Here is a 288,358-nt window from a genome sequence, read left to right on the forward strand (position 1 = left end):
ACAACGCCGTTAACGTTACGGGAGGTTAAATGCGGTGCGTTACTATGCATTGATTGAATAAACTGTGTAATCCGAACGCACCCCTGGCTCACCGCTAGTGAGGAGGTGGGTTAATAACGAGGTAAGCGATTATGATTGGCTAAGGCAGAGTCATGTTTCATGGTAGCCAATCAGAGCCAGTGGTTTTACACACATGCCAGCACACGCGCCACACACACACACACACAACAGCTAAACAGAGATTCGATGAAGCAGCAGAGACGGCGAGTCAGGAGCAATCCGATGAAAAGTTGGCATTTAAGGTGGAGATATAAGCACTACTTCAATAAATAAAAAAATTCATTGTGGTCAAAGGGAGGAACGTGCATGTAATGTGTACATTATGTCCAGGAGTGAAGACTTTCTCGACATCCGTTGTAAGCAACTCTAATTTAATGAAGCATCTCACAACGACACACGTATCTACATTACTTTTACCTGAGTTCATTATTTTCATTACTTTTACCTGAGTTCATTACTTTCAGTACTTTGACCTGAGTTCATTACCTTTACCTGAGTTCATTACTTTTACCGGAAGGAGTTCCGTTCCTCAGATGTCAATCCTCTCTGTGAACACAGTTTGTCAATAAAGATTCGATTCAAAGCCATACAACACTACAACGAGAAATCCTCGGCCACGCCCACTGACGACACCTGACGTTGAGGGTACGTCCCACCGCCCCCTCCACACCTCCCACCAGAGGAGGAGGAGGAGGAGTAGTTCCTGTTGTTAAAAAAAGCCTGAGTTTCGTTGAGGACTCACTTGGATCTGGACAAGAACGACAACATCATGGACAGACTACAGGTGAGTGAGAACTACAGGTAACTGCAAGCTGCAATATGTTAGCATGTTTGCGACTCTACTACCTGGCCACTTCATTAGGTACACTACTCTAATGTTCAGCATTAGTTCTTTTCATTTTGTAGAACTATTGAAATTACATGTGTTCCCAATATTATGACACCGTAGTCAGTTAGACTAAAAACTACTGATCATCCAGGTGAGCTAGCACCTTCCTGACACCTGGGTCTTCATCATTCAACCTGTACCTAATGAAGTGGCCAACTTTACACTGCTTACGTGACGACCAGTCGAAAACCAGTTCATGAGGGATCAGAGTCCTGCAGGTGTTTTACCTGAAAGGGTCTAAACTAGTCCTGGACCTGCTTCTGTTTCTGGTCCTTCCTGGACTTCGTCCTGGTCTTAGTCCTGGTCCTGGACCAGATTTTAATGCTGTCTTGTCTGACGGTTTACGGCATGTGAAAGGTGCCTGAAGGCAGCATGTGTACTGAGCCGTTTGTTTTGATAGAGGTGTTACCGAGGGGGGCGGGGCTTCCGCGTTTCACTGTGGTGTAACCATGGAGATCTGTTGCCAGGAGACACAAGCAAACAGAGTGGTGACGAAACACCTCAGAGTTTATTTACTGTTTTAAAGTTCAGGTCAGACTGACAACAGCAGAGGAAAAGACCAGGACCTGGCCCTGGTCCTGGACCTGGCCCTGGATCTGGACCTGGACCTGGACCTGTACCTGGTCCTGGACCTGGTCCTGGACCTGGTCGGTTTAAAGGGATATTTCAAGATTTATTTCAGGTCTAGTTGCAGTTCTAGTGTGTTTCTGTTTCTGTTTGAGGTCTGAATGTAGCCGAGTCTGAGCCGAGAGACACGTGAGGACAGGTGAGAGGACAGGTGAGGGACAGGGGAGAGACAGGTGAAGACAGGTGAGAGGACTGGTTAGAGACAGGTGAGAGACAGGTTACAGCTGTCTCTTGCTGGAAGGTTGTTTTACATGGACATGTCTCTGGTCCAGGTGAGCATGGCGTACCTGCTGCTGAGGATGGCGGTCGAACCGAGTGTTGCGATGGCGGGCTGTCCCACATGTCCTGAAGGTAACAAGTTGTCTACCTGTCAGGTTACTGTGTCTGTCTTACTGATACTGACACTCAGTGACTCACCTGTCTCTACCTGTCAGGTTACTTCATGTTGGAGAACTGCACCAGTGCAGGGGGAGGAATCCGTTGTCAGCCGTGCACCAACTGCTCAGGTAAATAAATAATACTTCCTGTTTCTCTGCAGGTGTGACTGAACCTCAGAATCCATTGGTTGATTGATTGGTTGATTGATCTCTGTGTCCTCCAGCTATCAGTCAGCTGAGTCTGAGTCTATGCACCGCCGTCTCTGACTCCGTTTGTGGAAACCAAACCTCGACCACCTCAGCGGCAGTGACAGCTGTTGGACGGCCAGGTGAGCTCACCTGAAGCAGTTGGTTCCTCCTTCTCAGATGTCACAGGAAGTTTCGTCTCATCTCATCGTTTTTTCTTCTTCTCTTTCAGTCTCTCCTCCTGAAATGTGGATCGTTATGATGTAAGAACTGATCGCCTTCATTGATCTGTGCTGATTTAAAGCTGTTGTCAGGTTTTAGCCTCAGTGTTGTAACGAAGGGGGCGGAGCCTAACTCAGTGTCTTTGTCTCTGCAGATCTGTGTCTGTGTTCACGGTCCTGCTGCTCAGCCTGTTTCTCATGGCATTGATGTGCAGAAAGCACCAAAGCGACAAGTCCAAAAGCAAAGAGCTCCAACCACTCGCGTCAGAGAAGGCCTGTCTACCCTGTGGCTCACCTGTACACACCTTCTCTGCAGGCCTGTACCTGCCCTGACTGAACTGCATCTGAACTGCAAGTTCCTTTTAGTTTCGACTCAGTCACAACAAAGTAAATCCAGGACCAAGTAAATCCAGGACCAAGTAAATCCAGGACCAAGTAAATCCAGGACGGCTGACGGAAGATGCTGGTGCTGTAGCAGCACACCTGTAGTCCAGGTGCTGCTCTGGTAGGTTCAGGTGTAGCTGAGGTTTAGTTTAGTGCAGGACTAAGTCAGTGTAGTGTAGAAGTTGTCTCTCTGCTCTGTTAACCAGTCAGAAGACAGAACAACGCGTCATGACATCACTTCCTGTGTCAGGCGTTTTTATTGGTCAGGTGTGTTTGAAACACCTGAAAGTGATCAGAGGTCAAAGATGTAAAGAGGGTGCGATGTCTCACTCTGCTAGTGGACTGCAGACGTCCGCTCCGAGCGTCACCGTGGAGACAGAGTGGGTCGGATCCTGGTCCACTCCAGCTCCTACAAAATAAAAGTCATTTTTTCAGAAAATGTGAAATGAGAGTGACAGGCGATCAAGAGACGTGTCTCAGATTAGGGACATGATGTATTTATCTAAAAACAAACTGCAAGTAAAGTATTAGAATCAAAGCAGGTCCAGTGCTGGTCCTACATCTCCCATCATGCACCAGGATGGGAGCCTTCAGCTATGAACATGTCTGTTTGTTGTCATGTGAATCTTGTCATAGAACTCAGCTTAAAGAAAACTAATGATTCATCTTTTATTTAATATTTTTTTATGTCTTAATTTGTTGATGAAAGTGTAAATTAATGAACACTTGGTGCAGATAGAAGCTAATTTCCGTCCTTAGTCCTCATCCATTAATAGTAAGGACCTCCGTCCTCGTTAGTCTTAGTTTCTGTCTTTGTTTGTGTCTGATGATAAAACTGCTGTTACTGAACTGTGTTGACTCAATACACGTCTCAATCAACATCCTGGTCTTTCTTTCTTTCTGTTTCTTTGGTTTTCTTTGTTGTGTTACAGCTAAATAGTCGAGACTCCGCCGCACAATTCACACTTTGATTTCTTGATGCTGTTACTGCTCATAACAACACAGATATGTGATTGGTTTTATAAAGAGTCCTGAGACAGGCTGTTATTGACGCTATAAATAAAATTTAAATTGAATAGATGTATAAACAGAATATACAGACATGAACAAAGTTGTGAAAATAAAAACCCACAGTGGTCAATAAAATAATGTCTGCTCCTAGCCCCTAGCTCCTACCTCCTAGCCTCTAGCTCCTAGTCCCTAGCTCATACCTCCTGGTCCCTAGCTCCTACCTCCTAGCCCCTAGCTCTTATCTCCTAGCTCTTAGCTCCTACCTCCTAGCCCCTAGCCCCTAGCTCCTACCTCCTAGCCTCTAGCTCCTAGTCCCTAGCTCCTACCTCCTAGCCCCTAGCGCTTATCTCCTACCTCTTAGCTCCTACCTCCTAGCCCCTACCTCCTAGCCTCTAGCTCCTAGTCCCTTGCTCCTACCTCCTACCCCCTAGCTCCTACCTCCTAGCCCCTAGATCCTAGCCCGTAGCCCCTAGCCCCCACCTCCTAGCTCCTACCTCCTAGTGTCTAGCTCCCACCACCTACCTCCGAATTCCCACCTCCTACCTCCTACCACCTAGTTACTAGCTCCTAGCCCTTGGCTCCTACCTCCTACCTCCTAGCCCCTAGCTAGAAGCTCCTACAATCTCAGTCCTAGTTGCTTGTAGACATGGGCGTAGCGGACGCGGGGTACACGGGGGGCATGTCCCCCGCACTTCCTGTATCTGTGCCCTCCGTCCCCTGCACTTTTTACAGCCATTACAACCACTTCATTCATTTTTAACATGTTGAAAGGCGTTTTTCCGAGCCGCCTCTAAACGCATCATGAGTATCGCGGAGCTAAGGTGGCAAACAAACTTCGCTGACATGTGTCAGCAGAGAGGGTCGTTGTGCTTCAAACATGTTCAGCAAACCAGCCAAACTGTGTAATTTGAGTAATGCTGTTACATACAGATAATGTTTAACTAAAACAGAGACATTCTATATTGTATATTATTGCCTAGGTCTTAAAGATGACAAATAGATGTCAATTTAGTTAGCTAAGCTAGCTAGTTATAAACCCCCTCCTCCTTAATTTCTGCACAGAACATGTGCTCACTATTTTTTTGCACATATTTTTCAAATCTTTATACAGTATTTCTATTGTAGCAGGGTGAGGGAGGAGAAAGTGGGCCAGAGGCCAGCAGCAGGGATGGTCACGGAGGGTCTTCACAGCAGGTGAGGAGAAAATAACTTAAGTCCTATAATGTCTCTGGCTGAGAGAAAATATTGATAGCATTAAAGGGATTTTTTGGTTAAATTCTAATACTACTGTATTCCTAATTCTGTTTCAAAATGTTGCTTTCCACTTTTTTTAAATCTTTATTGCCACAATAGAAAGAGCAGGGTGAGAGAGGAGACAGTGAACCAGAGGCTAACAGGGATGATTATGCAGGGTCACAGGGTCACAGGTGAGAACAAAATATAACTTGCTGAGAAAAAATATCAATAGCATAAAACTGACTTTGTGATTAATTTCCACAGCTATGTCACCATTACTATTCTTAATTCTATTTATAACTTTTGCTTTGCACATTTATTATCTATATTATTGTAGGAGAAATTGTAACTGGCTAAGGAAATGTATATAGGATAAGAGTGACTCTAAGATTAGCATTTCCACTGCTATTTCAGAACTAGTTTTATCTATTCTAAATGTTTTTGTCTGTGTTGCAATAGGCAGTACAGGGAGAAGGTCATGTGTCAGGGGAGAGACCAGGCTGCAGCACTGACAGGCAGGGAGAAGCTTCAGACAGAGATACAGCAGAGGATGGAGGTTCTGTAGTCACTTTAAAACCACATCAGCCAGATCCTAAGACCATTGTGTCTCAGAGACTGGCAGACAAAACTTTAAGATTTCAGAGACAGTGGTATCAGGACTTCCCTTGGCTTCATTTCATCCCAGGTGTTGAAGGAGCATTGTGCTTTTACTGTCGCAAAGCATTTGAAAAGAAAACATCACAGCTCGCAAAAAACACAGAGAATACATTCATTCATAAAGTCTGTTTCCTGGTGCTGTGCTGTTTGTGTTTGTGTGGTTCTGTAGCTGCTAAGGAGGGGTGCAATTGAATGCGAGAGGATGATAAATCACTCAATAGACCTCTGAACAATTTGTCCCCCTCACTTCTAAAATGATGGCTGCGCCCCTGCGTTGGGCTAGAGTCTCTTTAAAGCCTCAAGCGACCATTTCTTTTTTGAAATGGTTTTGAAACTTTTTAAAAGTTAATCTTGAAAGAGCCAAAAAGTGCATCACCACAAGATGCAACATGACCAAAAAACAAAAAAACAATGACAGTTCTGCTTAATGATTGGTGTCTTAATCCGACACGTTTGTGTGTCCATGCCCAAAACATGAGACAATAGTTGTGCTTCAGTTCACCTCATAACTGTCAAAGTCCAGGATTCAGTCTCCTTTAGACTGTCTGCTACATATTTGACTTTGTACCAGGTTTTGCAGTTGGTACAGGGCTGGCACTCTTCTGGATTTTCTACCACTTAAGGCATTTTCACAAATGTTTTGAGAGGCGTCAGTGAAAACAGCTCTTGTGGTGCCACGTTGTAAAATACCCAGTGGTGGGCTGTCAGGGCCAGCAAAGCCTTCTCTGCTGGCGTAAACTTTATCAAAGTCACTGACTTGCATTTTAATATTTTCCCATTAATCTTATTAAATATTTCCCAATAGCCTATTCTTTTCATTTTATGGCTTGTCTGTCTCTCAGCTGCGGTGCTTTCTGGCAGTGTAACTTTGCATTAGAGCTTTTATCCTATCATATTTCAGCCGTCACGTGTTGTCAGAGTCAAAGAAATCTGCCTGGGCCTTCACAATTAAAACTGGAGGTGGCTGAAGCTTGAAATACATTGTAATGACGCTGTTCCTTTAACCAATCACATTTCAAGTTCGTATTCTCAGGCCTTCTTTTCCGTGGCCTACGGTAGCATCAGTGTTTTGGCGTCCTCTGACTGGGGGGTCAGAGAGCCACCAATCTAGCGGTTCATGTTCAACTGTTGCGAGCAAGCAAATCGTCCCCATTAACGTTTTGATAGCTATGTTTTGAACTGACGGCGGAAGGAGGGGAGGCTATCGACTTGGTTGCAGATCTTCTTAGATCTTCTTAGAAAGACATTGTCACGGCGGACTTTCCAGGTAAAGCTGGATATTGTGAGGGAAGGCCGCCTAATCCTGGAGCTAGCTAGCCTGACCCAGCCATCCGGTTTTATTGTGTATCCGTATGTTGTTGATGCTTTCTATAGCAGTGGCGTCAATGACCGTATTAAGAGGTGTTTAGGTTGGAGGGCATTGAAGGCCACCACTGAAAATACCTCTCCCAGAGCATAGGAACTAGTCCTCACAAACATTAGTAAGTCAGTAAAGCAAGTCTCTTTTAATTTCAGTAAATTAGAATTATTTATAGATATCCAAACCAACATACAAATCTCTTCCAGCAGGAGACAAAGCAGCTGTCAGGCTGCACTATGTGGGAGGATAAACACCAGCCAGAGAGTTTTTTCACAACTTAATATCTACCTCACATAAAGAGATAGGAGGCAAAAGGGAGAGACTGGAGGACAATAACCACGTTTTGGGTGGAAAAAAAACACACTGTATTGCTTTGATATCTGAGTGTATCATACACACACAGGGACCAGAAGAAGAACAGTGCTCCAATAACATTGGAGTACAGAGGGAGAACTAAAGGCAGCAGCTTAAATTGAGATGACAGTTTGAGAACATTTTAGAGCCTGAGCTTTAGGAGGCCTTGAGTGCTTTCAGAAAGCTCTTCTGGACAGAAAGATAATCAAAATGGAAAGAAGAAGTGAGTGGTATGAATAAAGTTAGTGACAGGGAGCGGATGGAAATGTAACCACGGAGTAAAAGCCGGGAAGATAGGAGAGGTGTGGTAGACAAGGAAGGAGAGAGAAGATGAAAAGTTACCATACGTGTCCTTGAGCAGAGTTGATGTCATTAGCAGCATTAGTAGTTTGGCAGTAAACGCTGAAGCTAAAAGGCAGAAGGCATCACTCACCCTGACAAACACACTTTAAACACACAAAGACAGGCTTAGGTTAAGTATACACACACATATTCAAACACTGGTTTAACTCAAACACACACACTCCCACACACACACACACACACACACCGACAGGCCTGTGACTCAATAGCTTTTGCCTTATCTCCAGACCTTTCCCTATCTGTCCAATTCAATTTATTCATCGCCACCCTTTCTCTAACCTTCTATTCATTCATCTCTCTTCATCCTCCCAAGGCTTTTATCATTTCAGCTCCTTCCACTTTCACATGCTATCCTCTACTCAGCCTGAAGAAATGGAGCGATTTTCTCCGCATGTTCATCCTCGACTGACTCCGCAAGCACCTTGCTCCCCCTCAACTGTGTCGTCCAACCTTTGTTTTCACCTGTATCTTATAAGCACAGACGACAGTTAGAAAGATGAGCCTGATTTGGTTCAAATGTACACTCTTTTACCGAGAACAGCTGGTGAACAAAAAAAATCATCTCCCCTTCTGCCCCTGCAAACAGCGCTGTCACTGCGTACCCACAGCCGAGGGAATTGACATGACAGCCGCTCCCCTGAATGGTAAAACCCACATTGCACTTCAGAGGTCACAGATCAAATGACAAAACAAAGGAAAGAAGGAATAAACGAGTGACAAGCAAGGATAAAGCACAAAAGCACGGAGGGAGATCAGAAACGAGAGAGAGAATGCAGAGGAGCGCTCAGTGCTCTTTGTGGTGCCTCCGTCCTGTGTTTCCTCCCATCACCAGAGAGAGGTGAGGGGGCTGGTTGTCATGACGGTTGTTGTCATGGTAGCTGGACTCAGTAATAAACAGGAGGAAGAGACGTCTGTCCATCCAGCGCAGTGATGCAGCCTTGGCAACTGCTGAGAAGTTTGACTGGGTTTTTAATTGTGCGATTTTCATTTTAAAAAATGTACATTTCAGGGACGGCACTGTGGAGTGGTGGTTAGCATTGTACTCCAGCTTCCTCCCACTGTCCAAAGACATGCTCGTTAGGTTCACTGGTGATTCTAAAGTGGCCATAGGTGTGCATGGGAGTGTGAATGGTTGTCTGTCTCTATGTGTTAGCCCTGTAATAGACTGGAGACCTGTCCAGGGTGTACCGCGCCTCTCGCCCGATGACACCTGGGATAGGCTCCAGTCCCCCATAACCCTTCACAGGACATCAGTTACAGAAGATGAATGAATGAAGTTTAAATTTCTATTTAGTGTGATGTAATTGTAAAGACCTGTGGTTATACAGCTGGCAACATGGCTATGTGAGGTTTTAGAGTATAGAAGGCTTTTTAGCCATGTGCCTCTTTAGCCAAAATTTAAGTATCTCAACTGCTGGACTGACAGAAAATTGTCAGATTCATGGTCCATAGAAGATGAATCCTGATGACTTTGGTTATCCCATCACTTTATGTCTTGGACAACACACCAACTTGAAAAACAAAATCTCTCAAACTGAACTAAATGAACTAACGCAACATTTTGATTCAGACATTAATGGACAATGTATCCTATTGACCAAGCTTTCCTTCAACATCCAGACACACCAAACAACCAAGAACTACCTGCAACACAAACCGACTGACTTTTCTTCACATTGTTTGAGTTTGGACCTAAAATTTGCACTTGAACAGAGCAAGACTAAAAGACTAAAAGCTAGCAGGAATATAAGTTCTGCACCTGGGTAAATGGAAATTTTCCTTCAATTCAAAATGAACAAATATGGTCTATTTATAGTGTATACTAGTTTATGAACATTCCTTTTCCATTATTGCCTATCGTCTAGACTAGGGTCCCTTGAAGCTATCCTATCCTATCCTATCTTTGGGTGAGGTGGGATGCACCCTAGACAGGTCGCCCGTCTATCATGGGGCTTCCCAATTATCTTTCAGCTGGCAACAAGTTATTTAACCCCAACGGATGTAATGAGTAGCTTCTCATTTCTTAAACAACCATGTCTAAAGACAAGAGATCCTGTGGTCGTGGAAAAGATGTTAGTCTGTTTGAGAAGGGTCAAATCATTGGCATGCATCAAGCAGAGAAAACATCTGAGATTGAAGAAACTGCTAAAATTGGGTTAAGAACTGTCCAACACATTATTAAAAACTGAAATGATAGTGGAGAACCATCATCTTCAAGGAAGAAATGTGGTTGGAAAAAAATCCTGATCAATCATGATCGGTGATCATTTAAACAACTGGATTTTGAGTGGAGGTGAGGCAGGACACACTGAGGCAAACAGGCAGCTAGCAACCTGTGAGAGCACCCACTCTCACACAAGGCCGTGACGCATTTAATTAAGCATAATATTATGCCTAGATATAATTCAAAAAGGTGAGTTATATAGAAAAATCAACCTGAACAGCTGCCATGAATGGTGAAATTAGCTATAGATAGTAAACACACATGCTTGGTGCAAACTAGTAAAAATTAGCAAGCCAACAGGTACTTGAATGTGGTTAACATTTTAGGTGCTGAACATTACTAAAGTATCATATTCCTCATGTAAATGTTGCCTCTGTTTTTATTGTGAATGATAAATTATTAAGACACCACTGCTGCTGTAGGGTTCACAATAGCCTCAGATTCTGTTCAGTTGTAATCAAGCTTTCTCCAGCATGACTTTTACAATTCAATAGTCCAAAATGGTGAAATTATTTGACTGCTGACACGGTGAACCTTTCACGCTTTTAATCAACATCATACTTCTGCTAAATTACAGGTGTAGGAAATCAGATGGCAATTAATATAAACCTCTCAAAACATGAGCGACTGAAAGAAAACTGATTCCACTGACTTGCAGAGGGACACGCTTGTTAAAACTGCTACTATATAAAATAAGACAAGCCATAAAACTAAAAAGCTGACTCTTGGAGGGGATCCAAAAAATGAGCACTCCCAAAGGAGCCCATCTCTGGTAGGGAATTCTTCTGTGCTGGCAGTGTGGTAAACAAAGAACCCCGTAGAGGCACATTACTCTACTCTACCACATAACGTGGTTTTGGACCTGGTTGACAGCTCTTAGAGCTCTAATATGTCATCAGTCTTTCTCTTCACTGTCTCCACTACATTCTCAGCTACTAGTCTCTTTGTCACCACTGTCAGCCTTTGGTTGGGATGATCCGTTTTTTTTGCCATTCTCCAAGTCCAGCACTCCCTCATTTTCCGCTGCTGCTCCTTCCTCCTCTGCGTCCTTTTCCACCTCGTCCTCCTCTTTTTTATCCTTTTCTCCATCTCTTCTTTTCTGCCCCTGGCCCTGTTTGTCTCTGAAGACCTCCACGCCTAACATTCTGAGGTAATGAAACCTCTCATTGCGGGGGACAAAGGCTCGGATGGACGTCTTCCCCCTCCAGCCACACAGCTGGATGGGACACTGAGGTTCCGCTGCGTTACTGGCGAACAGAGGGCAGTGATGAGTGACAGAAATAAAATCACTTCACAACACGATTATTTTAACATGCCAAACCAAAAATGTTTGTGTATCTTACTTTGGGTTTGGAATATACTTCAGCACAATGCTACCCATTCCTGTGGAGAGAACAACAACATTATACAATGCTAGTTGTATAACTAGAAAATGAAGTTAATTCACCTTGCATGGCAATAAGAGAACTACCCAGTGTATTGCGGGATTTATGCTTCTACGTCTGTAGGAGCTGGTACTGTAACTCTAGTGCCTGACATACAGTACACCTCTCCAAAAATAAAGCTACACGTCACAGTGACGCACACCGCAAGGAATGAATTTGGTCTGAAATGCATTTCCTCGTCTCTCAAACAAGCATTGAAAATCTCATCTTTGTCTGGCTCAGTTGGATCCCAAGCAGAGTGGCGTAGAGATCACCAAACAGACTAGCCTTTTACCGGCGTAATAAGAGCAGACACTGGGGTAAAATATAAAAGCTTAGCCCACTCACCTACATGGCTCTGCATAAATCTGTTGCAGAAGTATAAATCAAGCTTAACTGGCCTTATTAGGATGTATAGCTCCTTTTGTGAGCTTTTTGTGGCCGTTGGACAGCAGTAATTTAGGAAAGCCTCACATTTATTTTCCTCTTTCACTTATTGCCAGTCACTTATCCGCTACTCTAACCCTCCAATTCTGTTAGTCAAGTCTTTTCTGGATGTGGTCATTTAGTTTGAATACATGTCTTTTCCCACAAAACTATTCTGCAGTGAGTACCTATTTTCTTGGCCTGACTGTGAGCGTCGTCCTGCAGTTTGCTGAGGAAGGGGTTCTCCTGGGTCAGCAGCACTTTGATGTCCTCCACACTTACTCTGATTATCCTGGAGCGAATGTAAGGCTGAAGGGTGTAGATACCCTGGTAGGACAGAGAAGAAAGAAATTGTAATATTTCACAGCTACACTGTGTATATAAAACGAATTCAGTATCAGTTGATTTGAGTGTGAATTCTGCCATCTGGCTCCCTTGTTTTTAAGCTGGGTGCTGCCTTCAATAATGATCCTTTGAGTTCACATAATATCAAATGTATTACAAACTCAAAGTGTATGTGTTGAAGACCTACAACTATAAGCATTATATTCTCACATCATGAGGTTAATGCATATAAAAACTATATTTTGGATGTTATGAGACGATACAGGTTCAATTAATAAAACAAGTGCATTCACAGAGAAATTAGTTTTACTCCACTGAAGATTAAATCTGTGTGGATAAATTATTTAAATGATGCTTTGGTGTTACCTCCTGAGCCAGTCTGAAGGCACAGCCAAACTCGTCTCCATCGCTGTTGCGAGACCACACCTTCACCCCTGTGTTAATGACCTGAGGAGAAAACGAAAAATAAAAAGCAGGCTCTGTGTAGGTTGGTCATTTAAGTTAGAATTAGTGACTAAGTATGTTACTTAGAGTATTACTGATAATGTTTTTGTAATTACACCAAACTCCCTTGCTCATTGCAGCTACTGCACAAGATACTACAAACCTGTGCTGCTGGTCTCTGGTGTCCCAGCAGGAGCAAGAGCAAGAGAGTGATTTGCATAGTCAACTATACATTTGGGGAACATTTGCATGTTATATTGATATAACCTTGGGGAAATGACATAATGCTGTGCAATAATTTAACAGAAGACTATCAGTTAGAGCTTCAATGACACATCAACCTAATTGATGAATACACCTATCAGCCACAACATTAAAACCACTGACAGGTGAAGTAAATAACATTGACCATCTTGTGACAATCCAATGTTCTGCTGGGAAACCTTTGGACCTGTCATTCATGTGGATGTTACTTAGACATGTACCACCCACCTAGACCAGACCAGACACCCCCATAGCAATGACACTCCTTGATGGCAGCAGCCATTCCCAGCAGGATGCAGACTGACACAGGCACAAAAACGCTTTAGGAACAACTAAAAAAAACATGAAGAACAGCACAAGGTGTTGACCTGGCCTCCAAATTCACTCGATCCCAAACTGATCAAGTATCTGTTGGATGATCCACAGAGGCCCCTCCCCTCAACCCATAGGACCCAAAGGCCCCCACTAACAACATTCTGATGCCAGACACCGCAGGACACCCTCAGAAGGCCCATGTCCATTCTCTGATGGATCACAACTGTTCTGATGAATCACAACCACAACATCTATGTGGCAGCATCTCAACACATCGAAGCACCTCTGTGCTACTAGATGATCCACCAGCTTTCAGAAAACAATGAGATAGAGGTTTTTAATCCTAGTTTTTGGTTAGTGGTGAGCGCCTCCGAGTCGTTGTTGTGTCCTCATCTGTTGTGTCTCAGACAAGAGCTCAACAAAGACTCCCCAGAGCAGATGCTAATTATCCTGGTGCAGCCAAACTCAATTCAGAATACAACTCTGGTAACACTCCATTTAGATTTCATTATGGGATGTGTTTCAGCCGACAGAGAGAAAAAATACATCTGCACTCAGTTGGACAGTCCCGCAAACAAACAGAGCCATTTTGTTGTAAACAAATTAAACTCCACTGCACTCAGATGACGCATATGAGTACACTGCTGTTACTCTTCTGTCCACTGCCGCATAAAGCCAAGCCACATGTTTTGATCAGCCCAGCATATTCAGTTCCCAACAGAGTGACTCTAGACCAACTTTCTGCCACATATATTGTGGAAGGGGTAAGTCAGGCTGGCTTCCAGGCTAGATGCTAATGCTTGGATGGCAACACTGCTTTCCCATGAATCTGTTCATCTATGCACTCTCACTGGGTATAAATAAACTTGTGCAGATAAATAATACAGCTGCATTTCAATTAGCACAAACCACTGAAATTAAATCATACTCTATGTACGCTAATTGATAGCAAAATATAGCAAAGACGATTTTTCCCAGTTCGGTTTACACTTAATTAATCTTAACATTTGTGATGAATAGTGTCAATGAGTAAAATAAAATAGTTTCTTCATTCACAGATTCTAGTTCAAATATGTCATAACAAATGAATAAAAGGTTGACATATTAATGGTATGGTTATTCATTAGTGTTAACACCAGTTTGACAAATCTAGAAGATAATCGATAGATTAATCTGAAATATAATCCGTAGTAGCAGCCTTAATATCAACACAAATCTAATCAATATGCCATACCGGAGATGTTACAAAGCAACAAAGACTAAACAACAATCCTGCTTTCCAATGATTATGCCAAGAATCTGTAATCACATGCAAACAGGCAATTTGCTGTGAATCAGCTGAAGAGAGTCACTGAAAAGTGAGAAACATCAAACAGCGAGGAGAACAAAGAGACCGAGACACAGTGCCACCTGTGCAGGTGCTACAGGGTGGAAGGCCCAGAGGGATTCGGGATAGGAGAGGGTCCCATCTGTTTATGCCTCTCCCCTCACAGCACATAAACAAACTGCCGTATCAATGCAAAGCCGATACATCCGCACTTAGATAGACAACAATGCACTTTCAAGCAGATCAATACTAGCCACACAGTCTCTAGGAAAGAATTGATTATGGATTTGTTGCATTTATTTATAACACATGGGCATGCTTCGTCACCAGTCATCCAGCCTGGAGTTCAGCGTGTGCAATAAACTGCAATGCCATTCCCAAAGAAAGCAACGCACCTTCATGCGCTCACTGTTGTTGAGCAGCACATTGCGGAGCTCTTTGGAGACCATGTACAAGTGTCTCTTCTTGCCCTCGTGGGTCCGGGTCAGAACATTGAGCTTGGGAAAGTCAGGAGACAGGTCGTAGAAAGATCTAGTAAAAGCGGGACAAAATATTATTTTAGTTTTTTTAGTTTTTTTACCAGAATCCTGAAAACAATCTATTCCATAGTGAATGCCTCTTACTGTATGGTGGTGAAGACAGGGTCGTCTTCAGTTAAGAACACAAAAGGGTCTTCTTTATACCCAAACAGCTTCATCTTCTTAGGGGGTGGAGGCCTAAGAAGAAATACGTTTAGCTTTTAATTCTGTCCTTCATGTTGATCATTAAGGTAACAGGTAATCAATGAAGGAAATTGCATGTTTTTAAGGACAAGTGATGGATTTGTTATTCCAGAGAATAATGTATAATTCAAAGCATTGCATATTCAAGAGCTGGCACTTCTCCTTTGTTTATTAGCTCACCAGACCGATAATGACTCACCCACACACCCCATCTTGTTTAGCACCAGCGTCCTGAGCCAAAGGAGCTCCTTTGGGCGGCTGCTCGTTTGCCTCCCCGTCTTCTTTTCCCTCAGGGCCGCCCCCTTCCACCTCCTCTAGCGGACACTCGGGCTGGGGAGTGTTTGTCGGGGACAAGGCCGCTTGAGAGCTTCCTGTCTGGGCCGCCGAGCTGAAGGAGACGTCCTTCCTCAGCTGGAGGCGAAGGGGAGGCAGGGGAGAGCAGACAAGGAGAAAGAAAGAAAAAAAAAAAGATGAAGCCCCAGCTGTGGTTTGTAAAACCAAACAGGTGAGTGATACAGCGTGGTGGTAGTGCATTAAGTGTGTGTGTTTGCAAACAAGTACCTTGGGAAATCTTTTGTTCCAAGGCATCGGGCCTTTCTTCACCAACACAGCCACAAAGAAACCTCCAGTGTTCTGGTGATGTGGCAGAATCCTCATACTGACATTAAAATACAGACACAGAAGAATCAAAAATCATGGCCTTGAGTTTTCGGTGCCACCTGCTGTGAAGACAAACATGGATTTTTTCCCCCCAGCTTTTAATAAGAGGTGTTTTGGCAACGTATGACAATAGCGCCCTCTGCTGGCCAAGATCAAGTCAGAGTGTGAGCTAATAAGTAGAAATGACATCATCTGCCGTTATGAGAGGAAGAACGGGAGAGCTTGTATGTGAAGAAATGCAGACTGGGTGCGTAAAATTTTCTGCTAAAATTTATCGAAAAACACTGCTCTGCTAATGAATTTGGTAACAGTGAAAAGAGAAAAGGCAGCAGGTATGTGTGGGTTTTAGCTCCCATAACAAAATACTTTGAGGGGATAAAATGATGAGGAAGCTAAAATAAGATCAGGGTTTGAGGATAGAGTGTTTATCACTGTATTGTAGATTAAAGCTTGGAGACTGCAGCAGTGCTTTGTTTGTGTGTGTACATACCATCGCTCCAGATGCATGTCAGCCAGTTTCTCTGGGTCATTTGGCGGGAACATGGTAGGGCGGATCTGCGTGTGACGGCTGCTCGGGACCTTGGACCAGTCCGAGAACCACTGGCCCTCTTTTGTCATCAGCTAGAGAAGAAGATCCACCGTTAAGATGCAGACAAACAAAATTCTGTCGTATTAACTGCTAAAGACTAAACTTTGTCGCACCTTCCAGGAAGTGACCCCTGGCATCCACTTCAACCCCGGCAGGTCAGCTGAGCTGTCGGCCAGCTCCAACGCTCCTGGCAACGTAGACAGAGGAGACATTAGATATCATTCTCACATAATAAATGTGAAATATGTCACCGGAAGATGAAGGATTTTAGTGTAGGTGACAGATAACTTTGTCATCTTGTATTTACATATGATGTGATATGGAATGAATATATGTAAGAAAGAAAAAAAAACATGTCATGTTAGATGCCTGTGCTGTGATAGCTAGTCTGCAGAACAACAAATCAAAAATGAATGACTTATCATTTGTAATTGATGCAAACAGTTATAAACAGAAACTTAACAAGCTCCAATGTTAGATCTGACAAAATTAGGTAATCATTTTTCTGATCAACAGAAAATTAACAGTCAATAATTTGAGAATTAATTTTAAAAAAACAGTTTCACAATGTTTTTCGTTTCAGGATCTCCAATGTGAAGATGTATTGCCAGGTCGGGAATAGGTCCAAAGGTGAACCAGTGCCTCTGTCCAGACACGGATATTAAAAAATATATAAGTAATAATATAAATTTATATTTATAGTTGCACCTCACTGCTGTGTTGTAGCCTATGGCGTAACCTGACATGCCCTTCCCCGGATATGCAACTATGCGATGCAAACCAACCGCCTTGGTCCAAAAAGCATTTCCTTGTACACGTCTCTAAGCGAGACGCCAGACGCAGAATATTCTCCCTTGTTCTACCTCCTACAAACCATCTACTCAGATGTCTTCTCTTTGTGAAAGTAACGGTTCATCCACATTTATTAACTTCAGCTCTAACGTGAGCCGCTCAGTTCCATGCTCCATTGCCAACACAGCTGACTAGTCCGCACCTAGTGTTTTAGTGGCATAATTACAGAACATTAACAGATACACCAGCGCACAGCTATAGCTGCTTTCATCAGAGTAGCTCCCCATAGTGTAGGCTCCCTGTAGAGCAGTTACAGGAGTATAAACTAACAAAAATGATCATCTCACAGTGATGCTGAAATTTGACCTTTTCGATATAAAGTAGTACCAATTTATCCTGTTAGATATCTGTGTGAAATGTAGTTAGCAAGTAAGTGTTTTGTGAGGACCCTTGATCACCAAATTCTAATTAGTTCACGGGAAAATCTGGGCCGCATTTGAAGAAATCCTATCCAGATATCCCTGAAATATACCCTGAATGGGACAGATAGACAATCTGACAACAACAGTAGACAGTATTTGCAGTGGATGAGGTGTTGTCAAGCGTATCTCAAAGCTAACAGAGTTGACTTGTATCTCATTTGGGTATAATATACCTAATACCACATGCCTGACAAAAGAGGAAACAGATAATAAACAAAAGAATGTGCTGGTCCCAAAAGGTAAATATACTATTCTTGAAATACTTTAAGTAACACAGACTGAATAAAAATTGGAGCCCACAGAACTACGAAAATAGAAAAATAAATGCTGGACACATATTGTATGACCCTGTGAGTGTTAGTTACCTTCACTCTTCTCCAGCAGTGCTGCAATGACAGCCTCATCCTCTATAGGGTTGAGTGAACAGGTGGAGTAGACCATCCTCCCTCCTACAGCCAGCTGTTCAACGCCCCGCACGGCAATACGCAGCTGGAGCCTGATAAAAACACACACACACTGTGATGCTGCCAACTTTTGTTTTAATTAGTACCAAAGAACACACTCCCCTCCCTGGATGTTTAGTCAATTTGGCGTACCACATGAGTGCATGAATTCCTGTGTTGTCCCCCAAGTGTGAGCACATGCTCCCCCCCCCCCCCACTCACCCGTGGAGATGCAGGCTGTTGCTGGTCGTCCATTTCTTCCAGACGTCTATGTTCTTCCTCATGGTGCCGTCCCCGCTGCAGAACACAAAACAGACAGCAGCACCAGTCAGAAACACCCTCACTTTGGCCCCTGGGACGCAGAAACCACCGGAGATCCCAGACACTTCTCACAGGGCCAAAATGTCTGCAAAGCACTAGCTGTATAAACGCCGGGCTTTAGCTGACTGCTCACATCACTCCTGCCTGCCTGCTTCAGTCTTCATTAGTGCTTTTCCTGCCCTCCCTCTAGCTATGTTGTGTTTGGCAAGGACCTCCCGGATTCAGCAGTTAAACTGGCTAAACACAAGCAGCATTTGCAGACCTATGCAGTTCTGTTTTGGCCACAAAATGCTGCAGGACTTGGAGAGGAGGAGGATGTGGAAACATGTGTTTCCAGTGTACTGAAACTTCAAGGAATCAAAGACATTATTAACAGCCACTCATGAGGAGCTGTAGACACCCTGCATTTGACAGAGAGGATGAAGCCTCATCTCCATCTGTCACACAAAATCTCCTCTCCAGACAAACTCCCACACACCCAGCAGAGCTTAGCAAACAAATTTTCATCTTCAGCACCCCCTAATTCTCCTAAACTCAACATCACTGATGGGTAGTCATATACATTTGCTCACCTGCAGGGCACATCACACAGGATGCGGTCATAGAAAAGGATGTCCTTCTTCCCGTCTGAGTCGATCTTCAGCGTGGGGATGCAGGAGGCGTCGTGGTTGACCACCATGATGCAGGGGCTGTTGAGACGCTTGGCCTGGTGCACAAGCAAGTAGCAGCGCTTGTTGTCCACGTCGTTGGCAATTACAAAGCCCTCTGAAAGGTGGAGGTGCGGAAAAAAATTAGAAGAGGTAATGCAGGGCATATTTTTTTTCTTCAAATTTGAAACGCCTCTTACCAGGAAATGGCACATCCATGTCAGCGTGGAGCATCTCAATCAACTGAGCTGTCTTTGACCCTGGAGCTGCGCACATATCCAGGATCTACACAAAAAGACATGCGTGTCAACTCTTCAAGAAGGAGGCAAAATTCGTGATTTAACCTTAAAAACGGGGAATGCTTTTACCTTGTGATGAGACTCAATCTTCAAGAGCAGAGGAGGGATCATGCTGACAGCTTCCTGTCGGCTGATGTTACCCTGCAAGGACAAAAAGGATGCTCGTCTCTTCCTCTGATTGTACATAAAGATGAACAAACCTTATGTGACATCACCCATATACTACGCTTAAAAAAATAAATAAAAGAACACTATTTAATCCGAGTATGGCATCAAGTCAATTAAACTTTGGTGATATCGATCTGGTCAGTTAAGTAGCAGAGGGGGTTGTTAATCAGTTTCATCTGCTTTGGCGTTAATGAAATTAACAACAGGTAAACGACAGGGGCAACAGTGAGATGACCCCCACAACAGGAATGTTTTTACAGGTGGAGGCCACTGACATTTTTCCCCTCCTCATCTTCTCTGACCCTTTTCACTAGTTTTTCATTTGGCTAGGGTCAGTGTCACTACCGGTAGCATGAGGCGATACCTGCACAATACATAGGTTCACAGGCAGTCCAACTCCTCCGGGATGGCACATCAATATGTGCCATCACCAGAGATGAGTCTCCCAGGACCGTCTTAAGAGCATGAAGGAGATTCCAAGAACTCGAGGAGAGCAGGACAGTAGGAGGTCCTCAACCCATCAGCAGGATCGGTAGCTGCTCCTTTGTGCAAGGAGGAACAGGGTGAGCACTACCAGAGCCCTACAAAATGACCTCCAGCAGGCCACTGGTGTGAATGTCTCCAACCAAACAATCAGAAACAGACTTTGTGAGGTTGGCCTGTGTCCTCTAGTGGTCATTTACTACAGAACACCAGAATTGGCACGTTGGCCAAGACGCCCTGAACTGTTCACAGATGAAAGCACCATGTGACAGACGTGAAAGGGTCTGGAGAAGTTACAGATAACATTATGCTGCCTGTAAAATTGTTCAACATGACCGGGTCAATGGCGGTCTGGAGAGGCATATCCATGGAGGGACGTACAGATGTCTACAGGCTAAACAACAGCGCCATGACTGCCATTAGGTACTGGGATAAAATACTGGGGCCCATTGTTAGACACCTACACTAGTGTAGTGGGTCATGGATTCCTCCTGGTGCATGACAGTGCCCGGCCTCACGTGGCAAGAGTATGCAAGCAGTTCCTGGAGGATGGAGGAATTGATACCATTGACCAGCCCCCACACTGACCTAAATCCAACAGAACACCTCTGGGACATTATGGTTCAGTTCATCCAGCACCGCCAGGTTTCACCTCAGACAGTGATGCCTGAGTCCAGAGATGGGAGGAGATAACCAGGGACACCATCTCATAAGGAGCACGTTGGGGCCATACAAATTACTGAGTACCATTCTGAGTTGCAATGAAATTTCAGCAAAGTGGACTAGCCCGCCGCACCATTTTTTCCACTTTAATTTTTATTAACATAACACGAGCCGCCACCTAAAGCTTTATTGCCTCAATTTTCCGTTTGCTTTGTGTTTGACTCACCGACTCAGTCTCGCTGACCAGAAACTGGTGGAACTTCTCCAGCAGGGGTGACTTCCTGATGATCTTTCTGCTCATGTTGGTGTGCCAGGCCTGCTCATCGGGGTACCTGGACAGGACGGACACAATCTGCACTGAATTTTCAGTCTTAACCTGCGGGTCCTTTAAGCCCATGGCAAAACACCTCATGTATTACCAGCTGAGAGCCTGCGGCGCTTCAATCTTCTGGCCATCGATTTCCAGCTCCTGAATATCCTTGAAATATTTTTCCTTGAGACAGTGGAGAATCTCCTTCGCATGGCTGGGCCAGGGCAAAACAGAAAGAGAAGAAACTGGCATGAATAAGCTAGAAATATTTCCATCAAGCAGCAGTGAGCCAGCATTTTAAGACTAATGACCAGACCAGTTTAGGTCAACAGGCTGGCAAAGAACATTAATGCGCGGTCAGTCTGTCACCACCTGCCGCTGTCTGTCTCTCATTAAGGCATTGGAAAGATTGGCAGTTACAGCTAATGCCAAGCTAAAGCTACAGGGGTTGGTATTATACACTGCCTGGCAAAAAAATAAAAACGCCTTTAGCTTTGATTATAGCACGCATTCACTGTGGCATCGTTTCAATAAGATTCTGTCATAAGATTTATTTCCATCCAGTGTTGCATTAATTGTTCACCAAGATCTTGTATTGATGATGGGAGAGTCTGACCACTGCACAAAGCCTTCTCCAGCACATCCCAAAGATTCTCAATGGGGTTAAGATCTGGACTCTGTGGTGGCCAATCCATGTGTGAAAATTATGCATCATGCTCCCTGAACCACTCTTTCACTTTAGCCAGATGAATCCTGGCATTGTCATCTTGGAATATACCCGTACCATCAGGGAAGAAAAAATCCATTGATGGAATAACCTGGTCATTCAGTATATTCAGGTAGTCAGCTGACCTCATTCTTTGGACACATAATGTTGCTGAACCTAGACCTGAGCAACCCAATTTTAGTAGTTTCTTCAATCTCCTTAGATGTTTTCTCTGCTTGATGCATGCCAATGATTTGACCCTTCTCAAACAGACTAACATCTTTTCCACGACCACGGGATGTGTCTTTAGACATGGTTGTTTAAGAAATGAGAAGCTACTCATTACATCAGTTGGGGTTAAATAACTTGTTGCCAGTTAAAAGATAATCACCCATGCAGTAAACAGCCAATAGGAGGCTTGTGCCTATTTGCTTAGTCAAATCCAGGTGGCAACATTTTTTTTTTTTTTTGGCCAGGCAGTGTATGTAGTCCAAAAAAAATCCTATGAGCTGTGTACACTTGCACATAACAGGCAAATTCATTTCACAAGACCGAAATTACATGTCCAGCTCACCTCTTGTATCCAGTGATGCGGATGGTTGCTGGCAGCGGCTCCCTCATCGCCTCCATAAACTGTTCAAACTCTCCCTCAGGGACTAGGCCTTGTTCCTTGTAGTACTGCTCGAACAGCTTGTTCTCCTTAACAATGTCAGCATAGCCAGCTCCCCAGCCCTGGAACACATGGGTGTATTATTATTATTATTATTATTATTATTAGAGTAGGTCTTATCTCTGAACTGGGGAAATCACCTACTGTATGGAGAGGCTATCTTCTGTATGGGACAAAATTTACATCAAATGTGAATCAAAAATCTGACAATTTAACATTTTCTTGTTTAACGTCACAGTTAAAAGCTTGAAGAGCATACCATAATACCCGTTACATTTTAGTATAGTCTAATGGTCAATTAGGCTAGTAGTAATCCAGAGGTAGTGCTTACTAAAATAAAATGTTATTGTTCTTCCATACGTATCTGTGTTTTGATAAGGTGATACAAACCAATGTCACATGCCACATTTTGTTATCAAATTTCTAAATAAAAAGTGACGCCTCACAGTTTCAGAAAAATACGAAAAAAAAACCAAAAACGAGCCGTGCGTGTACGACAATGGTTAAAAGGAGACATGATGGGTCACACATAGCAGTAAAATAGCCGTTAGCTTCCTGATGTTGTAGCTATGCCTCAGCTGCATGTCTGCAAATACAACCAACAAACAATTCTGATGGCCTACTATGGATTACTGTGGTCAAGTCGGCTCCACTCGTATTTACTACATTTAAATGTAGTTATTCGTGGCCTGTCTGAGCACCTAACATTAGCCAGATTTGTAGTGAAGTATGAATCTTACAGCGTTGTCTCTGTCGTCCCTGCCAGAAGTCTGGTTTTTCTGCCTCTGCCTGCTTCGTTTTCCCATGTTGGAGTAGCAGACAACTTTGGAGAAAAGTCTGCGAAAATACGTGGTGCGTTGAAAACAGACCTGCAACTCCGGTAAACTGTACAAGCGTTTCAATTTGAGCTACTGTGTTTCCTCGGAACGTGTTGCCTCTGACGCACGTGAATCAAGACCTTTCGAGGTGGCCACAAAATCTGCCTGAAGAAAAAAGGAAACTTTTAAGGACAGTAATATAAATCTAAATATATATATTTTATATATACCAATTTCGGCAGTGTAATAAAAATATTAAGAAAATGAACAAAATTAAGTTAGTTAGTTATTATTTTTAATGTTATGTTATATTGTATAACTGCATTTATACCTGTTTGCATTTATTCCATTAGCGCATATGAGTGTATGTTTTCCTAATTTAATTCGTTCGTAATAGTATGCCACCCGGTAGCCAAATCACTGTTTACAGAAGGTAAAATAATAAATTAATATTCATAAGAAACTTTAACTAGCCCAGTCACCGAGCATTTTGATTGGTTGACAAGATCCTTTGCCGTATTCTCCCAAGGATTGTGATTGGTTCGAATCTGTCGCGAGCACATATGCCGTCCGTAGAATACAGGAGCTCGTGAATCAGCATATACTCGAATCGGAAGTTCTAAACATTTGTTAAATTGCATTGCTTTTTTACATTAAGCTTTGTGCTTTCAGCTCTGCCGTCGCTATGGACGCCCTAATTTCCAGAGTCTTCTCCTCGGAAGAAGAGGAAATGTTCATACTGGACTGCATGGCTTACTTCATGATTTTCATGGCAGCCTGCACTTACGTTACATTGCTTTTCGAAAATGTCCCATACGGGCGATATGCTAGCAGCAAATATGGATTTCCAGTTAATGCCAAGTTTGCCTGGTTCGTCCAGGAGCTGCCTGCCTTCTTCTTGCCTGTGTGCCTGGTATTTTGGACATCCTCTGCAAAAACGTCGCTGCTGCCAAATCAGCTGCTCATTACCATGTATTTCTGCCACTATGTCCACAGGTAAGATTGGGTCAAATAAACCATTAACATTCCAACTGGAGGTACAAGTATATGTACTATTCAGCTTTTATCACAAACAGGCATACTGTAAGTAGATCCCAATGTATGGACTTTAATTATGTAATGAAATAGTGGACGCGGGAAGAGATGGGAATGCCAAAGAGTGTTTATCAATACTAACTGATCCCTACTCGATTCTTGCCAATAACATTTTGTTCTCCTGCAGATCCCTTATTTTTCCATTTTTAATAAGAGGAGGGAAAGCGACACCATTTGCCTCATTCGCTCTGGCCGTTGTTTTCTGCGCCTATAATGGTTACATGCAGATCAGGTACCTGAGCCATTATGCTGAGTACCCGGCATCCTGGGTTACACGTCCGTACTTCATCATCGGTAAGCGTCTGCTTCCCAGCTTTCTGCAACAGAAATAAGATCCGTTTGATTTTGCACAAAACGTTGTAGTGGACTAGAATATTGTTTAGTCTGGATAAAACAACCTCCTTATGTCTTACCACCCCTAAAATATCCAGTCTCCCCGTCTTTCTGCACCCTACACTTATCTTTAAAAAATGACCAGACTGTGAGGTCAGTTTCCTTTAATTGGCTTTTACTACTCAAGCTTTCCAAACCCTCAGTGTCACCATTGCTTATTTCCTACTCTTTGCAAATCAAGCAAATGCAGTGATATGTAAACCATATCAAACAAAAAGACAGTATAAGATTCCCAAAAAACTCATTAACTTTCTGGATGAGTGGCTGAGAGTTAAACCACATACTATGCAATGTATGACAATTATGAATTAAATTTATACTCCAGTTTTCCCACAATACACCACTTTAAATGTGTCTAATTACCGCCTGATAATCAGATTGAACTGTTATTTAGTTTAGGAGCAATGAAAATGTGAGATGATGGCAACAATTTAGAGGTCTGGATCTATTCTGGTACACAGAAATTACACTGATTAGTTTAATTAAATCTGGCCCTCTGCATTCCAACCCAGAAGTCAAGAATCTCTTACAGGCTTCTGTGCGGTTAATCGGGACAAATAATGTCGGAACAACGAACATATATTTCTAACTATTGTCAAGTCCAAACTTCCAAGTCCCCAATTCCGAAGTTTGTTTACTTGGTATTGGTAATGTCCTCCAGTCGTTAGTCATGTGGTTCAAGCGGGCACCTCCCACAGATGTCACTAATAAAACCCAAACTCCCCACCAGTCACTTAGAACTGAAGAGGCTATTTTGGATGAGTGGTGAAACGTATTCAAGAAACCCAAGTCTAGTTTCCTTTGTTTTGGATATACCATGACTTGGATGACTGTGAACCTTCACAGACATATCTTCTCATGAGATAGATTTAAGAACATAGATAGAGTTAAGTGTTTACAAAATGAATACAACTCTCTGTATTCATTGGGTGTGGCATGTAAGATTCCAAGATCATTGTAGGTTACAGCAGCAACAATACTGTGATATAGTAATAGACCAGATACATGTGGTAAGTTTTATTGAAATGGATCAACATGTCAGCAAATGTGCAATGTAATGTTTGGAAACAGGAAGTACTGCTTGTGCGGAAAGGTGCAGGAAAAGCCTGTCAATTGAGGGCCTGTTTAGACCTTGCATTAAGATCCGATCTTGGCGATTGGATCACGTAAAAGACAGGGTTGAACATCCCCAGGACGCTGAGATTGCATTTGACGGACCCGAGAGATGAAAGACCGCCTATACTCAACAGGGGTCGAGTTTTGCCTCATTTATTAATCTAAAACCACACGGCTGCTATTAGCAATGATAGCCTGAAAAGGAAAAAGCACTGTAAGTAGTGACTGTGTTCATCAGTAATGAGAGCCTTTTATTACCAGAGATTACGATCTGTATAGATGCTTGCAGGGTTGGAGTTATAATCTGAGTTTTGTGTAGGTGTAACTAACATCAGGGTGGAGATCAATAAATAATCACACATAACACAGCGCTGATCTTGGTTCTGGAACAACAGTAGAGATCTATTAGAGACAAAAGCTGTTACAGTATATTACTGCGCCCCAGATGATGTCAGGTTTTTTTGTCATACAGAGCGCGAAACTGAGATGAAATCTGGAGAGACATGTTAATGTCAGGTCTGAAGACATGTACCTAAAGCTGGTCACTAGCCCACATCGGATCTTAATGCAGAGTCTGAACAGGCCCTTGATCACCATAGCAACCCCAGACCCGGCAGCTTCCAGAAATCCTTGTGGCAGACAGTGGGCAGTCTCCAGTGTTAGTCACAGTGAATGATCTTTAAGTTCAAGTAAACCTTGCCTGTTGTGTGGGTAGATGACAGCAAGTAGTGTTAAGTGGCTATTAAATAAGTTAACTTAGTTAATCTGGTCCTGTCTTTGTTTGGCTGACATTGGCTATGTGTAGAGAACGTAAGTACTTTCAGTTATATGGAGACGTCTGGCATTAGTTGATGTTGAATAAAACTGATTCAATTACTTCATCTCTTATGATGATTATCATTTGACATTTTTTAAGTAAATGATTATTGTTCTGTTTGTGATCACACAATGGCACCTAAAGATGGGGGGTAAAAATCTACACATAGTATCAATCTGTAATAATAGATACTGCAAATATAACCCAGTCGTTTTGTTGCCAGAATTCAAATTATTGCTTTTAAAGCGTGTGGAAGGAACTTGTTAAAACTAAGATGGAGGGATATGGAAAATAATGGTCTTATGATGGATGCCGGGCAGCACAGTGACGAGGTGGTTAGCACTGATGCCTCATAGCAAGAAGGTCCCGGGTTCAAATCCGTGGGCCGATCCATGCTTCTTTCTGTGTGGAGTTTGCATGTTCTCCCTGTGTCTGCATTGGTTCTCTCCGGGTACTGTCCAGAGTCCAAAGACATGCTCATTAGGTTCATTGGTGATTCTAAATTGGCCGTAGGTGTGAATGTGAGTGTGAATGGTTGTCTGTCTCTCTGTGTTAGCCCTGTGATAGACTGGAGACCTGTCCAGGGTGTACCCCACCTCTCGCCCGATGACAGCTGGGATAGGCTCCAGCCCCCCCGCGACCCTTCACAGGACAAAGCAGTTACAGAAGATGAATGAATGATGAATGAATGAATGATGGATGCCTTAACAAAGAAGGGACAAAGGAGATGAATGTGAGTCATGTGATTTGGATTGGTTTATGAAAATAGCAAACAGTAGAAATACTAAGAACATAAGGGCTCACCACACAAACCACTGTCCAGATTTTCACTGTATCACAAAATATTTAAAAACCCAGCGGTATTGTATTGTGACTTCCGTGCTGTAATGTAATGGGTTGGTCCCAGCCCTACCTACATCCCACACTCCTGCACAGTGGCTGGTTGAAGGAAAAGATAAAAGAACCGTATGTATCCAATGCTTCAGTGAAGTTTGATAAATTCCAGTCTCTCTGTCCCGACCCAACACCTCATAGTGGTGAATAACTCACCAGCTAAGTCATTTCGTTTCTGTGCAATTAATCTTCTTGTGTCACATCACAAGAAAAGCAGTTGTGTTTTTTTTTTTTTTTTTTTTTAAAGCTTTGCTGTCTGTTTTCTGTCTGTAAAATCTCTTACTTTAGCAGCTTTTGGGTTTGTCTCCAGGGTCTGCTCTGTGGTTTGTTGGCTGGCTTGTGAATATGCACTCCGACCACATCCTGAGGAACCTGAGAAAGCCCGGAGAGACCGGTTACAAGATTCCCACAGGTATGGACTTCAGTCAGTCCAATACATCTGAGATCATATACAGAGCCCAAATAGGAATGCTCAAATGTAATAGTGTGTGGAAAGTAAATTGATTCACTCTCAGAGTTGATCTGTTTGGTAGACATGGGCATATGTTGTATGGATAATTTGCGTGGTGAAGAATATAAACCTTTATGTCTGCCGACTTTAGGCACATTTACTGAAAAGGATTTTACTCAAAATATATGCTTTCTTCCTTAAAATACTTTTATTTAACACAATGATTCATTCTCTTTGTGAACTGATTGGAATCAGTCAACAGTCGCAGTTACTCAGCAAATAATAGTCTAATTATGACAATATTTCACACAAATAAATGGGATGAAATACATACATTAAATTCCTTCAGAGTCTTCACTACATACGTAGTATTTTATATTAGCATTGTCACACATGTTGATGTTAACAGAGCATTTTAAATTGTGGTGCAGCTTCTTCTTAGGTCCAGAGCCTGAATATGTTTTCTTCCACTGCTCTGGGGTGACAAGGAAGTAAAATAAATAACAACAGTAATCACAGCATGGCACTGAGCACTGCAGTCTCTGTAAGCTAGATGCTAATTTTCCAGTGTGGTTGCATGATTATACAGGATCGCTCTGTAAACAGAATCACAGGTTGTCTAGTTATCTTTTCCTCCCTGCCTTCCCCTCTCTGAGCCCTTCCATTAGTGTCGAAAAAAGTTCTTGCTGCGCTGAGTCTTAATACGGCCCAACTCACAATACTCGTAGTGGGTTTAGTTTTGCGTTCGCTGACTCAAACATAGAAATGTTTTAAACCACACAGTGTTGATAGTAATCATGTTAGACAGCAAGCAAAGTCTACAATTGAACATGTCTCTGTAGTATGTACTGGCCGGTCTGAGATGATATCCAAGCTAAAGCACTCAGCTATAAAAAGTGTTTGTGTTATCATGACTTTCCTGTGTGGTTCTAAATTATACCATATGTTGCTGAAAATTCTTTTGAGTTTAGATGTTGTAGTTTTAAGAAAATTCATATACACACTTGTCAGTTCATTCGGTACATAGTGAAAACAGTCCTGCCCTAAATTTTCATTTCATGATGGTTATGGTATTCAGTGTTTGTTTCAAATAACTGAGAGCTGTTCATTTAACTGTGTTTTCATTTTGGAGGTTGTGCTCTGTGGTGCTATTGAATTGTATTGTACCGACACATGTTTTCAGTGTTTTGACAGCCCCACTTTAGTCAGTGTGCTAGGCTAAATAACAGTGACACTTCTATGACTAATTAAGTCCAGTTTAACATCACCACAAACTACATCCTCCAGAATGATTGTCCAGTTGAATTAAGTATCAGAATAAGAAGTTTTATTGTCATTGTCTAGTGAAAAACAATGAAATACAGTTTAGCAACTATCTGGTTCAGAAGCAATAAAAATAAAAACTATAGCATCATAAAGATAAAAAACTATAACAGTAATACACAATAAAATCTACAATATATACAATAAAAGCACGCAGTAGCACACAAATGAATGTGGTAAGTATAGTGGTGAATGAAAGTGGTATGGTATAACAACAATTAATGATAGTGTGAATGTATCCATAGCAGTGCAAATTGTCTAGAATGTAGGTGGACTGGGGAATAGGTGTGGGGGTGATTGCACAACAATCTTATGAAAGAGAGGCTGAAGGTGTGAGGTAATCTGACAGCTTGAGGGTAGAAGCTGTTTTTTAGTCTATTTGTTCTAGATTTGACATTAGAAGAGTCATGAAGGGGGATTTAGTGCAGGATAGCAGAATGCATGCATTTTCACTAGTGTACCTAATGAACTGGCAAGCGAGTGTACATTCATGCAGGAATTCATACAACAGTAAACTGTAAAAACAACTGCTTGGGATTTACAGGGGCTTTATGTCAAGGTTTATGCAAAGCTAAGCCAATTAGCTGCTTTCTCCACTTTTATTACACACATTGTCAGCTGTTCCTTTGAATCGATGATTGACAGAGCATGTTACCTTGTGCAGGGACAGTGAAAAATGTTGCAAATTCTGAAAACAGTTCACTGCACTGAAGGTTTTATTTCCCCTTGTCGAGACGATTAATGAAGGTATGAATGTTTACGTTGTTACGTGCAGTAAACATACTAGGGTTTGCTCAAGAGCTACTTCGCAACCGTGTTCTCAACAATCCCACAGAGGGGCGAAACAGAAGCAGGTGTGGGTGGATTTTTTTTTAGTCCATGACCTTTACAGTGTAAAAATGGATGCGCTTTCTATGAGATATGACATGTTAGGAGGGGGTTTGGTAAACAACATTTTTGGCTCTGCTCCAAATTCCTCTTGACAAAGAGCCTAAAGGGAGTATGAGTGGATGAAGCCATATGTTTGGCTAATTCAAACATTAACTGGGTTTTTCCTTTCCTCAATGAGTCAGTAATCATAACAGGCTCACAAAGTGAGTGGCTCCCTCGACTAGGAACATAGTCGCAACAATAGCACCTTGAGCCTGAACTCACCGTGAACCTGTTGAAACAATCCGCCCCGGACCCTAAAGGAAAATAAAGTGGAGAAGGCGAGGCAGGAGGAAGCTGTGAGCTTTGTTGCTCCAAATCAACTTCCAAGCACGTCTGGAATCCCCTCAGCCAAGAATCTGCCATTTTCACATAGAGGGTAGCAGCATTGCTGAGCACACGGCCTGCAGTCGAATAATGTGTGCTCAGCCTTCTATGGTCAGAGTGGAGCTGGTATTGTGAATGGCCTCTTTTTTTTTTCTTTTTTTTTTTAACAACATTTTGCCTCCAAATTAAATCTGCAGATAGTGGAAATGTCACTACTTACTCAGCTTAGCATGGAGTTCTAGTATAGGAAAAGCCATCAGATTTGATTTTCTTCCAGAGTGAAACATTTAGCCGCTTTTTGCTTCAGTGAACATCTAAAGGATAAGCACACCTGCCCTAATTTCTGTGTCTTCCACCCACAGGCGGAATGTTTGAATATGTGTCTGGGGCCAACTTCTTGGGGGAGATAACAGAGTGGGCTGGCTTCGCTCTAGCTGGCCACTCTGTTCACAGCTTAGCTTTCGCCATCTTTACCACAGTGGTTCTTGCCAGCAGGGCTGTGGCCCACCACAAGTAAGAATAATAATAACATGCACTCTGTTAGAAGGTTTCCATGGAGTGTGTTGTACACTTTAAAGCAAAATGTCTCCTTCTTTCTTGCTCTACAGATGGTACCTTGCTAAGTTTGAAGACTACCCTAGAAGCAGAAAAGCGCTGATTCCCTTTCTGTACTAGAAAACACTGGGAACTTAAAAAGGTATTGTATTACTTGAAGCGGCAGAGGAGAACATTCCCATATTTTCATTCCCTGATTAAGCAAATCTCTAATGTCAGAACCAACCCTGAAGAGATGGAGTTTTTTTATTATTGAAAACAGACATGCATGCTTGTAAAGGATCTAAGCTGCAAGCAAACAACAGTTAAACCCCATCATCTTAAAATGATTTTTATTGTTGCCATTACTTTGGTAATAATATCCGTAAAGCACAGAGGAACATCGGCAGGCACGGACTGAATGTGTTGGTAGTGTTGTGTTTGGAGGAGAAACAACATTTAGCACTCCTCCTGAGGATGTAAGATGGTGAATGAAGTGTACCTTAACAGTAATACTTTGGATTTATACCACTCTGCAGCAGAAAATAACAGCTTTGAGACTCTCCTCTGATCTGCATAATCTCCCAGATGGGACATAAACTTGGAAATCCAAAGCAGACATTTAAAGTTTTCAACATCCATTCAAATTCTAGACTACCTAAGCAAGGGGCTTTACATGAAGTTTGTGCTGCATTTTGCTGTGGGTGTTACACGAGACACTGTTTTTTTTGTTTTTTTAAACTAACATCCTGTAAAGACCTGTAAAGATTGAAACTATAGCAGGCCAGTTCAAGGGCTACTGGGCTGCAGGGATATAAAATGGAGACCAGACATGCCTCTCAATAACTCACCCATGCCTGAAATGAGAAAACGAGAGAGTTGCCTCAACACATCACTCCTGTCAGGATTTCTAAGAAAGAGATTAAAGAAGAAGAACTGGGGAAGAAATTAAAAGAGAAAAGTATTGGGTAGCATATGAATGCAATAACTGATACTGGATGGATGAGGTTGAGTGTGACTGAATGGCCTGTTCTCTTTTACTCTATTATGGTTTCTTAATCACTGTTACCATGAAGCAGACTATCTTGTCATTGTGCGTATGGACTTTTCATGTATTGTGTCTTACTAAGAAAGAGGTCTGACTGTTGGTCCCTGTGTCCCAGTGTAATTATATCTCAGCACTGTGGCAAAAATATTTTACAACTGGCTCATTTACAGATGAAGCTAGACCTACACCTTCACATAATGTGCTGTACTATGTGTTGGGGTTTATATTGACTCAGTGTACCCGTTCTAAAAAGTGCCAGCTGCAGCTTCTCCCCTTAACTCTTCCGTTCTCTTTACCAACATCAGTCACAACCAAGGACATGCTATTATGAATTTTAAAAACGTGTAATTTTACAAAGAAATCTATTTTCTCATGGTTTTACATGGTGTCATCAATAAATACTAGAACTTCTCTGTCTGGGTGTGATGAAAAATCTATGTAACTGAAGGATATTGAGGGTGACATCCTTCATGTTCCAGGTCCCCACTGTCTCACTCTTTCTCTTCAAAACGTTTCCTCTATGTATCTTCTTAATCCGTGCTCCTTGTAATTGCATCTCTGTCTTACACAGCCAGTATTTGCTGACATTTGACTGTAGTAGCCTTCATCTTCAAGCCTATTTATATGCATAGCATCTCTACAAAGTGTCTCTAAATCTCAAACTCAACTACTCAGTCACATAGGCTGCCAGTACTCCATAAGGAGAGCTGGTTTGTTATATTCAGTATACACATGCCAGCCTGAGGAAGAACAAGCAGGGGGTTAGGCTTGGGAAGCTGTGCCCCATATGCAAAGATAGGAAAGTATTTTAGTCCATCTTCAGTTAAAGAATGTTACAACTGCAGTATTCCACCCGAAGCACCTGGAACCTTTAGTTCTAAGGAACTTCTTTTGTAGAGCTAAAAGGTTCGTTCAGATGATTTTCTGTCTGCAATTCCACCTCTGGGTCTAAATACCCAGGAAGATTAAATTAGGACGCTGACACTTGAAAAAGTGACTGCTGTTCTTGCATCTCTGTGCTCAACTCCACACAATCCTGCTCCACTCCAGTCCAGAAGGTGGAGGTAATGCAAAAGCCTGTAAACCAATTACTGCAGATTCCATCTGTGTTTTCTGTTTATTGTGATTTACAGCTTTACAAATGTGTCATACAAATGAAATGCTCGCCGTAAAATATTTTCCCTAGACCTTAATTTGGACCCAGGTCTGCGGTAGAAACCCACAACCACAAAGTACCAAGGTCCTGGGGAACAATTCTGCAGTGAAAATGTGGCTTATTTAGGCATTTTATACCTGCTGTGAAGTGGGTGCGAATGTTTGAGAGTTCACATTGTGACAATAGAAGAATGAATCTCATTTATTTTAGTTTTATCATTTCTATTGTCATTTTTTCACAGGTTCCAGTTAACAAATGTGTAAATTGGATGTAAGAAAAAAAAAAGGAATGCATGACAATGAATAGACTAAACTATGCAGAAATACATCCACCCACTGCAGGTGATATAAATGTTCCTGCAGTAGGCATGTGGCTTATTGAAGCTGTTTTATACCGGCTGTGAAGTGTGTATGGGAGTTCACATTGTGACAATAGAAGCACTGGTAAATTGTGTTGCAACGTTTTTCACAGGTTCGAGTTAACGTCTCTTCTGTTTAAAAATGTGATTTTTTTGCTTTAAAACATACTACAATAATAATAGATCAATAATACACCCATTGCCTGCAAGTGATGTAAATGTTAGAAGAATCAATGTTCCTCATTGCCTGTAGATGGCACACATCGATGTGTACACCGTCAGGTATAAACTGCAGTTCATTTTTTGCATTTAGGTGGTGCAGGTTGAACAGCAGGTCCGGATCATAAACTATATATAAAGTCAATGGCCCAGATATGCAGTTGTGAGTCTGCAGTAGCCTTTGCTCTGCAGCTATATTCGCTGGGTCCCTTTTAACTGTGTCCTTGTAATAGTGCATCTAACGTCAGAGTGGAGGCAACACACCGGAGGCAGTGTGTTCATGTGTAGAAATGTGAGGCAGCGTCTGACATTGTAAATGCAGCTTTTCACTAATGTGGGTTAAATATCTGGAACATGCTGCAGCCTCATTACTATTCAAGCCACATGCAGCCCAGACGACCCGCCTGCTTTCTTTAATGTTATCTGCTATTGCTAGGAGCACATTGTTGACTTCTCCAGCCATGTCTCTGTTTATGTGTGCGTTTGTCAGGGATCTGTCAGCCATGGTCCACTCGTCACTAATGTGGTAATCCCATAAAAGCTGACAATGAGGCAAACCAGCCTTGGAAGTCTAACACACACGCTCAGCGGCACACAGTCCGTGTCGGCATTTGGCTCGAGCGGTGACTGTGACATTAGAGATGAGAGGAATAACCTATTCATTCTGGTGTGTCACTCAAACGCGTGTGTTTCAAACACTGTAAGACAGAGGGAGATAGAAAGAAGAGCTTGGATTTCTACATGCGTATAGTGGGAGGGAGCAGCTGTGGGTACGCCCGAGTGTGTTGCACAGAGAGCTACATCCTAGCCGACACATAGTTTGCTCTGGGGGGTTTTCCTTGGCTCTGTCACATGCTGCACGTGAGTAGCAGAGGTTGGGGGTGGGCATTATGCAAGACACCCTCTCGCTCACTCTCTCTTTTACATGCATACGCATCCCAAAGGTGCTGGTTATGCCTTATCCAGCCTGCCTCTGCTCCATCATAAAGCTTAATGGGTTGGGGGAGAGCAGTTACTAGGGCTGGGCAGAAGAGTCTAGAATGATGAGCACCACCTGCCTGTATTACCCCTTTAAAATAAGTATTTAGATTTAGGAGCAGCAACTTGCAAAGAAACCCCCACCTGTGCACTGCAGTGTCAGTTTTCTGCCTTTTATACATATGCGAGCAGCATTCCAAAGGTCAGAGGTTGAAATTGTGACCCCGCAGCAGTATTTCAGATGGAAGCTGACAACGTGTTGTGGTCTCAGTCTTTGCTCTATTTTACCTCTTTCAGGGTTTTTAAATATTTCCAGTGGGTGTTTTTGCCTGTCAGAGCTTTCATGCCACATGAGGCGGTGGATTATTCAGTGAGAAAGACAGATTCCTGGGAGGGGGGACAGACTCTTAATGCTCACAACCGCCATGGCTTTGCCTAGCTACAGTATAATTACTGATTTCAGTTTGAATATGTGCCAATACTTCCAGGATATTACCAGTTACCTGCCATTCCTGCCATTCAGTCACTGTCCACTCTCTTATTGATGGGTGATTCCCTGTGAACCCACCCCCCCTGCCCCTCCTCCCACTGGTGAGTGTGCAAGGATCTCTGGGTTCCCAGGCCCTGCTTTAAGAGCCTCGGACTTGTAGTCCCTTGTCCATTATTGGCATTTTCTGTGTACTTCATTTGTTTCACAATTAAATATTTATCAAAACAAGATTTAAATATTTATTCGGCGCATTTCATCAGCACCCCGGCTGAGGAGCGAAGGCGGAGTGGGCGGATGGGGGGCGCAGTCATCATTTAAGAAACCCCTAATAGAGCGCATGCGCATGGATTTGAAGAGAATACGCCATATTGAATTCCCGTAGGAATCAACTAGCATTTTTTCCAGCTAGCGGTGTAAATGGGCCACTTTATCAATGGTCCTAGTTCGGTTTAATGTTTAAATACGTCTATTTTCGTAACCACGGAGAGCGTAGCGACCCTTAAAAGGTCCAGGGTGCGGCGCAGATTCACAACGGGCTCTCTGGTGTGTGTGTTAGATACTTATAGGGGGGTTACCAGAGAAAGAAGTTGAATGGATCCGAGGGTAGCTTGGATTCAGCCCGAACAGAAAGGACCTGCGAACGCCTTATGGATGCACGTCTGGGAGACCTCTCAGGGAGTACGGACACTCTCCGCTCAGCAGCAGCTCCACAATCAAAACCATTACGCGGCGTTGGATGTTTTAAAAAATGTGGCGGCGAGCAAGAGCATTTGCAGCAGCAACGGCAACGTTACTGCCAGCCTGGGCAACGGCAGCAGCCATCACAGCATCATGAACGGCACCACACACGGTAGTAGTATTAACGGCACTGCGATTTCCTCGCTGGGGATAGCGCTGTCCAACGGGAACGTACACAACTCTTTCACCGCGACAAACCTCGCCGAGGCAGGTGAGGGGAAAATCCTGCCCCAGAAGTCTGGATCTGTCTCCTCCTCGTCTTCACAGGAATCCGGGGCGGACAGTCCCCCTTCCAGCTGCTCACTTGAGAGGACTATGGGTGGAAATGATACGGGCAATATTAATAAAAACGTCGGGGGTGCCAACCTGCTCTTCAACTCGAGCGACAACATGGACAATAATGTGAACCTTTACCACCAACATCACCGTCACCTACAGGAGCACCCGGCTTACAATTTACAGCAGATATGCGCGAAGCGTCATCAGGTTCACCCATCTGTGTCTGTAAATCACACACACAATCACCACCCAGGCCGAAGGAAAAGTGACAACAAGGCGAGCACTTATGGGATGAATTATTTGCTATCAAACTGCACTAATGGCAATTATGCGAGCACTTGGACTCCCTGGAAGACGAGGAAGTACAACCCGGGGGTCCTAGGGTGAGTGTCTGAACGCTATGGGGTTAAAAGGCTGAAGTTGAGTAACGTCTGTCTTTTGCTGCTCTTTCAGCGGATTAATGTATTTTATGTGTGTGTGTGTGTGTGCGTGTTAAGCGGTATAATAGTAACGTGTTGTATCTGAACGCTGTCCAGATACCCTGACATCATTGCAGAGTAATTTGGAGTCAGGCTGGATGTTTTCTGTCGCCGTTGGATGGTTAGCTAAATACCCACCGTTAAATATCGTAGTTGCGTAAAGGCGGCGATAGACGGCCTGGATGAGACCGGAAGTGCCGTGATTTTGTCCTCTGAATTTTAAACTGGACCGTTAAATAATTCTCATTTCCAACACGCTACAGTAAAATACAGCTGTCAAATATTGCGTTCGATGAGTTATTAAATAATTCGTTAATCTCGTAAAAATGCTGCAGACACTGTCTTTTCATGGTGTCATTTATTTAGAAGGTTTTGACCGGATATGCTGCTTTTTAAATGTTGTCCGTTTGTTAGCACGACTGTGAAGCTAATAGCTAACTTGGCTAACGGTTTCCCCTGTAACTGTAACTTAAAGTTACGGAGCCAGCAGCTTAAAAACGGAATTACGGAACTTTTCCCACCAAGGAAAACTAAAATTACACTGAAATAGATATATTCTCCTAATAAAATATATATATATATTATTACCTTTTAACTAACGGGGTTAAGTAATGTTCGTAAGTAAATGAACCGTTCATTCTTCAGCTTTATTAATTAGTTGCACAATAATAGTTTCCCGTCAACTTAATGTGAGAGTGTGCAAGCACTTTGGATTTAAAGGTGAATATTGTATGTTTCAAGGCTTTATACAGCGTTTTATTTCATATTACACAGCATGTGTATACTAAAACAGCTGAGATATGTCTGTCTTGTTTACTCTATTGTATTAAATTCTGGAAGACTGGCCTTTATACCCAAGTTATTCTGGGTGCAACCACAGTTGACTTCCTTTTTCCAGGTTACTCTTCATTGAGCACTCCCTCATTATGACATAACATGCAGCAGGGGTGGTTACACTTAAGAAACACAGTTTGATCACAGATTATGTGGAGTATATATTATTAGATTAATCTCACCTTTCATACAATGTGATATTTAGGAATGGTTAGTGGGTGTTGTGTAAATGTATGACACCTGGTGTAATAAGAACCGTTTAACCGTGTATGTCGTGATTGTTTTTATATATTTATAAATGTGTAATCAGTTTTGAACTGACAGGGATCGTCTTACAAAACAAATGACTGCAGAAGTTCCCGATGTGTTGCACAAACTTGTGATATTTGAAATGGCTGCTTGCACCCATATGGGAAGTTTCTGTACAATGAATGTGTGTTTGTCATGAATGCAGTTTGTCATGCTAAGTTTTCTGACATCCAAGTTCACTGTTAAATGTGAGTTGTTATTGTTTTAACATGCGAAAGGGTAAATTAATGGCACATCTTATTTGTGGTTTCACAGGTTTTTGATGCAAGTTTTGGCTTGTACACTGACAAGTGTTGTATTGGGTTGCCTTCAGGGGTGTACTTTGAAGTCCCATGCAGGGAGGGAGGGTGCATTTCAAATTGAAAATACCATTCAAATAACTGTGTAGTTACACGGAATTGAAATATGGATTATCAGCGATTAGGTTTGGTTAATATAAAAGTGTGAATGTAAAATACATTATAGTAGAGGGTACCATTGGTCTCTTTAATACTGGTCCCTAAAGTGGTCAAATACTGATTGAAGTTGTTAGCCAAAATAATTTTTGACTTTAGTTTATTAGGGATGTCTGTTGTAGAAATTTTGATTTTGACTGTGGAGTGTCCAATAATAACTATGCTCTCGGACAGTGGTGGACTCTTGGCATTCATACGCCCTGGTCCGACTGGTTAGCTGGCAGTGTTTTCACCAAGGAGTGGGCACATGGGCTGGCTGTATCTCCTCCAGGGCTCTGGTAATTGATTGTGACAGTCCCCCTCTTCTGTATTTTACACTGACAACAGGGTGTGCATTCCTAGAAAAATGAATAGCCACAGGGATGAACAGACTTCCACTGTTCGAAGGCATTTGACTGGTCAGAAATCTTTATGTTATATATGCCTCTTTGCTGTTGAACACAAAAACATATCAACAGTAAGCCCGCTTCAGGCCTACTCTGGTCCTAACTAAAGCTTTGTTCCACATTCCGATCAAAACCTCAGGTGTATGTTGTTGTAGCTGCAGCTTTGCGTGTCCAAATGTTTTGACTGAAGATAAGAAAAATGTTGCAACTCTCATTATGATCACTTTTGTTCTGGCCCATATTTGGACTATGGCTACGTTAAGGGCTAGGATTACTGTTGCTCTTATGCATTAGGCCAAAGTTAGGTTACAGACAGAGACTTTGTTTAAAATGTCTTGATCTGTTGATCGAGAAGAATAGAAGAACTTTAATTTGCTTTGTTACAACATTAAATTTTGAATAGATTTAAACAGTTGTGATTCCAAAAGGGATTTATGGCTTTGAGACTTGGACTTACACTAGGGTTGAGGCCGTGGCACAAAACTCTCATGAACGTAAATTATTGATGTTACATTAGTAACAGTTTATCTGGGATATTGTGCTTCCTCTGTAACTCCACTTCTGCGCAGCTGTACACTGATGTTACAGACTGATACCATTTTAAATAAAGTTTGCCAGAGTACAGGCAGCACAGAGCACACCGACAGACTATAGCCAAGATTTATTTTGGCCTGTCATGAAGTTACTCATGGAATCAAGGTTAATTAGTGACATTTAAGACGCCCTGACACTGGTGAATTCAACATATTAAACTCTGAAAGTGACGATCTCTGACGAAGGTTTTTTAACACTGCTATGATATAAAAAAAAACCCCTAGATTGACTCTAGGGTCAGTAGTGACCCGTGTAACCAAATAATTTCTCATATGCAGAGAAATGTTTATAATATAGAAGCTGTGGAGCAGTGCTTTAGCACTAGCTGACTGAGAGTTCAGTTAAGAATAATTGAGTTCTGATTGGGATATGCCCTGATCCCCAATACTGAACATCTGGAATCCACTAACATTCAGTTGGTATTTAATCTGCATTAAACATGTGTGGTTGATACCAGACATGTTTGAATATAGTTTCAATGTCCAGTGTGTTGCTTCTTGTTTTGGGGTTAATCTGGACCTCGTGTAATGGGTGGTAGTCAGCTGAGTGAATGAAGTACATCTTGAGCTTACATGAGTTTGTTCTACCCCAAAACCTATGCTATATATTTAGTAGTTCTGTAGTAGAATTTTTTTTTTCAGTCCAGGTTTTATACTGATCTCTGTCTCAGAAGAGTCACTGTGATGAGAATAACTCTCGTTTGTCACTTTTTCCTTCAGACTCCACGAAGAGGTGATGGACTTCTACAACTTCATGTCTCCTCGACCAGAGGAGGCAGCAATGAGGAAGGAGGTGGTGAATCGGATAGAGATGATCATCAAAGAGCTTTGGCCAACTGCAGATGTAAGACACACGCATACATACATGCCTCTGTTTATTTGATCCCGCCCCAGTAACTTAATATCTTAGAGAGCAGTCTCTTAAATCACACAGTTGGCTCATGGAGGAGGAAGTATTGGCACTAGTTTGACATTTTGGAAATGCTCTCAACCTCTTTCCCAGAGAGGTGGATCAATATCACAGACATGTGAGTAGGGTGAAATTGAGGCTATGGAGCTTAGCTTAGCTTAGCTTAGCTTAGCTTAGCTTAGTTTAGCTTAGTATAGCCTGATCACTAAAGATATTCAGTCCAAAAAGTTTAGTTTTATGTGGTTTACGTGCTAAATGGTTTCTTGATGACTGAAGTTCCTGGCAACCTCATGATGATGATGATGATGATGATGTTTGACTAGTCATTGGCAGCCTTTCTGCTGAGCTAAGCTAACCAACCCCTAGCTGGAGCTTAATATTTAATTCTCGTGAAAATAAAATGTATCACACCGTGCCTCCCACAAAAAGTCCTTCAAAAGAGCCATTCTGTGAACTTTTTATCATGGACTTTTCAATAGTCACATTCAAGCACACATTTTTATTATAATTTTTTAAAGCTAACTAGAAGGATTGATTGTAGTTTCTGCAGAAGGAATGATCAGAAATTACACTTATTAATCAGTGTTGTATTTAGAAGTTTGTGCACTTTGTGTGTGTAGAAATAGTGATGGAGGATCTTGCTGCTGGTTAAGATCAGTGCAGTGAAGTTAGGTTGATGCAGTGCCCCTCTCATTACCTAATGATGTAAAACATGCACAGCGGTGATTTGTTGCCTGCCAGTCTTCCCCACTTCCACTGTGAGCCCTGTTGTCAGGTAAATGGATCAAGACTCTGATTTGTACCAGCCTCCCTTTTCATTTCAGCCTATTAATCCTGGCCTGTCCTTGCGCAGTTGCCTTGTCGTATTTACCAGACGGAAAAGGAAAGAACTGTACGTCGCTTCCTTTGGTGGGCTTTCGCTTGCAGCCGCCAAGCGCAGCATTTGTTTTCATACCCATTGTATAGCTAATTTGGCAGCATATTCTGTTTGGCAGGGTTAACTGTCCCTGAAGTGGAACCTGGAAAAAACATTTTTGAACTGGATATATACACCACAATGCAGGATCTATAGTTGTTCCAAAGCAGGTTGCCAAGCCCTTTGTGGTCTGAAATGTGATTTGAAAGGCGGTGTCACTGTGCATGCTGTGTCCTGTGCTATATTTCACTCATCATTTTCCTATTTCTTCAATAGGTCCAGATATTTGGTAGCTTCAGCACAGGGCTGTATCTTCCAACAAGGTAAGACATGGTATTGCTACATAAAGAAAAGTCGTTATAAACTATCAGTTGGTTTGCTGGGCAGTAATTTAATGTTCTTGCCTTTTTTTCCTGTTAGTGACATTGACCTGGTGGTGTTTGGGAAATGGGATCGTCCCCCGCTGCAAGAGCTAGAACAAGCTCTTCGCAAACACAATGTGGCTGAACCTTTCTCCATTAAAGTGCTGGACAAGGCTACAGTGAGTAGAAGCAACCAGACTCTGTTTCTTAACTCTTCTAGCTACGTGAATAAGCCAGGCGGTGTTCACAGCGTTCCTAAATAAGGACAAACTAGTTTGCAGCAACAGATTTGAATAAAATAGAGATTGCCGCCCCACATATTGTTGCAGTGATTAATGTGTGTGTTAAAATTGCTTGACAGTTAATTTTCAGTCTTCTCGGTTTTATTCCTCACAGTAAATAATAAAATATTATAACCCAAGTAAGTGAACCAAGAGTTGAACTAGAACAAACACACATTTTACATTCCTAGCAAAGTTCTACTGGACCTCAAATGGGCAGTTGGACACATAGAGCTTACACTCCACTTTATTCCCTCAGTGGAAAGAAATAAGAAGAGGTGCACTAACCTGTGAGTCTCAATTAGTGTCCTCCATCTGTTCGCCTCATAGGCCTCATTTTGCCAGTTTTGTTGGACCTGATGCCCATTTTTCCTGATAAACAGTGTATTATGATGCAAATGGCGACATGTGTACATAGTTTACCATAAATGTCTTCTGCTGAGGTCGGCGATTTGGCTCAGTTCAGTTCCACTTAAACTTCCCTTGTGACAAAGTGAAACCATCATTGTACAGTTCTGTTGAACTAATTTGGTGGAAGTGTTTATTGGTGTACTCCCACAGTGGTAGTTTTGGAAATGGCAGCTCGGTAGCCCACACATCCATCTTGTGGGGGTGTGCACGCTACGAGGCAAACCATTACAAGCATGTTGACTGACATGATGATAAGCTGTAGTTATCTACAGTTAGATAATGGCTAAAATGTGTGATGATGTATTCCTACCACTTTCTTTCAGGTGCCAATCATCAAACTGACAGACCAGGAAACTGAGGTGAAGGTGGACATTAGTTTTAATGTAGAGACTGGAGTCAAAGCGGCAAGCTTCATTAAAGACTACGTAAAGGTGAGAGAGTTCGTCTGTCTTGGAAGCGTTACTGTCAGGTTGCAGGCAGATGTGGCACTGACGTGTCATATTTATCATACTGATTTAATTGTTGAATCTGACCAAAAGACGCAAAGAAATGACACACAGAAATTCATCTGAAGTCGCACACTAAAGGAAATAATGCCATAGCACGCATTACTAAGAATACATACAGATGGAGGACTAGTGCAGGAAAGGGTCATGTAGACATATTTAAATAAAAAAAAAATAAAAAAAACACCAGAGAAGTCACATAATTACCATTTTACAGTAGGGTCTAAATACAGAACTTTGGAAATTCCCTCTGTGAATCAGGCAAGCCAGCAGTTTAAAGCATTACACTTCACTCCAGTGTTGTTCTGGCCCGTTTCATTTCCTAAGTGAAGTTGGAACAGACCCAGCAACCGCGCTCAGTATAATCTCCTCTTAACTCGACCTGAGTCTGCGTGGTGCTGAAGATCTCGTTGCTAGATCTACTCAGCGGGGTGAATTTCACCCCGTGGCTCTGACAGAATTCCTGCTGAAGGTGGATCTTTGCCTGTTTTTAGTCATGGCTTTAGTAGCTAATGAAGGAGAGGAATTCCAGGTGCTGACATTCCAGCAAGCAGCTAGCTTTTGGCTTTTGTCCGCTGTTGTAGTTGTGTGTTTGTATTCAGATTCTCTGGGAGCACATGTCACAGCTTGAAAGGCTGCTGTCAGCATCCATCCAGTTATAGTTGATGTTGTTAATCTTGTGGGCGTGACAGGCTCCAGTGCAGTCTTGTTATTGACAGGTCATCTCAAAGTTCATTTTTATATATTAGGTTCCCATAAAGCTAGCTGTAGCAGAATACGTCCCAGTCTTGTTCTCACTACTTTAAAGCATACAGTACTTGAAAAAGCTTACCAAGTCCTGCTGCTCCACTGGCACAGATAAGCACACACGCGTTGCCAGGAGTATGCTGCCTTTTCAATTGGAAAATTAACATATTTGTAATTCCCGTTCTCAGCCCCTCTGGAGCTTCACACCACTTCACATTGCTACTTTTTTTAGAAAGTCTGGCCCAGTTGGCAGCAAGATAGAGCATTGATGTTAATAGAGGTTCTAACAGTTTGTATGTTGCATTGTTGCAAGTTGAATATTTAAGCTACACACTCCTGACATGTTACAGTCATTTGGGTAACTTTCTCTCTCCATTTTCAATGCACGTTGGTCCTCTAACTCAGTGGTTCCCAAACTTTCTCTGCTGGGCCCCCCTTTGGTACATAAGTTGTCTAAAGGTGGGCACACTCACCGCATTGCAGCGTCATTTTTTTAATTGAATCTCCGGCTCCGTCCCGCCCGCTCCCGTTGATTATTTGCTCTATCCCGTCCCTATCACATTACCAACAGTGAAACTGACTCCCGTACCGCGCGAAAAATTGTCGCACTCTAATTCGATCCACGCCCTGCGCCCCCCCACTTTGGGAACCACTGCTCTAACTCTCTGTATAAAAGTAGAACCCACCAGTTCCATCCTCAATCCTCAGTTTGACTGAAGCAGCTGTTCTCATTCCACATCTGTCTCTGTTATCTACTTTCAGAAGTATCCAGTGCTGCCTTACCTGATCTTTGTACTGAAGCAGTTTCTGCTGCAGAGAGATCTGAACGAAGTCTTCACCGGGGGCATCAGCTCTTACAGCCTCATCCTCATGGTCATCAGTTTCCTACAGGTATAGTAACATAACCCCACAAATGTAAAACATGCCTCATTGTTTTAGTGATTCTTACAGTAAAACACTATATATGGCAGTGGTAAAAGTATTTTATTTGTACAGCTGGCACTGATCTATTGATACTAAGGCCCACGGGATTAGTATTCACATAATTAGTTGTGTAAAGCAGCATTCATAAAAAAACTTTTCATAATGCAATAACAATCCAATCTTCTTGCCTCTTCAGCTCCATCCTCGTATCGATGCCAGAAATCCCAGTGAGAACTTGGGGGTGTTGCTGATCGAGTTCTTTGAGTTGTATGGCCGCCATTTCAACTACTTGAAAACAGGGATTCGTATTAAAAATGGAGGCGCATATGTAGCCAAAGAAGAGATAATGAAGGCCATGACAAATGGATACAGGCCATCCATGCTTTGCATAGAGGACCCACTACTTCCAGGTGTGTCTTCACAGAAATACTATTTTTAGTCAGTGTAAATGGCTACCGTATTACAGCTGGTTCAGAGAACCAGTGCCTCTCTGAACAGAGTCAGCATCTTTGTGCACTTTCACTTGTAGTAAGAAGCAGTTAAGCTATGGCGTTTGACCTTTTCAATTTGAATAATTTGTGTTTGAAATAATTTTAGTTTGCCGCCATCTGGTGGTGGTGCGTAGAATGACATGGTGGCTGGCAGCTATTGAATCAAACACTACACTAGTTTTCACCTGCACTGATGCTCTACAAACAGAAACGCAACCAACGTTTATGAAGATGCTTTGATCAAATAAGAAAATGACACATAGTCTAATGACTTTGACTTTGACTTAGTTAGACACATGTTGAGTCCAACACTGTTTGCTCAAATTGTGTTTTTAAAGTAGTAGTAGTTGGTGATGCAATCAAACCATTTGCATGTAAGCAGCAAATTCTGTCACGGTTGATGTCAATTTTATATTTAAAAACTTGGGTTAAATTCATTTTAAATTTGTCTTTTTTTGTGTAGGTAACGATGTGGGGAGGGGTTCCTATGGTGCCATGCACGTCAAGCAGGTGTTTGACTACGCCTACACTGTCCTGAGTCATGCCGTGTCACCTCTTGCACGGTCGTATCCCAACAAAGACTGTGAAAGGTTAGAATTCAGTCCCTTACAAAAAGCTTTACAGATGAAAACACTAAAGAATAAAAGTGGTGCTCCTTTTAAAACACGTCTCTCTCGTCCCTACAGCACGTTGGGGAGGATAATCAGGTTGACCCAGGAAGTGATCGAGTACCGGGAGTGGATCATTAAGAAGTGGGGGGGCAGGGATTTGGCACGAACAGACAACAGAGGTATGATCAGCTCATATGCAGTCAGAACAGTTACCATTGATGGTTAACTGGTTAGTAGGGAATGTCTTTTGGTTCTTTATTAAAGTAAATTTACTGTCTATGAAGCCAGTAACTTGTGACTAAATATTACAAATACAATAAAGAATAGAGCTATGTTCACAGTATGAGCAACAATGCTACAAAACAGCTACGTACGTTGATGAGCTTCTGTTGAAATGTTGTTCCAAAGCATGTTGACGTTGTTATGTTGAAAAAAATGCTGGAACACACACAAATAATTACTTGACCTGTGACAGCATGATTGGAGTGCTGCCAAAACGTGTCATTTTGTAGTTTCATATTGCTAGCTGCTACTGAACAGGACTTGTAGCCTGGTGTTTTTTGGTCAGTGGTGCGAACAGTGTTTTATTTTCCTGCTGTGGGTCCAGTTCAACCTCATCACTTACTCTCTCCCCAGTTTCTCCTCCCAAGGAGTCGGAGCAGGAGTCCTGTGTGCTGGGCGGTGGTGTCGGGTCAGAAGAGCAGCAGAGGGACTCTGTGTCGCCTCATAGTGCAGACTCTCCCATGTCCATTTCCAGTCCTCAGCAGCACTCGTCAGCCTCATCAGTGTCCTCACTATCTGGATCTGACAATGTAAGAAAACACATACACATGTGCAGGAGAAGAGAAAAACAAGCACTGTAAATAATCAGCGACAAGCTCTTGGTTTGTTGCAGATTTACTGGGGCGTGTCTCTTGTAAACTGTATTTCAATGTGGCCATTCTCTTCTCTCACTCTTCCCACATTTCCTCTATTTCTGTTAAAGGCAACACGATAGCCACCTTAATCTAGTAGAAAACATCTGTGACAATGTTCGTTCAGTTTTTACCTCTGTAAAGATACTTTGCAGCTATCATTTCTTGTGTATGTGCAGTTGATGTCCAGCGTAATTGAGTAATACTGCCATTCACCTGGTATGACTCCATGCTGCATGACCTGATTTGTTCCTACCCATTTGATGGAGGCACGCACAATTTGCATCTAATTTTCCTGTTTAGATTAAAATATGCTCTGTGGTGGCTGCAAGTAACACAATATCCTCATCTTTAATCTCCCAGGACTCTGATTCAACGTGTCCGTTCCAGCCAACCCTGCCAACGTTTCCATCTTTCCCACCCCTTGGCCTACCTTTACCACAAGGCCTCAACCTGGGCACTGGCAAGCATGGCATAGGAGGACACCATCTGCTCATGCCTCCAGTTTCACAGGTAGACACAAAGCAGTAGCCACAGGCTATTTTTTTGCATTTGCTTTGGTCAAAAATGGAACAGTGGGAAATGTTCAGATAGTATTTAGAGAACCAGTGTATGAGATTTGCAGGAGTACTACACTGTAGTTAATTGTTATCTCTTCCATCTGCCAGGCTCGTGTGTCACTGCCCGGGGGTCTAGCAATGCACTCCATACCTGGCAGACAGGTGTGTATAGACACCAGGCTCCCCCCCTTCTTCCACATGCCCCCCCCAGCCCATGCTCATGCCCCTGCCCCTTCCAGCCCCCAGCCTCCGCCCAGCCCCCACTCCAGCCACACACACAAGGTAGGCGCTGGGTCTAACAAACACACTCAAATGCACTGTCAAGGCAACCTTGTCTCACATGCAGGTTTATACTCTTTCCATTTTCTCCATCTCTCATATATCATCTCAAATGTTCTCTCCCTCTTCTGCACTCTTCAGTCTCTGTCAAATATCGATTGTCTTTTTTTGTTTATTCACTCTTTCTTTTATCAGGCGGTCTTCAGAGTAATTGTATATCACATTACATACATTTACATTTTTTTGCCCGTTTTTCATTCCCAAATGACCAGTAGATAATAAAACTACAACTTTGAGGCCTTATGTTCCCACCTGTACCTGTTGCTAGGAGAAATTACATAAACTGCCAGAGAAACATGATCTTTAACACTTTGATCCCATTTTAGTTCTTACTGCCTACTGACCTGTCAAAAGAATAGTTCAGCATTTTGGGAAATGCACCTATTTGCTTTCTTGCAGAGATTAAAAGGGAGTTATGATAGGTTTCATCATTGTTGAATTTATATATATATAATGTTACAATAGTTAGATGTTCATAACGTGACCAAAGTTTCAAATAATGAAGTAATCTGTGTGAGCCAAAAGCTCAGGCTTAGGCTGCTCTCAACACTTGGTTTCCAACATTTGTTTTCTACTTTCATGCCAACCTGACGTCAGCTCGTCACAGATTTCTTTATACGATCATCTGCTCCAGGCACAGCACACCCACGAAGTCAAACCACGGTCTTCTTGGTAAATGTATGTACACATTCTTGCAAAGTCTACTTGAGTAGTGTTCTAGACATTTAATGTACTCCAGCATACGAGCAACAAACTCTGTGTCACACAACAAGCAGTCAGTGAACATAACATTATAGATGAACACATCCTGTTGAAAGTTTTTTTTTGCTACGGACCTTAGTGTTGTCCACTCTCAAGTTCAGCGTCAGATTCATCCTCGAACACTTACAGATGGGTTTGAGAAGTGGCTTTCAATCAAGAATTTTTAGGGATGCCCAAATTTATTGTTTGTATATTGGTACCAGAAACGCAACCGCCAAAAAAAGAAATTCCACAAATGGCCACTTGAGTCTGTCTCTAAGAGCAAGTCAGTCCTCATAGACCTCCATGTTAGAATGGCCAACATTACAGCAGAAATTAACATACATGTACGTGATAAAGGGTTTGTGCCTATAGGTAATTTCAATATTCATGACCTCACACATTGTTAGTGGTCTGCCTGGGCCTATCTTGAACAGTTTTTGAATTAGCTTGGAGAAGGACTGAGCCAGTCACTGTTCTAGAGGACCACCCACACTAAACATTTATTAATGGCTGTGGCCAGTGTTTCTCTGTTGTCACATCAGTTTTGCTGGCTAAATGTCGTGTTGGTTATTTGCAGTCTGACTCACACAACCCTATTTATGTTTGTATTTATACGTTATTTATGTTTTATTTAATAATTCCTTTTTACTTTTTGCTTTTACATTTAATTTACATTTCCCAAAAAGCTAGAGCAATGCAAGAACTAAAAAAGTTAGAAATAATGTTGCAAGATGAGCAAGTGGAGGCTTCCTCGAAGCCTGCCAGTTAGAAGGAAGTATGTTTTTAGGGAAGGGTCCTCAAAGAGTCTGGGACATTTGCATGCAGTGGCTGTATAGCAGACAGTATGAGTAAATTATGTAAAACTCCTCTTGTGAAGTTCCAGAATAAAAAAGAGCATGATAGATCTCCTGTAGAGACTTTGCTCTAAAACAGACTAAAGCGAGCAGTTTTCACCTTTCCACGGAGTCAGACTAGCTGATTCTAGCCTTTATGTTAGCAGAGATGAAGATGAAAATAGTATCTATCCTCTTAACTAAGGCTCGGCAAGAAAGCAAATATGCATTATTTTCCAACATGTTTGAATTGAGTCCCAGAACATGGTTTTATTCCCTTGCATTGTGTCTAAACATGCAGTAAAACACAGTACATACAGGTGTTTATGAGTCTAACTGTCAGTCTGCCCGGCCCGTAGTTTTTCATCACAGAAGAATGAAATGAGCATCACCTGTGAACGATAACTGATCAGCATTTTTCTCTGTGTTTTTTTCTCCATACTTTCTCAGAATGGAGCCAAGTTCAATGTGAAGGGCTTCCACAACCCGCCGCTGGTCAACAACGCTGTTCTGGCTAACCGCGGACACACTCACACGCACACACAGTATCACCGCAACACTTGGCGACGCAGAAAGAGGGACAGCCTGCCGGTTAGCCTCAGCAGATAGAAACCACTCCTCTCCCCTAACTCTTCCTCCCTCCCCTCTCTGGCCGCTTACCCTGGCTCTTCATCCGTGGTGAAAGAGGACGGGCGGGCAGACAGAGGACCAGAGACCAGCAGTTTTCACTCTGGGGCTGCTGTGACACCGAACGACAGCCCTCAGCTCTGCATCTTCATCCTACTATCTGTACCTTTCCATTTCTGCGTGACTTTTTTTCACTTTGGTTGACGTCAGTATTACGTTACTTTCAGTATTGTTTTCCTCGCCTGTGTTTCAGGTCTCTTTCCGTTTGTTTTCTTTATTTTTGTGGGACTCGGTGTTGATGGCATTGCCAAGTTCAGTTCTTGACCTCGTTTTGACCCTTGCGGCCAAGCTGCTTGTGGGCTTTTTTGTTTTGTTTTTTTACAGTTTATACACTTCAGAACAAACCGTTTTTCATTTTGTGCAATACAGTTTTTTTTTTCACGTTGAGACAAAAGTAAAGGCTTATTTAATTTTATCTGTGTATATGTAAAGGCATTTTATACTGTTATTTTATTTTTGTAGAGTTTTAAATTTTGTTTACGAAACCTTTCCCCAGGCAGCATCTCTGGAGTGTGCGTGTTCATCACTTGTGGTGTTTCTGTGTGTGCTGGTGTGTGCGTGCGTCTGTGTGTCGTGGTTGAGATGGACCTGCTGTTCAGAGGCCTCTCCCCTCCTTAAATATGTTCCGTTCGAGAAGCGGTCACAGAAAGTTATTTGGAGCTCTTATCTTGATATCCCCTACACTTTTTGGGCGAGGTAAACGACCAGTTCCCCTGGGATGGCGTGTTCCTCAGCCCCGTAAGTCTAAAGCATGGTGGAGGGAACGGATGAAAAATGCAGCCTGTGATCACCTGAGTGACGAGGGGAGATGATGTGCAGCAGGTAGACTTCAGCAGTGCCACCTGGAGATTGTGTGTATGTGTATATCTGTTTGCGTGTGTCCTTTACGGGAATGTGTTGTTGCCATATTTTGTCTGTCAGGGGAAGGTTGGCTGTGGCCTGCTACTTTTACCATGGCCATCTTTCACTCCACTGGAGGTCATTTTAAAGGAAGGGCTTCCAGACGGTGCAGGATTTTGACCGGAGAGAGCCTGTTCCGTTATATATGCTCGTGTGTTTCCATTTTTGTGCTGTTTTTTTTTTTTTTTTTTTTTTTTTTTTTTTAATACATATTGTAGGAGAGCTGGGGCCGAGAAGGCAACAGCTTAACTGACTTGAATTTATCAGGATTAGGGTAAGAGGGCAGAAAGCCACTGATTCCAGGTCAGAGATCTCCTCAAATGCTAACGCTGTCTAGATGAGAGGTGTGGGTTGTGGAAATCTGATCCCTGGACTGAGGTCGACTATCGCCCTCAGCTGTAAATCAGTACACACCAACTCTTAGAATTCTCAGCGATACGGTTTTCTCCTTTTGTGATCCTGGACAAAGGAGAAGGAGGGAGGGTGCTGATGGGAGGTGGGGGGGGGGTCTTCCTGAACCAAGCACCCTAGTGAAAGGGAATTATATTTTGATTCCATTCAGGAATCTTGTGTATATTTGATTGCCAGGTACTTCCGCTAATTGTTTGCAATGCCTTTCTTTGTGTTTACTTGGGAGTGTGTGTATGACGTTTTTTGCGAGTAGAAATACACACACTCACAGACAGGACTGTCGACGGCTGTGACTCGCCCTGAACACTACACACCCTGGTGTTATTACTATGCAAGTGGATTATTCTAATTATTGTCAACCCTTGTATTTTTTTTTCCATTCGGGGTTATTTTCCATTGACAAACTCTGCTTGTTGGACTAGAGCAATGTCACTGACTCTCAAGCCAACTCATGTGAACTCTAACTCCATCCCCTGACCCCCTTGTATTTGTAAGAAGACCCCGATACGTTTCAAAGTCTAGTTTTTTACACCTGTCGGTGAAATGTAAGAAATGGGGGATGTTAATATCAGTGGTTGGGTCTGTGTAGTGTGACATAGTGAAACGTATGTAAGAAAGTATTGAGACTTATGACTTGACACTACAGGTTTTTAATCTGAAGCCCCGGTGTTTATGAACAGGTGCACCCAGAGAGCGACTTGCACTCTGCAGGTGCACTTTAGAAGGGGCCAAAGTGTCCGCCAACAATTCTTGACTTTTAACTGAGACTCAGTCAGTACTGCTACGCTATTTATATGGTCTCTGTTTCTTTTTTTTTTCTCTCTGACCTGTCAGCCAACACTGCACCTGGCAACCCCTCCGTCAGTGACGTAGGGTTTTGCTTTGGTGTTCTGACAGGTCACAGGCAAAGCAGATTATGAGCTAATCATCACCTCCATCTTAGAGATTCCTTTCAATAATTTAACGATAAAAATCATTGACACCATGAAAAGGGGGAGACACTTTTCAGAGATGTGTCTAGCCATACTACTCTATCTGTTCACCCAGTTATTTTGTGGAGATGACTAAATAATTTATTGCTTTTTTTCTAATTATTTTCCATCCATAGACCTCCCTATGGTGATAAAAAAGGCATAAGTTTTTCTTTTACATGCATCCTAACCCAGTGTAATTTGGATAACAAGCCTTCCTAGCCAAGTCTTTTAGAGATTACAGCCAGCATTGATGAGAGATAGAAATGAAATTGGTGATGGAAGGTCATTGGCTGGGTTATAGTCACCTGCATTTTTACAGAAAAGACATGTCATGCAGTAACCAAATTCTGTCTGATTCAAATTTGCGTGCATCTCAGCGGTCTAATGCAGCCTGATCTCAGCGTTTACTTTCCCTCATTACTTACTCTCACCTGACGGTGGCGGGAACGATTCAAGTGAAGTTTCGGTTGTGTCCTCACTTCTTCAGATTGGTGTAAAAGTGAGCATGAAAGGGAAGCAAAGAGAGAGGCTTGGGCCGCTGGGATCTCGCAAACACATGTGCACGTAGATGCAATGTAATATTACCCCCACTGCAACACAATGAGGGATTTTAAACTGGTGGCTGCAGTTTAGAGAAAGATGGCAGCCCTTCCATGTCCTGGCTGATTCATGTGAGCAGTGGCCCTCAAAATAGACACCTAGCTACCAGTGGCCAGAGGGAACCACTGCCACAGATTTTGTTTTTGTTTTTTTTGTTTATTTACATTTTTATGTAAATATATTTTTTTCTATTTTATTTTTTAATAAAACTTTTAAAACCGCCAGTCTGCCTGTATGTGTTTATTTTTTTAAGTGATGTGAGCTCATGTGATTATTTAAAGTCACAATGGGTTTTGACTACAAGCTGTCAAGACAAAGTTGCTACAGTGTAAATGTACTGACCGGCTAGATCATTTATTCCACCTTGCTAGTAATGGTTGGACATCATTTGTCTTCAGATCTGCCATATATATGTGTTATTCAGCCTCGTCCCTCGTGAAGTCCTCTGTTGGATTGGGTATGTTGGGTATATTCTTGTGACATGGTACGTTATCCTGCAGGAAGCATCCTTCAGATGATGAGTCCACTGTGGGCTTAAAGGAAAGGACATGGCCAGCAACATGATCAGGTAGGTACTGCTACTCAGTTGGTAGTATCCCACCACTCACCTGAACCGTTGATACACGGCTGGGTGAACTCATGCTTTCATGTTATTAACTCCAATCTCTGAACCTACCATCCGAATGTCGCAGCAGAATTGGCAAGGCATCATTTTGTTCCGGTCTTCCAATTGTGGTGAGTACTTGTGAATTATAGTCTCAGTTGACTGTTCCCTGGAGAATAGGAGATGCTCCTCCTGATACACTGATCAGCCACAACATTAAAACCACTAACAGGAGAATAGAATATCATTTACCATCTTTTGACAAGCCTATGTTCTGCTGGGAAACTTTTGGACCTGGCATTTATGTGGATGTTACTTAGACATGTAGCACCCACCTAGACCAGACCAGGCACCCCCATCCCATAGCAATGACACTCCTTGATGGCAGCAGCCATCCCCAGCAGGATGCAGCCTGACACAGACACACACACAAAGACACTTTAGGAACAACTAAAAAACAGACGAGTCACAACTGTACAAGGGAGACCCTACACAATATTAGGAAGGTAGTCATAATGTTATGCCTGATTGGTGTATCTCTGTTGTAACAAGTGGTTATTGGAGTTACTGTTACTTGTCTGTCAGCTCGAACCTTTCTGGCCATTCTTTGACCTTTGGCATTTTCATCCAGAGAACTTCTGCTCACTGGACGTTTTCTCTTTTTCAGACCTTAATCTGTAAAATGAAAATCTCAGTAGGTCTGTCGTTTTAAATCAGCCCATCTAGCACCGACAACTATAAATCAGCTTTCTTCTCCATTCTGATGCTGGGTTTGAACTACAGCGGAATTTCTTGACCATGTCTCCCATGCCTAAATGTACAGAGTTGGTGCCGTGTGATAGGCTGATTAGATTCAGTTCCGTTTTTTTTTTTTTTTTTTTTCATATAGTGTCAATGACAATAGAAATTCTCTCAAGGCGCTTTACAGAACCCGGTCTGAAATCCTAAGTGCAAGCCTGAAGGCGACAGTGGCAAGGAAAAACTCCCTTTTAACAGGAAGAAACCTTGAGCAGAACCCAGCTCATATCTAGGGACCCATCTGATTAAGGCCAGCTGGGGAGAAACAGAAAAAGAGAGAAGAGAACAGCAGGAGGAACGAGATAAACATACATCTGTCATAGATAAACACATCTGACTAAAGCATACATGTAGAATCTAACTGTGGTACAAGTACAAGTTATGGCTGATGATGTTACATGAGAGTTTGATCATGAATGTAAGTAAAGCTGTTGGTGACAACAGTCACTTTTACAGGTTAGTTAGTTGCTACAATTATTGAATATAAGAGGAATTGTAGGAGTGGATAACTGCAGGCCATGAAGACTGGGCAGGTTGATGAGTAGTATGGAGCTCCACAGGTCAAAAATGTACAACTCCACTCCAGAGACACTCGCAAGAAGAAGGAGGAGGAGAGGGGAGGGGATATTTGGGCTAATGAGCAGTTGAACACATGAAATTAATGAGCTGGACAGTGACTGTATATTTGATTTTGGAGTCATGTTTATGCCAACTTGGCAAGAGCAGGCTGTCATGATCCTTCAATCTCTGTTTTGGTCTCGACCAACTGAAGAAGGGGAAATAAATGCTAGGTAGCAGCTAACCTCGAGCGCCCAGGGAGAATCGATTCCAGAGTTACCCTTTCACACGTGTCAGGAGCATTCTCACCTACTGGTTTTAGATAGGGTGTTCTGGATCTGTAAAGGGTTGAAGTTAAAAAACGATTCGCTCACGAGCTCAGTTGGACATTACAAAGACATTGGGAGAGTGAGCTGGCAGGATAGAGTGAGTTAATCACAGCTTTATTCCACACAACAGCCTGCTGTGTCTCAGTGTGGTGCTAATGAGAGTGGTGAGCCTGAATCAAAATAGTAAACGCGTGGGTTGAAATGAACAAAGCAATATGTTAAATAACTCTGAGGGAAACTGCACAGTTGGTGATAGTTGTGTCTGGGTTGGTTAATGTGACTAACATATAGTCATTTCGGCTTTTATTGATGTTAAAATATCGCCTGGTGCAGCTTTATGTGGCTCTAATGATCATCTGTCAAGATGTAATTCTTCTCATCAGCAGTGGGTGGTGCACATGCACTGCTGTTTCGTCAGTGCTGAATAAAGAGAACCTCTCAAACTCAAGGCTGCTCCACATTACCGAGCTCCCTGGTGCTTTCAGTACGCTTAAACCCCGTAACCAAATATAGAGGCGTGAAGTCCACGTTGCCAGACTTTGTCCACAAGCTTCACATTCAGTCACACCGGGCCTTCAGTGTGGATGCCTGGTGTTTGTATGTGATGTGATTTTGTTCTGGATTAGGTGTTCTGCCTGAGCAGGCGGCGATGCTTCTCAAGATAGAAGAGAATGAGTCCAGCCAAATCTGAAACACCTGCCCAGGAATCTTCACGATGTTCCTGATCCATTTTTCTTCACCTCGCTGGTATGACCTCTGGAAGAGAATAAAACCCAGCTATGGTGGAGGCAAGGCTTGACTTTAAACTGTGATTGAGGGAGGTGAACGGGGTCAAACTGGAAGAGCATTTGAATTTAAAGCAGCTACCTGGGAGAGAAGGTAATGCATATGGATTAGTGTTCAAAGACGAAGTGAGGCTTAACAGCATTGACAAGAATGATGAGAAAAAGATGAGATGAGAATCAAGTGTTTCTAGTGCTCTTAAAGTGACAAACTCTATTAAGAAGAGTTAATAACACACACTAGTAAAAATCTCATCATTGTAATTCTGTCAGCATACTGAACCCGGCTCTTTAGATTGAAAAATGGCGTATTGGCATGACAAACAAAAGGAAAACATTCCATAATAAATAAGCTGGAGAGGAATCTGTCCACCAAACAGATTGCCTGAGAGAAGTGGCAGTCGTACAGCCTGATAACCCAGGCTGGCGCTTCCTCCCGAGCCTAAGCTGAATTAAATGACTCCGAGTGGAAAAGCTCCTTGCACGACTAAATGAACAAGTCTTTCACAAGTCAGTGATTAGCTGCATCCACACTTGGTTAGATTCTTACACAGAGAAAGCAGAACAGGGAGGGGAGAGGCAGGTCTCTCTCTGAACATAAAAAACACAGAAGTTACTTTTGCTGGTTGTGAAAAACTAATTTAATTTGTCAGGAATACCACACTGTTGTACAGTATATTGTCACCACACTGCTCATTTGAAATTGTTCACAAATCTTTTGGATATACATACAAACACAGCAGAAAGTAATGCTTTACAACAAAGAAATCTATGTTCTTGACCTGAATACATATTGTAGAAGAAGCAACGGAGGCTTTTCTGCAAGGTAATTGAAGCTTGAACACAAAATACTGTCGGCCGTAGACCACGTCAACACCATAAACACCGTCAGTACGATACTTTTATGCGTCTCCTGCTCACAGACTCTCAGCCCTACCATGGCCGTTTCTTGCTGTAGGCGAACTAGGCGAATGCTCAGGGCCCCCAAGCCACCAGGTGCCCCCAAAGGTGCATGTTCAACCTCATCTGAGGAGAATTAAAATGTCCTGTCTTTATCCATAGCTATCTCGTGTGTTTGTTACATCCCTTATATGCTTAAAAATGAAGGTAGGATATAAATAAGATAAACTGCAATGATAAGCTGTGGCCATTGGACGTGGCTCATGTGTCTGTGGCATTATCACGTCATATTCGTTGGACCGCACTGTCACACAGTGGGTGATGTAGCAGGCCGTCGACAGGTATGATGGGAATGATTGACAGTAGGGTTGCCAACTCCCTGAAAAATAATTAAGGGACGCCTCATTGGCAGGGCCGGCCGACTTGATTGCGTTCACCCTTCCCAGCGTGGTGAATTTTTTTTTAGCCCTTATATGTGAGTATGAAACACTTTTTTAACTATTTGACTCGAACCTGAATTGAATTAGATGCATATGTTTGAGTGATATGAACACATGGAAAACCAATTATTATTCAACTATTTATTTTTAATACAAGATTCGCAAGCAACAGTACCTCGACCAATGAGATGAGCGGGATTTCAGCTCATTGGTCACAGAGCAGGAGACGGCATGGGAATAAGTTTTCTGTAAATTTTCATATAAAGCGCCCTGTTATTCATTAAATCCATTACCATTTTACACACTATTTTTACGGTAATACGGGACAAACTGCGTCCCGTCCCGTGACAGCTACCCATCATTCCTGTTAGCAAGAATGTTAAACAAAACAAACACAGTAATGGCATCAAAAAGAAGTTATCTCAGTGGGGTGGAAAAATGGAAGAAAAAGAAAACGGAGGAAGAAAAATGGTCAAAGCACAAAAGTAAAGCATTGTGGGCTGGATAGGTGGAGGTGAAACTTTTTTTAAGCAAGTTTGTTTATTTGTCCTGCTAGCCAGCTAGCTAGCCCTGGATAAAAACAGAATGTATGGCAACTTGGATTAAAGGGCCATTGCGTGTGACTTGGTGACTACTAGTGGCAAAGTTGTAGATTGCAACCAACAACAACAACAGGAAGTCTCTTTCTAAAGCCGGTGTACTGTACTGTACAATGTGGTGCACCATTGTGATATAAGGGGCTCATTCTAAAATGACAAAATCAAAATGATTAGTGGTTACGGATGATTATACACAAATGAAAACTGAATTATTAATACTATATTCTATTTCTCCTCATAGATTCATGTAAATTCTACATATTGGGCCTCCAGTTGTTGTTAAATTCCTGAATTCTTAACTGGGAAGCAATCATTTCAACATAATTAGCACAAATAATCATATTGTAAACCACATACATGAACACTTCTCCTGGAAATTATTTTTATATAATAACAGTACACACATTCTCTTTATGGTCGAGTTTCCTGTATCACTGCAGAGGGATCTCCGTCTGTGTTTAGCAATGTTGCGAAGCCTTGCCATTTATCCAGGGAGTCTTTACGCTCAACAATCATCCACTCCTCAACATTCTCGGCTGCAGGAGACGGAGCCAAACGGCATTTTAACAAGCCTTGCATTAATCCCCCAAACAATAGCAATCAAACGCAATTAAAAGCCTGATTAGTTTCACATTTTGTCAATTCCCAGATATTCTGTGTACCTCTCAAATAAGGCGTGCGGGTTGAGCGGTGTACTTTAAATCACTACATTTGATTGAGAAAAACATTGCATGTCGTACTTAATGAATCCCACAGTGTTCGTCTTAATGAGGAATCAGGGGTGTGGGTGGTATCTCTCTTTCTCTCTCTTTCTCTCTCTCTCTCTCTCCATCCCCATCACTCTTTCTCTCTCCCACCTTCCTACCTTGATTGCTACTTATCTAGGTCATCTCAGTGTGTTTTAATCACTGTTGGGTTGAGAGAGACCCAGTTAGGTGATGAAGCCCACTTTTCTCCCATCAAGGTGGGATATGTGGTTTATTTCTAGCTCCCCATCAGTCCTACTGTAATTACCATTCTTTGTGCTCTGTATCTGGGTTTGTATCCAATTTTATCAATAACTCAGTCCTCGATGCCATCGGATACTTTACAGGATATGGATCAAATTCAGTGACGACCTTTTCATGCTTGTGTGCTTCGGTGAATCCATAAGACAGGACTGATCTCCGTCACTGTTGATTTCCTTTATGTGTGGAGGTGGATTACTCTGGGACAAGCACAAATGAGGCTGTCTATACACTGATTCTTGACAGTCTTGATTCTTGACAAGCTGTGTGTTTCTGCTGTCTCCTTCAAACTGCAACACAATGAAGAAACTGTGCTACAGTCTACACGCAATTCTCCTTTCTCATGCTGAGCTCATGCTGCTCTCTGTTTTTTACAAGTGACAAGCTACAGATTTCTCTCAGCAGGCCTGCCAGCTTCGTGCGTTCTAATTATTCATTTGATTACCCAAGACGAGCTAAAAAGACAGATGAAGTGTCTCAGAGCCGTGCATTAAAACCGTACCGTAACATGTGTGATGTAGCCGCCACAGAGGCCCTTTATCGCCACCACAAAGCGTTTGAGTGGGTCAGATGTCACTGTCACATTGCGCCTCAGGCTCTAATGTTTTTCCTCCAATTTTGTAGCTGCAGTAAACAACTTATCAGGAATAGACCATGACTAATTGGACGTATCGGTCAAAAATAGATCCCCTGAATGACATTTAGTCATATTTTAGTGGTTGTTTTGATTTAGCAATCTGCTCAGAGGGGTGCATTTGGAAAAGTAGCAGCAGAATGGAATAAGTTGAAAACATCTGTTACAAACTGCATGTTCTTTATTTGATGTGTCCACACAGGTTTTGAGAAGAATCACATCTTGGCTGAGGAATGTACTGTACGTAGCCACATAGCAGATAGGACAGAGTCTTGGGGAAAATAACACAACAGGAGTCTGAATGCAGCAAGAAACAAACTGCTGCTTTTGACAAAGTTACTGCAACTGTTGCAAATGCAAATATTTTGATATACAACGATTTAAAACTTCAATGGTTTTATTCTGCCGTTAAAATAACTATGATATGATATTGATATGTTGCGTTAAGTTGACCCAGAGGCTACGGCAATAACGCAGACACCTATGCAGACCCTATGCAGAGCCTAGCGCTGTAGCTGACATGCACCTCTCCAGAAATGTAACTACGTGACGCGGCAAGCGAGTGGTCCGCTTGGTAGTAGCGTGTTTCCGCTTTAGTATTTCCAGCTGCTTCTCAGTCTCTGCAGATTTCAAATTGATTATTTTGGCTCAATAAAGAACTGTTTGTATAACCAGTGTACAGCAAAATTCCGGCGAATTTTGGCCAACATTTCGGTGAAAGTTTCATTTCATTGTTGAAAGTGAAGCAGGAAACAGAAACAAAAATGAACACAACTTACAAAAAAGACACAGCGTAGACTGAGGAGCACAAGTTAATGACTCGCACCGGCGTTGGCTACGTGCATGGGTCTTATATGTGTTTTGGTCCATATATAGTACCGTACATATAGTATATGCGCCTTAAGACGTGGTTGCTTTAGACATGTAGCCATGATGGTGATGGCCGTAGCCGCCATACTGGGCTTCAAAGGAATTGGGGTTTAAATAGGCACATCTGTGGGTGTTACCCATCACCCCCATTCACATTTGAGACTGGAGACTCTGAAGAATAATGCATCATTAGAGCAGCATTCATTGGAGAAAGAGGACAGAGCCTGTGCAGACCTTACTTTAAGATCCTATCTGGGTGATCTGATCACATAAAAAACAGGTGTGAACACCCGAAGGATGCAGTGAGTTCGCATTTGAGATATCTGATCTCTGACCACATTTGGGGCATGTTCACACCTAGCAATAACATGCATCTCACAATAACAATTTCACAATAACAACATGGACGCCTCCTAGAAGACATGTGAGGAGCCCAGTGGGTCATTGCAGCAAAATAGCAGCAGTTCATCAAGTGTGTGGAAATACGAGCGAAAGTTGACTCCACTTTCACAACATATTAGTTGGCTTTAAAAAAAGTTGTTCAACTCCAAGCTGCTACTTAGATGAGTGTCAAAACGTCCTCAAGAAACTTTAGTCCAGTTGCCTTTCTTCAGCGTTTCTGGGTAATCTTGACCTTTGTTTGGGGTTATTCCTGCATGCTCAGCTGATAGTAGCGATATCAACCATAGCACATGAATGCAACCTAGCTCTCTGGTCCTGTCTCCATCCTGCTTGTGTTGCCTCGTCCTCTGTGCTGACACTGTGCCTCTGTCTATATGTGGGAGGGTGTTGATGCAGAATTAGTGTGTTAAGGCCACTCTTCCTCAATGTGCTCTCATTCTGTCACCGCCTAAAGCACTGGACGTGTGTGTGGAGTGGGTAGCAGGTGGTCAGTCCAGACGCACCTGTTGTTAATGCGATGGCGTATAAAAGCTTATATGGAATACCTCCATTTATAGCACAAGGAACACACACGATATGATAAATGTGATGCGGTTTGACAACGTGGTGAGAACAGACGCTACAGTATGTCTGCAGTTTACTGTGTCTCACACACACTCGCACACACACACACTTCCTCATGTACGTCGGTCTCTTAGTAAGGGTGTGCGTTTGATTTAATATTTTGGGGTTGTTTCTCTTCCTCCCTTATGCTTAACTGTCTAAGTTACACTTCACAAATGAGTTCAAGTTTGTGCGGTCTATGGTGGCAAAGACTGGGATTTCCCTTTATTTTGAGTAACATTGCTCAAGGGCTCCTGAAAAACAACATTTATCAAACTGAACGAAGGACAAGTTAAATGAAGGAAAATGGCTCACAGTTCAAACTGCCTTTCACTTGCACAATTACACGCACACACACACATACAAATACACACGCACTCATGGGGGTTGTGTGCGTGTGTCTGTGTGCAAGGAGCTCAGCTCACTCCATTAATCTTGTCTTTGTTGTGTCAAGGCAGATCTAATTAGATTGCATTACACATGCTTATTCAAGGCAGCCAAGCAGGAAGCATATGATACGTAGCAATATGCTATAAGCACGAAGACGCACACACGCGCACACACACACACACACACACACACACACACACACACACGTTGGGATAAGACAGACTTAGACACACAGCACTGCAGATTAAGACATCATCACACGTCTGTCAAAGTCCTCAGTTACCACCAGAAGGGATATTCGATGTGACAATGAAACACAGATTCACACCAATTTCTCAGAAGTCCAAAAGCCGTCAGGACGGACTGACAGTCACAAGAGGCGGAAAGAGCAACTCCGAATGGCAGTAAATGCATCACACTTCATGTCATACAAATATCAGCTTCTCAAGGGGAATTTGGGCTATTACAGCGCATGACTCCTGGTGTCAGTCATTACTTCCATCTTGCTGCAGTCTTTCCTGTTTCTAGAATAAATATTTGGGCTTCTGCTCCTCCAGAAGGCCTGATCTTTTTACAGCAGCGCCCTGTTTCACATTCGGGAGGTTACTGACACTGAGAACTTGATCCTGTTCTGCCGATCGACCATGCATGGAGGTTAGCAGCTGGCCTGAATCGGGGCTGCTCAACCTGATCTAATCTGTATCTTTTTGAGACTTTGATGATGCATTCGGGTGCATGATGTTAAAATGTTGGTGACTGCCCTTTTTCTGAGCTGCATTAATTTGTTAATGGTGTAATTAAACTGAATGCATAGAATCACTCTCTGTGATATTCATACTGTTGCACAGTTAGCTTGGCTAATTTACTATTTATTATGATAAGATGGAACCATTCAGACAAATGTGTATCACGTGGAGTAACTGTGCTTTCTACCTCCTGTTTTATGGGCTGTAACAAGGAGTAGGTCGTTAATAAAGAAGAAAGTGAAAGTAAAGCGTGTTTTACTACCTTTCTGTATTCCCTCCAATAAAAGAATATTGTTTAAAAGCATAATTAATGCTATTAGGATACAGTGATTAGGATAGAACGAGAACTCATGAAGTCCACCCTCAAAAATGTCCAGCTGTTCATATACACCTTTCTGTAATTATGGTAAACAATACCCTATTTTAAACTGGCTAGTTTATAGTACTGATAACAGAATATGCAGTCCATGTTGTATATTATTGGTTATTTGGGGAAACTAATGGTTTTTAGACTAACAACAAAATAACTGGGATATCTGTTAGTGTGGCATGTGGTCTTATCCGACATGTTGCTGAAAAACATTTTGGATACATGAGAGTTAATGTGCAGCAGGACATGGAAGCGTGGGTACCTTTATCATCGTCACCATCATTATCGTCATTACTTGAGCCAACTGGAAAGTAATTCTCTATAAATTTCTCCTCGTGTCGCTTTCTTCACAGTGATTGATTCCCCTGCTCTCCACTCCCTGCCTGAAGGGTGCTGCAGAAATGCCTCTTTCTGCGACTCTTTCCTTTGTCTTCCTACAGTCCCATGAACGCTGGACACACCTGCATTGTCCTTTGCATTCCTGCTTTTGTTTGTGCTGATGCCGATCCAAGAAGCTCAATATACGTCCGCCGGCTCCAGGAATAAACTACCAAGCCTGAACGACTCCATTCATGTGTTCGTTCGTCCGTCCCACACAATATGTGATTTCACACATATCGTTAACCATTTTTACAACATGTCCTGCATTCCAGGATTTCCAGGATTGTACTAGATGCGTTGCGTGGGTGGAAGTGACAGTTGGAATAAGATGAAATGGCATAAACCAGTTGTTATTGTCATTATCAGGAATGTGCATTTGGGGCATCAGTGCATGTTTTCTTCTATATACTGGCCCATCAATCAGAGCGGGAAAACACAAACACGCTGTAAGTAGGCTGACAAAATACATTGTGTTGCCATGTTGCAGCAATGCTGACCATTCATCAGATACCTGCAAACATAATGGCATTCCCACATTCCCACCATTACCATCTGTGCTTTGTGTTTTGTACTTACAGGCAAATATTACCATACTAACATGCTAAAGTAAGAAAGTGAACATGGGTAATGTTGCCTAATGAAAATCTGAGTTACCACTCATGTCAAAGCATGATTCTGCCTAAGTGCAACCTAAAGCTTAATGTACACAGTGGGTATAGGATATGTTGATGTGCATCTCGGCAAAAGGTGAAATAGCCTGAACTTTATTTCCTTGTTCAATGGCTCGGTCGATTCAGTGGTCGATCTACTCAGATTTCTTCTCGCTCTTTTTTTTTTTTTTTTTGCTTTGCAATAATTTGCGAAGTAGCTATTGTTCAACATCTGTTAGCTCCATTTCCAACGTTACACAGTTCCAGTCAGGGGGGGCAGTACTAGTAAAGGCTACGACATAGCCTCTGGGTAGATTCTGCAGACGAAGAAACCAAGCCTAAACACTCTACTCTGGAGCGTCCCTCACCCACAATTTGTTTTTGTTCCGGAAAGTTGGCCTGGAGTCGCTCCGCTGAGAACTGATTATACCCCAGCAAGAATCTGCCAGGCCAGTCCAATAGTTTGGGTGGGCCTTATGCAATGATGGAGTCAGACTAATATTCCGGTCTGATAAACACTCCAGCGTGGAGTGTTTATTAGAGCTTTAGCTTTGACCCTACCCTACCCTTAAAGACCCGACAAAGAAATATTTTATAGTGAAAATATTTTTCGTTCTTTGTTTTGTTTTGTTCTTTTGTGGGGAACTTTGCTCTGCTTTTTCTCTTCCCATGACACACTGTCAGCTTGTCGGAGGACTTCACCCCAAGCACGCCAACCTCCTTGGTTGAATTCCCATAATCCTTCACTCTGCGTAGACAGAGGACCATCCAGATGAACACCAACGCTGAATCATAAGTCGGCCATAACAAAGCTGCTTGTGTAGCTGTGCAGGAGTAAGCTCAGTTTGTATAAGCTGGAACCAGTAATGAGACCCCAGGATGGATTCTTCCTTCTATTGTAGATGTTTGTTACTTTGCGCATGGCTGCTGGTAATTTTTGTTACTGTCATTCACTCTCACAGTGCATACGATTAACAGTCAGCCTTAATTTGAAAATACGTTTCTAATAATTACCTTCAGTTATACCACATGTAGTGTATTTATCATTATCAGATAAACTGTGCTCCTCTCTCTCTCTCTCTCTCTCTCTCTCCTCAGTGTTAAAAGGAAACTATGTGGATTTGACACATTGAAGTGGCATTTTCACACTTCTCAGAGCATCACATGTCCCATGGCAAGAGGGGAGAGAGGGAGTGCACTCTGTGGCAGAAGAGGAGTTGAAACGAAAGAGGGAGAAACGATAGCCGCTGGGAGGAGGAGAGGAATATTGGGATTTTGGTTCTTCAAATCTTATTTTTACTCCCTCCACCGGCGCACACAGACACCGACGCTCTCAGACTTTCACTCATTACCATCTTTTTCTCTCTCTCTTCCCTCTCCCCCCCCCCCCCTTGTTTGAAGTACCGATCTCTCTTCCTCCCACACTCTCTCTGTCTCCTGAGGTTTTTCCTTCCTGACTTTGTTTTTTCTTCCCCTTCCTCCCCGTTCTTCCCCCTTCTGTGTGCGCGTCTTCTTATCTCGTCCCCGGCTGCTGGATGGCATTTCATTCTTCTTCCCATCCACACTCTGCTGCTGTTCTTGGTTTAGCACAGCTGTTACAACCCTTCTTCTCGCTCCCTCACTTTGGTTGTGCTCATCACGCACACGGAAACACACACACACACCGACACTCACACACCGGTGCTGACACAGATCTTCTTCTTCCTCCTCTCCTCTCTTATGTAAATGTCTTGAGTCTCTTCCTTTTTCTGTACCTGGTAAACAAACGCACGCACACACACACACACACACACACACACAGTCTTGAGTCATATACCAGTTCTTTCCACATTAGCTAATCTCACACATCACAATTCTCACATTTACACTCTGATAGGTACAAACACTTTTACCCAGTAGCTCTCTCCACCACACACATTGCTTCACCCTCTCACTCTTTTCCTCCCTCCCAGTTGTATACATTCTCTCTCTCCCTCTCTTTCTCTCTCAGCTCTCTCTCTCTCTCTCTTTCTCTCAGTCCTCATCTGCTCTTCAGCAGAGTAACATGTTGCCTCGTCGCAGCTACAGTGCCGAGCTGTAAGCACAGGCTGCCAGCTCCCTATCAGACTGACCAAATATAAAGAGCAAACAAGGAGGGTAGCAAGGGGGAGGCACTCAAGTCTTCCCTCTGCAGAGTCCGACCACCTTCTCTGGCAGGAGGAGGAGGTAGAGGAGGAGGAAGATCGGTTTTCACACTGTCCTGACTCAGTTTGTCACCTCAAGCAGAAGGAGCGGCAGAGGATGCGAGGGAAACTGCAGGAGCTGGAAAGTTGGCTCTCTTTTCCTCCGCCGTCCATCCATCATTCACAGCAGAGCAAACTTTTTTAAAAGAAGAAAGAGGAGGCAGTGGGTGTTCGAAGGTGGGGAGGAAGAGAGAGAGCGAGAGAGACAGAGGCACCCCTCACCCTGCTCGTCCTTTCCGTGCATGCGTTTTTGCAAGTGAGAAAGCAGGCACCATCCATCCAGAGGCAGCTACCCATGTGGCAGGAGGCTCTGTGGACCCGCGGACGCTACCTGCTGGAGAAGAACGATGGGGGCGAGGGTGGCGAGGGGCCTGAGGGCCTGGGAGACGGGTTCCCCGGGTTCCAGGGTGAGGTGTGCGTGGAGGGCGAGAAGCCTCAGGACTGGCTGTACGAGTCGTACTACAGAATGAGCCAGCAGCATCCGCTGATAGTGTTCCTGCTGCTGATCGTCATGGGAACCTGCCTCGCACTGCTGGCTGTGTTCTTTGCTTCAGGACTGGTGAGTGTGTGTGTGTGTGTGTATGAGTGTGTGGTGTTAATGGTGTGTGTCTGTGTAAGTGGATTTTAGAGGTGTGGGTAGTTAATCCAACCAGAAAGAGGAGGTTAGTGTCGTTTCAGCCCAAATATAAACACAGTGCTAGAATGCTGCATTTATACACAGGAAATGTTGTTGGGATTTTTCACATTAGGAGCAGCTATTTGGATTTTCATAGTTTTCTCTGCTGTCGTCAGAAATCTCTTCAACAACTTAAAGGAGCAGTTAGATATTTGATTCCTGCTTTCTTTCTAAAAGTTTGAAGAATTCATACCTTATCTGTAGGGTGATGTTTTTCTGTTTTCACCAGTTATCATTAGATTGTCTTTCCTTTGGGTTTGATCAGTGTAAGAGGAATATCTTATTCTGCAGCATGCGAGTGACAATACGATTTCTTGGCTCTTGAAAGCTTGTTCGACAACACTGGAGACAGCAGCTGGTGAGCTTAGAAAGACTGGAAATGACTAGCCTTGCTCCATCCACAGATAGCATAATGGGCCCACCACTTCTGGAACTTGTATCATCTTAGATTAGTCTGAGAGATTCCCAATAATTTTCTTAGTCTCAGTAGCTATTGCCTGTCACAACTTCTTGTGAGATCAGTTTAATTATAGAATTTCAGATTTCCATTCATACTTGTTCCCCTTACAGAGTCACAGAGTGAGAGTTGAACAGAAAAACTAAATTGCATTAAGAAAACCAGTTAGTGGGAATAAAGGCTTATTGTGTGTTTGTCAATGTTGAGGACGTTCAGACATTTCAGACAAGGATCCTATGTTGCTACAAGCTACTTAATCAGTTCAAAGTATCAGACAGAAGCTTTCTTGTCATTGTGACAGTAGAGTTTAAGAATATGAAAAGAGACTGAATCAGATGGGACTGTGTCGGGGGGGCGGCGGGGGGTTTGCATGTGCATGATTATGTGTGTCAGCATGAGAGGCACTTTAGATTGCAACGCTGGCTTCGCGGAGGGGATCAAGAGCGGGATGAGAGTTGAGTTCGTGGCCGTGTGGGCGCTGCTGCTTTTGTCAAGAGAAAAGTGTTGTTTTGGCCACAAACACTCAAACGCAAACACGAGCCATTGTTTGTGAAGTGCCGCCTTTGTGTTTGATGAAACGGCTGTACAAAAGGAAGCCCACTCGCGGCACCTTTCGTCGTTTCAGAATGATTGTTTTGCTGCTAAATGTTCTGCAGACTTATGTTTTGCTATTTGTGCGACTGTCACTCTGGAAGAGGCGCGCGGGGGCTGTCGCTGAACGGGGTCGTTCTCAGGAGCACCTCCACGTGAATCGATGCCTGTACTTCTATTTAAGACAAATCAATAGGTCTTATTGCCCCCCACCACCGGTCGATTTAATTCTCAGGGCTCTCATTTTCCGTGGGGCCCTCCATGCTTTGCAGGTTACGTTACAATCTCCCTCGTTAATTTCACGTCTTTCACTCTATATATAGAAATAATTCTTTCCTCCCCAGTTTGTAGCCATTAAATAACAGTCTGATGAAGCGGTTGTTCAGCGGGGCGTGCGTATTTATTACTGTTAGACGAAGAAGAATGGCAGGAATAAATAGAGGGCAGGGTTGGAGCTGGAGGCCGGGTGGCGGAGGGAGGGGAGGATGTTGTTGTAAGTGTTCAGGCTTTATCAGAGAGCCGACAGAAACCCAAGCAAGGCGACACTAATGCTCCCAAAATTACTGCACACTTTTATCTTTCCCCACAGATTAGGGCCGGAGTGGGTGAATGAATGTGGGGCTTTTAAGAGGTGCAGTCATCCATCCATTGTGTACAGCGCGTGTGTGCGTGCGTCGGTATGTACATGTCTGTGATCATGTGTGTCATTTGGGTGTGTTTGTCTCAGGAAGTCTCTCATTTCCTCTTGGCTTATCTGAATTTTTTTTTTTTGAGAAAAGAGTTCTTCTTGCTCTTTCTTGTTGCCTTGAAGTAACGATGTAATGTATGTGTGTGCTTGTGTGTGTTCTGGGGTTAGTGTGTGTGTGTGTGTGTGTGTGTGTGTGCATGCGTGCGCAAAGCCTACAATTACATGGCAGAATGCTAACCTACTGACAATTAAAACAGAGTTTGTCACTTTCATTGAGATCAGCATCTCATAATGGAAAATTGGAAATCCATAAGCCGCTCCAAACAGCTCATTTATTACAGTTTTATTTTTTGCTGTTAGTTTCAGATCACGTTCCTGTCAGTTTAAGATCATTTATATCCATTTTCTGAGTCTTTGGTATTTCGCACGGTGTTGATATTTTGTGTAAAAGCCAAAACACAGATTCGGCTCCTTGTCGTCGACAGTATGATAGATGCGGGGCGGTGACAGAGGAGTGTTTTTGTAATGATGGATCACCAGCTGTTACTGGGGGAGGAGAAGGGGAGTGATTGGGACGGAATAGATGCTGTGACATCACCAACTGAGGTGTGGTCAGGGCTGGAGCAGAGAAAACATGATCCGCTTCTACAAATGGATAAAAGGCAATTATGATATTTAGCTTTTTGTACATTATATATTAATACATCAAAGATATTAAGCCATCATCAAATGAAGTAAGACAATGGCAACTGAGCCTGTGACCCTCTGATGAAAGTACCGCGGTAGTTATACATTTCCATTTTTATGAACAGGGTTTATGTGGTGATAAATACTGTGTTTAGTTGCTGCTAATGTAATCTCTATAAACAGAAACTTGGATATGAATAGTGAATGCTTAATCACCATCAGATGACGGCTGATAGGTTCAGAGACTGCTGCTAATGCAAGCAGAATGTTTTCCATTGCTGCGGCTTCACATAAAAAGTGTAGTTTGGTTGTTATTATGACACGAAGGTAATGCATTGTCAGTGTGCTGAGCTTAGTGCTCTCTGGTATCATTCATCAAAATGCTCCTACAAAGCAGGACAATGGTGATTTTTCTACATTTTGGACAGCAGATCAGTTTGAAATGTTTCAGGCAGTGATGGAGCAAGTGGGAGCAGCCACAGTGAGCTGTTAGATGAAGAGCTGAAGGGGACAGGCTGGAGTCCGCTCCAGCTTCTCCCTATTTCATTGTGGCCTGCTGTTCAGATTCGTTCCCTGTGACGCATAAAATCATAGCTGATCACAGAATGATGGAAGAAATAAATGCACTGTATTTTATGTGATCCAAGAAAGGAAAAACACTGAACTGATGGCAGGATCATTAATCCACACAGGGCTTGACTTGGCTTCCAAATCCCCAAATTTCATCTTGACTCAACCGATATTACAAAAAATGGATACTTATATTGGTGTCAAAGCAGCAGAGCTGCAGGAGTTAAACACACTTCCCATAATAGAACTCATCCTTGTCTTTTTGTGTGATCATGCCTCACTGGTCTTTAAAAGTGACACCCACACATGATGGCCATCTACAAACTGTCAAGGTGATCCTCTGAAAGCTCTGCCATATAATAGTTGTGAAACCCCTTTGGGACAGAGGTTAAGGCTCATTTAAAGTACCTCACTGCTTCACTTTCAACAACGGCGAATGCAATTTTTGCAGAAATTCTGCCGAAGACGAGTCATACAAATGTTTGTATCTCCAAAGCTCCTCAGTCAACCTTTCCTCGATGTGTTCCATCTTTATTGATCCAAAACAATCAATTCAAAAATTGCGGAGATGGAGAAGCATCCTAATACTAAATCAGAAATACATTACTACCAAGCGGACCAATCACAGCTCTTGTGGTCTGTGTCACCGTGACGCGTAGTTACATTTCTGGGGAGGTGCACGCCAGGCTAAGGTGTTAGTGTCTGCGTAGGGTCTGGCCTGGCACCGTAGCTACGCCCTTAAATTGACGCGGAGGTATAAACCGCGCGTAAGACTGTATTGTATACTGATGGCAGATTATATCTCAGTCCACCTCCTCTGTTTAGAGAAGGTTTTTCCAGTCTGACATTGATGGCTTCCTTTACTCCTCTTTCAAACCATAGCTCTTCTCCGGAGTGTCCTTTGTCCTTCAGGTGTAGGTGGACAGCTGAATCGTTTTCTGATGAGCTGGCTCTCCTGTGCTGGGACATGCGTTTGCATTCCTCATTGAACTGAACAGCGTAAACTACATTGCTCTGTCTTTGCTGGGTGTTTTATCTATGTCGTGAACAAGTTTCTCAGTGTATTACCGGGCTTGAAATATCTGGCCGTTAACAGGCACTAGTCATGCAAGTATCTGATGGGCTACACCCACAGATGTTCCTGTTAAAACCTCAGCTTGGTAGGGTGGTGAAACGTCTTCAAGAGACTCTTTCATTAACGTTTTTAAAGTCCATAGCTAACCTATTTTCTTAGTTTCAGTCTGTATTACATTTTCTCATGGTGTTATTTTGATATTCATGTTATTTGTAATTTGGCTGCTGGGAATCTTTGAATGTAGAAATGTGTTTCAGACTTCCCTCAGTTGCAGCGCCATCCCACTGCCCTGCCCTCTGTCCCCTTTTTGTCTGATGGTGAAATGACCATTTCTTCATTCTGAACTGATGAGGTCTGCCTCTGGGGTACTGGGATGAACAGATGTCACATCGTCCAGCTAAAGCAGAAGAATAAAAATAATCACAACCATTTAAATAAACCTACCACGTGACATCTTTACAGCCAGTTACTGTAATGGTCAGAGGATTATGGGTAAATGTTCGCACCTCTCTGCACTGATCTGTAGTAACTGTCTAAAAGGCATTCATCAGCACTGGAGCTAGTACAAAAATATTCCCTCAGTTAAGTTTTCTTGAGGATTTTTTTTGGATGTTCCACCACCTTTGACTTGTTTCAGCGACATGACTTAACGCTCCTCTGTGCTCCAAATGGAGCCCTCGCGAAAAGGCTTGTTGATTATTGATGAATTTCATAACCAGCCTGAGAGCAGACTGAAGAAATATGCCACCAGTGCTGCTTCATCAGACAGGATAAATATTCAACAGGCGCCAGAACATGGAAAGTGCATACTCTGCTGTGATTTCAACACTCGCTCCTGTGCCAACTCTCCCCTTCTCCTCAGTTCCTGACGTAATGTATTTTGGTGTTTTTGTCATTTTGCTGCTTAATAATTAGATCGCTGCATCTCAGTGTCTCTTTCTGGCAGTGTCATATCTCCCTGTTGCCCCCCTTTTCCTCTTCGTATAATAGCTGGATGAGCCAGACTGGGTTAAAAAGGGAAATAATTGTTCTGGGTGACAATGCAGCACAATATGGCAGGCAGGCACGGCCCCCTCCCTCTATGCAATGTCTGGGGAAATGGCTTTAAACGGTTTCAAAAGGGATTAGAGGGCTTACAATCTGAAATGTGCAAAGTGCAGATGCTTCTTTTTTTACTGCAAATAAGTGAATAGTTGCTCTGGTGAATTGCACATGTGGTGGGAAAGCAGCTCCTTCCCAAACCCAGTACGTGTGTGAGCATTTAGTACAATGTGACATGGTGCTAAAGGAATGTCCTCACCACTGAGTTGTCCCTCCGCTGTTTCTGTGAGTTTACAGTCTCGCTTACATGCTCATTAGGATTCAGCCCGTGCTTCGGTCTGACTGTATAGCTGCCTTAGCGTCAGCAGCCAGATCCCTAGGGATCACTTCGCCAGACCCTGACTCACACTACCTCTGCCACATCGTGCTGCTCCATTAAAACACAGCAAAATGCTGTGTATTAACGTAATGCTTACCCCGCATTTGCTCGGCCCAAATAGCTTCAGCTACTTTCAACGAGCGGCTTGAGTCGATAAACTGCCAAATCATCCACGAATTCAAAGTTCAGTCGGTGACATCTTTTCATTGTGTTACATAAAAGCTGCCTCAGTCAACTGCAGTTGGTGAGAATCAAACACGTTTCTATGATGTTCATTTTAGCGTTTGTTTAGAGCTGCTGGACCTGTCAGCGTAATCATGACTGGACTAAAATAACTCAAAACGGTTTGCGTCCGTGCAGGGTTTAGGGCGTGTAAGTCTGCTTGGTGTGTGTGGAGGACTTTTGTCTACTGTCTGTGCACAGTCTGCAGATGATGGTGATTTTTCACATTCTAAAGAAGGGGAAAAGAAAGCAGAAAGTACTTTTTCACTCTGAACGGAATCTTAGAAAGCCATGGAATGATGTTATAACATTAGTTATAAAATGTATTTGCATATGAGATATTTATTCATCTTCTGTACCCGCTTATTCCTGTTAAGGGTTGCGGGGTCTGCTGGAGCCTATCCCAGCTGTCATCGGGCGAGGGGCGGGGTACACCCTGGCCAGGTCGCCAGTCTATCGCCACTCTGTCACAGAGAGACAGACAACCATTCACACTCACATACACACCTACGGCCAATTTAGAATCACCAATTAACCTAACCAGCATGTCTTTGGATGGTGGGAGGAAGCTGGAGTACCCGGAGAGAACCCACGCAGACACAGGCAGAACATGCAAACTCCACACAGAAAGGCCCAGTTGGCCCATGGATTTGAACCCGGGACCTTCTCGCTGTAAGGCATCAGTGCTAACCACCTCTCCACTGTGCCGCCCGCATATGAGACATTACACGTGAATACGTTTAAAGAGGAAATGGGCTTTAACAGTGGACTGAGCCTAAGAAGGTTGTTTAGTCGTTTTTTGTGGACTTTTACTCAGCATCATCTGACCTGCAGCAAGCCCTTCTGGCATTACTCTGAGGTACAGTGGCTGGAGCTTTTTAAATGAACGCAATTAGCTTTTTTTATTTACTACCACTCCTCTAGGCCCGGATCAGAAAATTAATTAATGATTGTTCTGTTCTTCCTATCGTTATGTCCAACAGAGAGACAGTAAGATTGTGAAACTGCTCTGTCCTCCTGGTAATTGTAATAATTTTTCTGCCTTCAAATGGAACATTGTGAGCTTGTGGTCACAAAATGGGAAGGTGTAATACAAAACGCTTGGCGTTCAAGTGGTAACATCAGTCGTACGTCAGAACACTGCTATAGGCAACTGTAAACCATTAGCCAAAGGGGCTAATGTTTAGCAAGCTACAACTGAGTAACTTAGTGTAGGCCTAACAGAGAACATGAGCATTTTCCTCAGATTATAAATTTACTCTGAAAACTATACAACTAAATTACAATATGTCAACTTACTGGTTACTTCTGTCATTTCTGAAAATATCAGCAGACAAGTGTCAACTTGTGAACTCTGACCTTATCAAAAACTTGTGAATATGACAATAGGGGGCCCTTCAAATGGACTTGGTACGTGGACAAGATCAGGCAGAGTTCAAAGATATGATGATATGATGGAAAAAAACCTGATGAACCTTGGAAGAACAAACTCCAGCAGAAAGTTTAACACGGGTGTAGGTACTGAGAGTGTTCACACGACTTCTTCAATTTTACACATGACCAAGAGAGCATGAGGATGAACTTGTCCACTGAGGAGGCGGGTGAGGGAGCTCTGGTCCGAGGTAATGAGCCAGAGATAGAGAGAGAGAGAGAGAGAGAGAGAGAGAGAGAGAGAGAGAGAGAGTGTTGACAGTTTCTAAATGCTGACTTTGACAGTGTAAGTGTGGAAGTGATGCTGTAGCACATTCTCTGGGCTCAGACTGTCTGCCCGCCGATCTGCAGGCCGTCTGTTCATCTGTTTGTGTGCTTGTTGTGTACGACCTCCGTCCTTTTGAGGACTGGACGTCCTCACAATTGCACAAAAACGTGTTCTTCCGAAATAAGGAAATGTTTTTGTGATTCAGATCATGTGTGATGGATCTAAAGTTCTAAAGTTAAATGGTTTCAGAGAATTAAGTATTTAAAACATATTCACAACTTATTCATGTGTCTCTGGCAGGTCTTTTTCTGTCCTTCAGACTGTGCTGTGGTCTCACATTATTCATAGTACATGACTGGATTTTCATCATTGGCATCATTTCCTCACTACTGTATTGCAAAAAACACACGTGTGTATGTGTTAGCGGTCTACTGAATACGAACAGAGCCAAATACTGTAGGAAATCTGGACTTTTCCACCAAATTCAGTACACTGAAAAGAATGTAAAACAATGATTCTTTTTCTCCCTCCAGAATACAGAGGACCACTTGACGTTCCTGATCACGGTGCCTGCTGCTCTCTTCCTCTTCTTGTCCATTTTCATCCTTGTCTGCATCGAGTCCGTCTTCAAGCGGATGCTCCGCCTCTTCTCTCTCCTCATATGGGCCTGTCTAGTCACCATGGGTTACCTGTTCATGTTCTCCGGAGGAAGACTCAGTCCCTGGGACCAGGTAAATAAATTAGTGTGAGTGGTATTTTTCTGTGTGTGTTTATCTGGACGGGTAAGCAAGTGTGTGTGTCTAAAAGACCAAACGAAAGAGTCTGTTGAATTGTGTATGCTTACACTACACAGTCACTACAGTATACTCTCACTTGCCTGTTCGTTAGGTACACTAGTGAAAACTAATGCATTTTAATATAACAGCCCTGCACCAAATGTTTGCTTCATGAACCTGATGGTATTCAACATTGGTAGTAGTTTGTTGTACTATTTGTGTTGTACCAGCAAATGTGTTATTTTGGCAACCCCATTTTAGTCAGTGGGCGAGACTAAATAACAGAAACACTTTTGTGTTTAATCCTTGTTTAACAGCACCACAAACTACATCCTCCCAAATGATAATGCAGGGCTGTTACATTAGAGTAATTGTTTTTACTGGTGTACCTCGTGTTTGGGCAAGTGAGCATATGCATTTCTGGTTGAAGGTATCAGTGTACAATCAACTGATCTTTCACTAAGCTCACTAAGCCGTTTCTATAGTGTCAAATAATTAACTAAAATGAAACTTATTAGAAAAACTGACACTTGAGTATGCATCAGTATTTTGCATCAGTATGCATCATTCACTATCTAAAATGACAGAAACCATCCTGAAAAAAGTTTGACGTGTACTTTAGCGTTTTAGTTTGGCCCAAGTCCCATCCACTAACATGGAGGAGGTGGAGCTTATGACCTATACTGCAGCCAGTCACCAGGGGGAGCTCTACTTGCTTTGGGTTCACTTTCGAGAAGCTGTTCTGTCGTCCATCTTTATACAGTCTATGAGCTGCGCACAACAGTCTACAGTCTGAAGAGGGTTTTTCAGCTAGCAGCCAGTCAGTGTAGCTTGCCGTGTAGTTAGCATGTCGTTTTCACATCTAAAACACACCCATAGCTGCTGGTAAATTTGTCTACACCTTTGTTGCCCAGCCACAACCATATTTCGTACCTTTAAGCCCGGCAGGATGGATTCTTATGTGACAATCTCACAAATCCAGCTGCCTCATTGTTTAAGTTACTATTGGTTGACCTTTAAATGTTCCCAGCTGACTTGGTTAATTCAGTTCAGTTCAATTCAGTTTTATTTATATACCACCAATAACAATACAAATTGTCTCAAGAAGCTTTACAGTACCTGCCCTAAACCCCCAGAGCAAGCACAAAGCTGACAGTGGCAAGGAAAAACTCCCTTTGCTTTAGAAGCAATAAATCTGTAAAGGTGTCTGAGCTATTCACTCACTGGCTACATACAGCACATAATAATGGAAAAGACAAAGGCAGAAACTGCATGCCCCTCTAGAAAATAAGTCAATGGGGAATGCTGATGTTTACAGCTTAAATGAGTTCATGTAAACACAAACCCTTAACATTCAGCTGACTATTTCACTATAAGAGACGAAAACCATGGAAGTGTTTGTTTATTTCCCTGTGGAGGGTAGAAAAGTAAAGAAAATACCATTTTGCTGTGCACACACTCTCATTACAAGAAACTTTTGTTGCTGAGCTATTAGTATTTTAAATGGTTCACACCGTTTTAATCAAATGACTTTGTGCTTCCACACCAGGAATAGTTTATCTTATTTTATCAAGAGTAGGCTCATAATAGTCTACATGCCAGGGCAGAATCTTAGGAAACAATAGGGTTTAAGGCAATTTATAGATTAGAAATTACTCTTAGTTTAGGCCAGCAATTTCTGATTTATAGAGCAGCCAGTTCAAGAGTAAATGTACAATTATGGTCCACAGTGAAGAGTAAAATAAACATTATTCCAATTTAAAAGTTTGTGAGGAGAAATAATCAACCAACCACACTTTCATTACAATAGTATTACATTTCCTTAAAGCTGATTATACACAAGAGACAGATTAAAAGCGAACAGTCAAAATGAAAGCAGTAAAATCTGAGCTCTCCTGACATTTAGTCCAATTCAAAAAGCACTGGACCATACAGTGCCAGCCTCAGGATGCTTTTAGAACAACAATATATAATTATGTGACTAAAACAAAATGAATAAATAAGGCCTGTCTTTCAGGAGTGTTTTGGGGATTGCATTGGTACGTGACAATGGGCGTTTTTACGCATCACTTTAGGTGTTTCTTTGCATCCGTAATCGTGTGTATGTTTGCGACTGTGTGTTTGTGTGAGTGCAGAATTAATTCCCCGTGCTAATGAGGCCTGATGAGGGCTGGAGGTGAACAGATCAGCAGGGAGACGCATTAGTTTTCCGTGCCAGGCTCCATCTCTCTCCGTTTCAGGAATCCTATTTTCTCGTGCAGCGCCCTGTCTCTCCCTATTCATCAAATCCCATTTTTCTCTCCTCAGCTTCTCCACCTGCCTCCTTTTCTCCTTTTAAGGCGCGTACGCCCACCCCCCCCCCCCCCCCCCCCACCGCAACCCACCGTGCCCAAATTTCCTCTCCCCCCTTCTCTGCCCACTTACCTTCCCTTCGCTCCTTTCCTCTTTTTTTCCTCTGGGGTGGAGATATTTTTATCATAAGACACCTGTGAGAGCATAATCATTCTGCATTATTAATCCCTCCGTTATGCTCCCATGACTCTTCCACATCTTACACATCTTCCACACATCTATCTATCTATCTATCTATCTATCTATCTATCTATCTATCTATCTATCTATCTATCTACTTAAAAAGGCAGAAATGCAAACAGAAGAAAAGAACAAGTCTGAAAGAAATGAAAGAAAAAGAAGGAAACTTCAGCAGGAGGGCAGAAATCCGGAGAAGAGAGAACAGTTGGAACTGCAGGCTGCTCTCAGTGGGTTGGATTGATTGCGATGACTGAGAGAACAGCACATCTGATGGAGCACACAGAGCTAATAACAGTGAGGGCCTGGGAAAAAAAAAAACAGGGGAGAGAGAAAGGGTGAGGGGAGACCAGAAAGAGAGAGGACGCGAGACACCGCTCTGTGGCTGTTCACTTTTAACCTCTCCACGCCGCCGCAAGCACGCTCACCTGCTCGCCCTCCTTGTGTAGCCGTTGCACACAAAGAAAACCTTGTAAGAATACAGTACAGCTGTATTACACCGTTAGTCTGGGCTTTATATGATTTCTCTGAAGGCTACGGCTCTTTCCAGAGAGCAGATTGAACATGGCTGCCACACCTGGTACCCCAGAATCATGACGCAGTAACACTTACCTGTGTGTGTGTGTGTGTGTGTGTGTGTGTCAGCAGAAAAACTGGGTGCTTACATCCAAATGTGCTGCTTAGGCTCATGAACGCGAAAACGAGGGCAGAGCAAAACATTTTCTGATGTAGGTATTCAAGCATGCACATCTGCGCGTCTGTATGTGTTCAAGTTAGGAGGCAAGCGAGCCTGTGCCGCTTCTGTCTGAAACACAGAGGAAGGTTGTGCGCTCGGAACAGAACTGACAAAAAAAAAAAAAGGTAATAGAAGAAGGCGAAGTGGGACGATGTGTGCAGCTCCCATCTCAAAGTGTTTGAGTGTGTTACGATTCAGGCCGGAGTGCTGTGGAGATGGAGTGTGTCTGGCAGCCCGCGTGGCAGACAGAAGCAGGTGACGCACGTGAAATTAGACTGCCATTCTCAGTTCCACACAACCACCCAAAACAGATCGGACGTCCATCAGACACTCCAACCAACTGCCCTTGCTTTTATTTATTTATTTTTTCAGAGGTAGGAGTTCAAGGCTAGGAGTTAAAGATAAAGGCGAAAATCTACCGGACCTTCAAAACACCACATCTGCTCGCGCATCAGCATCCATCCCTTTATTGGTTCCCTTAGTAACAGAAGATCTAATCCCACACAAAACACCTCTCTCTGTACTCTGTGTTCGGGGCTTCTTTTTGAAGAAACTCGGACAACCAAACAATCACTTGTCGTTTTTTGTGCTCTTCAAAACACTTCATGTCAGTTAAAACCTGTCATTGGAAATAAATGTTGATGTTAGCAGCGTGTGCAGAGCCTTATATTTGTAAGAACATGAGAGCCACGCTGAGGTGTAAGAAATATGAAAAAAAAAATTAAAAAAAACATGCTCCAAGCTGTCACTCTCAGTCAGTTCCTGCTTGCAGGACGACTCTCTGAACCTGACAGACGCAGGAAATAAACAGACAGGCAGGAAGGTCAGAGGTCATCTGGTGTCCCAGTTGAAGCTCTGACCCCATCGTGGTGCTCGCCACCACAACAGGAAGGGTTGGACTGACAGCAGGGGAAGTGGACAGGGACGGAGCAGGAGGTTAAGGCACGAGGTATCAATGAGCAGCACGCAGGAACATGCACACGCGCACGTCCACAGTCGGAGCCGACGGGAGGTCTGAGAAAGAAAAAAAGCTTTGATGGATACCTGGAATTGGAAACAAGTGGTCAGAGTAAACAAGCAAGAGACATGCACCTCATCCTCATATGTATGTGTTCTTGCTTCCAGGTGATCACAGAGGTTTTTTTTAATCTAAGTGAGCAACCCACTCATCTATGTTTATCACAGGATCAGCAGTTTATCGTTGGATCTTTTAGTAAAGAACAGGCAGCAGCCCACTCAGCTGTGTTCTGTATTTGGACAAACAGCAGACAGAGAGAGAAGGCACAGCATATAAATTGCTAGTGGGATCCATTTGCTGGCATGTTTGCATCCCACATTTGGAAACCAATGTTCTAACTGTGATGTTTATTTCACTGAAAATATTACCTGTCCAAAGTGTGCTTGCAGTTCTGTAAATCAAATGGTAGCCAGACTATTAAAGGTTTGCTTTAGATTTTTTTTGCCCTGGAATAAAAAAGCTCAAAGTATCCGAGACTATTTTTCCAAATCAAAAGATGATCAGCTTTATTACAGATAAATTTGCACCTTCACATTTTGTTCCCTCCTGTCTCCAGGTGTCCTTCTTCTTGTTCATCGTGTTTGTTGTCTACACCATGCTGCCCTTCTCCATGAGTGGGGCCATTATCGCCAGCGGCATCACCTGCTTCTCACACACCGTCACCCTCAGCATCTGTCTGACCTCCACCGTCACAGAGCTGGAACCTCTGGTCTGGCAGGTAAGACAGATATTTGCTCAGCAAATGTTTGAATGTTTGAACGTACAGGTCAGCCAGACAGTTGAAGTTCATTTTACTCAACATCCTGCTTCTGCCATACATGTAACTGAGGTGACTTTATGAGCAGCAGCGCAGGGGTTAGTTTCTCAAAGGATAAGGCTGTTATATGTACTATTAAATTGATGAGGTACATCATATTAATAAGGTCTAGGTTGTAAAACAGTGAGCCTATTCTGTAATGCGTTGCACATTCAGCAGAGCCTCCAGAGTCAGATGAACCTCCCTTTAACAAATAAAGGGATCAGCTTTAAAAAATAAAAACTCTGGCTCTAACTGAATGGACTCTTGACACACTAACAGTGAGATAAGAAAACAAATCTGTTGCCGTCAATAGAGAAACATGCCAGATAAGGCATGAAGTAAAGTAAAATTGATTTTAGCATCACACAGACAGTCTTATCAACCATGAAAGCAAACGCATTCTAATCACAATGGTGTCTCTCTTTTCTTCTCTCTCACACACACGCACAGTGGAAAACTACACCACCAATAAAACATGCTCAAACACAGCCATTGCCCTTGGATATAGCTCCAAGAAAAACCTATTGATATGCTGGTCCACATTTTTAAGAGCTTGAGGTTGACATAGTGGTGGAAAGCACAGCGGAAGAGAGCGCTCTTGACTGGGTTTATGGGGTAATAATATAGGATACGTGGATGGCTGTATAGAGGGAAAATTACAGGTGCAAGCATATCTGGAACGTGCGTCACCTCCTGACTGTCTCTTGATGCCGTATTTGTTTGCATGTGTGTGTGTGTGTGTGTGTGTGTGTGTGCATGTGTGTGTGCGGCGTGTGTGGCAGATCTTAGCCAATGTGATCATCTTCACCTGTGGTAATCTGGCCGGGGCCTATCACAAGCACCTGATGGACCTGGCACTCAGACAGACCTACCAAGACACCTGCAACTGCATCAAGTCACCCATCAAACTAGAGTTCGAGAAGCACCAACAGGTACACCGCGCGAGAGCCACATGTCACATAGTGAGATAGGGAGTGACGTCTTAAAGGGGAAGTACTGTTTTTTACAACCTGGACCTTATTTCTGGCATAAAATACGATCGTTTACTCATCAATATAACTTTTGTGTAATTTGTATTCCTTCGGGAGATATTTAGATCAGCATATATCCACGTAGTGGGAGTGACTGGGGCACCGAAACGCAGCCTTTAAATAACGCATTATCTGCCACGAAACTTGTTAATTTCACCAATATTTTGTTATCGTACGCTAGTGCTATTACCCGTTGTGAGCTGTTATCATCATCCGGGGTCTGTAGATTGACCTACAGACCCCAGATGATGTCTTCTGACCTGGATGATGTCATCTCTGAGCGTCACGTGCACCCGCGACGGTCGCCTTGTTTACCTGTAATTTGCTACTGCTAGTTTTTTTGCAACATGCCTGAATATTTTTCCGATTCTGAGGTTGTGGACGAAACCATAGCAGTAGCAAATTACAGGTAAACAAGACGACCCTCACGGGTGCGTGTGACGCTCAGAGATGACATCATCCAGGTCAGAAGACATCATCCGGGGTCTGTAGGTCAATCTACAGACTTACACAAAAGTTATATGGGTGAGTAAACGATCGTATTTTATGCCAGAAATAAGGTCCAGGTTGAAAAAAACAGTAGTTCCCCTTTAAGGTCACATCTTTTCACCAGATTGCTGTCCAACACCTTGTCTCTGTGCGCCTAGTTTAAGTACCCTATTTTCCAACCATGCTAGCAACGTGGAATGTCAGTATTTCTGTCCTGGTCTTTTGCCCAGACTTAAATAACTCATAACTATTGGATGGATTGCAGTTCAGTTTTGAGCAGACAAAAATTTTGCTGACAATTGTAGGTTGCTGTGAAATGTCGCAACAATTACTGGATGGATTTCTTTGAAATTTGGAACAGAAATTCATCTCCCTTAGGGAACATTGTTACACGTTTACACTGACATTTCCATTACCATGTTGGCATCCCAACACAATAACCTAGAATGGTGAACCATTGGTAAAAGTTGTTCGGTTGAAAATCTTTGTGTCAGCTACCTGAGCTCGGCAATGAGCTCAAGAAAGCCACTAGCTACGCTGCACCCGCTTCCTGTTTTCCTTATCTCGCTCACACATACTCGATGAGTGCCCAAATGAATTCAAACCTATTCTGTTTTATAGCCCAAATATTTCAATATTCCTCAGTTCTGTCGGGGACCTAGAGTTGGTATGTCGATCATGTATAAAGTGGTATTATCCATTGACATTTGCTTGACATTAGCGTCTTTGCCCTGGCATTAGCCATTCTTTCCAGCCAGGGAAATGACACATGAAACTGCACATTCATAGCTGGCAGTCTATTCAGTATGGATGTGCCATGATTTTTTAATTTTCTTTTTTTTTTTTGTTGTTGTAAATTTAATAAAAACACAATTTATCGTGCGGATTGGGTCAAACATTCATTCATTTTCTGTAAACTCTGGAGGGTCACAGAAGGTCCCAGCTGTCATTGGGCGAGAGGCGGGGCACACCCTAGACAGGTTGCCAGTCTATTGCAGGGCTAACACAGACAGACAGACTACCATTCACACTCACATGCACAATTTAGAATCATCAATTAACCCAGAACCTTCTTGCTGTGAGACATCAGTGCTAACCACCACTCCATAGTGCCCCCCTGGGTCATGCTAATTGATATTCATTATTAACCTTTAATGACTTGTTTTGTGTGTCACTAATTCTACAGGTGAGCTTAACAATCTCACATGAAGAGAGCTAGACATTTGTAGATTGAAGTTTTATGTTTATATGTATATGTTGTGTGTTCAGCTGCTCAATGCAGATCACTTTTGTTCATTAAGTAAACACATGATTAATAACGCTCCATCTCTTCAGGCTATTATACCCCCTCGGCATGCTCACGGTGGACTGTTCATATTACTTCAGAGCTGAATAAGTAAATAAGAGCGGCTGGTGTGGGTTTCTATTTTTAGCCCCTCTCTCTACTTAATTTGCCGCTGTGTTTTAGGAAATGAGCCCGTGGTGTGTGAACAGTGTAATGACCCTCTCTGCTGTGAGCCGCATTTATGAGTCACACCCCCTCAGGCATCTATTCGCTCTCTGCAACATCATGCACGCACACCCACACACATGCCCACACGCTCGCACACACACACCAAAATCACCCTCAAACCACCCTCCATCTGATGTGTGTACGGTGCTAAATTAAAGCAAAAACTTACTTGGTTACACAACAGCTGTGGGTGATGGATCTTGCGCTGATCTCTAGTTCTCCATTTTTCTTATAATTGACCATTCTAAGCAATGGCTTGACATTTCCAGCGCAGTTACGCTAAACAGTAGAGCATATGCCAACTTTCAAAAACATCGCCAGCAACCATTGAACTCAATGTCAGTGTCACAGTGTCATCTCCTTTGTGTAGTTACCTTTGTGCAACAACAGAAATCATATGGAAAGAAAGCAGGAAAAATACCAAGAAAATACTTGGTAGCAAGAGCCTGTAACTTTTTGGAGCTGTACAGCAGTATTCACAAGATACCTGTCTTACTTGCTGCGTCATACACTCACTTGCCAGTTCATTAGGTACACACGTGAAAATGAACACACTCTAATATGACAGTCCTACACTAAATCTCCCTTGATGACAGTTATAATGTTCACTATATAGAACACCATAAGAAAGTTAGTAATTCAACTGTATGAACATTTTGGAGGATATAATTTGTGGTGCTGACTACAATGGCGCTGTCAAAATAATAGAAACATGTGCCTATGTAACACAATCCAATTCAATAGTACTACAAACCACAACCTCTAAAATTAAGTTGAATCAACAGCTCTCTCTGTTATTTGAAATAAATGCTGAAAACCATAAGCCGAACCTCATGAAGATTTAGTGCATGACTGTTATTAGGATGCATTTGTTCTCACTAGTGTGCCTAATGAACTGGCAAGTGAGCGTATGTTCATTTGCAGCCTCCGACTGGAAGAAACTAGCTTACCCTGCCTCTGGTGGGCGTCAAAAGGCATTTGGGGAAAGCATAGACTGAAGTACAAATCAGTGAATAAATTAGTCCCCTGCAGATTTAGGCCTGCAGACTTTGCCTTTAATTTTCACCTCACACACCTTCAAACCCAAGTGTACAGTCATTAGCAGTCTAAAAATTTTCTGGAACTTGCTCCGTTGCTTTCCTCTGACACCCTGCATATTTATAAAGCTACCTCAGCTGCTCTTCTGTGCTTGATTTTGGCTCTCTGTGCTCAGTCCTGAAAATTTTAGTGAACCGTTCTAGTTCCAATCAGTTTAAAAGGTACAAACAGTAGGTGGTAATAAAATAGAATGGACCTGGTTATATTCTGCTCAGAATCAGACACTTCACATGTGAGCATGTGTCTCTTTGTGGTCATATGAAAGCTGTTTATTTTTTCATTGACATATAAACTTGTAGTCCTGGTCCCACCACCCTGCCCAATGTCCATTCCTACTAGACTCCTTGTTCCTCTCTGATTATGGTGCATGCTATACTAATACTTAATGCCAGCCTACTCACTTACATAAACCTGTCATCACTGACAGTTTCCTGCCTCAGTGCTCTTGTTTATTCTCATGACGGTAATTCTCAGTTATTAGTACTTTGATTGCCACCCTTTTAATCCATTATCAGTCCCCCATGTATCATGCCTCATGTAGTCAGTATCATGTACTCTTGTTTGTATCATGTTGATATGTTGCATTACATAGATAAATATATGAATTTATCTGCTTCTGCTGCCTTCCTTCCTTCTCTTAAGTCCCGTCTCCCTCTTTTTTTTTTCTCACTCTCTACCCATCTGGCCTCAAGGTTTAATCCTGATAATAGGGAGTTTTTCCTTTCCACCTTAGTGCTTGCTGTGATGATTTCAGACTCTTGGTTCTGTAAAGCGTCTTGAGACATCTTTTATTGTTGTTGTTATTGAATTAAATTGGTTTACAGTTTCTACACTCGGTTGGTTTTAAGCGTTTTGCTTAGTTGCGAAATAAAGAGAGGGAGATAAAATACATGGATAGTGAGGGAGAGGACAGGTGCTCAGTGCATCACGGGAAGTCCCCCAGCAGCCTACGGCTATAGCAGCTTAACTAAGGGATGGTTCAGGAAAACCCAAGCCAACGCTAACTGTAAGCTTTACCGTAAACAAAAGTTTAAAGGCTAGCCTTAATAGTGGACAGGTTGTCTTCCTCCCTAAAGTAATCTAGGAGCTGGTTCAATAAGAGAGGTAGCTGGTACCTAAAGGCTTTACCTCCTCTTACACTTTTTGAACTTTGCACAATTAAGCTCATGGCGTTTCTTGCTACAGGCGAACTAGGCGAATGCTCAGGGCCCCCAAGCCACCAGGGGCCCCCAAAGGTGCATGTTCAACCTCATCTGAGGAGAATTAAAATGTCCTGTCTTTATCTATAGCTATCTCGTGTGTTTGTTACATCCCTTATATGCTTAAAAATAAAAGTAGGATATAAATAATATAAACTGCAATGATAAGCTGTATTTCTGTGGCATTATTACGTCATATTCGTTGGACCGCACTGTCACACAGTGAGTGACGTAGCGGGCCGCCGACAGGTATGATGGGAATGATTGACAGCTACCCATCATTCCCATTAGCGAGAATATTAAACAAAACAAACACAGTAATGGCATCAAAAAGAAGTTATCTCAGTGGCGCCGAAAAACGGAAGAAGAAGAAAACGGAGGAAGAAAAACGGGCAAAGGACAAAAGTAAAGCATTTGTTGATGATGTAGGCTGGATAGGTGGAGGTGAAACGCTGTTTTTTTTTTAGCAAGTTTGTTTATTTGTCCTGCTAGCCAGCTAGCTAGCCCTGGATAAATATTAGCTAGCTGGCTACGATTTGTTCGTCATAAACTCAGCTTTAGTGTTTGCTTCACGAAAGTATAATAAAATATAAAATCAATATAAAATATAATAATAATCTAATATAAAATGAATGTCTCATGTGAATTGACAGACTGACTCCAGACCCGTTTATTCACATTACTATTATTTTTAGGGAGAGAAGACATATGCTAAGTGTGAATTTTGTTAAATAAGCATTATTTTTTAGTGTTGTTTTGTTTTCGTTGTTGCACCTTAAAATAGATGTTGGTTTGCTGTATGTTCTTATTTAAAGTAAACATTTTTATAAACGCTCAAAATCTGTTTTATTTATTGACGTATAGAGGATTGTAGTTTTCTTTGTATTATAGTTCTTTATCAGTTTAACTTGCCTGAGTGGCTCAACTTAAGATGGTTAATTTTAACTGTAGCCTGTTTTGCTCAGACGTGTAATAGATTGTGGCATCTTAGTGGACCATCTAAGGGTTAGGAATCTCTTAATCGTAGTTTGACAAACGAGGAGCCCCCAAACAGCATCTTGTTTAGGGCCCCCACGAAGCTAGAAATGGCTCTGATTAAGATTGCACTTTGAGAGCGATCTTACTGGAGTTACATGGTACGATGGGGTCCATGAGGTATGATGGAGCTTGGCTTTTAAGGGCCTTGTATGTAAGGAGAAGGATTTTAAATTCTAGTCTGGATTTGACAGAAGGCCAATGAAGAGAAGCTAAAACTGGAGTAATATGGTCTCTCTTGCTAATTCCCGTGAATGCTCTGGCTGCCGCATTTTGAATCATTTGGAGGATTTTTCGAGAGCTACTTAGACAAAAATAATCAATTTCAGTAATCTATCCTGGAAAAAAACAAGTGCATGAACTAGTTTTTCAGCATCTCTTTGAGACAAAATGATCCAAATTTTGACATACTATGCAGTCCTGGACACTTGTTGTATGTGACCATAAAGCAAGAGCCTGGTACTGTTAATGTCACTGTAAATCAAATCATTGCCTGCCTTGTTTGGCTACCTCTGCCTCTCCTTGTATGTAGGAGCGTTTGCTGTTGTCCTTACTGCCCGCGCATATAGCCAGAGTAATGAAGGCTGAGATCATCCAGAGGCTACAGGGACCAAACTTTGGACGAACAGAGAGCACCAACAACTTCCACAACCTCTATGTGCAGCGGCACACCAATGTCAGGTAATACTCCTTCTCCTTTGTCTGTAGCTCCATGTCACAAAGGTTATTATTTTCTGCTCTCATCCTAGCCTTTGATTGCTCCTGTGCCGTCCTGTCCACCCCTTCATCACTACTCAGCCCTCTTCTTCCTTTGTCCCCCACTCTTTACCTGATCTTACTGTTGTAGCACTTCTCCCCCTCTATAATGTTCTTTCATTCCGTCGCTTCCTCTCCCTTCATTTCTCACATCTCATCTTCTCGACTTCCCATCTTCTTATTCCTTTTTGCTACCATGGTCAAACTCAGATCAGAGTTAATCCACTTCTATTGTACTCTGAGGTCACTTTGCCAGATGAAAAGGGACTGATGTCCTGCTTGATGACATCCTCCTTTATACTGTTGGGTTTCATAAATAGAGCATAGTACACAAATCCATGCTTCACCACGAGTGCCTATTCATTGAATGTCCTCTAAAAACCTGGTTTCTATCATGGTGGAGCTTCACAGCAGAATCAGCATCACGGTGTCTGATGTAAGCGGGCCTCAGGTGTGTGTGGGTGAATGCGTGCATGTGTATGTCCTCATGTTGATCTGCCTATTATCCCTGCGCTAATAACAAATTCTCACATGGTCTAACTCACAGTGAGGGGGGAGGAAGAGGGCAGTGTTTCCAGAACACAGAACAGACACCCAAGGACAGGTGGTAATGTGATTTTCCTGGGATCCTCCTATTGTAGACACTCAGTGGAGAACCAGCTGCAATAATTGGTGCCTCTGGAGACCATATCATTGCTTCCACTTTGGGAAATGTTTGTATTCTTGTAGATGGTTGGAAATGAAAAAAGAGTATGTTAGCGTGTTACCAACCTGATACAGTCTAACACAACACGAAATGAAGACCTTCACAAAGCCTATTAGGTTTTTCAGGTTGTGTTAATTAAACAGTATTGTAGTGGAGGATATAGTATGTGGTGTTGTGTATACTGAGAGGTGTTTCTGTTTGCTCTCATCTCAGATGTACTGTACAGTATAGAGCACTGCACTGAAAGATAATTAAGTATGGTAATAAATATAATACCATGAATAGATTGTATTGGGGTAAAAATCAACAAAAAAATACAAGGTAATGTACATCACTGGTTAATGAATCAGTAAGTGGTGGCCACTTGGTTGTGAGTGTCTGTGGTAAAATGTTGCTTTATCAGGTTTCTGCCATATTGAGCGCTTATTTTTATGCTAACCTGTTAGTATGATGCAGCTTGAGTCACATGACCGCAAACTATAGCCTCAAAAAATATAATGCTGAATGAATAAAATAGGTGGTAGAGAGATGCTCTATCAGACTTTTGTGTAGCTGGGCGTAACTAATAAATAGCCTATCTAAGTGTAAATAGGTGCACAGTGATTGGGGAAAAACTGATCCGGGTCCAGGTTGGGTCCAGGTTGGGTAGTAGCCAGGCGGTAGTTAGCCAAGCAGAACATATTAAGAATTAAGTGGGTTTGCAGAGAACAACACTGCTCAAGTCAAATCAGTTAAATCAAGTGTAACAAATGAATATATGATAAAATAATAAAATGACCCTGAAGGATGAATGCCAATACTCTGGTAATAGGGTAGAGTTAAAAACTAGATATGCAGTGAATTGTCTGACTGCATTCCTGAATGCTTGTGATTTTCATTAATACAATGTTAATAGTACTATTTGCTATTTTCTGCAGCATCCTGTATGCAGACATTGTGGGCTTCACCAGACTGGCCAGCGACTGCTCTCCAGGTGAACTCGTTCACATGCTGAATGAACTTTTCGGCAAGTTTGACCAGATCGCAAAGGTAACTCAGTACAAACCAGACTTCATTTACTATGCAGAAAGGCACTCTGTGTGTGTTAAAGATGAAGACAATCATAGAAGAGATGGATGTGCCCATTATATCTGTGGTAATTTATGAAACTACAAGCTGTCGTGATCTTGTATTGGATTGCAGTTTGCTGCATTGTGTGGTGCTTGCATTTTTCCTATGGGAAAATCTCTCCCACTATGAACCTATTCTCTACCCTCTCACATACTGTATATATTTTTAAAAATTCATAAACAGCGATTTGCCAATTAAACTTTCTCAAACTAATCCCCTTCATTTTCAAGTTTTAAGATTTTAAAAGGTTGTGCTTTTCTAAAGCCTGGTCAGATTTCATGTAATTTTATATAATACCTTCATTTAAACAGCTTCCACGAATCAAACCAATAAATCTCTCAAAGCTCTCGTGATGCTACATTGTGGCATTTTAATCATAAATTCAGTTTGTCTCGGTTCACATGTAGTGCTTTCATCTAATGTCGTCTGAAGTCTAAATCAAGTCACTTAATTTAATACGGTTAATAATAAATAAACCAAAACGAGAGTACAAGGTTTGTCTTGTGTTATCAATCGACTGAAACTCGGCCTCTGAATAAATGTTTTCTCTGTCCGGTGGCTTCCATCGGCCTTCCCGCTGCACCTTCCTGGAGCGCTGTGCACATGTGTGGGCTGGTCAGAGCGTATCTCACGGTCTCATGGGCTTTCAGATACATGGGTCTGAACAGCTGAGTCAAGCTGTGTCCAGCAGCTCTGCCCTCCTATCTGACAAAGCAGTCGTTATGTAAACCCAGTCCTGCTGCACATCCCACATGTGGAATAAGAGCTAATGTGTTATGTGTGTGGGTGTTTGATTTTGGGCTTGATGGATGGGACTCTGTGAAGGGTTAGGTGGAGGTGAGAAAGATTAAAATAGATAAGCAGAACTAAGGATTCAATATTTTGTACAGCTTAAAGGAGTTTGATGATGAGTTTACTTCCATTCTCCCTCTGTTTAAGGAAAACGAGTGTATGCGGATCAAGATCCTCGGAGACTGTTATTACTGTGTGTCTGGTCTGCCTGAGTCGCTGCCTAACCACGCCAGGAACTGCGTGAAGATGGGCCTGGATATGTGTGAGGCCATCAAGTAAAATACCAGATCTCTCCCTCTCTTTCAGCCTCTTTCTCTCTCTCTCTCTCTCTCTCTCGCTCTCTCTCACACGCACAAACGTAAATACAAACAAACACATGGCTGTCAAACAGATTGAACAGAAGGAATGCCAGACTTGATTCCAGCTCTGTTTGAACTCTTGACTAAACACAGTGTGAGTGCAATATGATAAGCCTGCAGAATGAACAAATAGAAATTCAAACAAATGAAAAAAAATCTTGTAGCCTCGCCCCCTCCCTCTTCTTCTGTCTCTTCCACTCACGCATAAACGCACACATTAGTTTTATAGACCAAAATCTTGGTTTGCGAGCATTGACCTTTAATCACAATCAGATTAAAGATGCCATCCACAGTCATCCACCTGTGATAAGCAGCGTCTGGATTTCACTGCTGTTACAGAAAAACTTCCAGCCAACTAGAATTAAACTGTAGAGGAAATACTGAATTACGTACACACATTTGATTTTTCACCTTTTGTTAGATCTGTGCTAGCTGTTTCCTCCTGCTTCCAATCTTTATGCCAAGCTAGACTAACCACACCCTGACTCCAGCTCTCCATTAATATTAACCCTTTAATCTCACTTTTGGAGAAAAAAAAAAGGGCTAATAAGCGTATTTCCTTCCTCGTGCCCTCTGTGTTCTTCACAGAAAGGTCCGAGATGCCACTGGGGTCGATATCAACATGCGCGTTGGCGTCCATTCTGGAAACGTCCTCTGTGGGGTGATTGGCCTGCGGAAATGGCAGTATGATGTGTGGTCGCATGACGTAACACTAGCCAATCACATGGAGGCAGGAGGTGTGCCTGGGTAAGCTACAAGAGATAACTCAGGTTTTTGGAAATGTATGTTGTTGTCGTTGTTTAGTTTGTGGACACAATACATCCATCCTTCCAAGATGTTTGTCATGGTTTGTCATAATACAACATCATGGGCTCAATTTTCACTGTTACGCAGATGACACCCAGATTTACATTCACACCAAGCCCGCTCACATACTATCATCATCCAATCTGGTCAACTGTCTAAATGCCATTAACAACTGGATGACTCAAAATTTCCTCAAACTCAACCAAGATAAGACTGAAGCTATTCTCATTTCCACCCCTAACATTCTAAAAAAACTTGAACATCTGCAGCTATCTATCCCCGGCTATTTCACTACAACCTCTGCTGAAGTTAGGAATCTGGGCGTAATCCTTGATCCTACTCTCTCATTTGAGTCACATATCAAAAGCATCACCAGGGTGTCTTTCTTCCACCTCAAAAGCATCTCCAAACTCCGGCCCTCCCTTAACGCATCTACAGCAGAAACCCTCATACATGCCGTCATCACATCTAGGCTCGACTAATGCAATGCTCTACTGTGCGACATCCCGGCTAAAACCCTAAACAGGCTGCAGTATGTCCAAAACTCCGCTGCAAGGCTACTCACCCGCACCAGGTCCTGGGATCACATTACTCCCATCCTCCAGCATCTGCATTGGCTTCCTGTCCACTACCGCATTCAATACAAAATCCTTCTCTTAGTCTACAAATCCCTACACAATCTGGCCCCATCTTACCTATCAGATCTCCTTACCCCATACTTGCAATCCCGCACCCTCCGCTCTACAGACGCATGTCTTTTAACAGTCCCCACAACGCGTCTTCGCTCCATGGGTGACAGGGCCTTCAGTGTGGCAGGTCCTAAACTGTGGAATGACCTGCCGCTCGTGATGCGCCAAAATACATGTATGTCCACTTTTAAAACTCAATTAAAAACACATCTTTTTAGCTTAGCTTACCTGTCAGCCCCCTGATCTCTACTTGCACCGCCTCTTTTATTTTATTTTATTTTCCCTGTTTTTATCTGTCCTCGCTTTGTGCTCAGTGTACTGTTGTGTGTGTCTGGGGGTGTTTTGTGTTTTGTGTTCCTTGCCTATACCTACTTTGTACAGTGTCCTTGGGTACCTTGAAAGGCGCTTCTCTAAATAAAATGTATTATTATTATTATTATGGAAGGAAATGCACACATGATAAACACATGTCTGCTCTAACTCTACATGGAATAAAGATTTTAGTCTAGTAATTATAGCTACCTCATTTGACCAGGCAGCTCTGCAGTTGATAGGTGCCCATTAGGTCTGCAATCCTAGCACTGTAACAAGCTTGGAAAATTGTCTGGTGGTTATGTGTATGCTACTCTGAAAATGAGCTCGCCACTGCCACAGTGTTGTCTCGCTGGGCTGCTAATGGTTTGTCTCCTGTGTTATCCCTGCTGAAAGGTATCTGAAAAACATGCCCACTGAGAAAACACATTTCCATCTCCTTCCATCTCTGTTTGCAAGAATGACAAACAAAGACGAAAAAGGATGATTTAGGTATAAAGTCGGAAAGTAAATAGCATGATTGATAGAGTTGTCCGTGGCGCAGTGATGCAAGCAGCTCATCACTAATTCTCTCTCCACTTTACTCATCTCCAGGAGGGTCCACATCTCATCAGTGACTCTGGAGCATTTGAAATGCTCGTACAAGGTGGAACCTGGAGACGGACAGAGCAGAGACTCCTACCTGAAAGAACATGGAGTGGTCACCTACCTGGTCATCAACCCCAAGGTCAGACACCATCAGTGACAGGGCTTCAGACATGTGCACATACACTGAACAAGTAGATTTTCTCTTGTGTAGCTTGCCCTGACCTTCATGTGTTTTATTTTCCTGTTGATGTTATTTCATCAAGTTTTCTTTCCAATTATAAAATACAATTTTAGGTCTCTATAAATATATTTCTCCAGTGTATTCGTATAGCAGGAGTACAGATGAGGTTATCTGGGGGAAACATGCATAGCAGTGTAATGAAGCTAAATAATAATAAATGACAGTAGCTGTTGATGGTAACTGAACAGTGATAACTAAATTGAAAGCCTTTCCATCAATGCACAGATATTCACACCAGTGCTGTCCAAAACACACAATGTCAGTTTGAGAAAATTACAAGCCAAGTTGGAGGTGAAGCTGGAACTAGACACATTTCTGAGCTTGGTGCAGTGCAGTTTTGAAGCTGTGTGTAGTAGCCCTGGCCATCACCATCTTGGCAGTGTCCGCCTAACTCTCGTCCAATTCACAAATAGTCAAAGATGTGCGTCATGACTGGAGCTGAGGCAGGCAGGCATGACTAGGACAAATAGCAACTAGACAAGGGCCACACCCTAAATTATTTATTATTGTAATGTTAATTCAGTCTGAATGGTTGCTTATGTACAAATTTGTCCTCATACAGTTGTTATGAATGAGGAAATTAGCTCTAGAAACAAAACATTTGTTTTGTACCAGGCTGTACCGAGGACTGACCTTTTATTATACAGTCTATGGGACTGACTCCTGTTAGACAAAGCCTCAAGTGGCCAAAAGGTAACAGTGGTAATGGTAACATGATGGTGATGCTAAGCACAGGTAAGTTTTATATGTTTACACCTTAGTATAGCATGTGAGCATGCTAATATTTGCTAATTAGCAGTAGACACAGTTAGGCTGAAGGAAATGCAAATGGATTTTTAGGTATTTGATCAGTAAAGTTGAAAAATTGACAGCGGAGATGTTTGTAGTCTGTATGCAGTAGTTATGTTTTCATAAAATGTCTCAGCTGTGTTTCAAATGTAATGCAGAAACTTTTAGTTTTCTCCACTGCATTTGGGATTGTAAATATATAGATGATTATTGGAAGATATAGTAAATAGGCTGAAGTTTTAGCATTAAACCAAAGAAGGACTCGAGGTGTCTTTTGTTTGGGCTAGCAGATTAGAGATAAACATCCTTATTTACTTACATTCTGTGCAAGGAAAAATATATTGCTTAAATGGATAGATTGTAAACCTCCAACAATAGCTGGCTGGTATAAGGTTATTTTTGACATTATACCAGTGGAGTATTTGACTTTTAGGGCTAGATCTGAGATGGAGACCTTTTATAAGATCTGGTCCCCCTTTTTGAAATATATTGGTGGCAGACTGGCAACCATTGTGTTGAAAGGTCTGGTGGATCGCAGTCAGCAGGATATGTAATACGTTGAGGGTGACTGATGCTTTGAGCGCCTAGATAGCACTGTACTGTACATGAGCACGGGTTGTTGAAGCTGTTTCCAATGAGGTTTATCCCCCCACTTTTATTCATCCAGATTATTCTTTATCTAATTATTTATTTTATTATTTATTTATTTATTGTGATACATGGCCTGACCTGCTTTGAGTTGTGTTGCTATGTTTGATTGTTCACTTAGGTTTTTACTGGTCCTTATCTTTTTTTTTAATTATTTTTATTTTATTTCTATGTGACACCATGTCCCTACATTTGTAGAGTGGACCTTTTTTGTGTTTGTATAAAAAAATAAAAAATAAATCAATAAATATATTGTTAAAAAAAATGTACATTAGATTTAGCCCGAATAAACAACCAGCACGGTCTGACATTAGCAACATGAACAACACCGCTGCTTTTCAAATATTTGGACATCACTTGTTTATTCTGCCAAGAGCACAGTGGCAGCCAATCAATACTTGACAATGTCAAGTTCAGGAAAGGAATGTAGCGTTCCAATGACAATATGTTATCAAATGAACAACATTTGGGCAGGTGTTGGGTCAGTCCCGGAAGAGATTATGTGTAAAGTCCTCTTTTTCTGCTCGAGGCATTGTGACTGGACTGTGCCATTGTGCAGATCCTCTTCGCAAACGGGACATAAAGGGCTAATTAAGGACCTTTGAGGGATCCACCTCTTCTAGGAACTGTCTGCCGAGAACATCTCTATATAGAATATGCAGCTGGCATACAGACTGGGCTTCTGCCTTCCTAATCCCTTCATAACGTGGGCCAAGATTCACCCACTTCCCTAAATATCAACAGGAAGACCTCCTTCTTCCTCCTTCAGGCATCCTGTGTTTCTGTGTTTACTGTCTTCTTGCTTCAGGGTTCTCAAGTCCAGCACTGGCATGCTGCTTCTGAAGAATTCTTTTTCAGTGCATCTTTTAGAAATGAAAAAAAACAAAACAAATAATGATCAAGCCTGTATCTGTGCTGACATCTCTAGACCAACAATCACATTCTGACACACATCAGCAGGTATCATGTTTACACTGAGGATGTACGCTCGAGTTCTTGAAAGATAATTTTCAACATTTATACAAGTCAAATATTATTTTTGGATTACTTGAGACAGGTGCTTGCATATTTGTCCTTTATTTTATATCAAGTATCAAGTATATTAGATAATTACTTATTGTATTTTCTTCTTACTCTATAATATTGATCTTCAGTAACCTTTAATTATTTAGTACAGATAGCTTCTTGATACACATTCAGATATTGGAAAAAGACTGCAGGTGCTGTATGACATTTCCAAGAAGCCTTGAATGGATCAAGGCCAAATATGCAGCATGGATCCAAGGAGGTGTCTTCTCCACTGTCACTGTCATTGATTGTCACTGTCAGAGCAGTTCAGTAGACCCAGGGGAAATAAACACAGTCATCACAGACTGTGTATATTCTTACGGGTGTGTGTGTGCCACATTTGGTCAGTCACAATACCTGTCTGTATAAGGAATTAAAATAAATCGCCAGAGGTAAGGTACCCGTCATCCTCCCATATCCCCAGTGTTTCTGTCAGCTCTGAAGTGGCATGCTCTGTCAGAAAAAAGCACTTAAAATAAAAGGAAAGGTACATCAGTCTTGACTAAAAGTGTTTTAAGCAGCCTGAAACACTGACTGGCAAGTCACAGATGTCGAGAGCTGTCAAATGACCACTCTTCCCAAACTACCCAGTCCTTTTTACTGCCACTGAGGCTGAGCTCTCCACGTGTTTAAATGTTTGGATGAATCCTACTCAGCAGTACCTATTAGCAACTATTTTGACTCTTTGACTCTGACTTATTTGAAAACCGTGTCAGTATTTCATTTATACAGCTTAATTTGGACTGTTCATAGTCCCAAAACATTTATAATGTATTTTAAATTACACTTACATTGCTTACCTTGTGTGTAACTACTGTTTACTGTAGTACTTATATATTTTTTTTTTTTTTTTACTACTGGCTGCAGGTACAACAACACATTTCACTGTGCATTGTACTATGTATAACTGTGCATGTGACAAATAAAACCTATCTATCTATCTATCTATCTATCTAAAATGTAAGCAACTAGTGCTCTGCAGATGTTGTCAATCTTCGTAAACTACTGTATATGCTCTGAGAGCCGATGACCACCGATGTCTCTACTATGGTGCCGGGAATGACCTCTGAAGGCTCCCTTGTGGTATCTGCAACCAGGTGGTTTGCAGCTGATCCTTTAACTCCTCTAAATTGTGTGTTGGAGTCAATTTGGATCAGAGGCGTTCTGGCAAACTCCCTGAAAATATCTGTACCTAATGTCAAGGATGACCTGTCTGTTTACTCTAATCCTGTTGGTTTTTACAGACCGAGAGGCACAGCCCGCTGCTAGGTGTGCGCTCTCGTCCCTCCCTGGACGGTGGGAAGATGAGGGCGTCAGTCAGGATGACCCGATACCTGGAGTCGTGGGGCGCAGCCAAGCCCTTCGCCAATCTTCACCATCGAGACAGCATGACCACAGACAATGGCATGATCAACACTACTGTGAGTGCTCATTGTTTCTTTGACCTTCACCACACTTGGTATTACAATGCATATTAAGTGATCACAAGTGGCGGCTTTAAGCATTAGCGTCCGCGCCCAGCATGCAAGTCACCACTTGACATTTGACCTCAATTCATCATTTGAGGTGCTGTCAGCTGTTGTCTCAAAACAATCAATCGCCATCAATACTGCTGTTTCAGAACCATGAACACATAACACACATAACGTGTGTAATGACCAGCACAAAACTTATAAACTGTGGAAGCTTCCATAGGCACAGTAATGTCACTGCTGCTCTGTTTGCAGCAACTAATAAAGGTAAATAAAGGCCCTGTTGTAGTGAGAAAATATGTAACTTAAGTCCACATAGCTAATTTAGACAATTAGCATTAACACGTGGCTAATTAAAAGCATTCCAATACCATTTTTATGATATAATTACACATATCCTAATTATATTCAATTTATTATTTGTTTACCCAGTTAAAGGTAATATAAGAACAAATACAAGAACAAAAAATATCAATCCACTCTCTCTGCTAATGAACAGAAAACAAACACTCACGGTGCTTTTGCCTTGTCTCCTGCTCTGTCCTCAATAGCAGCTGCGTGTTTTCTGTCCTCTGTGATCATTTGTAGTACTCCCTTACTTTCAAGGCAAGATATGAAATTGTAATGGAAAAAGGATGAGAGGCAAAACTCATCAGGCAGGGGACGTATGCGGAGTAGGTGGGCCATCAATGTAGGCAAGACATATTCTGTGTTCACGCTACTAAAATAAAGTAGTTACAAGCGTCCAGAATGATTTATGATCTGATTCTTGTTATAGGACGTTCCAATGGGACAGTACCACTTCCAGAGACGAGAAAGGTGAGCCAGAAGTAGTAATGCATTCAGGATTATGACAAATGTGATGGCTCTGCCCGGCAAAATATTTCACTCTCTTATTAACTTAAATCCTAGGTCCAAATCTCAGAGGAGGAGGTTTGAGGAAGAGCTCAATGAACGAATGATTCGGACCATTGACGGCATCAACTCACAGAAGTAGGCATCGTTTCTGCTGCACTTTCTAGTTCTGCATCCCTCAATCACAGGTCACTTCTGAGAAATACCAAGAAGTCTGCATCTACATTGAAAAATGTACACATTTATATGAATTACATATTAAACTGTGGTGGCTTAAGGAAACCTTTAACTTAGTCAAACACAAAAGAATTTGGAAAAAAGTTCGAAAGAGTGTGTTTAGGGAAATTGATGCAGACTGATCTAGCACAAAGGGAACACGACAGCTCTCAGAAAATATACATAAGGTACAGTAAGAGATTTATGGGAAAAGAGAGAACTTATTTATTAAATTAACAAGGCTGCTAGTGCTCAACAAGTGCTCAAAATTTTCATAGTAATTTTACTTTACAGCATTTATTTGGTATTCATCAAGCCAGATAGCCTAGACGCCAGCCCAGCTTTCCCCGCCCATTAAATTTTTGTTGGTCTGGTGTCACTCCTGCAAAAATCTGTCAGGCCAATCAAATCGTTTGGGTGGGCTTTATGCGGTGATAGACAGAAGGAAAGCAGTGAACGTGGTCATCCATGTCATCTACAACAAAATGGCTTTGATTGCTTTAAGCCTATCAAATTGTGTGTAGAGCCCAGACTGTATATAAATATGGACAACACATCCCCACTTCCTCACATTGGTCAAACTGACGCTAGTTTCCTGGGCATATGGGCGGCACCATCTTGCGAGTTTGGAGCCAGAGTCAGTGCAGTACGGCCCGAGGGTGGAGCCATGCGGAGCCACGTTATCGATGACCCATCCACACTTCCTCCAGACTCATTCGTGTTTTTGTTTGATTAATACTCTGCTCTACCTCCACCAGTTATTAAGAAATGTTGGATTTTACACTGTACTTATTTTTTATTCATTTTGTTTTCAACTCACGGTCGCGGTTGGCATGGCAACTTGTATTCATTATGATGTCACATCCTATAACTGTAGCGTCAAGTAACTAACAAAAACACACTTACCTGAAAAAATATCTAAAATGACAGAAACCATCCTCAGAAAAAAAATGTATTTGACATGTATTTTAGTGTTTTAATTTGGCCCAAGTCCCATCCACTAACATGGAGGAGGCAGGGCTACTGACTTTGACAGCTCTACTTGCTTTGGCTTCACTTTTGAGGCGCTATTCCACTGTCCATCTTTATACAGAATATGCAGAGCCCCATAATCAAATACAAATGGTGCATCACCAGACTCAGACCATATTCTGATAAGGATTGAGTCTGGCTTCTCTAGGTGACAAGCCAGAAAAACTTCTCTGACTTCACCCTTTTTTTTTTTTTTACACATATAACCCAGCTTGATCATATATGTGTGTCTGTGTGTGAGTGTGTTTGTAAACTGTAATGTTCACATTCAATTCATACATAGAATTTGGTTCATTCTTGCACAATGAGACATTATGAAACCATTTTCAATATCTCCATAACTCAGAGCTTGATCCTCAATGCTGTCTGCTTCGCTTCTGTTTCCAGACAGTGGTTGAAGTCTGAGGACATCCAGAGGATCTCATTGTTCTTTCACAACAAAGCTCTAGAGAAAGAGGTAGGCGAATGCATACAAAGCACCAGCCAGCATTGTTCACTGGGGAGACAAATCAATAGAGCTGTATAGGTATCTGTGGAAAACAAGTCTTTATGGATATTATGGAATATATATGATCCTGTAGGACACAGCAGGTTCAGTACATACTATAATCAACAAATGCATCTTTGTTTTCAAAATCCTACATATTTCTCATTTGTGTAATATCTGAAACCCCCTGCAGCATGATTCTGGTAAATTCTCACATAGTTCAGGGTTAGGTTGGACTTTGCTTCAACATGTTTTTCATGCTGCACGCTTCATAATGTTGTACCCATTTTTTAAAAACGTGTTTCCTTATCTTCTCTCAACAGTACAGATCCACTACATTACCTGCCTTCAAGTACTATGTCACCTGTGCCTGCCTCATATTCTCCTGTATATTCATAGTGCAGGTCCTCGTCTTGCCCAAGTAAGTCTGTAACCACTTTTACAGGATTTACACTGCACACTCTCCGTAGCATCAGCAAACTCCAGGTGTGGCAGCGGGCTGACGTGAAAAAGCCATTTGACGCCAGCTGTCTCATCAACAGAACCACGCTGAAATGAAAGAGGCAGGGGAGCAAGAGGCAGAATGTTAAAAGGCCGATTGAGATGAAAGGGCACCATGTCTGCTAGTGATTATAGATCAGGTGAATCAAAGTGTGGCGTCTCGTTAATGGCCAGGAGAGAAATACACGGTCATGCTAATTTACTGCTTCTGGGAGCCAAAGGTGTTATTCAGCATCTGAGAGGCCATTGATTTTCTAATTCACCTCTCCCTCGCTCTCTCTCTTTCTCTCTCTCTCTCTCTTTATCGTTGCTCTGTTTGTTGCGGCATCGCTCCGCACATTTAGACGTGACATCATCTGTTTAATGGCAGGCAGCTTTAAATCAGCCATATTTTTTCTTACTAAAGCTGATGCATGAGCAGACTTCTTTCTGAATCTGTACTGCCCACTGTTATGCTACCTTAGTGTAAATGGATTGAAGGTCTCAGGTAGACTACATTAGAACCTTCATCACATTTATTGCTTTGGATGGCACTTCAGAGGGCCTGGAGGCGCCAAGAGAGTTAGAGTAATGTGTGTATGTGTTGCAGAACTGCTGTGCTGGGGATCTCCTTCGGCCTGGCATTCCTGCTCTTGGCTTTGATCCTGCTCCTTTGCTTCGCTGGTCACATTCTGGTGGGTTTGCATGGATTTATCAGGGTATACACACACATGCACGTACACACAACATCATGCACGCCACGCACACTTGACAAATCTGTGGTGTCTTAAGCTTACCCACATAGCACATGTGTGCCAGGCACATTATTGAATGTGGTATTCAATTCAATTCAATTCAATTCAATATTCAATTCAATATTCAATTCAATTCATTGAATGTGGTCTTCAATAGTATGAACATTCATACCTTAGTGTAGGTTTTCTGTTGGCTGGTAATTAGTTTTGTTTCTGGTAAAAACCATAAAAAGACAGATCAGCTCTGACAGTGACAGTGGAGAAGACACCGCCTTGGATCCATGTTCCATATTTGGCCTTGATCCACTCAAGGCTTCTTAGAAATGTCACACAGCACCCACAGCCTTTTTCCAATATCTGAACGTGTATCAAGAAGCTATCTGTATTAAATTAATAAAGGTTACATTCTGAAATAAGGAAACCACAAAATGTGTATAGATGAGGTCCGACGTGACTTGGCACGTTACTTTTCCGTTGCTAGATGATACCAGACTGGTTATGGCAGTTTAACTTCTGCAGCAGCTTGCAGAGTGCTTATTTATTTGATAATCTGTAGCTTGACTAGGCTAAAATTGCCGGTGGTCTGCCCACAGCAAGCGTGCCAGTAAAAAGGAGCTTCTCTCCTCTGAACCCCATGAAGATGTCTAGAGTATGAGAAACTGCAACTGCTGCAAACATATACAGGACATGTTTAAGTTGCACCAGAGGAATATAGAAATTAAATTATACTTTGTAGCCTATATAGGCTAGTTTTAATGGCATACAGGCTTAGTTGTTTTTAAACAGGCTACAGATGTTTCATAATAGCCTACATGTTAATTACTTTAATTAGTAATGCTTCATGTAACCACCTCAGTCAGAACCCACTCACCAAGAAGGAACTTTCAATCAGACTGAGAGAGAAATGCATAAACATTTGATAATTCATTCACCAAGAAAATCATAGCACCTATTAATCATGTAAAGGCTTTAACTGGTTATGAGCCGTGGCTGGAATAAACACTTCTTCAGCACCATGATGCGATGAGTTTCCAGGAGGCTCAAGCAATCCAGAATTGATGTGGGCAGCGCTAGTAAAATTGTGGCTCAGCCTTGGCCATTTTCTTCTGTTCAGTGAAATCCATGTTGTCAGTAAACTTGGGAAGGTTTGACGCTGTGTCTGTTTGACTGTTGATGTTTTGGACAGTGTAAAAATTCTATTTAGCATCTTTTTGAAAAGCGTCTGTGAAATGATCTATTCTGTCCTTAACCTAGGTGCTTGTTATATTTAATCGTTTAACATTAGAAAATTAGAAAATCAATTTTTTCCACACACTAGAAAAAAATACTAGCAAGGATTGTGTAGAAATTCTCTTTAATTTAACACTTCTGAGAACTTTTAAAAGCTCCCCATGAAACTAAGTAGGAGCACACAACCCTAACCCTAACTTTAACTCTAATCTTAAGTTAATTGTCACCCTAAAACTAAGTCACGTTTTAACTGTCAAGACATTGTGGAGCCCAGCAAAAAGGGCCCCACAACAACAAGACCACACACGCACATAAATTATTTGGAAACCCTGCATTCAGAGCTCTGATCTGTGTGTGACTTCAATTGCTCAAATACATGATTTTATGCATTCTCTACCGAATTAATTTGGTCCCCTGTGACTGCTGAAATCACTGTCGCCTCACAAGACCCAAGTTCCTTTAACCCCCTGGACACATTATAGTGTCATACTGTCACAAGATGAAACCTTGACATTTCACAGATCATTTGGCCATTAAACTCGACTTTGAACTTCATAACTACTGTGGAAGAGAAGGAAAAGCTGCACCAGGATTGTTCAGCTAGTCTTTGATTGGTCATTTCAGCCCATTGCATCAGTGGGAATCACGTACCATTCCTTTTGATTCACGCAATTTGCCCTCTGCATGTTTAATAACGTTTCATTTAACTTTAAAACTGCTACAATGTTCATTCTGCACTTAGTGATGTCTTAAGACTCAACTTAACATGTCAGTTCATTCTAACTGGACTCACTGTATCACCCAACTTCAGCTTTTTATGCATGATTTATCTAAAATAAGGTAAAAAAAAAAACAAAAAAAACTGTTTAGTACTGCTGACCAAAATGTACACTTTAATGTGTAATGGTTCTGCACAGCAGTATTGTGTTTTACTGCAGAGCTATAGAGATGAATCCTGATGAAGCACAGTATCAGCTGCAGTCATTATACACCGATGGGGCATAACATTATGACCACCCGCCTTCCTTGTGCCTCCAAATCAGTTGTGACTCATCAGAGAATGGACATGGGCCTTCTGGGGGTGTCCTGTGGTGTCTGGCAACAGAATGTTGTTAGTGGGGGCCTTTGGGTCCTATGGGTTGAGGGGAGGGGCCTCTGTGGATCATCCCACAGATACTTGATCAGTTTGGGGTCTAGTGAATTTGGAAGCCAGGTCACCACCTGGTGCTGTTCTTCATGTTTTTTGAGTTTTTCCCAAACTGTTTTTATGTGTGTGTCTTGGTGGGTGCTACATGTCTAAGTAACATCCACATGAATGCCAGGTCCAAAAGTTCCCCAGCAGAACATTGAATTGTCACAAGATGGACAATGTTATTTACTTCTCTCGTCAGTGGTTTTAATGTTGTGGCTGATTGGTGTGTGTGATTCAGTGGAGCGGTGGAGTGATGGATTTTAAGTTTTTACAGGAACCTGTCACAACTGTTTGATGTCCATGAGTTCTTCCTTAAGGAGCCCTTTCCTTCTTCTTCCTTCTCAGGAGAATATTGTAAGGTTGTACGTCGTTCATCAGTAATAAATGGAGGTTATCAATAACCTTGGGCTGTGCTGACCCACACATCAGTTTTATACACAGCCCTGACAGGAGCAGAAGAAGAACGACGTCATGTTTGATGAGTTTGTACTAACCATCAGTTTAACACTCAATGTGTTCCCAGTGAAACCTGCTCTGGTCACTGGTGAAGGAGAACACAGCTGGCTGATGAGAGTCTATGTCTGACACTTGACACGCTCTGTGTGTGTGTTAGCCTCGTGCACCTGCTTGGGTTTGAGTGAGTTATTCTTAAAAGGGCAGATTTTAGCTAAAGTCTGTTCTCCGCTCATCTGTGAAAGAGTGCGTTTCACGGTTATTGTGATCAAACACATTTCTTTGGAATTGTCTTTTCAAGCTGGATGAGCTTAGCTGTTGCTAAGAGAACCACAACCACTGGAGAGAGGATTTCCTAGCGTGTATGTCTAGTAGTGTAAAACCTTCACTGTCACTGTTTAGTATCAACCAGTAGGGGATATCTGCATTTTCTGATTGGAAAACAAGAGTCAGTTCACTGTGTCTGGTGTCACAAAATCAAGGACACATCCCAAGTGTGAGAGCCCAGATCTGTTCGAGCTCATAGTGCAGTATGAACATACTGTCCTCATGGGTGAGACATGAGTGATCTGTCAGCCTAATATCAACTAGACAATAACTTGAAATGGGAACAGGAAGAGACATATTAATCCACAATAACATTCTAGTTACAGGACGAAATGTTTTCAATTCAAACTTCTGGATGAGAATAAAAAGTTCGATTTTTAGTTTCACTTGAAGCTGATTGTCTTAGAATCTTCATTATTTGGCATGTATGAGCTGTGGATCTATACTTTCTGGCTTTTTTCTAATTCAGTTTGTTCTAATTTAATTATCTGGCCCGAGCTACAAAGAGGCTTTTTGGTATTGAGTGATTTCCAGCTTAGCAGTATTCCGTTTATTTATTTATCACAAAAGATAGTGGAGGCCTTAGACGACGGCAGTTTTCATGCTATTTGAGCAGAATCAATTTGTGTAATGTTTGGGTTTGTCCGCTGCTTCTACCTCTTTCTTCCTTTTTCCGATCACTTTCTATGTTTCTCTGCGTCCACAGCAGGGAAGGAAGGGGTCTTTCTGCTCTCTTACATGGTTCCCTACCTCTTCTCGCGTCATCGTCACTAATAACCCCTGGCTGCGACTGGTCCTCACCATGACCACCACTGCTCTCATACTGGTCATGGCTGTCTTCAACATGGTGAGAAGCCAGTCAAAATGTGAATGTGGTTTTGTACGATTGTGTCAGCGCATGTCCTGATAGCAGATGCAGTAGCACGGTGGAAATTATGGCTTTCAGCAGCAGAATTTATTAGTAGAATAATCAATCAACATACAATTCTATTCAAAATAATTCAACCCCACACCTTTTTTGCAATGCAAACATGATTGTCTGTGAGGGCTGTTTTATAATCACTTACTAGCATAACAAGCTACAAAAATGTTGCAAGATGCAATTACGCTTTAAGGAACGACACAAGAATTGTATTCAGCTTTAATACAGATTTACATTCCACCTGCAAGCTGAATAGCAAACATGGCAAAGAGAAAGATCTCAAAAGCTGAGGGAAGAAATTATTTCATTACACCAAGAAAAGCAATGTTTCCAAGAGATAACAGTTTGGCAGGATTATGTGCATGTTTAAAACTCGTGGCAGAGCAGAAAAGCTCCCTGTGTGTGAAAGCAAAACCTCTCCGAGGGCAAAAACAACAGCTGAGGAAAAGGCCCTGTATTACTGCCAAAGACCTGCAGGAGGACCTGATGAAGGCGGGATCAAAAGCATGAGGGCAGAATAAAAGCCAAGACTCTATACCCAGAAAGCTTTGCACAAAATTGGAAACAAAGTGGATATGCCTTAAGAGTTCTGAGAGTTTGTTTCATGGAATGATGAGGCTAAACTGGGACAGTTAGAAGCCATGGATCAGCAGTGTCTGTTTGTAATGTAAGGAAAGGCCTGTGTGAAACATTAATATCATCCCCACAGCACAGCACAGCACAGCACAGCACAGCACAGCACAGCACAGCTCATTCCTTTTCACTGTAGACTTAACCATGTGACTGACGTGATGGATTCTTTAAAATACCAGAGGTGATGGAAGTACAATGCAGGGTGTAAACAAGCTTGATAAATAGATCAACAAAAGTTCAGCCAAGTCAGATTTAAAGTCCAACTCTGAAAAGCTTTTGTGCAAGGATTAATCTAAAGCTCCAAAAGAGGGGTTTCAGGGACCTGTGAGAAGCTACTCATACATGTAGTGGAGGTCATAAAGGTCAAATTATCGATTTAATATCAAATATTCATTATTGAACTTTCTTTTACTGTTTACAGAGGGTTTATTTTCTGTGTTCCATTGCATTTTATTTGGTGACAGGGGTTGAATAATTTAGACTGTTGCTCAAAAGAGCCTCTAATCATCCTTAGACCAGTTGTGCTAGAAATGAAATGAAATCCACATACACGATGTTGACACTTCACATGCCGTCCATACATCACAAAAAACTTACACGGAATGCATTGTAGAAGTTGTTGCAACGCATTCTTTTTTTCCACTAAAGGCATTAAAAGTGTCGCATTTTACAAAGTTGACTGTCACATTAGTTTATAATCGCTTTACCAATTTGGCATGAAACATTACAGTCTTTAATCATCATGAAGCTTTCTGTTTGCATCATAGCATGGGTGTCTCTCGAGACATGTGCCTTTTCTGTTACAATTCAGTAACATATGCCACTATGTATTTACAATATATCATTGTTACAGCATTCATGTTACCATTGTTGTTCAACAAATCTATTCTATCGATTCAGAAGTTTTTAGTCAGTGACAAACTTTTCTGGGGAATGTCTCATCCTCCACCCTCCATCCTTTCTGTTTTCTTTTAGTTCTTTGTTGAGGATCCTGGAGGATCTATGGAGGACATCCCGACAACCACTCCACCTGTGAATCTAACCAATGGCACCCTGTTGGACTATGTGGAAGAAAACACAGGCAGCAAAAGCAAGTTTTACCTGCCAGTAAGTACAGCAGTGATTTGGGGAGAAGGTGTTGGGAGTGTCCAAAAACCTGCTTTGTCACATGTTGAGTTAATAAACCCAGCTCCATCTCTTCACATTCACAGAAACAGCTGTGTACGTTCTTAACATTTCTCAGAAAATCTTTGGTGTTTTCAAATCTGTGAAGTCACTACAAAGATATTCGTTCAAGTCAACAATGTTGCCATGTTGTCAGACCGATAGGGAAATTCTCAAAGCGTTCATTGTCTGTTTTAAATAAGCATGGAGGCTTCTCTCTCACACTTAAAGCTTAAAGAATTACCATTACATGGTTATTTGGTTTTAAATATTGACACTTTTATTGCCAGTATCCAAACTCTAATGCTATTTTTGCTTCATTCTTCATTCTGCTACTAAAGCTTTCTTTCTCAAGAATCGCTCATCCAAACAACATTACACCCGACACATGGCACCCTTGGAAACAGACTCCCTTGACATAGCTGCATCCCCTATAAATGCTAACCCATGCCTTTGCTCAGATGCCATTGTTATTGTAATTACATTATTTATGTACAATTAAATTTAGACGCTGACCATCTTGAACTCTCACAACGTTTTACGTTGCCAAAATAACTTGAGGAGCACAGTTCATGAGAATCGAGCCAACCATTTCTAAATGATCCAATGGAAACTTGACCTTCATTAAGGCTGGATTATGCTTCCGCGTAGTGATCACGCAATGGCCACGCAATGGCCACGCAATGGCCACGCAGTTGCTTGGACGCAGTCGTGAGACCGTGATGGTTCTGCGTGGGGTTTACGTGTCGAAATGCATGCCACACCGGTAGAGGGCGCTATGATTTTTTGTGACCGACCGACCGAGACTCTTGTGGCGTATCTCGCCTCGTATAGTTATTTACCTTCCGGCTTTTGTCGTAGTCACAGTGAACGATGGACACTGAGACAGAGAGACTGGCGTTGGAGCTCCAAATTATTGAAGCAGAGGAAGAAATACTTATATTGCAAATTAGGGCACGACAAAGGAGACAATGATGTTTATGAGTGGAAACCGGAAAAGCGGTCTCCAGCGGATGTAGTTAGCGGACCAATCACAGCCAATGCCGCTGCGTTGCTGCTGCGTTGCTGTTGCGTCGCCTCGACGCGCGTCAAGGATTTTTGGGAGGTGCACGTCTGGCCCTTGCGTAGGACGCACGGGGGTCCGCAAGGACGTAATAGGTCCGTAATAGGTCCGTACGCACGGACGCGCTGTGTCAACGCGGAAGCATAATTTGGGCTTTAGTCACTATTACTGCTACACATCGGACAGTACGCCTGATTTTGAAGTCTCCCATCACCTGTGTCTGGACTGAAACGTTACAACTGAAAAAGCTTCAAAGACTATGGCCAAATAGCATGAACACTGTCTGCTTAAGTGTCAGTACCTTTCCTTACCAGCAGGTGACAGTAGTCTGTAGTCGCCTTTCAAATTATGACCCAAAAAGCTAGGACTAGCTAAGAAGCTAGGTGGCTAGAAAGAGCTACAAAACACCAAACAGAGCTAGTCTCTCCTGAATCATGGTGTCGCGATGGCCTAGATTTTATTCCCTCAAAATCCATGTGAAAATATTCATTTGCGTGTTCAGATGAGGTGAAGATGAAAAAGGAAAAGAGCGTTTAATTTTTGGTTCATTTGCTTAATTTTGGTACATCCCTTTCTCTTTTCATGCACTGGTTTGCTAAGCTTTAGAGCCAGTCAGAGTGACCTCTCTCACCTATGCGCTCTTCTGTAATCCATCATGCTCAACTGGCTGAAAAGCCTCCATCCGGGGTCCGACTAGTAGAAAGAATGCGGGGCACACCACCAAATCCAGGATCACAGATGCTCACCAACTGCCCGACACCGGAAAACGGCCAACCATCACACACAACCTGTGTGTCATGACCTTTAGGGAGATTACCTAACTAAATATTAGGGATGGCTCGATCCAACTTTTTCATGTCCGATACCGATACCGATACTGCAATTTGGAGTATCTGCCGATACTGATATCAGTCCGATACCTTCTTTTCTCCTCTGTTAAGTTGTTTATGATACATATAGTTTGTATAGATGTACTTTGCTTAATATGGACATCTAAAAACACCATGTTCAAACTGTGCAACAAATATTCTGCTCCCCTAAGGGAAGAAATAAAACAGCCCACGATGTGCCTCAAGCCATAAGCTCTTTATTTAAACTTCAAATCAGTGCAAACTGCAAACTTGAATGTTTCTTCTTTCACATGTAACCTCTGGGGTTGAACTGTATGTAAAACACCCATATCAAACTAGATATAGGATGGACTTAGTAATGTTCCATTGAAGACTATAGGACAGGGGTGCCCACACTTCTTTGGCTTGCGAGCTGCTTTTACAATGACCAAGTCAAAGTGATCTACCTATCCTACGTCATATTGATTGTTGCTACAGTGTTAAAAGCTCTATCCATCTTTGTTTTTATTTTTATCAAGAAAAATTGGTGCACTACACCTTTAGAAAAATAGCGCTGTCTCTTTAAGAAAGACGTAGTCTTGAGTTGTTGTGGTTGAAGTTGTGCCGCTGAACTGAGGGCATGTTGCAAATATAAAGTAAAATGAATAAAGATGAAGGTTTGTCTTGCTGTTTGTTTTGGAGGTGCAACAGTTAGTTGTTAAGCCAGACTAACATCTAAAACATTTTATTTTTTCCAATGGCACGCGATCTACCCGCACCGGTCGATCGCGATCGACGTAATGGGCACCCCTGCTTTAAGTGACTGCTAACTTTAAATAACTGTCACAAACACTTGCGTCCAGTGCTGCTGCCACCCCTTGAGACACTCGCGTTGCACAAGTTGCATTCGGCTGTTTTACCTTTCTCTTCCTTGCGTGCAAAGTAACTCCACACAGCTGACATGATAAGAGCGCTAGGCTAATTCACTGTCACGAGGTTCTGTTTACACACGCTTGCAGCAGCTGCTCTCTGTTTACGGCATGTCCCGCAAAGTTAAGTTGAGCATTTGGGTATCGGATCGGACGGGCTATAGTTATTTTTTCCGATATTCGATCCTGAAATTTTGACCAATATCGGGCCGATACCGATACCGAAGTATCGGATCGGGCCATCCCTACTAAATATCATTGAAATGCATCCATTGCGAGGGCAGTGTGGTTGCAGTCAGTGTGGTTGCTTTTACAAAATCAACTTTACACCATATTATGACAATGGATCATCCATAGAATCCCACACTCGACACTGAACTTCCTTTGGTCTCTAGAAATTTACCCGCCAAATGTGCAGATCAGACGCTGAGAGAGTCAACAGAGATTCCTTCCTGTATTAGTGAGATGAAGCCAATCTCACATCCTAAGCATTACATTATATTACATACATCTTGGCTGTCTGTATCTGAAGCTACATATTACTTTACATCTGTGTTTATTTGTGGCCATGTTTCTCTTTCTGTCTTCAGTACTTCATCTACTGCTGTATACTGGGCCTAGTGTCATGCTCAGTGTTCCTGAGGATCAACTATGAGCTGAAGATGGTGGTGATGCTGGTTGCCGTGGTAATCTACAACGTCATCATCCTCCAGACACATGCCTCTCTGCTGGATGGATTTAGCATGGCGTTGTACCCCACAGATAAGCTAGATAGGTACCTAAACGCACTCTTTCTGCTTGCTAATTTGGGCAATAATTAAACAAGTATTAGGCCCACTTGAAGTCAATATTATGTGTTTGAAGACTTCCGCCTCTCTCTGACCCTGCAGCCCACTGGCCACAGTAGAGCACAGCCTATTAAAATGACTAATGAGGCTGGACGATGGTCCACAGGGAAAGGCTGATGCCATATGACTGTCAATGAAGCGTAACCCCTGGAGAGGAGGATGATAAGTGGCAGAATGAGATATAGCAATTTATGTTGATGGAGCCAAAATTCATTTTTCACATTTGACTGACAGCTGGAGCCTCACAGCTGAAAAAAAAAAAATCCCATTATGCAAAAAGTTGTCAGGGCCTCAAGAGAGACTGGTGAAAGAAATACTTTTCCTTTATGTTTTTTACCTTTTCTCACTCTCACATTTCTTAGCTTGGCTCTATTAGCATGACGAGTACACTACGCCTGCCAAAGCACTGACAAATAACAATACTTGAATGAAGTGCTAAATTAAAAGAAATATACGGGGACAGGATTCACCGCCTAGTGAATTATTATTTCTTGACACGATTGAAAGAAACCTTTGGTTGCTTCATCTCTGTTCCGAATCTGTGCATACAATTCTGTCTGCAGTTTGGCGAGCTGAGTTTATATCCACTTTATTAAAATAAATTGATGTATGCAAATTACACAAACCCAGTTCAGGAGAAAATTGAAAAAACTAATTTATCTAATGAGAAGAATCCTAAATGAGATTTTCTTTCAATAATTATTGTTACATCTGCAGCAATAATGGATAGAAATAATAAAATAAAAAAGGACGCGTTACTACAAATAATGGAAAGAGGTAGAGTGATTAGGTTTATTCTTTGGATCTGGTGTTTACATGGAACAAAGTAATCTGGTATTCATCTCATTGCATACATAATTAATATTGGTATGCCTTATTCTATACTGTCGCGTATGGTGTTTACAACAGAAAGTGGCAATGATGACTCCCTGCCCTGCTTAGCAATGTAGGTTGCTTAGCTGATGTAAGCACTAGGAATATCCAGACTTCTCTGTGTTCTGTGTAAACACCACATCCTAAATCAGGACACTGTTTCCTACTTAACCCCACTAAAACAGCAATAAATTAAAATGGTGGTCCTCTTTCTGACTCTCTCTCTCTCTCTCTCTCTCTCTCTCTCTCTCTCTCTCTCTCTCTCTCTCTCTCTCTCTCTCTCTCTCTCTCTCTCTCTCTCTCTCTCTCTCTCTCTCTCGTCTCTTTGCAGACCAGGGGTCCTTAAAGATCTGAAGACAATGGGTTCTGTGTCTCTGTTCATCTTCTTTGTCACATTATTGGTACTAGCCAGGCAGGTGAGTATTTTTCTCAAAGGCTGGCTATAATGATATAACTGAACATCACCCATTCTCTGTATAACTTTAGCAAGGCCATTTACTTCACTGATACCAACTTATTAGGTCATTTCCAGAATCACCATCTCACTCAGTGGATTCAGAGATATGACATCAGTGGATTTAAGAGGACTTACTACTTTGCTTAATGAATTTTGGCTGTAATGTAAGTGGAACACTGTTGAAAGACTTGGCTCAGTGAGCCCAAAGATCAAAATATTTGTGCAGCTGGACTTTTTTTTTTGTCGTGTTTGAGCTGCCAGCCTGTCCCAGTGCCTCCATCTCCTCTGTGCCCATCAACCTTAGTTCATATGAGACCTAAACGCAGCTGACACACATTCTGCGTGGATGTTTTCTTTTTTTTTTTTATCGGGGTACCATCCATCATCTCTGACCTCATAGCAGATGTCTTGGACAGAAAAGTATCCCCAGAGGTTCGCTGACCAAAATTGGGGCTCCCCTGAGAGCCAGAGTTGGTCCAAAGTGTTGTTCTCATTCTGGGTCACTGTCACCAGAAGAGAAGGGAGCATTTGTTTTGGAGACACAAATTTTATTGCGGGGAGGCACAGTGGCGTGGTGGTTAGCACTGATGCCTCACAGCAAGAAGGTTCTGGGTTTGAATCCAGGCCGACCGGGCCTTTCTCTGTGGAGTTTGTCTCCCTGTGTCTGTGTGGGTTCTCTCCAGGTACTCCAGCTTCCTCCCACCGTCCAAAGACATGCTGGTTAGGTTCATTGGTGATTCTAAATTGGCCATAGGTGTGCATGTGAGTGTGAATGTGTGAATCTCTGTGTTAGCCCTGAGATAGACTGGAGACCTGTCCAGGGTGTACCCTGCCTCTCGCCCAATGACAGCTGGGATAGGCTCCAGCCCTAATGTTTGCAATTATAAATTCAGGGAGAAAACTCTCTGTCTAAACTCATAATATCTGACTATTACTGCTAATCAGTGTAGTACAATGCTTCATCAGTAATCATCAGTATAATGGATGCAGGTCAAAAGGTTTTCAGGGTGGGGCTGTCCATGGCCCGTGGCACAGTAAGTATGTAAATCAGCGCCACATTTTCTATGCTTGTAGCTGGCCATTAACAAATTTGCCTTGCAAAATTTTCATCATCAGCCCTAATGATCCCTGTCCCTGCCATTTAGTCAGAGGGAGGAAAAAGCAGGTTACGAGAGACAAGGCATCTGTAATTCATACCCCAAGAACGAATGCACATTGGAGCTAAACTCATTTAGAGGCTCGTTAGCTGGTTTCTAAACGGCATCTGGAATGAGCGCACTTGCTTCTGGCCTACTTTCTAGAGCCATGGAGGAACTAGATTTCTTCTCCACAAGAGAATCAAGTGCTAGAACTATACATATATGTGAATGATTCAGACTACCTATCCTGTGAGGATAGGTAGTCTGAATCAGGCAATCAACACTATACTTCCACTTCTCAGTGCAGAGCTATATGGGCCTTCACTGCTGGAGTCTCCTAAATTGTCACCATATTGTAGTCTCGAGGGAAACATATGCAGTGCACACATACATCATCCAGACTGCTAATCACACATATGAAGTACAGTATATCTCACAGAGAAACCCTCCCACACACGTCCATTCCCACTCTGCAGGGACCAGCCCACATGTAGCCTGGAGCTTTCACATATACAGTGTATGAGCGTAATGATGGAGCATTCAAGGGACTGGACCCATTCTGATGCACACACTCCTGGGATGTATTGACCTTGATATGCGAGTCTTCCCGGCACATTTAGTTGTGTTCAAAACTCCCTCAAGCTTGAATAACCAAAACAAACAAACAAAAAAGCAGCGGCTATCTTTTATGCAAAACAGTGCTGTCTGCTCACTGTATCCTTGAGCCATAATAGCAGAGCTTCTCGCATTCTTTCATTGTCATCTTATTGGGACGTCTTATTAATTTTTCATGAATACCAAGCATTCTCTTTAGTTCCAGTTGGTTAGGTTTTCCTAGAAATCCATTGATATTTCCATTTGGTGTCAATGACTGGAATGGGAGCAAGCGATTTCTGAAAAACGTTCTCATATCCTGGACAAATTTCTGTAGCTGGAGGACTGACCAAGGCAAGTTTAGACATTGGATTGTGCTTTGATTCATGTTACTAAAAAAACTAAAAAAATATATTAGATAAGAATCAACCTCTTTTCTTGGTAATCTTTTTTTCCCCCTGCTTTTGGTGCAAGTTTCTACCGAGGGAGCACTGGGTGTGAATGACGCAGGTGTCTCTTTACTCTGTGTCCTCCTGTAACAGAATGAATATTACTGTAGGTTGGACTTCCTGTGGAGGGACAAGTTCAAGAGGGAGTGTGAGGAGATCGAAACCATGGAGAACCTCAACCGAGTTCTGCTGGAGAACGTTTTACCGGCTCATGTCGCCGAACACTTCCTCGGACGCAACTGGAAAAATGAGGTGAATGAGACCAGACAGTTATGTTAATGTTTAATTGTAGTGCTTAAGATGTTAGTCTAGTTTAACATTTTGGGAACGCAGTTGTTCATTTTAATAAAAATGGTGGTGATAACTATGTAGCTGGAGCCAGAAGCTGGTTAGCTTAACACAATAAACTGGAAACAGCCAACAAAATGTGACACTGTGGGCCTGTGTTATGCCATTTAGTTAACCATGCATGTAATCAGTTCCTGTTCAGTGGACACAAATGATCAGGGAATCTTTGCATGAATGCTATGAACGTGTCTTTGAAGTGAATACAGCACACTGAATCTAGAAACAGGAGTATCATGGACTCATGAGTAGTGTTTTTTTAGTTTTAGTCTAGTCTTTGTGTCAAGCTGTCATTTTAGTTTTTATTAGTTTTAGTCATGTTCATACTCTTTTTAGTCTAGTCAAGTTTCAGTCAACTAAAAGTCTGAGCATTTTAGTCTTATTTTAGTCAGAATTATCCATGACTATTTTCGTCTAGTTTTAGTCAACGAAAATTGTATTTTAGTCTCTTTTTAGTAATGCAATTCTATTTAACCCAGTCAATATAGTATAAGTACCTTGTAGTATAGACAAAACCAAAATTTTCTTTTAGCCAAACCTATTTCAAACAAGGTTCTTATTATCTTATCTCCCTATCTTTCACCACAAGACATTCGGTTTTATTTTCCACTTCGGTGTATTTAAAGTTTTTCCAAATGTCTTCTCTTCTTCTTCTACCAAAGACCCCCGGCTGGCCGGCCATCGTTCCCTTTCTCTGTCACGCTACTTCTAACTAATGCCGCGAGTGGAGCTTGAGGAAGTGACGTCGCCTGCGAGAGAAACGGGCTCTGGACACAGGAAACAGAAAAGCTACAAAATAATAATAATAACGCGACTAAACAAGACAAAATTACGTTGTAACATTTCGTCTCTCGTCTCGTTTTGGTCAACGAAAATGGAGAGACATTTTAGCATAGTTTTTATTTTGTAAACCACATTTAGTCTCGTTTTTATTCGTCAACGATATTGCATTATACATTTAATTATAGTCATCGTCGCATGACCAGCATTTACGTTACGTCTCGTCTCGTTTTAGTCACGTGATAAAGGTTCGTTGACGACAATATTTAGTCATAGTTTTCGTTGACGAAAGCAACACTACTCATGAGTTGTGACTCCCATGTAGGAGAAAGACTTTTAATGCTCCTCTATATCTCCTCCTCTGTGACCCCCTTTACAACTCTCCTAAGCCCTAGAGGGGAGGTGTACCTCACTCTGGTTCAATCTGTACAAAAACACTGCAAACCCCACATTGTTGGAAAACTACATATCCTATATGTGTTGTTAATTCACAGCTTTTGTCACGATATTTTCTTCCTTAACTGAAAATAGTACATTGTTTTGTTGATGCAGCAAAAGATGTGGCCTACTTGCCGAACACACTTTCCATCGCTTGGTAGCTTTATTCGTACGTCTGTCTTTCTCGTGATGAATGCTGGTACTATTTTGCTGCCGCGGTGACCCAGTACCGTGCAGAGATAATTAAAGTTCCTTCATATTTATTTAAACAGTTGGTGTCATTGTTCAGTGTGAGGCATTCACCTCACCGTCTCACTGAAACCATTCCTCTTCAGCTTTCCTTCACCAGCGCTCGATCAATACAACACATAACAGCTGTTATGTTTTCTTCTTGCTTGTTATCAGGACCTTTATCATCAGTCATACGAGTCGGTGTGTGTGATGTTCGCCTCCATCCCAGACTTCAAAGAGTTTTATACAGAGTCTGATGTCAATAAGGAAGGACTGGAGTGCCTCCGTCTTCTCAACGAGATCATAGCAGACTTTGATGAGGTAAACGCCTCTCTTATTGATAATACTGCCAGTCTGACAATGTGAACAAAAGAAAAACCCCACTGCTTATTTGAGTACGTAATCGCACTGAGCGGTTATTCTCCATAGTAGAACAGAAAGCCAAAAGGCTATGAATCATCATGTGATCATGGTATCTGCCCACAGCTGCTGTCCAAGCCGAAGTTCAGTGGAGTGGAGAAGATAAAGACCATTGGTAGCACCTACATGGCTGCAACTGGACTTAATGTCACCCCTGGACCAGAGTGTGCACAGGCAAGCTTTTACACACATTCCCTCGTCTCATTGTGCCACCCAGCGAGGGGCAGCCACACAGCCTTTGCTCATTGCCATCCCTTTTCAGAGTGCCAAAACAGTTTCAGGAGCTTGAGCTCACATTTAACAAGCTTGCCATTTTTCATTTGTGTCCACAAAACAGGATGAAGCCTAATCATGGAAGTACAAATGTATTTGGAAGCTTCTCTGTGGAGAGCTCCATATAATCTGCTAAACATCATTCAAACATCACTGATTCATTACTACATGTCTGAATGGATGATTGTAATCAAATGAGATCATCACACAGAAATGTGTGCTCTAACAGAGGTCTGCTTGATTGGGCGAAGTCTGCTTAATTGACCATTTGCAGAGCCCCACCCCCCTCAGGCTGTTGATGCTGCACTTGTCAAGTGTTCACGGTGATAAAAGAGGCAGATTCACCACTTGAATGTTTCGTAACGGTGGGCATTTGATTTCCCATACTGACAAATGCAGGCTTCTCATTTCGGGCCAATGAGTTTCTGACATGACAGCTGTGGCAGACTAATCGTATTAGCTGTGGCTAGTAGGCTAATTACTGCTACCTCTGTTAGCCTCTCTTCAGACTGACCCAGGACAAGAAGGCTTCAAACCCATCCTACAGTGTGGCCTACTTTTATAAGAGAAAAACATCTAAAGATGAGGACCAGTTGGTTAGGGGAACATCACAAGCTCATAAGTAAGGAGTATTGGTGAGGTTTAGCAGTGGGTAATAGCTGTACAACACGAGATAGATAGATAGATAGATAGATAGATAGATAGATAGATAGATAGATTTACAGCAAAAAAGAGAAAAGAGTGATTACTCCACCTCTTCAAGGTGTTTCGTGCTCTAAGGAAAAACTAGTTTCTCATAACTGACGTCATTGTGTGTCTGTCCCTTACTGACTAACAGGATGCATGTTTAAATTTCAAAGACACCACCAATAGAAACAATCTCGCTGCTAATCATTATGAACAGTGTCTCAGACTTAGACTTAGACAGACTTTATTTGTCATTTTGATTTACATCAAAATGAAATTTCTGTACAATGGCTCATAGTACAGCAGGAATATTTAACAGAAATGGTATGTTCTGGAATGTATATACAGAATAGAATAAATATACATCTAAAAAAACTTAAAATGTAGTGCATTAGCAGCCATCAGGGTGTTACTGTTAAACTGACATTGATGTATTGATATCTAAACGCAGTACAGGTTGTATTTTTAACAGATTTTCTCCTCTCTGCGTTTCCCTCAGGAACATGACAGACAATACATGCACATAGGCACCATGGTGGAGTTTGCCTTTGCTCTTGTAGGGAAGCTAGATGTCATCAACAAGCACTCTTTTAACGACTTCCGACTCCGAATTGGTGAGAACATTTATTCACAGCCTGAACCTGGCACCAGTTTCATTTTATCTGTTAACTAGCGTCGGTTACAACTAATGTCATATACTTTGTCCGTTGGTCCTTTTCTAGGGATAAACCATGGACCAGTGATTGCAGGGGTAATTGGGGCCCAGAAGCCCCAGTATGATATCTGGGGTAATAGTGTAAATGTGGCCAGTAGGATGGAGACCACTGGGGTGCTGGGCAAAATACAGGTGAGCAGTCTTACATAATACAGGTGAATGTTTTACAGTTTGTCAAGCTGTGTTTCCACCCAAAGTTCTAGGAAAAGAGACCTGCAGTAGTAATGCAGATCCAAACATCCAAAATACTAGACATGAAGTAATCAAACCCGTTTCATGTGCTGTAGTCAATACTCTAGTGCTGTAGATGATTGTGGACTGTGACGCACTCACACCATCAGGCACAAAATGCACTAAAGTACTTGACCTTCTACTTTTAAAAAGTGAGACTCGAGAGCAAGGACGATCTCTCAGTCCCTGGGAAAGTTCCTGGGGTAGAAACGCAGCTTTAACACAGCTTACTATTCTACTCACGTTTCTTCCTCCTGTACAGGTAACAGAGGAGACGAGTCATATCTTATCAGCACTAGGGTACATGTGCTCATGTCGTGGCATCATCAACGTGAAGGGTAAAGGAGAGCTCAAGACCTTCTTCGTCCACACTGAGATGACCCGATCTCTGTCACAAGGGACTGTGATGCCTTGAGCGTGTCACACCGACTGAACAAATAGACTCAAGAACACAAAGTGGCTGTAGAAGTGATTTGTCATGCTCCGTAAGTAAAACCCATTACCAGAAGCCTGCAGTACAATGGATAGACAATTGTTGAGAACCACTTTAGTCCTTAGCAACACAATGTAGATCAGGGCCTAGGTGCACTGCCACAGTCCTTCAAGGCTGTACTACGGGTGGTTTTCCCAACTCAAGTGTAACAAGGATTTTGCTCCAAGGACTCTCTTCACTGTCTAAAGGAGTACCTGACTAAAGAGAGGTTTGCTAAATTAGTGCAGCTCTCAAGGACCGTAGTCACCCGTTTGTACAATAGTAGTGGTGTGGCGCTAAGTACCCATGCCAGTGTTCCAGTGCTTCAGAGCCTTATACTTGAGCAAACTGAGCTGCCTGCCGCGCTGTTTTTTTTTTGTTTTTTTTTTTCTATCTATGCCTGGTTGGCAACGTGAGCCAGTTCGTTCCATTTTATTCCAAATGGATGTTTATTGTCATATAGAGCTGTGGATGCCAACAAATTGCCAGTGTGATGGGTAGTTTTCCAAAACCTGTGATTTGTATTTATAGCTTTAGAGCTGTGTTTGTGTCCCACTCGAGCAGGTGGGCTCAGGCACAGGATTCAAGAGGAAAAGTAGAGGTTTCTTTTTTTATGATCCATTTGGAACCAAAACAACAGCATGTGTGTTCATGTTCACTGCCATCCTTTTGTTATTCATTAAACATTTGTATATAACTCCTCCGCCTATGTGTCTTTGCTTTAGTGCTGTGAAGACAAGTGCACCGTGAAAGGCTCCTTGCAGTGTAAACATTCACGGGACGTGCATACAATGGAAAAGCTTGTAAGATCATTAGTTTGAATGATTAGAGGCAATACCGGTTTGGATTTGGCAGATGTATTTAATCAAACAGGCCACAACACATATGTAATACTTTATTTTAACAGTCTCTGCAGTATCTTATGATTTACAAGCAATAGTAAGGATGTTTTTACCAACCCTTTTAGATGAGAATGTATGACGGCAGCTTAGGCTGGCTGAGCACAAAAGCTGGAAGCAGGGAAAAGGCTTAAATATTGATTTCACATTTAGGCTGGTGTTAATTGGTGAGCTTCAGAGGTGCTGTTATAGGTGGTTACTGTAATGAGCCAGGCTAGCTGTAATCCTATTTCCTGCCATTGTGCTGAACTAAAGCAGCTGAGCACTCGCTGTGTTTTCATATTCAGCAGTCAGCGATGAGAGTCTCCTGTAACTCCTCCCGAAAACCAAGAGTCAAAAGGATTCTTTAAACATTAATGCACATAAATCAACCGATGTTCATGCTTGGTTTGCATCAGTGCTTATCAGAACTAAGAGCCTGCTCGTTGAACAGAGAAGCTGAACGTTATTTTTTCCGCAAAATACGATATGAAAACACAAGCGCAAGATGCAACGAGCTACCTTCATCTTCACACGTCAGCAGTGTCTGAGGATGAGTCTATGCTTTGAGATGTTTAGATAAAACATTTTATGTCTTTTGTAACCACATACATTTATTTATTTTTATTATTTACCTCAGCTATATTTACCCAGTTCTTACTTTGAAATGCCACCCAGGCGTATGAGCTCCTAATCCTCCAAAACGAACGCCAAACAGATTGAAGTTCTGCACCGTTTCTAAGAATAAAAGCTCTATTTTTTGCCAAAACACAAAGGCAGAAGCAAATGAGAGATGTCTGCACTCGACAAAATCCTATTATGTAGGAGGCTGGTCTCAGCTGCGTGGGTTCACAATTTTAAAAAGGATCCAAGAATCTGAGTTAAAAGGGTTAATCAGATAGAGTGAATTTAGTGTTAATTGGTGCAGGAGCAAATATAAGTACACATCTAATCCTTCTTTCGCTTGAAACATTTCTCTCTTCTTGCTGTTTTTGTTGAAGCATGTTTTATCTGAGCTGAGTCATCTTTTTCATGAGGAACGCTGTCAGTCTGGGAAGAGAAGACTGATCAAGTGAACACCTGAAACTCAGCCACATTTCCAGTGGTAATGATCCAACATTTATCAAATAGTGAACAGTCTGATAAATCCAAAGTCCTGTCAGGAATTCGTAGGATTTTTGACGTGCATTCAGCGTCTTGATAAAAGCTGCCATTATACTGAAGGCGTTATCTGAAAACCAAGGCTCTGATCACTGCTATCCTGTCGAATATCCAGCTGCAATAACTGGAAGACATTTTGTGATTCATTGTCTTCCTGTGCCACCTGAACCTTCAAATTTCGTTCACACTGATGGAGTGATTTCAGGCTCAAACGAGAAAATGGAGCTTGAGCTTCCTGGAAAATGTTACTGTCTTCATATGTTCTAAGTTATTCTTAAAATCTTTTTGATGCTAGTTAGTGTTGCATGTCGCATATCATTAAATGTTATCAGATTAAAGCACAGTTTTTTGTTTTTACTATGAACACATCAAAGCTGTAACTGAAATCTACACACTACAACACTGGTTTATTATCACAGCTTCCACAGTCACAACAAACCCTTCCATGTCATGCTATGATACGTCAGACTTTCAAACAGGGGCCACCGATCCGTATCCTTCCTCCACACTCCAGGTGATCCCGTTTTTCATGAAAAACTCTGTTTTAATGCAAGCCACACGAGCAAAATGCCGGCCATGTTGGTAGAGGGCAGGGGCAGAGCGACGGCCGTATTCTGAAGAGGACAGCACGGGCACAACACGGGACTTCTCCTAGGAGTGAGCAGGACGACATTGCAGAAAGACGTAGAGCAGGTGTTAAAGCTGTGCTGGCTGGGATGTTTGCCTTGCACTCCAGTCACAGCGCATAACAGAGGTGGCAATCACTAGAGACCCATGGGATTTGAAATGTTTTGAGTTAACATATACTGTGATTTACTGCAATTTAGTACAGAGTTCCAACTGCAAGTTGGAACTGTGAAAGAATATTTTATGTTTTCCACTGCCTCTATCTTCATTTCACCGACTTCTGCTGACCGTACTGACCTCCCAGAACAAAACTGTACAGCCCCATCTAGTGGACTAAAAGAGCAATTGAATTTATTATTCTAGTACCAAAGAGTTTAACTTATATTTGCATTTTATATCATATATAGATAAAACATTGCCACCCAGAATATCACAGTACTACAATATTAATTCTTCTCCCACTTGTACTACATAAATAGTCTGGAGTAGCCAGACTCGGTTCTTATCAGAATATCTATTGGGATTACGTTATGGGGTGTGCTTCAACTGATACGGAGAAGAAAATACCTCTGCACACCAATCAAAGTCATTTTGTTGTAAACTAATTCCACTCCACGGTGCTCAAACTACGTGTACAGCTACATCACTGTTACTCTTCTGTCCATCACCGCATAAAGCCTGTCCAGATAAATTGATTTCTCCAGCAGATCTTTGCCAGAGCTTCATTAGTTCCCTACAAAATTCACAGCAGATATTTCTAAATTTACACAAACTAAATGGGTGTTACGATAAATAAGGGCTGAAAATGTATAAAATGACTGATGGCTACCTTCCCAGTTAGAGAAACCTCACTTTATTAAATGGCCACTGGAATCAAAAAGAGTGAATCCCCCAGACATCCATGTTAACAATACTAACTTTAACGCAGGACTAATCATCTTTATTGCTAATTTCACCTACAGAATTTGTAAATAACTCACACATCTAAATTAGTAGGGGCTTGGTCTGTTTCAGTGACAGGTAAGTGCCATCACAGGTCACACGCTCTGTGCTCCTAGGCATCAGTGTATGATGCTGATTGGTGTATGTGACCTACTGAACAGCACATATGATATATATCAATATAAATATATTACAATTTTAAAAATAGCTTACATTCACTAAGGACTACGGACACTGTTTACAACAGGAGATAAATAATGCAACTGAATGTGTTTTTTTTTTTTTTTTTTTACAATTTAAAAAACACAATTATGATATAAAATCGTCTCAGCTGAGTAATTGCTACATCGCTTGCTATTGCTGTGTCATTTGTACCAGATCAGCTGTTTTAAATCCACTAAACGTTAGCTATTTATAGACGCTGCGTGGATTTATTAAGCAATTCGTAGCCCCAGAATTCGTGTGCAGGTTCAGCGGCTGTATTTTACGACAGCACTAAACTCACTACTATTCCATGGAGTAAAGATATGGTTGGTCCTTTCCTGTTTTATTCTTTCTTTTCCTCTGTCAGTACAGTCAGGAGAGAAAATTACCACAGAAAACAAAAAAAAGAAAAAACTATTAGCTACACATGAATGCATATTAATCATATTATCTACAGAAACTTAAGGACATGTGCTGCTCATTATTATCCAGGGCAGCAGTGTGTCACTGTGCGTTTTTCCAGCAGACTTGAACACTGAGAACCTCTGACTTCAGCGAGGCCGGGCTAACTATATGCAAAACAGTCAGTACCAGCTTCTGGCTCTGTGAGGCTCACTGGTGGGTTTCTATTTTCATAAGCTTCAGTGGAAAGATGAGCAAATTGCTGAATCGCGCAATAAATATATATTTTCACTTTTAAATTCATATTCAAATTAGAACAGAAAATGTCCTAATTCGCCAGAAACTGTCACCAACCCTGACAGCCAACCACTCAACTCACTGTAATTACAAGCTCAGCTGTGTGTGCCGTTGCTTTGTTCACCTCCCTCTCTGCTTTCAGTGACCCAGAAACTTGCTGTGAGCTAGTTTTCTTGACATGAATAATTACTCTGCAGCTTCAACATGAGCTACAAACAAATGTCATAAAACTCAGATATATGTCAGCACCACCTTTGTACACACACAAAAAAAATCTACAGCCTTGTAAATGTGGAACATATTTAAATGTATGCACGTATGCTCTTTTAGAACTCATTTTCATAATATAGTGGCATTTCCATCTATGAAAATCCTCACTGCCGATGTTGCTTGAAAGCCTGTGCACGAATTGGAAGGATGCTAAAGGTGCTCTGGAAACAGCGATGGTGGTGAATTGTTAAAAGATGTGGTTATGAACTGTTCTGTGGTTTCTATGTGTAGGTGGTCAGTGCTATAAGGCAAATTGTACTGACGCCATTACAAGAACCTCACTGTAAAACAACAAGTTTTGTGCTTGTGTTGCACTTGAACACACCACCACAAACCTTACAGCTAGCAGTGCCGTCGTACAGAGCTGTCCTCTATGCCCTCTATCCTCTGTCCACATTTTATTTATTCTAGGTGGTGAGGTTGTTGTGAAAATATTTATTTTATTTCAATGATCAGATTTGATGAAAGTGTAAAACGAGATGATTCTTCTGTGTGCCCTCTGAACTTTTGTTTTCTTCCATCTCATTTTGTTTTCTCTCGTGTGCTTCTCTAAGCTGAACAGCCAATCAGATAGACGTCTCTAACTGACTCATTCGGCTGCTTATTCAACACACTGAATTGGCTGAAAAGCCGGCTCTAGGGGTCTGACTGTTGGCAACGGTGGGATACACCGGAAAGCTTGGGCCGCAGATGCTCAGCGATGGCACGAAGCCAGAAAGCGGCCGACTGTTGACTTGGCATGTCACAGCTCTAAGGAATAAGACTGAGATTGGAACAGCGTTTCTGATTCAATTATAGAAAAACGACGATATAAAAAGCAGTAATTTGAAACATGCTACTTCCAGAGGGGAATGTGAAATCAAAGCTACTCTTGAAATTGTTGTAGATTCAATCAAGGGCCAAATGAAGAGGGAGGAATGATTTTAATCAAAAGTGTGTGTGTGTCCATGAATTCCAATTTATGTATGTCTGTAGCTATAAGAACTTTGCAGTCTATTTGGCTTTTGACTTTTATGTATTTCATGCCTTATCTGCGGGAAATGAAGTACTTGGAGCTTAATGTTTAGTTTTAGTTACATGCTGTAACTAAAGCGTATTCACTCTGATCAGTGAGCTCATCCTCAAGCTAAGACAGTTAAGAACTACAGTAGTAACTAAAATGTACTTATTACCTCCTTGTTGATATCAAGTCCTTTTCCGTTCTTGTGTTTTCTGTCATCCCTGTCCAGTCTCATATCATAACCCGCAACCTGGTGGAACACGAGGTCATATGTGGAGACGTCTGACACCTGCCGATGGAGAGAGAGAGAAAGGGAGAGGCTATCATTAAAATACTGTCCTCTCTCAGAGGAGGGTCAAACGTTGCACAAACAATCCTGCTGTGATCCATCTTTTTATCCCTCTATAAATCAGCAAAGACCATCACTAGCCAGGGCCAAATCCATTTTTTGCCACTATTTTTAGGAGAAAAAACCAGGCTATGAATGATACAGGGTCTAGATAGGGATAAAACTGGAAGGTTTGGTGAATGTAAATGCTGCAGAAGTTCAGGTTTCTGGCTCACAGTATGACACAGAACTTTGCGAAAACGAACTTTAAATATATGTATTGTTATATATACTGTTAAAAAATGTTAACCTACAGATATCACCCAAGTTTTCTGAAATATAATGTGCATAAGTGCAAATTACGTATTAGATAATCAATTAGCACCTATTTCTATAATTTCTAATTGAAAATATGAAGTAATATAAACAGCAAAACGCATATATTATCCCAGGATAATGATGAATTGAAATATTTGCAGCTAACTGATTTTGTAGTTTCAATATCAGTGAGATTAGTTTAAATTAGCAAGGAAACTAAGTTCCACGTCCAACTTCGTTACCTTTGACTCTCTGTAAAAGTAGGACATTTCCTTCGGTTCGTTTCGCCGTGGTGGGATGTAACTGAAGGGCGACAAGGTGCACAGCGGTTTGTTTTGTAACTCCAGTGTAACATCCATAGTGCTAACCACAGAAATCCCTCGGTAAAGTTCAAAATAAAAGTTCAACAAAGTGAAATTAAGGCTCGGGCTAGACCAAGCAGAACGCTAACGTCTGTGGTTGCTAGGATACCGACTCACTCTAACGGGAGGGCTGACGTGCTGCTTTCAAAAACTTTTTTTTTGCCCGGATTTCAGAGTTTCTTCGAGGTAAACGTTACAAAGTGCGAGCTCGAATAAATATATAGAGAGGGGGAATAATAGAGATCAGATTATATATGTTTTGTAGTGGGATACCCTAGTTGCTGGTGTTATCTGTTGCAGTTGTATCAGTTATTGTAAAGGTTAACCAAGTCGTCTCTTGGAATACTCTTGGAAAGTCACACATTGCAATATAAGCTGGAGGGTTGTTGTTACTAGCCTTGCCTTTTGTAGCCTACTGGTTTAGAACTAGTCTTCCTGCAGAAATTAAGTTAACTGTCAAAAAGTGCAGTTATTTTAGCATCAATTTATAAAATTATCAATTGTTCCACTCATTCTACTGTTCTGATTCAACATTGGAATGGTACATTTTACTAACTCAAAAGTCGGTTGTCTCAGCATCCCATAATTGAATTTAGTGACCAGAATTCTTACTCATACATCTTAAGTTACAGAGACCAATTTAGTGACATATTTCCAGCCTACTGGCCTGTGCTCTGGAAATTAAAGAACCCATGCTGACGTTCAAAGGAAAGAATAGCCAGCAAATCATCTGTTGATGAAACTTTTTCGTTCAGTTTCACCAGTGTTTTTCCTTAAGGCTAATAACACTTGTCCCTTGCAGGTCCCTCAAAGGTCTCTCACTGCATCTGCGGTGTAACTCTGGCAGCAGAGTCCGTTTATAGCACTGGGCAGACTACGCCTCAGGGACGGTGTGGAATAGCTCTGTGATTCAGTTATGGGTGACAAGAAAGTTCAATTACCGCTGCTTCAGAGAAAATATAAATAACCTCTGAGTCCCTCAGCACTGAAGATACAGATGGCACTCCTCAGGCTAATATTGACAATCCATTGACAAAACAGGGAAAAGCTGGTACAAAACAGCTTCTGTATGACCACTTTGTTAGATATCTAGACTGCTGGAAAGAAAGAAAGAAAGAAAGAAAGAAAGAAAGAAAGAAAGCTTAGTTCCCAAAATGTTAAACTGGTACCTGGACATAAACAACACTGAGTGTAAAACACTGCGTTTATTCTGATAGAAAGGAGTCGTAAATAAAATTCATGGCATGCAAAATTATCACAGATGGACCTTCTCACACACAGACATTAGACATTACCCAACACTAACATTAACCTAATATTATTTCTAATAGCCTATTTCTAACTTTAAGCCAAACCTTCTAGCTTTAACTTAAATATAACCTCAGCTTTATCCAAACTTCAACCAAACACTAAAGTTAAGCTAATATTAACCTTAATCCTATCTTAACTTTAACCAAAATTTTTTACCTAACCATAGCCTTAACATAAACCTCACCTAACCCCTACTTTGACCACTGACCTACCAATTAGTGTTTTTCCAATTGAGAGTGAAGCAGCTGCCCTCACCACCACCTTTTGTCCCCAATTAACTGGTCTGCAGTCGGGTGTGTTCCCAACAGTAACAAAAGTGAGAACGAAACACACACAGGAATTAATCTGTCAAGATAAAGAGAGCGCGTGTGTCTTGCACGATAACAGTGGAGTGAAAGAAAGCCTACAGTATATTGGCGACATGGCAGTGCAGTTAACCTCTTACCCTTTTCCATTTAGTGTACTTCAGCTGTAGCACACTGACACACCCGCGGGTGTGTGTCTGCATGTGTGTGTGTGTGTGCCAGTACCACCTGCTGTTATTTTTTTCTCCTTCCACGTAATTATGACAGAGCAGCAGGGGTTGGTCTCTCTCTCTCTCTCTCTCTCTCTCGCTCTCACACACACACACGCACACAGACGCGCACACACACACTGATTCTGCCAGATCTAGAGGTTTCCAGCAACAATGACGTAGAGGACAGACAGGATGGGCAGACAAAGAGAAAGACAGACAGAGTGAGGGAGACAGATCATGATCATGACCTGCTTTCTTTCATTTTAGAGGTTGTCTCTGAGCACACTAGTAATTACGGCTGACATTTCAGATGGACATATTGCTATTTGGCGGGGGTTACTGTGGGAATGAAACAACCTAAAGGCAGGGGTCAGCCGTTCGGTTATTAAAGGGACCCACCGCCGATACTGAGCCTTGTTCTCGCCTGTACTTTTCTTTCACTGCTTCAGAATTTTTTTTAACATGGAACGAAACCTCTTCTTTGCTCGTGTTTCATTTGATTCGAGTGTTTGAGGTTTTCATCCAAAATCAGAGAATAAATAAATACCAGTTCACACCAGTGTCAGTCAAATCTAATCCAAAGCCACACTGTCCAGAGAAGCTGATTAAATGAGCTAGAATAAATGAACATTATTACATGTTTCTTCAAGACCAAACATTGCTTTCAGATCACACACAAAAATCAGTGCATATGCATATACGCTACGCTATAGAGGAGCCATCACACACTACATCAAACCGTTTTTGTCCAATGTGAAATCTTATCTTACAGACATGGCAGAAAAACATTGTTCTTCTTCTCTGTCTTCAATGCAAAACACTGAAAACCAATAAAACAAATCAAAAAAGAGAACAATAGCAACTAACCAAGACAAATAAGTTTAATGTGTCTGGGTGTCTCTTTCATCTTCATCACAGGCAGTGTCCTCCCTTGCAAGGCATTGTTGGTAGAACAAGGAAAACATTTACAAAACTCTGGTCAAACCAGTCTGAATGGACTGAAATGTCACAGCATACCAAATCACAACATACAGTGTATTCAGGACGCCTTACCTGCTCGTGGTTCCCTTGTTCAAGGTCAAGTAAAATGACCTCCATCCAGAAGTGTCGGAAGATGCTCCACACTGCATGGCCTCTGCGGATGCTATGATTGCTGATAGCTGCACGGAGGGTCAAATTGCCCCCATGCTGCCCCCATGCTGCCGAGGCACTTCCATCATGGAGCGATGACCAATTACTGTATGTTTTGACCTCTCCTTCTGCTTTTTGCCAAATTGAGTGCAGCTTCATCCACAGTGTCATACTCAAGATGCTTTTCCATGGATTTCAATCAGACCATTCTTTACATATACAGAGAAAATATGTAGCACACACAATACTGCATATTACTGTCTATAGTAGAACTAAGCTTGAGTGCATACTTACTTTCATATAATGAAATCTCAGCTCTTTCAGCTGTTCTAAGTTTACTCTTGAACCTGATGTGGTTGTGTATTTGTATTTGTAATTTTTCCAGCAGTACTGGAGGAGTGCAAAAAGAAAGAATTACATCTTTCATTCTCCCTGTCATGCCCTGACTATGGACGCCCTACAGAACCAGCTCAACACATTTTCCCACGTCCCCCATAGTCATGAACGACATGTTCTGTGATTCCATCTGTAATTACAGCATGCATTCCTCTTCCTCCCTCCTTAATTTGGAACTGGCTGTTTATTCTGATTACTAATCAGATTCAACATGTGCGTTAATAATAACAGTGTGGTTTTATTCTCTGTGTGTTGTCACCGTGCAGAACAAAAACACCAAAATGTGTTTAGAGCTTGGCAAAAGCTTTAAATCTTATCCCCAAACTGCATGTGTAATTCAGTGTAAAGAGTAATGAAAAAAGAGTGACTGATTCAATAAATGGGTTCGCACCACTGAGCATTCGGTTCGGAGAATGAGGTTTAATGTTTTGGCATTTCAGACAAACTGTATTATAGAACATAAAATAAAAGAAATGTATTCATTACTTGGACTTCTGCTATTCCAACATCCTCCAGTAGCCATAGAGACGGCAGATTATATTATTCCAGTTAAAAAAATGAGTACAAGGAGAAGAGGGGAGAGGAGAGATTCATTTCATCCTTTCACTGTTCAGTATTAATGTCCCTCTGTGAAAGAAAGACAGTCCATCCCTAGTATCAGCCTTCCCCCTGCTGGACATCACGAGCTACAAGTCTGCATCAACGTGAGAAAGTAAAATAAAAATTAAAAATAACAATTAAAAACACCATAGTCAAACTCAGATATCAATAAAATGATTTAGGTTTTGCTTGAAGCAGTATTTTCATGTAATATCAGCAGCACTGCTCTCAGTTAATACTAACTGTCAATGTTCCCTGCCTCACTAGGCTGCCATAAAAAGATATAACAAGAAATGACTTCTATATGTAACACATCAGGCCATTAACTCTGTGCTGCAGATAGACAGCACATTCTTGATCATCTTATCTTAAGGAACATCTGACATTGATTTTTTTATTACTGATAATGGCTCCAGAGAGAAACCAGACATCTAAGTGAGCGAGCTTCCGCAATAAAAACTTTCTAAAGTGTGATTATTTGCAAAATTTTTGTTGGATTACTGAGAAAAAAAACAACAAAAAACAACAACGTTAAAAAGACATGCCTGCATGGATCATAGTCCTGCATCTGAAAATCACCAGCAGGCCTCCAGACTGTTCACAGCTGCTTCAAAGGAAAGAGGCTGATCTCCAGTCCTCTGCTGATTGTAATTAATACATTCCGACTAAAGGTCATTTTCACGTTGAGCTCCACTTATAAAAGGACACTATAATGTCATCTCATCAATAAATCCTTTTACTGTGTGCTGCTATGTTTCCCTGACAATTAATCAATATCAACATTTCCACGCAATGGGAATCCTTTGGAACATTTTGTGAACAGTGTGTGTGTATTACACTTCAGAGTACTTGGAGCATGCTGCCATGCTGTGATGCTCTCATTACTATGAGGACCTTCTGCTCCCTTCAAGAAAAGATTAAGTTGGCATGAACTGGAGAGGCCGTGGATGATAGTAATGATTATAACACAATGGCCAGCAGACGCTCCCACATGTATTCATTATAAGGAAGAATAGCTCCTCCTGTCACCTCTGTGCTGATGCTGCACAGCTGTACTTCCTGCTAAAGACTAGTGACTTCACGTACTGCAGCATCTCCTGGACTCCTTATATGACATTAACAATTTCCTTTAGCTAAATGGTTTCATAACTGAATTAATTATGTGCAGTCCAATGGTTTTATAGCCAATAAGCTAGGCCAACTCACCCCATACATGAAGGCATGTGCAAATAACTCACCTGTGATTGTAAGGTCTCGCTTGACAAGTTCTGGAGCTGTTATTATCCAGTTACTGGCCAATTTGGACTTTTCATGATGTTGAAAAAGTAATTGAAGCCTTCATTATGTCATGACTATGCCAAATTCCTATACTTGTGCATTTCCCAGTCCACTCCAGAAGCAGGTGCAGGGATGTGCGACCATATCACCTTGGCTTTAGCCTCTCTTCACTGGCGCCCTGTTTAATTTTCATTTCAATTTAAGACCTTGCCAATTGCTTTCATGGTTGATCATGAGCACCCATCTTGTTTGACAGCATGTGCACTTAGCTTCAGGCCTCTTAAATCTGAAAACAACTTTTTTGTATGCCCCTCTGTCACAACTAAGACTGAATGGTGACAGAAGCATTGCAGTAGCTGCTACGCATATTTAATGGTACCGGTTGCCATTAAATATTAGATACGCACCCTCACCATCTCAGTTTTGAGGCTGAGGACACAAAATCAATAAGATCTTGAAATCAATTCTGAAACACAATGGGAGTCGATTTAAAGTAGCCAAAAATAGGAGTAATGTGGTCATGCCTACATCTAGCACATACATTCTGTAGCTTATTGGCAAAAGCAAGTAAAAATCCCATAATCTATGGATTATATTATGAGTTCACACGCATGCAGCACTGTTGAGATGATCTTCAGTGCTGCTCATAGTAATAAAGACGTGTTGTGTTGCTTTAAAGACATTTTAAAAATGCTGCTCAATATTATGAAATGTCAATTGCTCCATCTTCTTTTCACAGTATCAAATCTGACTGCATGTCAGAGGAATTCACAGATTGCCTATTCCCCTTAAGTCTCGATAGTTTTATACGTGGTAAAGGATTTTTTCTGAAAGAGCTGCTGATTAACCAGTTTTGATTGTATTTAGCTGAGGCTAAAAAACATAAATGTCTTACATCTCCTTTATTCTACATATTAAATGGAAAGACTTGGCGCAGAAGCATCAGTTCCAGCGCCAGCCAGCAGATGGCGCCAGTAATACAGCTCAGAATACCGCAACACCTCAGTCAAAACAGCTGACCTCTTCTGTTTGTATCCGGGAGTCTTTCCTTCTTTCTCTTCTCTTTCTGTAGAACTAAATATGCAAACACCTATTATGGACATAGGCATGTGCTAAAAAGAACACCAGTGCTTTTATCCTCAAAACGTGATCCTTTCCCAACAGTGTCGCATTATAAGTGTATTTATGACAGGCCAAGTTAAACATAGCATACAAACCTGCCTTTTTCATATTCATGCAACTGACAGATTTTACAATCATCGCTACAGTCTGTGTGTTGGTTTTAAATGTTCTGTATTTCACTGTAAGTCGGTCGCAGACAAACTGTGACCGCCGTCGTTCCTTGATGACCCACCGCCTGCTCACTTCCGAAAGCTTACGGAGATTCACCGAGCAGCGACCCAGCCCCTCCCGCCCCCCTCACCACCAGCGCTCCAGCGACTCTCCCTCGGTTCTACTCCGAGGAGGAACCCGGTGCCCCCGGTTGATCGTTTCCAATTACGTTACCCCAAAATGGAGGTCTGCAAATGGCACTGCTAGACTCTACGAGTCACCGTAACCGTCCATGTGGCTTTAATGACGCTTTTGTCAGGACAGGAGTGATTGTGTGCCTTCTTTTTGTCGATTTTTTGGGAGAACTACTTGGGAGATACTGAGCTCCAGGTTCGGGTTGTGGCAGCCATGAGCTCCGGGGAAGGAGCGGAGGAGACGACAAAGGACGCCAGCGACATCGAGGCGAGCTTCAAAACCGGTAAGCCCCCCCAAAGTGGGAGAGGTTGGACTGGGCTCAACGGAGAGCTGCTCCCTGTGGTCCAGCTACGTGAGGGACATTGTTCCCATCTGTGTTGTCAGGTTTGGGGCTCGACCAGTGAGGAGTGTGGCAGGCTGGAGCCCATGAAATCCATTACTACTTTCCTAAATAAGAGGGCCGATAGATAACAATGACCAACTCAGTTGTGTAAATCTCTGAAATGTATTGCATCCATTTCTGTAACTAGCTACATTAGATGGCTCACCAAGACTGTCTAGCCAGGCAACGTTAGCCAGAGCGCTAATAGTCCGGGTTCCATCTCCGGACACGCTCATATATTGTCTCGCCGGGTCATCCGTTCGTATAGTTTTCTGCAATACAGAAGTTTATTTTTTATAATATTTCCATAGCACTACTAACACTCACGTCACCACCCGTTGTCAAAATAAGGACGAGGAATGTAGGTTTGAGTTAAGAGCAAGAAAAACACAGCAACCGCAAACGTATGTTCTCCGTCCAGCTCTGCCAAGACACGCTTCGATCAAAGCATGTTTTTTGTTATTGGGATTAATATACTGTTAAAATGCCGTATGTTTGATACCTTTATTTTAAACTTAGTGGGGTGACCAGAGATTTTATTCTTACAAGAAAATGTGCAGGTCTGGATTGTCCGACAATGGACTTGTACTGTAACTCCTCAGTTTCAATGTTAGCTTCCAATATTAGCCTGTATGCTAGTGAATCCTGAGTCAGATTTGGTGAATCCTGTCTGCTAGCTAACATACGCTAACTAGTTTAGCATTGCTAGCTTGGTAGTGAGTTGACAAAGCTAGCGTGTGTCTTAGAGTCTCAATCGTATATTGGATGAAAAGAAAAACCACAAGGGCCTGTTTAAATGAAGTATTCTTGTTAGTCACTGTTTGTCGATTTCCTTGCTGTCAAAAAATAGCGCAACCGGACAAGCTATGTAAACAATACATGGCGTGGCATGCATAGCTTGGGTGTGCACTGTGCAGCATAAGCTAGCTTTGTAACATAGCTACCAAGGCCAAATGGATACTTTTTATTCACATGTGGTAAAACGCTCTGACGCTGAATTATTCTCATACAATGAAATTTAAATTTTACACATGGCAATATTCTACCCAATTGCATGCACATAATTGCTAACATTAGCTAAGAAGGCTAATATATCAGCAAGGACTGTGTTGTAGTCCCAACACGGGCCTACAGTGATTTGATTGGCTATAACAATGCATCTTAAACTGTGAATTCCAGGGGTCCTTGCAGAGTTTAGTGCCCACATAATCAGGTTATGCAGACTTTACAAAGTGAAAACACTTGTCAGGATGGCGTATGTTGTTAATTGTAATGCCCCTACTTAATAAACTATATGCCATGTATACAGTTGGCACAGATGTGTACAATATATTTCAGTAGGGTACAGTTGAATGAAATAGTGATCCTTGAATTAAGGCCTGCCTCTCTGCGGGTCTTTGACTTGGAAAAAAATAAAAATAAAAATAGCTGGTAAGAGTGTAGACTGCACTTGCATTTTCCAGATCTGGCTCTGATGACTGGCTGCAGGCAGATCCAGTGCTTTATGTCATGTCTGCTAGTGTTATTGTCCGCATGCTTTAGTTGTCTTTAAGGGTTACTGCTTATATCTATGCAAAATATTTCTAAAATTAATCAATTGCAGTATAGTTGTAATGCTATTTGCATCTTAATTATGCATGTTCATTATACACAAATAAGTGTTTGTGCTCAAATACGAAACTGTGATATGACAGAGAAGTGAAACTGCATATTTGCGCACGTTCTCCTCTGGTTGCTCTGGTACATTGTCTTGCGTGGCACTGTTGTGGTAGAACTGAGATTTTGAAGTACGCTGAGAGCAGTGTAAACACAGACAAGAAAGTGGAGTATTGACATCCACTGCATGGCTCCTGTGGTTTTGTGTCTAGTGAGATAATAAGCCACAGAGGGAAATTCAGTATCCGCACTGAGCTGATCTTTCGGCTTCCTGTTAAGGAGAGAGGCGAGGAGCATCCTGTAACTCACTTGCAACCCCATTTGTATGTTTTGTTGATGGTGCGCAGCTGCAGCCATTCTGCTCCATTGTTAATCAGATCTGTTGCTAATTTGCTGTATAATTTTTATATATGGTATCTTAATATTGCCACAAGCCCATCTGCTGCAGTTGAAGTTTGGGGTTCAGAAATGGGTCTTTATTTACCAACAGAGCACTTTAACCACACATTAACTTTGTTTGAGAGATGCAGTGACACAGATAATTAGCTTCTGGTATTGGTGGGGCTGAATTAATAAAGTAGCAATTGTGGGAACAGTGAAAACAAATCTGTGAGTTGATGACCAGGAAACCAAAACACGTTGAGGAGTCATGAATGAACATTTCATGCTGCTGTCTGCAGCTGGCATTGTGTAAGCCCAAGCATATTTTAACACTGGTATCATCAATTTTAGGCCAATTTGTGCTTGATGCATTTTCTTAATCATCACAGTTATGGGCTGATAATAATGATAATAATGATCCAGCCTGTAATAATGATGATCTTTATGTCTGTAGCACTTTGCGAGTGCTTGAGCAGTTTTAGAAACAGCCACATAAAACACAGATAATATGTTCAAACACTAACCACAAGAAACCTTTAGGCCACCTCTGAAATTGCTAGTGTTAACCACAGTCTCAACCTAAACTTATTTTATTGGTTGTATTAGTCATCCCCATAACGGGTCTACACCTGGAAAAGCATTTATGCTTGATCACTCGTGTGTTGGTATAATAACACCACTAAAACGGTAGGCGACGGCTAGTCAGCTGTGTTTATTTTCTCTGTGGAACTGAGTGCCTCAGGTTGGAGTTGAAGTTTCTAAATGTTGATCAGCGATTACTTTTACAAAAATCACTGCAAGTAGGAGACATAGAGAGATCATTTTCTGCACTAACAGGGAAATGCATATTGGACCAATCACAGCAGCTGGAGAAGTACACGTCCGTCTTTCAGTGAATATGTCTGGGTTTTCTCCATGTACAGCACACCTCTCCTAACCCTAACCCTAACACCTCAAACATCTCTTCTTTGTGCTAAATTGTTGATCTTGCCGTTCAGTTCTTCACTGCTGTCTGACACTTGTGAAAATTTCCGGCACGAGTTTTTCTGACGTTAACTGGGCAATGATTGACAAGACCACCTACGATATGAGATAATTACAACTATAGACAGATATTTACTGTAAGCATGAGACCAGAGAACAGTAATTAGATTTTTGCTAGGCACTGCAAGGCATGTCCTGTATTTTTTGGGATGCAAACAAAGTGTGGCTATTGGGGACATGAGAAGATGTTTCCAGCTGCTTGTAGCTTGTAGCTTCCTTGCTTGTAGCTTGTAGGTTATTTTGCCATTAATTCTTTTTCTTTGGTAAACTACTTGCTACTTGCTACTACTGAGCTCAGGTTCTTGTTGCACATGCATCCAAGATAGATGACAGATATTTATGGTTGCCTATCTGAAAAAAATTTGAACAAGTGTAGCATCCTTGTCTTGTTCATAATTAGTCCTCTCAGTGGTGATACCAGCAGTGAAACCAATATATGTATATAAGTATAGAAAGCCTACCACTGTCTTTGTACAGTGAGCTAGTTAGGAGGCTTGAGTGTCACATTTGGGCCCCCCTCCTATTTGTTTTGCTTGTGAACTTCCTCCTCACAGATCTGAGAATCTTGTCCTGACATGCACAGGTTTGAGTGTCTTGCCACAGGCTACGCTTTTTCTCTTCTCTCCGTCCCCAGCTCCGTCCTCATCTCTGTTTCCATCCTTCGGCATTTGGTCTTTTTTGTCTTCCCCATGTCTTCTCGCTTTCTTCCCTGCTGTCTGAGCCTTCCTTTGCCAATGTCTGTTTCATGTTTTCCGCCCCCCCTAGTTCTTGTTGTGTCGTGTTGGGCTTCTCTGTCCTGATGCAAAATGACAACTAATAGAAAAAAGCTTCCCCCTGTCTTTCTCCCCTGTCTCCCAGACTGGAATTAATACCTAGGCGGCTTCACAGCTCTGAAACGGGGAGTTTTGTTGTGGCATGTTGTCAATCATCAAGTTGTTCCACTCCAAACATATCTTTGGCTCCACAGATGACTAAGAGACTGATTTAGTGTTGATTTCATACAGTTATTACTTGTTGGAAGCATTAGATATTATTCACAGTGGCAATTTTACAGTCCTCACTGCCAGACCTTTGTGAATGAACGGTTAGAGGCTGCAGCATGCCGTTCATAAGGTTGGTCTGTATGTTTGAATGAGCATCGGTGTGTACCCATGTTTGTGCAAAAGAGCGAGTGCAACAGACGAGGTAGAAATTTGCTCCAGAGCTTGCATTTATGACTCAGGCCCATTCACCCAGGATGAGGTCCGTGCGCACACATGTGCATGCATACGTGCACTCTGAGACTAATGGATATTGATCCAGGAGATGGAGGCTGATTGAGGTCCCTCAGTAAAGGTTTCCTCCGGGCTTAAAGCTGCCAAGTCAGACGGAGAGCAGAGGGTATAACCTAATGCTATACAAAGCAGATTTCTTTTATCATCTGAAGTTAATGGGGTGAAAGTAAACAGAGGATCAGTACATTGCACATCAATACAAATGAATAAATGTTGTTGTCAGTTTGTTTGATATCAGGTTTTGTATGTATTTTTTATTTGACAAGTTTTTCCAAATGTGTAAGCACAGACGAAATGCCAACTACATGAGTATGAAACTGGAGATTTGAACACAAGCTTCCAACTGCCAAAAGCCCTGTCACTTTAAAGGGGTCTTACAGCATTTCCAAAAAGTTGGTGGGTTGTTATAGAAAGCTTGCTTTTTGGAGCCAGAAATGACATATGCTTGCCAAAATACCCCTCTTTCAGGCCTATTATCTATTATTATCTGGACCCAGCACCTTGCGACTTTGTGTATCACCTTAAGTCACTTCCTCATTGGCTCCATAGTCCATCTTTTTTATACGATCTGTGACCCCTGCTATAATCGTCTGCAGTGTTTACCTGGGTGCAACTTCTCTTTAAACCAACGAAGGACCAGCATTTCATTGCAAAAATGTTTTGCAGCCCAGGAATCAGTGCATTTCAAAGACAAGCTGTAAGATGCTTTGGCTGAGGAATCAAGATGAACTCTTCTCTGAACTCAGGCATCATCTGGTTCACAGTACAACGAGCTTTGTGAAACCAGTAGTCGCTGTTCTCTTTGTTTTGGTCACAGTACACTATAATCAGTCGGGCTTTTCTAGCGAGTGCCCATTTTTACTCATGTGCATCTTAATACCAGGAACTCCACACACCTCAAAGTAGCTGTGCTCTTGTGCAAAACAAAGCCAAGGGAAAATAATAAATGAAAGCCAGCTGGAGGGAAACATGATGGTTATGAGATTTTAGGCTTTTATTGAGAAAGGCAACTTCAATCAAAAGCAAATGGACGGCTGAGTAAAAAGCTTTTTAGAACAGGGCCTGACATTAAGCTAAAACACGGATAAAAGAGCTCTCCTTCTGCTTGAGTTGTTCCCTTTATTGTGGCATTAAAAATGTAATGTTTCAGTTATAAGGGCATTCATCCCTTAAAATGAAACACAAATATAACACTGAGCATGTGGAAACAAAATCAGCTGCTCATGCACTTTGTAGCCATTAGTGCTACAGACAAAAACCTCCTATTCACATATGTGTAAAAGGACGGAAATTTAAGGAGATTTCACCGACATATAAAATGTTTTTTGGCGGCTTAAAGTATTACAAATAAAATAACTGTCGGCGATCAGCTGACCCCATTATAGCAGAATTAATCATGTCCTGGATAACAATCTCTCTCAATGTAGGGATCTTTTCTGGATACATGCTGAGAGCATCTGCCAGTTAGTAATATTATAGAGTAAATAATTTAAATTGCTCTCATTTCCCCATGAGTAGTTAAGTAAACACTAAATCTTCCTCACCCCTCATAACAGGTGCAAGTTCATTAAAATTTAAAAGGCAGATTAGAGCTAGCAGAGCAAGTCAGGTCCGACCACAGTCTGCTGTGAGGTCAGTTTGAGTGGGAGGAAGCTGTAGCGTTTTTTCTTGTTTCGATTGTCATCTGTTGAAGTCTGTAGCAGTATGATCAAAGTTCTGGTAAACCATTAGCATTCAAACACACAGTTCCCAGTCTCTTCTTTCAGTGAGAGGAATGACACCGTAGAGCAGCAGAAGCATGCACAGCCTGTGACACGCCGAATATAAAATGTGTGTTTCCAAAGGGGCAGGAGAATGTCATATTTGACAAATCGCAGTGTAAAACACCCACTATTACTGCACGTCATGTGACCGTAACTCTGCTCTTTTAAAGCTTCTCCTGGAAACGGGACAGGTTCCAAAAGCTGTAGTCAACCTGACGAGCTGTAGCAGTCCTGATACAGACAAGCTACTAATCTCCAGGAAAGTGGGAGGAGGTCAATTGAAGTCTTCAGCATGATACTGTGTTGGCGCTATGCTGAGCTTTGCAGATGAACATCTGCCTGTTGTAGCTGTCTGCCAACCTTTATGTTGTAGAGTAAAAAACAGAAGGAACTGTGAGAAATGTAGGCTACTCTTGATCCTTTAGCTTTATCCCCGCCATGGAAAAGACAAGAATAAGAAATCCTTTGGAGTTCAGTGTAGTAGTGTAGTACATTAAAAATTAATATTTGTATCTAACTATTGTCTGTGCCTCTTTTCTATTTGTGCTTCTTTGTGTTTCTCTCCCCTTCACCTCTTATCTTGTGGTCATTCTCTTCCCAGCTCCAGGTAGCAGTTTAACCAATCGGCAGTCAACCTATGAAAAGCGTCATCTCCCAGGGGCGATATACTGTTAGCTTGTTGGACTTAATGCAAACATGTCTCCACAGCTTCCATATTTGTTGAACTCACATAATCCTACTCTGTGTGGACGGAGAACTACACTAGCGGACTCAAACGATGTATACCATAAATCGTCATTAAGGCTCCTCAGAAAATGTGGATTAGTTGTGACAGGTGACTACGTTCATAATTCGCTCTGTTTTTGGTCTTCACTGAGCCACGTTTTTTAGGTTAGGCTGAACGTTCCTCTATGTCCACTAGTTTGTCTGTAGTAAACTTTATGCCAAGCAGGCACAATACTCAATCTTTCTCAATGTGTTTACTGTTGAACTGAACTGTGGATCGTATCACAGGCTTGTAAGGACTGGTCATCCGGGTCGAGTTTACTTTGGCATTGGAGTGACGTATTCCAGTGTGCAAAGTCTACGTTTGCCTCCTTGGCTTTTTTTTCTTCTTTGAATGTGCTGTTGAATGAATGTCATGAGGTGAGCCAAGAGGTGAATTTCTAATGGTGGCAGTAATAGTTTCCTGTCTGAACCACAGTAGGTTTAGTGGTTGGAAGCACACAGACAGAGGATAAATGGGAACATTTTATGAGGTCTTTCAAACTGATCAGCTAACTTCTAACTGTAGACCAGAAAAGAATGGTGTGCCGAATGATCCTGTGCTATGTAACTGAACTAATGTATGCATGAGCATCGATGCAAATGGAAAAATAATGAATGCAAATGTAAGATTTTGGGGACTACCATAGTTACAGACAAAGAGGGGAAAAATGTTTCGACCTCACAGATTGGGGTCCACTCTATGGTCGGAAAACCCGAATCACAGATGGCTGGCTAGACTAAACACTGTAATTTTTCAATCAGAACACAGTGAAAGAAGCCATCGAATGGCATGAAGTGAAATGAATGGCAGCATCGGATTTGTTCGTAGCCCAAAGCACATATGATGTCAGCGTGAACCTTTTAGGTAACCTACAGTAATACAATCCCTAAACTCAGACAAAAAGCACCAGATTGAGTTTCAGAAGGAACAACATTCACTTCTCTTATAGTCACATGCTTGTAAACACATTTTGTCTTTCTCTGGATGTGTCATACATGGTAATGTGAAAAGCTGCCGGTTATAGTTTACCAATAGCCCTTACATACAGTAGATTTACACACCATTCATAATGCACTGTAAAGATATATGTAACAATGTTGTGTGGGAAATGGACTTACTTAAAGAGGGAAGTACTGTATATACTGTATGAGGTGTGTTTGAGAGCAGAGCTGTATGGCAGCACTACAAGTCTGCTCCCCTGCTTGTTTGTGTGTGTGAGATAGTGTGTGTTGTTGTCAGATCTAATGGCATTAGGCATGTTAGAGGTGAGAGTTCATTGGATTAAACATACTGACCTAATCTAATCTGGTGTTTATTCTCTGGGATTACTGTGTGCGTGTGTGCATGCGTGTGTGTGTGTGTGTTTTTGTACGGACATGTAGTGCAGAAGCAGAGGGAGGTAAGAAGGTGGATTTGTTGTGCGTCACCGCACATAGATATATTTAAATATATACACAAACTCACACACAGATACGTGACACAAGTGTGTATTGGCGTGTCATAATTAACACATAATAGCTGGATCACAATTACGTTAAACTGACCACGATCATTTGCATAATAATTAAAATCCTTTTCATCTACCTGTTTAAAAACAGCTAGTTGAACCTTGCGGAAATGTCATCTTTCCATCAATATTTGCACATTATTCTCCCCTTTTTCTGCTACAGTTTAACAGCACCTGAAGGGAAAAGACCTTTTATTGATTACATTTTTTTGTTGTGGGGAGTCGCACTGCTGCTGCCAGACATCTCTGTTTGGTGCCCGCTCTTCCAGAGACACATCAGGTAAACTACTTGGTTATATACCGGTTTGTGGGTAAAGAGCGTTCACACCGCAAACAAACTGCTCCAGGGAGAGATTGCAATCGGCCTGAGACCACCCTCTCCAACTGGGCTCAGCTCGGTTCAGTTGTTCCGGAACGGAGCAAGATTGCAGTTTTCACACCAACCCAAATAAAACAACTGGAGGGATAAACACTCCCACGACCTACGTGTGAAAGTGTCTCTTGGTTGTAGCTTTTCGAAAATATGAACCGAATCAACCGAATTATACTACATACAAGTATGAGCATATATTATATACCAGACAGTTTGGCTTATGCCTATACTGAGCGCTATGGAGACCTTGGGAAGGTACCATCCATGTGTAATTTTCAGGCTGCAGCAGTGATGTGGTTAGATATTTCAACGCTTGCACATGAAATATACGAAGAGAAAGGCAACTTTTATTGCTATACCGTAGCATGTTTTGTACTGCTTTTTGTGTCCCGACTGGGTTTTCAGTCTGTCGCCATGGCAACAACAGCTACCATGTCAGTCTGTCTGACCCATGCCATTTCTTTACAAACGCGCCTATGTGTACCAGGTCTGCAGAGGCCTGTGCTGTCTCTAAGCTTTTACAGCTCATACAGACAGACACACAGTTACCGGCCAGAGATAACAAGAGATAAGACCAAAGGCCGCCCGATAATAACGACAGTCAGTTTCTATGGTCTGGAAATAGAACAATGAGTTCAAGGGTGGATCACACGTTGCATTTGGATGTATTAATACGGTTTTAAGTGCAATGCAAACAAAAACACAAGACTGCTCCTTTTGCAACATAGGTGTCAGCTAGCAGCTGGTGGATCAGGGCAAACAGAACGAGGGATCTGCAGCCCTTTACAAAACAGGCAAGGAAAAGTTAAGACAGCCTTTGAGTGACAGTTGTGCCTCGTGCACACTCCTTGTTGAATTAAAGTTACTTAAGAATATAATATGATAATGTCAAATGTCGTCCATTACCCTATTAACCAGGGAACTGAACGATTAGAGTGTTTGTCAGATGTGCAAATGAATGAGTTTTGGGCTTTTTAAAATTCTCTCATAGGAACAACAGAGACACACATGCACACACACACACACACACACATGCACGCACATATGAAAACCTCTCGCCTCTCTCCGTGTTTATAAAAAGGAGCTTGTCCCACTTTTCCCTCTCATCTGTGTGCTCCCGTTCTGTAATTTCTCCTGCGTGATAGCTAATTGGTGTGAGCTCGGGGAAAATTTGCTGCTCTTCCACCGCGTTCTTAAAACAAACTGGAACAAGAGAGGGAAAAGAGTCGAGGGGGCATAGAGAAAAATGGAGAGAAGATGGAGAAGAAGGAGAAGACAGGAGGTACGTTGGAGGGGAGCGGTTGGGGGCGCAGGTGGCAGATCGCCGTGAAATCCTGATTTCTGAGAATCAGTTCATTACGCAGTCTTGTAAGAGGAACATAAACAATAAGCCTTGGAGTAAGTGAAAGATTATATTGCCCTTTCAGAGCGAAATGTGTAAGTCTGTTCTGTGCAGGTGAAACAGAAGGAGAGAAAGAGCAGTGAAATTCACAGACAGACAGAGAGGAAGAGGTAGGTCTTGGAAAAATAATGAAGAGAGGAGAATTGTAGATTCAAGTGACAACCTGTGTTAACGGAGTTCCAGCTGGTTAATGAAAGAGGTCACTAAAAGAATTGAATTACCTTGCAATTGATTAGGATCAGTGTGAAAGATTTGCCGAAATGCTCTCTGCTCCTATTTTCGAGAGTAGAAAGAGATGGAGCGACCGAACCAAACTAGGACAAGTCCTGAAAGACCATTGTACTCCTTTTTCTTTGGGTCTCCAGTGCATTCAAAACTGCTATCTCACTGCTGACCTCCCCATCTCTCTCACTTTCTCTTTCTGTCTGTTCCTCTGACTACTTTTCGTCCCCTTCTTCCCCTTTTGCTAAGGGCCGGTAACCAAGAGAAATCGATCCACCGTAAACATCACAGTCAGTGGCCTTTTGTGTCTTAAAGCAGAGACTGTCCTTGAGATAGTCCCAGAGGTCCTCAAGCCAAATGAGGGATAGTTTTATGCAGTGGCCTTTGGACTTCAGAGCAGTACCAGGCTTTTTCATCTTTAGTATCCAACAGGGGCTTTTTTACACCTTGGATCCCAGGAGAGAGCAGACAACATCAGGGATGAATAGAAAAATGGCATTTCAGAGCAGCGGGACTAAAGAATCCTGATTAAATGAAATGATATGTAGAATATGCACTCAGTATTTTGAGTCTGCTCCTATCAGTCATAGATTAGGTTTCAGGTTAAAGATTCATCCAGCTGTCTGGAATCTAAGAGCTTTCCTGGTAGTGCACTATTAGTGATGTGTAACATTCAGTGTTTCAGCTTTGTTTGGAATGAAGAACTAGCTAGTTAGTTCGCTGTAATTAACTTTCACAGGTGAATTATTTAACAAATAAAGTTAGTTCTTAGTTTTTACATGTGTTTGGAATTTCTGGGTATAGTTGGCCATGTGCTTTCTGTCTGCTGTATGAATTAAGCACATACATGATAAGGGTAACGAGCTGTAAATAAATGAAATGGTGGCACAAAATTTTGGAAGGTAGTACTAGAGTAACTTCCTCCTGTGTCACTGTGATTAGCTATAATTCTGTTGTGCAAAAATGGACGAAAGAATTGTGTTGTCTAGAAGCCATGATCTATTGTAAAGCGCCTATACTTTTTAATCTTGCGAGTTCACAGAAACCGTGTAAGCGTGAGGAGCTTTTCTCTCCAGATACCATTTCCAGCAGCTCGTGTGAAGATTTCTGTTGATACTCTGCATTATCCAGTAGCAGTGCTCTCTGTTTCCCATAATACCATGAGGCATGCGATGTATCTTGTGTAATGTAATGTGCCAAGCAACAAATCTCCTCTCAGATGGGTGATCCCTTTGGTAATATGTTGTTGAAAATGCTGTCCATGGCCCTTGACATTTAAATAGTTGCTATAGCCCTACAGCTATATCTAAAGCTAGACTCTTCAAGACAGCTTTGACAGCGGGGTATTGCTCATTGTTTGTGTGCCTCACACCTCTAGTTCAGTCTGCATGAGCCAGACAATAGGTATTTTTAAATGAAAGGGGGTCTTTCCTATTTGTGTGTGAGTCAAACTATGAGTGTGCCTGCCGAGAAGGGGAAGGCAGGGGCCCACAGAAAGGGTGGTCCTGTGTTAATGCGGGTTTCGGAGACACAAACTGTGTGTCGGGACAAGAGAGAGCTATCTGTGGAAGGGAGCTCACTTTGGGATACAGTATATGCAGTGTTCAGCAGGGCTGGAGTCTAGGTGAGCTCGGAGAGGGGAGAGTTTGGATGTTATGCGATGGGGCCGTTGCGGCTTTTGCCTTTTTCATTTCCTCAACGGCCGTTTGATTTGTGTGTGATCTGTTGAACTGTATCCAAACGGCTCTGCTGACGTTTCTGCGGTGGCCTTTTCCTACTAAGGTCTGTAACAAAGTTGGATCAGTGTGTTTGTATGTCTCTGTGTGTGGCTGAATTAACCCACTTCTCTAACGGCCCCGTCACAGAGGAAAAGCCTCCTCTGGTAACTGCTTGTGCACAGGATCTGTGACTCTTTATGCACTCATACATTGTGTTTTATCTCCTTTTTGCTCACACATGTTTGACTTTTGGCTCAGCTACAAGTCTTACTGTTTAGATTGTGATAAGTTGTGGGAAACCACTACTGTACTCTGGTATTGCATTGTTGCACGCTGTGGCTTAAGTGGACATCTTTGGCATGGCAAATATGTGAAGTATGTGGGTGTTTGGTCTTTCTTTTGCCTTTCTCTTTTCCCTTCTTGCCTCCTTTATCCCATTCATTCTCTGAAGTTTCCCCATGTACCTGACTTTAGAGAGTAATTCCCTTGGGATCTTCGTGCTTCTTTTGACTACTAGGCTTTGCTTTCTCGTGCTGTGTGGGAGCTGCTTGTTGTGTTAGGCCTGTGGCATTGGGTCTATTTGCCAGCATGTTCACTCTTGTGCAGTTTTATTATGTGTACTCTCCTGCTATATGTTCATTAATGGATCCTGCTACCAGCGATATGGTGCAAAATCATACTTGACTTGAGGGGAGCCATTTGTCATGTACTACTGTATTGTAATAACTGTAAATAGCAGGCTGATTTAATGGGATACAGGGGTATTGGTCCTGACAGAGAAACTCGTCATCACCGTTTTTTATTTACTCTGTGGTCCTTTAGCAAAGCAGGAACATTTTGAGACTAGGTTTATAACCATGACCCTTCAGTTGTCCAAGACTCTACTGTTTGTGGATATCAGACAACTCATGTTTCTGAAGCCTTGACACATCCAATGTCACACTTAATAATATGGATGTTCCTGCGAAAAGTAATGTAATGAATCATGGCTCGTTTCTCTCATTTCAAATGAGGGAGTGTGGAGGAGGTGCCTGCACAGACTCCTCTGGCAAAACAAGACATGGTTGGTCTGGCAACGAGGTGACCCTAAGCTCAACTTTTGCTGCAGTTCAACATCATAATTGAAATGACGTGTTGTCCATTGGGAGACGTGCGAGTACACGTTCCTGGCAGATTACACTGTTATGTTTGTTGCTGTAAAATCCTGTCTCTGAATATTACTAATGTCTGTGTTTTGATCTTTTCTGAGCCTTTAAATGCACTATTCTGCTACTCCAGCTGAATCTTCTGAATTGTTTTTTTTATACTGTCTCACCAAAACATAAGAGTACGGACACACCAAACTGGCATCTGTGAACTACCTGTAATAATGGCTCACTGTGACATGGTCTGTGTCTGAACCACAGAGTTGCAGTAAAACAAACCGCAAAGACTATGGCCAACGACCAACTAGCATGTACTTTCTGTTCCTGCATAAAAAGGAAATAACTTTCCATACAAGCAGGTGGCAGTGTATACGACACCCAAAAAGGGAAGCCCGAAGAGTTGACCCTGTGTAACATGAATGAGGCATATACTATGTTAATATGTGGAGGATCGTTTTCGATTGATTTTCGGTGTGTTTGTGTTTAGTTTTTCATCGTAGTACACTGCACTTCTCCTAAACTCCATCACTGGGGAAAGAAAAATTAGATACAACGATCAGCCTCTCCCTGTCAATGCAGCACTCTGTAATGTTGACCAGGAAGGACTAATCCTGAGTCAGAACAGAGGGAACATGTGTCACTGAGTCAGCCTGCCCAGCGACCAGCCTGTTTACATGCTGACAGCACATGACACTGACCGTATCTCCTCCTCAGTCACAGCAGCAGCCTCTCTTTCACACAAACTATAGGCTGGATCAATGGGCCAATTGTTGTATTAGCTGAGAAACCAGTGGGCCTTGGTCATGAGATACAGGGTGATGAGAAGATGATTCCTGCATGCACTGGTCCTGTGTAAGCAGAAGGTTCTGTTTAGAAACATGTAAACTGTCAAATTGCTGGTACTTTGGTAAAAATTAACTCAAGGGGAACATGATTGAGACGCACAGTTGCCTTTGTCCTCGCACCAGTGACTTTAAATCTGCTCACGTTTCTGAAAATGACCGGTTACCCCTGTGATTAAGAGACTATGTTGCTACTTTGGTTTTTCACTTTACTGTACAAGCCAATGTTGAGTTTTCCATCAGCCTAACATATGCAGAAACCCTATTAAGAAAGCCTTTGCTCTGTTTGTACTGGACAAACATGACCATAAACCTGCAAAAAGAATGGTATTCCTACCAGAACCAGATGTACTAGGCTTTCAGTTAGTTAGCAAATAGTTGACATTGCTAAACTATAATGGTAAAGACGGAATGCTTTACCTGCTTAACAGCTTGTTGGCACTAGCCTTGTGAGAATATGCTGACATTTGAATGGCTCTTACTATGTCTTCTCCCATTGCTTGCATTTTGCTTATGTTATTTTGGAGAACTGTAAATCAGTATCGAAGATACCAGCATAGCATTATTAGCTTTTCAATGATTTGCTTCCTCCTCTCTGTTTCAGTTGTGTGTAGTATGCATACGTATCCTATCACATCAGTTCTACTCGGAGCATCAAATAAAATCTGTGTCATTCCTTGCCACCGTCGCCTTAGTGCTTGCTCTGGGGGTTTCAGGCTGGCTTTCAAACTGGGTTTTGTAAAGTGTCTTGAGACAATTTGTATTGTTATTGACGCTGTATGAGTAAACGTAATGCCATACTGATTTTTCTTCTGTCTCGTGTGCCTACAGATGGATCCCTCCCTAAAGAGTCCAAAGGAGATGTGTCGAGCAAGATAGCAGGTAAAACACATCCACGTATACAGAACCAAAAGTGTTTTCCTACGTTGTGTGTGTGGTAATGGTGGCAAAGGGTTGTGTATTTCATTGATAGAGGAAATAAGAGTTACACACATGCACACGATTAATATATCAGTGTGATGGGGGCAGAGCATTTCCATTGTAATTTCTCCTTGAATCCCGCTCCCTCTTCTTCTCCACCCTTCTGTCTCCTCTCTCCACTCCCGCCATCACATACCATATTCCCCAGAATGTGATTGGATAGCTACATCAAGGGCCCGTCTCCGTAGCGACAGCGTAGCGAATTTGCAAATATGTCTACATTTCTGTGTTTTTCTGTCGGAATGGGGTGTTATGTGTACATTTTAGCAAATGGCTGCAGTATAACAAAGAGTGAACGTTTTAAGGGGGTCTGAATACTTTCTGTACCCATTGTATGACTGGTTTGTTATTTAAGATTCCAACTCCTGCACGTTTCAGTGGGAAGCTTTAGTGTTCCGTGGAGATTACACAAATGATTGACTTCAGGCAGTCAGCAGTATCGGTTTTAAATCAAAAAACCTCAAACCCCAGATATAAAGGAGGGCAGTGAGTTGGCAGGTTGCTCCACAGCCCCAGGACCTTGATGGAGACTGCTTCATTGCCTGCAGAAAAAGGCAATGAAAACCACATAAATGAAATGACAACTAGACAATGCTCTTGCTTTGGAGCTACTGTTCGGTCTATCTGCGTGATAGTGTTCCTGGTGCTTGCCAGTTATCACTTCCTGGTTTGGAGGGAGTGTGTGGGATTAGGTCTGTCCATCTGTTGGCCTCCTCAGCCACTGGTCTGACTGGGCGGCTGAAGAGTGGGTTGCAACGGGAGGGTGAGGAGTGCTGTTATGTAATGATGTTAATGCCTTTGGACCTTGACAGATGTGCTGTTGAGTGCTTTTCATGGAGGGAGTGTTATGGGTTTATGCAGTTCCATCACTGTCTCTCTTTCTCTCTGTCTCTAAGCGCTAAATCTTCATCTACTTGAGTATTGATGAACTAGTTTTATGTAGCTCTTCAGTAATCCTGCAGGCTAAAAGCATCGCCTCCAGATGGCGTATTTGAGAATACTGGAATAGCTGAACTAGAAGAAGAAGAAGGGTTGCAGCAGCCAGAGCTGCAAGTGGCAGGAGTCAGCAGCTGAAAACATGACTACACAGTTTAACAAATCACTGTCTGGAGGAAATGTGTGGGAATAAAGTGTGTGCTTGTAGTCTTTCTCTTACAGTAGTTATAGATTTTTATGGACGAAGCTCATTCTCTGTCGTGTCACGGTTTGTCAGAATGGGATCATGTGCCATTTAAAGACCCGGACGAATGAACTCTTGGCACCAATAACAAGCCATCTTTTCTTTCTCTTCTCTTTCTGTCTTTCTTTTCTCCCTGCCTCCTCCTCCTCTTCCTCCCTTTCCCCTCCTCCCCTGCTGTGTTTGGGTCGCTGGGGTAACCCTGGCCCATTTCTTGCTCGGTTAGCCTACCCTGCTATTAGAGGTCTGGACGGATGGAGAGAACAGAAACAGGCGGAGGTAAAGGAAAGATGGTGTGCGCTCTCTCTCTTTCTATACTCCCGGCCCAGAACTCAGATTTGGGGACATAAAGAGGAAAATGGGGAGGAACACAAAGTATCTGAGTGGACTTAAAACAAATAAAACAGACTGTGCTGTTCAGTCGCCACTGCTAGAAGAGGTAGATAATGATACAATGCAGCATGAAACACATGCTAAACAAACACCCCAGGTCTCACAGACTCATAAAATATGCATCTTTTCTTTTTCATTCTGTGTCTGGGATCCAATCAGACAGCTGGCCTAAGAAATAATAATAATTCCAACAGTGTGTGGAAAGATTTCTCTCAATAACCTAGGGCTGTAAGTTTGTCTGTCTGCTTTAAAGAGTTGGTCACTGAGTTGTAGTGCCCCTTACTGCAGTTCAGGCTTTTCTGTGTATACAATTTAGACGTGAATACTGAATATCCATTGATAAAAACAAATTTTCTTTAGAGAGAAAGTGGAAATTTTGTATATTGATACTGCATTTGCTCGAGTGGCTGTGGCTGATAATACAGGTACATATCACACCAGATGAAACAACAGATTGTACAAGTACAGACTTTCCTGTTAACAAGTTACCCACTCATTTGGATATGTACAGTGCCAATGCTCAGCTGTTGCTACAGTAGTCTCATTGTTAAGTGGCACAGCCAATCAGAGCAGCTCTTCTTGCATCTTTGTTGTCCAATAAGGTGACCTGAGCAGCTGCCAATCAGCACTGCTTTACTAGGACAGCGAGTCCTGCCTGTCAGAAGTCAACTAATTCTAGTCCAGGCTTGAGGTGATGAATAAGACAGCATTGCTGGCTATAAATAACGATGTAAAGCACTTAAATGGTATTAGAATAGGAAGAACAGAAGAAGACAATGAATGGTTTATTGTGGGAAACAAAGAGTTGGATAAACGGAAAGTAACACTGGTAAAAAAAGGGGGTTGATAAATGAGGAAATACAATATGAAGGAAACTGATGAACGAGTCAGTGTTTGTACGTAAAGGTAAAGAAGTTTAAACTTTCACAAAAGTTTATTCACTAGCTTAAGTTGGTTTTTGCCTTCATGTTCTTAATGGGAGATGGAAACACCTTTTTGAAATAATCCGGATTCAGCAAACCTGCGTAACCGATCAGCTGTGTCGGCTCCTGAAGAAGTCTCTCCCATGTGTATGGTACTCATGTAGTCAGCGTAGTCATATGGTCCTCGCTGCATGCATTACTATCACTGCCTTCCTTGTCTTTCTCTTTGGACAGCATGAAACATGACCCAATTGGAGCAAAAAAAGCCTGAGGCCCTCTCTCAAATTTTCTCTTGTGGATGGCCAAGACGACTGGTTTTGTTTGCTTCTTCTTCAAGAACTACTTGTTCTGTTCTTTTTTTTTTTTTTTTTTAAAACATCCTATGAATAGTTTCGCCACCTTCTCATATGCTGTGTATTTATTTTCACTCCAAACCAGTACTTGGAAACGCACCTAATTAGCATTTTCCTTGGATTTTCTGTTTTGCGACATTACAGATATGGTAAATGGTAATGGCCTTGTTTTTATGTAGCGCTTTTCTACCTATTGGTACTCAAAGCGCTTTACAGTCACAGACACATCTACCCATTCGCTCACACAAGCACACACACATTCACACACCAGTGCCACGCACTGGGAGCAACTGGGGGTTCAGTGTCTTGCTCAAGGACACTTCGGAATGTGGCACATTCCGGGGATTGAACTGCTAACCCTCTGGTTCGTGGACAACCTGCTCTACCTACTGAGCCTCAGATACGTACTTAGAATTTGCTTGCTGGTTGCATGGAAAGTTTACAAATATTACAACGGTTGTAAGCTGCATATGTGCTGTAATAGAAAGCTTGTGAAGTACTGATTAAGGAAGCAAGTGTTTGACAGTATATGGATTATTCTAGATGAATCTATCTGGAACACCGTGGCAGTAGATATATTTAATTTGGACAATGTTTTGCTTTTCTTCAGGAGAGTTGTCACTGTAGAAAAGGAAATACCTCAAGTTTAAAATCTAAGCCACGGGGAAACATTAAACAAGTCCATGCATACTTGTGTGAAATCAATTTCATGTGTCAGAATGACATTAATTCCATTCAGTGTAGCATTCATGAATTAAACAAGCTTTCAGTCAAGTACAAGTACAGTCAAGTACAGCAACTATTTTGCAGGCTTTTCAGAGCATCAGGGATCATCAGTGGATCAGGGGTCCATGTTGTGGACACGCTATTCCTGTCCACGCTTTCAGCCTCAAGGAATTCCTGCCATTCCCACACATCCCTCAGCAAGGAATTTCTGGCACGCTCTGAATGTGGGAAGTCCACAGTTATGCAGGGATGTACACACATGTGCACGGTTCTGGTTTCTCTTGGCCCAACAGCTGGCTTAAAACCGATGCGTCGCAGTCAGCTGTTGGGAGCCATTATAAGATTGAGCCTGTGTGTAACTGCTTTTTAATCAGATGGGAAAGATGGTGTGAGTGTGTCCTTTTGTTGGCATAATTTCCCCTCCTTCCCTCAGCTGACTGTACCACCCGTCCCATCTGTCCCTGTCCGGGCAGCTGTTGCATTCTCTCTCTGTTTTTTTTTTGTTTTTTTTTAACACAGAAACACACACACACTCCGACCCCTCCCTGAGGTGTTGGACACAATCTCTCTGGGGCAGTCTTGTAATGGTGTTGTTGAATAAACCGCTTTGTTGTATCAGTGAGTCTGATACCCACTTGACCCCACAGAGGCCCCTACAAGTCTCAAGTCTGAGCTATGTGTTGAGTGTTGACATGTTCTGACACACACACACATAACCCCCTAACAGCCATGACTATGTCGTTGGTATCAAAGGGTGATGGACATGTCTGGCATTTCCCTCTCATCCCTTGCCCTTTGCACTTGTGGGTGTTGCCATATCAGGAATATCTGTGTTTCACACACTTCACTCAGGGCTAGTATTAAACCAGGAAATGTTGCCTCTCAGAGTTGCTTAGGAAAAGTGGATCTAGTTTAGAAGACGCAAGATTCGCTCACCTCAGCTTTTGGAGAGTAAATTCTTCTTGGGTATTTATGGCTTGGCAATGGACACCGGTTTGCCTGAACCCACCAGCAAGGTAATGCTAAGAGCCATTATATCAGTAATGGTGATTGTTCATAATATGTCATATGTTTCCTATGGTCATTGCATTTTGGAGGGTTATCAACCTTGTACAGCCATGCACTGATAATGAATCTGAAACACGAAGTTCCTTGGTCGGCCGTATTGCAGAGATTGAGCATGACGCAGGTATCAAGCATTTCTTGCTAATTCCAGTATCTGAGCAACATTACTTAATCACGTTAGTGTTTTAAACAGTGTGACAACACGCATGTCTCATCCAGAGTCACAAATGCCAACTATGAAATCTGCCTACCAAAGAATTGGCCACACTATCGCCTATTTTCACTATGAATTCTGAAATGAGTTTTGCATTTTATCTCTAGCCAAAATTTATAAACACACACACGTACAAAAGAATGTCAGAATACCAATATAAAAAAACAAATACACACTAAACAAACCGATATCTAAATTGTTGAATATCTTGAATTTACTTGAATTCATTGTTTGCACACGGTACACATTTAAATAAAAGATAACATTAAGCCTTTTTTTGTTGTTTTCTTAGCTGATTTGTCTGTTCCAGGTCATGGTATATCCAAAAAGCATTTTTTAAAAAGGCAGCTGGACTTGTAGAGTTTTAGAAGATGTTTCACCATTCATCTGAGTAGCTTCTTCAGTTCTTCAGTCTTCTTAGCTGATGTTTGCTGTTTTTGATCCACATAGTGTCATTTATTACAGTGGAAACAGTCAGACAAGGTTTCTATTTCTAACATGACCTGTTCTTTATGGCAAAGATAGGGTTGTTGACTACTAAACTTTATTGTTTGGAGCTCAGCAAAAACCATGGAATCTGTACATGATGTTTGGTCGTAATCAAGAGGCAACGGTGCCTGATATTTCTACAGAAATTTACTAGGGATAAGTGAGGTGCAGAAAAACCACTAAATGCTGAACACTGACCATACCGTATATGTCACACTTGTGTATAATGCACTTTTAACCTCTGTCATGTATTCTGGGGTAAAGTGCTACACACAGACACAATTCATTAATAGAGGCGTGTCAGCTGCCTGGTACAACCATGATTTAATATGGCTGGCTACTGAGTGACTGCAGGGAAGGAAATACTGTGATATGCAGTTGTTGTATGGTTGCCTCTCCTGCATTGTAAGGGTTTCCCCATCGATCTCAGGTGTCCCTCCTCGAGCTAATCCAGTTCTCAGGGTTCATAAATGCAGTGCAGGCATATTATAATTATTGCCCCTCCTACAGATGGAGGATTACCTCCAGGAACTCGTCTTTACAAAAGACAGGCAGATTAGCAGCTCACCTAATGCCACATGAGATGCACACTGATGCTGTGAATCTACAGAGTATCCCCGTGCACAGTGAAACGCTCTTCGCTGCTAGCCCAGTTTCTGCTTGGAAACGTTTGCGCCAACCTTTCCATGTGGTCGTGCAGACAACACCAAAATGGGTGGTTTTGGTTGTCTGCGAGATTGGAATATCTCCCCTCAGGAATCTCAGGATTAGCCTCAGCTTCTACGACTCTGTCCAAAGTGGACTGGGATCTCTGCAGCTTCGTCAGCCTGTCAGTGTATCATTAGCTGACGGTGCCAGGGGACTACGTTTCTCCATCGGTGAACAAAGCCAAAACCACAGCAATTTATGGATTTTTTACTATTTGTGGAAAAATTATCACGCATGGCTTGCTGGGCAACCAAGCACAAGTGGCAGTATGCTCATACTGGCTCCGCCCTCATCGAGCTGACAGGTACAGTGCCGCCTCTGATGGTGGATGGGTGGGTGGCAATTATAGTTATTCAGTGAAGTCATTACCTTCCTCTGTCTTATTCTTCGTCTCCATTAGCCCAAATGGAGACTGAATTTAACTTTACTTTTTGTTGTCTTTCAGTCAAATGAAAATAAAGACTGAAATGGCACTGAAATATATATATATATATATATATATATGTGTGTGTGTGTGTGTGTGTGTGTGTGTGTGTATTTCTGTCTTTTCCCTTTCGTTGTGTCTGGCTGTCCACCTATGATTTCCCACCTGCTCACCGTCTGAGTTTTCTCAGCCCAGTTACTACACAATGTTGGGTCTCAATAGTTCAGTTTTTAGCTGTTTTTTCTCATTTATCCAGAAACCCTCTTTCTCGCCGTGTATGTGCTACCGTGTTTTTGTGTGTGTGCATGTGTGTGACCTGGCCACTCTAAATTTAGCTGCTGTGCCACTTTTTCCTGTCCCAGAGCACTGCAGAGTACTGGAAAGTGATGGGTCTGTGTTTTTAAACTTACCTTTTTGTGTTAGGTGAAAGAGAAAATCCACCAAAAATACTTCATAAAATACCTGGAGGCTTTTTTATAGACTGGTTGAGCTGCACCTGAATGTCTTCCAGGTGGAAGTAGGCTATGGCAGAATGTTAAAAATCCAGCTGACATTCCTGCAAAGGAACCTCATTAACAGCCAGCTAACCTGCAGCTACCGTAGCCTACCAAGCAGCTAATGAGAGGTTAGCGTTACATTGCAGTAAAGTTGTATCGGGTGCAGATGTATTGGACTACTATTAAAAACATTTGTACAGTATATGGCACATCAAATAAGAGCATTCGTTTTTTAACAGTTCATCTTTAAATTACCATTAAAATGCAGATATTGGATTTAGCGACAAGCAGTTTGTGCAGTTCATGTGCATGAATACTCAACATAAGCTGTTGTGCTATGTGCTATTCTATTATAAATGTAAGTAAGGTTAAATAAAGTATCAGCAAATAAAGTATCAGCGAATAAAATGTATTTTAAGAAAACTTCAGTCTAACTTTGCGACCTAGCGCTTATAAAGTTAGTTCACACTATGTCTTGAGTCGTTTCTTCCGGCTTTGACCAACTGCCTTTAAATAATTGTAAATCTCCATGGTCTGAAAAATCCAGAGCACAAATGTCTGGTTTTAAAGTCACAGCAATGTTAAATTTTAAGAGTAGTGAACAACTCAAATAGCGTCAAATGTTGAATCTGTCAGATTAAATTACAGGGCAGGTGAGCGAGACGCAAGCGAGAGATGCTTGCAGGAGTAATAGGAAAAATAACACAAGCACAACATTGTTTGAAATGTGCAAAAATATTTCCGATTCGCTATGAGAAATTCAATTGAGTTTTACCCTACAACACTGAAATCACTAACTGAAGTAGAAGGAAACACTAGTAAGAACTGGTGGAACTGCTTTGGACATCACCGATTCATATCTGAATTGATATCTGGAAACGGCCTACCCAGTGCTTTTGACCTTTCAGATAATTATAGATTGTAACGGACAGCACTTTTTCCCTCTCACTCAGTGTAAACATGAGTATGCACATCAGCCCAGGCAGACTCTGGAAATGTGAAGGGTGTTGTTCAGATGGAGTGTAAAATTTTATTCGTTAAAAGTGTGTGTATGTTTTAGGGTGTGTTTACAAAGGATGATGTGTGTCTGGTCAGACCTTAATCCAGCGACCGTTAAGTTTACTGTGCAGTCGCAAATTCAAACGGCTACAAAGCACTCACTGTGTGCTTCTTTCCACACACATGCACACACACACACACACACACATACACACACACGCAGAGTGATTTTCCGCCTGTCATCTTGTCAACATTAGGTTTTTCATTGACCTTTGATTATCCTCCTGTTCAGTGGCAGCCAGCCAATCAGAGGGCAGGTTTACCAGCAACATCAAAGATTGTCTTGGCTTTAGAAGATGAATCACTCCACGTTGAAAACATGCTGACTTAACGGTTTGTGAGCATATGCTGCCGTTCACCCTGATATGCACACTCCTTGAGCCACACACAGCAACGGCTAAGGCATCCTCGCTGTAAATAACTGGCCTTTTTAAACCAGGTTAGTATTAATGTTAAGATAATGTGCGCAGTGTGTATAAAATGGCTAAAATTGTCCAAATTGAGGTTCATATGACAACCACACCATTCGGAAAATAGTTATGTAGCCTTTGTGCAATTAGTGGCACGTGTATGGTTTCATCACTTAACAGGGTTAATGTTTACTTTTTTTTTATAAAATGAAGAATGCCTGTCGAATATTTAAGACACAACCAGCAATCTAAAAATTCTAATTCTAATTTAATTTTTTGTCATGTAAGACCAAATAAAAGCCACAGTCCTCGCGTTTGTTAACACAAATGTTCACGTTATGGTGTAAATATAACTTGGATTTTTATTAATTTACCAGATGCAGTTCAGGGTGACAGCTCTGCCCTCTATAGAGGGTGGAATCTGGCCCCTGGTTAATTGTCTTACATTTAAATATAGAGCTTTCGTACATATTGGTGCTCAAAGCACGTCACAGTCACAATGACACATCTACCAAATCATTCACAGAAGCACACACACATTCACACACACACCACTGCCAATGGGAGCAACTTGTGTCTTGCTCGAGGACAGCATTCCATGTACCGGGAATCGGCCTTTAACCTTCCGGTTCATGGACGACCTGCTACCCACTGAGCCACAGCCGCACCGTGTCTTGTTCCCAGGAATAAAGAAAGAGTCAGAGGTCTCTGTCTGCACTAGCTCATACTCATGTATCATCAGTGAAGAAGTACAAGCTTACTCTCTTCAGGAGCTGCTAATTTGTTTTTTTATGTCGCCCCAAGGAGGGGTAGGAGACAAATGAGAGGAGAAGGGAACAGTAAAAATAGAGACAAGTCCTGATTCTCATCCATCTCCTGCCGTGGCAGGAGAGAATTAGCATCTCATTAGAATTCAGTTGTAAATACAAAGACATGCTGAGAGCACAGACTTGAGTACAACACACTCCCCAAGAGCTCTGTGTGTGAGGAGAGAGTTCACATGACAACAATAGTATGAGGATGACAGGGAGATGACTCCTCCCCCTTTACAGTACTCCTTATGTAATGCAGTCTAATCTGTGTGTGTGTCTTACCAATGCATCACCACAGACCGTACGCTGACAATGTAATGAGAGTGTTTCATCCTGGATTTTTTTCAGTTGCGTGGGGGGAATGGTTTTGTTGTGCCGAGATGGTTCATGCACATGCTATGCTGATGGTCAGGGTGATTGTCAATTTTAATTTAAAAAAATGGGACAAAAAATACCACTTGACTGATCATTATTACACTGAATATGCTGAATTACATAATACACCGATCAGCCACAACATTAAAACCACTGACAAAAACAAAAAACAAAAAACATTGACCATCTTGTGACAATTCAATGTTCTGCTGGGAAACTTTAGGACCTGGCATTCATGTGGATGTTACTTAGACATGTACCACCCATCTAGACCAGACCAGGCACCGACACCCCATAGCAATGACACTCCTTGATGGCAGCAGCCATCCCCAGCAGGATGCAGCCTGACACAGACACACACACAAAGACACTTTAGGAACAACTAAAAAACATAAAGAACAGCACAAGGTGTTGACCTGGCCTCCAAATTCACTAGATCCCAAACTGATCAAGTATCTGTGGGATGATCCACATAATTAAGACAAAGTTAATATAAATATTGTTTGCATTGTTTTATTTTAGTGGTGTTAAATGCAACAATAACACTATTATTCACAATCAGCTTATGTCATTTTTCCTGCCAATGTTGGCCAAACGTTTGTTTCCTGATATTTCATTAACATTAATAATGATTTGTTTGACATGGACAGTTAATAATAATTATTTACTCTCTGTTTCTTCTTGTCCCGCCCTGTCGTAATGGCCAGATCACCACATATCTCCCCAGCCTATATCCATCATTTCAAAATTAAAAGCCCTCTGCAATGTCATGTAATTGCAACTTGTCAATATTTCATAGAATTGTCAATCCTCTGAAGAACACGCATTTGATAGTGTGCTTCTGACATACATTGCGTCGTACCTCAGATGAAGGTCACATAAACAATGTGTCTAATATCTTGTGAAAAAACACTAAAAAAGGAGGAGAAAGTGACAGAATATCAAACACAAAACAAGAGGGAAAGAGACGCATGGGTAATATAACTTGTCTGGGCCATCAGTCACATAAACCAGGCCTCTGCTCTGTCTCAAGGACAAAATCTAGGTCCATTCTGTCCACCTGAGTGAGTCTGTGTGTGTTTGTGTGTGAGAGTTTAATCTCTGTAGGGAATTCAGTGTCTCTTCACAGGAGTTGTTTCAACGGGTTTGCAGTTATTGAATATTTCCTGACAGCTGTTCCTTTACTCCAGACAGAGCATTTAGCAACGCAGCTGCAGGATCTTTAACACCATCACGCCCATGAGATCCAGTTTGACATTCATAGGGCCAGTTTCTGGTTCATTTCTTTTTCTGTGAGGGGTTTGTTTTGCTTTAACACTCATTATATATTCCAGATAAACCAGTATGTAAAACACAACACTCCTTGTGTGCTGTGCCAGAGGATTTTTCCCAAGAAAGCCAGTAGTCGGGAGGAAGTTTTTCTGCTTTCATAAGGCAACTGAAGGTTCAGCCTACATGTGATTCATCAGCAATTATGAGTGCTCTTAATTTATAGGAACATTTTATATGTTAGCAGGCTAGGAGAAGGCAAAGAAGGCTGAAGGGAGTAAAGTAAATATATAGACTTATAAAATACTTTAAAAAAATGTCAGCTTGCTGTTTCCTGAGAAAGTGGGGGGAAAGTTTGTAAACTGAGATGATTTCTGGATTCGCAATATACTCTCACTTGGAGATGGTCAGGATTTATTACGGTTAAATAGACGTGGAATTGCGTTATTGCGGTAATGATTTTTAACCATGCCGTCTGTATGAATTCAGGGGTGGTAATGTTGGTTGGTCGATCAACATTTTGTACATTCATAGTCCCCTGATGATCATTCTTCATGGCTTTACTGATCTGACTTCCTCTAGCTGCACAGTGAGGTTGACATGCCTTGTCAAATTCCATGCAGACACTTTATGTTCCCTTCCCAATAAACTGGATCAACGTTCTGATGAATGAATTTATTTGGTGACCAGCTATACATCAGCATGTTAGCATGTTATCAGCGTTGGCAACATGGCGTTCCTAATGTGCTCCGTGTCTCGGATCTCCCTCTCAGATCTCCTAACTCAGCTGGATGCACACCCGTCGTAAGAGCAGGCTGGGCTTTAAAATGCATTTTAAGCCCTATGTAGAATGAATACCATCTTGGTGTATTGCTATGTCTAAAACTAAATCTCACACCTGGTTGTTGTAAAGTGTAAAGTCCTAACCAGCTTTCATGGTGGAAATAAAAACGTTGATCCAGATGTGCTTCTGATATCAGCGAGCATTCAGACGTGAAGGAGTAATGAGAAATTGCACCAGTCTGGGTGTATGCGGAGACAGAACTCATTAGGAGATTTCATTTCGGCACGGGTTCAGGTTCTGTGCGATTCAGATAAATTAGCTGATGTGGTGGGTCTGCCTGTATTGCACACATCGTGAGAGAGTGTGTGGCGGCTCTCTGGCGTAATAATTGGCAATGGTGCATACGCTTACTGTGGAGTTCAATAACTAAGGTTTAACAGTCTAAGTAATTTCATTTTTATTTTCTGCAGCTCGACCATCATTTTCAGTTTGTATCTAGGTGCGTTATCTTCCCTTATCTTAAGTGTAAATTAAGATAAGGGAAGTAACGTGATAGCTGCGGCAAATGTCACTACGCTGGAACGTGTTGCCGTGGTTGCCCATCTACTACGCTCGACTTAGCTGTGGCTATTCATGGTTTTACATGGTGGAACTGGCATAAGTGATTATCATGAGGCTGGGCATAGCTGGGCCCAGTGTAGGGCCTACACCCATACTTGTTTATGTTCACTTTTGGTTTACCAAATAAAGCCAACAACTGGAGTTCCTCAAATGGCCCCCTGAGGTGGCTCCGTAAACGAGTCACTCCCCATAGTTTGAAATGCCTGGTACAAAAATAGTTTTGGTTTCTGCTCATATTCATGACAAGTGTACAGAGTGTGAATATAAATGCAAGTCACTGAAGTTATGCGTAAGGGAGCGGCCAATTTGAGTGACAGGTGGGTGCTTTCAGTTTCTTTAGGTTTTATGTTGAGAGAAGATTTTAAATTTTTATTATTACAGCATCTCTCTCCAGTCAACTGGTATATCTGAATATTCACCAGCCACTGACTGTGTGGGAATCGTCTTAATACCTCCAGATTTGATGGTGTTATTGCGTTTTAACTGTGGCTGATAGGAACTGTAGTGGGGCATGGAGTTGAATGTTTCTTTACCCCATTTCACCTCTGTTACAGCAAAAGCTGTAAGAGCTCTCTGTTTCTCCTGAACTTCCCCATGTCTGGCCCCACTTTGTCTTACCATTATTATTAAACCACCAACTCTCAGCTTCCTCTCGTATGAGTGTATGCCGTGTATGCAAGCGAGAGAGAGAGAAATCTCTGACATTTTCCTCATGATGCAAGCAATCCAAATGGGATGCAATCCCCTGTGTTTAAAAACTCCAAATCTCCAGATTACAAGGGGACAAAATCTAACCTAAATAATCTGCCCTCAAGGAAAAAAAACCTTGGCTCATGGACTTGGACCGAACAGGGAGAAAAGGGTCATGCAGATTTATTCTTCCATTAAAGCCTCATTGTTGTCTTTTCTTCTGCTCTCTCTATTCAGGTTTTAGGAGAAATGAGGAGATGAGAGCAATGGAGGTTCTTCCCATCCTCAAAGACAAAGTTGCCTTTCTGTCAGGTAAGATTATGAATACGTGTGTCTAGACTCACAGATCTGCCACCCAACACTGTCTGATCGTGGCAAATCAGGCTAATGAAACATGAAGTATAGAGTCCTTAGTTTGTACAAAGACAAATGCACACTTCCAAGGTATTAGCTGTGCACATTTTAGTGAAGATTTTCCTCTAACTCTTTCTTTTTCTCCGTCTCTGACTCAAACACTCAGGCACACACACACATTGTGGACATAATAGCAAGCCGTGCACTCTGCCTGTAAAAACACACAAGGTCAGGCGGAAGCCCAGACGCTTAGCCCTTGACCCATCTTCAAACATCCTCATACATGCACACACAGATTACACACAATACCGACACACTCACACACACATATCCATTGTATAACCGGTATGAGCAGGACTGCAGAATAGAGGGCTGCAGCTGTGTGTGTCTTTGCCCCCTCCAAGGGAAGCATAGCCATGTCTGACACACAAACACATACACGCACACGCACACACACACACTTGAGTCGTGCCAGAGAAAACTATCAGGAGACTGAGCTGGAGATATGGACTGCCAAGAACATCCAGCAGGGTTATTTGTACAACACACAAAAACATTATTCATCTTGTGCGTGTCTGCGCGCGAGAGAGAGAGTATGTGTATTATTATCACATGTATCTATGTGCATGCAAATGCCACTGGAACAACATTCACGCAGTAGATCTCCACAGAAACAAATGGAATAACAAAGAGAAATGTGCATTAATTAGTGTGTGTGTGTGTGTGTCATGTGCACACTCCTATTTGGTCCACGTGTGTAGCGAAGGTCACAGGTAGAAACACAATGATGAGGACAATGACTCAGACAGACCAAATTTGAGAGAGGGAGAGACAGGGCAATGTTGCCATGGAGATGACTTACTGTCAGCCGCCGCATCTTACAGTAGTTGCCGGCGGAGTAATTGGCTTTGAAATGAAGGCGGCAGGGAGGTAGAGGTGGGGCCACCACTGAAAAGGGAGGTAAATGAGCTAAGCCTATTATCCCGAATCCGGCCCCTTAATAAATCGGCCATGCTCACCCTCTCTCATGTTCGCCTGTTGCCACGTGAGTGTTTGATTTTCTCCTCTGAGCAGCCGGATCGAGCCTACAAGCGCACAGCAACTCGACTGAACTCACTAATTTGTGGGCTGAGTACAGTCAGCCTGTGTTTACGAGTTCCCACGTGAGGCAAGCGGCTCTCTGCTTCCGCAAGTGGTCAGAAGATAGGAGCGAAATATGGTTACAGTAGCAGAAATCCATGATTGAGTCAAATGAATACCTTTTAAAATGTCAGAATAATATACAAAAGGTTGGCTTAAGGCTACAAGGTTCTTGAAGGCAGAAAATCTTGCCATATGGCAGTTGCACACTGCATTTGCTGTACAGAAACCAATGGATAGTTTCCAAGTAACGCATAAAAACATGCATTTAGCTTGTGGGTGTTTTGAAGCATCTTATTGAATGATTTTTAACCATGTCAGCAGCACATCCCTGGGGATGGCAATTTCACCCTGTTTTATTGTCTTTCAGTCCAGACTAAATATATCAAAAACACTGGATTTAATCTCTTGGGGGTTTTTTTTACCGTCATCTATGGTCGCCAAATGATGGGTCCTATTGGTTTTAGTGATCCTTTGGCCCTGCATATAGTGCTACTAGCAGAGAGATGAAATTAGATGAGAAGAGAGATGCACCTTAGCTGATCCTCCTAAGGCTAGATTCAAATAAAACAGCGGCACAGGGATTAATATAATAATAAAAAAAAAATTGAACTTTTTCTATACTGTAATTTATCAGCATTCTGATATATTGGCACATATAGTATACTGTGTAGGGTCAGTGGTTGAAACTGCCTCAACATCCATGGCAGAAGTGCTTTTGATCAACACACTTATTAAATAAAAGTACTCCCCGTGCTCCTTGTATGACTGCCCACTGTTCCAAGTGTGCTCAATCTCTGCATGCAAATATATATGGATTAAATGCAGAGAACAAATCCCATCTATCCATCTATCCAGCTATCCATCTATCCATCCAGACAGCTGATTTACATTTACATCCCGAGACCACTGCGCTTTCCTGTAGAACCACCAGTCTGACATTTATGCTATAAGACTGATTACTCTTGGAAATTAGATAGACGCAGGAACATAAATATCTTTGTTAAGAGGAGTTGAACCTCCTTCTGACTGGTCTGCTGACCACCAACCAGAGGGCTCCTACTCTTTGTCAAGTCCCTACTTATTGTACTTTTCTTAGGTTAGACAAACCTGTAAACTTAATTTACACTGAAGCTCCCAATTGTCAAAAACACAAGAAGCGTACAGACGTCAAGTATGGGTACAGCCCACAAAATAATGTATATAAAAACTGAAAACGTCTGTAACTTGGTTTGCCAATGTTAGCGTGGTTGCCACCTTTAGTTGTCTCACCTCCACATTACTTTTAGACTCTATTATTAAGGGTTTTCAAGTTTTTCTGTGGACCCCTGCTTTGCTTGTTTGTCTAATCTAGTAACAGGTTGGTGGTCAGCAGACCAATCAGAAGGCCTACAAAACATCAGTTGTAATAATGGAGGTGTCCATCTAGCTCCACAGTCAGGACAACTTAACCCTCTACTTTGGTTTAATGACACTGTCAACATCCTGTGCTCCTTGCTAAATTCTAATTAGCATGCAAACATGCTCAATTAAGATGCTGAAATGGTAATGTGCTAAAGATCATGTAGCACAATCATTTAGCTCCAGGGTCTGCTGTGCTTTGGTCCAGCCTCACAGAGCCTCTAGCATTTGTCTTTTATAGGCGAACACACTCCATGTTCTGACATACATGAAACAATGTGTGTTTAGATTATTCTTGTCTCTTATGTATCTCACTATCTTAACAAAATAACCTTTCTCAAATGTTCTGCGTTATGGTTCCTCAGTGTTTTTGTCTTGTGTTACTGAAATGCTCCCATTAATTTTTGGTTTCTGGCAGAGCAGATGGTAATTAAATTCAATTGTAAATCTTTTACCAAGGGCATTTGGTTTAGTCGTCTCAGCTGCTCATATTTTTCCAGCCCATCACTATTATGCCTGTTATTCTCCAATTAGAGTTTAGCACGTTTAGCAGCCGCTCATATTTTAAATAGGGTTTCCTCATTCATTGTTTGAACTATCTTTGTTAACTGGAGAGCCCAATGGCAGTTGTGTGTGCTTCACACAGCAGATATACACATGGAGTTTCTGTGCATGTGTGTTTATCACCTCAGGAGGCAGAGACAGACGTGGAGGTCCAGTGTTAACGTTTCCATCACGCAGCAACCACGACAGGATACGAACGGACGACCTGAGGAGACTGATCGCCTACCTCGCCGGCATCCCCAGGTTGCACATCCATTACCTTTGTTGTGTGTGTGTGTGTGTGTGTGTGTGTGCACGCGCGTGTGTTAGTTTTGCCTTTTTTCACTCTTGGAAGCAGAAGCTGCTCCTCAAAACAACACAAACACCCAGAGCAAGTGGCTCTGTTAGTAAACACGTGACAGGACTGAGATGAGCATGTGAGGAGCGAGAGAGTGAAATAATTCAAGACCAGTTAGCTTGCTGCAGCTTCTTGGCTGCCAGAAATTAGCTACAGAGACACAGTGAGATGCTGAGGCGGAGAGGGAAAGCCTGAGCTGAGAGGGGGGGACGTATAACAGAAAACGAATGAAAGACGGGGATATCAACGGAGGGAAAGCAGTAGAGAGAGAGAGGGAGGGAGGGGAGAGGGGATTAAAACTGACGGAGAGAGAAAGCGCATGTGCAAGGAGGTGTGTGAGCAAGCGAGGGAGGGAGTGAGCGAGCGAGCAAGTGTGTGCATGAAAGCAAAACAAAGTGTCGCAGTAGCTGAGGCAGTGCAGCAGCAGTAGTTACTGTGGGCGAGTAGCTCCTCACCTCCCAGGTAAAACATCTCTTGTTTCCACCTCACTGTTTACTTTCCTTTTAACCCTCTCCTCCTTCCATATATCTATATATCTATATTCCATAAACATTCCATCATCTCTTGTCTGCTTTCATCTCCATTAAAGTCACCACATCTAGGTGATGCGATGTGTTTGTGCTTTAAACTTTGACTGTAAACGATCCACTTTGACTGTTCTCGTCGGGCATCTCTAACCTCGCTGTCATCATCTTTGTTATCTCTCCGAACGGTGTGACCAAAAGTGTTCTATTTTGGGAAAGCCAACATCTGCCTTCTGGTCGTTAGAGATTCACTGATGTTAAAATAATATGCGTAATGACAGTCAAAGAAGAGGGATGATTTATTTGTTCGGATTTTGCAGGATCTCCAAAAATAGTATTGGGAAAAGAGGCAAGTTTGTGACTTATATTAATAGTTTTTGTGGAGATTTAATAGATGTCAAATGAGCGACGGTGTTGTGCTCCCTGAAATATTGATTGTTGTAACAATCGCAGAGAGACGTAACAGATTTGAATCTCAGGTGTGTAGATACAGCTATTCTGTGTGTGCGTGCGCGCGTGCATAGTGTTACGTGATGATAATGTCAGCGACAACAGAGGACCACAGGGGAAAGAGTTTGCTGATGCTCAAATGTGCTGATTTGTATTTTTATATTAGTGAGTCATTTGTCGCAGATTTCTGTGTGGGTGTATGTGCCGGTACGTGGGTGTGTGTGTGTGGGATGTGTGTTTGCTGTGAACACTTCTCTCACATTATAGAAAATGCGACATCTCACTGTTTGTTTCGGTTCTTTTTCCTTTTCTCTCTTTCTCCCCTTTCCTTTTTTCCCCATCTCCTTCTCCTTTCCATTTGCTCTCTCCCTCCTCTCCATCATCCCTCTCTCATCCTTTCCCACGCCTGTCATCTGTCTCCTCTTTCTCTCTGGATTATACCCTCTCCAATCTCTCTCGGCCCCTCCCTCCGTGCCGCTCTTCTCTTTAATACCTCCCACGCCTGCCGACCTCTATCCCTATCCCTGCCAGCGAGGAGGTGTGTAAACATGGCTTTACGGTCATTGTTGATATGCGCGGCTCCAAGTGGGACAGCATCAAGCCTCTGCTGAAGATCCTGCAGGAGTCGTTCCCGTCCTGTATCCACGTCGCCCTCATCATCAAACCGGACAACTTCTGGCAGAAGCAGAGAACCAACTTTGGCAGCTCGAAGTTCGAATTTGAGGTAGGATGGGGGAAACCTTTTGATTCTTTACTCTACCACGGTGCATGTAAGGCAATAACAGTGTAATTTCAAGTCATGTATTTAAATTAAAAAACATGCAAACATAATTTTCAACTTAATTAATTGAATTGAATTAATTGAAGCAACAGTTGTACGACGATACTAACCAAAATGTATTGTTTTGTCAAGATACAAGTCATATACAGGATAGCATACATTAAAAATAATAATAAGGAATTACGTCACAGCTAAAGCTAGCGCCTGGAACTTTTGTCTGCCTCTTCTGGCAGTCAGACTAATTACACAAACGCTGTTGACGTATGCCTACAGATGGAGCCGACATTTGTGTCTTCACTCAGTCCCCCGTCTCCTTTTTGCATGCTCCATCAAGGAGAAACTAAGCCAGCAGTCGTCTGTGTTCGTCCCTGCCCTCGTATGCTTTTCTTTATTACTAAATTCTTTTTAACCCAAGTTTCTTTTTTATCTGGAGCATCAGAAACATATCTCGAATGATTTCAAGATTCCATTTCTTTGATCCTTAACAGTGAATTCAGAGAACCCAAGTTACATTCATAACTCTCGCCACTGGTGCCCCCATATTCCTAGTTCCTGTAGGCAACTCAATATACTGCAAATTACAGAAACATTTAGTTGGTGTCAGTAGCTTTAATCGTCATTGCGTAGGCATGTTTGGTATGAGCTTGAATGTACCTGATATACATTTATATGTAAAGTTCTCTCTCTCCAGCTGTAAAACCTGGTATGAATTACTAATGGAGTATTTTGTGGTTAAACTGTGCCACAATAAAAATGTTTTCGCTTTTATTATATATGATATGATGCACAGTCAATGATAGACTTGGTAATAGTGCACATTTTGAATGCTATAATGATTTTTGAAAGCGCCCAGATATGTTTCTCAATATTGTACTTGGCATTTTGAAATGGTAGAGAAAGTAAAAAAAAGTCCATCGTTTGCTGTCAGCGGAGCTGTGATAACAACTACTGTAGCCTCCCCCCTCCTGAGCTGCTCATTGTCAGCACATTTCATTATTTTCCTCTCCCCGCTGCTTTGGATGCGTACATCCCCAGCCAGCTGTCTACCGGAGGAAAAAAAAATCATCACATTTAGCCTAAAACAGTGCTCTGCAGATCGCAAGGACACGTTAGTAGTGCTGCTGACTGTGAAGCGAACCGCATTTTAACAGCTGATCTAATGATTCACGTAAACAGGCTTGTGAGCATTTCATAGTTATAAAGTGACACCAGCATGTACCCTGGTGTGCTTTCACAAACATGTTGGCCAACATGTCTTCATTTGATGAGAAGGCCTCTCAACCCTCTGAGTAAATATCCTCTAATGAGGGACTGCATAACAAATTCCCACTCTCATGTGTGATCTCTCATTAAACATCCCAGTTTACTATGATAATGATCAGCCTCCCGTTTATCAGTGGGTTGGTTTAAACTGTAGGTGGAGCCTCTGATTTGTACAGTTTGTGCTTGGAATCTTGTATAATACATTTCTGATATTCCCCTTCAGATCCTAACTATAGCTGTGTGAGCAAATGCGGTGGGGTGGAAATTACTCTGATTGCTCACATGGCCATGCTCAGTGCAGTCTGATGATACCATATTGATTATTTGGTAGAAAGAGTAGCCACAGGGCAGGCTGCAGTTATCCACAAGCATGCCACATGGACATTGATTGGATACACTGCATGTTTATTTGTATGTGTGCCTGTGATCATGTTGCACCACCCGACCTCTATTAATATTTCTGAAGGTTGTAAGTTTTCTTCTCGGACTGTACAAATAAATGTGAGACAGGACTGTTGCTAGGACTACAGCTGAGGCAAGTGCGTGTGTGTCCAGCATGCCGATTGAGCGTTTCTGTTGCTGGTGTGTTCACTTCTGTGCATGTATCCAGGATTTTCTCTTGGCTTTGTAGTATGAAAGCCAGAGGTAGGACAGGCTTCTCTCCGTTCCCCTTTCCTCCTCTCGTCTTCAATTCAGACGCACAGAAAGGAAGCAGCGAGCCAAAGCGAAACGAACACATCCCCCGATTTTAATTGTTTCTAAATCACATGGTTCAAAGGGAGAAATACACTGCCCCAAACGGTCTCTCCAAATCAATTAGCTTCGACAACAATAGTGAACACGGTGGTATCAGTATTTGCTCGTGGCAAGATCTGCTCTGCTTTTTCACCCAAGGATAACAGTGTGTCTCTGCATTGTTGGGCCTACACAAAGCCCATCTAGCTATCGTTCTGTCTCCATCCATCTCTGGCCATGTGTGTGGGGGTGTTGTGCGGAGGTGGCTTAGCAGAAACACGGAGGCACTGAAACAAAACAGGGAGACATTTCCTCATCTCTGAAACTGATACTGTAATATGCAATTGTTGCATGGAGCAGACTTAAATTTTACTTAACTCTAAAGTCAAAGGCGACAATGGTGTCGAGAGGAAGCAGTTGCTAAATTCTGAGATGAGAATTCGGCATATCAGTATGCTGTAGCAGCTTTTGGGTCTGTGACAGTGTGATGTGTAGCTGCTTTTTTATTATTTTAACTATATCATGAAGCTTCAGTGGACTGAATCAAGAGGATAAAGTGTGCTCAAGTTATTAATTATAGGGCTTCCGTTAATAGTCACATCTCTGCAACCTTGCAGTATTTTTTAAAAAAAAAACAGTGTTGCTAGTTTTTGGGAGCAAGTAGCTGGTCATGTCTTTCCTTTTTTTCCCCAGCACTCTTGAAGGTAGCACAAATAGAGGAATGAGAGAAGAGATTAGAAGCATTTACCACTTTAGTGAGTGACAACAACCTAAATCCATCTAAACCCCCTTCAATCCCTCTCTCCGTCTCGTCTGTTTGTCCCCTACCTTTGCTCTTCTAGACCACCATGGTGTCACTAGAGGGCCTGACGAAAGTTGTGGATCCTTCCCAGCTGACGGCAGACTTTGATGGCAGCCTGGACTACAACCATGAAGAATGGATAGAGGTGAGACTGGCCTACATCCCGTCAATCAAGACTGTCTTCAAGTCTATCTCTAGATCACTAACAGCAGCGGTATTATAGGCGGGATTCTGAAATTAGACGTTATTTTTTGGTACTTTAAATAGCCCTCTTACGGTTAGGGATTGTCATATGACTCCACTGCCCTTTAATCAGGCTTTTCGTTTATGTTTTTGTCCAGGTGCGTGTGGCGTTTGAGGAGTTTTCTGGTCATGCCACCCAGATGTTGGCTCGACTAGAGGAAATGCAGGAAACTGTGTCGAGAAAAGATTTTCCACAAGATCTTGAAGGGGCCAGGCGGATGATAGAAGAACATGCCACGCTGAAGAAGAAAGTCATAAAAGCTCCCATAGAGGAGCTGGATGCTGAAGGACAGAGGTAAAATAATGATGAATGATGAACCTGCACATGGAGTTTGCCTATACCATTTAACTTTCGTGTAAGTGTTTGCACTCTAGCTGATGTGCTCAAGTTTGAATGTTAATTCTGTTCAGTTAAAGAAAATAATCTTAATGATAAGGAGGATTAGCGAGTTAATCACGTAACATTTCACAGTCCTCGCTATAGTCAATAAATATGAGACCTTGACTTTATCTCCAGGCTTCTCCAGCGCATTCAGAGCAGTGAGTCCTTCTCCAACCGCAATGGCAGCAGCGGCGGCAGCGGAGGTAGCAGCAGTAGCGGCAGCGGGGTGTGCAACGCCGACACCCAGGGCCTGGTGCCACGCATCACCCAGCTGCTGGACAAGCTGCACTCCACCCGACAGCATCTCCACCAGGCCTGGCACGTCCGCAAGCTCCAGCTGGATCAGTGCTTTCAGCTCCGCCTGTTTGAACAGGATGCAGAGAAGGTCGGTGGGTGGCGGTAGTCGTGGGTGTCGTTCAGCGTGAGCTGGGATGTTGTGGTAATCTATAACAACGGCTGGTGATTGCTGTAGGGCAAACAACTGCCAATATAAACAAAAACTTAATTAGACCCGTATTGAATCATTGATTGGTGTTGTTTGTGGAGACACCATGAACTGATATCCTTCAACTTTATTTCACTTATAAAATGGGAGGTGAAAGTAAACTGCCTCACCCTCAGACTGATCCCAGGTTATCAAGCATGCAGATGGAGGATAGCTCATGCAGGTACAAGACCTTCTCTGGCTGCCACCCAGGCAGCCCAGGTGATGACAGCTGCAACACAAAATAGAAAGAGACAGGGAGAGAGTTCCACAGATCTATGTTTGAGTGAGTAGAATAAAATAGCAGGTTGCAGCAACAGAGAGAGCTGCAGTCCTGGATACACTGCAGTAGTAGGAGCTTGTTGCTAGGACACCATAGGCCACGAGTTGTTCTCTAGGAGAGCCTGAGAGGATACTCTTAATAGAGGCAGTCCATTTCTCTGTATTCTGGCCTGGAAAGATGACAACTCTTTGAACACTGCGGCAGTACACAAACACACTCAGGTTTACACATACTGCCAAGTCCCAGCTGTTTGTGTGTACCTGTCCTTGCAATAATCTGTAAAATTTACCGATAGGCCTGTATGATTTGTGTGCATGTTTTTCATGTGGCTGGCTAACTTTCTTTTTCTATATGTGTGTTTTTGTGTCTGCCTGGACATCCTCGTGCCTCAGATGTTTGACTGGATCATGCACAACAAGGGTTTGTTCCTGGCAGGCTACACAGAGATTGGCAACAACCACCCCCACGCCTTAGAGCTGCAAACCCAGCACAACCACTTCGCTATGAACTGCATGGTAAGACACACACGTACTGATCCATCCTCAGCAGGAGGCAAAGCTTTTCCGCCCACTTGGACTCAGGTCCATGCCCCGCGCAAATAATCATATAGTTATTGCACTTACCGTCAACCTCTAGAGCTGTGTTTGTTTGGAGCAGCCAGTGCTTCTGTGCACTTGCACATTTTCTGCGTGTTAGCAGCAACACAGCCAGGTATTAAGTAATCCTATTCTCTATCCACAGTTGGCCTTACATAACCATTATGAAACTGTAGAGCCAAGCAATCAATATAGCTACTCCAGTTTCAACTCGCGGAAGAGAAACAATGGCACCACCCTGGTAGCTGTCGTCTCACCCTCTCCTCTTTTGAAATTTCCTCAAGTCTTTCTCCTTGAATAATTTCTCTTTCTAATAATCCTCAACCCACTGGTCAACCCTCTTTCCTCCATGTCGTATGTTACAGAATGTGTACGTGAACATCAACCGGATTATGTCAGTGGGCAACCGGCTTCTGGAGTCGGGCCACTACGCCTCCCAGCAGATCAAACAGATCTCAAGCCAGTTGGAGCAGGAGTGGAAAGCCTTCGCCGCCGCCCTGGACGAACGCAGCACGCTGTTGGATATGTCAGCCAGTTTCCACCAGAAATGTGACCAGGTAAGGCGGGCAAAATGTGCAATTTACTTGTGATATTCGGTTTATTATTATATGAGATTCACTTTGCAAATGACGTTGATACTGAAAATATTTGATGGTTAATTTTCTGCAGCCATACACAAATATTTGGCCACCAGCAGTGCTTCTGTTTACTCTCAAATCAACGAAGCTAATCTGAGATCTGAAAGATGTGCTTATATGATGTCTTCAGTTCCGATACTAAACCAACCCAAGCTCCTGACTCTCGAGCTTCATATTTACTGTACAATTATGACACAGTGTGAATCATCTCATTTAACTTACAAAAACTTATGAACTGGTTTCTCAAACTATTCCTCTAAATCAGGTTTAGCGTGTGCTGGATTCAGACAAACATTCACACGCTGTCTGGGTTGTAAAATACCCATTTGGTTTCATTAAATCTATAAACTCTAAAATATGCAGGCCATTAACATATATTTACATAAATATATGCACAGTGTAAGTAAGGCATTTGTTATCTGCAGTTATTTCTGTCTGTGCTCATTAGTTGGGGCGCCATGGAATGATTCACGGCCTTAAAAGTCTTACGAGAATAGTCCCAACTAGGGAACATGGGTGGTGCGACTTTTCCGACCTGGAATATTGCCGTCATCAGACCAGCCTTTCATGTTTGGGAGCTGAAATAGAAACAGGCTTTTTTTTTTTTTTTAACCTCCAGAGGTTTTACTCTAACCTTTTTTCCTCCGCACATACACAGAAGCTAAGTCTTTGTTCTACCTATGTATGTTATTCCAATTAAAATGGGAGATATGCTTAAAATTCGATAATTAGATGGAGGTCACTTCAACTTTCTGATCTTTCTTTAAGGCCAGTTTTTTCTTCCATCCCTCCCACAGGGAGTACAGGAAGTTCTAGGAAGTCACAGCGAGGCAACAAACAGCACATTGAACCATAGATAATGCTGTAGCCATATGCAAAGATATTCTAGCGTTTTCTTTACTATTACAGTAAGGGAAATGCTCCCCAGGCGATGTCTTGTATGCTTTGGTATGTCTGACTAAAACGTGTCTACTGGGCAAAGTACGAAGATGCATTACACATGCCACCACTGTCTCGTGTCCCGTCTTATGTAAAATACTTTATGTGTACGCTTCTTCCCCTGCAGTACATGAATAACGTGGACTCATGGTGTAAGGCGTGCGGTGAGGTGGATTTGCCCTCCGAGCTGCAAGACCTTGAAGATGCCATCCACCATCACCAAGGCCTGTACGAGCACATCACTGCTGCATACTCTGAGGTAACATCACTCCTAATGCTCATGTAGAACAAAAGGGACTGAGTGAGCTGGTGTCCATTGTATAGGGTTAGGCAGGGATGCCCAGCTGAAGCCAAGTCTCTTAGTTTAGTTTGCCAAATTGCCAGGGTTATGTAATGAATACGTCCACACTGGATAGTCCTACAACCAATCAGAGCTTTTCTAGATTAGATTTTCTAGATAAGTGAATATGAAGCACTCTGATGCAAGTACACACACTAAAAATAATATAATATGACGGCAATTTTTCTAACTTCAGGTGAGCCAAGATGGCAAAGCGCTGTTGGATAAACTACAGCGACCTTTGACCCCGGGCGGCGCTGATTCATTGACGGCAACAGCAAACTACTCCAAGGCGGTGCACCACGTACTGGACATCATCCACGAGGTGCTGCATCACCAGAGGCAGCTGGAGAACATCTGGCAGCACCGTAAAGTGCGGCTGCACCAGCGTTTGCAGCTCTGTGTCTTTCAGCAGGATGTCCAACAGGTAACAACACATTTTATATACATGCACATCTTTGGACCAACATATGGACCAGACTTAATTGCCAGAATTTCTCTACCTCGTGTGAGGGGTTTAGACAGTATTGTGATGGTGCTACGTGAAAACAGCACGTTTGTCCTGCTGAAGAAGGATTCTACACTTAATATACGGTTTGAACTCAGTCGCTGTCTTGTTTTCTATCGAAATGCCCTTGAGGAAGTTGGTGGAACTTTTCGTAATCGTTCATCACATGTCGCCGTAGATATGTAAATGTTCTCTGCAGAATAAAGGCTTGAAGTAACTACAAGGAGCATGCTATAATCAAATGCTCCACTATGATAATACAGTTGCTTAGTGTCCAAAAATCATGGGCATGCCTGAGTGTTGACATGGCAACTGTTGCTATGGCAACTGAACTGGGTCATATGTCCGCGCAGATGCTGCTCCTCAGTTAATGCTGTGAAGGACAAAGTGCGGGGAGGGGTGTGTAAAGAAAGGCTCAGAGCAATGCCTCACACAATACTAATCATTATTTCTGTCATTCCTCTGCTCTTATTACACGCAGTTTTATCACCCACACTTGTGGTGCATTTACCACATCAGATCGCCCCCTTGTGGCCGCTCATTTCCCAGCTTCTGCCTCACTTTTGTTTTGCCTCTCTACACAGGTTTTGGACTGGATAGAAAACCATGGCGAGGCCTTCCTCAGCAAACACACAGGTGTGGGGAAGTCCCTTCACCGAGCACGAGCTCTGCAGAAACGCCATGAAGACTTTGAGGAAGTGGCACAGGTAGGTTCCTGTCAGTGCCTGCCGCATTTAGCCAATCTATGACTGTGTTGAAAGTAATGTTTTATGATGCCAAAATAGCAGCTGCTGTGAGGCAGGGTATTTTTTTAATTACAGCTACCGGAGAAGAACAGAAAAATCTCCATCTGTTTTCAACCATTTTCTCAATTGATTTATTAATGCGTACTTAGTTTAGGCAATTGAATTTCTGAGATGGACTCAGAAATGTCTCGCCTCTCACCATCTTGTGACTTGGGAGCCAGAGTCTGCGCAGTACGGTCTGAGACTGGCGCCACACGGAGCCGCAATATAAATGACCCGACCACACTTCCGCCAGACTCACTTGCGTTTCGTTTAATTAATACTACGTTCTGCCATACCTCCACCACTTACAAAGAAATGTTGGATTATACACTTACGGAGCAACCGCTTTATGGAGCGGTTGGCATGGCAACTGGTAGTCGCCATTATGTCCCATCCTGTTCCTATGCAGTCAAATAACTAAAACAAAACTTATCCAAACATTGACACATGAACATGCATCACCATTATATTAACTATCTAAAATGACAGAAGCCATCCTTGAAAAAATTGATTTGACATGTGTTTAGTGTTTTAGTTTGGCCCAAGTCCCATCCACTAACATGGAGGGGGTGGAGCTTATGACCTATACTGCAGCCAGCCACCAGGGGGAGCTCTACTTGCTTTGGGTTCTTCTTTGAGGACTTGTTCTGTCCTCCATCTTTATACTGACTATGGATGGACTATGTTTGAAAAAACAAAAACAACTCCTCCAATAAATAAATGACCTCTATATGCAGTAGCCGAAGGTGGCTAACTGTCAGTGTTAATTGTATTTCTTGTATTCTAATTGTATTTAAGGGTATTTCTGGTAGCAAAATGCTAATATTATGTAGAGATTTTTGCTGTCAGCAAATATTACATTGACGCTGCTGTTTAACAAAATGTTTTACAGCTCCACATCATTGACACTTGTGCTGCTGTTACAGAAAACTGCTTCCTCCACAGCTCTGCTATCTCTGTCAGCACAGATCAGCTTTAATCTGCAAATATCAACATTAACACTAACCATCCATCCACCAACCTTAATATAGTCAGCTGCTTCTGTTTCTTTTTTCATCTTCATCTTTATCTCACGTTCACAAGCTTTCTGTGTCTATTTCCTCTCACTGCCTGTCTCTGCTCAGCTGTGCTATCACTGACTCCATCAATGCACTCGTCTTGTACATATCCTGTTTTTCACTTCGTCCCTGCCCCAACGGTTTCTCTATCTGTGCTTATTTGCTTGTTTTCAAAAGCACATTGTCGTCTTGAGCTAATCCACCTCTTCCTTGTGTCCCCTAGAATACGTACACCAATGCCGACAAGCTGCTGGAGGCGGCCGAGCAGCTGGCCCAGACGGGAGAGTGTGACCCAGAGGAGATCTACCAGGCCGCCCACCAGCTTGAAGACAGAATCCAAGACTTTGTTCGCCGCGTGGAGCAGCGCAAAGTCCTGCTGGACATGTCTGTCGCCTTCCACACGCACGTCAAAGAGGTGGGCAAAGAGGATGACGTAAGGTTGAAGTGGATGGTGGGCTGTGTGCTTGTGTGGATGAGTGTTCATAGTGCTCTCTGAGCATGAAGGAAATAATTACCAGATGAAGTGGAGTATGTGTGTGTTTTGTATTCAGTTAATCGAATATGAATATTGTCCAATATTCATGTTGGTAATATGATGTTAAAATTGACTGAATGCACTGGCCTCTGTAAAAGTCAACCATTGGACTTTGTGATGGCTGAAACAATGGCCAATTTGTGTTGGCCGTTGTTTCATTGCCATTGTGTGATTAGAGTGAGAACCTGAGTGGTTGAGTCCGGTGTGGGCGTCACACCAACAAACATGTATGATGCATTTTAATATTAACAGTGAGACTTCACACAAGCCTACCTACTGTATATACAGCATATGACATTTACCAGAATAACTGATAGCATAACATTAGAACTGACGAACATCGACGCCTCTCCCCCACCTCTCCTCCTGTAGCTGTGGACATGGCTGGAGGAGCTCCAGAAGGAGCTGCTAGACGACGTTTATGCCGAGTCTGTGGAGGCCGTCCAGGACCTGATCAAACGATTCGGCCAGCAGCAGCAGACCACACTACAAGTCACTGTCAACGTCATCAAGGAGGGAGAGGATCTCATCCAGCAGCTCAGGTAGAGACCACTATACAAAGTAATCAGTCAATAAGGAATTCAGTGCCACAATATTTTATTTTGAACTTGAAGCTCTGATGTAATTCTTCATCTGTTTTCCTCTTATATTATTTTTTTACAGTAATATTCTGAGACTCATTCAACTAAAAATGTCAAGACATCCTCTGATAGTCATGTGAAACCTGACTACGTAAATGTCGCTTCTGATTTCAATCTAATGCCACTTGCAAATCTACTGTCTGTTAAAGCAACTAACTAAAGAACAAAACTACTAAATTAACCCCAACGATTCACAGAGATTTGAAAATCAGAGATAAGACAGGACTAGAATTTATCCTCGTGGTGCAAAACACAAAATAATCTGCCCAAAAATGAAATCCTTTGAGCCCAATAAGAACATTAAAATGTCTACATGCATAATGCTCTTCTTCCCGTCTTTCCCTCAATAGAGCATTGGCAGGTTATTTTAAACAGGGACAGATTAAGTTAAGGTAGTTAAATTTATGCACTGCGTGTAAACCCAAAAAAAGCTGAGAGGGGGTGTTGGAGAAGTGGATGCAGTTGACCCTCATTCTCCTGCTTTGTTTGTATGCAGAGGATGTTCCAGTCCGTTTTCTTCTCTCTCCTTGTCCACCCCCCTTTTCCTCAGTTTCTTTTTCTTCCGTCCATAGCTCGCTCCCTGGTGTATTGGCTCCACAGCGAATTCTTACATAAGACTGCATTTATAAACGCGTGTCAGATTGCGTGGCAGCCTCCCAAGGAGGCAACTGTAACTCCACACACCTTCTGCTTATGTGTGCAGGACTGAACTGTATGTGTGCTAATGTGCAGTCATGAATATGGGTGTAGGGGATCAGCTATCACATCTCACTAATTAATCAGTCTGAAGCCAATCAGAGCCCACCTGACCTCCGCTGTCTTTGCTTACTCATACGTAGTCTCTGCTAAACTCACTGCTGTCTGGGTCTCCATGTGTGCATCTGTCAGACTGATGAATCAGAATCTGCACGACCTGTTGCGGTATCCTTTTTTTTTTTTTTTTTTTTTTAAACCCTTTTTTAGGTTATGTGTAGGCTTTTATTTATCCTGTGTTATCCACTTGAGTCAGCCAATCAGATTGTTCATGGAGATCTTTTCAATAAGCAATAAACTGGAATGGATTCCGCTGCAGTAGTAGGACTAGATCCCACAGTTTATTTATTCAATTATTAGACCATATGAAGGCACATGATAATTATTTTGATCAGGCATAACATTATGACCACCTTCCTAATATTGTGTAGGTCTCCCATGTGCCTCCAGAATAGTTGTGGCTCATCAGAGAATGGACATGGGCCTTCTGAAGGTGTCCCGTGGTGTCTGGCAACAGAATGTTGTTAGTGGGGGCCTTTGGGTCCTATGGGTTGAGGGGAGGGGCCTCTGTGGATCATCCCACAGATACTTGATCAGTTTGGGATCTAGTGAATTTGGAGGCCAGGTCAACACCTTGTGCTGTTCTTCATGTTTTTTAGTTGTTCCTAAACCGTTTTTGTGTGTGTGCCTGTGTCAGGCTGCATCCTGCTGGGGATGGCTGCTGCCATCAAGGAGTGTCATTGCTATGGGGTGGGGATGTCTGGTCTGGTCTAGGTGGGTGCTACATGTCTAAGTAACATCCACGTGAATGCTAGGTCCAAAAGTTTCCCAGCAGAACAGTGAATTGTCACAAGATGGTCAATGATATTTACTTCTCCTGTCAGTGGTTTTAATGTTGTGGTTGATCAGTGTATGTTGTCTAATATAATTTAGATTTTTTTGACATTTTGAATTAGAGATGGGCGTATCTATAGAGATGTCTCCCTGTGTTTTGTGGACTACCGTTTTGAAGCCTTGAGATTGACATTAAGCTGTCGTCATTTTTTTCGAGCCATATTTTGACAAGAGGGAGGAGTTGGGGAGGAGTGAGGGGTGGATCAAACTGAGAACCCAAGAACGGCTTGTCAGTCATTCCAGACCAGACATGTCAATCAAACCAAGCAAGCCCCCAAACATACCTATATTTTAGCTGTAATATATAATTTATTATGGATCTATTTTTAAAAGGACCACTATTACACTGAATAGAAGAAGTGAATTTAGAAAATGACATTAAGACATTTAGTGACTCAGTATTTGAGACACATTGACAATTTTTGAATGCGAGCCTCTGGATGCCATAGAATCTGTGGAGCCAGCACATAGCTCCAATAAGACTTTAAGGGAGGAACAGTCTTGGTCAAAATGTTTGTTTTAAAGGTGATGTTTTGAGTTTGCACATCTCTGCACCATGTTAATTCTGCTGGAGGTGTAAAGCAAATTTAGTAGCAGCTAAGTCCACTTGGCGTTGTACCCAACATATTTTATAGCTGCTTTTTGATTTTTTAAGTGCACCATACTGCATGTCACGGCTTATTACTTAATTGCGTATTTCTGTTCCAGGGACTCTGCCATCTCCAGCAACAAGACGCCCCACAACAGCTCCATCAACCACATCGAGAGCGTCCTCCAGCAACTGGACGAGGCCCAGGCACAGATGGAGGAGCTCTTCCAGGAGAGGAAGATCAAACTGGAGCTCTTCCTGCAGCTCCGCATCTTCGAGAGGGACGCCATTGATGTGAGTCAGCATGCAAGGATGACTGCGTGTCTGTATTTGCTGTGTGCTCAGCAACAGTGTGGCCTTAAATGTGCAAAAGTGTGAGAATTTTATCTCTAATATGTAAAAGGTCAAAAACTGCAAAAAGCAAGACAATGGAAAGGATCTTTCATTTAGACTTGATATCAGGGTATATCCTCGACATAAAATCAAATATATCACAACACGCCTCCTCCAAGTCTAATATGTACGCTATAAATATGTCTTGTTAAGAAAGCTTTAGGATCTCTCTACTATAGGCATTATTTAAAATACATTTTACTGTCCTTCTTCAGATCATCTCCGACCTGGAGTCATGGAACGAGGAGCTGACAGGTCAGATGAATGATTTTGACACGGAGGACCTGACGCTGGCTGAGCAGAGGCTGCAGCACCACGCTGACAAAGCCCTGACCATGAACAACCTCACCTTCGATGTCATCCACCAGGGACAGGAGCTGCTGCAGTACGTCAACGAAGTCCAGACCTCTGGTGAGTTCACTCCTCAGACTCCATTTAAAGTAACAGCCCATCCAGGCTATTTACTGACCTTTCAAAGACAGCACTGTAGCTGTGTTTGTCATTAGCTGTGTTAAATTGGAAGGAAGCAGACTTTTACATTCCTTGACATTCTTGTTGACAGTTGCCTGGTTGCCACAGCAGTCACTAGCCATCGTCTCGCTGAGGTTTAAAACAGTAACTCGTGTTCACTGTTGCTGCACAGATTTCTGTGTTGGCTCCATTAGTTTAATATTGATACTGTGTAGGTGTCGTGGGTCAGATCAGTCAGTGTTTGTGATGAGAGGCACCCACTCACCAACCATAATAACTCACCTGCGATCTCACATGTTAATAGGTGCTCTGTGCAACAGCACAAGGAATGGTTACATCATGCCACGTGAATCAAACACAGAGGAGTCATTATCATGGGGATAAATACCATTTATAAAATTAAGACAAATGTGGCTATTAATTAACTGGCAGGCATAAATTGCAAATAATTATAGGCTGGGGATGTCAGACAGAAGTGCAGCTGACATACATACAGGTCTGCTGTGTTTGTCCAGAACTAATACAGTATGGTGGTGTGTCTTCCCTCCAGGTGTGGAGCTGCTGTGTGATCGGGATGTTGACATGGCCACACGAGTTCAAGACTTGCTGGAGTTCCTCCACGAGAAGCAGCAAGAGCTGGACTTAGCGGCGGAGCAGCACCGCAGGCACCTGGAGCAGTGTGTGCAGCTGAGACACCTGCAGGCTGAAGTCAAGCAGGTAAAATGCATACCTGCAGCAAGGCACCATCTGCAGGCTAAGACTGTAACAGCAGTACACCGGGGAGTCTGAGTTTGAATTTGAGTTCCTCTTTTTTTCCAGGTGCTTGGCTGGATTCGTAATGGAGAGTCAATGCTGAACGCTGGTCTAATAACAGCCAGCTCTCTGCAGGAAGCTGAACAACTGCAGAGAGAACATGAACAGTTTCAGCATGCAATTGAGGTGACGCAGTGTTTGAATTTCCCCTCATCCTGTTATGCAAAGTCAGAAGTCTGTTAATTGCTTTTCATAACCCCCTCCTTTCTCCGCCTCTCCCCTTACTGCAGAAAACCCACCAGAGTGCCCTGCAGGTTCAGCAAAAGGCGGAGGCTCTGCTCCAGGCCAACCACTATGACATGGATCTGATCAGAGACTGTGCAGAGAGCGTGGCCTCCCACTGGCAGCAGCTCATGCTCAAGATGGAGGACCGGCTCAAGCTGGTTAATGCATCAGTGGCCTTTTACAAGACCTCTGAACAGGTAGGAGACCTGATTCAGTTTGACTATTTCTGTTTCCCGGCTAATCCACAGCTCAGTGGGACTGATCGAGTGTGTTTCTCTGAACAGGTGTGTAGTGTGTTGGAAAGCCTGGAGCAAGAGTATAAGAGAGAGGAGGACTGGTGCGGAGGAGCCGACAAACTGGGACCCAACTGTGAGACAGACCATGTCACCCCCATGATCAGCAAACACCTGGAGCAGAAGGAGGCCTTCCTCAAGGTAACACACAACCACAAGAATTCAGAATCAAACTGAAACAAATTTGTACGCTACCGGTCTGATCTGAGTGTGTGTTTGTTATTTCAATCAGGCATGCACTCTGGCCAGAAGAAACGCGGACGTCTTCCTCAAGTACATGCACAGGAACAGTGTCAACATGCCTGGGATGCTGAGCCACGTCAAAGCGCCAGAACAACAGGTTAAAAGTGAGTACACTGAAGATGGTGTTTGTTGTAACACCTGCATGTTGTGATCGAGGGCTTCCACCGACCAGTCACAGCCTTTGCAGTTTTACATCCATATCTGTCCAAACTCATATCTCATGTGAAGAAATTTCATCTAATATTAAATGTTAGTTTCCAGTTAGATAGATCAACAATTTAGAATTTGGCAGGTGGTGTTAAAGAAGGTTTGACAAGGCTGTGAGGGTACACAAACAAATATAAAAGAATGGGAAGAATTACATGTTGCAGCAGAGTTTCAGTGAAATGATTTTTAGATATTTTTTTTAATCCACATCTATGTGTGTTTAGACATCCTCAATGAGCTACTGCAGAGAGAGAATCGTGTTCTTCATTTCTGGACCATGAGGAAACGACGACTGGACCAGTGTCAGCAGTATGTGGTGTTTGAACGCAGCGCCAAACAGGTACATAGGACACACACACATTTCACTTTACTGCGTCTTGCTAAAAAGAGCGTCATCCGATCGGTTTTCATGTTATCTCATGATACATGCATCACCTGTGTGCTCATCAAGGCTCTGGAGTGGATTCATGACACCGGGGAGTTTTACCTGTCCACACACACGTCCACTGGCTCCAGTATCCATCACACACAGGAACTGCTGAAGGAGCATGAGGATTTCCACATAACTGCTAAGGTTGGGCTTGCAAGCAAACACAAATGAATATCTACATGTATGTGTGCGAATGCTGACTCATTCAGTTCCTCTTCTCTTAGCAAACCAAGGAGCGTGTGAAGCTGCTAATCCAGCTGGCTGATGGCTTCTGTGAGAAAGGCCACAGTCACGCTGGAGAGATCAAAAAGTGGGTGACGGCTGTCGACAAGCGCTACCGAGACTTCTCCCTGCGCATGGACAAGTACCGCTGCAGTCTGGAGAAAGCGCTGGGCATCTCCTCGGACTCCAACAAAGCAGTACGTGGATACTCAGCTAATACGCATTCTCCCTTTCTTGGTGTCTGTCATTATCATTTAACATCTAATCTCTTCTTTATCTCTTTCTGTGTCAGAGTAAGGATCTCCAGTTGGACATCATCCCAGCTACTGCTCCAGGGTCAGAGGTCAAGCTGAGAGATGCTGCAGCCCACGAGCTAAATGAGGAGAAGCGGAAGTCAGCGCGCAGAAAGGAGTATGTCACCTTTTCTGTTTACGTCACAAATTAATGGAATTATTCAACATTACATGGATGGAGATCAGCATTTTCAAAACATAGTCATAAGATAACTTGTTAAGAGTAATTTAGCTGAGTGAAAGGTAGGTTGTGATAATTGAAAATGGCATTTGGCAGCTAAAAGCAGCTCTGAATGTATGTGCTATGTCTGCAAACTCGCAGAAAGTCAGCATTCTTTCCTCCTGTTGAAAAAATGTTTAATGCCCCAAACCGCTAGTAATTCAGTTAATGGCTCGGTGCCCAAAATACACAGCAGAGAAGCTGGCTGTCTTCCTTATCAGTGTCAACACTGGACCCCTGCATGCTCAATAGCTGAAAGTGCTTCTGAACGGGAGAGTTCAATGAACTAAATGTATATACATAATGGATATGTGGGATTTCAACTTCCTCAGCATCTTCTTTGCTGCGCCAGCACAAGAACTGCAGACACAACATTCAAGCTGAGAACAAATGACTCCACATGTAGTGCACAGGGAAGGGAGACTGTGTCATTTTATACGAGCGGCACTATCATGAGCATTATTTTCCGTCGTTCATAGTTGGTCAAGTTTTATGGCCCGTAACTCTTTCATTATTCATGAGTGTAAATGGCTGAAGCTGACACGCTGAAGGGCAGCGATTGGCGTAATGTATCATTGTGTAAATGAGGACAGTATGAAAATTGCTAATTTGTGCATCTGTCTGTTTTTGTGTGTCTCTAGGTTCATCATGTCAGAGCTGATTCAGACAGAAAAAACTTACGTGCGAGACCTGCGGGAGTGCATGGATGTGAGTTGAGCTTCACAGCTCTTTTTTAATGCCAATGTATATGTGTAAAAATCCTTTGAGGATTTTTATTTATGTATTTATTTATTTTAAATCTCCTTGCAGACCTACCTGTGGGAGATGACCAGTGGAGTTGAGGAGATTCCACCAGGAATCATCAACAAGGAGCACATCATCTTTGGAAACATGCAAGACCTCTACGAATTCCACCACAAGTGAGAACCAACCCCTACGACTTAGGTCCATTTATGTAAAATTTATGTTAAAAAAAAATTAATCTGGGTTTGAAAGCAGATATTTTGAGGTCCAGGCACCATAATGAAGTCAAGAGCAAACAGTAATTTAAAATTACTGAAGATTCTCAGTCATCTAGGTCATTTATAATCTATGTTCTGAATTTGTGTTTATGCTGTTTAACACCATTCAATTTTTGTACCAATCAGTTTCTTTGTTTTGTCAGTATCTTTCTCAAAGAGTTGGAGAAATATGAGCAGCTACCGGAGGATGTCGGGCATTGCTTTGTCACATGGGTATGTGGCATTTATTCACTGTTTGCTGGGTTTCCTCAGCCCTCAATATAAATATCTGTATCAATGGACTTTTAGATTTGTAAATGTTGACTGTTTCTTCAATTGAGTAAATGATGCTGCACATAGTCATCAATCTAGAGAGTGTAGACTTTAAGTATGACCGATTGACTTTATCAAACTTACTTAATCCTTTAGTCACTGTTAATATAACCATGTCTCCCTTCTTAAAGGCTGATAAGTTCCAGGTGTACGTGAACTACTGTAAGAACAAACCTGACTCCACCCAACTCATTTTAGAACACGCTGGCAACTACTTTGATGTGAGTAACATCTCCGGTCATTAAAGCGAAACTGATTACTCTGTGTTGCGTAGTCATATCACTGTCCTTCTCTGTGTGCTTGTTTAATGGCAGGAAATTCAACAACGGCACCGCCTGGCCAACCCCATCTCTTCCTATCTGATCAAGCCAGTGCAGAGAATCACCAAGTATCAGCTTCTGCTGAAGGTAACTCACCATACCAAATCTCACGGCTGTAGTGTCCATCTCAATGGTCCCTGTTGTCATGGTTTCACTGTCTCAATGCTTTTAGGATCTGCTGACGTGCTGCGAAGAAGGTAAAGGAGAGATAAAGGACGGCCTGGAGGTGATGCTCAGCGTTCCCAAGAAAGCCAACGATGCCATGCACCTCTCTATGCTGGAAGGTGATCAGCCCTTCCGTCAAATTCCAACTAATTATGCAAATACGTATTAGGGAGTGTGTTTTTAAAACAAGTTGTCATGGTGATTTCCCCTCTTTCCTCCAGGATTTGATGAAAACATCGAGTCGCAGGGTGAGCTTATTCTCCAGGATTCATTCCAGGTCTGGGATCCAAAGACTCTGATCCGTAAGGGTCGAGAGCGCCACCTCTTCCTCTTTGAGATGTCTCTTGTCTTCAGCAAGGAGGTCAAGGACTCAAATGGCAGGAGCAAATACATCTACAAGAGCAAACTCTTTGTGAGTAGTTGGTGAAAATTTTCATCACATTTCTTTTTGCGTAACTATCTCCAGTGAATTATGAATATTTTGTTGTTTTTTTTTGTTTTTTTTAAAGAAGTGTTACTGTCTTTTTCTACATAACCTATACACTGAAGCACTAAAGTAAATCACTTGAGACAGTCTTGGGTCTTGATGAAGGCCATTGTTCTGCAGTGGTAATCTGAAACTTCAAACCTGCTGAATGGCATCTTCTCATATTATCATTCTATTTTTCTGCAGACGTCAGAGTTGGGGGTGACGGAACACGTTGAGGGAGACCCCTGTAAGTTTGCTTTATGGTTGGGACGCACTCCAACCTCTGACAACAAGATAGTGCTCAAGGTAAAACACGTTTCGTCCCTTTTACGTCTTCTGAAATCTCCTTTAATGTTGGACTGATATGTTTTCAAAGACACAACCCTGAAATGGGACCTAAAACCCAGGGTACTATTATTGAAAATTCTAATATTTTGAGTTCATATGATGATTATGTAATAAAAACAAAATTTCATATTAATGTGTGGACATTAGATACATCAATAGATCATGGCGATGAATTTGCTGGCTAAATGAAAACGCTATCAGTCAAACCCTGTTTATTCCTCTGTTCAGAGACAGACCTCTCTATCTTTCTTCTTATATTCTCCTCTCCTGTACTTGCTGTGCTCTCTGGTGTCTCGTTTGATTGCATGAGCAGCTTCAAAGTGGCTGAGGAGCTTTCTCTAATCACTCCTCTGTGTCCTTGATTTCTTTCTTCTGTTCCCCTGTCTTCTGTCCGTCTCTCTCTGCCACCCTCCGTCTTTTGGTATGATCCTGCTTTGTTCCATCTGTTAACAAACACAGGCACACGTGTGTATCTGGGGCTGTGTTTTCTGTGGATGTTTGTATCTCTACTTCTCTATGTGGGCTGACATGCTTCCACCAACGCTGTTGACACTGATCCACTTGTGAACGCCCACGATCTCCCATCCTGGCTCCGTGCGGCCACTTTATCAGTGACCAGAGATCACGCATCTCTAGCAGACAAATAAACTTGTTCTTGATATGAGTATTGACATAAGATACATCAGTTTATTTAATCAGTTGTGAAGCCCCCATTATCAGATATCTTCTGTGTTTCCCCGTTGAATCCTGCCACAGATGGATTCAGATCTGTGTCAGCCGTTGGAACAGCATGAAGCCACATTCCTAACACATTCAGTACAGAGCGTTATGACTTTATAATACATGTTGAATACCGAACTAACCACTGAGAAGCAGTCATGTGGTATATGCATTGTAAATTAAGTGTCTCTCTACTAACTACACATGTTTACACACAGAGATCATTTGCAGTCTGCTTCACATTTAATTGGCCTTCATTACAGTGTCTAAGCAAATTCTGAGTGTTGTGTATTTCTCTCATGTCAAACCATTTTGTCAGTGTAAAAAAATGTCCTGTACTTTAACTAAAGCCAGACCAGTGAAATTCTCTATTTTATATTTTAAATTCAAAGCTAAGTCAGGGATCCAAACATGGAGCGATGGTGAGTACAAACTAAACCACAACACAGCCCTCAACCATTTCTCACAAGTCTGAAACACAAAGAGTTTGCAATTGCCTCCTTGCTCCTCTTGAATAGCTGAGGACTGTAACACCGTGCCATATGTGGGATCTGAAAAGCATGATTCCCAATCAGGGCTAGCAAATGCTAAGAGGTTAAATGAGCACAGCTAATTTAAAAAGTAGTTTAATTTAAACAGTCTAGTTAGCAAGTGAGGTCTTCAGATAAGGTTAAAGTAACGCTTTAACAGCTGAAATAACTGTAAAGTAAAAATAGATAGCTAGAATAAATACATTGTGGTCTAAACTTTTAGGTTAACTAAAATGATGGATAAATAACTTGAGATATTTAGCATGTGCTGCTGAAATAGGTGCCTGAAACTAAACACAGTTTTTGTTTTGCAATAAATAAAAGTTGAAAACTAGTACAGGAGTGGTTATATAGCTGAGAGGACTGTGGCAGCACATCTGACCAAAAAAGTGGAGAAACACTGTTTTAGGATTCCACTGCTGGAAAGATCCCATATATGCACGTAACAATTAATGTGACTAAACGATGAGAGGTGAATTCAGACTTGTGTGAAACAGAGTGAAACAAGAATTCCAAAACAAGTTTCCTTTTTGACAGCTTTTAAGTTTTCTTGAACTCTTTCCATCGTTGACCAATAACAGGCGTCCAGTATTGAGAACAAACAAGACTGGATCAAGCACATCAGAGAGGTCATCCAGGAGCGCACCATTCACTTAAGAGGGGCACTCAAGGAGCCCATTCATATTCCCAAAGCAACTACAGCCAAGCACCACAAGGGACGAAGGTAAACATGACAACTCAGGCTTTGGATTTATGACGGGAACAACTAAAACATGTGTACACAGAACACAGTAGTAATCTACATCTCCACAGTGTAACTGTTTTATTGTATGTTGTGACCTTTCACTCACCATGTGTGGTTCTGTTAGGGATGGAGAGGACCTGGACAGTCAGGGTGAAGGCAGTAGCCAACCAGACACCATCTCGCTTGCATCACGCACCTCTCAGAACACCCTGGACAGCGACAAGGTAAAAACACACTGGACCAGACCAATAATCTTGCCCTGCCTGCTCATTTTCTGCAGTTCTATGAATACTGCAATCTCAGCTTTTTTGCCATCTGGTATTTTTATGCATCACCTGGGACAAATGTCACATGGAAACAAGGTCTAAGTCATCGTTTTGTCTTCCTCAGCTCTCTGGTGGCTGTGAGCTAACTGTGGTGATACATGACTTCATGGCCAGCAACAGCAACGAGCTGACGGTGCGGCGCGGCCAGACGGTGGAGGTTCTGGAGCGTTGTCATGACAAGCCAGACTGGTGCCTGGTCAGGACCACAGACCGCTCTCCTGCTCAGGAGGGCCTGGTGCCCTGCTCCATGCTCTGCATCGCCCATTCCAGGTCCTCCATGGAGATGGAAGGCATCTTCAACCATAAAGGTACAGAGCATGGTGTGATGGTTGGTTTGGATGGCGTGTCTCTTAGGGAGGAAGGAATACAGTATGTGTTCTGTATTTAGGGAATTTGTTGATGTCCTGATCACAAATCTAATTTGAAACCATTGCTCTGTTTTTCACAGACACTTTGTCAGTGTGCAGCAATGACTCCATCATGCCAGGATCATCTGCTACGCTCCAGCCTGGCCATGGCATCGGCTCCCATACATCACCAGGGCCTAAACGACCAGGTAGGGTATCTGTTGCTCTGTAAAATTGCATTGACCCGTATTCTGTTTATATAGACATAGAAGGAATCTTACAATTACAGAAGCAAGCTGAGTTTGTTTTTTTTGTTGTTTTTTTTTTTACTTTTTAGGCAACACGCTACGGAAATGGCTTACCAGTCCAGTGCGTCGGCTAAGCAGCGGCAAGGCAGACGGTCACGTGAAGAAGCTGGCCCATAAGCACAAGAAGAGCCGTGAGGTGAGGAAGAGCGGGGAGATGACGATGGGCTCTCAGAAAGACTCTGACGACAGTGCTGCTACCCCTCAGGATGAAACGTTGGAGGAGGTGGGTGGTTACAGATTATCTGACACGCCGACATTTTGAAGTGCTGTGAAGTTATTGTGTGATCATCTCTGCTTTGCCGTCCCGCAGAGGGTTCGCAACGAAGGCCTGTCGAGCGGAACCTTGTCCAAGTCCAGTTCTTCAGGAATGCAGAGCTGTGGAGAAGAGGAGGGTGAGGAGGGCGCCGACTCAGTTCCTCTACCTCCACCTATGGCCATCCAGCAGCATAGCCTGCTGCAGCCAGACTCACAGGATGACAAGGTGAGGACAGTCGGGATGGACAGGAAAGAGGGTTCAGAGAAAAGGCAGGTAGATGAGCAAAGATGATGAACAGATAACTTACCTCTGTTGAGAGAAAGAGAGAGAATATTTAATTAAAGCACGTCTATAGATTCAGCACTTACACAGCTTCTCTTTTTTCACTTTGCTGTTAGTTTTTGCTTTCATGAATACACCTCATTTCAGATTTATTCTTCCAGTTTTTCCAAAGGGGACATTTCCCGACACAGTTTAAGTGACTCCTCAGTTTGAGTTATGCATAACATTTTGCCTTGGCATGTTGCATCGTATTCTTCCCTCTCTTCGAAAGCAGAGAGCGATGAAAAGTTTCAGGCAGACCAAAGTCTCCTCCTCAACCCAAGCGGAGGCTCCTCTGACACTAATTTCTGTTTCTCTTTTGTTTTGTTTCCTGGTTGTATCGTTTGCTGTTTGCCACGCTGTAGCATTACCTTGATTTATGTCCTGTCTTTGCTTTGTCTCAGTTTCCATACCTCTCCATCTGAAATGCCCCGTTCTTCCCCTCCGTCCTCTTCCCTCAGTCAATTCTTCACATATCTTTTTTCCCCCCGCTCTTCAACTTGAAATGCTACTTTCTAAAGCCTGTTCTTTGGTTTCTACAACCATTTCTAGATTTAAAGGACATGAAGATAGCTGCTTTTTTAGACGTTTCTTTCATCTGTTTAAAATACTCCTTTCACTGAACCTAAAATTCACTCTTCCCAACTTTTGTATTTTTATGAACTCTTTAACATTGCTGAATTTCTTTAGTGTAGAATTTTTTCCCTTCCATCTTTATTTATTTATTTTTTTAGTTTGACTTCTCGACATCTGCCTTGTTTCTTCAGCAAAGCACTGGAACGCAGAGTTGCCTTGCATATGAGCATGGACATCAGGGCTAAATGTAGATAAAGACAGGATGCATGTAGCTCTTAACTCTAAATGGAGGGCCGTGTAGAGTTGTTTTCTGCCAGCGCTGCCAGTGCAGAACAGAAGACTTAGTTTGTGCACGCTTCTTCACATTTTGAGGAACTTTTGAGCTTTCGTAAATGCCTTGAGCCTGTTGGAATAACCCGGGACTGCAGCATTTTTCTGCATGTTTTTCACATATAGTTGAGGTTGGTTTCTCAGTAGGGTACAAAACAAATAAAGAGTTGATACAAATTAAAAACGAAAAAAGCGGCAAGATTCCCTCTCAGCTCTGAAGGCAGCTCCTCTGGATAATAATATGACCCTGTGTTGAGGTAAAAATGATAAAGACCCCTTGTCCCATCATCCCCCGCCCTCCTACCACCCCCTTCGTCACCCGCCCCTGCCCGCTCGTTCTCATTTCCTTTTACCCTCTGTGCGTTAACCTCATTACCCATGCGAGTAATTGGCATCTCTAAATGCTGGCGAGGCCAGAAGGGCACACAGCCTCACCCAGAAAACCTAATTGGGGAAAGTCTTGAAGCACAGCACAGCAAGGGTGAGAGTCTCCTGAACTATATATTTATATATATATATATATATGCATATACCTCTTTCATTCTCGCTCTGTTAGCATTCTTTCTTTATTCCAAAGGCCGTTCATCATCATCCGAGCAAGCGACAGAAACTCCTTCCATTACCATGTCCCTTTTTTCCGACCTTCTCTTTCTCATCATTATTTGAAAGACATTTCAGGAATACTTTCCTCCATATTTTCCATTCCATTCAGGCAACTTTCAGCCTCACATTTTAACCTTTTCACTGACAGTTTTTTAAATTTCATATACTTTTCTTTTTCACTTTACGTTGAGATATAAACCCCCCAGTAGTGGGGTTTCACCAGTGGAAACATGTCTGGAATGACTCTCTGTGAACATTTAACAAACATTTTCACTCAGTCATTGCTCACAATAATAACTACAATATTAAAAAGTAATTCCTTAATAATAAAACCAATAGTAAAATGAGAGTATTTGTCTTGACATTAGTCTCACTCAAAAATCCAACTTTGCCTTTGATCATTTTCTTTGCCAGTTACAACTTAGTTTGGACACATAAGATTACAGTATTTACTGTGTTTCAGAAGTAAAGGACTATAATAGAACTTATGCAACGCTTGCATTAATTCGGATTAATTTAAGAGCTGATGATTTTTCAGTTTCATTAACGTCAACCAGAGAACAGATTTAGTGGAAGAGAGACTGTCCTCTCATTGTTTTCTCATATCAGTTCTTTCTCCCTCCTGTCATCTTTCCATTTTTGCCCAGAGCTCTTCCCGTCTGTCCGTCCGTCCATCCAGTTCAGAGACACCCAGTGCCGCTGAGTTGGTGAGCGCCATCGAGGAGCTGGTCAAAAGCAAGATGGTAGGATAAAGTCACTTGCACTAAAGCTGCTGTATCATCCTGCAAACAGATATTTTCTGACTTATCAGTGAAAGTATAATGCATAGTAGGTTAGAAGGTTTCATTAGATTTGAACTGAACCGTTCCTATGAATTTTTCTGCATTTTCTGGATTTTTTCCATTAAGCCCAGCTGTCTCATTGTTATTGGCTCATTGTCAATAGGAAAAAAAACTCGCAGGAAGAAAAAAATGTCCACTATGAAGAGAGAATGAACAGAATTTAGCTTAACTGCCACAGGTAGACATATGCGTTAATGCCACTCCTCTGTTAAAACAGAGGAACCTTTGACGCATTAAATAACCAAACCCTTATCCTCAACCTTTCCCCTGGTGCAGGCTCTGGAGGACAGACCCAGCTCTCTGTCAGTAGAACAGGGAGACAGCAGCTCCCCGTCCTTCAACCCCTCGGACAACTCCCTCCTCTCCTCCTCATCTCCCATCGAAGAGATGGACGAACGCAGGGCCAGCATCCTCATGAAAAGACAGTACGTCTGCCACCACCACACCACACACACACACACACACACACACACACACCCAGTGAGTACATGGATGTTTAGGGAATCTGTTTGGTAGTTCTAATTTTAAGTCTGCCATCTGTGCCTTTCTTTTTTGCTCTAGTTACATTCTGGTGGAGTTGGTGGAGACTGAGCGAGATTATGTCAGAGACCTCAGCCTGGTGGTGGAGGTGAGTTAACACTTCATCAGAGCTGGAACTGATTAACACGCAGTACAGTGCTGGGTGTTTTATTCTATCCGGTGAAATGATAAAATGATAATGTCCATCTCCATCATAAGGGCTACATGAGCAGAATGAAGGAGGAAGGTGTCCCTGATGATATGAAGGGGAAAGACAAAATTGTGTTTGGAAACATCCATCAAATCTACGACTGGCACAAAGAGTATGTGGCGCACACACACTTATGAAGAATGCAGATTTTAATGCTGAGTATTACCAGGACAGTAACTTACTTGCCTGTCTTCTGTTTTCATCTTCCTCAGTTTCTTCCTCAGAGAGTTGGAGAAATGTTTGGAGGACCCTGACAGATTGGGGCCACTCTTTCTCAAACAGGTTTGTCCAAAGTGAAATTCCAATCTCTGCTGTAGTTGTACTTGCTGGTACACATTTGATAAAACTTCAGTCGTTTGTGCTTTCTGTATTCAGGAGAGGAGACTAAACATGTACGTGGTGTACTGTCAAAACAAGCCCAAGTCTGAGCATATTGTCTCAGAGTATATTGACACCTACTTTGAGGTATGAATCCATTGCTTTGGGCTTTCTGTCTTATGAGACATATCTGATACTTCAAACTGCTGCTATCAGCCTCTCAAGAAACTTCTTTCATGTTGTAGGACCTGAAGCAGCGGCTGGGACACAGGCCGCAGATTGCAGACCTGCTCATCAAGCCAGTCCAACGGATCATGAAGTACCAGCTGCTACTTAAAGTTAGTCTGTTACATTACAGCAGAGGGCGCCAGATCTCCACCTGGTGCTCATTTCTCACTTTGCATTTCTTAACATCAGACATCTCTTGTTGCCATTTTCTTATATGTCTTTTTCTTTTTTGGTTTGCTTATGCATTTCAGGATTTCCTTAAACACTCTAAAAAGGCTGGGGTGGAGTCTATGGATCTAGAGGTAAGAAAATAGATCTTTAAAAAATCAAGCAAAAAAATTCATTAGAAATGAAATCACACCTTTTGTTTTATGGCTATTGCAGAAAGCAGTGGAGGTCATGTGCATCGTGCCAAAAAAATGTAATGACATGATGAATGTCGGCCGGCTTCAAGGGTTTGACGTAAGGATCTACATTAAATTAAAGCACATATGTACCTTTGTTTTCTCTCCTTCACCTGGCCTGTTCATCTCTTTCTGCAGGGGAAAATTGTGGCTCAGGGACGCCTTTTGCTCCAGGACACGTTCATGGTGACTGACCCAGAGGGCAGCGTGCCCGGCCGGATGAAGGAGAGGAGAGTCTTCCTGTTTGAGCAGCTTGTCATCTTCAGTGAGCCCCTGGACAAGAAGAAAGGTTGCTCTCTGCCAGGCTTCCTGTACAAGAACAGCATTAAGGTAATGATATGAGCTGCAAAAGTGTTTACTAACAGTAATAAACAATAAACCCCTGCTGTCCATGGGAGCTTTTATTAAGATATAGTCACCTACACTTGTTTTTCTAGGCAGCGAACCTTGAGGTGGATTTTAGTGAATTTACCATAAAATTCAATCATGTGACTGATGATTATCTTTTGCACCCTAGGTCAGCTGTTTGGGTCTGGAGGAGAATGTAGAAGGTGATCCTTGTAAGTTCATTCTCACTTCTCGGTCGACCAGCGCCACCGTGGAGTCCTTCGTGCTTCACTCCTCTCACCCAGGGGTGCGTGAGGTCTGGACTCTTCAGATCAGCCAGATACTCGAGAGCCAACGCAACTTTCTCAATGGTAAACTAGCACACACACACACAAACACAGGGCATTTGATTTCTAGATTTCTAGATTTTATAGAACTGTTTAGTACAAAGCCACCCTCGTCTCTTTTGTACCTTATCACAGCTCTAACCTCACCAGTAGAATATCAGAGGAACCATGTAGGGGCGACCAGTGGGCCATGTGTGCCCAGCATGGGAGCTCCAGGTGGAGGCAGCAGTGGTTCAAATGTGACCCCTGGAGTAGTAGGGGGAAGCTCCCAGGGAAGCTCCATCCCTTCAGGACCCCAAGGTGGCTCTCGCCGACCCTCCAGGATCCCACAGCCTTCCCGTCTGCCCCAACCCCTTCGCCACCACCCCGGGACCGACCCAGACGGCCCCAACAAGATGTCAGGTATGGAACATCTCGCTGTGTTTTAATTAATTTTTTTTTTAAATGGCACAATGAAAGATGTGACTGAGGTGTGAGTTTTACTCGGTTGTGATCCAGGTCCGTCCCCTCGTCCTGTCCCTCCTCCCATGCTCCCTTCAGGGAGCAGCCCGCAGGGTAAGCGCCCTATCCACCCCCCAGATGACCAAGCACAAACTCCCACTACTGCTGGTGCTGTAACCCCTTCACCCCGTGCAACAGTTGGGCCTCTGCCCTCCACACCCACTCTCAAAACACGGCCAGGAGCTGTGTCCCCTATGGGTTCCCCTCTATCTATTCCTGCTTTTGGCAAGGATGCCCTTCCTCCTCCTCCTCCCAGCCCGGGGCAAAAGTCTGGCTCTGGATTCTGGAGCTCCATGCCGGGCTCTCCAGCCAGCCGGCCTGGCTCATTCACTTTCCCAGGCGAGGCAGGAGAGACTCTGGTCCGGCAAAGTTCAAATCAGATTCAAACTGGCTCTGGGACCCAAACCCACAGACACTCCACGCACAGCAAGGACGCAGACCGCATGAGTACATGCTCATCGGCCAGCGAGCAGTCCATCCAGTCCACCCAGAGTAACGGGGTAAGACTACAACCTGCTGTCCAGTGCTGATCCAACTAACATAGAGGCAGAGGGAAGCCTGGTCTGTCCTGTCTGCCTGTTGTTTCCTGTCCTGCTGCAGCCAGCACTACTAATCTGTCCCTACTATGCATCTTTGACAATCTTCACTGCTCTTCAACATCATCTTCTTTAGCTTTAGACAATTGCTGAAGACAATTTACCAAAGGTTTCAACATGTTTCAGGCTCAAAATCTCTCTAGTGGACCTAGTTCACATCTTAATTATTAATTATCTTTTAAGTCTTTCTCTAGATTTCCAAACTCTAACAAAGCTTCTACTAACACCTGACTTCCTCTTGGCCGTCCTTCACCGCCTGCTGTCTTCATGGCGTCTTACTGAAATGAACTCTTCCTGCAACTAACCTCCGACATTTGTGGTTCACCCACAAACGTACTCAACAGAGATCCTCTCATTCAACCTAACGTTCCTCCTCGTCTTTGCCTGGAGCAGCAGAGCAAAGACGAGTCAGATGGAAATCTTCATCTTATTCCTGCCTTTCTTTATCCAGTTACCTTTTTTCAAGAAGAAAATAATGACTCTTGTCTTTCTTCCACTTGAACCTAATCTTTTTACAAAGCCTGTTTCCAGTGGACAGTTAACTCTTTCCAGTGTTTAGATTCTGTGTTTCTTGTACTTTGTGGCTTACCTTTTACTCCGCAACTCATAAGAAGTGGTACCCTTTTAATTCTCTTGAGATTTTGTCCCACATTCTACAGCGAAATATAGAATGTATAATGAACCGAGCTTTGCACTTACATTTTTCCACATGCTGGTTTCCTCCCCGTGACGCAGAGTGAAAGTAGCAGCAGCAGTAGCGTATCCACCATGTTGGTGACCCAAGACTACATGGCTGTGAAGGAGGATGAGATCAGCGTCATGCAGGGTGAGGTAGTCCAGATCTTGGCCAGCAACCAGCAAAACATGTTCCTGGTGTTCAGGGCAGCTACTGAGCAGGGCCCCGCCGCCGAGGGCTGGATCCCCGGATTTGTGCTTGGACACACCTCTGCCATTATCCCGGACTGCCCCGAGGCATCGATCAAGTAAGACATCTAGATAAAGAATAACTGCTCTTTTTGAGTTCATATGGGCTTTAGGAATGCAGCTGTAGTTTTAAATTGCACAACATGAATTGTGCGCCACCTGTTTTGTGGAAGGGCCTTACAGACAAAATGCTTTTAAAGACATATAGTGTGAGTACAGCATGAGCAGTTACAACTAGTTGGATTGATTCAAATAATAGTGTGTCTGTTCCAACAGAAAAACACTTTTCCTCTGTAGATATTTCATTATTATCATGGCTGAAAGCTCGCCTAATTTGAAATCCAAAGTGTCGTCTCTGCTTCTTTATAAAGACACTGCTCTTACTTGTGACATTTTCATCGTTCTAGTAGGAAGTCTTCATCCTGGCACACATCCCTGCGCATCCGTAAAAAATCTGAGAAAAAGGACAAGGAGGCAAAGAAAGACACCAAGCTGGAAAATGGTTACAGGAAGTCCAGAGATGGCCTGGCTAATAAAGTTTCTGTAAAGGTGTGTTTCAGGTCAATAAAAGAATCTATCATATCTCTCTGTTTCCATCTTCCATCTGACATTTCTTTGTCTTTTTTTCCAGCTTCTAAATCCAAACTACATCTATGATGGTAAGTTTTAGTTTTGTGTGCTTATTTGCAAATGACCATGAAAAAAGCAAATAATTGTCAGTAAACTGTAATTAATTCAGTTACTCTTGAATTCATTGTAGTTCCCCCAGAATTCCTCGTACCTCTGAGTGATGTTACTTGTGACAACGGAGAGTGCGTCACCCTCAGGTGTAAGGTCTGTGGTCGACCGCGGGCTACTGTCACCTGGAGGGGACCCAACCAGAGCAACCTCACCAACAACGGACACTTCAGCATCGCCTACAGGTAAGAATACGCAGTGTGAATATCACTGGCGCCGTGTGCAGTTTATTGTGTTGATTGTACGACTGTGACCTTGTACTCAAAACTTTTAAATGGAAACAAATTCAGTATTCACTATTTTACCTCGCGGTGCAGAAAGCACATCAATGCATTTTCATCATGACCAACCTCATCAGGCTGTATTTGTTTCAGTGACACTGGTGAAGCAACACTGAGGATAATCGGCGTAGCCTCTGAGGATGATGGAGTTTACACTTGTGTTGCAACTAATGAGCTGGGCAGTGTAACATCATCAGCTAGCCTCAGAGTGTTAGGTAAGAGTATAGACCGAGATATAAATAAACAGCATGAGTGCCTCCACAGCTGGTTTTTAAATATCAACGTGTGTCATCCATTACCTCAGCAGTGTCCACTGATGGGGTCAGAGTGAGCTGGAAAGACAACTTTGAGTCTCACTACACTGAGGTGGCTGAACTGGGAAGGTAACCAAACATCTCCAGTGTTACATTTTTGACGCAGCACTGCTTTCTATATTCTTTCTGATATGGTTTATTTGACATGTGCAAAGTACTATACAGTACAAATGTGTTTAGGAGTATCTGAGCTAAACAGAATTCGAAAACAACCAAGCAACTTGTTTCTTCCTCAGGGGTCGTTTCTCTGTTGTCAAGCGTTGCGATCACCGGGGCACCAAGCGTGTGGTGGCGGTCAAACAGGTTAACAAGAAGCTGATGAGAAGAGACCGGGTGACTCAGGAACTCAATCTGCACCAGAGACTCCAACACCCGCACATAGTCAACCTGATAGACACATATGAAACCCCCAGCAGCTACGTCATAGTCCTGGAGATGTGAGTACACACCACAACAAGGAATTCAACTACATACACGGCTGATTCATTTGAAATGCCTTTAAAAACGTTCTGTTTCTTCTGTCGGATGTTCACTTTGCATTTCAGGGCTGATCAAGGTCGTCTGCTCGACTACATAGTGAGCTGGGGGAATCTGACGGAGGAGAAAGTGGCCTGCTACCTGCGGAACGTTTTAGAAGCTTTACACTACTTGCACAACTGCAGAATAGTACATTTGGACGTAAAAGTACGTACTTGCACCTTGAACATGTTTTCAGTTAACCTACTACACTATTACATAAAGCAGCTCAGAGGAAGTCTGCAGTAGAGCGTGAAGGATTTGGTTTTATTTATTATTAATGTGTATCCGTTCAGATTTTGGCAAATGACCTACAGAAAACATTCAAGCCACAAAAACATCCGGCAGTCACAGCATTCGTATCGTTTCTAGAGCTAGTCGTCAAATCTGTGTCCCTGACTTCTGACCTGTAAAGCAGAATGCTATAATATAGGTCGTCTCCAGTCGTATAGGAATTTACACACAACTTGACACCTTAATGTTGGAATGATGCATGTACTAATGTACTACGTACACAGGAATAATGGTAGATTGTATTTTGTATTCTTTTCTTTGCTCTTGCTCCAGCCTGAGAACCTACTGGTTGCCCACACTGCCAGTGCCCAGCCAACGGTCAAACTCACAGACTTTGGTGATGCTGTCCAGCTCAACAGTGCTCACTACATTCACACTCTGCTGGGCAGCCCTGAGTTTGCCTCCCCAGAGCTGGTCCTCGGAGAGCCTGTGTCGCTAACCTCTGATCTGTGGAGTCTGGGCGTGGTGACCTACGTGCTGCTGAGCGGTGCCTCACCCTTCCTTGACGAAAGCGCAGAAGAGACCTGTCTCAACATCTGCAGGTTGGACTTCAGCTTCCCGTGGGATTACTTCCAAGGTGTCAGCCAGGCGGCCCGGGACTTCGTCTGCCTGCTGCTGAGGACCGACCCAGGCAGAAGGCCTCCGGCCGGAGTCTGCCTCCAGGACCCATGGCTGCAGGCTGGCGATGGCCGGGCCAGATCAGAGGGCTGCCTGGACACCTCCCGTCTCATTTCCTTCATAGACAGGAGGAAACATCAGACTGACGCCCGGCCCATCGGAGGAGTTAGGAATTTCATCCAAAGTCGACTTCAGCCTCAAGTTTGAACTCATAAACACCTCTCTGTCCCTTCTGCCTCAGCAGTCTGAACACAGCAGACGAAAGCAGGAAGAACTGGGCACTGTCCACTTTGTAGTCCATAGCTGTGGCTGCAGGGGCTGGAATGGAATGAGGGTCTTTATGGTTCACATGTAAAAAGAAGGAGAAATAATGAATGCTGATCTTATCCTCTTTCACAAAATGTCAGTTTAATAAGATGATGTAGTAAAGTTCAGACCTGCTGAGGTCTCTAGCCAATCAAAGCCCCAGAGAACAGAGTACTCACCAATCTTATAAATGAATGGATCCCTTTCTACTGCTGCTTGCTGGTTTCAACTCAAAACTGATTTTGTAGTTAAATGAACAAAATAAGAAAAATATAAAAAAAAAAAAAAAAAACATTATGAAGTAAGTTATTTTCCTTGCAAAAGTTGAAGCTGATCAGAGGAGCCAATTGATCGAGCCTTGACACCACTGCACACACACAGAGCTTTCAGGAGAAAGTGATGCCAAGCGAAGCTAGAGATAACTGAGAGCAAACTGCCCTCCCTCTTGTTGCTGAGGAGGGGCACAGACATTGTGTTTTTGCTCTTTTACACTAACGCTGTATCTCAGATACTTCTGAGACGCAGCCCTTTCTTATAGAAACAATGTATAGAAAGGAAAAAGTACTGTCTACGTTTCCAAGAAAAAGTAATTGTAGAAAATGCTCATCAGTTAAAAGTTGCTGTGCTACTTTGGACTCTGTAGACACTTGGAGACGGTGATGGAGCTTCACGAGTTACATACATTTATACATACGATCAGAGCTTTTTGATGGCTGCGCTTACATAATGTACCTAATCTAAGATACCATGATGACCATGTCACCAGTAACAATGCTGCACTGTCCAATCTGAGAAGGAACAATAGACATCCATCATTTGCTTTTCCTAGAACAAAACTTGTGTTGCGCAGATATGACATGTTTAAGCCTTACCTTGTATATAGACTTCTGCCTTCTTCCCCCTCACATTCACAGTGGCTTTTGGACAGCAGGACATGAGACTGTTGGAGCCTCAACAGCAGCAGTGATTGCCAGTCAGACGCGCGTGAATGTGGAGGAAGACGATTTACTGTAAATGCACTCATTGTATGTTATGTTTGATTATCATGTGCAATGTTGCGGCTTTAACATTTTATGCAACTATTTATGAAGACATCTGTTGTATCTGTAATAAATCTAGAGAAAAGCATGTACTTGGTACTGCAAGCACTGCTGGTAGTTTGTGTTTATTTGATCGTTGAGTGTTATGACTGCCAGGCCAGGCCGTGTTAGAGGTCACAAACTACAATCATTCTGGTTTGATCAAAAATAATTTATATTAAAATAATAATTTCACTTTTTGTACTGTATGCCTCTGTAGTATTGGTACACCAAAGTTGCTCTAGCTTTATAGTACTTAATAAAAATGTTTAATTGTGATTATGCTTCACTTGAGTTAGGTAATCTGCGACCATGTGAAATGATTGTTTACACGTGTAAAAACACTATGTTGGAGAAACACGATTAATCTCCTCTATACCTTTTATTCAGAAGGTAGGGGAGTAACGCTTGGAATTTGCAGAATGGATCAAAAGTTGAATGCAAGATTTTATTTACTAAATGGTCATCTAATTTTATGTACAAATACTTTTTGCCAAAATATTTTCTTTCATAAATTACTCTACCCTGAAGAGAGCTACTCAACCAGTAGTGTTTAGTTTAAATAGTTTATGTTCCTGAATATGACAAACGCCAAACAGCTATAAAAATGAGACATATGAATCCAGTGTAGGGTTAGGATGTGTCATGTTTAAACAGAAATCAGCCCTCTGTTACCTTTTTATTTATTTTAAAAAGTGTGCACAGGCCATTAAAACAAGGAAACTTGGACTGGATACCTCAGTTTAAGTTTTTTCTTTTTTCTTTTTTTTGTCATGCTTGTTTCCAGTTTTATTTGTTTCATAAAATACATGTTTGCTACGTTCTTTTTTTTTTTTTTTTTAATCTTAGCATGTATATTTCTTTGTACAGACCATACATATTCTCTCCTGTAAATATTCTCATTTTGCCATCAGTTATTTGAAAATTAAACACAATGAACACGTGCCTTGTTTCACATTTTCTATCATTTGTGTTTATTTAGATTTTTATTTTTGTTCTATCATCTAGGCACATTTTGGTCATATTTAAAGGTAACGGAAACGAAACATACATTAGTGGGGGCCTTTGGGTCCTATGGGTTGAGGGGAGGGGCCTCTGTGGATCATCCCACAGATACTTGATCAGTTTGGGATCTAGTGAATTTGGAGTTGTTCCTAAACCAATTTGCCTGGTGGGGGTGCCTGGTCTGGTCTGGTCTGGTCTGTTCTAGGTGGGTGGTACATTACTACGTAACATCCACATGAATGCCAGGTCCAAAACTTTCCCAACAGAACATTGAATTGTCTCAAGATGTTCAATGATATTTACTTCTCCTGTCAGTGGTTTTAATGTTGTGGCTGATCGGTGTAGTTGTTTCACTTAACCACTTCAGTCAGGATTTCTTAAAGCTGCAGTGATGGAACGTTTGTCTCCTCCCTCTGGCAGTGAGAGTAATTACACAAACACCACTGACATGAATGACAAACCATATGTCTACAGTCCCTCAGTGTTCGTCGCTCTCCAATATCGAGGGCAGTCCAGGTTTGTCGTCAGTGTCGATTGCTTTCTTTTTCAGACTGTAACCTATCCTCCGAACAGCGAGATAATCAGAAACATCTCTGCAATACGTCCTGGATTGTATTTCATTCATAGAACCTTAATGGGTGTTCAAACAGGAAGAGACAATCACCAGTGAGAGCAACTGATACAGTTGATTGACAAATGACCCGAGAAGTTTTACATTTACCTCAGAGAAACCACCATGCTAATAGCAGGCTTGGAGCATCAGGTTAACCCAGATGGAGCAATGACATTGTGGATGGAATGTTCTTAGAGAGCCAAGAAGAGCTAGCTCTGTCCATCCACAAGCAATATTTGATGTTGTTGCACCATTCTACCAATCAGCATAAAGCAGCCTTCTATCAGTTGTCTAATATTTGGTCTGCACTGCCCTCAAGTGGCTCTTTGCTTGCAGTAAGAGATTTTATGTGTATACACCGATCAACCACAACATTAAAACCACTGACAGGAGAAGTAAATAACACTGACCATCTTGTAACAACTCAGTATTCAGTTGGGAAACTTTTGGACCTGGCATTCATGTGGATGTTACTTGTACCACCCACCTAGACCAGACCAGACACCCCCACCCCACACCAATGACACTCCTTGATGGCAGCAGCCACCCCCAGCAGGATGCAGCCTGACACAGACACACACACAAAAACACTTTAGGAACAACTAAATAAACATGAAGAACAGCACAAGGTGTTGACCTGGCCTCCAAATTCACTAGCTCCCAAACTGATCAAGTGTCTGTGGGATGATCCACAGAGGCCCCTCCCCTCAACCCATAGGACCCAAAGGCCCCCACTAACAACATTCTGTTGCCAGACACCACAGGACACCCTCAGAAGGCCCATGTCCATTCTCTGATAACAATAGTTTTGGAGGCACAAGGGAGACCTATACAATATAAGGAAGTTGGTCATAATGTTATGCCTGACTGGCGTGTACATCATATATATAGATGGATTAAAGACAGATTTCTGTATTCACATTTCATCTTGTAGTTGCTATCTGAACATCATCCAGTAGTTCATTAGAGGGTCTGTTTCCAATGGTGGCATCCACATTTACTGTCTGTTGTGTGAACCTACCTGTTAACTGCTGTAACCCTAATAATAGCTTTTCCCACAAATGCCTAATGGGATTTAGATTAGACATTTGTCAAATTGAGACTCAACGTTAAACACACTGACGTGGCAGAGAAACAAATAAGGAAAACAAATAAGGATACTAAAGATATTCTTAAATAAGATATTCTCCAGGCCACATGGTGTCCACATAAACCCTCAACATACTGTAGTAAACCATACATAGTCCAAACATAAAATGCATCCAACTGTAGTGTGGTGAGTCAAAGTACAAGTCAGCCTGTGCAGACTATTGCAATGTTAACACGCAGCGTATGATGCCTGTTGTGGCCCGTGAATTAACTGTCACTCTCCCTCCGTCTCCCGTGGACGCAGATTGGTCTCGATGTAGTGCTTTGCCTTGATCGGGTCTTCGAAAGACATCTGCTCACCAGCTGGGGCCGTGATCTTCAATGGAGCTGGATACAGGAGACCAGATTTCACGCCCGTACACCGGCGAAGCAATCCTCTCACCTCGGTAAAGGCTGCCCTCTTTTTTCTGACGGCGGCCGAGTAATCTGGGTAGATGTAAAAACGCTTCCCTTTGTGGGTGATGGGACCTGCTCCCATGGCCTTTCGAAGAACATCCACTTTCTCCTGAAAGTAGTGGAACTTGACGATTATTGGTCTCGGGGCATCCCCATCCTTTGGCCTCGGCTGCAGGCTCCTATGCGCCCGATCAAGCGTCGGCGTATAGTCGAGGGCTAGCGCTTCCTTCAACAATTCAGCCACGGCTCTCTCCGGTCGTATATTTCCGAATCCCTCTTCCACTCCGATTAGTCTTTAGTTATCTCACCGCTGCCGGGGCTCCAAATCATTGGTCTTATCTGCCAACCGGGTGACTTGTGTAGACAGCGTATCAACTTTAGCTTCAAGTGCTACAACACGGTTAGCCTGGCCATTAGCTTCCTCCTCCAGATCATCAATGCGGGTTGAGAATGTGTCGCTTACTTTCTGCATTTCTTCAATAACCTTCGCAAACTCTGCGCGCACATTCAGGATTTCTGTCCTTAAATCACTCGCCAAGTTGTCTATTTTCTTGTGTAGGTCACCTGCAGCCGCCATCACAGACGAGTGGATCTTGGTTAGCGCATTCTGCTCCGTTTGCTTTATGGCAGCCATGATTGCGCCGAGATTCGACCCTGACCCCGCTTCCGCGGCCGGATCCACATCAAGCAAGTCTGAGGCGTCCGGCCCTGGCTTCGGCTTTTGAGATTTAGGCAGTTTGAGCAGCTTTGGACTAAAAACACACAACTAATTCTAAGGACTTGGCACTTTAGAGACACGTTCGCACCGGGAAGTAAGAAAAGGAGAAGAGGAAAATTAAATAAATGTTCAATATAAGCAGAGCTCGCAAGAACACGTCTTCACATGTCGCTGCTCAGCTGGGCACCCCAGTTACAAGTACAAATTTGTAAAGTATAGGAAGGGCTGTCTTATCACTTGAATAGTTACACAAACAAACATCACCAAGTTGTAGCTCAGAATAACAAAGTTCATGTGCCAGCATGGAGAGAACATGGAAAACCACAAGCTGCAAACAGTGGTCTGCTCAGATTTGCTCAGCTCTCCAAACTTACTCTTTCCATGGCGTCCAAAAAGGTTGAATTGCAGTGCCAATTCATTGGACATTAGGAATGCTATCAAAACAACACCAAAAACAAATAAAATTAAACTACACGAGCCGCTGAGCCTCCACATCTTGGATCGTGGTCAATGGAAATACTGCTCCTTGAGGTGGTTCCAACACTGGCACAGCCACTTTCTGCTTCAGCAGTGTATTTAACATTTTACCATGTATTCTTTGAGTGTCCTTTACTTCTTCCAGGAGAGTTACCAATTTTACAAGCATGGCTCCCTCAGTGTCAATGTGGCTGCTCACACTTGAGGAAGCACTAAGGCTTCGAACACTCGGGCTCGCGCTGGGGCTTTGAACTGTCAGGATTGCATTGGGGCAGAGAAGGAGAAACACTATAAATACTGCATTAACAACACTCCACAACAAAAGAGTAACAAAGAACACCTCAGAACATTTCTGTGAAAGCTCAGTAGCTTGTATAGATGATGGCTGGGGTGTATGAACATCTATTGCAGGGTGCACATTTAAACACGGGATCCAAATTTGCCGGTTTCAAGGTTTATTTACAAAACTGGTTTGTGGATGATTTTTCTATACAGAAAGGATAAATAAACACTACAATCATAAATAATCTTTTTAAAAAAAATAACAAATGGGGCGCTAGCGAGTCGCAATGGAGTAAGACGCACTTTTGTGAGCTCCTGCATTATCTCCACTATTAAACTATATGACATCTACGCTCGAAATCATAAACTAAATGTGGTAACTGTTAATTAACACCACTCGGCGAGGTCAGTGGGTTACAGAACCAACGCTGATGGCAGCAAATCTCTGGAAATACAAATACGAAGGTCGGTCCAACACAAGGCCTAAAACCTCCTCGGTTAAAAGTTCAGACAAGTCCGACCTGACCCTACCTGTACCTGAAGTAAGTGCAAGCATGGACACCGCAGGAGCTCCTCCACACCTAGGCTTTTGGATACTGCCTTTCAACAGGTAAACACGCAATGACACAGTTTGTCCAAGTTATTACAGGCATCAATTCTTGAAATATGCCAGGACATCTTCTGTTGCCAGGATACATTCCCGGATGTATCTGGGTAACTTTCTTATCCTGCTTGATTCAATTTTGAGAATCTTCCCTAAACTGTGCTGTCAGCTCCCCTAGTAGGTATAATCATTACCTCATGGTCATCGTTTTAACTACATTTTTCATTCTCTTTCCTTTGCTCATATGTAGAATGATGATAAAGATAAAGAAACCAAATCAAAACAGAAGAACACTGGAGTAACAGTTCCAACAGTGAAGATGATGAACTCAACGCTGAGAAAGAAGAGATACAACAGTGCTGTATGCTTGAAAGATGATACATTTAGTTTAATTAATGACTTGGTTATTTTTTACGACGGAGTATTAGGGCCACATTAAGGAAAAAAGAAATCACAAACTTCGAGAATAAAGTCGTAACTTACGATAATAAATTCATAATTTATGAGCCTGTTTTGCCTCCACTGGTCCCATGAGGCCTGCACCGATGGTGCAGAGCACTACATCTGCGATTATCGTGATATTAATTAAATGTTAATTTAGATTATACTGTTCATAGACCTTTGTTACTTAATTGAATTAAATGTTAATGGTTATTTAGCCTATAGGCCTACTGTTCCTAGACTTGTTTCTTTTAACTGAGAGACTTCATTTAAACTTTAAAATGTAGGTAAAATTGTCCTTCAGTTGTATTCAATGGGTGTGCAACTTTTCGACTGCTTCTCTTACAGGCGTCAGTAGGTTGTCCAGGAGGAACCTGTGATCGCTGAATTTGTGAATACAGTGAATGAAGTGAGTATTGATACTGATGTTTTGCATGCTGTTTTATACACATTTTTTCCTTTAGTTAAAATTTGATTTATTCACTCCTAACATTTGTGTTTTTATCTACAGTATTTTGTGGAAAGCATTACAATTTAGATCGTTGTTGTTTAGATATCTCATGTATATTCTTTCACCTTTTCTCTTACAGATTAATACAGAAGTCATGCGTTTGACAACTTTGCCTTCAAGCCAAGTTACTCGGACAACTTGACCAATACACAGCTAACTTAATCAAGGTCTTCAGCAGCAGAGGGGGAGCCGCTGGAAAGAAGATGAGATTACTCATGGCTCCAACAGCTAAGGCAAGTGCACCCTTTTTAAATGATCTCAGTCTGACTGTCTGGTCTAGCCCAGGGTTTGATTGTGAGTGTGGTCTTTTCAATGGTTAACAGATCAAAAAGCTGGTCAAACTACTGTGCTTGTATTCTGCTTGGTGTCCTTTTTCATTAAGTCCATTTTAAAAAGTGTGAGAGCGATCCCACAGTAATGTCACAGATTGAAAAAAAAAAAATAGGTGAAAGGGAATATGTTCTGATTTGCTAAATGTTTTTAATCAGTTCGCCTGATATGTCACATAGAATATCATAATCACTGTGATCACTAAGATGGTTATAAAAGTGTCCTGGAAATGTGTTACATTGGAGATTGAAGACTCATAATATTTAATAGGCCTTCTTTTGCAGAGTGACAAGATTGAAGTTAAACAAGACTGTGTCATTAGAGGTCTTTGTGCTTACCTCAACGAGGACAGCGCACACTTGATAAGGAGTACTTGGTTAGTAATGGCATTTTACTGTAAGTTTTTTAGTGTTTAACCTAATGTTTTCTTTATTTCACAATGTCGTTTTTTTCCCACCATTAGACCAGCAACAGTGAAGAAGCTAAGCGAGGGATCGCTCAGACCACCATGGGGATTTTTGTCATTCGACGCGAAGGTGCTGATGAAGAGGATGAGCCAGAGACAGTTGGAGTTGTGATTGAAGGTGTGGAGCTGCTTGACAATTTGACCAACATGTCATTTGGATTTGCCATGCTTTTTGGTCTTATTTACACACTAAACCTGAGTTATTCCCGGGAACTCAAATACACATTTGAGTTCTTTCAGAAGGTGCTGATGTCCTTGGATGGTAACAAACTCTCCCCAAAGGTCCAAACACTGAAGATAAAGATGCTCCAGTAAGCAGTTGCACGTACTGTGCACTAGAGATTCATGTTTTATTGTTTAATGAAGTAGTGTAAAAATCTTAAGTGGTTTTCATGCGTTTGCCCTCATTTGATGCTTATGTTGTGGTTTTGTATTATTCTTTATGTATACTAATCATTTATTTTGTAAATATATATATTTTTTTTACATGTCTTTACTATGTTGTTTTACTGAATTTGGCCTGTTGGGCTTAAAATAAAAGTAACTTTTTCAGAACTGTGTGTGTGTGTGTGTGTGTGTGTGTGTGTGATGCTCGAATAAACCCATACGGTTTATGTATATGTTCCTTTTAAATATATGTAAGTATTAACACATAATGTGAAGGAGATCTTTTACATACACTTTATGTATTATTATTGAATAAACTCATAAGGTTTATGTAAAAGTTTAACTTAACTTTATATGTAGTAATTAAATGGACACATGAAGTTTATGTAGAAATTTGCATTAACTTAATTTAATAAAAAATGATGTTATTTGATTTATTTACGTTACTTATAAATGATAGAAAAACATTGGATTTAATGTGACCTTTTACATTGAACTTATGTAATGAGATTACATGGAAAATTTACATGTAATTAAAATAAAGTCAATGTTTTTGGCTTAATTATTTTTTTGAGTGTATATGAAATATAGTATATAAAAGTAAACTTCAAGTATACTGCCTCAATTTTAGTATAAAATAAATATACTCGTAGTACACTTGAATAAACTACTTTTTGCTAAGGGAAGACAAAAACTGAATTTCATTAAACAAAAGGAAACTCAACATGAACATAGGAAATCAAAACACAGAACCATGACAGCCATTATACAACGTATACACTATACATCATACAACAAAACTGCATGGTCAGATGGAGGGTTAGTCCTGAGCTGCTTTTGATGGTGGTGGGAGAAAACCGGAGTACCCGGGGAAAAACCCACATAAACACGGGGAGAACATTCAAACTCCACATAGAAAGGCTTTGGTTACTTACGCTTTCCAGAGCTCCTTAGATACTATTCAGCTCTTGGATTTCTTGTCTTTGGGCGTCACATTGTCTGCTGATGTTCTCATTCTCTGCCTTCATCGCTGCACACCTCTCCTCCAGAGCTTTTTCTTTGTCCAGTTTCTTAAGCTTTTTGACCTCTTTGAGAAGGATGTTGTGTTGACGGCTGATGGCATCTTTCTCCACTTTCAGGGACTTCTGCATGAGGTCAAATACCTTTTCACCTTGGAGTCTGCTATGAAGACCCTCAATGGCACTTTTCTGAGCATCTGTTGCAGTCTTGAGTGCTTGAATTTTGGCTTTCAGCTTATTATTCTTCTCCTCCAAAGATTGTTCCTGGAGAGCTTTGCTGTCATTACGTCATATTCTTTCATCAGAGTGTCAAATTTGTGACTAAGAGCCTTTTTCTCTGCCTTCAGTGACTTTACATTTTGCTTCTGAGCCATCAGATTTTCATAATTCTCGCGGATAATATTTGTTTCTCCAGCCACCCTATAATTCTGTTGCTTCATGGCTTCTACTTGCTCCTTCAGCACATCATACTCGTCCGTCCAGTCTTTTTCATTCATTAACTTTCTGGAGGCCTTAGAGTGTGCTTTGATCAGGGTTCTGCTTTGCGCCTGCACAGCTTTCTCCTCAGCTTCCAGGTCTTTATAGCTCTGTTTCAAAATGTCTATGACCCCAAGCTCTGTGTTGACAAGCTGTATATGACTCTGCAAATTTTCATTTTCTCTCTTCAAGGCCTCGATGCGGGTCTTCGTCTCTTCACACAGGACCTTCTGGCTGTTTACCTTTTCATATACTCTGTTGAGACCCTGGAGTTCCTGCTTTAGGGCATCATTGTGACGTCTGAGGGCCTCTCGTGACATTTCCATAGCATCGTTCAACTTATGCAAAGACTTTTCATTGCCAATCCGTCTGTAGACCTCTTGAAGCTCCCGTCGCGAAGCTTCATTCTGCTGGCGGATGGCTTCACTCTCCTCTTTGGCGAGGTTGTAAGATTCATCTAAAGCAATGATGTGTTGATTCTTCTCAGAGAGTCCCTGGATTTCGCTTTGTAAGTAGTCTTTCTGCTGTCTCAAAACTTGTGTCACATCTTTCATGTCTTTACACATTTCCCTCAAAACGCCTTCATTCTGAATCTTTTCTTTCAGGTTCCTGAGTTCCTTTTCGAGTTTCTCGTGTTCTTGCCTCACTGCTTCGTGTTCTTGTTTGATTTCTTTAAACCTGTTCACTGTGGCATTGTCTTGGAGACTTTGCTTAAGGTGTTGAATATCTTGCCGCAGAGTGTGATTTTGACAGGTCAGTACCTCAGTGGACTCTTTTGTATCAAGGGAGCTCTGATTTTTGATCTTGTCACAGAGCTCCTTCACTTCATTTTGAACTGAAATGCATTTTTGTATTGCAGCCATTTCCTCTGCATTGATGTTGCCTCTTGCTTGCTCCAAACATTCAGAGCCCTGAATGTGTTTGCCGAGTTCACGAATCTGGAGCTGCAGGGCATCAAGCTGTTGGTTGAGGGTCTGCATTGTAGTCTTCATGGCGTTTGGCTAATGGTCTGATAGTTGTAACTAATTTGCTGCTTTCTGAAGATTGGTCAATAAAGAATTATTGTCTGTATTTTTCAAGAAAATGCAGTTCGTGGACATGACGTCATATGTGGGCGGAGCAAACCCGTTTGGGCGTGGCCTCTTCACGTGGCTTGACATCCCTGTAGTTCTAGAACAGGGGTGTCAAACATAGGCCCGCAGGCCAAAACCGGCTGGCCAGAGGATCTAATCTTGCCCGTGGCATGAATTTGCAAAGTGCAAAACATGAAAATTACATAGAAGACTACTAGTATTTGGGAAGATTCATTAAGTATATGGAATGTCCTATGTTCAACATGGATCCTGAACGCACCATAGTCTTGTGTAGTAAAATGGTACGGACAGGTGTCAATCATTAGCCAATTAGTGATGTTCAAGTCAACCTACAGGGTTCCAGGTGGGTGGGACTGTGAGGAGAAAGACAGAGCGAGAAAGGAAGTCACCACTAAATAAATAAGCTAAATTAATTTAAGTTAGTGTGATTTAGTTACGTGCCTGCCTGCACGACCACACTGTGGACTGTTGCTGGCTAGCTCCTTGTGTTAGCAGTATGAGAGACTTGTGTTTGGGAAACACTTACTACACCTAACCTGATACAGAACTTTACAGAACCTACTGGATGCTTGTGAACGTGGACGGAGCCTGAGAACGTGTTTCTTCACCACAGTGACGGGACAGTGCTGAAAGAGTGTTTTGCCAAATTATACCTAATGGCACTCTGCATCCCAGGAACTGTGAGTACTGTTAAGACACTGTGAAATGGATTCAAATGGGCTCCAACATGCGTGCCAGTGGTTTGGTACCATAGACTAGTTGACTTAAATGATGGACTTAATTGATATTAAATTCAAAGGTGGGGACCACCTGGTCAAAAATAAATTTTAAGTGTGCTTCTAGAAGTACTTTTGTCATAATGTATTTCCTGGTTACTAGTAGGGAACTATGGTACCACAGTGGTTTTGTTATGCATGGGAGGCTGAGCTCTCATGGCAGCATAGCTGGATATGAAGCTAACCAGGCCTCTCTGCACCCTAGAAAGAGTCATACATTCTAACTGCTTCTATTCACACATCCCAAATTTAAAACCCTAGTAGACCCGTCATCCGTTCACCACCCATGCAAAGAGTGATTAAGATAAGATAAGACATGTTTATTAATCCCACGTATGGGAAATTTCCTTGTCACATTACTCAGAATAGCTTTGACCCTCCTGTAAAACAGAGCACTACAAAAGTAACTGCTATTCCTAATTTGTCCACTGTTTTGGTCAGAGTAGCGGACAGAACACAATATCCAGAACTAAATGGCAAAAAAGTTATAAAATTGCACTTTTTTTTGCAAAAAAAAGAAATTCTAGTTTCATAAATATTTTGTAAAAGGATAGCTCAGTACATGTAAACATTTTCATGATGTACTTCTTTGCATTAAAACAAAGGCAAACATTTGGAGTTGTTGTTGTTATACTATTATGTTACTGGTCTCTTAGTTATGCTGCAATAGGCCTGGACTGCTGGGGGACAATGCACTGAGCACATGTCCTCTTCTCTCTTCTCTCTCTCATACTCCACTTTCTTTTCTCTGGCACCGAGCTCTTGTCCTTCAACTTCCTATCTACTACTAGTCATGCAATTCTGTGCTGTTACTGTATAGCATGTTAACTGCTGTGTGTCCCTCTCTCTGCTTAAGGTTTCTTCCTGTTGAAAGGGAGTTTTTCCTTGCCGCCGTCGCCTTCAAGCTTGCTCTGGGGGTTTCAGGCTGGGATTTGTTAAGCTTTTTGAGACATTTTGTATTGTTATTGACGCTATATAAATTAAATTGAAATTGGTCTGTCCCGCTTTAGATCACATTGACCTGGATGTGGCCCCTAAACTAAAAAGAGTTTGACACCTCTGGTCTAAGCTGTAAAATTTGAATAATTGCACGTATGACGATTATGATTAAACTATAACTTGTCAGAATTAGGCATGAACAAATGGAATGTAACCACCATGAACTGGTTCTCTCTCTCTCTCACACAGGGATTATGTTTTCTAGTAATTGAATTTAATAATTGAAATAAATTGAAATATTTCAGGGCAATTATTTTAGTCAAGTTTAGTCAATGTTTCTTTTTTCCTTTTTAAATTCATGTAGTCCTTACTCAAAATTTTAATTAATTACATTTGCCTTAGGACAGTTCATCCCAGCTGACGCTGCTGCTCAGGTTTCTACCCTGCTCCCATTAACTACGGTGGACTTTGCCTCCACTTGTCAGGGAGGTACAGTGGATACTGGCAATGCACCAACCTGTAAACACCAGTTGAAATTATAAATAGCATTTTTTTCTGACATTCTTGTTCCAATGATACCCATCCCTTTCTACATTATGCTAAGATGCAATGCCAGTAGCTGTGTTAACCCAAATAGTCTCAGCAAAGCATTCTGGGATTTTTCTTCTACCCCTCAGTTTTGAGGCAGTATCTGAAAAACTGAAGCCCCATTTACATTGCCTTTTCAAGGTGGAAACATTACTGCAAGCCTTTAGTTTACTAGAGGCTGGCTCACTATGTAAAAGAAGACACTGAGGAAGCATTTTTTGAGTCTTGCTTTTTTTGTGTGTAAATCAACCAAGGCTTATAGGTAGACTTTCTTTCCGCAAAGCGGCTTCATAATCCTTATTAGCTTCAGTTGTGGGACTCACATTATTAAAACCAAATGGCAAACGGCAAATATATTTTCTATAGCGCCCATGTCCACGTTACCCAGCTCCAGCCCAGACTCACTTAGGCCAAACCAAATGGGTCCCACATTGTGTTTCCTACTCCCATACCATGCCCACTTAGCCCACTTGTATTATCTCTATGGGGCCCATTTAACCAGCCTACATGGGCTCCCCATTTGGGGCCCATGTTTCTGGAAAAAATATGGGTCCCTTAAGAATTTCCCTGTTTATGCCCCTGCCCCAATTACATCCCTTATGGGGTTCATACGGCCAGCCCACATGGGCTTTACATGTGGGGACCATGTAACTGAAACCACATGGGACCTGCAAAATTTGCCCAGTTCAAGCCCATGCCCACTCAGTACCCACATAGCCCGTATTAAACCCTTATGGGGCCTATATGGACATGCTGGCTGGGATATAAATATAGACAATGTCTTGTCACTTCCTCGCATTCGCCAAACTGACGCTATTTCCCAGAGTCTGCGCAATACAGTCCGAGAGTGAAGCCATGCGGAGCGTGATCTCGATGACCTGACCACACTTCCGCCATTCGTGTTTTCGATTAATTAGTACTAAACTCTGCTCTACCTCCACCAGTTACAGCGGTTGGTATAGCAACTGGTAGTCACCATTATATCCTGTTTCTAGTGTCAGTATACCTAAAACGAAAATTGACACTTGAACATACATCAACATTATATTAATTATAATCTAAAATGACAGAAACCATCGTTGAAAAAAATATTTGACATGTATTTTAGTGTTTTAGTTCAGCCCAAGCCCCATCCACTAACATGGAGGAGGTGGAGCTTATGACCTATACTGCAGCCAGTCACCAGGGGGAGCTCTACTAGCTTTGACTTCACTTTGAGGAGCTGTTACGCTGTCTATCTTTATACTGTCTATGGGTCATACCAATCAACATAAATCAAGTGTTGCAAACCTATTAACCAGAAAAAAAGCAAATAGCTGACCTTTGCAGGAACAGGCGTACATCCACACCACATTCCAATATGCAAGGACAGAACATCATCTTCACTCTATATACTTATGCTGCATTTAGTGTCTTTTGGATAAACGGCTTCCTGCATTAATTCCACTATTCTTCTCACTCCTTCACACATCTCAGGATGGACAGGTTGATGCTTGTATATTTCTGAAAAGGAATTAGGTTGATGATTCACAAACTGAAGCAACGGTAACAGTGCTGTCCATTTGAAATGTCTCCTTTGACAGTTTTTGAGGACAGTAGTATTCAAGCTGGTTGCAATTTGTAAATTTACCCTTAGATGCCACTAAATCCTTCACCTTTAAAAGCTGTGTTCCTCCTTGTACAAAGGACCAGCTACCGATTCTGCTGAAGGGTTGAGGACCTCCTACGGCCCTGTTCAGCTCTCCTAGAGTAACTGCCTGTCTCCTGGAACCTCTTTCATGGTCTTTCAAACTGTCCTGGGAGACTCATCTCTGGCAATGGCACGTATTGATGTACCATCCTGGAGGAGTTGGACTGCCTGTGAACCTCTGTAGGGTCCAGGTATTGCCTCATGCTACCAGTAGTTACACTGACCCTAGCCAAATGGAAAAAAAAAAGATAGAGAGAGTGTCTGCCTCCGCAACCACACTGGGAACTGGTTCCACAGGAGAGGGGTCTGATAACTGAAGGCTCTACCTCCTATTCTACTTTTTGGAACTCTAGGAACCACAAGTAAGCCTGTACTTGATTTGGCGTGTGAAATGGTGACTGTGTTATATGGCGTGGCTTTAGATTAGTATTTTTACTTTAGTCAACAGTTAATACTAATGGTAATCATTACCTCTGCATGTGAACATTAGCATGAGATAATATGAATATTAAGTGGCTAGTCAAGATTTACCTCAGTGGTGAAGGATGCCAATTCAGAACTCCTATCAATCATGAGCAGAAGAACTTCCATTGTGTTTGCTCCCAGAAAACAGAAACAGAAATGTTGAATTTCCTCCATAAAGCTGTCTTTAAGCAACATGCTGGAGTTTTGTACAGTCAGAATTGTGAAACGCTGAAAAGCAGCAGTAGTGTTACAGCTCAGGTGTAGGAGGAGGAGCAGGCACACGTGAAGAACCAGTCAATAAGAGGGCTGTGTCTGATATATATATCACAGCTACTGGTGCACATCAGCATTACAGCGCAGGGGAACTTGTATTTTTAACTATATTAGTTATTTTTTATGCTGCTTTAAACTTTCACTACTTCGCTGGAAATTATTCTGCATTTACTCTAATATACCTTCTACTTCCTGTAAAGGTTTAGTGTTAAAACATCCATTATGGATGTGTCATATGCTGTCATATATGTCTATCTTAATAGTTGATATTTCGAGACAACTCGAGAAAAAAAGAAGAAAAGAAATAACCACTTATGCATTGAATCGTTATTTTCAAGAAGGGACGATTTGAGAAGGCGTTTAATTGGATGCATAACTAGTAGCTGCAGGATGAATCATCACCCTTTTAAAATCAGTTCTCCAGGGAAGGACTCCAGAATAGCAACAAAGACGTTTTTACCCAGTGATGGGCCTGGTACTGGTGCAAGCTATATCATTAAAGGAACACACTAAAATGTCATATTTGATTTTACTGTATTTTGCTCATAATAATAGTTCTTTATGTCCACTTAAGTAGGATTTTAAATCCAGGACCCTCATCATGGGCAGTTTTTAAGTGTGTGATCCCAAGTTTTTCAGTCGCCATACAAACATCTGCTGAAACCAGCCTGTTAGTGTGTACTGCTGTCTTTTCAAAATCTGTAAAGACTGTTAAAGTTGTGTAGTGTGTCCCTGGGTTTAGCTAAGTTCTAAGTAAGCTAGTTTAGCCACTTTTTTCCTGTTTTCAAAATTTAGAAAAAAAAAAAAAAAAAAAAAAACACATTGACAATTTCATAGTTTATACCATATAAATAAACGAATCTTAATTTAAACTAGGTGATATCATAACGCCAAATAAAGTTGCTATGAATATAAAGTTGCAGAGTAACAGTACGGTCTCTGCAGCCTTTGACTCATGTGGACATCACCCAATGTATTTCCATATACCTAATCAACCCACATGCTCTGACTGATGAGTGACAGTTCACATAACCATGGAGTACAGTCTGAACAGCAAGACCCTTGAGATTATTTGAGATTGTGGGAAGATGAGAATAACAGAGCAGCAGTTCAGTCTTGTTTGGTTTATAGCAATGTTGTCTTTTATTCTAATTTCCAATAAACAGAGAATATATCAGTCCCTTATTTGTACAAAAATACCTGAACAGGATACAATGTAGATCCAGGAGCCGCACAGAAAGAATGAAGCAATGCACAGTGGGGTTATGTGAAAAAATAAAAAAAGATTACGGTTCATTTGCTCTTTTATTCTTTCCCTGAAATGTTTATTTGACTTTAGCTTAAGAGGACTTCAACCCAACAACAAAACACAACCAACACCAAGTTAGTTTCACTGTAAGTCACCAAACGCCATGGGACTTGTGTGTGATGTTGACCTGACATTAATTCCAGTAAGGTTACATTTCACAGTCACAGCTAATTGTAAATGAATGCGGTGAGTGGACGGATGGCAACTAAGGACTTGTTACTGTTTAGAAAGAGGCACCTGCTGCAAGACCTAGTTAAGAAAAAAGCTTTGTTGTGCACCTTAAAACCCTAGTAAATGGACATATTGAAATGCACAATCCTCTTGAGCTACAGCGTATAATTGCACTACTTGTAATGAAATGTCTACAAAAGCTGCAAAGAATATCCCCGCGGGTTAAGCGTTAGTGTGTGTGCTCTCCAGAAAAAAACACTGCTGCGTGTGCATGTGTGTGAGATTAATATCCAAACGTTTACTGGACTGTTTGGATGATTGGAATCAGATGCGACAGAGAGGGGATATTCAAAAAGATAGATGTGCTTTAGAAAGTAAATGGTATCAGAAATGGATGCTGGCAGAGTCGAAGACCCTGACAGCCTGTCAGCTTATATGCACAACTGATGTTCAGAAATTTGACTCATGCCAAATATCCAGTTTGATCGCCTAAAAAACAAAACTGTTTAATTTAATACTGTATATAATGTGGTATATTCTTTATATATATACATACATATGCGTATGTATATATGTATATATATATATAAAGGTCATTTTTGTGGCAAACCAAATAAAATACATAATAATATCAATACACACAATCAAATAATGAAAAAAGGACAAAATAAATCATTCTTCATTTTACATGGAGTTATGAGCAAAAGCATAACACCCCATACATAGTGATCTGTGACCTAGGTACAGTGTTAGATCTACATCTTCTCCGTAGCTTCACATACTTAGAAAAAAAAAATGATACTTGTATATTCATATAACTGGACTCATGTAAAGGATTGCATTGTAGCACAGTGATTAAAAATTGGAGGGGGGGAGGAGAGGACGGTGATTTGTCCCCCACAGCCCCTTAGCGATGTGGCTTCACGTCCCTCTCTGACAGACAGGAAAGAACCTCAGCTGAGGTCTGGGAATGCTGGGATACCACCAGACAAAGCCCTGTCTCCTCTAAATCCTTAAAAACGTCTCGACTTGACTTCACTCCACCGACGAGCAACCTTCTTCTAACGATCTCTAAAAGGCAAGTATGATAACCAGCAGAGTTAGCAATCCTGAATAGTGAATATAACAGTCTGGCCATCCACACACATACACACAATCACCACAGGGGTCATAGCTTACAGGCTGGACACAGGTGGGAGAGGGGGCAGGGGGTTCAAGCATTATCCAATCCCTGGAGAGAGTCTGCCCTAACTGACTAGAAAGGCCTGATTGGTGGAGCGCAGAGCTGGTGAGTCGGTTAAGTCACGTGATTAGTCGACTGGCGGCAGTGGTTTGTGTGTCAATGACAGTACTTAAGAGTTTTGTTAGCCTGGCAGGGAGTCCAGTGGCCTCTTGATAACCCTGCTTGGTGGTGAAGGATGGACTGAAGGTGCAATGTGAAGGCAGGAGGGGTGGAGGACGAAGCTAAACAGGTGTTTCCTGATTTTCCTGTTGTATATTCCTATAAATCACTGTCATCATGTCATCAAAGAAACAAAAATCTAACTCAGATGATCTATTAAAGCCACACTGAGTGGTGATTTTATGTGAATGTACTTACTCTCACGACAACATTATTTGTGTAAAAGTTGATTGTGAAAATAAATGTGTGTGCTGCTTTAATTCCATTCATTGACACTGTCCTTTTCAATGTTACCACCAGGGGGCTCCAGAGTGGGATGTTCTCTTCTACATGTAATAGTTACTTAAATATAACTGACTTTTTTTTTTTTTTTTTTTTTTAGCATACATGTCTACTTATCACTCAACTTCCCAGAATGCTTTCAACAACCTGATCAAGATGTTCTCAATCAGACTAGTGGACACAAATTTTCAAACAGTGAAAGGGTGTGACGACTGATTGTTTTCCAATTGGATTAGTTGTTATGGTTTTGGTTCATCTTTGAATAATTTGGTTGATAAAATGTCAGCCAAAGATGACATCTTTAAGCTTCAACAGTCCAAATCCCAAATATTCCGTTTTTTTTTTTTAAAGATTTGCCAAACAAAAAAACAATAAAACAATTCAATTCACACAATACTTACTGATTAATTTTCTGTCTATCGACTGGCCAGTTATTCAGCTCAAACTGTTTTATACACTTGTACCACTGTCTGCAGCATGTCTGCATGATTTCCTGTTCCTAAAATGGCTGTATAGTTCAGTTTCAAGAACGAAGCACTTTCAGAATTATTGTGAGCGACTGACATCAAACATGAGATTGCCAATCACCAGGATCTGTCTTCTAAACGGTCTCCAAGTGGATTTAGACGTTTAAGGAAGTTTGAGACATACGTGGAAAATATCCTTATTTGCTTTCTTGCTTAGAGTTTTAAGGGAAGATTGATACCACCCTCATGTGTTGTGCTTATCTGACACACTTGCCACTTTTACATGGACACTAGTATTCCGCTAATAATCTGATTAAAAGCTCAGTCGGACCAAGAATGCTTCATGAAACCACATCAGTTGGATCAGACTGGTTGGATTACAAGGAATTTTCTAACTGGTTTGAGAGTGGTGATGTAAACCTTTGACAATCCGCTGACATGGAAAAATATAAGTGCCTAATAACTGTGCAAACACTTGATCCAATAGTTTTTATATAATTGTAATAAATGCATTCTTTCTGCACATGTTCGCCCAGCAAGGGGGTAAACATCAGATGACAGCGGAAACACGGAGGTAGCACCTTTTTACTGGAAAAGTGTCTTCTTCTGTTATGATTCTGACAAATTTGACACTCCACAGTATGACAAACAACTTTATGCATCTCAAAAAAGTTATATTCTAACGGATGTCTCTGGGCATGTAAACATATTTCTTATCAGATCGTTTAATTCAGCATCCATGTCAGTTGGAATCTCCAATCAGAATGGTTTCGATCGATTTGAAGACATATTGTCCATGTGAACTTACTCACACACCCAAGAATAAAGACAACACTGTGGTCTGTGCTGCAGGACAGCCCGCAAACAGGTAGTTTAACTCTGAGTCACTCAATCCAGTAAAGAAGCAGTAAAACAGTAAGTTGTTTTCAACAACATATAACATGTTAATTAGCTTTAGAGGTGCTGGTGGGCAGATTTTGTTACTTTTGGACAGAACCAAGCGAGCTAGTTTTGCTCACAGTAGTGTCATGACTGGCATCCAGACATGAGAGTGGCATGCATTTGCTCAACAAGAAAGCAAATAAGACTATTTTGCAAATTCTTGCAACGTTCCTCAACATAATTTTAAAATCCCAAACGTGTAACTGTATGTGCATTTTAACATAGCTTTAATTCTACACACACGGCTCACGCTTTTCACTTAAGGCGAGTGAAGCTCATTCGACTGCGTTTCGACTCCCAGTCAGCTGAGTTCACATTTCAAGTCATTTGTTCAAATTCCATATTTAAAACAAAACAAAACAAAAAGTCATGAGAGTGCTTTTGTTGCTTTTCTATGAGGGAACAGTGGTCAGAATCCGAACATGACAGCTCCAACCCATTGATATCAGATCAGGATGACTAAAATGTGCAAGCAAAAAGCTCAGAACAGACTGAGGAAAAGAAAACGACATTCAAAGACGAATTCACCGACAGATAGAACCCCTTTGATTTAAAAAATAATAATAAAATGACTGAAATGGTAGAAGCTTGGGGGTGGACACACTGTTCAGGAGTATATTTAACAGTCCTCCTCCTCTTCCTTGCAGTTTTGAGATGCTGCAGCTGGTTTAGGAGCACATTTGTCATTTAGGGTAGTGCAGTTTTGTTGGTACGAGCCACACGGATGTCCAAGATGTTCCTAAACCTTTCTGAAAGGCACTGCATGATCAGCTGTGACTCTTTGCTCCCACGCCACTGTAATCCAATCAGAGCTGATGGAAATTCACATGCATGCTTTTCAGAAGGGAAGTGGAGGAGGAAGAGGAGGCAGCTTCATTTAGCTATAGAGCTGTCGTCTGTCCGCCCGGGAGTGCAAAACTAGTTCTGCATTGAATCAACAGTAATAAAACAGCATTAAAATGACATCAAGTAATCAACTCTACAAGGGAGGCTTGTTACAGCCTTCCTGATAAACATTCCTCTGTCCTTTCATCAAACCCTCGCTACTGCTCTGCTCGTATTGCCTTCAGCTACTTCTCGTTTCTCTCCAGACTTTTCTCTGAGCTTGTGTGGAGGCGGAATTGGGGTTGCATCAGGGGATTGTGGGTCAGGACACAGCGGAGACACCATGTCGAGCCCGCTAAGGTGTTGGGAGTAGGGGCAGGGTGTGAGCTTATCCAGACTGGACTGCACAGGTTGAGAAAACTCCTGGATCGAGTTTGATAAGACCCAGAGAGGTTCCTGTCCATCCCTGATGATCAATGAGGAAGTCAGAGGGTGGCGCTCCCCGCCCGCCTCAGTAATGAGGGAGCGAGGGTGGGGCGGGCACCACAGCTTATCAGGCCTGGAGGATGGGGGCAGTTGGTGGGGTTGAAGGGTTAGGGGCTCTGAGGGAGGGATCCATCCAAGAGACCCGTAGCACTCCTGCTGGAAAGATGTGACTGTAGCCGTCCTGTCTTTTCACTAAATGTGGTCTTTCGCCACAGCAATGATTAAACAGTCAGTCTCTGTGACAACATCACAGGAGTTGGGCAACTGCTGTCCACAATCTGAAACATTCTGGATTGTCCCATTCAAACATCCAAACAGCGGTAAAGCAGAGAAAAGCGCAAAGCATTGGGGACATCAAACCTCCAATGCCTGCCCCTACCGTGTTGGTCACATCCCCCGAAACATAACCTTTCTCTGTCTCCTCAACCCCGTTGTGTCGGTCAGGAGAGGGGGCGAAGGGGGAGGGGGGGGGGGGGGGGTCTCCAGGTGAGAGGTGTGCAAAAAAGAGGGTGTGATGTTGGGGGGGGGGGGTAGAGTGTCACAAGGCCACAGCGGTGCAGGGGTGTTTGAGCTTGCAGGGCAGCACTCCTCTGTTGAGCTGGTAAAACTCCACCAGGTGGATCAGGTCGGTGAACTTGGTGGCGCCATCGTCGAGGCTGAAGAACACCTGTCCGTCCTCCTCGCACTTCAGACCAGAGCAAGCAGGAGGAAAGAAAACAGTTAGCCACTACGTCACCAAAAGACAAGCACACTGAAAGAACACGCGTGTTTCAGGCATCATAAACATCAGAATTCTGTAAATGTCAGCCACAGGGCTGTCTTTGTTTTATTTTTGGTTGAGATGTCAGATTCACTGCATTACAAATTGTTATTTAAGCTGTTTCTATACTAGAGAGAAAAGTTGCCGGAGTCAAATTCCTTGTATGTGTACATACTTGGCCATTAAAGCTGATTCTGATTCTGATTCTGATTACAAATACACAAACATAATGCCCACACAGGACCTTAACCTTAACTTTTTCTTTAAGCTCCATTACTTTTGGTTTTTGACCAAACAAAAACAAACTTTCTGCATGATGGATACTTCTAGCAGGGAATGGAAAAATAGGTCTTTGTTGTTATTTAGGGGACGGTACAGCACAGCTGATTTGTGTACTGTGAAAGAACAATTGTAAACAGATGGCAAAAAAAAAAAAAAAAAAACATGCTACAGTGGTGATGTTGAGAGAATGTAGCAGGCCACAGCTGGCGATTTTTTTACACTATAGAATGAAGCTGCATCTCAGGCTATTTCTAAAGGTGGACAAATGCGTATGTGTCTGTGAAGCCACCCAGCTGCTTTTTGAGGCTAATTTGGTTACAAAAGGAAATCACCAGGCAATATTTCTGTTCTAAAAAAATCTATCTGACAGCACTATAATAAGTTGTGACATTTTCATGTTTCATTCACATGCTGCTTTGTGATGCGACTGACCGGGAGAATCTGGAAGTGCTTGATCTTCTGGTGGTGGCACAAGGTGAGCACGAATGCCTTGGGATTACTCTGACTGTCCCGCAACAGGAACAACCTGACATGATGAGAACATAATGCATTATGATTTAACCAATGCGCGAAATACAGTATGTATGACTTTTATACTTGGTGATATACAGTTCTAATGCGGCTCGGGAAACTGTGAGAACAGTATGTTAATTCTCGGAGGCTCAAATGTATCGCTGACAAGCCAGAAGGAGAGTTTTTAGACATATAAATTAAGCTTTTCTAATTCCTAAAATGAGACCTTTTTCCACTCACCCGTCTACTTGGCCTTGCTGTATGATCATTCTGTGGGCTTCCTCTCTCATGATGCGGCCATGAAACCAGACCTGTGTCCTGTGGATCACTGAAAAACAGGCATTTTTTAGACGAACAGCACTACACCGGCACTGTTTAGCAGCCAAGGAATGCGCTGTTAGCGGTCAGAGTGAGATTACCTGTGCTCAGAGAGGAGGGGTGCAGGGGGCTGGGACTTCCCAGGACATTCATACGCTGGCTCCTTTTCTATGAGCAAGAGATTTATCATCAGATATCGTCACACTAGCGTCCAAGCTCCGAGCCTTGACTCTCTCTTTGACTTAATCCGAGCCACAAAGAATTACATTTGCTGTGGAATTTAGCCGAAGTTGGATTCTTTTTAGAGCCGTAAACAAATGTAATGAGCTGCAGTCAACCACAAATAAAGGAAAAAACTGAGTGCTCGAGACTCATCAACATATGAGTGGAGCTTCTGCACACGTTGATTTATACTAAATGGGTTCAAAATGGTTAAAAGCTTCTGTTCGCAATGAATGTAGTTAAATTTATACTCATAAGAGTGAAAGTAAATATGAGATGTTTGATAGTTTGTCCACAAATGTTTCAGTGTGATACAGATTGCTCGAGGAAACGACATTTTGTATTCAAACCAAAGCGTGAATTACCCTCCAGGTCTGTCCCTCCTCCAGGGCAGCGCTCTGGGCCTCGACAGGGTTGTCAATGACGCGTCCGGTCCTTCCTGAGAAGTCCATGGCAACCAGGGAGTTCTCAGATACACTCCGCTGTTGGGAGAGGGAGGGTGGGTGGGTGGGGGATGGGGGGAGGGGATACACATGAATTGGGGTGGAGGGAGGGTAGACTAGGGTCAGAGGTCAAACAAGCCAGACACACTCACTGGAGCATGACAAATCCTGTCTGCACACAGACCCACTTTAGTCCATCCACAAATGTCCCTCTGAGGAAAAGCACAGGCCCCCCCTTGCTTTCTGGCTCTGGGGCTCAAATGATTCAGGTTTCCTTATATTTAATTACTCTTAGCTCATTAAACCAAAGAAAAATGTAATACATTTTGAACGATCACTGGCATATTGTATTTCCCCTTTCCCCCTTTTTGACCTAAAGAACTAGAATGTCATTCACAAATCGAAAAAAAAATACAATAACAGATTTTTAGCTATTGAAAGTAACTTTAAGTTACAGTCCTAACTTAATTACTTAAGACAGTGGAATTTGTTAGAGCATGTCGTAATATTTATTTACGTTATTTAAGTCTGTAATACTTAAAAAGTGTAAGCACAAACTTTGTGCCCGACCTAATTTAATTCGCCATCTTTCCAAAGGAGTTCATGACACCTTTTCTAACACCTCATGGTGTGAGGGGATTAGACTCGTACACTTGTACTGCGTGCATGCAAACACACATTTTTCTGCTGGCTGCGTGTATAATCTTTTCGAAAAAGGGTACGTGTTTTGGAGCATTATGTAAAAACTCTGGGATCAGAAGTTATGTGGCGGGCGTACTTCTGTTACACCCTGCTGTTAAATGAGCAGCCTGAACTGAACCTGGACCAAAAGCCTTTCACTGGAGAAGACTGATCACCTCATCAACAAAGGTCAAATGACCATTTGAACAGAAATGGATTTGAGCTTGTAAGAAATACATCTTATGTGAAAAAATGCCGGTACTTTTCCTCTTGAAAGAGTGAGGCCGGAGGCAGCCGCAAAGTGAACTGGTTACCATTTTACCATCAGCTAATTAATGGATCACTTTGGATTGGTCTTGGCTGAGTGGGTGCATTAGTGTGGGGTTGTAATAAGGTGATGTCAGAAAGCAGATCCTCACCACAGGCGCAGAGAAAGGCGAGAGGCTGGACTTCCTCTGCTGGGGGCCGTTGTAGCTCTGATACAGCACTATTCCATACTGTGGAGACACGTGGGGACAGATGGCAAATAAACAAATGTTCAAGAGAAAGACTATTCACAAGTCATCACTGCACTGGGCGCCAATTAGCAGCATGCATCAACTCTCTGCGAACTGTACAGTCAGCCATGCGCGACACATAAAAGTGAAAGGGTTTACTTTGAGCAGTCTGAAGGCGGTCATCCAGCAGGTCCTGCTCTGTTCGTCCTCCGCACACAGCATCTTCAGTTCCTTACAGTCACTCCTCACTTTACTGGGCTGTCAACCAAACAGAAGGCACAGTGGGGCGTTCAGTTAATGAGATACACATCATGAACATGTAAGGCCTCTTTTGTGGTATATAAAGACCTTCAAACATGTGACACGGCATGGGCAAGACTACAGAGTCACATGTTTTGGAACACAACTTGTGCACTAATGGCAAAGACATGACATTTGGTTTAGAGGCATCTTTGAGCTCAGTTATTAAATGATTCATTAGTGTCACTGGATGAAACAAAGAATAACATTGTTTACCACCGATCTATTTTAAACTTGTAATCCAATACCAATAATCTTTATTAATCAATAGTCCATATACTCAGGAAAAATGAATATTACAAGTGGATTATTTGTGCTTAGTTCCTTTCCAGTCCAATACTATCCCAACATCACAGGGCAGACTTTCTCCTTCCACCAGTAACAAGGATGTTAGACACACTGCTCTTTAAATGCAAACCCCTACTGGTAAATTCATTCATGTCTCCATAGCAACAATCCAGCCTCCCCAGAAGCCAAGTAAAATCCCTTACCCAATCCTGCACTGTCACCCCCGCTGACAGCATCTGACAAGCCAGTCGTCTAGTGTGTGTGTGTGTGTGTGTGTGTGTGTGTGTGTGTGTGTGTGTGTGTGTGTATAAAAGAGAGGTGAGGAGGTTAGGTGGGCCAGATTCCCTGTTCCATCCCAGCTTATCCCACTGGGCTTATCCCAGATCAGCAGGTGACCCACCACAGATAACTCTTGGAGGAGGACACATGGTCTTGAGTGTGTGTTTAAACCCCCACTGTGTGGTTTTAACCCCAGTGTCCTCTGACACTGACACACACCAGATAAAATATAAGCAGAGAAGAGGCAGGTGCATCATGCGTAGTTTCACTGGGATCACTACAGACTAACATGAATGAAGAATCTCTATTTTTACTGGAAAATGTGAAACAATCCAGTGTGACAGACTGATTTAGTTAGTTCACAATAACAATCTTCTGCACTTCAGTCAATGATTTAATCAGGGTGCAGTGTTGGCCTGCAGGTTACCTTGATGCAGAACTGGTAGTCCGTGGGGGCGTTGTGAAACTTTCTGCCCGTGATGATGGTGAAGATGTTACTGTCATCCAGATCTGACAGCAGCTGCAGGTGTCGGGGCTCCTGCACAGTGAGGAGGGACAGAGAAGTAACCAGCAGGACAAGGCAAAAAGATCACAAAGTGATGTAAACTACTCCACATGAAATTGTCTGCTACTTAAGATATTAAATCTGAAAAATGGAAAAATTAACCAAAAAAGGTTCATGCAAACGCGCTCACTGCTTCAATTGACAACCTATTAAGTTAATTCAGAATCAATACAGCAGCAGTTAATCACCTTGGATGTTCCTTTAGTAGAGTAATAGAGGCCGGACCGCCGCAGGAACATGTAAAGCTTCTTCCAGGACTTGCGCCCAGGCTCTTTCACGTACAGATAACCCTGGATCTCTGGACAGCTGCTTGAGTTCAGAAAATTCTGGAGGAAAAACAGAGCAGTGTCTGTTAGGAATACTGCTTTAAGGGAACTGAATACATCACTGTCCGGATATCACTGTGAAATAATGAGGCAGTTCTTTTTATATATTCCTGAACATCTAGAAAGAACAAGACTGGGTGCATGCAGTTAGGAGATTTTAGGAAGTGTGCATTTGCATGCATATTTTTAGATTTAAAAAAGTCCCTAATTAGATAGAGTGAAGGCTAAGGTGCAGTATTAAATTCAGGCTGAGGTCACACGCTTTAATATGTACTACTAGAGATGTATATGTCAAATCACTGAGTCATCGCCTCACCTGTAAGAGCTGTGACTGAGGGATTGAGCCATCAGACTCCTGACACCAAGCCACCATCTGCTCTGGAAAAAAGTTCTGGATGGAAAAACACACACGGAAAACACAACAATGAGCGAGAGAGAAAAAAGGACAGAGAAAGAGAGAGCCACTAGAAGCCACTTAGTGCATATGCAAGCTCAGAGTGGGGTAGTGTTTCTCTATGCAGAGTACATCTCTCTTTCAGTGTCTGTGTGTGAGACCAATGAGCACAAGGCCTGGGAGACAAAGTGGTGGGGAGAGAGAGGGCACTCCAGCTCAGGAGTAGATGCAGTATGATCTCACCCGCTGATGTAATCCCCTTTAGCCAGCAGCGCTACTCTTAGTATGATTGACAGGCCGTGGCCAGCACTCTGGTGTTTTACTGTGCTCATTACCACAGAGCTGAGGTCACCTGCTGGCTCTGACACGCACCTAAATCACCACGGCAATAATGTCACCGCACATCTCCACCAGCACGCAACAGCGGATTCCCGTGCTAAGTCCACATTGCCAAAAAGATGCCACGCAAGCCAGCTAGCGCTGAGTTGCTGGCTGAGGGAAGAAGGCCTGTGTCCTTAAAATGATGACCAACTTTGTGTTTATGTTTCAGCTGGAGCTCAACAGGCACAGCGTGACACAGAACTAAAATATCCAGAGAGACGACACAAAGAGAGCACTGTGACTAAGTTAGACTCGTAGGAGACAATCCCTGGCTTTTATTAACTATGAAACATGCTTCCCTTAGTATTCATGAGGAATAAAACTGCAAAATATAGCAGAACACCTGTGGAATTAATTGCCACAACCATTGTATTTGGCTTAATTACTGTGTATGGAGAAGGGTGCATTAATAATATCTATTACTTTAACATACACAGACATGGTCTGATGGTCACCACTGTGACCCAGACTTTAATATCTCCATGAAACAGATTGCTGTCCAATTATACAGATATTCATGCTCCCCAGAGGATGAATCCACAATTGTGTCCCTTAAATGTTCCTTTGATGCCACGAGTAGATCTATATTTATTCGTCCACTATTTTTACTTATGATCAAATACTTGGAATACATGTATATTGATGATATTCCCACTTGGCTGCGCTCTACTTCGTGGTATATAGCACGCTGACTGACTTTCAGTATGTTTTCCCTTTTCCCTACGCTTTTTTTCCCACATAAAAAAAATAATCTTTGTGTCTATCAACAGAGGAACATGATGTAAGGTTTATGATGTGGCCAACAGTTTTACTTATTTTTGAGAAACTTCATCTTGGCCTGGACAACAAGTCTAAATGCTACAACGGCTATGAACATTGCACACTGCTGATAAGAAGAAGAACTCAGTCACAAGCATTTGTAAAGCTTTGCTGGTGCAGACCAGCTAGGGTTTTAATGCTAAAATGCCTAACTTTACAGCCTGGTACCCAAAAAATGGTTTTGGTCTCTATAGATAACTGCACGGAGGCAGTTAACTGACTTGTTTAAATAGTATTAAGCCTTTTATTTATGCATAATTAAGGGTGTGGCTGCTTTGAGAGACAGGTGGGTGCACAAGCAGCATTCTAGATGTCTGCCAAGGCATTACACATATTAGCTCCACTCATGCTCCACCTGTTCGCCCATTTTTTAATTTGTCAAGTAAATGAGATGGGCGCCTGACGGAGCCGTCGCACTGATCTTTACAACTACTCTTCAGGCATCTTAAACGTGGACTAACTTAGGTTGTGGATCATGTTTGCGATTTCCTCAGTAGTGTAATCTGTGGAGAACAGCTTAAAAGACTAAATTCCCAGCCATTTCGATGACTGGATGTCTCTAAATGCAAGTTGGGAATAATTTCTCCCTAAAGACTGTCTGCACACAAGCATTAAAGAACCAGACATTTCATAATGCATTTGTTAATTATTTGGTCTGATGATGAAACCAGAGTTCAGTACTGATCCAGATGTAGAACTGCTCCAGCTGTGAGAAAAATTAAGGCAAAGCCTCTCCAACAAGGGGTGAGGAACGTTCTTCCTGCTAAACATCAATGCTGTTTACTGTGATTCATGAGCATCCAACATGATGGCGTTAACATTACTTCAAAGGGCTCAAAAAGCACAGCATTGCAGAGCAGCCTTCGTGGCTATTGATTGTGACTTTAAGAGAGACAAATATGAAAGGTCTTGACCGGTTTAAGCCATCAGCAGCTCTTATCCAAAAATATCAGGGATGAAATATGGTCTGAACCCCAGCTGTGTGTGTGTGTGGGTGTGTGGGGCTGCGTGCTAAACCGAGGCAGTCACAGAAAGGTCATCTCAGGGATGAGAGAGACTCACCAGGGGGTTCCTGAAGAATTCATATTTGGCATAGTTCTTCCTGAAGAGGAATTTACTGTCGCTGCTCATGGAGGCTTGAACCTGAACCACCAGCTCATGGTCCTCCAGACATCTCTCTGTACAGGGACAATGAGAAAGGCAGTGTTAGTCCCCTCAGCTGTTTTATCTTTGGATTGTTCCTAGGGAGTGAGAAGTGATGCAAACCCAGATTTTAAATGTGAACATTTATACGTATATATAATCTATTCATATATAACATGGATTTTAATGTCAAAAACAAGTGTAAAATAAAACAAAGCTACAATCTCCAGTGCACCAATAGTTTCTCTGTTCATTGTTCTTTTTTTTTTTAGATTCATTTCAGGGACTCTGGCTGGTATGCGGCATAACAAGCAGCTCTTCTGAATGTATTTCCTCTCTCTCCCTCTGTCCTCCTTTTCTTTCTTCTCCTCCGTTGTTTAATACAGACAGTATATTTGGAAATGTCCTTGTCACCAAAGGACCTTGTTTACTGTAAGCTGTTTTGAACTGCGTCCTCTAGCAGCAGGAAGCAACTACTTCTGATGTGCAGGAACAATAAAATCAAGTTTTAAAAGTCAAATTGCAGTGCAGCTAAGCATGCACTGGCATCATTCAAGGATCTGACTCGTTGCTGCTTCCTACTATGAATTCCAATTATAAAACAGCGGTGATAACCTGATATACAGCATGTTATGTGACAATTAGATATACGTATAAACACATGCCCCTCTCAAAGCAGAGCTGACTTGTGTGCAGATGAGCTTCGGTAATCTATTGCCACCGGTGGGAGTTAACTTCTATATTTGCCACTGCATCAGCAGCTACACTATTGCATACAATGACACAGCAAGAAAAATCGGCTGTTACTAAGAGACGAGCGAGGGAGTAAGAGGTTAAATGAGGAGGGGCTGTGAAAAGAAGAAGCACTGCGAGGCAGGGAGGGAGGAGGTGAAGGTGGAGAGGAGAACTGGTATGAGATGGAGAAGGGGGAGGAGGAGGATGAGGAGGAGAAGGGTTGGGGGGGGCATTGCAGGAAGATGATGTCATGTATTAAGGCTGATTGCTGAGAGCGGCGGAGGCATAAGCAAAGCACAAGCCACAGACAAACACACAACCACACATTAAGAGCTCACATAGGCCTAACCTGCTCAATGTGCACCACAGAAGCCCGATTACTTTCTTGTTCTTTCGAGTGTGTGTGTGTGTATGTGTGGCATCCTCTTTCTAGAAGTTAAAGGCATAAGACTGCACAGCGATTCATGGAGAAACATGAAAAAATTGGCAGCAACCAAAAATGTCTTTTCCATATTCACTCCTAAGTCTTCTTTCATCGAGGTTAAAAACACACACACTTGTACAGACAGGTAAAGCGGTTTTTGCTTAAAAAAGTATTCTGGCTGCAGTTTAAGGGTGGAAATATCTGGCCTCTGTGTGTGTGTGTGTCAGTGTGTGTGGGTGTGTGCATGTGTGCCAGCACTGGCTACAAGCAGGGGAATTTCCTGTGGAAGGTTTAGGAAAGATGGATTGGCTAGCAAGGCTAGGGGCTCGTCTGACGGAGACCCGTGATTGGCTCCTTGCAGCTCTGGTATGACGCTTTAGTCCAGGCCTCTCCGCCCTTCCCCCCTTCTTTCTCTCTGTTGCTCTCTTTCTCTCTCCCTTCATCTCTCCCTCTCTTTTTCCCTCCCTCCCTCTCCTCACCTCACATTCCATCTCTCCAGTGCACTTTTTTCCAGAAACGCACATCAAGCAGGAAAGCACAAAGCAATCCTTTGACTCTAAAAATACAACTCTGGAGTAGGAAAGCCTCACAGAGGACAAAGACAGACCCAGAGAAGAAAAAAAATAAATAAAGCTTCAAAGAGAGACGAGGCAAAAGTGAGAACCAAAGCATGGGCATTACGCTTCGCCTTTCTCTCTTTCTCTTTTTACCCACTGAGCAAATTATTTGGGAGGGAACAGGCATGTGAGTAGAACATGGAAAATGCTTAATCCTACAACCACCACACCTTCCTCCTGAGCCGTATAGGCACACAGGCACTCGTGCCATGCTCAAGTGAACACATACACTGAGGGCACACACAAGAGAGTGTTCCCACCCGTGCAGAGACATACAAAGGGAGTATCGACACATAAACACAAGACTGATGAACACCTGCAGAAAAGCATAAATATGTAGTACGAACAAATACTCAGGGACTAAGAGAAAGGTAAATTCTACATTACACTTACTTTGCACTTGCTTTTATATGTTTTTTTTCTAGGCTGATGTGAATCTTTATGACATATTTGTATGTTACATTTTTTTTTTTTTTTAAAAAGGAGTAAAAGTAAATGCTGGTATGGTCAATGGTATTCCTTACAGGAAGGCTGTTCAGTCGCCTTTTAATATACACCTACATTAATGCACAAAAGACGACTTCATGTCCAACCTTGCAAAAAGTAAAAAAAAAATAATAATAATAATAATAATACTGATGCAGACATATTCTTACCCAAGCCAAGTATGGGGTGGTGCTCCACCAGCGTCCAGGCATTGTCGTCCAGACAGTGGCTCTTGTAGACCAGCAGCTGACACATGTCTCTGGCCGTCATGTCCGCAGGAATCTCCACCACTTTACCGGCCCCATCCTCGCTCCACACCTTCACTATCTGAAAACACACACAGGGATGATGATGGGGACATGCAGGACCAGCGACAGTCAGGTTTTAGCAAGCAGGAAAAAGTCTGAGGCATGGTGCGTTCGGAGCTGCTTTCAGGAATTTGAATTTGCAGAGAAAAGGTAGAATATATGAAGGTCAGAGACCACATTTACCTCCATAACCAGGTGCTTCGTCAAGTCCACCCTTAAAAAGTCCTGTTCACATTATTCTGTCACTCGAACATGAGAAGCGCTTAAAAAAAGGAAAGGATGACGTCCAGGAAAGGTTGGCCAGTCCCTGCGCTTTCAGTTCAGCCCTTTTGTCCACCGCTCAACCAAACTTACTAAAACGCACATCCGCTAATATGCACGTGAACCTACAATGACTTGTTTTCTGTCACACACAAGAATATCCACATTGGAAAAAGTAGAGAAAGAAAAAACACATATTCACACTTGGGCGGTGAAAAAACGCGGTGCATTTGTACGTGTTGCATTTTGTCATTAAAATTGTCACCACTGGGAGCAGCAAGCGGGTAGAGTTCAAAGCTGGAGTACCTCCCATTGTTGCGCCATTTTGAACCATTTCAGCCAAGTTCCCAAAGCGACATTTAAACCGTGTGTAATTTTGCCTTCTTCGAGTCTTTTGCTGCACAGATAACCACAGACCAGCTGCTTCACACCACTCTATGAGCAGAATCACACACACACACACGCACCACAGAGCACTCGCTCTTACATGCAGCGGAATATGCAAACACATAGAAATATGAGCAAATCAATATCAGAAAGTGTCTGCAAACCGCAGAGACCCATCAGATTATCGCCCCAAATATCAGACGGGGATGGTGTGTGTGTGTCTGTGTGTGTGTGTGTGTGTGTGTGTGTGTGTTTGTATCATGGACTAACGTCTTCTGTCCACAGCAGGGATTCTGCTGCCCTGCACTTCACAGAAAACCACCGGAAAACAACTGTTGAAAAATTACATGAAACAAGGCACAGCGCTCTGTGATGGGCGAGGGATAGCGAGGCAAAAGGGGATTTGGGGGGAGGTATGGTGCGAAAAACTTAAGTCAAACAATGGCACCGCAAAGTGTAAATACACAAACCTCTAGAAAAATAAAGACGTTAACGGTGGTCCAGGCAAGACACAAAACATCCAAAGCAACAACACGCCGACACAAAGAAAGACAACCCGAAACAACGTCACAGCTCTCTTTGCTCCCTGCAAAGCCAGAAGACTGCCTCTTCTTTACACACATGCTGTCCCCGGGAGAGGAAAAAAAAAAAGTACATTTATGCCGCATGAGTTTTGTTTGACGAAACTTTTAAAAGCACTGAGTCGAGGGGGAAAAAACGTAAAGGTCCTCATCACTGCAAACTGACAACCACACACACAGAGCTCACGACAGATATCCAGAAAAGATACAAACACACACAGACACACACACACACAAGTCTCTTACCTCCACAGCCTGTAAGAGGCAACAGTCTGGAGAGCAGGATGGCATTTTCACACTGAGACGCTCTCCAGTGACACACAGGGACAGAGACAGAGAGAGGGAGAGAGAGAGGGAGAGAGAGGGAGGGAGGGAGGGAGGGAGGGGAACAGGAGAAGAGGGAGGAAAGGAAGTCAGGAAGAGAGAGAGAGGGTGGGACAGATTGGCAAAGGAGACTGCAAGAGAGGTAAGAGGGAACAGGGGGGGAGGAAGTGACAGAGGAAGGACGGGAGTGAAAGAGAGACAGAGCGAAAGAGAGGCAGCCTGCCCCTTCTTCTCGTGCTGGGCAGCATAAAGGCTGAGCAGCCAGGAGTGGTATGAGCAGTCGCTCCTCTCCCCCCTCCTCCTCCTCCTCCTCCTCCTCCTCACACTGGATTAACCCAGTGTGGGATTTTTAAATGGTGAGCTGCTACCTGTCACGTACTCTACGCTCTTATCTTTAGGGTTGTGTTTCAATCCCCTCATCCTCTCAAAAAAAAAATAAAGAAATCACTGTCAGCTCCTTTTACTGATGGCGCCACACTAAAAGTAACAGTCTCTCTCCTTAAAACACGCCCACAACTCCTCACACAGGCACACACACACACACGGATAGAGAGAACAAGCTCAAAGTACTAAGCCAATCACTGAACACACACACACATCCCTTATTCTTATGCATCCACTGACATTCTCTTTGAGCTGCCTGACGGTTTCAATTTCTACCCCCTCCCTCTTATCCTCCTCCTCTTCCTCTTCTTCCTCCTCCTCAGCTGTATGTGAAATACTATGCAATAGTGTTAGGACCAGAGCAACATGTGTAACGCACACTGATGGCTTCGAGGTTTGCAGGGAAGGCAGTTGAAAGTCTTCAAAAAAAAAAAAAAAAAAAAAAAAATGGGGTGATTTGATCTGAAGCTCTATGGATCACGTGCAGGGCGTTTGGGCTTTGCTGAGGGGGTCAAGGGAGGGGTAGGGAGGGAGGAAGGGAGGGACGGGGGGAGGTGGTTGCTCAGCAAATCTGCTTGGGAGAGGTAGAGAGAGAGAGGGAGAGAGAGAGAGATAAAGAAAAAGAAGGGAGGGGGCAGAGAGGAATAGAGAAAGAGAAAAGAGGGAGAGCTCTGGAGGAATGTAAGTAATGCAATACTGAGTCATAATCAGGCTCATGTGTAGAGCACAGGCCAACCCAGCTGGCCCCTAATACAGGGTGCATGAGGACTATGAGACGCACACATGCACACACACACTTGAAGGAGGAAGACAAAATGTAAACTACGAAAACCAGCCCCAGCAGTTTTTTTTTTTTTACTTTTCAGTTCAACTTTTCCTCCGGCCTCATCTGCAGTTTGGCAGCCATCTGGAGAACAGTATAGGACTGAGCTCTTCCACTGCACATGTACACGTGTGCACGTACATCGCATGTTCACGTATGTGACGATGAGCACGTGTGGGACAAAGCGCGGGTGCATGGAGAGATAAAAAGTTCATTTTGTGCATTGTATGGAACCAGCAGGCCAATTTTCCTCCCTCTTCCAGTTTGACCTCTTTGTAATTACTCGTATTTGTGTTGTCACATGTTTGTCCACTCCCAAAGGTCATTGATAACTGTACATACTTAGTTTTAGATGCTCTTTACTGGGTTTTATCTTAATGAAATACAACTCACCTTGTTCCTCCTCATGCTTCTTCCTCCCCTCTGTTTTCCCATCCCCCCACTCACCTCTACCTCTCTGCACCAGAGGAGGGTGAGGGGTGGAAATGTACAGGGTTAACTTACTTGTATTCTATGCTTCTTACAGCAATAAACACGGACATATATACATGTGCAAAGACAGCAGCATCCCGGACCCAAGGGTCATGGACTGACATCTCCATGTACACAAGCACAGTATGTAAAGGGTCAGAGGTCAAAGGCAATAATCTACACCGGGGTCAGGACCACTTGACCAAGAGGTTTATTGGTCACTAAACCAATTAGGTTATACTATAGACAAATACATACACAAGCCAACGCACACGGATTGTTTTAAGCCAATTGTGAGTCATTCTGAGAAGATAGATATACATCTAGATCACTAGCCTCAGCCCGACGTCACCTGGCCACAAAATGTTTGCACGGTCTGAAGCAGATCCGCTGCAAACTAATCAGTTTGCAGCATTAGAAATCTCCTGGGCCAATCAAATCGTTCGGGTGAGCTTTATGTGGTGATGGACAGAAGAGTAACAGCAGCATAATCACACACGTCATCTGAGCACTACGGAGTCGAATTTGTTTACAATATAATGGCTCTGATTGGTTGGAGGACCAGTTGCATGCAGATTATTTATTTTTTTTCCTGTATCAGTTGAAACCCACCCCATAATGAAATCCAAATATTCTGAAAAGAATTAAGTGCGGCTATGCCAGGCTAGTGAAATACGGTAACGCAGTATAATACTTGTTACCTTGGATCGTCAACATATGCAAAGAGCAGGACTGCAGCTAACAATTATGTTCATATTTAACTAATCTGGCATTTAGTCTCCTGATTAATCATTTAGACTATAATGTTTAGTTTAGTTCAACCAACAGAACAAAACCTAAGATACTTAGTTTAAATATAACACAGAGAAAAGCAGAAAAATCCAACCACAAGCAGACTTTGCATATTACCAGAAACGTTTCATAAATGATAATTACTGAAAGTAGAGATGCCCTTTGTATATAATAAAGTTGTAAATTATTACACTAATTGCGTAGCCTTTGTATTTATTACAAGTTATGTTTAATGACTCAAACAATTACTCTAAGTGGTCAATCCTTACATTATCCTGTATTTTTATCCTGTATAGTTGTATAAAACATTTTTATTTCTAGTTCGTATGGTTACTGTGTTATAAGTTAACTCTAATGTATGTTCAATGTATGTTACTGCTACTGGATGCTTGAATTTCCTTCGGGATCAATAAAGTATCTATCTATCTATCGATCTATCTATCTATCTATCTATCTATCTAATACAGGCAGAAACAACCATCCAAATGATAGTTGCCTGTGTGGCATTGGCCGCCATAGTAGACTAACACACCCATCGCTAGTTGGTGGTGACTCCCACACTGGTCTATTACGGCATCATTCGTCTTTCATGTCTGTGAGTGGTCGAGTTCCAGGCCAGACAGAGCTGATTAGCTCTGCAGACAGACCAAACTCAATTTCACCTCACTAGAGCGCCATGCCAAAGCCTCACTGCCTGCTGCGACCCAACATTGCCACGGCATGGCCTCACATAAACACAGACACAGATACATGTGTACACAAATGTCTGTCATTCACTGACGGACGTCTACTACTCAGCTTTAGGAACCCCATAACGTATAAAAAAATCACTAGTACGTTCAGCTAAACTAGAATTACTCACAGCTGTGTTATTACTCACATTTCAGTTTACATCCATGCCTCCCTAAACTCTTATGAAACTCTTAATATGTGAAGTGAAAGAATTTAGTGTCTTTAAAGTTTTTGCAGAACATTATGACATAATGACCTTTGACCTTTTCAGTATTAAATTTCAGAGTCTTTTTTCGAGAAATGTGGAATTCATAAGACTGGGCCGACATACAGTAGCACACAAGTATGAACATACGGACAACCCAAACAACATTATGGCTATCGCTGTCACCGACACAGAAGCATGAATGCATGATGTGGGTGTCATAAACATAACAAAAGTAGGACTTTGGACTTTCCAGATATTAAGATGATTTTTTAAAAAAAAAAATTGAGGAGTTTTTATGAAGTGATTTATTTTTCCTTACCAAGAACCCATCCAAGCGTCCTGTTTCATCTGGTCTTTCTGGGCACAAAGCACCAATTCCACAAAAATCAATGTTTGCTACATACTTTGGTTGATCTTGTTTGATAAAATCCCAAGAACCAAAGAACGCGCTTCTCCCTCTTCAGGGACCTCAAACAAGTTCATCTGTACAGTGCCCAAGTTTTGCAGTTGAGGGTATGTTAATGCTCAGCCTACGACTGCATCTGTGAATGAATCTTTGATGCTATGGGCATGTCTATATTAGTTACATTGTACTTTACCACAGTAACCTTTTGGGGATCCATGTGTGAAGATACCGTTCACTAACGACTGCATTCTGGGGTCCCATAAACATTAGCACTTAACACTGTCAGTTTTGCTTGTTATGGTTTCCATGGGAAAACTGAATGTACTGTCTACTTTGACAGTAATGGCCCGTGTAATCCCCAGGAAACACATTCGAGAAGGAGCGAGTGTGTGCGTGTCACAGAAGTGTATGTTCCCTGAAAAATTACAAAGTTGCGTCATCACATTGCCACGGCATGCAAAACATTTACTGCTTGGCCGAAACTCAAAAGTCCTGTAAATCTTCACAGCACACACATGCCAGCCAAAACATTTACTCAGAGACTTAACACTCAGGTCAGTGGTTACATTTCCAATCTGCAGTAAAGTATGAAGATCTTTGTCTATCTAACAACGGGGCATCCAGTGATCATGAGCACACTCCTTTGAGCAAGTTTTCACTGCCATCTTTGCAAACACACACAGACACACACATGCATATTATGCACCTTATCTGACTGCAGTGGGTCAGCAGACCATTGCGTGCAGAAGTACATCAGCTGACCCCAGGCAAAGGGGGAGGCGGGAGTCCGAAATAGAGAGTGTGTGACTCCTTGACTCGAAGCTTTAGTCTTAAATTAGTTTTCCTGACATAGATGCAGCTACAGATCATCACATTTCTGGTTTGGACACTTCAGAATCTGCTATTAACACTAATGTGATACAAAGAGAAACATCATGCATCTATATACAGCATACATCTACAGGCTAAAAAAATGCTTTTGGAATCATTTTTTAATATTCATTAGAATGACAATATCATTGGAATATCAATAAACTGCAAAGAGAAGGAAAATAAATTATACAAGGGGAAGACAATCTTTTAGTTTGCAATTCTGAAAGGTTAAATGGGTCATTCACTGCCTTAATAACAATGCTGAAGTGTTAAAAATTCAAAGATGTCAAGCTTTTCTGGATATGGTTTCAAGAAATAGGAACAACAGCAGTCAGAAAAAAAAGACATCTAGGGAAAACTCAGATGCCACGGATGCTCCGCCAATGCAACTCCAAGACACACTCAGCAATATCAATCAGAGTGTGCTCACAGCACAGCAGCTGAGTACAAGATGCTGCTCCAGCATGGAAGATCTGATGTGATGTGGTTGCATGTTCAGTGCAGCAGGCGTTTGGTGGGTGCACCACGGCTCAACCCCAGGTCTTATACTGGTTTTATGCAACAGTTATTTTATAATATTGTTGGTCAAATCCACCCACAGACGTTCCAAAGAAAAACCTGGACTTCCCACCAGTCATTTAGAGCTGAAGAAGCCACTTGGATGGGCAGTGAAATGTCTTCAAGAAAACCAGTTTCCTTGGTTTTAGCTTTGTTTTTGGATGTACCATGACATGGATGTCTGAGAATCTTCACAGAAGAGCAAATGATAACTAAACCAGTAACCTGCTTTCGATAAAATATATAAAACTGATCATAGGGAAACACTCAATAGCGTTTTAATGAGATGTTAAAAATAAAGTAAAATAATGGTAATGGTTGATTTATAGATCTCTTTTTGCTTTGGTTCTATATCCCACTGACCCACATAATGTAAATTAGTTTTACTGTCTATGCTACTGCGCCACACATTAGACATCAATGAAACTAATGATAAGAACAGTGTGCTACTATGATCACATGTAATCATGTTAGAATGCCACGCTAACATTTGCTAATTACCAGAACATACAAAGTACAACTCAGACTAATGGGAATGTTGTTGTTTTTGAAAGTATTTGGTTACAAAATGGTCACGGGAAATTTAAAATAACCAGAATTCACTGTGTGAGGACCACAAATGTATTTTTCAGGCTTTATGGTGCTTAATTCTATAACTGTTTAGATTTTTGAGTCTGGACAAAGTGGTGGACCAGCAATCCTGACCACTCAACCAACACTGCTATCCCTAGAGACGTGCCACTGGCAAGGCAGCACCAAAGTAACTCTTTCTACATAATCTGCTTAAACTTTTGTAATATTTTGCAAGCACTAAATATTTCAATGATCAGGCCACACACTGAATAACAAACCATGAGAAAGTGGCTTTTTCACATCCCCTTTTTCTATGTAACCGTCTTTCCTCTTTCATACTTCCACAGGGAGATCAGAATCAGCCAACTTACAAGCTGTTTGGAGTTCAGTGTCTTGCACAAAGCTACTTCAGCAGAGTGGAGCCTTGCCAATACATGGAAACTGAGAGATGGTCTCTTTAACACTGGGCTCTCTGCTGTCCTGACGTTCGTAATGCCGTCTCTGGCCACAAATAAAAGCAGGAGTTGCGTTACAACTGCAGTCATGGTGCCAAAGCAAACGAACTTGCTCAGTGATGACAGACGGGTCCTGACCAAACCCTTGTGAAAGCTGAAGAAAGATGACTGAACTGTATGGTGCAAGACTGCCACAACTGGCGTGGGAAATAGCCCGGTATAAGAGTTCATGTTAAGTTCAGTCACACTATTGAAACAACTTTAACCATAACAGCTTCCGGGGTCAATTCAAAGAGGTAAAGAAGATCAACCATACAATGTCTATTCTCTGAAACCTCTTTCTAAAATCTGGTGGAAATGCCGCGTGGTGTTGATGGGAATAAATCAATTTAAAAAAAAAAAAAAAAAACGTAATGCAGGCCATAAACTTGCATATACACACTTTCAGTGGCTCACAATATAAGGGTGTATCCCTCTGAGAAAGACTGAAGCTTAAGGAAGAATGTTCAGCCTCCAACTCTGCAGCTGGAGGGAGAAAGATCGTATGATAAAGCTGCCAGTGCAAATACAATGCAACTATGTCTGTGAGACCAACGCACGGCACGTCTGACAGTCCTGTCTGGATTGTTGTGTAAGTCAGTCTCGATGCTCCTCTGGCTACCTAATTAAACTGACCTTCACGTATCCGTGCATACACGTACAGCAACACCTACAAGTCCAAAGCCTTTCTGTGTGATTACATATGACAGAGCGTGGCTTGAGCAAAAGGCCGTGTCGTAGACAGTCTGCTGCTTCTGCTTTCTGAATGTCAGTGATTTGATCAGGGATGGTTTCATTCAATTAGCTGAAGACCTGCTACAGCTTGCTTTAAGCACGAGAGTCTATTAAAGTCCTCGACATGAGCCTTGTTAACACCAAGACTGGTTTAGTGAGTTATTTCACAGTCAAGACATTATTTAACTTGAATTAGCACTTCACTGTTGTAACCAACCAACCAGAAAAGTTGCTGTTTACATCCATATGTAGAATGTAGAATATGTAGAATACGTGTAATGATGACTACATGGAGTTTAAGTGTTTCTCTGAGGCCAGTTTTCTATTGTGACATAAAATGAAATGATTTGACACTTCATGGCTCTTGCTCTGCTGTACGTCGACTGTATTAGAAACAAACAACAGAGTCCACGTCTTTTGAATTTGCTGACGTGACTGGCCAATAAAGCAAATTCTCATAGAAGATGAGCTCCATTTAGAGCTCACAGTAAACAATGCGCTAAAAATGGATGCTGCTGCAAAGAAGCTACACGTTCTAAAATGTGGGTGTTTCACACCCATTTTCAACTTGGCAGAACTGCTTCAAGATGGGCACCCAAGATTAGCGTCACTAAATTCATCTTTCACTTTATGGATATAAAATGTAATCAATTCATCATTATACCCTATTACATATCTGTCTGAAATCTTGTTATAACTACCATATCATTCCTTCCTGTTTGCACTAATATTGCCTAGGGTCCTCTAGTAAATTGTAATAATTGCTTTCAGGGATCTTAATCCCATGCAAATCTAACATCTCTGTAATCTGTAAAGTAAATATTACACAACAAATTACTACAAAGGTCCTGTGATCATACTATTCCCGTGCAAATCAGCATCTCTCTGATTTGAGGTGTGTTCCTGCATTGGCTTTTTTGAGCGTCTTTCTTTCGCGAGACAGCACGGAGAAAAATCAAGCTCCAAACCATCGAAGGAGCAAAATCTCAAAGGATGATGAGATGGATGATGTACAAGGCAGCACATTTTGAAGGACTAGATTTTATATACTGATCAGTCATGTGTTCATCACATCAGTAAAGGTAACATTCATACGATCACCTTGAAAGTTGCTGAGCTGGAGAAGCAGCTGGAAATACTAAAGCTACTACCAAACACGCTACTATCAGTCACAGGTCTTGTGGTCTGCATCACCGTGACGCGTAGTTACATTTCTGGGGAGGGGCACGTCAGGCTATGGCGTAGGGTCTACATAGAGTCTGGGCTGTCGCAGTAGCTACAGCATCAAACTGAAACAGAAGCATAAACCGCCTATCAATGCCACCGGCTACAGCTGTAGCAGGCTTGGTAGCATGACTAGTCTAAGGCTACGCTTGCAGCAGTTACATGCAGTAGCATCTCATAAGTAGCCTAAAATCAGCTGTGCTCTCTCCACCATGCCCACAGTGACAATGTGGATACTGACCAAGTGATTTTTACCATGTTAATCTTAGGTTCATGTATTAGCATTCTAGACAGCATGTAAAACACTAACTGGAACAAAACAAAAAGGATAGCTGATGCTGGTAGAAATGTCGTTAGGTTTGCAAATATTTAGTCATATACTAAAGTATTTATGTGTTCAAGCATTCACAAAATTAAGGGTAATCTGTTTAAGCTGAGTTCTGAAAATTACAAACAGGAACCTCATGTTATAGGAAAAGTCAAGAGATAACCTTGCACTTAAAGCATGAATGTGTCATATTAATTAATCACCGCTAACTATGATTTTTTGGTGGCGAGGTTTCTTTATACGAGTGCTTTTCAGTTCCCATGATCCCCATCACCTCCAGCCATGCATTTATCAGCCTCCCAGCCACCTCCTCCTGATTCTTCTGCCAAAATGTTTTTCTCATTCGCTGACAATGATAAACATGGTGGAATGTTGGAGGTGATTTTTCCGCGTGGCTTTTACTCGTTCTAGCACGAGCTTTATCGCAGTTCGCCCTGGAAAAATACTACCACCTTCCTGTTTTTGTGCCATTAAGCAATCTTGATGAATGTCCTGCCTGCTCCAAACCGGTTTCGTGCCATGAAAAATTAACTGAAGAAGTCCACATCTTTTCGACAAGATGAATCACGCAAGAAACTAGAAACTGCAATTAAAACTGTGTAAATACACTACTAACATCAAAATACAAGTCAGCCCCCACCACCACCACCACCTCCACATGCATACATACACACAGTTAAATGAAATAACCCTGCAGACAAAATAAAGATGGCTTGGGAAAGAGGCATGAGGCAACATTTTGTCAGCTCTCAAACACACACAAAAGATACTCTGTATAAACTGCAAACTTGCTCTCTGACTCCAAACCTTGTGAGATGATGTCAACGAAATGCTAAACTAATGCTTTACCGCATGTCTTTGTGTGCGTGTGAACTGAATAAAGCCACCTGTGTGTGCGTGTGTGTTAATGTGTGTGTGGATGTGACTGGGGCATCTAAAATAACTTTTATTGTTCAGGGTGGGCATCCTGAAAACATCTTTGAGGAGGATGGAACATTCCTGGGACAGCAGGCTCTACAGGGGGAAGGAAGGGCAAGGCTGTGACACACATGCACACACACGCACACACACACCCAAACACACACACAGTGACGCTAAGAGCCAGGGTCGAAGCGTGTGAACCGGAAATGGGCGCCTGTCCTGCCAGAGCCAGCAGACGGATTCAGAAGGTTCAGAGAGATCCGACTTGCAGACGTTCCCAGCCGTATTCCCGGCTCTGCCACGGGAAGTCTGCACTCTGTCTGCAGCATCCTGGAGACACTGCTCACCTCCTTCCCCAGCAAAACATGTCACATGTCAGATGGTTCCACAATAACACACACACACATATACACCCAGATAACCCAGGGTGAGCTGTTGTGTAATGGAAGGAAAGGCTGTACGCAGCCAAAGTCAACACATGCTGCTCTGAACTGGACATAACAAACCAGTCAGCTGGGTTTAAAGCACATACACATATGCAGTATAAACACACATGCTCTCTCTATTGTTATTGTTAACTAATACAACAAAATCCATCTCAACCACAGTAATAGTGACAGACTACAACTGTATTAATGTATTACCCTTAATTAAAGGAGCAGTATGTAAGATCTGGGGGAAATTGGCAGAAATGCAACAAAATATTTATGTTATTACTGTATATTCCCCTGAAAATAAAACTTGCTGTGTTTTTATAGTCTTATCATTTCTAAGCTAATCTTCTATAGCCTTTTATATATAGAAACAGAGCAGATATGGTTCCACAGAGCACGACCGTTTTCACTGCCATGTTCTACATTCGCCCCGAACGGACATACCAGACGCTGGCTCCAGAGAGAGACTACCACGTTTTTGCCTGCGCCTGAAAGTCAGTGAAGTTTTTTTTTTTAACTATGACAGACATAAATGGTAGCCACTTTGTCAGGAACCATCCCATGTTTAAACTAAAAATGCCCCCGGCAGTCTGTTCAGTTTCAGTGAGTGGAGTGCAGGTGCAGACGCGGTGTAGGCGTACTCACGTGGTTGTCTGAGGTCTGAATGGGGCTGAGAACCGGGGAACCTGCTGGACTGCAGAGCTCAGGGAAAGGGTTGGGGATGGCAGGGAGGGAGGCCGGGCGCAGCTGCTGCTCTTCCTGCAGGCACCTGCAGAGGGAGACACACACATTCATGTCACTGCCTCAGCTGGCCAGTGAAACTCTCACTATTCAGATTCATTCAGATTCAGATTCAGAAAGCTTTATTTGTCCCCAGGGGGCAATTTAAGGCACAAGTGAGCAGCTTAACGTGCAAGTACAGACATTTTAAGGTGCAAAAAAAAAGAAACAGAACAAGATACAAAATACAAAGTATATGCTGTACACACATGATTATGACTGTATAGTGGGTCTGAAAAGATACAGCCCACTATGGTGTATTTTTAAATAAAAAGTTCATTTGATACTTCAATTAAGAGAGCATAACCTGAGGTTTATACTAAAAGGAAAGTATTCACAGTTAAAACTCTGCAAAACTTAGCTTATTGTGAGAGTGTTTCTAAATCAAATTCTAAATTATGTTCTTTATTTACAATGATTAGCAGAAGACATTAAAAGGCTGAAAGTGTTCTGGTGCCAAGTAATTTTAGACAATGACGTCTGACACCAGAGGCAGACTCTTAATCTGGACAGAACTTTGGGCTGAACAGCCACTGGCCAGAACATCCAAGTAGCAATAAGCTTTTCCACAGATGTTACCCATACCTGTTCAATGGCTTCAATACATGCTCAAATGTTACTGAGCTTGCTTTGTAAAATAGCAAGATGGTACAAGGTATGTTGAATGCACATTTCAATGCATACTATTATTGCCGGGACTGTTTCAACATTATTACTTTCATTGCATGCTGGAATATTTGTACATAAAGTACAAGTACACATAAAGTAAGGATACGAGGAGGAATGAGGAAGAATAGTATGCAAAATGACGCCAAAACTTAAAGATAAGTGTGTTTAGGAGAAACTAGAGAGGTAAAGATTCTCAAGAGAGATGCCTCTAAACGCAGAAAATTAAGCATTATATGGTGAAAGCTGCAGCGGCAGTAGAGGCAGAGAGAGGAAAAAGTTGGCCGGATGCACACAAACATACACACCTACACACAAAAAATGTTCTGTCTCCAGCAATACTGTCTTATCTCTCAGGCATATTTCCATTTCTGCAAGCACAGTACTTCCAGCTGTCTTTATCTTGAACATAAGCCAGCAAGATCAACATAGAGGGCTAGGTTATACGTGTGTACCTGACAGCCTGGATGTGCATAGGCTGAGAGTGTCTCAGCCTTTCCCCGGAGGGAGTAGAGGAAGGGTGCAGGGGCGGGGTGTGATGGCGGTGTGCGTGGCTGTGTCCCAGGTAGGCAGCGTGCACGTGGTGGGGGTGGTGGTGAGGAGCGTGAGTGTGGCCATTGTTTAGGAGAAGCGCGGTGTCCGCCTGCGTTGAATACACGCTCTCCATTGAGGAGTTCATGTCATTCACCAGCTGCTCCAGGTCCACGTCGTCGTCTGTGGATGGTGGGATGACAGAGCAGGAAGTGAGTGACAGAGAAAGTTGGGGGGGGGGGGCATTCACAACCAGCTGATAATCATTACAAATGATCCTTAATAAACCCCCTATAACTTTGCAAATAAGATTACACTTAAGTGAATCAGTCTAGTTTAACTGAAGCAGCCAGGACCAGTGATGAATAAAACAAAAACACATGAACAAGACGAATGGCAAAGTTAGTCATGTTTTCTCTCACAAGTCTTTGCAGATGATTTAAAAGCTTGGTTCTGGAGATGTCTATATTCTTGCCAAAGTGTATTTTCTTGATTATCTACAGTATTTCTAGATTTAAACGGGCCGGGAGTAAAAATACGTAGGAATCCACACTGTCAGATTCCATGGCCCGTGATGCGTGACCACATATAATGTCGTACGCAAACATGCGTCAAACACATGGCGTATTCGATGGCACCTTTAATTAGTTGTAATTGAACATGGTGACCTGCTAAATATCGCCAGAAGCACAATGTGACCCTGAATCGTCTAGCAGACCAGAGAGACTGCTTGTGGAGTTTCACTTGTCCTTGTGTTGGATTTCTCTTTGGCTTGGATTTCCTCCAGTGGTATAGCAGTACACCAGTTCGCTGGCTTGCCATTGGTTTCCGAGTATGTAGAACCTGTCATTCGAGGGGCTGAGATGTCTATTAGACAGTTCAGACAGTAACCCGCAGACCAAAGGAACAACCAAAACCAGACGAGTGTGAAAGAGCCTCTAAGGTTGCTCATGCAGGTCAGTTGATAATGCTTATCTTTTAACTTGAACTGTTATTGATTAACTAAAGTCAAGTCAGGATTTGAAAGGCCTACTGTGAGCTGTCCTGTGTGCTTTAATGACCTGCTGTTCATCAGCTTCATTTTCATGTGGAATCAGTAGATTTCTTAAAGCGGTTAATACCACAAAAATCATGCCTGTCAGGGATAAATGGATATAAACTTGCAGACAGCAGTATTTCCCCTACCATTATATTAGGGGGGCACCCTCCCCCCAAATGGCAACGCCCTTGAAGGTGAAAGTAAATTTTATTTTTCCGACAAATCACAACAGAAAAACTTCTAAAAAGCCAAAGAGCATGGCTAGCTTATCAGGAAGTGTGATCAGACTGGACAGAATTCTCTTTAATAAGGCAAGTTTTGGCAGCGTAGAATGAGCTCTGTTAAATGTCCTCACAAGTGAGCCTCAGTGTGTTTCTTGTATGTGTGTCTAAAGGTCTTTGGCCCTCTGTAAGTCCCACCCCAACACCACACACAGAATTCCTGACATTCCTGCAGGAAGAAATTACAGCACTCTGGGAACGTTAACCAGCCTGCTCATGGCACATGGTGGCCAAACGATCTGGACAAAGTAGTGCACCCAAACACAACCCCACACACGCACACACACACACACACGAGAAATACCTGGACCACAAGGACAAGGATAGAACATCAAGCACAACATGCAGTGCTGATGAGCATGTGCATGTAATTACAGAGGAGAATTAAAAGAAAAGGCGTTGCATTGTGCTGTATGCACACACACACACACACACACACACAGAACATACACATATAGAGTAGAAAAGAAACTGCTGTACCAAAAAAAAACAGCAGGAGTCGCTCATATCGGGTCACAAAGAGGCATGCATGACACTCATGCATACACATATGTACACAAACAGAAAGAACTGTCTGGGACACAGGGTCATGTGGTGTTGGGGTTCATGAGTGGGACATGGGTTGGGCCAAAACGGAGGGGGGCCAGTTGTAAAAAAAACTGGAGAGCACATGAGGACAGTCAGACATTATATAAAGCCACTGTGGAGTCTGCTTTATCACAGTGCACACTTTTGACTCATATGAAAAGCAAAAGTGCTGTTAATTGTTTTTCCTACCATAAAACACTGAAATATTTTCTAAGAACTAGACTTGGTATGGCTGCAGATGGACGACAACTTTAACTCTGCAGAACTTTAATATCCACATTTAACATTTATGGAAAGAAATAAATAATCCACCATTTCCCCCCAGTGTTGTGCATTATACTTGCATAACAATATGTTAAATGGCACAAAAAGATGTGACAGAGTAGTAAACGTACCAAAAGCCAACAAGTTCTTTGTAGCCATTTAAGCAGCATGAGTATAAAGCTGTGTGTAGCAGTGTTGATCTGCTGGTTCCATCACTTGTTCCGGACAAGGGGATGTTCATGAATATCAAATGGATTGCTGTGAAACCTTGTAGAAGCTCAACATTAATCCTTTACTTCATGGCTTAGTTTGCCTTTTGTGCCGTTTAGCAAATATTAACATGCTAAATGCTAAACTCAGATGACAAACATTATACCTGGCAAATATCAGCATGTCAGCATTGTCACTGTGGGGACGCTTTAAGCCCCCTTGCAGAGCTGCTAGCTTGACTGTCAACCCTGAGTTGTATTTACTTCTTCAATACCCCATTCCCCCATTTAAGGTAATTTTCTCATGGAAAGATACTGGAATAGCTTTATTGATTGGGTGCTGTGGGTTTTGATGGCTCTGGGGGTTACATTAAGAATAATTATATCTGAAGTCAAAGGATGCAGTGAAGTATCACGTTCAGTTAACTGTAGTCATGTCTCAAATGAACTTCAGGCAAATCTTTGAAAAGGTGCATTTTCCTCAACCGCTTTGGAGCAAATAAACAAGGCTGCATGCCAACAGACAGTGGCAGTATAGGCTGCATTATACTTGGCCATAATAAAATAACGAGAAGAACAAAACACCCCTCCGAGTCACAGAAGAAGAAACAAAACCAGCCACCTTGGCCATTACAAGAGTACGTAGGGCTTAATGATATCTTTAGTTGTTGTTGTGCAAGTTGTAATTATTCTTTGGTGTCAAGCTAGTCCTAATGCAGTGAAGAGTAGCAAGACCAAAAACCATTACATTTACAATGACTAACATTATCAGGAATCTTCGTGTTAGCTTGGAAATGAAGACACTGACGAATAATATGTTTGCAGTATGTCCAAAGCAATCGGTTTCCATAATGTAACATTTAACTCCAGTGACCAATTAGTTGTTTCAGCTTCCAGAGAAGACAAAGTGTCTCTCTTGTGTGCATGGCTCCCATGCTTCAAGCATTACACTGCATTTCTACGTTATAGTCTCTGGACTGTCACAGCACCACCTTGTCATTTAGGCTGCTGGATTTTTACATAAAACTGTATCCCAGCGCTGCTTTAAGAGGATAATGATGGTATCACTGGGATTCGCCTCCCTGCTCCTGTGGCCAGCTTGGCCCACACTGCACTGCTGGTTTCATGCAGGAAAACCAGAGGACATATAGTATGAAAATGTATTCTCCTTCTCTTCTACTAATTATGACTTGGAATGCAGATGACTTGCTGCAGGAACCTGGCGAGCATCTGACGACAAAACCTACCATACAACCGTGGTCAGCTCAGTCCTGTAAGATCCCAGAATACTCTGAATGAGTGCACTCTGTCCCTGGCCACGACAACCTGCAATCATCGATCTCTGACGGCAGACTAGAGGTCAGTGAAGAGGGCTGGAGTTTCAGGCTTTCAAGGGCAAAGTGCAACTGAGTTTCTCTATATGCTTTAAAAGTACAGGGGTAACATTTAGCATAGAAAAGGCACTTCATGCATAAGAACTCTAAATGTGAGCACATACAGTACAGAACACATTTGTTGCTGTTAATTTATATGTTATACACAGATCAGGGACAACATTATATCCTAATATTGTGTAGGTCTCCCTTGTGCCTCCAAAACAGTTGTGACTCATCAGAGAATGGACATGGGCCTTCTGAGGGTGTCCTGTGGTGTCTGGCAACAGAATGTTGTTAGTGGGGGCCTTTGGGTCCTACGGGTTGAGGGGAGGGGCCTCTGTGGATCATCCCACAGATAGTTGATCAGTTTGGTATCTAGTGAATTTGGAGGCCAGGTCAACACCTTGTTCTGTTCTTCATGTTTTTTGAGTTCTTCCTAAACCATTATTGTGTGTGTGTCTGTGTCAGGGTGCATCCTGCTGGGGATGGCTGCTGCCATCATGGAGTGTCATTGCTATGGGGTGGGGGTGTCTGGTCTAGGTGGGTGCCACATGTCTAAGTAACATCCACATGAATGCCAGGTCCAAAGGTTTCCCAGCAGAACAGTGAATTGTCACAACATGGTCAATGTTATTTACTTCTCCTGTCAGTGGTTTTAATGTTGTGGCTGATCAGTGTATGCACTGTGTTTGTGGTGTCAGTGAATTCACATTTTGCATTGTGGGAAACACACGTGGATCTTATTGACAATAAAGAGATTTTTGTTTAAATGTGGATGTGTAAAGTGAATGAGTAATGCTTTTCTTTCCTTACAATCACTATGGAGATACAAGTCATAGAGACTTTAAGCCTGTAGCTATCAATAGTAACCAGTAGACATATTCCTGAAAAACTCAGAAAGAGAACGTACAAATGAAATACAAGAAAATCAAGAACAAAACATTAAATCTGTAGCGGTGTTTTGGGTGGCTAACACGCAGACGGCACCGTGGTATGCATCAAGACAAGTCATCAGATTATCAAGAAGACAGGCCTAGTATAAATGAAGGACAAGTAACCTGAGCCAGCCATGATCTAAATATACAACACATCCATCACTGAGGCTGATGTAGGCTTTCTCTGCCGTGCAAAGCCAGAATGAAACTGCAGCTGAGCGACTTTGACTCCTGTCTTTTCACTGAAGTCATCTTTTCTCCTTCAAAACAAATCATCAGGAAACCTAAGCTTGCGGTCTGTGATTGATGGGCTACAATCAAAACCCAAACGTGTATTTATTATGAACAGCGAAGAAATTGCACAGATAATGATTTTTTGACCTAGGCAATTCAGATCAGTTAATCGTTTTACAAATTAATCTGATATTGTGCATCTGGTGCATGATGGCAGAACTGACTGAAATCTATGCCGATAGTGTGGTTTAGCTCAGTCGAGCCTAGGACTTATTCATGATGAAGAATTGTAATTAACTTTGCCATTTCCCCTCAGCCTGACTCATCGACTAGTGCTTTTCCATTTCCCCCAATTAGGTTTACAACTACCACAAAGCAGATATTAAATTGCAGGAATCCGGTTATTTTTTAGGTGTAGATGAAGAAGGCAATACGAGTGAGGTTTTTGTCAATTAAGTTTCACATTGTGGGAACAAAAAAATACTTGACACTATGAAACAAAATTATTTAACATGCACTGTGCGATTGTAGAAAACCGGTACAATCTGCACCACAGTAGGCCACAGAACTGTGGTCTACTTACTATAAACTCCCCTCTGACCGGCACTGGCTGACCTACAGGCCTATATAAACATCCCATCCACTATCCCCATTCACATGAGGCCATATTTACAATACTCTCACACAAGCATGACAACCACACATCAGCAGAGCAGACAATCCAATAAACCACCAAGGAGAGGGGAAAAAAGAGAGCTCTCCTCAGGTTAGCCGCTTTCAAAAAAAGGATTCCCAAGATTTTCCACAACGGCTGAAGGGATTTCTGGGAATATACTGGGAGAAGACTAATGCTGGGGAATGGGGAGAGCTTGAGGAAAGTGCTGAGCAGAGCTAAAAGGAGGGGGAGCAGTTTAACACTTGTCAATAACCTCTCCATCTGGAGAGCAGAGCCTGCAGGGATGGAGGGATACAATGTCCCAGATGGAGATGAAGATAGAGAAGGAGAGGTGAGGATTTCTAGGAAAACAGGAGTAGTGTTAAAAGGGTTTCGACTGTGGAGGGATCCCATGAGGAAAGGCATGAAGAGAGAAATTATCCATGAAATACAGATGGAACTGTTTCACTGGTCTTTTCCAGCATGTAGAATAGATAGAGCAGTCAGTGGTTCATGTGGTAAATTTCATGCAATCTGATTTCAAATTTTTTAATAAATTTGTCATATGGATATGGAAAATAGAGTGCAGTTACCATGGTGATGTGGTGAATTTTGATCGGCTGAGCGCTGAAAGCCAGAAACGATCAGCTCTTCGGGCCTGCGAGAGGAAGTACGGTCCATCCTTTCCTGTCAAAAAGGACAGAAAAAAGACCAATGTTTTTCTAAGAAGCAAATATAATGGGATAAAAACAATACAGCATGTTATTTTCATAGGGTTTGCATCATCAGACAAAGGGTGGGTTTATGCTTCTGCTCTTGAGTAACATCAGCTCATAGCTCACAGACCAGTGACACTTTGGCCCTGAAGTAACATGACTTTGTGACCCACCAGACCTTTCCCTCTCACTCTCTCTAGAGTCACTCTCCTTCACACAAACACACACACTTATTGTTTTTAAATTCTCATATGTAAAAACTCACATCTAGTAATGATTGGAGCGTCTAGATAAAAGGAAACATATCAATCACTTTCAGAACAAAAACACACCATCCCTGGCACACTTATACAATCCCACACGTCTGGAGATAGACACACACACTGCCAAGCTCCTCACACGTTGTCTAATTTGAAGCAGCCTCGAGGCAAGAAGGCTGCAGTGGAGAAAGGGAGGGAAAAAAGCCAAACAAATTTTCAATCTTCGCTTTTCCAGGAAAAAGAAGAACGCGGAAGCATTGCTTCCAGGAACTGCTCGTGGCCAGAGGTCCTGTTGTGATTGCATGCACATACGCACACACTCACAGCTCCCTTCGGTGCTTCGAAAACATCCATAAATGCCCAGAGTAAGATTTACAGCTCTGAGAAGCAGCAGCCAAAAGCTTTCCAAGGAAGGCAACTTGGCTGCAGGGCCAGGCTGACAGAGAAAGTCTGCAGGCTTCAGCTTGGGCTGCTTAGCACAGCTCAGCTAGTTAAATGACTTTGACTTCATACACAGTCTACCTTGCTTCTCATGTGAGAACCACGCATGTCCTTGTGCAAATAACAGCAGAAATCCACAAATCCATAGAAGACTCATGCTCAGACAACATTTACATGTTAAACTCTGCCAGACCAGCTCATAGGTCCATTATTTCAAAGATCTGTTCAGTTACGGCTGAAGACCCCAAAACCTCTAGAAGGAATAGTTAGTTAATCATTTTGGTAACATTTATATACTGTACTTTCTGCAATATCAGACAGGAATCCAGCATGCAAGGCTATGCCCTAGTGAGCAAACCACATTGCTCAAACAATCAGTACAATTTTGAACTGTGCGAGGAAGCCCTGGCAGCTATGGACACGTTTTAAATGCAGACATGATAGCGGGAATCAAATGTACATTCAAAAAACAACAACCGTGTGTGCATTTTATGAGCAAATCCTCCTTTTGAAGACAATATTGTATACCAAAATGCTAACTAAATAGCTATCTAGACTGGCTGCTTGCTAACTTTCAGCGTTTACCAGTCCCTGGCCTCTTGTGGTCCTCTATGGTGATCATTATCCTCAGAGGGTCCTGGGACAGTTATGGCCTATCCCAGCTGTCATTGGGCAAGAGGCAGGACACAGCCTGGACAGTTTATGACAGGGCTAACACAGAAAGTCAAACAATCATTCACACTCAAATGCACACCTAAGGCCAATTTAGAATAACCAGTTAACCTAACAAGCATGTCTTTGTAATGTGGAAGGAAGCCAGAGCACCCAAGCAAAATCCAGGCAGGCAATGGGGGAGAACATGAAAACTCTGCACATCAAGTAGGTTCTAAGGTAGGTTCGAACCTTCTTGATGTTGCTAACCATTGCATGTGATTTGTTTATTTGATTGGTCACAGTTTTCCCCTGGTAGTCTGTTAAAGAGAGATTGTTTGTCACTCTGCTACAGAGTATTCTGAAGTTTCCAGGGATGGTAATGGTAAATGGTAAATGGCCTTGCTTTTATATAGCGCTTTTCTACCTATTGGTACTCAAAGCGCTTTACAGTCACAGACACATCTACCCATTCGCTCACACAAGCACACACACATTCACACACCAGTGCCACACACTGGGAGCAACTGGGGGTTCTTGCTCAAGGACACTTCGGCATGCGGCACATTCCGGGGATTGAACTGCTAACCCTCTGGTTCTTGGACAACCCGCTCTACCTACTGAGCCACAGCCCCGCCCATGGATGGTACTGTGTAACAAACCATCTGTCGCATCAGGTTAAATTAGCTTAGCACAATACCAGTTTATATAGCAAGTCTAATTTATGGAATTGTAGATAAAATGATCTTAAACAAAAGTAACAGAATTGCACAACTACGATAGAGTGTTGGGACAAGCACATAGACAGAACGTATATTCTTTCCAAACAAAAACATACTAAATCAAGTGTTTCAACAATCAAGACATGTCTTTAATAATTATCATCCTGCTTTTAGAACTGCTCTGGGGTTGACTTTTGTCGGGCACAAGAGTGTGCTGTGTACGCTGTGTGAAGACTAAGGTGGAACAGTGCCCTACATCTACTTACAGTTATCAGTACAAGCAGTGTTAATATATAGCTTCAAGTAAATGCAGGAAAATTACCCTCCCCTCCACAGCTCTTTTTGCAGTTAAAGAGTTTATTTTAATGGCCACATTCCCCCAAAAAAACCCTTACCAAGAACACTGATGTGTATTCTCTGACTTTACCTGAATGCATCATTCTCCAACCTGCCTAAAATTCCTCTCATATTCATTATAGCAGTTAACTAACCTGGAATAGAACTACTGTTGTCACTAACAGTTTTATGTCCGTATGCTCTGATTTATATTTATTATCAATCCCTCATGTAACATCATCAGCTATAACTTATACTTGTACCACAGTTAGATTCTACATGTATGCTTTAGTCAAATGTGTTTATCTATGACAGATGTATGTTTATCTTGATCCTCCTGCTGATCTCTTCTCTCTTTTTATGTTTCTCCCCAGCTGGCCTTAGGCAGATGGGTCCCTCCATATGATCTGGGTTCTGCTCAAGGTTTCTTCCTGTTAAAAGGAGTTTTTACTTGCCACCGTCGCCTTCATGCTTGCTCTGGGGATTTCAGACCAGGTTCTGTAAAGCGCCTTGATAGAATTTGTATTGTTATTGATGCTATATAAATAAAATTGAATTTAAAAAAAATGAATTTAACTTGTAGTTTGAGTAGATAGAATACAGTGTGATCTCTCTCTCTGATCAGCTAAGTGACTAAGTTACAGAAAAGCTAAACTGTTACTTGAAAGTAAGCACTGGTTTCTCTGGTTTCTGAAAAACCATTTTCCAGATGTGGGTTGTTTTGCACAGAAGTTATAGCCAATAGTTCTAAACAACATTCTCCGTATTACTAGTCTTAAGGGTATAAGTGGTACAGCACATGAAGGGAGGCTTTCTTCTTGTAGTTTTATGGCTGGTGACTCAGTCGTCCAGTCTCGTGTTTGCTGTTTCACAACAGCAACATTCACCAAATCTTGTTCCTACTACTTCTTTGACATCTTCATTTTGTTGTTTTCATAAGAGTCATACCACATTTTCGATTTGTTTAAAGGCTTTGTATTTCAGAAACAATGAATACAGAAATTGACTGGTGCTGATTGTATCACAGCGTAGGTACAGTTTTCCAAGCCTTGTAAAAAACATTCAAAATTAAGACCTGTTTTTTTTTTTAGCAGTTTCAACGTAAATATCTGTCTAGCGAGGCTCGTTTCACTTGTCGAATGAGCCCACACAATGAGATTAGTTCACATGTGAGGGAGATCAAAAACATGTCAGGAGCTTCAACGGTGAGAGCATCATCAGGCCTGAAAGCTGATTGGATTCAAAAAGTACAACAAAAGAGAAGAGCTGCACAAAAGCAAAGCCATACGCAAGATGTGCCAAGTAAAATACTGTGGAAATTCCACAAATCTCTGGAACCAATGACAATATTAGTTTGGTTAAAATCTCTTTCATAACTAAGTGAAAGTGTTTAAAAAACAAAATATCTTTCATAATAATGAATTAATATTGAATCAAATCGGGAAATCAGTAGTGATACCCAGTACTACGAAGAATTTGTAAATACTTCTTTAGTGGATCTAGCAAGGTCAAGAATATTAATGTGGTATGTAGCCTCAACTGGATATGGTTTGCAATAGTACCTGTTTTTAAAGTTAAGAAAGGCTGACAGTCTACATATGTGCTATCATATTGGGAACAGAGATGTGTTAAGCTCTGTGCTATCAATAGCATGCCAACATGTTTACTAGGACAATGGTAGAATGCTCATATTAAGCAGACATGATGTTTACCATCCTCGTTTAGTCTGTCATGCTAACATTTGCGGATTAGTCCTAAACACAAGCGAGCACAGCTAAGATTAACGGAATGTCATTAGCTTTCAGGGTAGGCATCGTTTCTTGGAAACCATGACTACATATGCACAAGTTAAACATTTTGACCTGATATTGGCACAAGATGCGCATTACAATTAACTAGCAGGAGGCCATGGACACATTATATTGGTTCCATTTAATAGCTGAGATATTTCTTCACGTGTAAAAATGTTGCTGGTAGCACTGCAAGAAAATTCAAGTGGCCACACAAATCAGCAGGCTCCGTCCTCTGGGGAACACAGATATCTTGCAGCAATCCATAGCTGTTAAGGTCTTTCAGTTTGAGACAAAATGGTGGAGCAGCTGATAAATACTGCCATCCATACAGCCAAGCCATTCGTATGGATAAATGCTACTGGAAGCTGAGTAACATCAAATTATAGGTTGCTTTATATGATGGTTAATGAAACTATGTGAGGCCACTCTAATCGGAGACTACTGGTCTGCTGGTGGGGCAGTTTTATATCTTTGGCAAAATATACAGACTTACTAAAGTTTTTGCATCGAATAATTTTGGAAGATTAAAAACAGTCTGTGCTAAAACCATCTCCGAACGGTTCCTTCTAAATGTCTCTTACAAACCTCAACAGGTTGATTAAAAAAGGACGGTTGGGAGGCAGTGCAAGGGGATCTTGTTTGGCGGTGATGTTATTTCTGACAGCTCGTACTCTTCCACCAAAGTACTTAATGCTTTGATTTTCTGTCCTGCTATATTGTGGTGATCTCCAGAATTCATCTGCTCCAAAAATAAGTGTGAAGAAAATTGGAGAGTGCTCCCTTGTAGTTTTCTTGGATTTGAGGAGTTATTTCTGTCGTTGTTGTTGGAGTCAGCAGAAGCTGTAGAGGAAATCTTTAGCCTAGGGTTTCAATCTGCTTGACATATTGGGGTTGCTCTTCGATAGACAGCCTGTAACTACTCTTGACATCTCTTTCATTATTAGCAAACTTCTCTCCTTTCACTCCATAGCCCAAAGTGTTATATAGGTATTTCAACATACATTCTCTGAGAGCATTAAAGGGTAGGTTTCCTCAAGAGCACAAACACGACTCAGCATGCCCAGTGCTACTGCTGTAGTCATTAGCCTTTGACCTGAAAACATATAGACAGAAGAAACTGTACCCCGTGCTACATGTTCAGGAACAAGTTCAACAAATACTGACGTTTGGGGAGAGGAGCTATGAAAGGCTTCGAATGTTCTCCACTACTGAGCTTCGAATCTGTGGACTGTGGCTTAACTCAACTCTGCAGTGTGTGTGAATGCCCATTTACAAATGGATACTCACATATAAGGAGACGGACGGGTGAAAGAGAGAAGGAAAGCAAGAGTTGTTACAGGCTGCATCCCAGACATCTCTGGCACAGATCCAGAGTTTTCAATAATAGATAGACAGACGCACTTGCACACACACACACACACACACACATAGTGCGCCTACACTGAACCTACAGTGACTGCCTACAGTGACTGTAGGTTCAGTGTGTATAGATAAGGAGCAAATGAGCCCTTTCTTCAGTGCACTTACATAACATTATACATAATGTTGGGCATGTTTGGGAATCTGGGCAGCATTCCAGACCCGTCTCCTAAGTGTGTGTGTTTGTGTGCGCCATGTGTCATGTCAACTGGAAAGTTTTACATAAGAAACATACACACACAGCAATGTTTTAACCCACTTCCCTCCATCGAACTATCAAACTCTGTTTTTTCTCCGCTAGATGCTGGATGGAGGAATGTTGTTTTCTATGGGGATTCAATTCACTATTCACTGCAGTCTTACTGGTGCAAAACCCTTTCCTGGAAGCTATCACGAACCAATCCAACTTAATGTCAGCTCAACAGGGGCTCAGCGGTCCCACGGTTTGGGTTAGCAGGGAGCTGCATTTTTGTACCTCCACTAAGAGGAATAAGGCAGCTGAGACTACGTCACCTCCATCGTTCCACTGGTCCCAGTAACACGTCACACCATCAATCCCATGCTTTCAGGCCTGTCACCCAACAAAGTCCACAGCTTGTTATTGTTGTTTGTTTAGAGCTCTATTTATAGACCTCCACTATGCTCTTTAGCCAAATTCTTTAGGTTGCTGGAAGGTTGGAGCGGAGAAAATCCAGGCTGAGAAACAAAGGGCTCATTCTGCAGGCGCTGGACAGTGGAAGTGGGTCTGTTGTGTTGCAGAGACACCATATTTCACCACACTAGGCTGGGAGTCATTTGCTGTGAAGCAAGTGCACTCACAGAGCCACTGTACTCATGCTGATGCACAAACAGAAGTTGGAATAATTGTCCACTAACTAAAGTCTTGCTGTGGTACAAAAATCCAAATGTAAACCCTTTCTAGGTTAAAGATAATTACAAATTTAAAGCTTTAATTGAATTTTACAATTTTTTAGTGCATTATGATGTGCCTTCTACTGTAAAAAAACTTATAGTAACTCATAGTATTCTCACTATGAAGCATTTCAGCCTCTTTAAGTGTTTTATTCTAATTTTAAAGGTTTCAATTTGTTGGTTCCAGTTTCCTTTATCTGTGTGTTTTTTGATATCATTGGTTCAAGCTCAGTTTAAACCTGCTAAAGCATTTAACATCTAAAAAAAACATATATACATATTTCTGAGAAGTTGGAAGGGCCAAAACAGAACAGGGCAACTCCAGATGAATAAGTACATAGCCCGGTTTCTGCTAAATAAGAATAGACAACGGTTTGCTAACGGGTTCACCATAACAGTGCCTGCATGATAGCATTTTACTCACTTATCTCATTACCCAGTTGTGATTAAAATTAGAACAGTTCCAGTGAAGAAGTCAACAAATCAAGTACACGGTAGTTTGCTAAGTTTGTTCAACATGTGCTCATAGTCAGTATGAAAATGCTGTAGAATGCTAACATTTGATGACACAAGATAGCAATTTGAATAGTGCTCACAGCTAATTACTTAGCTAACACAGTGTATGCTTTGGCATTAGCATTCACTCTCGACAACATTAAAGCGGAGTTTATACCTCTACGGGACTAAACGCCGTAACCATGTAGCAGACACCGGTGTGAGCCATTTATACTTGTGCGCTCGTCAGTCTGACACACTCTATAAAAATGCCACCCAGATGCTAATCGACGCTGTGTTTTTTTTTTGCCAGTTGGGTTAATTTTTGTTTCAATTTCGTTCTCCACTTTCTACTTCCTGCTTCACTTTCAACAATGGCAACTGAAACTTTTGCTGATATTTCGCTGAAGTTGAGTCAAACAGATGCTTGTACATTCAAACCTCCTCAGTCAATCTTTCCATGATGCATTCCATCGTTACTGGTCGAAAACAATCAATTTGAATATTGCAGGGATGGAGAGGCAGCCAGAAATACTAAACACAAAAACACGCTACTACCAAGTGGACCAATTGTGGTCTGCGTCACCGCGACGCGTAGTTACATTTCTGGGTAGGTGCACGTCAGGCTACAGCGTTAGAGTCTGCGTATGGTTCTTGTGAAAGATGATTATATATATATTTGAAACAGTAAAACAAGCACATGCCTCCCTTCAGCGAAGATTCCCCCACCCCAAATTTGTTGCCTCCATAGTCAGTATAAAGATGGACGACAGAACAAGTCCTCAAAGAGGAACCCAAAGCAAGTAGAGCTCCCCCTGGTGACTGGCTGCAGTATAGGTCATAAGCTCCACCCCCTCCGCGTTAGTGGATGGGACTTGGGCCAAACTAAAACATGAAAGTACAGGTCAAATAATCTTTTAACAAGGATGATTTCTGTCATTTTAGGTAGTTAATATAATACTGATATTCAAGTGCACATTTTTCTTTTAAGTTTCGTTTTAGTTAGCTACTTGACAGGATGTAACCTCTGCAAGTTGCCATGCCAACCAGTCTGTGAAGCGGTCTGGTAGGACTGTGAGAGTTGGCAAAAATAAATAAATACAGTGTATAATCCAAAATTTCCATGTAACTGGTGGCGGTAGAGCAGAGTGCAGTATTAATTAAACGCAAACGCGAGTGAGTCTGCCAGAATTGTGGGCGGGTCAGCGATAACGTGGCTCCATGTGGCTCCACTCTCGGACCATACCGCACAGACTGTAGCTCCAAAGTCGCATGATGGTGTCACCGCATTGCCGAGAAAATAGCGTGTCTGGCCAAAGCAAGGAAGTGGGGAAGCATCGTTCATATTTATACAGTCTATGGTTGCCTCGCATTGCCTCGCATTCTCAAGGCAGCAACACCAACAAAAGATAGTAAACAACCCAGCGTCAGCTATGTAGTGGATTAGCAAATGCTTGTTTCAGTTGCTACAAAGCTAGCAATGCAGAGCAGACGAGATGTTCCGGAACCTGCACATCACCTTCAGAGAAAGGTGATGTGGCTAATAGTGCTTAGCTGGTCATAAGTCCTCCTTTTCTATTTATATTCATCCGATCATCTCTTTCTTACGGGTAGTTTATTGACCATCTCTCCTTGTTGGAGTGTGGTGCATTACCATTAGCCCAGTTTAGCCACATTTCTGGTTATGCATCAGATCTACACCACTGGTTGCTCCTAACACTATGCCATAGCCTACTCTGCAGCATGATGTGCACCTCCCCAGAAAGACTGAAATGCATTTCCCAGTTTAAGTATCCCATTGGCCAGACAACCACAGAAAATTCTCCCTCCCTCTGTCTCCTACGCATCATCTCCTTAGACAATTTATGCGCTGCAGTGATTTCAGTAAAAGTAACAGCTGCAACATTTATTAACATGATCCATTCAGTTCCACTCGCAATTGAGTACACAGAGAAACTCAAAACAAGAAACTAGCCACTGACCAGTGGTTTAATTACAGAACAGCAACGACACACCAGCACTCAAGTATAAATCATTACACCGGCGTAGCCCGCTCCCATGTAGGTGCTGCATGGATTCTTTGCAGAGTACAAACAAAGATGTAGAATGCTTTACTACACCATTAAACAAATAACTTTAGCATGACACAGACCAGCAACTCCTCTACTACCAGAGTAGCATTTTGCATGGCTTCCTGTCATTATTAGTTGGTTACAACCTTTCCCTTGTTATTGATTGCCCTTACTGAAAAACAAGTGCCACTAAATTACAGTCATTTTGGTTTGATTGCAAGATGGTAATTAAATAAACAGATGTGCTGCCTCTCCAACTTCAGGTGTACCCAATTATATTGGGATAGGGACAATCGGTTGTGAGATGAACCTGTACTTTTACTGCTATGACAAGTCAAAATATCCGAAGTAAGAAGGTCTGAGGGCCTAAATGAGCTTTATTTTATGAAAACTAAACACGTTCTTTATTAATTTGCTACCACGAACAAGCATACAGGCAGTGCACATGACACTTAAAATATTTACCTGGTAGTTTGAGTGACGTAAGAAGTAGTCAGGGCATCCTGCTAAGGCCATGATGCTTCCTCAGTGTTTCTCTGCAGAGAATGAGCCCTTGATCTCACCAGCACCCTGCACATAAAGGAGGGATACAAAACCGAAAAACAGATCACTAAGCTGACGGATGAAGCTTACAGAAAAAACACAAATGACAACAGTGAACTCAATCAAATTTGAATTTGGAGTGAACAAAACTTCTGATTGTTGGGATTCAAGCTAAACTTTATGAAACAACTTTGTAAAACTGGTATCTAGTTGTTTTGCCTACATTTGAGAAATCCTACACCCTGCTCTCACCTAAAAGAAAACAAAGGCTGCATGTGCACGCATGGACGAACATGCGCACACTGAATCCAGTGTAAACAGAGCCATTGTGTACGACACACACACAAGTCAGTTCCTAAACAAATCCTGAGGCTCAAGACTAAATAAGAAACCCTCTCCAAGCTAGCAACACATGATCACTTGAAATAGAAGCTGCCTATTTTGATGGCATTATCTGCTGTGAGTAAGCAGTAGGATGTTGAGCATATTTCAGAAAGAGGATTCACACACTGCAGTAAATATCCATTTCAAAATGTTCAGCCTTGGGTATTACGTTTATTCTTCTGCATAAAAGAGTGCTAAAAAATAATTCACTGACTTGTTGTTACACCCTGAATCTCATTCCAGTCACGCAAGTATGAAAACAAATTGGCTCCCCAACCCGAGCATAATGTTATTTTGGAATCAGATTTCTATCCCAACTTGTTTCATTGTTTTGGCTCAAAAGTCCAATCCTCGCCTGTTGGTGGAAATCCCAGATAGCCAGCAAAATCTAATTGAGGGATCCCTTCAACGACTTCTGTTCATCTGCTCTTCCATTTTCAACAAAAGCTGCATTCACTTTTTAGAGATGTTCACATGCTAACCTGGATATTTCTCTGAGTTCAGGGAAAATATCAGCACTCCTCACATTAAGAGATGACTTTATGTAGCCTACAAACAGATCACAGGGAGCTGCTGAAACTGATACTGCTTCAGTATCACCAAACTGAATCTATGCATACATACTGAACCCTGCATCTCTCACACTAAATAGCTCCTCTCTCTCTTTTGCTCGCAGCATGACTCCATTGTACAGGTCATTATATAACAGATATCAGATGGTTCAAACAATATCTCTTCCTCCTCCTGCTCCTCCTCCTCCTCCTCCTCCTCCTCCTCCTCCTCACCCTCTCTTCTCCCTCTCTTTTCACCCCACTAATTACTGTTTCCACTGGGGCTCTGCTATCTTTAGGTCACTCTGCTGACAGAGAATGCGTGTCTAAATGTGTGTGCACAGTTGGGACACACATTGAAAAGGCACCCTCTCCACTGCTGATAATTGCAACCCACCCCCCTTTCTCTTTTTTTACTGCACCCGGTTTTGGATCTCACGTGTTCTCGCATAGGCCGTTCACACCAATCAAAGTGCTGGCCAAAAGGGCAGGCGCTGCTGATTGTACGTGCAGCTAATAAGCCTGAAAGCAAAGCCAAAGCTCCGAGTGCTTGACATTTGCTGACATTTCTGGTTGCTCCTGCAGAGAAAGGGAATAATTCACCTTTACTGGTCATATGGGGAGATCTAGAGAATTAAATGGGGCAGGGAGCAACTTAATAATGCCACACGCATGAGTGAGTGTTTGTCGATGTTGCACACCCACTCCTGCCTCCAGTCTGCATTTTAGTTTTCAGTGATGCTGAATCCAAGCTCACAGTGGGAAAATTCAGCCAGCTGGAGCCTCTACACTCTGTAACGCTACCCGATCCTGCACAGACCTGAAGCCTTCTTTATGCACCAGGAAGGAAGAAAGAGGTTTAGCTGCCTACAATAAGTCTAATGGAGTTTTATGACAGACCATCAACACACACTCCACCTGTATATCCTCCTTGATGCAGAAGCTCCTTTATATGCTGAGGATTCAGATAACTCCTTTTCCGATTCAAAGCAGGGATTAGTGAAAGAGGCACACTTTGCAGTGATGAGATGAAAGAGTCAGTGCAGTGCAGCAGCTTTCAAACACTGATGGAGCATCTACACTGACTGGTATGTTGAAGGGTTAGGTCAACTTCTGGCTTCAAAGACCTTAACCCCCTGCCACCATCATCAACCTAGTCTAACTGCAGTTACATAGTTTAAGAAAATAACTTTGTGCTCCAGGTGGAGACCTTCATAAAGCACTGTCCTCCAGATTTGCATACCCTATATCACTTGAAAAATAAATTGGTTTGACACATTTAAATATGCATGCAAATACTTTGAATGTCATATAGCAGTTTAAAAAAAAATGTCAGAAAAGATTCTATTGAAACTAAAACATTTGGTAAAAATATTTTAAAAGCGCCTTTACGGCTCTTCGGGTGCATGACCAGTACGCGCGTACAAGTAGAATGGTTGACATTAACAATGAGTTCAACAGTATGCAGTCTTACTAAGAGGGTTATTAAGTTCCCAAAACAAGTACACAAAGTGCTTACGGTAATGGAAGAGCAGGACGCAGCTCTAGATCGGGTTCAGGACGCACGGCGGAGCAGCACCCGGCGCGCTTCGACTATCCTCGTCTGGATCACCACACAATCTACTTCACTCTCGCACCCCCACCCAAAAAAACACTCTTGTCCTCAGCTCTGTTGTCTTCACCTTGTCCCCCCGAAGTGCTTTCCTAGCACACGAACAAACACACACATACACACACACACACACACACACACACACCCGTATATATGAACGCACACTCACGCTCGCACACATCCAAACACACACTGCATTCGCCGCTCTCACCCTGCACTTTTCGACCAGCTGACTCTCCCCCACACACGCGCGCGCACACACACACACACACGCACACGCGCCCTCTCTCTCTCTCTCTCTCTCTCTCTCTCTCTCTCTCTCTCTGAAGGAAACTCCTCTCGAGGCGCCCCGCCCTGTTCACGACAGCACACTGCAAAAAATAGACCTTTTTTTTAACAATCACGCAAGTCAGTGTCCCCATCTGACATGCAGCAAAGCAAGTCACAGCTGTGCAGTCATTTTAGTGAGAGTTTAACATTAACTTTCTGAAGTTGTCATTGTGATTCTATTTGGAAAGTTTTACTATTTAAGGCTCAAAACAGGGGAAGTTGACAGTTTTTGCAGTGTGTCCGAGACCTGATTTTAACCCTCCAAGCAGAGGCCTCCACTCAGAGCTAAAATGACATAGTCATTAGTGTCAAACCATCCATCTGGTGTTATTACTGCAGGTTTACTGTATGTACCTGCTATATAGCCTGCAGCATGAGTCCTTTATGTCAAATCTTATCACACATTTACACCAGCAGCCTGAAAAAAACAAAAACGAAACTCAGTCCCTGTAGGCATATTGCAACCATGCCATAACAAATAATGATAAGGCTGCTAAAATAATGTGTGATATTGATATAGTACAAGCAGGTTTAAACATTATGTACAGAATTCACTTTTAGGGTCCACATGTATGAGAAAGAACCTTCCCCAGTAAAAAGAATGACTTACTGAAAAACATGTATCAACTGAAAGCTATTCAGTTAAAGATATTGTGTGGATTTTTGAACATTTGTGAGATCCTTGCCATATCTTCAGGAAAAAAAAATAAAGTATTAATTGAATGCTTATTTAAAGTGCCAACCTCATACATTAGATTGCAGAGTTGTTGTTTTTTTTCTTTGGCACCCCCCATGGCAATATGTAGTAACTGCAGCTGTCTTTGGACCTCACTTTTCAGAGGGTGTTTCTCATGTGTTCTTGTGGACTTGAAAAACAAGTCTCTCACTGCCCAAGTACTGATCCAATTCAAAGTACACATGTGCAGAACAAGTGCAGTCCATATGCCGGGACGCTTCAAGAGATGGACAGCAAGGTATCCCAGAATGCATTCTGTTGTCTGCACCAATTATGCTGCTGTTCCGAACAACTAAATGCTGTTGCTGAGTCAGAACTATCAAGCAGGTTCAAAGTACTTGATATTGAGAAATGCTCTGATATTCAAAGGGTATGACATTGACAGTCAACCGAATGTTAGTTCCACCTACTGTTTCTGGCACAAAGATAACTGCTGAGTGATGGATCACAAGACTAACTTTACTTGGCTTGTGATTTTTTGGGGGGAATATCTTCACAAACACCCAGATCTGAATACTGTATATGAATGAATGTTCATATAATTTCATTACGGGGTCAGTCATCATTTTGTTAGCTCATTTGGTCATAGATGACGATTCAACAGATATTTATTCCAGTTAAAATCATCAAGTTTGCTACATTGTGTTAAAGACTGCCAGGCTGGAAATCTTAACTCAGACTCTTCTCTGAGTGCATCTTTTGCAGAGGCAATGAAATAGTAAACTCGTTCTACTCAACAGAATCCCTCTCCATCTTCTAAAAATACCTAAAGTCCTACCTTGTACTTTATCATCTTTTGGCTCAGATTGTATCCCAGTACACTGTCTCAATAAAAGCATCTGCTAAATAATACTTTATTAGACATAATAAAGTATTATTTGGCAAATGCTTTTATTATAATAAACAAATAATGCATTGATTAATTCTCTGGTATGGAATTTGTGCAACAAAAAAATATTGAAATCAGAGTATAAAATATTTGTAAAGTGTTCTTAGCCATGCTATTGGCATGGTTGTAAAGACTGTTAATCTGTTGGTCCACCATTTTGGTCCTGACCAAAACATCTCAATAGTTACTGGATGGCTTTCCTTGGTCCAGACATTCATGGTCCCAACATGGTGAGCTCTCATCTAGCATTGTCATCATCAGGCCAGAAGTTGTACCAAAACCTGAAAAAGATATTTCATTGCAGCAATGTCTCAGTGACATGTGTTTATGTGCTAACACACTGAACTAATGATGACCATGGTTACAAGTGGCGACCTCCAGGGCTTAAAAATATAATCAACAACAATTCCTTGAAGGACAACTTGAGGCTGAGTCAGTCAATGTAGATGTTATAATGCCTGACTTTACAACAGGAATAAACATGTTAACAGCCTCGTAAAAATAAAAAAATCTCATTTCTTCATTGACGGCAACTGTACAGGAAACAAAGAAAGATTTTTTTATATCACACACTGATTTAAATTACACCAAGTCTCAAGGTTATACAATTTAGGGCTCTGCCGCTATGAATGACACACTTAAGCAAGCTGTCTGCCTTACCTCTACCCGCCAGCCTCAGCTCAACTCACACTCCACCCTGTTACCGTTTTTGAATTAGAACCACTAACTGGGCTTCAAAAATGCTTTTCAGGAAGTGTATGGGTGAGGTCACAGACACAGAGAGTTCATCCATGGGTTAAACATAATCAGCATGTTAGCATTGTCACTGTAAACACGCTAGCTGGTGTTACCTTTTAGCTCAAAGCACCACTACACTGAAACAGAGCCAGCCAGAGCTGTTAGCATGCTTGTACCCTCTCAGTGTTGTCAGTTGTCAGTGTGTCAGTGGTAGCCAGCTGCTTACAACCCTTTTAAAAGTATATTACAGGGACTTTGGTTCTAGGTCATCAAAGCAGGTCGGCATAGTCACACGAATATGTTGTTTGCTACATGTGCCCTTGTCATTACTACTTGCACTTACTACTACTACTAGATTAAATTAAATGTCATTTTTTGGCCTAAGTGGCTGTGCATTATGTCATACCATAACCCACTGAATGTAATAAAGGTTAGCATAGTGTTACCACAGCACTATGTACTCATGCTGGCCCTAATGTGGTTTAAATTCAGGCCATTTTTGTTTGTTTGTACTGTGTTAGATAATCCTTGACCCCTAATCCCCTTTCAGCCATCCATCAGCCAGTGGCCATTTACAAACTCAGGTTTCACCCACTCACCGGTTAACTAAACGCTCCGTCTTATCTGCTTCAGACCTAGGACACATGTTTGGGTTGACAGCAGATAAAGAGGAGGCTTCGAGAAGTAGATCCGGTAATGAAAGAGATATTTCTTCTATTCACATGTCGGCACTTATGCGCTCATTTCAAGATTAGACATTTATGGACGCCTAACATGACACCTTCTCTGCCACACAGCAACTCAGCGACAGCTCAGATGGAGCGCTAAAATGCTTCACACATAGCAGGCGTCCTCCTGTGTAGGACGTGTAAGCCTGCCAAAAGTCATACCTGAGCTATGTGATGCTTTGTAAGATTTTCAGAGAAAAGTCTACAGGTACAGGCTATTTACAGATCAGTGCTCCATGTGGGCCTTTGTTTACAAAACCAACACCAGGAGTAAGACTGGAAAAACATATGAAGAATTAAACCACCTCACACCATCACATGGGAGTGCTTATGCTCAGTTAAGGGACTTGGCAGGACTTCCCTGACATCTGTGGCAGTTCTGTAGCATTTAAAGTACAGGCTGCATTTACTTATCTGATTGAACATTTAAAGCAGAGTGTTGTGGTCTTTTTCGGTTAAATTGTACCTGGAGTTTGTGGTGTTTTCACCAGCTGGGGCACAGTATCTCCAGTCTCAGGACAAAATCGGCAACTCAGTCCAGGGAAGTCTGATATGGCATGTAATAAACAAATGGATTATGCATGAGAAGTCTGAGCTGTTTTTATGGACATTTGGGATGCATTACATTTTTGTGTTGTGTATAATGACAGCTCTAGGGTGATCCAAAGGTCATCCAAGACTTTGGTTCATGAGCACATACTGGAAAAACAAACAGCACCATAGCGATATCTTTGTGTTTAATGTTAAGCTAACATTAATAATATGTGTTAGCATGCTAAGACACTGAACTGACAAACATTCAAAACCACTCTGCTGGAAGTTCAGGGAGTTAGCATGCTGTGTCTTCTCCAAGCGGGTGACTTTATTCTTTGATGTGGTTTGTGTGAGAATATTTTTGTTTTATTTACGCAGGTTTGACGTTTGTCATCCATATTTGCTGACCACAAGAAGCCCCAGGAGGCTTTTGGCATCACCAAAGTTGGCAGCTGCCTGAGAGACAATGGAGTGCTTCTACTTCCTGTTGCGCAGTGTGATGGTTGCTTCTGGTCTCTCTGTTCTGGACCCAAAATATTGTAGACTATGCGGACATCTTTATGTTTAATCTTCAACTTCACTCAATTCTCTGTGTCTGGCTGAGCTTCAAGGATGCCAACAACGGGTCATGAATGTTTACCTCAGGTCATTACATGTGTTTGGAATGTATTGTGCACACAGATGGACAGTGGACGGATAAGTTATGTTGCAGGAATGCTTCAGGATATTTCTAAGGATGTTTTGATAGATGTGTTTGTTTTCTTTAAACCCTCAGTTAAAGTGGGTCAGCGGTGGAATTCACTGTAGCTGATTTTAACTTTACCAGTTATAGCCGCTGGTCTCTATCAGCGAGGAAAATACATTATACAACTTTTCATTTAAAAAGTACCCATTCAAAAGGTCAATGATGGGTGTATTTTGGTCATTTGAATTGAAGTCCGTTTTTGTTTATACTTTCCTTTACTCTAATGGAGTTTTTATATGACAGTAAAGTAAAATCTTCTTCACACATCTGCAAGTCCGTTTGATCGTGAACAAAACGTTGAACATGAACAATATGTTTCCAAATTCTCACAGCGTTTCGGATGAAGCAGGCAACTGGATAACCTTGAATTTGATGGAGAAACAAGGACTGCAAGAAAAAAAATAAAAAATAAAAATAAAATGTGTTTATTGCAAAAATTATGCTCAAGGATGCCAAGAAGTCTACGTGTGTAGCAAAATCTGTTCTTATACATGTCTAAAAAATTGTGAAAAGAATACATTGTTTTGTTTAAGAATGAAGTGGAATTAAACTTGGAAAAAAAGACAAAAGAGTAGGGATATCTGAGGTCGGTAAGAATGCGCACCTTGACTGCCTGACGGATTCCAACATCAAAACCCTGCACATTGTTAAAAATCAGAGACTCTGAACCACTTCAAAGCACAGTGTCTTTCTAGGAACGCCAACAAACTTTAAAGGCTAAGGCCCGACTTGGTCCGATGAGCAGCTAGTCCCACTGCTCTGTTTGTTTGCATTCATGGGTTAGGTGTTACAGAGTTACGCAATGAACAACGGCAACAGAAACAGCTTGATGCTTCCCACTGAAATGGGTCAGCCGCACAAACACATGGATGTGTGCAAGTGTTTTGGAAACACAGGAAAAGCGTGGCTGTTATATAAAAATTCCACTGACCCATGTTGTGAAATAGTTAGGCATTCCAGATGTGGTGGAATCTGAGTCTCTCAAGGCCTGGGGGGTCAACACAGACACACACACCACTGCTCATACCACCACAGTGAGCTAAATTGTCTCCAGTTGTAAGTACAGTGTACAGTATGCTGACATATGATCCCGGAAGTAACATCAAAGCAGTACCCTGTCTGAGTGTCTGTTGATGTGCAACACAGTTAGGATGCCATAAATGGTTGTGTCATAAACTTGGTGTGTTGCAACCTCTGAGAACGCGGCAGAGTAAACAAACAGCCACATGGAACCAGGTCATCCTCACAATGTGTGTTGTGTGAGTTCTACCAGAGTACAACATGTCCACATACGGCACTTTTTTTTTCTTCTTTTTTTAGGCGATTCATTGTGTGCTTGTGTCTGTGTGGACAACGTGTCTGTGGTTGGGTGGTCTAAGAGCGGTTGTTGACAACCTACTGGTTTTTATTGATGTTCACCTCCAAGATGGAATGCCGCTACCTCTCCAAACATAATATGGTACAGAGGTGGGGTTTGGTGCAGAGTGGTGGAAAATGTGGTTGAAAGAGCAAAGTGAGGAGAGATGATTAGATCTTTCTAGGGGTTGGCCATGTGCTCTGTCAGTCCACAACTTTGGTCCAGACTAAAATATGTCAGCAATCACTGGCTTTGCATGTACAGTAATTTTATAACATCCATCTTCTACTTTGGGTTTTGATGACAAACTGACTGTACAGTAGCTTTTTAAGTGTTTTTTTTTAATTTTTTATTTTTTTTTTAGCTTTTTATGCATTTATACTGGTCATATTAAAGAGATGCAGAATGATGTGCAACATATGTCGACTTTAGACGCCAACCTTAACACTAAATTTCGACCTTAGCCAACTATGATCAGTTGGCCTATGTCCTTGGCCTATGTGGGACAAAGACACTTCTTCAGGAGGATCATCTTGTTGTCCCGACCACAAAATCAGTGTGCTATGAAGTGCGCAGAGCTCGCCGCTGGGACTTGATGTTCTCGATGGCGTATGTTCTGCACCGATGTGATAACCACACTCCTAAGCTTCAATCAAATGGCAGCTAAATATAAATTACTGCATAACCAATTGAGTGGCTGAATGCAAACCTTGATGAAATGGTTACTCACTCCCTATTGGGTCAACAATCAGGCAGCATGACTGTGTAGTGCAAGGGCATTACACTAAGTATCTATCACTTACTACATGACCAGGCTATGGACATATCTTCTGGGGACTGGAAGCCATGTTTGAAAAACCCACAAGTGAAAGGGCAGTAGGTTCATTGAACTGAAAAAAATGTCATTAGACTCCACAGCCGTTACAATAAGAAAAGCTGATTAAGGGAATTCTAGCTGGAGAAGGAAACTGTGCCTCCATTCTATATGCTATATACTTTGATCGTGTCCAGCAGTTAAGGACTGATGGAATATTACTGAAGATATTATGTCCTAACCAAAAAGTTCAGCATCTCTGACCTTATCCAATGACCTCCAGCACTCTGACCCTCCTTCTTTTAAAGTGAGAAGGATTCTTTTTGTCTTTTAGAGCCATGAATAGCACTCAGAAAGTGTAGAAAGAAATCCCTGCATACTTGTGAAGTATTCTGTACCACAATGGCACAGCTTGCTGCTTACAAGGGCATGATATGCTCTCTGTTAAATATGTTTGATCAAGACATATCACCATGGGGGCCTTCACCAAGTGTTCCTCCTGTTACTGTAGGGGATGTCAGTGTGCTGTTCCATTTAAATACAACATTTTGTATTTAATTTTCTTTTCTTGGAAGTGTGTTTAAGCTTTTCATACTGGGGTTCATACACTGATCAGACATAACATTATGACCACCTGCCTAATATTGTCTAGGGCCTTTGTGGATCATCCCACAGATACTTGATCAGTTTAGGATCTAGTGAATTTGGAGGCCAGGTCAACACCTTGTGCTGTTTTTCATGGTTTTTGAGTTGTTCCTAAAGCATCCTGCATACTGCTGGGGATAGCTGCAGCCATCATTGCTATGGGGTGGGGATACCAGATCTGGTCTAGGTGGATGGTACATGTGAACATTGTATTGTCACAAGATGGCCAATGTCATTTACTTCTCCTGTCAGAGGTTTTAATGCTGTGACTGATCTGTGTAACATAGAAATCATTTTCATTCTGAGCATTCTAGTATTTTGACATTATTTGCGTTTCGCCTGTTCTCAACTAAGACTTCGCCTATTTTTACTGACATTCCCAACTCAACGCTTAAGTTTTAAAAGTTATCTTGGATTCCATACATATTATGCAACCATAAGATTTTCATCAGTTCATTGCTTTCTAAAGCATGTCTGGACAGGGCCCCCTGGACTTAAACTGCTGCTTTAAAGCTGACCCTGGTTGCTGTTCTAATTTCAAGCCTCATTTATCCCTAACACCTTGGTAATCGTTAAATCTAAATTAGCCACAAAATACATTTTTTTCAGTCTCCTTTTTTTCCACTTGGGATTGGGATATAATCAGGCATCTACATTACAAACTTAAATCGTATTAAGAGCTTGGAACATTGTGTTGAGTTTCAGATATTGTGGTTCTTCCTGGTGCTGATAAGCCTTCAATTGACACACACATACATGCAGACCAGTACATTTAAATTGTTTTATTAGGAGTAAATTTATATCAAAACCAAAATTTCCCTTTATCTAAACATTGGGATTTCATAAAAGAACGTACCTGATATTTGGATGAGGGATTGTTTCAGATCCATTGGTTTGAGGCAGGACAGAGGAAAAAGTGACACTCTGATTCCATATATTTGTTGATTAACGAAACACAGAGAAATGTGACCAGTTATTTGGACTCGTTTCAAAAGAATTAATGACATTTTCAACATAGATTACGTGACTCCTGATGGAGTTTATTCACAGCATGTACACTGTGCGTGTGTATGTATATGCGTGTGCGTCCCCACTCGCCTCCAAATACGCTTAGAGTGAGTCGGGAGATCAAAGTCGAAGCTGAAGATTAATCCACATAACAGGAGCTTTCCCACTAATAACAGAACATTCTTTTCATTCTGGCTGCCTGGTACGTCAGCGCCACCGACCTTCGCAACAGTCACACCAACACACAGATCTCAAAGCAGACTTTCATTTTAAGATAAAACAGAGGAAGACTCCTCCGTTACATGTTTGGGCGAATTAAGAATAACTAAGTGTTATATTTTGCCTGTCTGCAGATCTGCCAAATGCATTTTTCACATCTCTTTTCATGTTGTTAACGCAGTTCCATTGGCTGTCGTCAAACAGGCTGAAGAGATACTATCTTTTTACAGCTTTGGGAGGATATCAAATCAAATGGCCAAAAGTCTGGGAGAAATGTGTTGATGATGAAAGTTTAAGCCAGGTTGCGTTTGTGTTTTAGGATTTAAGTCATATGATCTGAAAAAAACTTTTGCATTCAAGCTTCAAAACATGTCTTTGAAATGTGAGGGGGAGACTGAGATGAGAATTTCTATGGCTCTCTACACAGCTAGGCGAGGCTCTGACTGAGAGCACGGGTGAGGCTAAGTTAACTGGGTGAAGGCTGGGGTGAGGTGAATCACCCAGACCCACCAACTTTGTTTCTAACCTTACATCTCCTTGCCGGAAACAGTGTGCAGCAGATATTCCCCATTCAACAGAGAAATCATTTGTGATGGTGTGGCACAGAGCGGGCCTGTGTTTTGTCTCAGTCAGAAGGCCTCAGCCATTGCCAGGCAGATGTTTGGGTTGGATCACTGTGTGGTGGAACGCCACCCTTGCATCTGGCTCAGTCTCTGCTGGCTACAGGAATAGAGTACTGAGAAAGCAGGGAACACAACTCCCCTTTCAATAGCAGTAGCATGATAGAGGAATGTTCTTCCTGCATTTTTTTTTTTTTTTTTTTTTGAGAGAGCACCAGAAAAAAGGGGACTTAAGCAATAATCATTTGAGGAATTTAATTTTGCTGCAGCTAAATCACTTGGAATGTTTGCATTGCGCCTCAGAAACTGAGTGCGTCCCAGAGATCTTCATTATGAGCAGAGTGAATGGCTCCTGCGAGTGAGGCTGGCATGAAAAATAGGTCCTGTCGAGTAAAAGATAAATATGACAACAAACACACTGCGCGGAGTGTAAATGAGAGTTTAGGAGTAATAAACAGAAGACTATTTTTCTTCATTAATCTTCCAGCTTGTCACTGAGTGCTCACATTCTTAGACTGTGAACATTTGTCTGTATTACAACCTAGACTGCAATCATTTCTTAAAAGGTCCAGAATATAATCATAGCCGCTAAATAACTGATAATGGACAAAAAGCAAAACACATAGTTCAGATGAGACAACTGGCAAATGAAGAAACTGCACTCCAGTTATCAGCTCCAACAGTGTCTAAAATCTCTCCATACCACTGAAAATGCTGCTGTATGACAGCAGATTCCTGATATTTTAAGCTAATGACAGTGAAAAACGAATAAAACAAAGTTTTGCAAAGATTTTCCTGTGCACCAGGCAGGCAGGCAAGCAGGCAGTTCCCTCCCATCATTCCCTGCCTCCCTCTTAAAGTATCAGCTATCTGCTGCCAAAAGACTCACTGGATATTAATAGCCACACTCCCCGGATCTAAACCACATTTGTTTAGGTCAAGGCTGAGCCTCAGTGTCCATTAAATAACACAGAGAAACTCAAATGACTCTGGCAGCAGAAAGAGGAATGAGAGATAAACCAAACAGATCGCCGATGTTATAACCGCTTCAGCTGGAAAAGTCTATAGAAGAGGTTAATCATTTAAACTTGGTGAGTGCACTGTACGTGCGCCAGCCAAAGCAACTTGCAGTCTCCCTCGCCAAGCTGGAGTGATTTGTGAGCCCTGCTGCACAAAGATCAACTGTAAGACCAAGAAGCCAAGAGCTTTTTAAGCCATTTAATCTCCAAATGACTGCTTTAGATCAGACATTTATCATTGTGCATTAGGTTCAAGTTTTTTCTTTTTCATGCTCTACATGCGATTCTTTGTATAATGTGTGAGAATTTCTGTTTAAGCTAAAACACTTGTGGTGCTCCAGAGAGCTGCAAAACAATTAGCAGAGGTGTCTCTATGTAAAACAGTGACATCTAGTGCACAGGCCTCAGCAGACAGGAAAATAGTTTTGTATAGATCTTCTTATTTCAGTTATGTCATGAATCAAATTTTTAGAAGCAGCTCTAAGAGCTGTGAAGAACTGAGGGAGCCCTCTGAGAGCGTTTGGCTCTGGTTCAAGCTGCTGGCTAGCTGCGTGGTGAATTTTGCTGAGCATCCCACCAAGAAAAACACCATGACCACCATGAGGAAGATATTGCAAAGTAATAGATTCCACCCATTGCAATGCAACAGTCACCTCAGACTTAGATTATTGAACGAAAGTAATTCCAAGAGAGAAGTAAAGATCAGTACTTTGTCTGGGCCCAGCAGGGCTTTCCGTTTACGGTGGAAGGAAAAGGTCGAACAGGAACAAACCTAGAGAGAATGATGTAACATGCAAGAAAGTGAAGTTGTACTGGCTTACTGCGGCTGGATGACCGGTACCAAACCCCGCTGACAGGGTCCAGAACATTCCCTTTTAAAAGTCAGGAATCATTTTTCTCAGAACAGCAGGAACCAAATCCAACAGGAAAAAAAAAAAGGGGGGGGGGGGGGGGTCTCTGTGCGAGTGTGTTCAAGTGTGTGTATGACAGAGAGTCTGTTCTGCAGGGCTGCGCCTGAACTTCTAATATCTCTCGAACTGGCATTCGTCCAAACCCTGACACATCTGTCCAGAATCTGAAGACAAGTAGACTGGGTGGAGGGGAAGCTTGTGCAATAGAAAGACACACTGTGTGTTTTTATGAGTGTGTTAATGTGTCCAGAAGAGTCTTGGGATGTCCTGTAACGCCTGTGATGGTACGTTTCATATGCCAGCAGTGACACACTGTACTGTACAAAGCTGGGACTGTGGACACACGCACACACTCACACGTGCTGACTATCTGTGGTGGACAGGGTTAGGTAAACAGTAGCGCTGATAACCCTGAGGTTAACCCGACCACTCTGATTGGCTTATCTCTTCGTGATGGCTTCAGAAAGCCTGGTTCCCAGCCAATAAAAACAGTGGAGGGAACACTCTGCCCTAGTCAATGGCAAGAAAACATGCTGTGCTGAGACAAGGGAAAGCAGTGAACCTGTGAGGAGTGTGACACATTAAGGTCTTGGTTGCTGTACGGAACAACCTGTCATTACCTGTTAGACCTTGTCATCCCCCTCAGAGGTTGTGTTTATTTTACAATAGACTTTTTAATTGACCAGTTTCAGATGACACTGAAATCCTCCTATCAGTTTTGTGTTTAGAGCTACCTACAATTCAGTCAGACGCTACAGGACTACTTTCATACCATTCTCTGTCCAGTTGTACAACATCTCACCTTTCTGTGACAGATAACTCATTGTTATTAATGTTAATGGACACTACTGCACCTTACACCTTACCCTGTATATATAATTTATATTTATATTCTTCCATTTCTTGTACATTTGTTCATATTCTAATATGATAATTTGTACATTTTGGCTTATACTATTTCTATTTATGTTACTAGATCTTATTCTACTTATTTTTTATTTCTATTTTATTTAATTTAATCTTTTCTTTTTATCTGAAGTTCTTAAGAGTGTGTTTTTTATGACAACTAAGCTACTGTAACCAAGCAATTTCCCTTGTGGATCAATAAAGTTTATCTAAGTCTAAGTCTAAGTCAGGTTTAACCCCAGTAGCTGTTAGCTGAGCACATGATCAGTGATGGAATGTAGCGTACTTGTACATTTACTCGAATACTGTACTTAAGTACAATTTTAATATTACTTGCTACTTCCTTCTTCTACTACACTATAACTTGGACGGATTTGAACTCTACTGCAGCCTTTTTAAAGCTTACTAGTCATTTTATAGATTTTTATTATTCATATAAAATACACAGAAAGTGATATAACTATACTTTATTACTGCGGATCAAATCCAGTTGCAAATTAACTAATGGATCAATAATTATATTCCCATACAATATATTTTGCATAATCCTGAAATGGATTTTTTTGCTTTAGTCAACACTTTCTACTTTTTTGAACACGGGAGAATTTTTACACTGTAGTATTGGAATATAGAATCTGAATACTTCCAACTCTGAGCACAATACACCTCTTGTATCCTGACTTCTGTTCAGGTTCAAGTTGAGCTGACTTGCACCGGTAATTATGTAAGGTCACCAAAGGTCCATGTATTAATAAAGGTGCAGTCACAGAGGATTTTGCTTTGCATTCGTTGCTAGACGTTTTGGCATTTGAGCCCATTCAGACTGAACTCTTGTGTGCAAACTTGCGAGCCTCTCCTATTCAGGAAACCTTAATTATTTATATTCTTGAAGGAAACAGTAGAGAAGGATGGGAACCTTCTGTATGCTTTCAAGGACAGCGGCAGACGTTAAGCACAGTATGTTTTATGCTCTGCGTTTAGAGTCACTGCAATCAGTCTTGCTTCCTGTTACTCCCCTGTCTGGAGGTGATGTGGCAGGATACACTACATCACTGCCAGCTGTGGCCACAGCAAATACAATGTGCAATGGTGATTGTGGCTCAGGGGGTCAGTGGCCAGTGCAAGCCAACATTTCTTCTTCTCCTTCTAAAATCTAAAATCTTAAAGTGATGAAAATATCATTGACTTAACAAAACCACCATACATCAAATCTGCATACCTGTTAGTTGACATGAATTATTGATGAGACCTCCTGGTGAACATCATGTTATATAGTGTACCGGGACGTAGATGAATAAGATTTATGCATGAATTTCTAGACTTGTTTGCTTTTGTGTCAGATAGAATAACAAGTACCTCCCAGGTAGGCCACTGGTGTAACGGTCCTTTAAATGTCATCGCTTCTTTAATTGCTTGTGTCAATCAACCTCTTTATTTCAGATTTTTACTTGTTAATGTTATTGATTACACATTTCTCTATGCTATGACAAGATTAAATTGTTTCCTGAGCTGTTTTGGTTTTCATACACTGCCTGGCTAAAAATAAAGTTGCCACCATACAAAAAGGTCACACACTCTAATATTTCGTTGGACCGCCTTTAGCCTTGATTACAGCACACATTTGCTGTGGCATTGTTGTGATAGGCTTCTGCAATGTCACAAGATTTAGTTGCATTCATTTTTCACCAAGATCTTGTATTGATGATGGGAGGGTCTGACCACTGCACAAAGCCTTCTCGTTGTCAGCTGAAAGATAACCAGGTGGCGACTTATTTTTTGGCCAGGCAGTGTATATTTAAATATTAACAAAACAACTGTGTGGTATATTCAGTAGTGTTTGGAGTACAGGAGGAGAGAGCAGAGTAGAGTGGTCTTATTGCACCTCCTGTAAATGCATCAGCTGGCCTCAAACCAGAGTAAAACGCTAGTGAAAAGTCATTATTCTGCTGTCCAGGCCGGAGCTGTTTTTATTGGAAGAAAGGTCTTGGTAGCAAGCTCCGCTGCTGGTTTAATGAGTGGTGTGCTTCGGATTGAGAATGTAGGGGAAAGGCCACAATGTCCCTTTACGAAAAGGTCAAATTTAAAACTGCAAGAGAGAGTGTTTATGTGTGCTTGTCGGCCTGACACTGAATGCAGCCATACCTCGAATCTCCGTACCCATCTCTTTGGCATGAATTGTTAAACATAATATTATAAAGTTTACAGGGACGGTCTTAAAGGAGGCAAGCATTCAGACTAAGCCCTTGCTGTAAAATAAAACTACCCACCTATCTTTTTATTTGACAGCACATATCTCTGTTGCAGTGGGGGAAGAGGAACTGCACACGTTCACGTGCATTTGAAAGCGATTCGACTGGCAAGTTTAAATTATGAGGTGCTGTGCTGCTGCATAGCTCTGAGCTCTGTCCAGTGTAGCCTGCTGCTTACGCACACAGTCCGGTTTCTGTCACTTCAGAGGACATTAGACTGACATACACTCATTTCCATGTAATCTCACCCTAATCTTAAACCAAGTCTTCATGAGCTGCAACTTGGGTCCCCACAATATGACTTTGTAAACATATCACTGTCCCCACAACATGAGTAACACACACATACACTCCCACACACATGCGGCAAGCGATTTTGTCAAAGTGAGCTTCTAAATATAGTCGTTCCACAGCATTATTATCACAACAGGGGCAGTGCTCTGTTATCTCTCACCCTTCGCTCCCATTGTTTTACTACTCAAGCAGATGACAGCTTCACTAAGGCTGGGGCCCATTTGTTCTGTACATGGCCTGTTACATAAGACCTCCTCTGACGCTAGTTAATTTGCAGAATTTTCCAATGGCAACACTTTAAAAATGACTCCATGTCAGGTTTTATGAGCTAAAATGGAGTCTTCCCACTTGGTGCTACGTCACCCTTGCATTGTTCTTTTCGATACGAATGGATCAAGGCTGACCAACCATGACGCTAAAAAAAAAAATAAATAAATTGCTCAGGGAACAAAACTCAATCAGCGTCTCTGTGTTGCCAAAATCCAAATACGTCAGGGTAACATACACAGTTACAGTGGATTAAACAACACACTCTCATTAGAGACTGTACAAGCAGCACCTGATTGGCGAATTAGCACCAACTTGTTCAACACACACCACAGAGCACCGTGTTGCTTTCCTGCCTTTGTTACAGAGCAGTGACATGAAAATGTCCCTCAGGCGCTTGCTGAGTCACCTATTCAGAACTAGCCATACTGAACGGCATGATTGGAAGTGACGGTGAGGTGGTTCCTGCTGCGCTGACCTGTGACTGCCCGGCAGACTGGCTACAGACAGACTCAAAAACACGACACACACACAAATATCATTCACAAAAGTTATCATACCACGCTGTGTATGTATAGCAAGCAGTGGCCTGTTTCAGCATGTCCCAGCAGCAACAAATAACTTAATATGCAACTATTTTTCTCACACACACATAAAGTATTCATCTTCTCCTCTGCAGTGTTTATACCCAAACAAATGTGCCGTTGACTGGGTAGCAGACTGGACTGGTACATACCAGGAAGAGCTTAGCATTAGTGCTACAAAAGTACACACAGTAGCACACTACTCAGTCGCCACAGAACCGCAAAGTGCTGAGGTAACAGGATGTCAGGTCTGGTCTGTAGCTTCAGAGGCAGCGGGCTCGGCCCTGGAGCGATCAAGGTTCTGATCACTTTGTGAAAGTTGGACTGATTGCAGGAATGTTGTGTTTATCTTAGGATAATACACTGGCAAATGGGTGCATTTACACATGATTCCACTTAACCTCTCTCCACACGTTTGACATCAAATGAAAGGCTCAGTAGAAGGCCAGTGAATTAACCCCATAAATCATGCTTTATTGCAACCTTATCGGAACAGTGATGATGATGTGTGTGAATTATTTCACTTACAAACACACTATGATGCGGTGATTAAACAAAGCTGACTTCAGGTCAGAGATGATTTGTCAAATGAGCATGACTCAGATTTTCCGGACATGAAACACGGAGGGAAACTGCACTCAAAATATTACAGTTTAACTGCAACCATCTGTGTGTGTTTGTGTTTGTGCACACAAGTGTGATGCAGCACTCATCATTTGTTAGTTCATATAGTAGTAGAATAGTCCGAAAGGGGCATTCGTTTCCAGGTCCTTATGTTTCTGTAAGCCACTGAGGATTGTGTGTTTAAACAAAGATTAGAGCCAGGTATTACCTAAGGTTTAAAGAAAAATTCACATTCCGTCTCCTGGACGTCACCGAGCGCAAGTGTTTTCATCAGCACAGGCTGAGAGGTCAGACAGGATTTCCTCCACCGGTAGCAGTGGGCCACACAAATATAGACCTGAAGACAAACATGTTATTGGAGAGAGGGCCACAGGAAAAGCCAGACAAAGCGTCTGTGACGTGGCAGCTGAAAATAAATCGCATTTCCCATCACTTACCAGACGTTAAAGCCTTTGGAGGATTGGCATTTTGTTTGGTTCACAAAGACGTCTGATTGAGAAAACAAAAATCAACACACAAGTACAGACAGGCTCACGATTAATGATTAATGATTAATTAGGTTGTTCTGTTAGTTTTTCTCCTGACTCCTATTTAAAACAATCTACTCTATGTAAACCTGTGATGCAGTTTCATTGTGTTTGCATGGTTTTGCATCAGTGTTCAGGGTAAATTAATTTTGTTAATGGTTTGCTCGCCTTGTTGCACTATGACTGCTGAGGGACTTTTAGAAGATGTAAAATGGTTGTGTCAAGCACAGCACAATTCCTGCCACTGGTGTCAAAAAGCCCGGCCTTTAAGAGATGCAGTCATTAGAATGATAGCAGCACAAGAGAACAATGCAGTGTACTCACACTCCGATTCCAAAGTCCAACCAAATCCAAAGTCTGATGAGAATATGTCAATCTGTTGTAACATGCGTGAAAAACAAAACAAAGCAACAACAACCAAAAGAAGTTGGACTGTTCCTGAAACAGTCATGGAGATGATTTTATAAGAACGTGGTTGTGCTGCCCTCTAGTGGAGCCAATAGACAAATAGCCGATTTATAAACTCTCCTTTTTTTCTAATGTACATAGTATGCTACACTTTAGTTTGAATAACAGTCCATATCTGATTCGAATTTATTTTTACAATCTAAAGATCTTAAAATCACACCATGTAAGAATTTAGTGGAATCCCGTAATCATTACTAATTAACTAAATATTCAGGTTTTAAGGTTTCATTTCATTTAACTCTAAATGAAACTCCCAGAGAGTGCATGTGATAGGGTGTGTTACAGCTTTGTCCAGCTCGGGGGAAACTGCAGGGCAGTTTAGATTATTTTAAAGAATCCATCCATGTTGGAATCTTGTTGTCTGTATGTTTTCACTGTGAACATACAGTAAGTCATGCTAGTTTCTATGACTAACTGTGATCTTTAGTTTTTAACTCCAGTCCCTATTCATACTTTATGCTATCATTGTGCAGACTGGTTCAAAATGGTTCTGACAAGATCAACTGTAACTTTATTTTTAAATAAAAACAAACTTTTCAAACTGAAAAACATAGACTATAATGTTACACAGCATAAGTTAGGTTGAAGTTGATGTTTAACATAAGAAAAACACTTCAAAACTGACAAATGAAAACATGCAATTTTTAATATAGATAGCAATGGTCAAATTACATTTTACAGTGCAGAGAATGAGTGAATGAGCAGGATTGGCATGTAATGATGATGAGTGGAAGCTGTTTTACTGATCGAAATCAGTAAAGACTATTCTGTTTGTGGGTTGTAGTAACTACCATCCCATGTATTAAAGTGTATCATTCGTAGCACATCCTTAAGTTTCTTAAGAGCATACTCTTCTGCCTTCTTCCTGTTCTCAGGTGTGAATGTGTCAGATGTTGGTCGTGCTTGATTTTTAACTTCTTTCTCGTTTTTAAGCAGGTTGCTTACACTCTCAGCCTCGGCACAGTGGCCATAGGGCCACTCTTTCTTTTCAGACGTCTTCAAGCCGAACAAATTCCCACATGATCTGCAGGGATCCATGTTTTTTCCATTCTTGATGTTGAATGCGTTGCACCTGACAGAGTTAGGTAGTTTTATGGTGCCATCAAAGCAACTCTTCTTGACCTTCTCTGGATAGTAGGTCATCACGGCCCCAGCTACATAATCATCCCAGTAACTGAAACAGGAGGCAGCAATCAGGATTTGCCCAGGATTAGGACCAGAGGTGGACATGGAGACTCCGTAGCGTTTGACTGAATCCTGTGATCTTTGAGAGATACAGACAGTTGAGGAAAACAGAAACTCTGGTTTCAGATCATTTAGGAGATTTTTCAGACGGTCCTTTATTCCGTCTTCATTCTCTGGTTTTTCTTGCAGGACAATCTGGAAGCAGATACAAATGTTATCAGATGTTGCATTTACAAACTATGATCGCTATACTTAACTTTTGAAAATGTAACAATGGATTGTCAATTTTGTGTTCATATAATGAACACCTCGAATCAAAGCATTTGCAGGGAAAATACACCTCAGTTTTGGATGTTCACAAATTACTTTGGTTGTAGATATACACCGATCAGCCACAACATTGAAACCACTGACAGAAGAAGTAAATAATGTTGACCATCTTGTGACAATTCAGTGTTCTGCTGGGAAAGGGTTAGGCTTTTGGACCTGGCACCACAGGACACCCTCAGAAGGCTCATGTCCATTGTCTGATGAGTCACAACTGTTTTGGAGGCGGTCATAATGTTCGGTGTAGCGTTTCTTGTTAATAGATCTGCTGAATCATGACAATATATTCTGAGTTTGGACCGTTATTAATCCTAGGCAATAAACAACAAATTGTTTTGTCTCTCTCCATTTGTCCAATGAGCCTGTAAAAAAAAATGGAGAGGCTTTTCACAGGTGCATTTTATGCCTGTTTATTTTAATGTATTGTTATTCTAAGGCTCCAAGAGAGAGACCGTTCACAAAATAAATTTTATCGCAACTGAAGAGCAAAAAATCAAGGACTCTCTATATCGATGTTACTGGCTCAAACTGATCCTGCACTAACAGCCTTTTGTAGTATGGAAGTAAGTAGGGAAATGTAAATAAGCTGCCAAAACAGCAATAAAATTTAATTTAATTTGATGTGAAAAACACATCAAGCAGCGACACAGTAACATTGCTCTGTTTTAAGTAGCTACTAGCTTCCAGCTGTGTTTGCTTGGTGCTAAACAAGTATTGGAAACAGCTGCCTGCTACGGCCATAGCAGTTTCCAAACAGGAAGTATAACTCCTTTCAATAAGTACTGAGCCTAAAGTCTGATTAAAAGTGAATTACACAAACAAATGGGAACACTGGCCATCTTTTCTTACCATGTCTAGCACACAGGAAAATGGACTACGCCTGGGAAGTTTTTTCTGGTAGTAGTCAAAAGGCCTGGGGTATTTCGCCTTCAGTGCATCAAACATCTCCTTATCGGGGATAATAGCTTCTGGGGGATAACTGGGCTTGTGAATCTTTCCCAGAAAAAAGATGCTGTGGATCATCTGTGGAGTAAAAGGGCATTTACTTAATGTTATAAAATTGCAAATGATATCACAGGGCTGCATTCAGAATGTCAAAGAAACTTACCTCATCCACCAAGTGTTTACTTCCTGGAGTCTTGTTACACAAATCAAGCATCATGTTGATAAAATTAAAGGCATCTGTTCTGAAACGTTCTTGAGTTTTCAGAAATTCTTCTTGTCTAAAATAACAACAATGGAGAAGTTAGGAGGATAAAAACACATCAGTACTGACAGCCTGAGGTTCAATACGATTAGCAGACTCACCTCTTCTCCTGATCCAGTTTTAGGCATGGGTGGGAAAATAAAAACATGACAATGAAATATTTCACTGATAACAGAATTAAAAACAAATCAACATGGATTGTCAAACAGTGGCTGAACCAGTAAAAAGCTGCTACTCACCATTGCTGCAGTCTAAAAACGAAACAGAAAGCAACGAGTGAAGCCCTATCTTGCTGCAGCCACGCCTTACAAAGTGGTGTCATGTGCTTTACGGGAAATCCACATTCACCCTTGTACCGCACCTTTGATTTCTAAACTGTGATCATTTCTATACAAAAAACACTAATCAGGATCAGAATGTACATCGCAAGTGCATTAAAGGCTTCACTCTGCTATAAAGTCTGATGATCCATCATATAAAGAATAAATTCAACCCATAACTCTCCACTTCTATGTGCAATCATCCATGACACACAGTTATGATGGTCTGATGGTGCAGGTTATAAAAGGAAAAGTGAAAAGCATAAGGTCGCCTAGCGTTTTGCATTACTGGGTCCTTCTTAAAGTTAGGCTCATTTAATCATGAACGCTGCACAGAGAAAGACGCATGAGAATATACAGTATACTCAACACAAATGGTTTTAACTGTGAATACTTTATTTATGTCTAATCACTGAGAATGATTATACAAATACAATGAGCAAGACAGTGAACCATGCTGAGAATATCAGAAAGTAGGAACAGACATTTTGACACTGGTGTTCCTGTTATGGGAGCCCTTCCCTTTCCTCTCACAGTTCTAAGAAGTGCTAAGCAAATTGCTATGACAATGTTAAACAAAATTACAAAACCTCTTGTATGTGTGACTGTTTTTCAGTCTGACTTCCTGCTCTGGGAGCTCCATCTCTCCCCTGATGTGTACTGGAATAAAATGAAATTAAGGTGGTTGCTGTTGTTTAGGACAAGAATACTGTGTTCAGTTACTACAAAAATCATTCCGCTAGACTGAGCAGGTTCCATCAAAAAAACAAAAATATTGAAAAACATGAGTAGGTGATACATGTAGCAACATACTTGCAGGTACAGTGTAACAGTTTCACATTACACGTTCAGCCTTGGATTATAGCAGGTGGTCAGAGGGAAGACACGCAGTAATATTTCATACCACAGATTATGATAATTTCTTTTTAAATGATGAATGGTGACATTTCCTGGTCATTTAAGTCTCTTCAAGAACGCAGACTTATTTGCCTTCACCAGTTTTTGGTGCTCTTGCTCCAAAGCCTTCCCCACAGCTCCTTTTTTCACCGCTGCCCAGTCCTCCTCAGTCTAGGGAGACAGTGAAAAAAATAAATAAAACTGTCAGTATCCACAGGTGATCAATCCATCAGGAATACCAAAGCCCAAACTTCTCACCATGTCTTTGAAGGCCTCCCCATTGTAATAGCTCTTGGATGATGGATACTCTATTTCCTTGTAATTTAGCTGCTCCAGGCTTGAAGCCACCACATGCAGCTCCTCTCCATCATAAGCATACAGCCGTTTGTTCTCACATGTCATCAGAACTAGCTCGTCACACGGGCTTGAGGTGCCTTTCACTACACCTACAACCTCCATGTTTACTATGTCGGGGAGGTAGAATTTTCCCCACCCGTTGACCTCCTCGGGACTCTCTTTATAAATGGTGTCCTCAAGCCCTGCTATCCTCAGTACGGCACCTGCTGGACTCTTTAGGGTTAAGCGCTTGTCTTTGTGTGTAGTTACAAATTTGGACACGTTTTCCAGGTATGATGCCCCTGCAACACATACAGACAAGATGAGGATATATACTGTAGATAAACACACTATGTAAAAACGTATAAAAGACTAAAAAAAGAAAAGGTTATTAAAAGAAAGATGTTTAGTGAACCTTCTGCCTTCCTGCACTCCTGCAAATCCCGCATATCAAGCAGACCAGCCTCACTGCAAAAACAGTAAAGAAGACTCAATCAGCCCCCGTGACAGCATTGCGTTTTCTGTCATTAAATGCACATCAGTTTTTGATTCAGTCACCTCGTCAATGTAGCCACTGCCATGTTGGATCTCAGTCACCTAGAAGCAATAATCTTACTGTTAAAACAGTTAACTGTAGATAATCGTAGGACTTGAGCAGTCATGACTCATGGGTTCAATGCTTTGTGTGATGAATCAGCTTTAACAGACTCAAACTGATTTTGTTGCAATATAAAAGAACTACCAATGAAACCACCAGAAAATTCTGTGCTGTAAAAATACTATATGTTTTACCCAAGAATGTAGATTTAAGTGTATAAATGTTCACCCACTAAATGGATCCATTTGATGCGTTAAAAGAATTCTGTAAATTGCATTTTCACTTTTGTTTTGAAAAGCCTGTAACTACTATATATTCCATATATAACTCTGTATAACAGATTTTTTTTGTAATCAATAAATTATCACAAATAACCTTTAACACAAGTGTAAAAGTAGGTTTTTTTTTGTTTGTTTGTTTTGTTTTTTACAGTTTTCCCTCGTTTACTTTGAACTGAGCGTTTAAAAACAAAATTAGTTTCCAAGTTGAAAACGAAAGCAACATGCATGTGATAAACAACGCAGGGCGGCGGCTGTCAGTGGAAAATGAACATTACTAGCAAAAATAATGAACACAAACCTAAGCATACACGACCAACAAACGCACTAACATCTTCTCTTCAGTGACTTACCCACAAACAAAACAGCACGGGTTAACTAGTCAACCCGCTGACAGACTAAAGTAACGCCGTTTACCTACCAGAGGTTTTTACAGAGCCTTTTGTCGAGCCTAGAGAGATTTACGAGCGATTTAAAGTTTAAGAAACAATTCATATCATATAATTAAAATAAATTCAGCATAGTGCAGGGAGATAACGATAGGAAATATACCGAGACGCGTGTCATCTCGCGTCAAAGCTGGTGATGTGTCATGCGCAAAAGAGCCGACTCTAAGGCTTGATAGTGAATCAAAAGAGCCGATTCTCATGAAGTGACTCAATGTTGTTTTTTCTGTTTTTGCTTGTGTGGATATGTGCAGTGTTTTGTTCATTTGAAACATTGAATGCAACATGTATTTGCCGTATTGGGCTAAAATATTAGGCTATAAATGATATTAAATAAAGAACCGTCTCTTCTTCGGGAGCCGTGGCATAAGAGACGGCTCTCAGAAAAGACTCGAACTTCCCATCACTAAGAGCCACTGTAGGTCCGTTGTACTGAAGCCACTCCCCGCCATGGTGCATTCACGTGCTCATCAAGTAATGCAATTTTCTACATATTCTAATTCAGTGAATGCATCTGTTTATTCTGGACCACAGGTGCTCGTGTTTGAAGTTCAAATCAACCCTCTTAATTCTGACATTTTACTCAGTGCATTTTTTTATATTATCATTATTATTATTATTATTAGGAACTCAAACACTGCAGTATAATTTTCTCTCCTCACATAAAGGCTATTGTTACTGGCACAGAGGTCAAGTCTTTTATTCTTTGTTTAGCAAAGTCTGTGATCAAGTTGCTTTTTTATTATTCTGAAAACAAAGCTGAATGTTTTTATTTTCTGATGGCATGGCCACTTTTGATCTGCCTGATCATACCTTGGAAACAACTGATCCCGTTTGCGGAAAGCGTTTCAGAGTGCCATGCACTGCCCCTTCAGAGACTTTCGGTCATGACATGACACTGATAAAGCCACTCTCCTGCTGGAGACTTAAGGTACTGCTATATTTCAGATGAATAATTGGATTACTGACCTTAACATACTTTGAAAAAATAATTTGTAATTAAGATATTTTTTACTTCTTCATTTTAAATGTTTCTTCTAATGTTCATTCATACCATATATTTTACACGTGTAACACGGTTGGACTGAGAAATACACTGAAACATTTTGAAATATGTGATCAACAAAATAAAGTTAACACTATATGTTGAGACAGATGCACTGTCAAACTTTTACTACCAAAATCCTTACTGTGACATCTTAGACATGGGTCTGTTGTAGGTCAAAGTGAAACCAGTGTTGTCCTAACATATATCACACCTTCAAATTCATAAAAGTAAAATCAGAAGCTCCAAATTAGTTCCAAATAAGTAGAATTTCAGAGGCTTTTTGACATCTAGCCAGTCCCATCTAAATTACCCAGAACATTTAATTCCAGGATTTTTTCAGACTATTAGTTGCTGGAAGACAATGTTAGGCCATTTGTCTGATTGTCAAAATTTGGGAAGTGGACATTTTAGCTTTATAGTAATCTTAATCACACTGGAAAATCAATTTGAGTCCCACGGTAATGTTGAGGGGGATCTGAAACAGAGAACAGAGAGACTAGATGCAAGAAAAGTCTCCAAAATGTCAGGAAGTGCGCATGGAAGAATGGTCATAAAGATGATATCAAAGACGGATGGACAAATGCATGAAATTATACACTGAGGCAAGTAATCCAAGCTTGGCACATAATAATTGTCTCAAAAGTAAATGAATTAACTCTATTTTATTTATTTTATTATTCTATATTGACTTTTGTTGAACACTGTATGTAGGTTTGAAACATTAACTTGAAATCACTTCCTTAGGAGATATATTCTATTAAATTTTTTTATTTTGTTTTTAAGTTACAATGACAAACAACATGCTCTACAGAACACTAAGCCTGAAACCCCCAGAGCAAGCACTAAGGCAACGGTGGCAAGGAAAAACTCCCTTTTAACAGGAAGAAACCTTGAGCAGAACCCAGCTCATATGGGGGGACCCATCTGCTTGAGGCCGGCCAGGTAGAGACAGAAAAAATAGGGTGGGATAGAAGAGAAGGAAGGAGAGGAGAAGAAGGCAGAATCCGAAACAAACAGATACATTTACACATCATCTGGGTAAAAACATACATCTAGCATCTGTGATTAAAATCACAGAAAAGCAGCGATGGTCTTTTGTATTAAATATAAATATACATATATACATATATACATATATACATATATACATACATACATATATCATGTACCATGAGATAATGGAAAAATAATGCATAACGGTTTGGTAGGAATTAATATATCTCTAAAGAAATTACTGGGGGGAACACTGGGCATGTTGGTGGGGCCAGGACCGCAGATTAGAAACACGCAGCTCGGCAGATCAGAAACACACGGCTCCAAGCCATGGACATTCAGAGGAAAGCAAGGGGTAGACGGGCTGGGGGATAGAGAAAGAAACAGGGAGAGAGACATGATGTTAATTACAATATGAATATGAAAGCATGAATGTCGTTTTATTTTTTGCTATGTATTCTGTCTCATTCCCTCTGTGTCTTGCATTTGGGTCCTCCTTTTTGTAAATACTTACACTACAACCTGATCAAATATGGACCTGGAAGACACTGAACACCTCATGGAAAAGCATAAAGTGCATTTACATTAAAAAGATATGTGAAATCCCTGAGAACAGACACTGAGCGCAAGCTGAAAGCATTCAACATGATGAAAAAAATATTTTCTTATTTCTTGGCCGGTTGGATATATGAATGAGATTACCAATATTAAGAGAAATTTGCCGAACGTCCTTCTGTGTTTCTGGTGGATGCTGAGTTTAGCATAGGGCCTGCTGGCCTCCAGACTGTGAACCTCCAGTCAGCTCCCGTGCTGGCTTGCCTTCAGCTGGTGAGTCATCAACCAGATATGCCTCAACCTGTCAGCCACCAGTCTGGCCTAATAGCTCAAAGCCACATAGGACATCACAGATGCCCATCTCCTCAACTTCACCGCAATCCCACTGCCATCTCCACAGTGTTCCTCTTGCCCAGCTTCATCGAGGTCCCCCAGCCCAGTGCTGGGGAAATCTTGCTACTCAGCACCACGGTGTTGAGTTGCTCAGTCGATGAAGATCCTGCTGCCCAGAACATCGCCAAACTTGTCCTGTTCCCAAGTCACCTCCTGGGTCGGCCGTATACAGAGAGAAAACTACATCCACAATGATAGTTGTTTATGTTACAGCAGTCTTTCAAAATGTATGAATATAAGAAATATAACCAATATTATGAATTGATTGGAATGAACAACTATAATCAATGAACACCGGATACTTTGGGTGGGTCCAGGACTGCAGATCAGAACACGCAGCTTCAGGTTAGGAGC

At 42.1% G+C, this 288,358-nt stretch overlaps 10 protein-coding genes across 15 annotated transcripts in view; 5 read left to right on the plus strand and 5 right to left on the minus strand.

The window, feature by feature from the left end:
• Positions 1 to 818: 818 nt before the first annotated feature.
• On the plus strand, positions 819 to 3,609 carry LOC311501871 (uncharacterized protein). Of its 3 annotated transcripts, XM_084563918.1 has the most exons (7): positions 819 to 844; positions 1,672 to 1,759; positions 1,849 to 1,927; positions 2,011 to 2,082; positions 2,178 to 2,282; positions 2,372 to 2,402; positions 2,516 to 3,609. In XM_084563918.1, exons 3-7 carry the CDS (start codon positions 1,855 to 1,857, stop codon positions 2,691 to 2,693), a joined length of 459 nt encoding a protein of 152 aa, XP_084420044.1. In that variant the 5' UTR covers positions 819 to 844; positions 1,672 to 1,759; positions 1,849 to 1,854; the 3' UTR covers positions 2,694 to 3,609. The 3 variants fall into 3 exon arrangements, with proteins under 3 accessions (XP_084420044.1, XP_084420043.1, XP_084420042.1); XM_084563917.1 differs by lacking the exon at positions 1,672 to 1,759 and having other exon boundaries at positions 823 to 844; XM_084563916.1 differs by lacking the exon at positions 819 to 844 and having other exon boundaries at positions 1,372 to 1,927.
• A 6,871-nt stretch (positions 3,610 to 10,480) lies between these two features.
• Positions 10,481 to 23,390, minus strand: nsun2 (NOP2/Sun RNA methyltransferase 2). Its single transcript, XM_084562938.1, has 19 exons — positions 23,190 to 23,390; positions 22,354 to 22,511; positions 21,183 to 21,287; positions 20,990 to 21,095; positions 19,519 to 19,590; positions 19,351 to 19,435; positions 19,076 to 19,268; positions 18,405 to 18,479; positions 18,105 to 18,235; positions 16,579 to 16,652; positions 16,367 to 16,497; positions 15,778 to 15,874; positions 15,416 to 15,627; positions 15,118 to 15,210; positions 14,890 to 15,025; positions 12,511 to 12,591; positions 11,988 to 12,126; positions 11,293 to 11,332; positions 10,481 to 11,196 (listed from the first exon to the last, which is right to left on the minus strand). Exons 1-19 carry the CDS (start codon positions 23,253 to 23,255, stop codon positions 10,878 to 10,880), a joined length of 2,313 nt encoding a protein of 770 aa, XP_084419064.1. The 5' UTR covers positions 23,256 to 23,390; the 3' UTR covers positions 10,481 to 10,877.
• Positions 23,391 to 23,581: 191 nt separating this feature from the next.
• Positions 23,582 to 33,059, plus strand: srd5a1 (steroid-5-alpha-reductase, alpha polypeptide 1 (3-oxo-5 alpha-steroid delta 4-dehydrogenase alpha 1)). Its single transcript, XM_084563776.1, has 5 exons — positions 23,582 to 24,263; positions 24,490 to 24,656; positions 27,893 to 27,994; positions 30,976 to 31,126; positions 31,222 to 33,059. Exons 1-5 carry the CDS (start codon positions 23,953 to 23,955, stop codon positions 31,286 to 31,288), a joined length of 798 nt encoding a protein of 265 aa, XP_084419902.1. The 5' UTR covers positions 23,582 to 23,952; the 3' UTR covers positions 31,289 to 33,059.
• A 2,815-nt stretch (positions 33,060 to 35,874) lies between these two features.
• tent4a (terminal nucleotidyltransferase 4A) lies at positions 35,875 to 51,071 on the plus strand. Its single transcript, XM_084562939.1, has 14 exons — positions 35,875 to 36,796; positions 40,190 to 40,313; positions 41,572 to 41,618; positions 41,716 to 41,836; positions 42,673 to 42,780; positions 44,365 to 44,493; positions 44,723 to 44,936; positions 45,481 to 45,607; positions 45,704 to 45,807; positions 46,265 to 46,440; positions 46,906 to 47,055; positions 47,211 to 47,384; positions 48,039 to 48,119; positions 49,469 to 51,071. The coding sequence occupies exons 1-14, from the start codon at positions 35,988 to 35,990 to the stop codon at positions 49,625 to 49,627; spliced, it is 2,523 nt and encodes an 840-aa protein (XP_084419065.1). The 5' UTR covers positions 35,875 to 35,987; the 3' UTR covers positions 49,628 to 51,071.
• A 15,099-nt stretch (positions 51,072 to 66,170) lies between these two features.
• adcy2b (adenylate cyclase 2b (brain)) lies at positions 66,171 to 118,325 on the plus strand (the record flags this gene model as incomplete). 2 transcript variants are annotated; one of them, XM_084563195.1, is made up of 25 exons in its annotated part: positions 66,171 to 66,434; positions 74,494 to 74,691; positions 79,576 to 79,737; positions 80,601 to 80,750; positions 86,716 to 86,864; positions 88,563 to 88,674; positions 89,695 to 89,822; positions 90,495 to 90,653; positions 92,309 to 92,441; positions 96,293 to 96,469; positions 97,299 to 97,339; positions 97,433 to 97,513; positions 99,011 to 99,080; positions 99,434 to 99,531; positions 100,201 to 100,285; positions 104,254 to 104,394; positions 106,078 to 106,209; positions 109,679 to 109,863; positions 111,141 to 111,225; positions 113,542 to 113,700; positions 115,417 to 115,563; positions 115,729 to 115,836; positions 117,122 to 117,236; positions 117,345 to 117,469; positions 117,831 to 118,325. In XM_084563195.1, the coding sequence occupies 25 exons, from the start codon at positions 66,171 to 66,173 to the stop codon at positions 117,981 to 117,983; spliced, it is 3,357 nt and encodes a 1,118-aa protein (XP_084419321.1). In that variant the 3' UTR covers positions 117,984 to 118,325. The 2 variants fall into 2 exon arrangements, with proteins under 2 accessions (XP_084419321.1, XP_084419322.1); XM_084563196.1 differs by having other exon boundaries at positions 104,257 to 104,394.
• A 1,647-nt stretch (positions 118,326 to 119,972) lies between these two features.
• On the minus strand, positions 119,973 to 124,826 carry cfap90 (cilia and flagella associated protein 90; the record flags this gene model as incomplete). Its single annotated transcript, XM_084563197.1, has 3 exons — positions 119,973 to 120,730; positions 123,994 to 124,110; positions 124,710 to 124,826. The coding sequence occupies 3 exons, from the start codon at positions 124,824 to 124,826 to the stop codon at positions 120,551 to 120,553; spliced, it is 414 nt and encodes a 137-aa protein (XP_084419323.1). The 3' UTR covers positions 119,973 to 120,550.
• Positions 124,827 to 131,547: 6,721 nt separating this feature from the next.
• On the plus strand, positions 131,548 to 199,809 carry LOC311501164 (triple functional domain protein). 2 transcript variants are annotated; one of them, XM_084562849.1, is made up of 63 exons: positions 131,548 to 131,812; positions 146,839 to 146,889; positions 160,215 to 160,289; positions 163,565 to 163,679; positions 165,279 to 165,471; positions 168,369 to 168,473; positions 168,670 to 168,866; positions 169,089 to 169,338; positions 170,113 to 170,235; positions 170,682 to 170,873; positions 172,021 to 172,152; positions 172,430 to 172,660; positions 173,326 to 173,448; positions 174,811 to 175,002; positions 175,495 to 175,664; positions 178,119 to 178,293; positions 178,608 to 178,803; positions 179,414 to 179,580; positions 179,683 to 179,802; positions 179,907 to 180,098; positions 180,186 to 180,335; positions 180,427 to 180,541; positions 180,869 to 180,984; positions 181,096 to 181,218; positions 181,299 to 181,493; positions 181,589 to 181,707; positions 182,451 to 182,517; positions 182,620 to 182,729; positions 182,975 to 183,044; positions 183,275 to 183,364; positions 183,458 to 183,550; positions 183,636 to 183,747; positions 183,850 to 184,040; positions 184,302 to 184,403; positions 185,558 to 185,587; positions 186,277 to 186,419; positions 186,565 to 186,664; positions 186,831 to 187,074; positions 187,215 to 187,322; positions 187,451 to 187,644; positions 187,732 to 187,902; positions 190,155 to 190,250; positions 190,626 to 190,774; positions 190,911 to 190,977; positions 191,088 to 191,191; positions 191,292 to 191,361; positions 191,455 to 191,544; positions 191,643 to 191,735; positions 191,877 to 191,927; positions 192,010 to 192,087; positions 192,168 to 192,359; positions 192,547 to 192,727; positions 192,839 to 193,105; positions 193,202 to 193,704; positions 194,536 to 194,783; positions 195,132 to 195,273; positions 195,356 to 195,383; positions 195,485 to 195,647; positions 195,837 to 195,958; positions 196,048 to 196,126; positions 196,294 to 196,494; positions 196,603 to 196,741; positions 197,141 to 199,809. In XM_084562849.1, exons 1-63 carry the CDS (start codon positions 131,743 to 131,745, stop codon positions 197,690 to 197,692), a joined length of 9,327 nt encoding a protein of 3,108 aa, XP_084418975.1. In that variant the 5' UTR covers positions 131,548 to 131,742; the 3' UTR covers positions 197,693 to 199,809. The 2 variants fall into 2 exon arrangements, with proteins under 2 accessions (XP_084418975.1, XP_084418976.1); XM_084562850.1 differs by having other exon boundaries at positions 195,135 to 195,273.
• Positions 199,810 to 214,560: 14,751 nt separating this feature from the next.
• On the minus strand, positions 214,561 to 262,489 carry LOC311501118 (growth factor receptor-bound protein 10-like). The gene is made up of 17 exons (XM_084562786.1): positions 262,117 to 262,489; positions 259,585 to 259,689; positions 249,896 to 249,989; positions 243,646 to 243,904; positions 242,390 to 242,513; positions 230,098 to 230,254; positions 227,585 to 227,700; positions 225,245 to 225,319; positions 224,791 to 224,928; positions 224,465 to 224,575; positions 223,330 to 223,428; positions 223,093 to 223,170; positions 221,915 to 222,031; positions 221,429 to 221,495; positions 221,250 to 221,337; positions 220,929 to 221,022; positions 214,561 to 220,139 (listed from the first exon to the last, which is right to left on the minus strand). Exons 2-17 carry the CDS (start codon positions 259,633 to 259,635, stop codon positions 219,993 to 219,995), a joined length of 1,815 nt encoding a protein of 604 aa, XP_084418912.1. The 5' UTR covers positions 259,636 to 259,689; positions 262,117 to 262,489; the 3' UTR covers positions 214,561 to 219,992.
• Positions 262,490 to 279,987: 17,498 nt separating this feature from the next.
• LOC311501458 (uncharacterized protein) lies at positions 279,988 to 285,310 on the minus strand. Of its 2 annotated transcripts, XM_084563298.1 has the most exons (8): positions 284,991 to 285,310; positions 284,252 to 284,290; positions 284,109 to 284,161; positions 283,616 to 283,995; positions 282,242 to 283,528; positions 282,042 to 282,156; positions 281,783 to 281,956; positions 279,988 to 280,801 (listed from the first exon to the last, which is right to left on the minus strand). In XM_084563298.1, the coding sequence occupies exons 5-8, from the start codon at positions 282,286 to 282,288 to the stop codon at positions 280,184 to 280,186; spliced, it is 954 nt and encodes a 317-aa protein (XP_084419424.1). In that variant the 5' UTR covers positions 282,289 to 283,528; positions 283,616 to 283,995; positions 284,109 to 284,161; positions 284,252 to 284,290; positions 284,991 to 285,310; the 3' UTR covers positions 279,988 to 280,183. The 2 variants fall into 2 exon arrangements, with proteins under 2 accessions (XP_084419424.1, XP_084419425.1); XM_084563299.1 differs by lacking the exons at positions 279,988 to 280,801; positions 281,783 to 281,956; positions 282,042 to 282,156 and having other exon boundaries at positions 282,839 to 283,528; positions 284,991 to 285,252.
• A 1,505-nt stretch (positions 285,311 to 286,815) lies between these two features.
• Positions 286,816 to 288,358, minus strand: part of LOC311501516 (uncharacterized protein) — a 4,949-nt gene continuing 3,406 nt past the window's right edge. The window contains exon 5 of the mRNA XM_084563394.1: positions 286,816 to 288,358. This exon is cut by the window's right edge and continues 2,412 nt beyond it. The gene's annotated coding sequence lies outside the window, so the exon portion shown is untranslated.

The sequence above is a fragment of the Chelon labrosus genome (assembly GCF_963514085.1).
Source record: "Chelon labrosus genome assembly, chromosome: 16".
Taxonomy (NCBI): Eukaryota; Metazoa; Chordata; class Actinopteri; order Mugiliformes; family Mugilidae; genus Chelon; species Chelon labrosus.

Excerpts from the sequence above, each read along its gene's own strand:
- srd5a1 (XM_084563776.1), top strand. The coding sequence starts at position 23,953 with ATGGACGCCCTAATTTCCAGAGTCTTCTCCTCGGAAGAAGAGGAAATG. Across the intron at positions 24,657-27,892 it reads ACGTCCGTACTTCATCATCG|GGTCTGCTCTGTGGTTTGTT; the intron begins GTAAGCGTCTGC and ends GTTTGTCTCCAG. Across the intron at positions 31,127-31,221 it reads AGGGCTGTGGCCCACCACAA|ATGGTACCTTGCTAAGTTTG; the intron begins GTAAGAATAATA and ends CTTGCTCTACAG.
- nsun2 (XM_084562938.1), bottom strand. The coding sequence starts at position 23,255 with ATGGGAAAACGAAGCAGGCAGAGGCAGAAAAACCAGACTTCTGGCAGG. Across the intron at positions 18,236-18,404 it reads AACAGCCTGCATCTCCACGG|GCTCCAGCTGCGTATTGCCG; the intron begins GTGAGTGGGGGG and ends TGTTTTTATCAG. Across the intron at positions 15,875-16,366 it reads GACATGCATCTGGAGCGATG|TATGAGGATTCTGCCACATC; the intron begins GTATGTACACAC and ends TTTTAATGTCAG.
- tent4a (XM_084562939.1), top strand. The coding sequence starts at position 35,988 with ATGGATCCGAGGGTAGCTTGGATTCAGCCCGAACAGAAAGGACCTGCG. Across the intron at positions 42,781-44,364 it reads TCATTAAAGACTACGTAAAG|AAGTATCCAGTGCTGCCTTA; the intron begins GTGAGAGAGTTC and ends ATCTACTTTCAG. Across the intron at positions 48,120-49,468 it reads CCACGGTCTTCTTGGTAAAT|AATGGAGCCAAGTTCAATGT; the intron begins GTATGTACACAT and ends ATACTTTCTCAG.
- LOC311501164 (XM_084562849.1), top strand. The coding sequence starts at position 131,743 with ATGAGCTCCGGGGAAGGAGCGGAGGAGACGACAAAGGACGCCAGCGAC. Across the intron at positions 170,236-170,681 it reads ACTTCGCTATGAACTGCATG|AATGTGTACGTGAACATCAA; the intron begins GTAAGACACACA and ends CGTATGTTACAG. Across the intron at positions 185,588-186,276 it reads GATCCAAACATGGAGCGATG|GCGTCCAGTATTGAGAACAA; the intron begins GTGAGTACAAAC and ends GACCAATAACAG.
- LOC311501118 (XM_084562786.1), bottom strand. The coding sequence starts at position 259,635 with ATGGCCTTAGCAGGATGCCCTGACTACTTCTTACGTCACTCAAACTAC. Across the intron at positions 227,701-230,097 it reads CCACCCCATACTTGGCTTGG|AGAGATGTCTGGAGGACCAT; the intron begins GTAAGAATATGT and ends GTCCCTGTACAG. Across the intron at positions 223,171-223,329 it reads CCGCCTTCAGACTGCTCAAA|TATGGAATAGTGCTGTATCA; the intron begins GTAAACCCTTTC and ends GTGTCTCCACAG.
- LOC311501871 (XM_084563916.1), top strand. The coding sequence starts at position 1,828 with ATGGACATGTCTCTGGTCCAGGTGAGCATGGCGTACCTGCTGCTGAGG. Across the intron at positions 1,928-2,010 it reads CTGTCCCACATGTCCTGAAG|GTTACTTCATGTTGGAGAAC; the intron begins GTAACAAGTTGT and ends TCTACCTGTCAG. Across the intron at positions 2,083-2,177 it reads GCCGTGCACCAACTGCTCAG|CTATCAGTCAGCTGAGTCTG; the intron begins GTAAATAAATAA and ends TGTGTCCTCCAG.
- LOC311501458 (XM_084563298.1), bottom strand. The coding sequence starts at position 282,288 with ATGTTTTTATTTTCCCACCCATGCCTAAAACTGGATCAGGAGAAGAG. Across the intron at positions 281,957-282,041 it reads GTAAACACTTGGTGGATGAG|ATGATCCACAGCATCTTTTT; the intron begins GTAAGTTTCTTT and ends TTTACTCCACAG. Across the intron at positions 280,802-281,782 it reads TTTCCTGTGTGCTAGACATG|ATTGTCCTGCAAGAAAAACC; the intron begins GTAAGAAAAGAT and ends ATCTGCTTCCAG.